At 41.4% G+C, this 233,849-nt stretch overlaps 3 protein-coding genes, 1 long non-coding RNA gene and 1 pseudogene across 11 annotated transcripts; 2 read left to right on the top strand and 3 right to left on the bottom strand.

Moving 5' to 3' along the window:
* The first annotated feature begins 27,654 nt into the window (after nucleotides 1-27,654).
* Nucleotides 27,655-27,745, top strand: LOC129014772 (U7 small nuclear RNA; annotated as a pseudogene).
* Nucleotides 27,746-39,384: 11,639 nt separating this feature from the next.
* Nucleotides 39,385-68,547, top strand: TM6SF1 (transmembrane 6 superfamily member 1). 6 transcript variants are annotated; one of them, XM_054451740.2, is made up of 10 exons: nucleotides 39,385-39,603; nucleotides 44,521-44,624; nucleotides 47,571-47,668; nucleotides 51,299-51,402; nucleotides 53,655-53,737; nucleotides 54,462-54,583; nucleotides 56,387-56,491; nucleotides 58,471-58,563; nucleotides 59,072-59,191; nucleotides 68,192-68,547. In XM_054451740.2, the coding sequence occupies exons 1-10, from the start codon at nucleotides 39,512-39,514 to the stop codon at nucleotides 68,381-68,383; spliced, it is 1,113 nt and encodes a 370-aa protein (XP_054307715.1). In that variant the 5' UTR covers nucleotides 39,385-39,511; the 3' UTR covers nucleotides 68,384-68,547. The 6 variants fall into 6 exon arrangements, with proteins under 6 accessions (XP_054307715.1, XP_054307719.1, XP_054307720.1 ...); XM_054451744.2 differs by lacking the exon at nucleotides 68,192-68,547 and adding an exon at nucleotides 62,428-62,638 and having other exon boundaries at nucleotides 39,394-39,603; XM_054451741.2 differs by lacking the exons at nucleotides 39,385-39,603; nucleotides 47,571-47,668 and having other exon boundaries at nucleotides 44,522-44,624.
* On the bottom strand, nucleotides 46,545-138,955 carry HDGFL3 (HDGF like 3). 2 transcript variants are annotated; one of them, XM_054451746.2, is made up of 6 exons: nucleotides 138,824-138,955; nucleotides 95,691-95,767; nucleotides 89,583-89,721; nucleotides 89,099-89,257; nucleotides 82,947-83,093; nucleotides 46,545-47,467 (listed from the first exon to the last, which is right to left on the bottom strand). In XM_054451746.2, the coding sequence occupies exons 1-6, from the start codon at nucleotides 138,905-138,907 to the stop codon at nucleotides 47,435-47,437; spliced, it is 639 nt and encodes a 212-aa protein (XP_054307721.1). In that variant the 5' UTR covers nucleotides 138,908-138,955; the 3' UTR covers nucleotides 46,545-47,434. The 2 variants fall into 2 exon arrangements, with proteins under 2 accessions (XP_054307721.1, XP_054307723.1); XM_054451748.2 differs by lacking the exon at nucleotides 46,545-47,467 and adding an exon at nucleotides 69,888-70,985.
* On the bottom strand, nucleotides 125,766-136,477 carry LOC134738318 (uncharacterized). The gene is made up of 3 exons (XR_010123995.1): nucleotides 132,248-136,477; nucleotides 126,154-126,243; nucleotides 125,766-125,842 (listed from the first exon to the last, which is right to left on the bottom strand). It is a non-coding gene; the product is annotated as an uncharacterized LOC134738318 (long non-coding RNA).
* A 54,129-nt stretch (nucleotides 138,956-193,084) lies between the features above and the next one.
* On the bottom strand, nucleotides 193,085-221,989 carry BNC1 (basonuclin zinc finger protein 1). Of its 2 annotated transcripts, none has more exons than XM_054451977.2 (5): nucleotides 221,851-221,989; nucleotides 205,405-205,504; nucleotides 204,105-204,340; nucleotides 200,196-202,060; nucleotides 193,085-195,329 (listed from the first exon to the last, which is right to left on the bottom strand). In XM_054451977.2, the coding sequence occupies exons 1-5, from the start codon at nucleotides 221,947-221,949 to the stop codon at nucleotides 194,645-194,647; spliced, it is 2,985 nt and encodes a 994-aa protein (XP_054307952.1). In that variant the 5' UTR covers nucleotides 221,950-221,989; the 3' UTR covers nucleotides 193,085-194,644. The 2 variants fall into 2 exon arrangements, with proteins under 2 accessions (XP_054307952.1, XP_054307951.1); XM_054451976.2 differs by lacking the exon at nucleotides 221,851-221,989 and adding an exon at nucleotides 220,484-221,595.
* Nucleotides 221,990-233,849: the final 11,860 nt, after the last annotated feature.

Below are 233,849 nucleotides of genomic sequence, written 5' to 3'. Positions count from 1 at the left end.
ATCCCTTCCCAGGCAGTATTTACAACCCGGTCATCATGACTGGGGGACCGAGGCCTTCCTTTTCCCCCCTTCAGTGAGGCAGGCCCTGAGTTAAGTCAGCTGTCAAAAGCAGAACGTAGAAAACCCAAGAAATAGTCCTTGACCAGGCACGTATAGTTGGAAACACCTATTCTTTGCAGGAAGAGCCTTACAGATTACGAATGCCGTCAACTAGATAGTAAACCCCAAACCTGGGTTTCTCCTATAAAATCACTCCACTTGTGAAACCACCAGAGGGGACTTCCAGCTGTTAGGCATTTAGAATGGTAACTTCTTTGGGAGAGGAACGTGCTTGGGAAGAGACTTAAAGTAGTAGGGACTGAAATAGTGGATGCACAACCCCTTCCCCATTGCCAGCCGGCAATTCCTAAAGACAAAGGGACATCATGCTACTAATGATACCATTATCACACCTAACAAAATTAACCATATCATCAAATCATCTATATATAATTTTTTTTTTGAGACGGAGTCTCGCTCTGTTGCCAAAGCTGGAGTGCAATGGCATGAAGTCTGCCTTCCGGGCTCAAGCGATTCTCCTCCTCAGCCTCCCGAGTAGCTGGGATTACAGGTGTATGTCACCACATCCAGCTAATTATTTGTATTTTTAGTAGAGACGGGGTTTCACCATATTGGCCAGGCTGCTCTCCAAGTCCTGACCTCGTGATCTGCCCGCTTCGGCCTCCCAAAGTGCTGGGATTACAGGCATGAGCCACCACGCCTGGTCCTATATGTAATATTTAATGTACAGTTAATATTTAAGTTTCCCCGTTTGTCTCAAAAAAAAAAAATTTTTTTTGAGACGAAGTCTTGCTCTGTTGCCCAGGCTGGAGTGCAGTGGCATGATCTCTGCTCACTGCAAGCTCTGCCTCCCACGTTCACGCCATTCTCCTGTCTCAGTCTCCCGAGTAACTGGGACTACAGGCACCCGGCACCAAGCCCGCTAATTTTTTTTGTTGTTGTTGTATTTTTAGTGTGTTGTATTTTTAGTGTGTATTTTTGTATTTCCTTGTGGTAGGTTCGTGGTCTTGCTGACTTCAAGAATGGAGCCACGGACCTTCCTGATGAGTTTTATAGCTCTTAAGATGGCACCGACCCAAAGATTTATTCTGAAGAGCAAAAGAACAAAGCTTCTGTCATAGAAGGGAACCCCAAGGGGTTGCAGCCTCTGGCTGGGGCGGGGGGCGGCGGGGAGAGGGGGGTGGTGGGCAGCTTTTACTTCCTTATTTGTCCCCGCCCATGTCCTGCTGATTGGTCCATTTTACAGAATGCTGATTGGTCCACTTTACAGAGTGCTGATTGGTCTATTTTACAGGGTGCTGATTGGTCCATGTTACAGAGTGCTGATTGGTCCATTTTACAGAGTGCTGATTGGTCCATTTTACAAACCTCTAGCTAACCACAGAGTGCTGATTGGTGTGTTTTTACAGAGCACTGATTGGCACATTTTACAAACCTCTTGTAAGACAGAAAAGTTCTTCAAGTCCTCACCCTACCCAGAAGTCCAGTTGGCTTCACCTGTCATTAGTAGAGACGGGGTTTCACCGTGTTAGCCAGGATGGTCTTGATCTACTGACCTTATGATCTGCCCGCCTCAGCCTCCCAAAGTGCTGGGATTACAGGCATGAGCCACCATGCCTGGCCAAAAATATCTTTCACAGATGACTTTTTTTCCAATCCAGGATCAAATCAGTGTTCACATATTATTGACTGTGTTGACTTCTTTGAAGGTCCGGGGAATTGTGGAGTATAATGCTCCACAATCTGGATTTGTCTGGTGGATTCTGTATGATTCATGGTTAGATTCCAGGTTAAACATTTTAGGCAAGAATATGCTGGTGATGTTAAGTACTTCATTGCCTCACTTCAGAAAGCGTATGTTGGTGATGCTAAGCTTAATGACCTGGTGAGGCTGTGACTGTCAGATCTCTCTATTATGAAGGTGTATGATTCTTATGTAATAAGTAATCCATGAGGGTGATGCTCTGAGACTGTTTGACTAGTCTGTTTCCCCAAAAAGCTTTCACCTACTGATTTCAGCATCCATTGATGATTCAGAAAATTAATACACTTACTACTTTTAAGTGTCATCCCAGGTATTCTAATGCAGGCCTTTCATAGATCACACTCTATAGTATACTATACTAGCTAGTTTAAAAGGAAAGAGATTAAAAAACATAGAACTGGACATAAGAAAGGATATATAAACATAATTATGGAGTTTAAAAATATGAGTAATTCTATTAGTGGCTTTGAAAATATCAAAAAAATGTACTCATCTAGAAAACCTGGACAATTCAATTATCTATACAGGACATTAAAACTTTCAAAATAATAACCTTCAGGGAAGACTGGTTCCAGATGAGCTCATTAAACATGTTATTATTGTTTTAAAGGAAATGTTTAAAATAATACATGTTTGTTATAGAAGTAAGTAGACTTCCAGTTTCAGCTATAATGCACCAACTTGTCTAACCCTCCCACCAAAAACAACTATACAAGCTGGAGTGTGTGTGTGTGTGTGTGTGTGTGTATAAACAACTGTTTGAAGGCATTGTTAAAGAAAAAAGTTATCCTAGGCTGTCGCAGTGGCGCACACCTGTAATCCCAGCACTTTGGAAGGACAAGGCAGGCAGATCACCTGAAGTCAGGGTTTGAGACCAGCCTGGCTAACATGGTGAAACCCCATCTGTACTAAAAATACAAAAATTAACCGGGTGTGGTGACATACGCCTGTAATCCCAGCTACTCGGGAGGCTGAGGCAGAACAATCGTTTGAACCTGGGAGGCAGAGGTTGCAGGGAGCCAAGATCGCGCCGCTGCACTCCAGCCTGGGCAACAGAGCAAGACTCCATCTCAAAAAAAAAAAAAGAGAAAGAAAAAAGTTATTCTGACACTAGTTAAAATGGTAAGAAAGACTTTATTCAGGATGATTGCAGTGGGAGCATTGCAACAGGAGAGAGAGATCAGGCACAGTTCTGAAAACAACATCAACAGCTGGGCATTTATAGCCAGTGAACAAAGTGAAGAGGGGTCAATGGGTGGAAAATTACTAAGATGATGCATTAAGGTTGGGGAGATTCTTTCTAAGACTGGGTTGGGCAGGCCAAAGACAGGATATGGGCCAAGATAGAGGCCTAGTTGAGAAAAAAGTCCTAAGGAGCCTGACTAAAAAGTTTGGTCAAGGGAGTTTTTGTCAATATTAAAGAATAACAGATGCTGGCAGGACCCAGTGGCTCATGCCTGTAATTGCAGTACTTTGGGAGACCGAGGTGGGCAGATCACCTGAGGTTAGGAGTTTGAGACCAGCCTAGCCAACATGGTGAAACCCCATCTCTACTAAAAATACAAAAAAATTAGCCAGGCGTGGTGGGAGGCACCTATAATCTCAGCTACTTGGGAGGTTGAGGCAGGAGAATTGCATGACTCCAGGAGGTGGAGGTTGTAGTGAGCTGAGACTGCGCCATTACACTCCAGCCTGGGCAACAAGAATGAAACTCCATCTCAAAAAATATATAAATAAATGAATTTTTAAAAAAAGAATAAAAGATGGCCGGGCACAGTGGCTCACACCTGTAATCCCAGCACTTTGGGAGGCTGAGGCAGGTGGATCATGAGGTCAGCCATTTAAGACCAGCCTGGCCAAGATGGTGAAACCCTGTCTCTACTAAAAATACAAAAATTAGCTGGGTGTGGTGGCAGGTGCCTGTAATTCCAGCTACTTGGGAAGTTGAGGCAGGAGAATTGCTTGAACCCGGGGGACGGAGGTTGCAGTGAGCTGAGATTGCGCCACTGCTCTCCAGCCTAGGTGACAGAGTGAGACTCCATCTCAAAAAAAAAAAAAAAAAAAAAAAAAGAATAAAGGATACAGATAAGACTTGAGGGATCAGGATCCTTAAAAGAAGTGTGTGAGATTCACTCCAACTTTTCCTCTGAAGGCATTTTCTAATTTGTTGCTTGTTTCCCAAGCAGAAAGAAATAAGGAGACAGAGTATGAGGCTGCCAAAGTAACTGGGGGAAAGTCCCAGAAATGAGGAAACCGGAGAGACATAAATCTAAAAATCTGCGTACAAATTCACTTCGTGCTATTGGATAACTTCTAAGCTGCCCTGTGCAGGGAGAAACAATGGCAGCTGAGAGACTAAGAGTTAAGTAGAGACTTCTACGTGCTGCACAGTGCTGGAGAGATGGAGGCTATGGTTCAGGCTCCACCAGGATGGGAGAGCCTTGGCAAACACGAAACTTTTGGCTGAAATCCCATGGGGACATGCCCTAGAAAAAAGAATTATACTTTACTAGTAAGAACAAAATTCAGTAGCTTAAAACTAATCCTTGACGTGTTCAAGGTGATCTGTTTGAAGACATATGTGTTGTCCTACACTTTTTCATCTACAATGTTGTCAAGAAAATTAAAAATTATGAGGCATATTGAAAAGGTGAGAGAGAGGGAGAGAGAGAGAAGATAATGGAATCAGTTCTATAGGATTCAGGTATTGAATTTATCAGACAAGGAATTTAAAATAACTATGATTGCACTTTGGGAGTCCGAGGCAGATGGATCACCTGAGGTTGGGAGTTTGAGACTAGCCTGGCCAGTATGGTGAAACCTCATCTCTACTAAAAATACAAAAAATTAGCTGGGCGTGGTAGTGGGCGCCTATAATCCCAGCTACTTGGGAGACTGAGGTGGGAGAATCGCTTGAACCTGGGAGGTGGAGGTTGCAGTGAGCCAAGATCACACCACTGCACTCCAGCCTGGGCCTGACAGAGTGAGATCCCATCTCAAAAAAAAAAATAATAATAATAATAATAAAATAACTATAATTACTATATGAAAAAGATAGAAAAAAGATGAAGAATTTTACCAGAGAATTGAAATCTGTGCAGAAGGGTCAAATGGAGATCCTTGACCTGAAAAAGTACTACAACAAATTAATAACTAATTTGTGTTTAAAAGCAAATTAGATAAAGCAGAACAGAGGATTAATGTAACTGGAAGACAAGCCTGTAGAAAATGTTTAAATTGAAACACAGAGAGAAAAAAGCATAGAAAATACAGAAAACAGGCAAGGCACAGTAGCTCACACCTGTAATCCCAGCACTTTAGGAGCCCAAGACAGGCAGATTGCTTGAGGCCAGGAGTTTGAGACCAGCCTGGGCAACATGGCAAAGCTCCACCTTTACAAAAAATACAAAAATTAGCTGGGCATAGTGGTGTCCAACTGTAAACCCAGCTACTCAGCTGGCTGATGCAGGAGAATCACTTGAACCCGGGAGGTGGAGGCTGCAGTGAACCATGATCATGCCACTGCACTCGAGCCTGGGCAACAGAATGAGACCCTGTCTCAATAAAATAAATAAATAAATAGGAAACAACATATGTCTGTTAATTCTGTTAATCATGAGACAAAGTGAAAAGGACTAACATATGTATAATGGAGTCATAGAAGGATGATAGAGAATGAGGCAGAAGAGCATTTGAAAAAAAACTGGCTGGAAAATTTCCATACTGATGAAATATATCAAACTACAAGGAAATGTAAGCCTTTGCTACTCTTGCATTCTGCATATCTGCAGACTTAACACCATGTGGATGCCACCAAGGCTTATGGCTTGCATCCTCTGGATAGGCAGACTGAGCAGCACCCAGGGCTGGAATGTAGGAAGCAGAGTCTAAAGGTGGCTGCAGGGCAGCAGCACCCCAGGCCTGGCCCCCAAAACATTCTGTCCTCCTAGGCCCCTGGGCCTGTGATGGGAGAGACAGCCTTGAAGATTTCTGAAATGCCTTCAGGGACTTTTTCCATTGTCTTGACTGTTAGCACCTGCCTCCCTTTTTTTTTTTTTTTTTTTTTTTTTTAAAGACAGAGTCTCGCTCTGTCACCAGGCTGGAGTGCAGTGGCATGGTCTTGGCTCACTGCAACCTCCGCCTCCTGGGTTCAGGTGATTCTCCTGCCTCAGCCTCCCAAGTAGCTGGGATTATAGGCATGTGCCACCATGCCCAGCTAATTTTTGTATTTTTAGTAGAGATGGGGTTTCACAATGTTGGCCAGGCTGGTCTTGAACTCCTGACCTTGTGATCTGCCCACCTCGGCCTCCCAAAGTGCTGGGATTACAGGCGTGAGCCACCACGCCCGGCCCGAACACCTGCCTCCCTTTTATCTGTGATAATCTCTCTAACAAGTGGTGGCTCAGCTGTGCTCTTGGATTCCTCACCTGAAAATGCTCTTTCCTTCTGTACCACATGGCCAGGCTGAGAATTTTCCAAATTTTTACTCTCTGCTTCCCTTTTAAGTTCCAATTTTAGATCATGCCTTGACTCATATATCTGCTCATAATCTGTTAAAAGCAGCCACACCATGTCTTGGATGCTTTGCTGCTTAGAAATTTCTTCTACCAGATACCCTAGGTCATCACTCTGAAGTTCAGCCTTCCACAAAGTCCTAGTGCATGGATACAATGCAGCCACGATATTTGCTATAGTTTAACAAGGGTGACCTTTGCTCCAGTTCCCAATAAGTGCCTCATTTCCATCTGAGACCTCATCAGCCTGGCCTTCATTGTTCATATTTCTATCAGCATTTTGCCCCCAACCACTTAACCAGTCTCAAAGTTTCAAACTTTCCCTTGTCTTCCTGTCTTCTTCTGAGCCCTCCAAACTCTTCCAACATCTTCCCGTTACTCAGTTACAAAGCCACTTCCACATTTTCAGATATATTCCTAGTAACCCCTGACCCTTGGTACAAATTTTCTGCCTAGTCCATTTGTGGTGCTATAAGGGAGTACCTGATGCTACGTAATTTATAAAGAAAAGAGGTTTATTTGGCTCACAGTTCTGCAGGTACTCATGGTAGAAGGCAAAGGGGGCAGCTGGCATGTACAGATCACATGGTGAGAGAAGAAGCAAGAGAGAGGGGAGGAGGTGGCAGGCTCTTTCAATAATCAGTTCTAATGAGAACTAAGAGTGAGAATTCACTTACTCCCATGAGAATAGCACCAAGACATTTATGTGGGACCTGCCCTGTGATCCAAACACTTCCCGTCAGGCCTCACCTCCAACACTGGGGATCAAATTTCAACATGAGATTTGGTGGGGCCAAACAAACCACATCCAAACCACAGCAGATAACAGTGCAGGATTATTTGTGATAATAAAACATTGGAATAGGCTGAGTGCAGTGGTTCATGCTTGTAATTCCAGCACTTTGGAAGGCCGAGGTGGGCAGATCGCCTGAGGTCAAGTGTTTCTTTTCTGTCTGAGCTGTATCAGATATTCAGAGAACTGCTATGAATTTGTGCCCTACAGGCCGGGTGTGGTGGCTCACACCTGTAATCCCAGCACTTTGGGAGGCCGAGGCGGGCGGATCACGAGGTCAGGAGATCGAGACCATCCTGGCTAACATGGTGAAACCCCATCTCTACTAAAAATACAAAAAAAATTAGCCGGGCTTGGTGGTGGGTGTCTGTAGTCCCAGCTACTTGGGAGGCTGAGGCAGGAGAATGGCGTGAACCCAGGAGGTGGAGCTTGCAATGGGCAGAGATTGTGCCACTGCACTCCAGCCTGGGTGACAGAGCGAGACTCTGTCTCAAAAAAAAAAAAAATTGTGCCCTACAAACAAGGAATCTGATAAATTCTATTTTGTGTGATTCCTGTCACACAAGGGTGTGGTTATAATCAATAAATTATCAAGAATGTTCCTGAAAGGAGAAGACTTCTGTTTTGACCAAGTGTTAATGAGAATCAAATCCTTTGTTTACAACTTTATATTTTGAAGGATTTTCCATAGACTAGATTCTGGTGCTATGTATTTTTATTTTTATTTTATATATTTTTGGAGAAAGAGTCTTGATCTGTCACCCAGGCTGGAGTGCAATGGTGTAATCTCAGCTTACTGCAATCTCTGCCTCCCAGGTTCAAGCAATTCTTGTGCCTCAGCCTCCCGAATAGCTGGGACTACAGGCATGTGCCACCACACCTGGTTAATTTTTTGTATTGTTGTAGAGACAGGTTTCACCATGTTGCCCAGGCTGGTCTCGAACTCCTGAGCTCAGGCAATCTGCCCTCCTCAGCCTCCCAAAGTGCTGAGATTAGAAAAACATAAAATAAAGTAAAAATAAAAATAAAGCAAAATAAAATTAAAAGGAAACACAAACTGAAAAGAATGTTTGCATGATTTATGACAAAGGCATGATATCCTTAATATATAAAGAGCCTTTACAAATCAATAGGACAAATACTCTTTCTTTTTTAATGGACAAAAGACACAAACAGGGAACTCACAGAAGTATAACCTCTCTGAAGAGCAATTCAGAAATGTGCCCATAGTTTAAAACCTACATATCTTTTGTTCCAGTAATTCTACCTATGGTATCCTAAAGAAGTAAGAGCTGGGTGTAGAGTTAAAAGCAACAATAACAAAGATATCAAAGCATTATAATATTTTTTAAAATAGAAACAACTTAGATCAGTGGTTAACTAAATTATGGTACAATCAATCATATGATGGAATGATAAATATCTGTTGAAAAAATTCTATTGATGTGAAAAAATATTCTCAACCCATAATGCTAAGTAAAAACGGGCTACAGAATGAGACTGTAGCATACCATTTTGTCTTTTGGGCTCAGAGTATACCATTTTGTTTTAAATGCCACATACACACACACATATATGTGTATAAAGAGACAAAGTAGGACCACTGTTATCAGTTTGATATATTGCAGGATAATGGGAATGTGGGTGATTTCCCCCACTTTCTATTACTTTTCTTTTCTTTTTTTTTTTTGAGATGGAGTCTCACACTGTTGTACGGGCTGGTGCAATCTCAGCTCACTGCAACCTCCGCCTCCCAGGTTCAAGCGATTCTCCTGCCTCAGCCTCCCGAGTAGCTGGGATTACAGGTGCCTGCCACCACACCCGGCTAATTTTTTGTATTTTTGGTAGAGACGGGGTTTCACTATGTTGGCCAGGCTGGTCTCGAATTCCTGACTTCATGATCTGCCCATCTCAGCCTCCCAATCTATTACTTTTCTTATTTTAGAGAAAGAGGTTTTTTTTTTTTCTTTTTTAAATAAAAACATTGTGAGATTTGACTATATACAAATTTTGAATTATCCACCTGGTCAACGATAGCAAGGACACTAGGCATGTCTATGCCATAGAATGCAGTTTGTTTCCTTGACTTCCTCTGAAATGCTGTTAGGTTTCACCTTTCATTTGATTAAATGCAATTTAATTCAGTTTGATGTTCATTGCAAGGCAGTTAGAGGTGAGATTCCAAAGATGACTAGAACATGTTACTCACCCTGAAGAAGCTTATAATTTAGTAGAAAAGGGGGAAGCCCACTGGAGCCTGCTCAGCTAGAAATAAAACTTCTTTTGATGTTTGGTGGATTTGAAAAAATAAAAATGCAGCAGCAAAGGCAATTTGTCATACCCTAGACTAAATTCAGCTTACGTTGGAGCTCTTCTTTCTTTGCTTGTCATTGCTTTCTGGAATCCAGCCTAGGAAAGTAATATATGTCACCATGTGTGCTAGTTTATAATTAGAACAAATGTGAGGACTTATAAGAAAAAGACCTATTGGCAAAAAACATTGAGTAAAATTCTAGAAAAGGCAGTCAGGAGAAAGAAGAAGGAAGAAATCTATTTTGGAAAATAATTTAATGCCAAAGAAAGACAAGACATTTAAAAAGCATAAAAGGCAATTATTATGCCCTTAGGATTTTTGTATTTCAGCGAGTGCATGAAAATATAGCTGCTATTGAATTACCCTCTATTTGAAAGGATGAGTATTGTAGGTATAAATAGAAGCTAAGGTCAAGAAGCCAAAGGCAGAAAAAGACTCACACATCCAGCAGAGACCGATAAGCATGTAAAATAATATCCTCTATTCATAAGGCTGCGATTATGCCCATGACCCGAGTTTGAGCTCCAGGAAAGAAGTGCAGGATAAAAGCCAGGGGTCCCAACATTGCCCTTCCTACAAATCTTTTTTTGTTTTGTTTTGTTTTGTTTTGAGATGGAGTCTAACTGTCACCCAGGCTGGAGTACAGCGGCACGACCTCAGCTCACTGCAACCTCCACCTCCCAGGTTCAAGCGATTCTCCTGCCTCAGCCTCCCAAGTAGCTGGGACCACGGGTGCGCGTCACCAAGCCTGGCTAATTTTTGTATTTTTAGTAGAGACGGGGTTTCACCATGTTGCCCAGACTGGTCTTGAACTCCTGACCTGAGGTGATCTGCCCACCTCAGCCTCCCAAAGTGCTGGGATTACAGACGTGAGCCACTGCACCCGGCTCCTTCCTATAAATCTAAAACCTGCCCCAGCCTTCGACACGCTTTACTGTAACGCTAACACACAGTAGAGTCTGATTTCTAAGATCTCTGAGCCCATAGGGTTAATTTCTCCCAATACTTCACCTTTTTTCAACTGAGAATTCACACTTTTCAGAAAGATGTGGTTGACCTAAGCCCCAAAACCCAACACTCCCTCTTTCTCCAAGATCTAGAGTTTCTGAGAAGCCTTTCCCAGAGGCATGGCCCTAAGAATTAAACAAGCGAACAAACAAACAGGAAAAGGGTCACCCCTAGTGTGAAGCAGCTTGATCCCCCCATCTTTCCACCCCATCTCCCCACTGTGCAGAAGCCCCCCATCTCAGATTTCCCACCATCTGCCTGCCATGCTCAGCACAGAGCTGCTCAGCCTTCCTTCTCTTCTGTCCTGTCCTCGACCATCCGCTTGCCCATCCCCTCTGTCTCAGGCTCCTATCCCAGCTGTCTGTGCCCAGCCACATTCACTGATGGCTCCCCCACTGTGCCACACTCCATTGAGTGGCAGTGCTAAGTGAGTTTGCTGCCTCTTCTTCATCCTTCTCTGAGAGGTTCTCTTCTTTACACGTCACTCCCATGACTCAATGGTCAGACCTTTCCTTCAAGAAGAGGATAAAGAAGGGACCAGGTGCGGTGACTCACGCTTGTAATCCCAGCACTTTGGGAGGCCGAGGCGGGTGGATCACTGGAGGTCAGGAGTTCGAGATCAGCCTGGCCAACATGGCGAAACCCTGTCTCTACTAAAAATATAAAAATTAGCTGGACATGGTGATGCATACCTGTAGTCCCAGCTACTTGGGAGGCTGAGGGAGGAGAATTGCTTTAACCTGGGGGCGGAGGTTGCAGTGAGCCAAAATTGTGCCACTACACTCCAGCCAGGGCAACAGAGGAGACTCCGTCTCAAAAAAAAGATGAGTGGAAAGAAGGACCTGTTAGTTCCCCAGGTCCACTCAGGTTCTCTCAGTTAGCTAGCTCTTTTTCAGACATGCCTCATCTCCATGTTAGAGTAAATATCTCTGTTCTGCCTCACCTGGGAGCCACTCTTCTGGGCTTGAGTAAGAATTTATTTAATAGTTGATATACAATTTTAGTCTGTGACCCATCTGAGGGATGGGGGACACGTCTGCCCATCCTAAACAGATTCTTGGCAGCTTTTCCCTGATGAATTCGACGTGTGGGTGGGAACAGGAGATACTGTCTATCTGTGCCCTTTATCTTTTTGGATGGAAGAGGTGGAAAATTCCTGTTCCTAGGTTCCTTGAGGCAATAACGTTCCTTCAGATCCAGTTTTCTTGGGATGACTGGAGGAAGCTGAGGTTTGTAGCTTCCAAAGAGCCTTGGTTTCTTAACCCAAGCATCTGTTGCACTGGCTGGCACCAGGGTTCTAGGCATGGTTTATATTTACTTCCATCCCACCATTTTTCTTACAAACTCCAGATCCCACAATGCTCTCATGGACTCCCTGAATGTGTCATCTTATATCAAAATTTCTCCTTCTTTCTTCTGGCCCTGTGAGAGTATGCCTCTGCTTGGACCAGTAGAACTGAACTAAATGTTGGTTCATATTTAAGTAAATTATGTCCAGGGGCTTGTTACATAAAGAGGAGTGTGCAGGGGAGATTGATTTGTTAATGAAAAGGAAATAGAAGGCAGGACACTCTGAGGACAGCTTATTTAGAAGCAACAATAATACCAATAAGCATATTTACTTAACATATTGAGGTCATTATTTTTGGTCATCCCTTCTCCTCCTCCTTCTCCTCTTCTTCCTCCTCCTCCTTTTGACATTACACTTATTTTTTTACACCTTTCTCTTTCAAAAATTCCATTTTTTTTTTTTTGAGACAGAGTCTTGCTCTGTCACCCAGGCTGGAGTGCAGCTGTGCGATCTTGGCTCACTGCAACCTCCGCCTCCCAGGTTCAAGCAATTCTGCCTCAGCCTCCAGAGTAGCTGGGATTACAGGTGCACACCACCACACCGGCTAATTTCTTTTGTATTTTTAGTAGAGATGGGATTTCACCATGTTGCTCAGGCTGGTCTTGAACGCCTGGCCTCAAGTGATCCACCCACCTCAGCCTCCCAAAGCACTGGGATTCCAGGCATGAGCCACTGTGCCCAGCCCAGGAGGCAGAGGTGAAAAGACTGCTTGAACCTGGGAGGTGGAGGTTGTAATAAGCTGAGATCATGCCACTGCACTCCAGTCTGAGAAACAGAGCAAAACCCTGTCTCAAAAAAAAAAAAAGATTCATTCAAATTTCAGAGATGTTAAAATGTAAAGAAATATACATTTATAATTCATAAAATACACTACACGTAAGCTATTCTGCACACTATAGTTTAGTATTTTTTAATTTTTCTTGTTTTACTGTATGTTTTTCTCTGTAGATTTCTTTCATTTTCTGAATGTTTCTCAAATTAGACTTGTTTTTCTGATTGATTTTCTACCATGTCAATTTTGATTTCCACTTCTAATGATGACTTTAAATAGTCTATCATAGATTTTTTTATAATAAATTTTAAAAAATCTTGGCCTTATTGCTCTTGGGTGTATGCTCCCTTTATCTCTTTTATAAATGATGAACCTCACACAAGAAATCCAAATGTGAAAGGCATAAAAAAATCTTATAGGTGAAATCATAGGACACATTGGAGTAGGCAAAAATTTCTCAAAAAGGAAATAAAAAGCTTTAAGTGTAAAACAAAAAAATTATAAATTAGGCTATATTAAAACGAAAAACCTCTGTTTATCAAAGATGTCAATTAAGAGAAGGAAAAGGCATACCATAGTCTTGGAAAAGATCTTTATTGATAAAGGTCTGGCAACCAGAATGTGTAAATTGTTAAAAGAAAGGAAGCCAATCAAACAGAAAATGGGCAAAAGACAAGCACTTCATTAAAGAGGTATTCAAATAGCCAATAAGTACACAAAAAGATCTTCAACATAATGAGTCATCAAGGAAATGCAAATTAAAGCCACAATGAGATACCACTACACCAGAACCACAATAGCTAAAAATTAAATGGCTGACAATAATGAGTGTTGTCAAAGACATAGAGCAATCAGAACACTCATATTATACTCTCCTGGTAGGAGTATAAATTTGTGCAATCATTTTGGAAAATTGTTTGGCATCATCACCTATACATGAACATAAATATAATCTGTGACCTAGGGATATTCCCAACAGAAATATGCACCTGTGTTCACCAAAAGACATGTCCAAATATGTTCACAAGAGTATCATTTGTAATAAAAACTAAAAACTATTGAAGTATTCATCTTCAGTAGAAAATAGAAATTGTGATGTATTCACACAGAGGAATACTAAACAGCCATGAAAATGAGCATGAAATGCAACATCATAGATGAATCTCACAAACATAATATTGGATAACAGGAGCCAGATCCCAAAGAGTGTGCACTATATACATAAAGTGCAAAAACAAGAACCTAATCTATGGTGTCAGAAGGCAAGGTATGGAAATGACAAGAGGTGGGCTTCTGGGTGCTGTTACTGTTCTATTTCAGGGTCTGAATATCGCTACTGAGGCAGCTCATTATATCCAACATCTCTTTGTGTGCTTTCAAGAGCTATCCATTTTTGCAAATTCACTGAGCTATACACTTCAGGATTCCTGCACCTTTCTGTGTATATGTTAGACTTTATTGAAATTTCAAAAAAAGAACTGGAGATTTGTTCTCTAAATTCTTGCATTTCTTCTGGAAGATTTAGTTAAGAGATATTCCTTAGGCTTTTATTGCTTTTTACTGTCAATGTCCTTAAATTACTTTTTGCTTGCTTCAGTAACAATGACAATATTTGTGCACACAATAAAGTGATGTATTTGATTTCCCTCTTTTTTTTTGAGACAGAGTTTTGCTCTTGTTGCCCAGGCTGGAGTGCAATGGTCCGATCTCAGCTCACCACAACCTCCGCCTCCTGGGTTCAAGCGATTCTTCTGCCTCAGCCTCCCGAGTAGCGGGGATTACAGGCAGGCACCACCACGCCCAGCTAATTTTATATTTTTAGTAGAGACAGGGTTTCTCCATGTTGGTCAGGCAGGTCTCAAACTCCTGACCTCAGGTGATCCGCCCACCTTGGCCTCCCAAAGTGCTGGGATTACAGACGTGACCCACCGCGCCCAGCCTTGATTTCCCTCTTAATATTCTTGTGCAGCTTTCCTCCTATAAGACAGAAGGCTTATCTTCCCAGAGCAGGGAAGAGTGAATATTTGGCTTCCTTATCAAGGTGATTGGTTTAACATTAGGGTGGCCAGGGAGAAGAGCTGGTGTTTGCTCCTGAGCCTCTTTTAGCTCCCAGGAATGCAGAGTGAAGAGCCATGGACCTGCTGGGAGAGGGTGAGGTGACCCTATTGCTCGACCTCCTGGTCAGGGGCCAGATGGACAATGTGGCAGTGATTCAGTGGAGCTCATGGGGTCAGTGAAAGCCAAGGTGAGGCTGAGCCAGCTGGAGAGTGGCCCTCCGGCTCTGACCGAGAGGAACAAAGCTGGTTAGACCAACTGCAGAGATTAGCTGTGGACCCCAGAACACCAGAGCCAGGTCCAACTGCCCCTCAGTGATCACCAGCCTGCACATACCAAAGGGCCAACATGAGGCCAAGGGAGGCTTCTAAACCCACAATATCTCAAAGTGACATCGGCCCCTTCTCTGTAGACCCAGATGCTACCTTAGAGATAAGCTGGAAGTGGAGAGAGGAATCTGAGGCTGAGACATTTTGCTTATGGGGTAGCCTTACTTAAATGGATTGGTTACATTCTTGTCTTCGACTAATTGCAGTGGGATAGACTGAAATACATTTTTTCCCTGTTACCTAGTGGGTGGGACCTGGTAAGATCAGATCACTTGGCCAGGCACAGTGGCACACGCCTGTAATCCCAGCACTTTGGGAGGCCGAGGCCGGCGGATCCCGAGGTCAGGAGATCGAGACCATCCTGGCTAACATGGTGAAACCCCATCTCTACTAAAAATACAAAAAATTAGCCGGACGTGGGGGCGGGTGCCTGTAGTCCCAGCTACTCAGGAGGCCGAGGCAAGAGAATGGCATGAACCCAGGAGGCAGAGCTTGCAGTGAGCAGATATCGTGCCACTGCACTCCAGCCTGGGCAATAGAGCAAGACTCCGTCTCAAAAAAAAAAAAAAAGAAAGAAAGAAAGAAAAGATCAGATTATTTACAGAGAAATAAAACATTTCTTCAGCACTTCTGACTATGGTGTGAATAAATTCGCAGCCTTCTTTCTTTCTGTTGTTTATTTTTCCTTGATTTTCCCACCTTGCAGACTTTTGTTACTGTTGAAAGTAGTTTATGATAGAAAGTTTCGTATATATTTGAATAGAATAACTTGAGAAGAAAGCTCCTGGCATTGGAACTCCCCACAATATTTTATTTAGTAGTTAAACAATTTTTATAATTTCTCTTACTTTTTCACTCTATTCATCATCTAATCATCTATCCACCTACCCAAGCAATAGCCATTTTGTTGGAGCTATGCATCGGGTATTCAGCTAGAAGATGAGTAAGATTGTCCTTGCCATAAGGTTTTGAATACAGAGAATAAGCAGGTAGCAAACACTGTTCCCTGTTCCCTTCTGCACACATCCACATGGGCTTATTTTCAATTTCAGTGTCTAGGCATTTTAATTACCAGGCATTGTTATAGGTCCTGGGTTTCTGAGTCTTTTGACACACGGCAGCGGTCTTTGAGCACTTCCTTGATTTGTAGTATGCCAAGAGGTACAACTCCTCTCCCAGACCTGGAATCAGCCCTTTCTCCCAGGACCGTTTGTTCCCTTTAGTGGGAAATATATCTAGAAACCAGAATGTGGCCCCAGGGGAGCTCATTTCTTTTGTGCTCATGATTTTTTTCTAGGACTTCTCAATGGATAAGAGCTGAGATGGTGAATATTAGGGGAGGAGATATAGTAGGAGATGAAAAAACTACTTTTTCTAGCTCATTTTTCTATTTTCAATAGAAAAATTTTTCTATTATCAATCATTTAGTATATATATATATTTTTTGAGACAGAGTCTCTCTGTGTTGCTCATGCTGGAGTGCAGTGGCATGATCTTGGCTCACTGCAACCTCCACCTCCTGGGTTCAAGCAATTCTCCTGCCTCAGCCTCCCGAGTAGCTGGGTCTACAGGCGTGCGCCATCATGGCCAATTAATTTTTGTATTTTTAGTAGAGACGAGGTTTCACCACGTTGGCCAGGATGGTCTCGATCTCTTGACCTTATGATCCGCCCGCCTTGGCCTCCCAAAGTTCTGGGATTACAGGTGTGAGCCACCACGCCCAGCCTAGTTTATATTTTTTATTTTAATAACTAATACATCTGTTAAAATACCTTTATAGTTGCTATAGATGTATAATACATCTGTTAAAATACCTTAAGAGTTGCTACTGAACGAGTCATGGCATTGCCAGTCTGGGTGAGGTAGGTTGCTGCCATGCCTTCCCATGAGTTACAACCTAGGTGCCTGTGCCCAACTCTGACCTTCTGGTTCCTGTGCCAAGGTTCCCACCAGAGATGGAGGGTGACAGTGGTTGCTGCACAGGAGTTGGGGAGACAGGCCAAGTGAGGCCCAAGGCACCAGGGGGTAGGAAGCAAGTGTCTTGGGTTGGTCCCTGGGAAGCGGGGAGGCAGCGGGAGGTGGGACCCTCCATGAGACAGGGTGCAAGCTCTAGTGCATGCCCTGTTGTTTCATCAGACTTCACTTACAACACACAGATTCAAAGATCAAATTACTAAGGGCCAGTGGCCCACACCTGTAATCCTGCACTTTGAGAGGCCAAGGTGGGCGGATCACTTGAGGTCAGAAGTTTGAGACCAGCTTGGCCAATGTGGGGAAACCACATTTCTACTAAAAATACTAAAATTAGCCAGGTGTGGTGGCACACACCTGTAGCCCCAACTACTTGGGAGACTGAAGCAGGACAATCACTTGAACCTGGGAGGCAGAGGTTGCAGTGAGCCAAGATCACACCATTGCACTCCAGCCTGGTGACAGAGCAAGACTCCATCTCAAAAAAAAGAAGATAAAATGACTAATAATTTTTCAAGATGGCAACTGCAAAGCACTAAACCTCAAATAGGGGGCTCTTCAGAGCACAGGGCCCTGTGAGACTGCACCTGTCCTATGTCCATGAAGCAGTCCCTGTCTATATAGTATGTGGTAGAAGTTTTTAGAATATGGTCTGGGGTCCTGAGGATCATGGAGACCCTTCAAGTGATTTGTGAGGTCAAAAGCATTTTCATAAAAATACTAAGACATTTTTGCCTTTTTCACTCTCATTGTCTCAGGAGCGTGCAGTGGGGTTATCCAAAGGCTACTTGACTTGCGATATTGAAACAGATGGAATGCGGAAGAAGAGAATCCTGCTGTCTCCTATTAAGCCAGACATTAAAGAGTTTGTTTTATTGTGTTTTTTGTTTTCGTTTTTTTTGTTTGTTTGTTTTTTGAGACGGAGTCTTGCTCTGTTGCCCAGGCTGAAGTACAGTGGTGCAATCTCAGCTCACTGTAACCTCTGCCTCCCAGGTTCAAGCAATTCTCCTGGCTCAGCCTCCTGAGTAGCTGGGATTATAGGCGCATGCCACCACATCCAGCTAATTTTTGTATTTCAGTAGAGATGGGGTTTCACCATGTTGGCCAGACTGGTCTCGAACTCCTGACCTTAGGTAATCTGCTAGCCATGGCCTCCCAAAGTGTTGGGATTACAGGCGTGAGCCACCGCACCCAGCCTTTTTGTAGGGTTTTTTTCGTGTGTGTGTGTGTGTATTCTTTGTGGTTTTCTATATATAGGATCATGTCATCTGTTAATAAAGATAATTTTACTTCCTTCCAATTTGGATGGTTTTTCTTTCTTTTTCTTGGCTAATTGCTCCATTTAGGAGTTCTAGTACAGTGTTGAATAGCAGTGTGAAAATAGGCATCCTTGTCTTATTCCTGATCTTAAGAGAAAAGTTGGCCGGGCACGGTGGCTCATGCCTGTAATCCCAGCACTTTGGGAGGCCGAGATAGGCTGATCACCTGAGGTTGGGAGTTCGAGACTAGCTTGATCAACATGTAGAAACCCCCATCTTTACTAAAAATACAAAATTAGCCAGGTGTTGTGGCACATGCCTGTAATACCAGCTACTCGGGAGGCTGAGGCAGGAGAATCACCTGAACCCAGGAGGCAGAGGTTGCGATGAGCCGAGATCGTGCCATTGCACTCTATCCTGGGCAACAAGAATGAAACTCCATCTGAAAAGAAAAAAGAGAAAAGTTTTTGCTTTTTACCATTGAGTATGATGTTAGCTGTGATTTTCATCATGTTGAGGATAGTCTCCTTCTATTCCTAGTTTGCTGAATGTTTTATCATGAAAGCCTCAATAATTTTTAAGAACGTGGAGTGTCCGTGAGACCCGTTTGAGAACTGCAGATCTAGAGTATTAGTGAAGAGCAAGGGCTGTAAAGTCAGTCTACCTGGTTTTGAATTGCAGCTGGGCCACTTATTTGCTGTAAGACCTTGGCCAATTTACTTAACCTTTCTGTGCCCTAGTTTCCTTACTTGGAAACTAGGAATGACGATAATAGTAACATGATCTACCTCAGAGGGTTAAATTAAAATGAGATGAATACATATTAGAACGGTGCCCAGTGCAGGGTAAGTGCTCAACAAATGTTAGCAAGTATTCAAAGAACCAAACCAATTTCAATACTGACTGGCAATTTCTGTATTATTCTTTTCCTAAAGTCTACCCTACAAGGATTTAATAATTTGACTTCGCCTTTGATTGTTTAACACAAGATGCCTCTTTTTTCAAATTTACATTTCTGTAATTGTTATTGTTTACATTTTTGTCATAGTTGTTTTTCTTCTTAATCCATTTTAACTGTCCAATTGTGCTTTTATTATTAGCTGTCTTACCTACTGCTTTGATGCAGTCAAATATAAGATAAATAACTAAATTTAGGCCAGTTTATACCACATTATCAAGGCTGTTGTTGTGTTAATAAAAATAATAATAGGCCTCCAAGGACTTTAAAGAGCTGAAATTATCTGTCCCACATGTTCTGAATCTTTTAAATAATCTATGAAGACTAGGCACAGTTGCTGTGATTCTACTGCAGTGATATAAATATGACCTTCCACGAAAAAGCATGTCATGGCCAGAAGTAAAATTCAAAGCAGCAGGTTGGGTTTCAGAGTCTACGATGCTAGAATATGCTGCCTCTCTGGTTACAGGGAAATAAATATAGACCAGACTGATTATGTGAACACATTTTATTTAACTTTGCCCATCTTTACTCATTTCCCAGCCAACAGAAACTAAATCAACCCAGCTATAAGTAGGTCTGCTTATCTCTTTCCTTCCAGCAGCTTCAGAAATTCCCCTTCTTTTCAAGGCTAAATTTTCCATCTTTGCTGTTGAGTTTATTCCCTTGCTGTCTTGCTAAACTACATGTCCATTTTGTTTTCTTTTCTTTTCTTTTTTTTTTGAGACGGAGTTTTGCTTTTGTTGGCCAGACTGGAGTGCAGTGATGCGATCTTGGCTCACCACAACCTCCGCCTCCCGAGTTCAAGCAATTCTCCTGCCTCAGCCTCCCAAGTAGCTGTAATTACAGGCATGCACCACCATGCCCGGCTAATTTTGTATTTTTAGTAGAGATGGGGTGTCTCCATGTTGGCCAGGTTGGTCTCGAACTCCTGACCTCAGGTGATCCACCCGCCTCAGCCTCCCAAAGTGATGGGATTACAGGCGTGAACCACCGTGCCTGGTCTGTCCATTTCCTTTCTGGTGACTTTGATGTCTCCATTTCCACTGGTTCCTTTCCTTGATATCCACAAATACATAACTAATTTCCCTAACAGAAAAACATGTCCTCAAAGCCTCTGCTTCAGCTTCTGAGTGTCTTCCTTTCTTCTTCCTTCCTATCAAAGTTTTTCACTCCTTATTTTCATCTCCTCACAGTCTTCATGCCGCTGTGATCTGACTCTGGCCACCACTCCCCTGAGTGGCTCTAAGGCCACTGGCTGATGATCTCCTACCTGCCAAGTCCATGAGTCTTTTTCTGTCATGTTATTTGACCTCACTGGGCTTGGTCGTTGACCATTCACTCCTTGAAACTCTCCTTACCTGGAATTTGTAACACAGTTTTATAATTTTTCACACTTGTCTTTCTCTAATGTTTTCTTTTCAGTTTGTTGTATCACAACCTCCTCTTCTGTCCCCACCTTGGGCACTGGTATTACCCATGCTTCCATCCTTGGCTGTCTACTTCCCACTCTCAACCCACTTTCTGCTTAATCTCATGTATTCCCATGATTTCAGCTAGTGCTGGTGGTCTCCAAAGCTGTATCTCCAGCCCTGATCATTCTTAGCATAATACTTGTTTTGAATATTCAAACGTCTAGAAATCTGTTGGTGTCCTACAGACATGTCAAACTGAACTGACTACATCTCCTTCCCTGGAGCTTCTTTCAATTCCTTGTAAGTAAATTTCTGCTACCTTAAAAAAAATCCAGCCAAAATCCTGGTAGTGAAGCGGGAAGAATGTCTGGCTGTCTGCCGATAGCCTGTGGCCTCAACAGATCATTTATATAAGAATGTGACAAAAATGTGCTATGTATGTCATACAGTTGTGTCCAGAGATGAGGGGAATGATTTCATCACATTCCTGTTTCAGGGAATAGCACCACCAACCAGTTAGCCACATGCTGTGGTAGAAACTAGCTAAGCCCTGGTTGCTGTCTGGCTATCCTGGTCTACTCATCAATAGCTAGGTGAATTTGGGCAAGGATTTTTGTTTGTTTGTTTGTTTGTTTTTAATTGATACAGAGTTTCTCTCTTGTTGCCCAGGCTGGAGTGCAGTGGCGCGATTTCAGCTCACCGCAATCTCTGCCTCCTGGGTTCAAGTGATTCTCCTGCCTCAGCTTCCTGAGGAGCTGGGATTACAGGTGGGCGCCACCACGCCCAGCTAATTTTGTATTTTTAGTAGAGACAGAGTTTCACCACGTTGGCCAGGCTGGTCTCGAACTCCTGACCTCAGGAGATCTGGCTGCCTTGGCCTCCCAAAGTGCTAGGATTACAGGCGTGAGTCACTGTGCCCGGCCTGGGCAAGATTTTAAACCTTGCTAGGTTTCTGTTTCTTCTTCTATCAAATGGGATAATAACATTGTTGTTTACCTACCTAGGATAACATAAAAGGTCAGATTGCTCAATTAGACTCACAGGAGTTGGTAATCTTATCTAGTATTGGCCTTTACTGAGAATTCGAAAGATACACATGATATTGAGACTTGGGCCAAGCACAGAGATGCTGAGGACCACCAGTGCAGCTCCCGGTCCTCTCTCGCCACATTAGGATGCACCCTGGCACAAAATGGACATAGGAGGTTTTTAAGTGATGCATGCAGGATATAACTTACACAAAGAGGTCAGGAAACACCTTCATTTTATACTTCAGTAATTACATAGCTGACAGATCAGCTATATCCTGGTAAATTATTGCATAAATAAGGGCTTTTTGTTATCTTTCTGATTGTAAATGCCATCAATAAGTATTTAGGAGATTGGGCCAGGTGTGGTGGCTCACACCTGTAATCCCAGCACTTTGGGAAGCTGAGGTGGGCAGATCACAAGGTCAGGAGATTGAGACCATCCTGGCCAACATGGTGAAACCCTGTCTCTACTAAAAATTAGCTGGGTGTGGTGGTGCATGCCTGTAGTCCCAGCAACTCAGGAGGCTGAGGCGGGAGAATCGCTTGAACCTGGGAGGTGGAGGTTGTAGTGAGCCAAGATCGTGCCACCGCACTCCAGCCTGGCAATAGAGTGAAACTCTGTCTCAAAAAAAAAAAAAAAAAAAAAAAAAGCATTTAGGAGATTGACCTGGGTCAATTCTTTTTTCTTTTTGTCCCCTTTCCTCAGGTGTTCTGAAGGTTGGAAATACGACTCTACCATTACCTAACAGTTATTTCTTCTTCTTTCCTAGTTAATAGAACCTGATTTCATTTGGGCCACAACATGTACAAAGAAGGAATACGTGTCCCCAGGCCTCAGAGAAAAGTCATGATTGGTTGAAGCCTAGCCCATTCCCCTGCTAGGGATTGCTTCTGAACTCAGCATAGGGCCAATTATGGCCAATGAGATGGAAAAGTCTGGAAGCAGGCTTTTGGAAAGATTCTTGTAGCCTAGTTAAAATCCCAGAGAGGAAAAAGCCTTGTGTTGACAAGCTTAAGAGTGAAAAACCAACATGCTGCGAAGGAGAATTAGGAAGACATAAAGAGGCCGAGTTCTTAATGACATCGTTGAGCCACTGCAGCTAAAAAGGAAACTTCTTTCTCCAGGACTCTTATGTCAGATTTTCAAACATCTTCATGGCTTAAATCAGATTTATGCATTCTGTTACCTGTAACTTCATGTGTTCCCAATGAAAACAGTACCTTGTAGAGCTGCTTGAGAATCAAGACAGGCACTGAAAGTAATGCGTCAAGCATATAACAAGTTTCTATCTTATAACCACTACCCAACATCTTTTTCTCCTTTCTTCCCTGGTTTATAAAACCTGATTTTATTTGGGCAGCCACAAGCACAAGGAAGGAGGACCTTGTCTCCAGGCCTCAGAGAAGAACCCAAATAGGTCTCAGCATCTCTCAGTATACCTTAGTCCTTTTAGTTCCCTTTCCTTCTCCTTCTCCCAGCCAGCTGTCATCCCTAAGTTCTTCTGTGGTCCACGTTTCTCAACATCCATTTAATCATCAAACTCTTAGATTTGATTCCTAATTAACCTTTCCTTTCTCCTTTTGTTGCAGCCGCCATAGTCAAGACCTGTTCATTTGTAGCTTAGATTACTACTCTTCTCAGCTCTTTGCTGCCTAGTTCATATCCCCTCACCTCATTCTCTGCATATCCACGAGACTAAGCTACTAAAATGGCCAAGCTGAGCATGTCACTCCTCTGCTTAAAAGTTTCACTAGGACGGGCGCAGTGGCTCACGCCTGTAATCCCAGAACTCTGGGAGGCCGAGGCGGGCAGATCACTTGAGGTCAGGAGTTCAAGACCAGCCTGACCAACACGGTGAAACCCCCGCCTCTACTAAAAATACAAAAATTAGCTGGGGATAGTGGCAGGCGCCTGTAGTCCCAGCTCCTCGGGATGCTGAGACAGAAGAATTGCTTGAACCCCAGAGGCAGAGGTTGTAGTGAGCTGAGATCGCGCCACTGCACTCCAGCCTGGGTGACAGAGCAAGACTCTGTCTCAAAAAAAAAAAAAAAAAAAAAGTTTCACTAACCAACCAGGCACAGTGGCTCATACCTGTAATCCCAGCACTTTGGGAGCCCAAGGCGGGCAGATCACCTGAGGTCAGGAGTTCGAGACCAGCCTGGACAACATGGAGAAACTCCATCTCTACTAAAAATACAAAATGAGGCCGGGCACAGTGGCTCACACCTATAATCCCAGCACTTTTGGAGGCCGAGACAGGCAGCTCACGAGGTCAGGAGTTCAAGACCAGCCTGGCCAGCATGGTGTAACCCCGTTTCTACTAAAAATACAAAAATTAGCCAGGCATGGTGGTGCGTGCCTGTAGTCCTCAGGAGGCTGAGGCAGGAGAATCGCTTGAATCTGGGAGGCGGAGCTTGCAGTCAGCTGAGATCAGGCTACTGCACTGCAGCTTGGGCAACAGAGTGAGACTCCGTCTCAAAAACAAACAAACAAACAAACAAAACACAACAAAATTAGCTGGGCATGGTGGCAGGTGCCTGTAATCCCAGCTACTCAGCTACTCAGGAGGCTGAGGCAGGAGAGTCACGTGAACCTGGGAGGCAGAGGTTGCAGTGAGCCAAGATCACGCCATTGCACTCCAGCCTGGGCAACAAGAGGGAAATTACATCTCAAAAAAAAAAAAAAAAAAAAGGTTTCACTAACCTTCCTCCCCCGGCCAGGTGGCTGGGAGTTCCTAGATTATGCTGTGGGATTATAGCGTCTGGGCCATTCTACCTGCTGTAACTACCTTTCTTCTGAAACGCACTCTCTGCCCTGGTCTTTCAGGGTTCACAGTCTCTATCTAACTAGCCTGCCTCCCTGGCTGAATTAATCACTCTCTCCTGATGAGGTTCAGGACATGTTACCCCAAAAGATAGCATCTTGGCATTTGAGAAAACAGCAGAATCAGTAAGGTCACTCTCACCTCCCTCTTGCCCTTCTCTGGAGTGAATCATAAAACCCTCACTCCAGAAGTACCCTTCCTATGTGCAGAGGAAAGGGGCATTAGGAACATCCTAATCCTTGAAGAGACACCAAGAAGAATCTGAACAAACAGGACTTGCTGAGTTCCCCTCAGTTTCTTTCCATTAGATCACATCCTCTTTGTCTAATCATACTTCCTCATGACTATCCACTGGCTGGGGCTGGTCCTGGACTGATAAGTACACACTTGATCTCAGCCAAAGAGCAGAGAAGCGACGGACCGACCAAGTATAAGGAGGCTCCAAACAACGTGCAGACACCCAGCAGCTGGCCCTTTTGCTTTTACACATCATTGCCCCAGAGAAACTCCTGAGCATGTACACAAGGCAAGCAGTACAAGGATGTTCACTACAACATGGTTTATAGTAGTGAAAAATTTAAACCTAGCACAAAAATGCGCAAGTTTGTTTCTTTTTCTTTTTTTTTTTTTTCTTTTTTTTAAGACGGAGTCTTGCTCTGTCGCCAGGCTGGAGTGCAGTGGCGCGATCTTGGCTCACTGCAACCTCTGCCCCCTGGGTTCAAGCGATTCTCCTGCCTCAGCCTCTCGAGTAGCTGGGACTACAGGCCCATGCCACCATGCCCAGCTAATTTTTGTATTTTTAGTAGAGATGAGGTTTCACCATGTTGGCCCAGATGATCTCGATCTCCTGACCTCATGATCTGCCCGTCTCAGCATCCCAAAGCTTTGGAATTACAGGTGTGAGCCACCGCAACCGGCCAAGTTTCCTTGTTTCTTTGGGTCTTCATTTGGAATATAAGCCTGTTTGCTTAGTTTTCTATTTCCTCTCACTATTTCTACCTCAAATTCTCTGGTGAAAAAGTTTTTGTCTCTAAGACCTTCAAACATACTAGATAACCTAATAATTTCATCTTTCTTTAGAGGCAGCCCTCCTGCCCTAAGCAGGACTATTTGTCATCCAGGCTTGCTGTACAGCTGTCACTCCATCAATGCCAGGGGACCCCTCAGCCTCACTCCTGGGCTGCAGCTCCTGTTTCCTGAACCCCACATCTTCCTCTGCATCGTGTACTGCCTGGTTTTGGTGGAGTAAAGGCCCTTGGGAGGTAGATTTTTTATGAAATCTTGCATCTCTGAAAATGCTTCTTTTTTTGCTCCTCTTACCGGATAGTTTAATTTTTCAAGTTGAAATCTCAAACTATCTTCATTAGATAATCTGAAAACACTTCCACTACAAAACACCTAAAAATGCTGGATACAGGCTGGGTGCGGTGGCTCACACCTGTAATCCCAGCACCTTGGGAGGCCGAGGCAGGCAGATCACAAGGTCAGGAGATCGAGACCATCCTGGCTAACACGGTGAAACCCTGTCTCTCCTGAAAATACAAAAAATTAGCCAGGCGTGGCAGCGTGCGCCCATAGTCCCAGCTACTCGGGAGGCTGAGGCAGGAGGATGGTGTGAACCCAGGAGGCGGAGCTTGCAGTGAGCCGAGATTGTGCCACTGCACTCCAGCCTGGGTGACAAAGAGAGACTCTGTCTCAAAAAAAAAAAAAAAAAAAGCTGGATAAAGTAGAAAAAAATCATTTAAACACACATCCAAGCGCCAAAAAAATAGGTAAAAGCCCCAGAGGCTAAGAGAAAACTAGACTCTGGGACCTAGAGTCTATGAGCAATGTGGCATAGCTCTAGGGAGGTTGCCAGCTCAGTAACCTAGAAGCTTGGTTTTTGTTTACACCAAGTTAGAAGAGCAGGCTTTGAGTTTACTGGATGCAGAAAATGGATACTGACATCTCTGCAGAGAGCTGGGGCTTTTAAAGGTGATGTGGGGATAAAAGGGTGAACTAGCAAAAAAAGGTCCCTGCACACAGGGAGACAATAATGAAGACTATACATCTTGGCCTGGACTCAAAGTAGGGGGAAAACTCTTGCTTGTTAATTTATGGCCATTGTATACCATTGTTTGAGATTTGAGTTTCTGCTACCAGCACATTCTGGAAGAAATGACTCCCCTTACCCATCTGATTCTTCTGGCAATACATAGCACCTTTTGCGGATGTCTGGTTTAGGTTAAAAGGTGTTGTCTGTAGCTGTGGATTAGGAGAATGTTTCTCAGAGTGTAGGCTAGAGACTACTTGTATTGGAATCTCTGGGGAACTTGTTAAAGATTCAGATTCTTAGGCCTTACCCTAGAGCTAACAAATCAGAATATCCGAGAGACTACATTTTTAACAAGTTTCCCCAGTAGTCCTTGGACACACTAAAACTTGAGGCCGCTTGATTAAAGCCAAGCTGAGTGACTCTTAAAGGGCCTTTGCTTTCAAAGCTCAGCAGGTCAGTGGAGGAACTGGCTGGAGCTGGTCCTGGACTGATCAAGTACACACTTGATCTCAGCCAAATCACAGAGAAGCGATGGACCGACCAAGTATAAAGAGGCTCCAAACAACGTGCACACACCCAGCACCTGGCCATTTCACCTGTAGACATTGGTGCCCTGGAGAAACTCCTGAGCGTGTGCACAAGGCGAACAGTACAAGGATATTCACTACAACGTGGTTTATAGTAGTGAAACAACTCAGTGGCCCATTAGTGAGGGGAATGAAAAATTGTGGTATGGTCAATACTCTAACAGTGAAAATGAATGACCAAATGTATAAAAATCAGTGGATTTCAAAAACTTAATGTTAAGTGAAAAAAAAGTAAGGATATTATTTACATAAACTTTAAATTTTTATAAAATAACTATACATTGTTTATAGGTAAAGTATATAAATATGGGTTGATTATACCCCAATTTCAGGAGAGTGATTGCTTCTACAGATGGAGAGAAAGGACCAGGACTGCAGAGGGGATTTCAATTTTGTTTTTTTAAAAAAGAAGCATATTTTCTGCTCACCCCCTGCCCTCACCTCAATTTTTGTCAGTTACGGTTCTTACAGGGTAAACATTTATAAAATTTACATTTTATTTTGTAACTCTAAGTAAGTTTTCTATGTTTTGCCTATAATTGTTTCAAAAATTAAAAACTTTAAAATAGCATTTCAGCTTTGTGACTATGTAAATATTATTAACTAAATAACCAATTATTACAGCTCTTTTTGAATTTGTCTAGCAGGTTTTCTGTTTTTTGTTTGTTTGTTTGTTTTTTGGTTTTTTTACTGGAAAACCCCCATGAAAAAAAAGAACCAATTAATATGATTGGAGTCAGGGAATATTAATAAATGTAAATCCTCATGCCATTTGAACTGTTGGTCCAAGGAAATCCTTTTGGGCATCTGAAAATGATGAATCCTCTTAATCTCTTGCTGGCTTCTTTCACTTCTTTGGGGTTTCAATTTCTTATATCCCATGTTGTCCTTTTTCTTGGACCCTCCTTTAATTTTTGCTGGAAAATATGTTTGAATAATTTTGTCATCCAAGGAATATGAACAGTAAATGTTCCGAGTTCTTGTATGTCTGAAAATGCCCTATGATTGCCTTTCCAAATAACTGGTACTTCGGCAGGGTTTAGATTGTACCAAGCTTTTCTTCCTTGCTAACTATGAAGATGTTATGTTACTCATTGTTGTCCAGGATCCAATGCTTTTCATGTCAGGTGAAAGTTCTGTTTCTTTTTCTTTCTAGGAAATCCCCAAGATTTTAAGATTTCCCATTTATATTTGGAGTTGTGAAATTGTGCCAAGGTGTGTCTGGATTTTAATTCAATTTGACAAATCTTTACTGATGGCTCCAGGGTGCAAGGCACTGTTCAAGGTGCTGGGCTTCATTAGGGAACAAATCAAAGATTCCTGCCCTCCTGGAACTTACATTCTAGCAGAGGAGACAGGTCATAAATAATATGCATAATGCATAAGACAATTATGTAGTGTGCTAGTATTATATAGTGCTATCAAAAAAAGGAATAAATAGAGTAAGGAGAACTGACAATGCTAGTGAGGGAAGTTTAATCTTATTTTTTCCTTTTTATTGAAGCAGGGTCTCACTGTGTTGCCCCAGGCTGGAGTGCAGTGGTGCAATCATAGGTCACTGCAGCCTCGACCTCCCAGGCTTGAGTGATCCTTCCACCTCAGCCTTCTGAGTAACTGGGACTACAGGTGTGTGACACCATGCCTGGCTAATTTTTAAATTTTTTGTACAGATGGGGTCTCACCATATTGCCCAGGCTAGTCTTGAAATTCTGGGTTCAAGTGATCCTCCTGCCTTAGCCTCCCAAAGTGCTGGGATTATAGGCATGAGCCACCATGCCTAAGAGTTTAACCCTTTTACCTTAATTTTGTTCAGTGAACACTTTCAGTCTTAAAGACTCACATATTTCTTGAGCTTAAGAAAATGTTGTTCTGTGACTTCTTTGGGTATTCTCTCTCTTTCATTTTCTCTATTCTTTCCTAATCAGACAGATGCTGGATCTCTGTGTCTGTCCTTGGCACTCTCTTATGCTTGCTGTCTCTTTGCTTTTCTTGCTCTACATTCTGAGATTCCTTGATTCCAGATCAACTGCTTGGTCTGTCGCTGCATCCAATTTATTATTTGGCACACTTATTGAGGGTTCCCTATTGCAATCCCACTTTTAATTCCCAAGAATCTTTTCTTGTTCTTTGCTTGTTCCTTTCCCATAGCCACCTCTTCTCAGTTCTTGAATGCAGCATCTTCTCAAATTATTCTGAAGATAGAGACCACAATTTTTATAAAGTCTTTCTTTCCTAAATTATCTCTGTTTCCTCCAAGGTCAATTTTTCTATTGGTCCAACTTGGATCTTCTCTTCCATGCTGTTGGTTTTCCTAATATATTTGCAATCTTTGGTTTTCTGTTTATATTGATGAATAAAGGACTATGTTCATTAATATGGTAGTTTCCATGAGTCTCTTTGCAGAGATGTGTAAGTCACTGTTAGGCCCCTTCCTTGGCTGACAGAATCATCTGAGGGTTCTTTGTAAGTAGGTGGGGCCTATCAAAAGATAGAAACCCTTTTACGGTGTCTAAAGGAGAAGCAAACAGTCAGGTTAGAGACATTCACAGTAGTTCAAGTGGGCTTTACCCTCCACTGAGGGGTAGATCTCTTTAGTATTTCAAACTGGGGTCTGCTTCATTCTCAAGCCCTATACCCCGCTTCAAACATTCCATGAGCCACCCTGGGCAACATAACAAGATCTCGTCTCTACAAAAAATTAGCCAGGTGTGGTGGTGCAAGTCTGTAGTCTGAGACTCTGGAGGCTGAAGTGGGAGGATCACTTCAACTCAGAAATTTGAAGCTGCAGTGAGCTATGACTGCACAACTGTACTCCAGCCTGGGTGACAGAGCAAGACCCTGTCTCTAAAAAGCAAAACAGCATCAAAAAACACTCCTTAGGAAGTTTGCCCACTTTCTTTAAAAAGCAGTTTTCCTGATTAATCTTGAGTGTGAAAGCCATTGCTTCTAGTTATTACATGTTCATGCACAGAAGAGGATAAAAGCTGACTATCTGAGCTATTCTCAGTGCTGTTCCTGAATGATCATCCAAAGTCTCCCTCTGCTCTTTGCATTTGTTGACTCTGAGCTTGGACCTACCTCCCTTAGGAAGAATTTTGTTGCTTCAGTCTTAATCCTCTATTCTTTCTCCATTGCTGTTTTGTATTTTTCAGTTATCTACTGCTGCATAACCACCCCATAATTTAGTGGCTTAAAACATTAAAAAAAGTATCATTTCTCATGTGGGTTGATTATGCAGTTGTTTTGCTTTATCTGGTGTTGAAAGGTTCATGACATCCTCCCATGGCTAATTTTTAGTGACACCTACTGGCTGGGATCTCAATTCAGGTTGTCAGCCAGGGACCTTAGTTCTTCTCCATGTTAGCCTTTCTACATGGCTGGTTGAGCTTCCTGACAGCATGGTGGCTTAGGTTCCAAGAAGGTGCATTCTAAGAGGATTAAACCCTAATGTACAAGCAGTTTTATAAGCCTCTGCTTATATTTCCTAATGTCTCACTGGCCAAAACAAATTACATAGCCAAGTTCAAAGTCAAGTGGTAGGAGAGATGCTGTTTATTAGGGGCATCCAAAGTAACAGCACAATCTTCTATGTATCCTTCACATTTTCTGGTCCACTGGTAGAACCCTTTCCTGTTTTCAAGTACTGTGTTTTTTCTTCTTTAAAAAACAAAATAGAGCTGAGATTGGTGGTGCACACCTGTAGTCCCAGATACTCAGGAGGCTGAGGTAGGAGCATTGCTTGAGCCCAAGAGATCGAGGTCAGCCTGGCAAACATAGCAAGACCCTGTCTCTAAAAGAAAAAAAAAATGTGTGTGTGCATGTATGTGTATGTATGAGAGATACATACCCAGGAACAGTCTAGATACTACAGCAACATTGGGTTTTGATTTAGTCCTTGTTCTAATTCACCTTTTTCATACAGAATGTCAAATTATCCATCTCTTTGCTTGTCAAACCATTACATTTTATCCTTACTTATCAATACATAGTATTTCTTCTTTCTTGCCAGCCACTATAACTGCACACTTCCTCTTGCCTCATTTGTATTCAAGCTTTATTATATGAAATAATATTCATAGAGCATTGCTTGAAGGATATTCACCAATTCCCTTTGATCAGAGCTGGCAGATAGATTCAAGTTGGCATGGGAGAAGAACCCTATTAATGAGTACGGTTGGAAAGGATTATGAGGCAATGTCCAGTCTCAACCGGAAAAAGTTCAGTGATCATTTGGTGATGTTTGTCCTGGGCTTGGACTAGAAGTGATGGTGTGGGTGCCAGGAAGGCATTTTCATCCCTGTTCCCAGATATTGTAAAATGTATCACTGAAAACAAGCCAGAACTTCGGAAAGTTGCTTTTCTGTATGTAATTGTTTTGACCACCTGAGTGTCCTGAGTGGCACTTGACAATATGCCAATCACCTGCCTTGAGGATGTTCTGGGAGACAATTGTTCAGAATTTGATTCTATATTTATTGCAGAAATGTTGCTGAGGATAAACTATATGACATGGTGTTCCCTTTAAGAGGAGCCAGGGAAGAGTTTTTCTGAGCAATGGATCTGTTTTTATCTCATGGACACTGTGAATGTTATAACTGATTATGTTTCCCTCCTTGCTTTGGTTGCTAGGAAACCCAGGACAAAATTGCAGACCTCCTCTGGCAACTGCACAAGACCTTTGAAAAACATTTGACATGCTAACTTTACCTCTCCCATCATTCTATTTTCATATCACTTTTTCTTTAGAACTCCTTCCTTCCCTCTAGATTTCCTTCCATCCTTTCCCTCTGTTTTCTTTCTTTATCTCTCCTTTCCCCTCTTCAGTTAACATTAATTGTACATCTGCTGTATGCCTGGTACCATGTTAGGGGTTGGACACACAGCCACCTTTACCCCCACCCCCCTTCAAACCCATGTTAATAATTGCAGCCCTAGTCACAGCACTCGGGGTTGCTGGAAAGACTTAGGGAGATCCATGCACCCAGAGATTCTTCCAGAGTTTTTTTTCAGGTGGGCTGGGCCCTCCCTGGTTTCTTCTTCAGAGAGGATTCTAGTGACCTACACACCAAGCACATCATCCTTGCCCTGGTCTCTCTCAGATCATTTGTTCTGTCCCTATACACCCATAGATCAATCTGCTTAATTGCCTCTTGCACATTCATCTAGAGTGGGTAGCCTTTCATAAGTACACAAATACAACTTTTATCAAAAAGATTTTTTGAAAAAGGAGAATGGAAGCATGTGATGAGGGGAAGAGAATGAATGTTCAGGAGCTGGGGGCTAAAGCGTGAAAGCTGACTTCCACTTAACTTTTCCTGAAGATCATTAATCTGCCCAGCCCCACTCTTCCATTGTTCCTGCTTCCAATGTGACCAAGCTCCTCAAAGTTCTGCTTTCACTTCCCCTCTGTGGCAGAAACAGGCATGGTAAGGTGGGGGCTTTGCATTTAATTCCTGATTAGTCAGTTAAGTCAGTGATTTTGAATCTGCATTACAAAACACTGTGTGTTTCTCAGGTAATTGGCATTGTACAGCCTCTATGTTTCTATTTTTGCTTCCAGGAAGCTTGGAGTCAAATTCAATGCTTCATCACAGCTGCAATATTAGCCTTCATGGCTTGCAAGATCGATGCTCCTTAAAAAGCAGAAAACAACAATCAAAAAACATCTTTATTGTTTGAATGACTTTTTTTTTTTTCTTTTGAGGTGGAGTCTTTCTTGCTCTGTCGCCCAGTTTGGTGTGCAGTGGGTATGATCTTGGCTCACTGCAACCTCTGTTTCCAGGGTTCAAGCAATTCTCATGCCTCAGCCTCCCAAGTAGCTGGGATTACAGGTGTGTGCCACCATGCCCAGCTAATATTTGTATTTTTAGTAGAGATGGGATTTCACCATGTTGGCCAGGCTGGTCTCGAACTCCTGACCTCAGATGATCCTCCCACCTGGGCCTCCCAAAGTGCTGGGGTTACAGGTGTGAGCCACCACACCCGGCCTGAATGCCTTTTTAAAAAGCCATATAGAACCCTTTTTCAAACAATGATTTTGAAATTGACCTACACTGAGCAGAACTTCAGACCTTAATCTCCTGGGCAGTGAGTCAAATGATCAAATCAAAGCGTGTCCAAACACCATTGTCTAAGGTGCTGGGCATGGAGCTTTGCTGGGGGTCAGCTGTGATATCATGAGTGTAGCTACTTTATGTCAGAAGATGTGAATTCAAGTTTGCCCTGTGTCTTCTTAGACATTTGAATTTGGCAAGTCATCTAACTTCTTTCAGCCCCAGTTTCTTCATCCATAAATGGCTCTATGTTCTTCAGACAGCTGTTGTGAGGATTACAGGAGATAGAATTGATGGAATTACTGTTTAATCTACAGAATACTATATTGTCACAAAATCGGATTATATTTGTTGGGTTTATGACTTATCCCAAAACCCAGGGAAGTTTCCTGTGAAAACTTCTTCCCAACTACAAGCCTTCCGACCACTCGTATTTTCAGCGTTAAGAGAAACTTGTCAACAAAAATCATGTAATCTCCAATACGTACATCACAATACCTCAAACACTGCCATGTCGCCTGGGTCCCTTGTGGGCTCTAAGGGAGCAGCTCTCAGTGCTGGGCTGATGGATGTTTCTGTTATTGAGTTCAGATGCCCATGGCTGTTCTGCTGGTGGGAAGGCTCACCGACCCCTCTGAAGTGGCTTCTGTTCACCATTCTCTTTGGCTCTCTCCTCTTCCTGGGACATTGATTCATTTCCTTTGTTTTAAGCCCCACCTCTTGCTAATGACCCCCAAACTCTCTGTAGCTTGTGCCTCTCTTGGTGCCACAGATGAGTATCCAAACAGTTGACAGCTCTTCCTGGGAGCCCCTGGGTACTGAAAACCCCACATATCCACAACCAAAATCACCTCTAGTGCCCTCCTCCCAGCCGTCTCCAATTCCTATCTAGATCTTTCACACCTGTGTCCTCCTCTTCTCCTCTTCACTCTCACTGCCATTGCCTTGGTTCAGGGCCCATCCTCTCTTGCCAGGACAATTGTAGGAGCCTCCTAATTGTTCTTTCTGCCTCCTATCCCTCTTCCTTGTAAACCATGGTCCATGCCAGCTACCAGACAGAGCTTTAAAGATGCTACTCTGATCAATTCCATCCCTCCTCCCACTTATACGGTTTATTCTTTTTTTCAGAGATGAGGTCTCATTCTGTTGCCCAAGCTGGAATGCAGTAGCACAAGCATGGTTCACTGCAGCCTCGACCTCCTGAGCTCAGGTAATCCTCCCACCTCAGCCTCCAGAGTAGCTGGGACTATAGGTGTGTGCCACCACACCTGGCTAATTTTTTGGCGGGGGGGTAGAGATGGGGTCTCATTATGTTGCCCAGGCTGATCTCCAACTCCTGGCCTCAAGCGATCCTCCCTCCTCAGCCTCCCAAAGTGCTGGCCACCACGCCCGGCCTCATATACAAATAATTTAAGATTTATAATCTTTTCTGAGATTGAGCCCCTGATCCCTCTCCATCTTCACCTCCTGCCAGCCCCCCCTCACACACGACATCCCAGTATTTCCAACCAGCGCAAATTACTTGTACTTCATAAAGTGGCAAGCTCTCTCACACATTTCTTTCTGACTTTAACATGTTTTGTCTCTGTTGCCTGGAAAGCCCAACCTCTTCCGTGTCTGTTTGGCCAGCTTCTACTTGTTCTTCAAGGCTAGTCTAAAGCCTCACTTCCTTCTGAGGCTTCTCTTGGATCCTCCAGACCAAATTTGCTGTTTCCTATAGCAATTGGCTTATATATTTTTTACTGCATTATATGGTAATTGTTTACATGTCTTTCTCTCTCATACTAGTCTGTAGTCCTCTTGGGCAATTTGTAATTCATCTTTGTATGCTTACTTCTTAGAATAATGACGGAAACACGGCAGACTCTCTGAGGATTTTTTTGATAAAATGAATTGATTAGTGATGTAATTATCATATCTATTTTTACAATAGTAGAGAGCACAACTGAAGCCAGGTCAGTATGACAGAAGGGGTAAGTCTAGAGCTGCCATGTCCAGTACAGAAGCCACTAGTCACATGTGGCTGTTGAGCACTTGAAATAAGACTAGTCTGAGTTGAGATGTGCTATGTCAAATACACATGGGATTTTGAAGACTCAGAATGAAAAAAGATTATAAAGTATCTCATTAATATATTTCATGTTGATGACTTGTTGAAATGATAATCTTTTGGATGTATTGGGCTAAATAAAATATATTATAAATTAATTTTACTGTTTCTTTAAAACTTTTTGACGTGGCTACAAGAATATTTAAAATTATACATGTGGCTGGGCGCAGTGGCTCACGCCTGTAATCTCAGCACTTTGGGAGGCTGAGTTGGGCAGATCGCTTGAGGTCAGGAGTTCAAGACCAGCCTGGGCAACATGGAGAAACCCCATCTCTACTAAAAATACAAAAAATTAGCCGGGTGTGGTGGTGCACACTTGTAATCCCAGCTACTTGGGAGGCTGAGGTACAAGAATTGCTTGAATCAGGGAGGTGGAGGCTGCAGTGAGCTGAGATCGCACCACTGCACTCTAGCCTGGGCAGCAGAGTGAGATTAGGTCTTGAAAAAAAATTAATAAATAAAAATAAAATAATACATGTGGCTCACATTTGGGCTCACAGTGTATTTCTGTTGAGCAATAATGATCTAGAGCTTTCATTCACTGAACAAATATTTCTTTTTTTTTTTTTTGAGACAGAGTCTTGCTCTATCACTCACGCTGGAGTGCAGTGGCATGATCTCTGCTCACTGCAACCTCTGCCTCCTGGGTTCAAGTGATTCTTGTGCCTCAGCCTTCTGAGTAGCTGGGACTACAGGCACACGTCACCATGCCCGACTAATTTTTGTATTTTTAGTAGAGATAGGGTTTTACCATGTTGCCTAGGCTGGTCTCAAACTCCTGACCTCAAGTGATCTGTCTGCCTCGGCCTCCCAAGGTGCTGAGATTACAGGCTGAAGCACTGTGCCTGGCCTACAAATATTTCTTGAGCACCTCCTATGTACTGGGCATTAATCTAGATGATGGGAATGGAACAATGAACAAGCCAGAGAAGGTTCCCAACCTTGAGGAGCTTCCATTATCATGGAGGAGAGATCCAGACCAGTAAACAAAGGTGTAAGCCAGATAATTTTAGATAGCAAAAGTACTCTGAATCAAATAAAGCAGGGCGCTTGATAGGCGAAAGTGCAGGAGGGTGGTCAGGTAAGGCCTTCTACAGCAGCTTAGTCAACTGAGGTCAGAGGCAGGAATCAGAGGGAGGAGACTAGGACATGTTTAGATGAGAGGCAGTATAGACCAAAACTAAGAGGAGGTGCGGATGGGGAGGAGCAAACAGACTTGAGTGATATTTGGAAAGTCACACTGGGAGAATTGTGTAACAAAAGGAATTCCGGAGAGGTGGGAACTGATGGCTCCCAGGCTTCTGGCTTGGGTGAGTGGGCGAATCGTGGTGCCACCAGATAAAATAAAGCAGGAGTGCGTCTTGAGGAAATGAGGAATTCCGTTTTGACATTGTGAGGTGCCACCGGGATGCCCAGGCAGCCATGCTAAGGGAATAACAGGTCAGGGCTTGTTATTTGGGATCTAGCATCATAGATGTGGCCATTAAAACCAAGTATGTCTGAGAAAGAAACGAGAGAAGATGGTAGGCAAAAGAGGACACTCAGGGCCGGGTGTGGTGGTTCACACCTGTAATCCCAGCACTTCGGGAGACGGAGGCGGGTGGATCACCTGAGTTCAGGAGTTTGAGACCAGCCCGGCCAACATGATGAAACCCCATCTATACTAAAAATACAAAAATTAGCTGGGTATGGTGGCGGGCACCTGTAATCCCAGTTCCTTGGGAGGCTGAGGCAGAATTGCTTGAACTCGGCGGGGGGCAGGGCAGAGGTTGCAGTGAGCTGAGATCGTGCCACTTCACTCCAGCCTGAGTGAAAGAGTGAGACTTTGTCTCAAAAACAAACAAACAAACAAACAAACAAAAAACAAACAAAAAAAACCCCCAGGACACTCAGGTTCAGGGAGCAGATTTCTAAATTGGAAGCTACTTGAGCATGTGTCTAGGTTGAGGGGAAGGATCCAGGGCAGCCAGAGGGGTTCACTTATCCCAAAAGCCAGGGAAGGTTCCTGCAAAAAACTCTTCCCAACTACAAGCATTCTGACCACTCATATTTTCAGCATTAAGAGAGAAACTGTTGTCAACAAAAAAATCATGTAATTCCCAATATGTATATCACAATACCTTGAAACTTTGCTGTGTCACTTGGGTCCCTTGTGGGCTCTGAGGGAGTAGCTCTGAGATTGATGCAACAAGGTTGGGTGTTGATGGAAGGGATGGGCTGGCTTGGGAGCCTGGCTGGGAGATCATATAGGAGGAGGTGTCTCCTGTCAGGGAGGAAGCAGGAGTTTAAGGAGAGTGGTGAAGGTTAGGGGTGGAAGAGGGTGATGTGCAGGTAACAGGTGAGGACACCTCTTGGAGAAACTTTGGATATGTCACAGTGTGGGCCAAGGCTTTATCGTTATGCACTCAGAGTTGGAGAAGCCTTCAAGAACTAGGATGAGGGATTAGGAGAACTGGCTTTTGAAAAGTGGAGTGGCCCTGGAGCAGGCCATAGCCTCCTTGTAGCTCATTTTCCTCATGTCTAAAATGAGCCAAATGGTCTTTCAGAGGCTAGGTGCGGTGGCTCACACCTGTAATCCCAGCACCTTGGGAGGCTGAGGAGGGAGGATCACTTGAGCCCAGGAGTTTGAGACCAGCCTGGGCACAGTGAGACCCTGCCTCTACAAAGAAGTGGAGTGAGACTATAGTCCCAGCAGCTAAGGAGGCTAAGCTGGGAGGATGGCTTGGCCTGGGAAAGTGGGGACTGCAGTGAGCCCTGATCTCTCCACTGCCTCTAGCCTGGTTTGCAGAGTGAGACCCTGTCTTTAAAAAATAAAAATAAAAATAGGCTGGGCGCGGTGCCTCACGCCTATAATCCCAGCACTTTGGGAGGCCGAGGCGGGCGGATCACGAGGTCAGGAGATCAAGACCACGGTGAAACCCCGTCTCTACTAAAAATACAAAAAATTAGCCCGGTGCGGTGGCGGGCGCCTGTAGTCCCAGCTACTCTGGAGGCTGAGGCAGAATGGCGTGCACCCGGAAGGTGGAGCTTGCAGTGAGCCGAGATTGCGCCACTGCACTCCAGCCTGGGTGACAGAGCAAGACTCTGTCTCAAAAAAATAAAAAATAAAAAATAAAATAAATAAATAAATAAATAAATAAATAAACCGCTCAAATGGCAACAGCAAAAACACATAAATCGTCTCTTAAATTCCCTGGAAGTTGTAAAGACAGTAAGTACATGCCGGTACCTCCCTCGGTTGCTTGAGCTGTTCTCCTCCTGGAACTCACTGCCCTTTAGATAGCCAGCTCGAGTAGTCGAGTAGTCGGCACAACACTTGACACACAATATTTTCCATACCCGTAGGCATCTATCATTCAGAGGGAGAGGCTTATCTTCCAGTCTTTGTACCCTGCAGGGCCCAGTGCAGGCTGGCTGGTGGCAACCTGGCCTCCAGGAATGCTTCCTGGAATAGCAATGAATGGCGCTCTAGTCTCTTAGAGTCTCAGCATTTATGTCCATTTCAATTAAAGAAAAAAAAAAAAAAAAGAATTGCAGGAGATGGTGTAGTGAGCAGCGCAGGATAACGCGCTTCGTAGGTATGAACTCAGTTAACCCCACAGTCACACTATGAAGTGTGTTATCCCCATTTCCCAGATAAGGGAAAAGACAGAGAGGTTAAGTAATTTGACCAAAGTCAACAGCTGGTGAGTGGAGAGCCAGGGTTTAAAAACCGGATGCCGGCTCCGTGCAACAGCCTGCCGATGGCTGCTGGAGCGTAGAGGCTCCGAGGTTCAGGGGTATTTTGTCCTTTCCCACTTCTGGGCCGTGGGCTCCCCCATAGACGATCCCGCGGGCCCTTCCTGCTCTGACACCCTCGGATCTGGTTCCACCTTTCCCGGACCGCAGCTCAGCCCGCGCCTCTCCAGCTCGTCGATGACCGGTTCCCGGCCGTGCCCCGGGCCCTCCCTCGGAGCGCGCGCCGCCAGGGGCACCTGTCCCCGCGCGGGGGTGTCGCCGCCCCTCGGCGCCGCCGGGCACTCGCTGCTGAGCCGTGGCGCCCCTGGCAGGAGCACTGCAAGGACGCCTCCCGGGACTGCACCGCGGCCCTGCGCACTTGGGCGACGGGGCCAGGCGCGGGGGACGGCTGCGGGCTGGGAGGGCGCGCGGAGGAGACACTGCTGAGGGGACGCCGCTGAGGGCGCCACGCGGGGGGCGCGGCTGGGGCGTCTGGAAGGGCAAGCGCCAAGGGGGCGCGGGCGCCGCCGGAAGCTGGGGCGGGGCGCCCAGCGGGATGCGGTGAAGGGCGAGCGGTGCGGCGGCTGCGATGAGTGCCTCTGCGGCCACCGGGGTCTTCGTGCTATCCCTCTCGGCCATCCCGGTCACCTATGTCTTCAACCACCTGGCGGCCCAGCATGAGTGAGTGAACCGGCGCGGCGGGGGTCGCGCCGAGGGACGGCGGGAGTTGACTCGGCGTGACGGGAGCCTCGCAACTTTTCCGAGGGGGCTGGGACCGTCCGCCGCGGGACAGAGGTTCGCGGCCGCAGGGGCTCCCCGCGCCTGGCCAGACTAGGGGGGCGCCCCAGGGGTCGCACGGGCCGGGTCTTGGAGCCGGGCCCTGAGTTGCCCAGGCTGGCGCATTTCGGGATGTTGGTGCCTGCACCGCGCCAGGTGCGCGGGGTCACAGGGGTCAATACGGCCATGCCCCTGCCCTGGAGGGGCTCAGGGGCAGGTGGGGAGCGGAACAAACACGGACACTACGAACCTGGCCGTGTCAGCTCGTTTGTGCCTTGTTCTTTTTGCATCTCACGGGAACGTTTCCATGTATGGACTTTCGCATACTTATCATTTCTTATTAATTTTAGAAACTGTTGTGAATGACTAGCAGAAATAGCCCGGAACCAACAGGCAGAGACGTGGGTTCTAGGCCTGGCTTTGGCACTGACGGTGTGGTCTGGCCTCGGTTTTCCGGTCAAGTGGACTTTGTGTGCGTCCTATTGTAAGGTTCCACGGAGACCTGTTTGTGAAGGGGCGTTGTGAATGGAGAAGTGCTTCCCAGTGCCTGCGCTGGGGTAGGATGGGGACAGGCAGCACAGGCAGAACACTTCAATGTGAAGGAAATGGGTGGGGCTGATGGAGGGGGACAGGGCTTGGGTTCGAAGCCCTGCCTCCCACTCCACTGCAGGGATCACTGACTAACCTGCAGCGGGCAGCTGAAGGCCTGAGGGTCGCCGGGTGTTGGGACAGGCACCAGCCTCTGTTCCTGCTGATGTTGGTTGCTGTCTGGAGGGAGGAGGAAGTAACCTGCTATGTCTCTCAGCTGTTGGTGCTAAGGAAATTGCATCAGTCTGTAGGCTGCAAACCCCCTTCAGCTGGTCAGGCCGTGGAGTGTCTGTACACAGGGTGGTAACTTCCTCCTCTCCAGCTGCCAGGCCGCCTGATCCAGGCAGCACCCACACTGAGTGCTCACCAGGCACCAGCAGTGTCTGCCCTTGGCCTGGCCCAGTCTCTGGAGGCAGCTGCTCTGGGCCACCGAATATTACATGCCTGTCAATATAGTGCATGGGGGACCCTGTGCTCCACAAAATGGCATTATGGGCAGTTCAGTGAAGATATATTGAGTGCCTACTGTGTGTTTGGCATTGTTCCAAGTGTTGGTGACATAGCTATGAACAAGCCAGAAGAGGCTGTGGAGGCAGGTAATGAGATAGACATCAACAAACATTAATACATCGATAGTGACATGCTATGAAGATAATAAAATAGGGTGACTGGGGAGGGGGCTGGTGGCCAGGGAAGGCTTCTAGGAGGAGGTAACACTTGAGCTATGGGAAGATCTGGGAATGGAGCCTGTCGGGCAGGGAAATGGAGCAGTGCAGGGGAAGGAATTGGATGGGCGTAGTAGGTATTTTGGAAGGTGAACAGATGGGGCTTACTGAAGAGGGTTGCACGGCAGCAGACGATTTGAGGATGAGCCCTAAGTTTTGGCCTCAGCCACTGGGAAGACGGTGATGGCATTTACTGAATACAGACTGAATTATGTATTGCTGTGCATGATGGAGCACATTGGCAAGCACTACAGCGTTTTGAATAATTAGTGTCAGCCATTCTTCCTGTCCTCTTGCAGGTTAAAACCCCAGTGGCCTTTGGTTCCTCTCTTCTTTCTCCACTCCCTTCCTCCTACTGTCTGCTTTCCCACAAGTCCTGGGGCTCTAGTGTCTGTTCCCTCCTTTCAGTTCTCCCTGGCACTGTCCCTTTCTGACCTGGACTGTGGCAAAGGCTCCCGTGCAAGTCCCGCCGCTCAGCCCCGCTGCGTGTTTCTTGGCCTCGGCCCCCAGTCCCAGCCCACGCACTAGTGCTCCTGCCATACCAGCCTGCCTTTGCCCCTTGGCCACTCCTCCTCCTCTAGCCTGGACTCCTGCTTCTCCCTGACGGGGATGCTGCCTTCCTCCTATCGCAGACTGTTGAAGCCGCACCTGGACTTTATGGCCACTTCTACCTTCTGCAGACCTTCCCTCTCTCTCCTTTGAGCTCCCTCAGTCCCTTGTTTGCACCTTTCTCCCGAGAGTTACTTTCCTGTGGTAAGAACTTACCTGTGCCGGCTATAGCTCACCCCTCTGTACTGTCCTGCCCAGGCCAGCACCGTGTGCATCGTAGGCACTCAGGTATGTTTGACTTTGTTGAATCAAGTTTCCTTCCCACCAAACCTTTTATGCAACTCTGAAAACCAGAAAAAGAAAATTAGATTGAGAGGTCAGGAAAGGATTTAGCATGTTCTCTCTCCCTCTCTCACTGAGAGAGACACACTGCTCACACTCATCCATGCATGTCCCCTCTCAGTAGGTGTCTGTTCATAGAAGGGCATCAGCAGCCCTTCCCACCCCCCAAGACTAGCAACTTTCTCATCCTGGGGTTAGTCACAGCCCTTGCCTTTCCCCAAGTCCCTGCAGGACCTCTTTCTTCCTGTGGTGAGCAGGTCCTGCACTTGGCTGTTGTAGGAGGGTCTCTGGGGACAGTGCCAAGAGTCAGAGACAATCTGCTGCCCTAGTTTCCCTTCATTTTTCCCTCCTCTCCTGGAGCTAAGAGCATGAGAGGACGCTGTGAACCAGTTTACACTGCTCTGTCCTGCTCCAGAAGAGCACCAGCCACGCGATCCTGCTGGCAGTGAGTGCAGGCCCTTGGTAGGAGTGAAGACTGGAGTTGTCACCTGACCACCACCTGCCTGCCTCAGGCTGTTCACCATTAAAATGCCTGTCAGCTGACCCAGCACACCCACCTCTTCCCTCACGGGATTCTTCAGCCCAGCATCATACTCTTGACCCACATTGGCTTCCTCCTTCTTCAGCTCATCCCCACAGGAGGAGCCTGGAGCAACCACTGAAGTGCAATCACCAGAAACCTCCTATTTTTCAGTTTCTCATCTGGACATTGAAACAGCCACCCTCATTCTTTTTTTTTAATTTAATTAATTTATTGTTATTATTTTTTGAGACGGACTCTTGCTCTGTCATCCAAGCTGGAGTGTAGTGGTGCAATCTCGGCTCACTGCAGCCTCCAACCCCTAGGTTCAAGCAATTCTACTGCCTCATCCTCCCAAGTAGCGGGGATTACAGGCATCCGCCACCTCGCCTGGCTAATTTTTTGTATTTTTAGTAGAGATGGGGTTTCACCATGTTGGCCAGGCTGGTCTCCAACTCCTGACCTCAGGTGATCCACCTGCCTCAACCTCCCAAAGTGCTGGGATTACAGGTGTGAGCCACTGCGCCCGGCCTCATTCTTATCATAGAACTGATCCATCTATCATTTATCCATCCACCCTCCATACATTCACCCATAATCCATCCATCCACTCATCATCATCTATCCATTCATCCATCCATCATCCTCCATCATCCAACAATTCATCCATCATCCATCCATCTATTCACCCATCATCCACCCATTCACCCATCATCCATTCATCCATTCATCCATCATCTATCCATTCATCCATCATCTATCCATCCTTTCATCCATCATCTATCCATCCATTCACCCATCATCCATCCATCTATCCATCCACTCATCATCTATTTGTTCCCCCCTTCTCTCCCTCCTTCTATTCTTATCTTTCTCTCTCCTAGGGGATGGTGATAGTTATCCAAAGGTCCCGATGTTGGGCTGTGGTGGTGTGGAGGGGTCTCAGCTGAGGAGTGGTGCTTGTAGCTGCTCCAAGCTGAAGAGGTCCTGGTGTAGCAGGCCATTGGAGTGGGCCAGGTAGTATTTTGTCTAGAATTGGAAGCCCTGTCAGTGCTGGAGGTGTGAGAGGGAGAGTATTGCTATTGGACTGCAGGAGAACTCCTAGCGGGTAGAGCTCAGAGTCCATTGAGATAGGTTCCTCCATGTAGGCAGGGACTTCTCTTATTTATCCAGTCTCCTAGGGCCTGCAACAATGGCTACCACGTAGGGGTGCAGAATACATTTTATTCCTTGCTATGTTTTTGAATTAATTAATAAACAGATAGATGCAATGATGTGACTTTCCTACGGTGACACAGTTAGCAACAGAATGGGTACCAGGATCCCAGTTTCCTGATTGATAACTCTACCAAGCCTCGTGCCGTATCGCTGCCCCACTGAATAGTGGCTTTGGCCCCTGCTGTCCTTGGTGCCACTCCCTTTCCTGTAGAACGTCCAGGGGATGTGCTCAACTAAGCTTCACCTTGGTTTCTGTGGTTTGGGGTTGGATGCTGGTCTGTTGGCCCTGGTTCTGGGTGTTGGGCTATCTTCATTCTGGCCTCAGGTCTAGTCCAGACTCCTTCTCCATGGATTTCCTGGCCTCATACTCTGGCCCATTTGATTATACACATAACATAAGGTCTTTCTTGTCCCCTGGAAGGCATGTTTAGTTGTAATGCCTATATATTCCTTGGAGCTCAGTCTGAGGGTTTCTGACTGGCCCTGAGGGAGGTGGCAGAGTCAGTGGTGAGGCCTGTCAGCTGCTAGGGAGCAGAGGAACGTGTAGGTGGAGGCAGTGGGGCAGCGGCCATAGGTGCAGCAGGGTGGGGTGAGGCAGAGGGAGCTCCAGACATGTCATCTGTGCACATGAGACAGGATAAGAGGAGAATGAGGAGGACCTGATGGCTTCGGTCCCTGAAAGTCATGGGCTGCAGCACAGATGGGCCAAAGAGCTGCAGATAAACTTCACTAACTCTACAGTGCTGGGAGCTGCAGGCAGAGGCAGAATTACGGATGAATTATGCAGCACTAGGAGCCAATGCATTCAATAGTCAGGAAATTCCAGGCACCAATGTGTTTATTTTGATAGTGACCACCTCCCTGTTCTGGTCGTTGCAGTTCCTGGACTATTGTAGGGGTTGCTGCCCTCATCCTGTTCCTGGTAGCACTGCTGGCTCGTGTCCTCGTCAAAAGAAAACCACCCCGGGACCCGCTGTTCTATGGTACGTCTCCACAAAGGGAAATCTTTCGTATCTGATTAATAACACAATACTTTCGGCCTCAGTCACATATTCCTCCTTGGTTGTGAATACTCTGAGCCCTTTGGTAACAGTGGCTGCAAGTGTAGGGGTGTTTCAGGACAATCTGGCCCTCACCTCTGGCTATTGCCTCTCAGGCTGTGGACTCCACCCTCTCCCAGGTGGCATCCCAGTGGAGAGTTACTGCCAGGCCAGGCAGGGCACCATGCCAACCCCAGCATGCTTTGACCTCTGACCTCTGACCTCAACTCCCATGCCAGCTCCTTCCCGGGCTTCCTGTCTTCAGCCTGCTACTTGCAGTCCCCCCCACTTAGTGCAGAACTTAACTGTGTGGTGTCTGGGTCTGCACATATGCATGAAGAGGAAAATAATGGAACCTGCCATAGAGACAAGCACCTATAGTACACCTTGTATGACCCTGAGCACTTTAGCAGCAGGCTTTCAACTAATCCTCACCATCCCTCCACTTGAAAGTGAAGCAGCTGGCCTGGAGATGCTAAGAAATGTGGCAAAGGTCGCGTGGCTGTTGACCCCTAAAGCCCATGCCCTTCCATCATGCGTGCTGCCCCAGCCAAGCTGCTACTGGCCTTTGAGCACTTCCTGTGCCAGGTACCTTGCTGGGCATTTTGTTCTGTAGTTTCTGCTTCAGTAATGCTGCATATCAAATGCACCCTAAGTCCTACAGCAACAAACATTTATTTTTCTTGCTTACAGGTCTGTGGGTTGGGGCCACTCTGCATCAGGCTGTGGGTTGATTTCAGGGCTGTTCTCTGACTCCTTATTCTTGGACCAGCAGCTCCCAGGCATGCCCTTCTCATGGCAGATACAGAGGCACAATGGGGCTAGTAGGAAGAAAGTGGTGGCTCTTAAGGCCTTGGCTTGGAGCTGCCCCATCTTACTCCCACCCATATTCCACTGGCTGAGATGAGGCATAGGTCCAAGTCCATCAGCAACAGCATAGGGAGCATTCTCTGCCTACAGTGGGCCTTGGGAAAGGTGGGGTGGGAAAGAAGAATTGTGAGTAACTGGTTTCTCCCAATCCACATATAAGAAACTCTGAAGCTTATAGAAATGATGTAATTTGCCTAAGGTTTTACAGCCAGTCAGTAGATGAGCTGGGTCCGTCTGATTTCAAGGCCCACATCCCTTTTCCTGGCTCTCTCCACTGGCTGTGCTCTGGCTCTTGCGCACCTTTCCAGATGAGTTTCCTGCTGCTATCTGTCCCTCCTGTTCTTCCCCACTCCATGGAGCCTATATTAACTGTACTGGTGTCTCTCCTGACTCTTCGAGGCTGGGCACCCTCTCTCCTATACCCTCAGCCCTCTGTCCTGGTCTGTTACAACTTTGAGCAAACTGCAGCCTCAGGGTGAGACTCAAGGCCAGACTCCTCATGTACTAGAAGGCAGAGACCATGTCCTTGTCATTGCTAACACAGTGTCTGACACTTGTGTTGGCATCAGCAATCATTGGCAGATTATGTGCCAAACACCTCCTTTCTTGGAGACATATGATGGCTAATCACCTGGGAGGCTTCTGAAAAATGAGTATCAGGAAGTGACACTGCCAGTGAGAACTGGGCCAAAGGCCCCCATGGAGGCGTGGGGAAGGCACATCTGCAAAACAGAGCACATGTGGCCTTTTGTTCCTTCTGGGGAGAATGTGAATGCTGGACTCCTGGCTGCTGACTCCAGGCAAGGCCGGCTTCCCTTCTCTGTGAATTAACCATCCCCACACTCCTCTCCATTTCTTTTTTCACAGCTTTTCTTATATTCACCATCAGATTTTTCTACTGTCCATGCCCATCCCATAGTCTAAGGCATCAATGTGTTACAACTTGAAAATGCAGCTTTGACAAACTAACATGCACTAAATTTGATCACCTGCTGTTTAAAAAGTATTATTTCTTAGTTATTTGTTGCTAGTAGTTTTGAGCCCATTTAGGAGATGCTCACAACTCTGGTAAGATTCTCTGACAGGTACAGCTTTCCTTCTGTCATATTCAATTATACCCTCTTGTATTCATTTTTAACATCACTAGTCTTTTTTCTGAAAGCCATTGTCACTTGCACATCAGCCACCTGTCTGTCTCTAGGATACGCCATGTGGAATAGGGTAACCACACTGGACACGCTGTGAGGTGGCCTGCTTGGGAATCATTGAGATGAATCACTTCGTCAAGTCATTGTCTTTTTTTTTTTTTTGAGACAGAGTCTTGTTCTGTCGCCCAGGCTGGAGTGCAGTGGCGCGATCTCGGCTCACTGCAACCTCCGCCTCCCGGGTTCAAGCAATTCTCTTGTCTCGGCCTCCGGAGTAGCTGGGATTACAGGCGTGCACCACCACACCCAGATAATTTTTGTATTTTTAGTAGAGACGGGGTTTCAATATGTTGGCCAGGCTGGTCTTGAACTCCTGACCTCAGGTGATCTGCCTGCTTCAGCCTCCCAAAGTGCTGGGATTACAGGCTTGAGCCACCGTGCCCAGCCTGAGTCACTGTCTTAAACTTAGTGGTCACTTCTATGCTTCCTTGGCCACTCAGTTACTGGCTTTGCTCCCACTGCCCAGGTGGGATGTGGGTTTGGCTCTGGGCAGCCACTTGTAGGGGAGTGGAGGATGGGTGGAGTTGGCCTGCTAGAATCTTCTGTGATTGAGCCAGCAGTGACCATCATTCTCCACTCCCGTGATGAGTGTTCCCTTGATGAGAGTACTTAGGCAGGGATGGGGAGAGCTGCGAACACAGGTGGAGGTCCAGCTGGGTGTGTAGAAGGGGTATTCTGTTAGTCTATCTCGATAATTGTCCACAGCATCTTCTGGAAAACATGAAAAACATTCCATTATTATTAGCTGATGCCAAGCTTGTAGTAATTGTCTCCTGAGCTATTGCTTTTTAAACTGCTGCTTTCTTTGCTCTAGTGTATGCAGTTTTTGGATTTACCAGCGTGGTGAACCTCATCATAGGACTGGAGCAAGATGGAATCATTGATGGGTTCATGACACACTACTTGAGAGAGGTATGGGATCACTTAGTGATTATGAGGTTTCAACCAAAAGGCCACAACCCAGATCACATTACTCAGAGACAGAAGTCCTCTCATTTAGTGTGAACAGGTACAATACGCAGGCTTTCATTTCCTGTAATAGCCTTAGGTCGCTTATTCACATGGAAAGTGGAGCAGAAAGTACAGTTAGATCACAGGAGGCAATTCTCTCCAACATTCAGCTCTCACGGCCTCTCTCACTCATGACCCCACACATCACCTGCTTTTCCCCTTTATTTGTATTTAATATAAATAAGGTACCTTAAATGGATTTAGTATTTATGTGTCTGTTAATACATGACTATCTCAGAAACCCCAAGTCAGTCTTAAATTTGTAAAGTACCAAACACACAGGCACTTGATGAAGTCATTTGATTGTGATGGCTGGCACTCCCTACCACGCTGCCCAAATCATAGCTTTAGATAGCTGCCTGGTACTCGAGAGAGCTAGTCCTATTTTCTTATTTTATGGTGGGCTGAACTCAGCCCCAGAGAGGTTAAGTGACTTATTCAAGGTGACACAGGAAATGAGGAACAGGGCTCAAAGCAGATTCTTCATCCATGTTCAGATAATGGGGAGCTTTGTATGTACGCTGTGGGAGTTTGGGTTTTATCCTGTCTGTGAGGGAAGATTTTAAGTCAGTGAAGAATACAGGCAGCTCTGGGAAGGGTGGGCTTGCAGGGAAGGGTCTGTGCCATGAGCTGGGGCACCAGTCAGGAGGCTTCCTTGGGACCAGCAGGGGCATAAACGTGGCTGGGCAGAGGCAGCGCATGGGAAGTAGAGAGAGGGATGAACTTTAGAGAATCGGAGTGGCTGGAATGAGTAAGACTTGGGGACAAATTGGGAATGATGGGAAAGATGAGGCCTAAGACAATGTCCTGATTCCTGCTTTGGAATTTGGAAGAATGCTGCTGTTTTTACACCAGAGAGGGATGAGAGGAGGAATTTATTTCTGCAGACATTTGTTGGAGGGGACTCTGTGGTCAGAAGACCTGCTCCCTGCCCCCCAGGAGCTCCCTGCCTGATAGGGTGGGGAGATGGAATTGTCCCAGGCACAGTGACAGAGACTCACTCCAGGCACAGAAGTACTCAGAGGACGAATTAAGTCTGGGTGCAGTCGGGGAAGGCTTGTTGAGTTGGTGACACTGCTGTAGCATTTTAAAAATGGTCATGGCAGTGGAAGATGGACATTTCCAGATGGACCAGGGAGGTGAGAGGAATTCTGGAGAGAAGGGACAGCTTGGGCAAAGACTTGGAGAGGAGAAAGAGTATGTGCCTCCCCCCGGGGCACCAATCTGCAAGGATGAGGCTGAGTTTCTACGGGGAGGTGGAGTTTCAGACGCTGGCAGGGCTTTGCAGGTCTTGAGCTCTGAGGAGCAGTCCTGGCAGAGAGAGTCATGGGCCATCTGAGTGCGGTTGGTACCTGAAGGTCTGAGAGGAGAGGGGCTTGCCTATGAGAAGGTGGAGAGAGAAAAGGGCTGAGCTTGGGACTTTAGAGACCATGGCCAGAAGAAGAGAAGCCCCTGAAGTGGACCATGGGGGGCAGGCCAAGAGGCAGAAGGAAAACCTGGAGAGTGGGGGCCATGAAGCCCAGAGGAGGGAGGTTTTAGGAAGGAGGCGGCTGACGAGAGGGCTGGAGGCTGAGTTGGCAAGGGTGATAAGCATTGGGGCAGATGGGGTACCAGAAGGGGGACTGGGGTGTTAACTGTGGTGGCAAGGTCTGCAGGGCCAGGCTCTGGGGACCCAGCTGTGATAGAGAGGAGATGGGGCTTGGTCCAGCAGGCTGTGACAAGTTTTGGGGAGTTTTAGAGTACAGGAGCAACATGCCAAGAGCCAGGCCTTGAGAATCTTTATCTGGCAGAAGGAGTGTCATGGGCTGGAAGGAGGGGACAGAGGTAGGGAGACCATTTGGGAACGTAGCTGTGGTCCAGTGAGGGACACTGAGGGCTAGACCTAATGCTGTGAAGAAGAGGGAGAATTGCCGGGGTGACACTGTAGCAATAAATTGATAGATTTGCTGAAAGACTGCACAGGAGAATGAAGAATGAAAAAATGACCACGTGGTTTTGACCTTGGTAAGCTGAATGGTTTCACCATTAATATAGAGAGGCCATGGCTGGCCTGGTGGCTCATGCCTGTAATCTCAGTGCTTTGGGAGACAAAGGTGGGAGGATCGCTTGACGCCAGGAGTTGAGATTGCAGTGAGCAATGATCACCACTGCACTCTAGACCAGGTGACAGAGCGAGACCCTGTCTCTATACACACACACACACACACACACACACACACACGTACAGAGACAGCAAGAGAGAGGGAGGCAAGATGGAAGGCTGGTTGAGGGGAGAAGCTGATGAATTAAGAGTTCAGGCGAGTTGAAAGGACCTGTGGCCTGTGCAACATGCAGTTAAAGATGCTCATCAAGCTACCAGGAGAGGCTAGCACTGGCTCAGAGAGCCAGGTGTATTAGCAATGGAAGTCTGAAACCATAAATCGGATATATTCTTCAGTCAGAGCAAGTCCGAGAGAAGGGACATGGGCCTGGCATGGGTGTAGAAGCAGAACCTTGATTCTGTTTCCTGCTCCTCTGATTTTAATTTGATTTGATCTGTGGGAGAGATGACAGAGCAGTCCTTGCCCCAGGGGAGTATGAAACTTAAGAGAAAGCCCTGCTTGCTTGGCTGATTGATGGACTGGTTGATCTGCACTCTTCCTTGTTGTAGAAAGGACTTAAGGCATCTTACAGTGTGAAACAAGCCAGGACAGCATGAGCGTGGGAGAAAGAGGAAAGGAAAACAAGGTGGGGCCAAAACAACAGTAAAAATGCATGGAAAATTGACAGACTTTCCAGAAGCCACCTGGAAATGTAACCACCTAGAAAAGGGAAATGTAGTTCGTCATATAATCTTGTGTTCATAACATTAACATTTGCCCAGGAGAAGTATGGCTCTTCTTGGTCTCTGCTAGGTATACTAGCTACGTGACCTCAGGAAAGTCTTGTAATCTCTCAGAGCATCTGTTTCCTCATCTGCAAAATGGACTCAATCCTGTCCATCCCACTGGGTTGTTGGGAAGGTAGAAGGAGGGGTTGGGTGTGAAGCTCCGAGTTCGGTGCCTGCCTGCCTATGTGTCGGTATGTGGGGAATGAGTGCTGTGCCATGACCAGCCCAGCAAGCCACGGGATCAGCATGAATTATTAAGGCCAGCCACTGGCTCTGGAAAGCAGGGTCATCCCTGGCCACCTCTCTGGTCACTGCCAAGCACCTTTTGTCAAAGATGTGGCTTGGTCTCTGTGAGTTTGCCATACAGCCAGGATTGCCTATCATGCCATCTGCCTTGGCATCACAGTACAAACCTATGTTGACGCATCATGGGCCAACTGGCCAGGCATTCTCTAATTCCATCCTCTGTGGCCAGACCCTGGTTTTGGCAGCTCCAGCGTAAAGTTGTATTTTCACGTTCCTAACAATTTTGAAGAAATGGTTGCATCTTAGCAGATGAACACAAGTTAGTTCTGCTGTTTTATTTTACTTGCAATACAGGTCTGATGTTCTGCATTTACAGGTCTTATTTAAAGTGGACTTCTTTTTAATGCTTTCTTTAGGGTGAACCGTATCTGAACACTGCATATGGGCACATGATCTGCTACTGGGATGGCTCCGCTCATTATCTGATGTACCTGGTGATGGTGGCAGCCATAGCATGGGAGTAAGTCAGTTCACCTGGTGTGTGCCTTTGCCACCTTAGCAACCGATAAGCGGGTATGTAAGGAAATGTTATGCATAGAGGCAAATACACAAGCAGGTATACCGGACATGAATATAAGTTCCATGGGTGCACGTCAGACGTGGCTTTATCCTCCTTGTACCACTGCCTTTTGAATATGTCCCTCTGAATTGCTCCCTAGCATGGTGACAGCTCGGGCAGACCCTTTAAGCTTTCTGATTATGTTGTCTTACAAGAATAATTTTTATTTTCAGCAATTAAAGCCAAGCACATCTTAAACTTCATTCCAAAACTTCAAAATTTCCAAACAGCAATCTGATTTCGGTTCAAAGCTTCTGTCCTTCCCCAGATCAGGCACAGCTCTGCGGCTTGGCTCGCACTAAGGCTTGGCTGCATGTCCTGTCCGTTCACTCCTCCTGTCTCACTCTGCGGCTGGGCCCTTGGCTGTGGATGTGTATGTACAAGGGATTAAAGGAACAGGGGCAGAGTCTTATGTGAAAGGTGCTGGTTTTTGGGTATTGGTATCCCCATCATGATATGCTAGCTTGGTCTTGGGAGGCACACATGTGAGTTCTTTAGAGACCCCAACCACAGGAGCTTCTGCATTGCACTAATTCCTGAAGTGAACGACGTGCTCTCGGGCTGAATTTCGGTCCATGGTGGCACACCCACAGCTTTTTTTCTGCTGGGGCCCCTGTAACCCAGAAGGTACACCCTTTGGGGAGGGATCTTTTCAAAACGTTTCAAGTCCAGCCGTCTTCTCAGGCCTCCACTTGCTTCTGGGTAACAGAAAGTCATGCATTCTTGCCCCATACAAGGTTGAAATGTAGTTTAACCAACTATCTCCCTCACTCCCAACATGCACTCAAGGTCAGCTCCAGCTAATTTTTTTTTTTTTTTTTTTTGAGACAGGCTGGAGTGCAATGGCACAATCACAGCTCACTGCAATCTCCGCCTCCCAGGTTCAAGTGATTCTCATGCCTCAGCTGGGACTATAGGCGTGTGCCACTATACCTGCAAATTTTGTATTTTTAGTACACAAATCTAAACTTTTTTTTCACCATGTTGGCCAGGCTGGTCTCAAACTCCTGACCTCTGGTGATCTGCCTGCCTCAGCCTCCTGAAGTGCTGGGATTACACGCGTGAACCACCGTGCCCGGCTCCAGCTCATTCTTATCTGTCCTCCTGTTTACAATACCAGTCATTGTGAATGGGCCTCCTGGGGTCTGGTTACATTTGGCTTGAGGGCTGGGGTGAGGCAGGACGCACACAGTATTCTCCTTGTTTCCCTTCAGAGAATTTCCTTTTGAATTTCTCATAGCCTGTTACATAGTGTGGAGTTTGGGTTATTGGGGTTATCAATTGAAGGAACTTTTTTTTTTTTTTAATTTTGAGATGGAGTCTCGCTCTGTTGCCCAGGCTGGAGTGCAATGGTGCGATCTTGGCTCGCTGCAACCTCCGCCTCCCAGGTTCAACCATTTCTCCTGCCTCAGCCTCCCGAGTAGCTGGAATTACAGGTGCATGCCACCATGCCCAGCTAATTTTCTTTTCTTTTTTTTTTTTTTTTGTGCTTTTAGTAGAGATGGCGTTTCACCATGTTGGCCAGGCTGGTTTCAAACTCCTGACCTCAAGTGATCCGCCCACCTCAGCTTCTCAAAGTGCTGGGATTACAGGCATGAGCCATCATGCTCGGCCTGAAGGAACTTTTTGTCAGCATTGAAGATTAGGGGTATATGTCTAGCAGCTCCTTTGCAACATGGGGTACATGTCACTTGTCTTCACCTTTGGGGCTTTGGCCAAAATTCTGTGATCCCAGGAAAAGTCCATTTAACATTATCATTGTAAGTATAACTCATACTTATAATGATTAAAAACATGGATCCAATTTCATTTCTTCTTTCAGCTTTCTTTTTCCTTTCATGCTGTTGAGTTTCACACACAATAGGGAAATGCAGGAGTCCTGTGGCAGGGATGATCATGTTGTAGTTTAACAGAAGACATAGCAGGCATAATTTCCTATTTAAAAGGACACGAAGAAGGTTCTATAGTATATCACATGGCAATGAAGTTACATAACCAGGGCTCCTTGTGTTTGATTTATTCCTCTCGATTCAATATGCTTTGATTCATGTACTTTACTAGTTTGAATACAAAATAATATTGAGGATCATTTTTTGCTTAGTATTCTAAGACAAACATACCAAGTCAAGATTTTTTTGTTGTTGTTGTTACAGGGAAACTTATAGAACCATTGGCCTATATTGGGTTGGATCTATTATTATGAGTGTTGTTGTTTTTGTGCCAGGAAACATTGTAGGTAAGAAACTTTATCTTAAAGTTCACTTTCCTTTTCTAAAACAATGGGGCTTGTTTTTAAATAGAGAAGCTCTTTTAGTTATAATAGAACCAAGTGATTCCAAGCTTACTAAAAACCTGTTTTGCAGAATAATTCCTTTTTCTCACCTTTAAAAAAAAATACCTTTTAAGAAGTGCTTTGAGCAATTTTCAGACGTGTGCATTGAACAATTTGGCAGTCAAGTCATCAGGGATTCCTGTTTTTTTAGAAGGATCTTGAGGGAGTGAGTATGGTGTTTATGGCTATATTTACTGTGTAAATATGTTAACTCCTGACACACTATGAGAACTCCAAAAATGTACTTGGAAATTACATTATTAATGTATGCAGGAAATCAGGATATATATATATATAGGGAGATAGATATATACAAACATATATAGATATCTATCTAGATGTATTTTTTGAGACAGGATCTCACTCTGTTGCCCAGGCTGGGTTGCAGTGGTACAGCCATAGCTCACTGCAGCCTTGATCTCCTGGGCTCAAGCAGATTACTGTAGGTAGGACATGCCTGTTAATACACATCTAGTATTTTAAATTGACCTTTTTAATTTGGCCTCATTAAAAATATTGTCTGGCCCATAGCAAAATTTTAGATGACCTGAAATGGGGAGGTATCCTAAATATTACTTGTGTTAGATATGCTTTTGGTAACTTCTTTCTCTTTCTCTCTTTTAAATAGGGAAGTATGGAACACGAATTTGCCCTGCTTTTTTCTTAAGCATACCATATACTTGTCTTCCTGTCTGGGCTGGTTTCAGAATCTATAATCAGCCATCAGAAAATTATAATTACCCCTCAAAGGTGATTTTATTCAGTTTTGATGTACCCTGTTCTCAAACTCATAGGGTTCTTTCGCATCCACTGGCCACTGAATTGAACTGTGCCTCTGTGGACTGGAGCATTTGGGGCATCCAAACAGTGTGACTGTTTTGATTATGCAGCATTAGCTTACATATTAGTTAATGTAGGCAAGAAGGTCTGTTTCTGTCTGAATACATCTGCTTCTGTTGGCAAGGCCATACTTGGGGGAGCTTCCTGTGCCAGTGGTCACACTGGCTCTAACCATCAGATTCTGCATTAGTGTGTCAAGTGAAGTCCATAGTGTGTGGTTTATCTAGGATTGTTAATGGCCTGGACTTTGAGCACCTGGGTTCCTCTGTGACACCTATGCATTTATTACCCCAAGAGGACACTGGAGGGATACTGTTCCTCAAGGTAGTCTACACAGCCATACAATCTTGACTCCAGAGATCCAGGCCCATGGAGACTGGCTACAGGACATCTGAGACACCTCCCTTCCATTCACAGCCAAGGCAGTCAAGGTGAAACAACACTGGCCTGACAGATACTCTGTTAAGGCCTTCATTTCTAAGCTAGTTTCTCTCTGTTTCTTTTACTTTTCTAGGTATTAGATCATTTAGCAAGATCTTTTAAGCAAAACTGATATATGAAAATACGAATTACTAGAGATAATCAGAATATGACTATTCATTTTACAAAAGATTTTCAATATAATTCATTAAAATACATTTTAATTGACAAATACTTCATTTGTAAACATTTAGACACCTGCTATGTAAACTCAGGCTGGCACACTGACAGCTGGTACTCTCTTATATCCCTCTGAGGAAAGAGGTGGCTGTTAAAAAGAAAAAGCAAATAGTCAGTCCACCCTTAGTTCCAGCTCCACTGCTTTTAAAGGTTCCATGTCAGTGTGTCAACAGAGTAGGTATGCCATGAGGCATGCAGAATTGCTTATCATTATTTTTAATGTGAAAACACAGTGACAGCCAGGGCTAAGCAGGCATTGTCATACAGTGCTGACAGAAACATAAATTCAGAATTGCTCTGCAAAGCAATTTGGCAATGTTATCAACCTTAATAATTCTGGAACCCAATAATTCTGCTCCTAGAGCCCTATCCTCAGGAAATCATCACGCAGATACCACCAAAGATTTACAAAGTTGTTCATCATTACATTAAATATAACAGTGAAAAATGCCTAAATATCCAACAGTGGGAGAATGGCTAAAGTGTGGTGTTTCCATATGGTATTCAGTTTTAGAAAATTTTTAAACATGTAGGAAAGTGTTTATAATATAGGCAGATGCTGAGGGCAAAAAGAACAAATACAGAATTGTTTATATACAGGAAAAATTTTATATATAAAATTGTTCCTAATTTTCTGAAAAATGTAGATATATGTGTGTGTATATATGTATGTTGTGTGTGTGTGTATGTAACTATATCTATTTACATGTATTACTGGAAAAGTATATCAACGGCTAATAGTGGTGTGGCAGGTTTACGGTTTACCTTTAAAATTTCTTATCATTAAAACGTCATTTCAAGAAAAAAAGTGGACTCATAGAGCTACAAGGGCCCTTCAAGAGATCATTTAGCCCAAATTCTTCATTTCACAGATAAGGAAATTGAGACTTGAGGAAGGAAATGATTTTCCTAAAGTTCCATGGCCAGTGATTTATGATATAAATTGTGAATCTTCAAAATTCTCTTATCCATCATCATGACATTTAATGTTTCAAATTTCAGATTCTTCTTTGGCACTTTGGGCCTGCTCTTTAGGTACAAACTCTATTTTAGGTTATTCAAGAAGCCCAAGCGAAAGACCTGCTGAGAAGACCATTTGATTTAATGTTGGTCGTGTGTCTCCTCCTGGCAACTGGATTTTGCCTGTTCAGAGGCTTGGTAAGCATAACAGATCATAATAATGTAACATTGTGATACTATTCATATTTCCAAATGGAAAAAAACTTAGAAATATGTTTTTGTTTTTCCATACTTCTTAGCAAACTAACAAACCATTCCTCCCATCAAAGCCTGGAGCCCTGGACCTGCTTCCTGCTGCTCCCGACCCCAGACTCCTGCTGTCACCTCGTCCCATCCTTAGATCAAGCTCTACTCAGAAGCATCTTCCTCCCCGTTTTAGGGCATCTAAAAAATCAGCCATCAGAGTCTCTCTTTTTTATTCTTTTGATGTTTCTGATTTAAATGTAAACATCTTTGGTAAGGATGGCACCCTAGGACTGCAACACAACTGTGGCACAGAGCATCCCTGTGTTCTCAGGAGTAGGGGCAATAGGGTTGAGGAAGGCGTACCAGTTCAACAATTCACGTGTATGTAGGGTTATGGGAATGTCTCACTGATAAGAGTAGTGTTGAGTAAATTCATCTCAGGCCTGGAGTCTTTGTATTGATGTGACTGAAATACATTAAGGGCACGTGTGCATTTCATGTTTTCTATTTTCTCTTTATTAATATTTTACTGCAGAAGTTAGGAAAAAGACTCACAGGCTTTGGAGTTAGAATCCTGGCCACTTACTAGCTGTGTGGCCTTGGAAAAACTACTTAACCTCTTTGACTCTGATTTCCTCTTTGTAAAATAACACTACCTACCTTAACAGTATTGTTTTGGAGATTAAATAATGTACATCAAACACTTGGTAGAGGCTCTTATACATAGTAAATGATTACTGTTAGGATTTTTATTGATCAGTGATCCTTCACAATTCCCCAGTTTGATGATTTCTTCTTAGTAGAAATGAATTTGGGAAGTTTAGAATTATATTGTTAATTATATTCAGCTTCAGTGACAATTTCTATTCTAAGCCTGTTGGCGCACGTAACAGTTGGACAGTAGAGTGGCAAGTGTAAGCCCATGTAGGTGACTTTTATCATTTCAGGGTCTTGGGCTACTGGGGGCCTGTGCAGCAGGCTGGGTTCAGGGTGAGAAGCTGTTTTAAGAGTTATCTTTATCTGTGAAATGTCAGAAACTTTCTGGAGGAGAGTTGGCCAACAGGAGGAGAGGCATGGGGAAGAGAAGTAAAGAAGGCAAGGCCATAGCTTTGCTTAGACCACAGGGCCACTGAAACTGTTCTTTGGTTAGTTTGTTGTAATTCTTAAAGTTCAAACAACAAAAAATAGTGGGCCCCACCTGTATTCTTGCATGGCCATATCCCCTTCCCTGTGCACATGAGAAAAATGTGTGCATGTGTGGGGGTGCATGCAAGGTGCGTAGGGCTTTTGGATTGGGGCCATTTTTACCAACTCTGCCATTGGCCTGTGTTCATATATGCCATCTAGGTGGGACAACATTTATGGCCAAAGACATGAGGAATGGTGCCTGAGGGGAGGAAGGTGACTCAGAGGGGACCTAGTAAGGTGCCAAAGAGACTTTCCGGCAAGAGGACCCTGCTTTCAAATCATCATCTTTTACTGCCTCCAAAGGCCATATACTCTATGATGCACTGGATACAGGAGGGTGCTATTTTCAAATCTTGCAATGCATAGTAAGATGAATTTGGTGTAGAAATATACTTTTCTTCCTGTAGGGAATAGTGGGCTAGTTATTTCCAAGAAAAGTGAAACTCATAATTTAAAGCAAGCTGTGCTTTGGCTAGCCAAACCTAGATACTTAAACTCTGAATATCTGATAGGTACCCCAGAATAGGGCATTAGTTTCCATTTCCTGCACCATAATGAACCTTGGCTTAATCTCCTTAGAACAAATCTGCAAAATATTTCCATCATTGATGAGCCTCTACAATGCATATGTTTTGTTAAATAGCAAAGCAGCTTGTGACTAAACCTGGCACATTTAGCCTTATCAGCAAACCTAAGAACCAGATGTGATTGTATTTTTATAATGAGTTTATTTTTGTCCTTAGATTGCTTTGGATTGCCCATCTGAGCTCTGCCGATTATATACGCAGTTTCAAGAGCCCTATCTAAAGGATCCTGCTGCTTATCCTAAAATTCAGGTCAAGTAGTTATGAAGCCTAAGATTTTTCTAAAATTAATTTTCTTTTAAAAAATGGGTCCCAGCTGGGTGCGGTAGCTAACGCCTGTAATCCCAGCACTTTGGGAGGCTGAGGCAGGTTGATCACGAGGTTAGGAGTTTGAAACCAGCCTGGCCAGCATGGTGAAACCCCATCTCTACTGAAAAAATACAAAAAACTAGCCGGGCATGGTGGCACGTGCCTGTAATCCCAGCTACTCAGGAGGCTGAGGCAGGAGAATTGCTTGAACCCGGGAGGTGGAGGTTGCAGTGAGCCGAGATCGCGCCACTGCACTCCAGCCTGAGTGACAGAGTGAGACTCCACCTAAAAAAATAAAAATAAAAATAAAAGTAAAAAAAAAAAAAAGTGTCCCGTATAGGAAATAGGAATTAATATTTTCAAAGATGAAAATGTTTATTTTTTTGTACTTTTTAGTCAGGCCAAGTTAACTGCCAATTTGCTGATGATGTTATTTCTCTGTTCAATACAGATGCTGGTGTATATGTTCTATTCTGTTCCTTACTTTGTGACTGCACTGTATGGCTTAGTGGTTCCTGGATGTTCCTGGATGCCTGACATCACACTGATACATGCTGGAGGTCTGGCTCAGGTACTAAGAATATTCTGTTGAGAAGGTTTACTTGTGGTCTACGTGTCAATTGTTGAATATATGAAAAACTTCTTTGCTCAGTGTTTTAGACTAGGAGATAGCTATTAGACATGTCACCTTTTGTTTTGCAGTTCTTCAGAAGACATTTCTGCAAGTACATTTTATTTCAATCTCACAATAACTATATGGTAGATGTGCCATCCAGTTACACAGATGAGGAAACTGAGGTCCAGTGAAGTTAAATGATTTGCCCAAAGTTACACACCCAGCATGTGGCATTGTTGTTTTATTGGACTGTTTCACAATCTCTGAATACCATGGCTACTAAGAAAGGATTGAGAGCTGTCACCTTCAAAATGTCCGTCCAAATTTAAGACTTCAGAATTCCACTACGCTATGCTATACAGAACCAGGGAAACTGGTTTAAAAAATGTTCTGGGCCTGTCATTTCATTCCTTTTCCACTGGCACCTTGCCAAATATTTGGCCTAGAGTAGGTGTTCAGTGAATGCTTACTGCATTTAACTGAAAATGAAATTATCTATGGAGAACTTCACACATAACATAAAGCACATTTTTACAAGATAATTAGCAAAACAAATCAATCTTCTGAACAAGGAAGAAAATGAATTTCATTTTTTTCTTACTAGAAATAAAACAAATGAACTTATCGTTTAAAAACATTAGCTTCATCTTGTTCTTTTCAAACAGTTATAAGAATGAGGTTCATCCAGAAACTGTAGGCTTGTACAGTCAATTATATGCATGGTATAATAACCACGATCGCAAGACATACTAGAATTCACACGGTTGAAAAATATAGTTATTTAAGGGGTCAATGCATTAAATCCTTTCAGTTTGAGGTAATTCTTAATTATAAAATTAGCATAGTAGTATCAAAAAAGTTGATGTAGCATCCAGAAGTAATGGTTCCTGTCCTTTCCTTGAGGGGCTTAAGAAGGAAGAGAACTAACATTTATTGCTCTTTGCTGGTTTTTCCTTTGCAGACCTCTAAATACCCGATTCCTCAGTCCTTGGGGTTTATTTCTGTATTTTAGGTTTTTATCTTTGTATCTTTCAATACCAACTATAAGCTGATGACTTCCAGTTTTCTACCTTCAGCCCACACTGTTCCCAGACTCCTGTATTTCATTCCAAACTCAGTCTTTTTACTTGCATGCCTCACTAGCACCTCAGATTTAATATATAAAATAGGACCTGATCCTCCCCACAACCTCTCTTCCATTTTTTCATTATCTGTGTAAATAGTCCAATTGCATCCAGCAACTCAAGCCAGAAACTTGGAGTAATTATTTACACTCCTCATCCTCTACATCTAGACCACCACTAAGTCCTTTTTTTTTATTTTAAAGAGACAGTCTTGCTCCATCTCCCAGGCTGGAGTGTGATGGCACAGTCAGCTCACCGCAGCCTCAGACTCCTAGGCTCAAGCAATCCTCCAGCCTCTGTCTCCAGAGTAGCTGGGACTACAGACATACACCACCGCACACAGCTAATTTTTAAATTTTTTAAAGAGATGGGATCTTACTTTGTTGCCCAGGTTATTCTCAAATGCCTGCTTCAAGTAATCCTCCTGCCTCAGCCTCCCAAAGTGGTAGGATTACAGGTGTGAGCCACCACACCCAACCAGGTCCAGTTAGTTTTACTCCAGTGATTCTCCAACCCATTTTTTTTTCCAGCTCCGCTGCCCCTACACTAGTCTGAGCTCTCATTACCTTACTTCGTGCCAGGCAAACCACGTTAAACGTTTTACTTACCTATTTGTCTAAGGATAGGCTATGTGCTCTGCTGCTGTAACAAATACTCAGAGTAGCTTAACACAATAAAATTTTAATTCTTGTTTATGCAAAGATCACGTGGGATATTTTCAAGGTCCAGGCCTGGCACCAGGTCAACTGAGGGGAGGCTGGTGACTGTGGTCTTCCTGCCTGCCTCAGAATAAACAGCACAATGGACACATAGTATTATCTTCTGTAACAGCTTTGGAAAAAAAATCCCAATTTAAAGATGAGGAAACTGAGGCTCAGTCCACCTGGAATTATTTGCCTAAGATTACAGTTATTAAATGGCAGAATAGGGTTATGAAATCCTGTCTTGACTCCAAAGCTCATATTCTTCTCCATTGTGTTCTCTCATCCACCTCATGCAAACAATGAACTATGGCACAGAGTCCTACAGCACAAAAGACTGTATGTAGTACGAGGTATTGGAGAACCTTATGGGTGGAAAGCAGTGACATTCTGAGTTGGACTCTGAGGGCCAAGTGGGGCTTTATTAGGCTGAGCCTGTCCAGGGAATAACCCAGGGAGCATATGCAGCAGGTCTGAGGGCAGAGTAATAAGCCTTGGCTTTTTTTTGGCCTGGTTCCCCTGCCTTATTCTCCTGTATCCTTCAGGACAGATGGCCGCATACCCACTTCACTCTTGCCAGCCCTTTCTTTAGAGGATTAGACTGTTCAGTTTGACAGCTGTTCAGTTTGACACCTATTACCTGTGTGCTTTGCCTGCACAATCAGGCCTCCTCTGCCTGCCATGTGCCTGGTCAGCCTGGTACCAGTCCCTGATGCAGGAATGCTAAGTGTCATCAGCCAGCAGGCTGGTTAAAGAGACCAGATGTTGGACCTGGTCAAGTCTCAGGAGACAAATGGAAACAGCAGGAAAACCATGTGACCAGCAAAAGCCTAGTCACATGGCCAGGGTCAACAGTTAGGAAGCTTAGGAAGGTCATAGCTTAGAGGAAAATGGGTGTGGTAAGCCTGCAGCAATAAGACAAACCCTAATCTGTTGGTGAAGCTAAGCTTGCAGATGGGCACTTATTACTCCAGCCAAGTGGTTCTGAGAAGGGCAGTGTGGACTACAGAGCAGCCGGCAGCCACAGGGGCATTACCTCATTCATGTCAGACGTCAGGCATCCTGGGGCTTATCCATCACTGCCCAGTTTGATAAGGCAGCCTGAAGCCCCTCTCTTGATGGTGAATGCCCAGATCCAGAGCCTAAGGCTAAGGACCAGATCCTGTAAATGTCAGAAGGATGTTTCTCCCAGCCCAGCAGGTGAAGACAGACTGAGTAAAGAATTATGGGTCTGATTCCCACAGCTCTTGGCTGAGCTTTAATATCTACCTACTTATAGTGTGTAGGCTAAGGAAAAGTTAGAAGCCATGCCGCAACAAAACAATACATATGACCTGAATACTGAATTATGTTGTTTTGTACTTAGCAAATACTTGCTTATGAAATGGAGTCTCATCTTATGGGAGTATCTGACACATTCATCACAGAAAGCACTCTCCAGCAAGGCATGGTGGCTCACACCTGTAATCCCAGCACTTTGGGAGCCCGAGGTGGGTGGATTGCTTGAAGTCAGGAGTTTGAAACCAGCCTGGGCAACATGGTAAAACCCTATCTCTACAAAAAATACAAAAATTAGGCTGGCATGATGGCATATGCCTGCAGTCCCAGCTACTAGGAAGGCTGAGGTGGGAGGATCGCTTGAACCAGGAGGCAGAGGTTGCAGTGAGCCGAGACTGCGTCACTGCACTCTCCAGCCCAGGCGACAGAGAGAGACCCTGTCTCCCCCACCACCACCACAAAAAAAAAAAAAAAAAAAAAAAAAAAAAGGCATTTTTCTGTAACTTTAATCAGCATCTTTGCTTGCTAAAATTGCCATTCTTATTTAGAAGCCTTATGCATTCATGATCCCACTAACTTTACTAAAACTTACTTTTATTGAAATATCTAGTAAACTCTCAAGAATCTATGCAACTTAGTAAGGGGAAAAAAAAAAACACCTTTGAAAAGTTCTAGATCAGTACAGGCCAATGGAAGAAATATTGAGTAGTGGCCAGGCGCAGTGGCTCACACCTGTAACCCCAGCACTTTGGGAGGACCAGGCAGGTGGATCACCCGAGGTCAGGAGTTTGAGACCAGCCTGGCCAACATGACGAAACCCCGTCTCTACTAAAAATACAAAAAATTAGCTGGGTGTGGTGGTGGGCGTCTATAATCCCAGCTACTTGGGAGGCTGAGGCAGGAGAATCGCTTGAACCCGGGAGGCAGAGGCTGCAGTGTGCCAAGATCACGCCACTGCACTGCAGTCTGGGTGACAGAGAAAGACTGTCTCAAAAAAAAAGAAAAAAAAAGAAAGAGTGAGTAGTTATTGGGGCCTTGATTTCAGACCATGTAGGAGTCTGCCAAATCTGCTGCCTTCAGAAATCAAAAGATCAAGGAAAGAGTAAAAGAAGATTGAATAAAATGCAACCAGGACACATTTTAGACCAAAGAGTTCCACTAAGGACTTACTCATAACCCAGGTATCTTTTCATATAAAATGCTAACCATAGGATTAAAGCTGCAAGTGTAATCTGAAAGGCATTATAGGCTGCTTAGATCCACTTATTAGCATTTCCTATCAATTGAAGCATTTTCTCTGCTAAAATATCAATGAAAATGAAAAAAAGTCAAAGCCAGTAGAGTTCATGTAGTTAGGAACATAAGCTCTGGAGGTGAACTGGTTCAGATTCTAGCCTGTTGCTGATGAGCACAATGACCTTGGCTACTTTACCTCTCTGATCCTCAGTTTCCTCTTCTGTAAAGTGAGGATAATAACAGTAGCTTTCTCATGGAATTGCTGTGAGGGCTGGATGAGGTAATATATGTAAAGGGCTTAAAACAGTGTCTGGCACATAACGGCTATATTAACTCTTTGTTGCTATTATTACTGGTAGAAGATTCCCAGTAAGAGTTTGGAGATAATGCCTTATGTTGTTCAGAAGATTAACCTGAAGACAAGCTAATTAAATTATGTGTATTGTATATAATTACCAAGAAAACAAAGAAACTGGGTGAAAGCTTTGGGACAGACTCACCATGGGCTTGGTAAGGAGCCTGCCATCCCACAGCCAGCGAAGCAGGTTCAGTTACTTTCAGTCAGGTGCTGCCCTCAGACTCTCTAACTCTCTGGATATGTAGGTGCCATGCCATGTCTTTTTCTCACAAAGAGATATGGAAACTTACATGTGAATAATTTGGTTGTGAAGAGTTAACTCTACTGAAGTAAATTTCTTTTTTTATAATTTTTTTTTTTTTTAACTTGAGACAGGTTCTTGCTATGTTGCCCAGGCTGGTCTCAAACGCCTGGACTCAAGTGACACTCCTGCCTTGGCCTCCCAAAGTGCTGGGATTACAGGTATGAGCCACCATGCTCAGCCTGGAAGTAAATTTCATACGGTTTTTCCCTCACAGAGACGTTAAGAAAAATGTGAAAGTAACGGTTTAGGAAGAACACGGATAGTTGGGATACTAATGCAAATCTTGTTTTCTTCATTTGCTTCTGGTGTGATTCATTGCTAAACATCTTTACTTAGTATTAAATTATACTAATTTAACATCTTTATGTACTTATCCTTTCATGGAGACACAGTAAAAAGGTCAAAAGGTCAAGAGGATCTAAAAACAAAGGGCCCAGGTTTTCTAGAGTTGAGCACCAGATCATGAATGGGTATTTCAGTTTTGTATTTGTGTCTACAGAATAGCCCCAAGTGCTTGACACTATCTAAGCATGTCACAAACATTACCTCACTGAACCCTCATAACAACCTATGAGGTGGGTTCCACACCTCACCCAAGGCTAGACGGCTGGTTTGTGGTGAGGTGTGATTTGACTCTGGATGTCTAGTTCCAAAGTCAGTGTTCTGAACCAATGAACTATGTTGCTCAGAAAACTCTAAGAAAAGATAACACAGTTCTAGATTAGCTATTTATACTGTATTAGCAAAAGACCCTGGCTATCGTCCCAATGGTCACCTAAGTTTTCTGCCTATAACATTCACATGGACATATAACACTCTTTCAGTTCCTCCTTCTGGAACCATGATTAACTTTTTTAGTTATCCTTTACAGATTGTCTCTATACATGTAAGAAAACAGCTCTTAAAATTTAACCTTTGTTCACCTTATTGTCTCATTTGCCATTCCAATCATCCATTCTTAAAAAAAAAATCAGAGTATATCTCTTAATTATTTCTGTAAGGTGAAAATGATTTAGAATGAAGTGGAAGAAAAATTATTAGGGACTCAACCTCACATTGCTAAATTCTGGAGAAATTTCTAGGATCAACAACTCGTATCTGTAATCCTGGGCCTCCTGTTAATTCAGCAGCACTGAGTTCACTGAGCCACCTGACCCCAGCACAGGCTCAGGCTGAGCTCTTCAGGTCCTGCCATGAGAGGCCTGCCTTGTGCTGCTGGGAACACCACCCAGGAGAAAACCTGCAGCCCTTTATTAGCTATGTGCTTGGGAAGAGAAACCTCCTCAGGTGAGACTATTTTTCTGAACTTCAGAACCCTGAACACTTAACATCCTATGCCTTAGGAGAAAGCTTTGGTCAGGTGCTCACTCAGCTAGAAGTGTGGCCACCATAAGTACATCCATTAGGACTATGAGCAGTACTGGGAGCTGCACACAACTGGCCTTAGAGTTCTTCTCTCACATACAAATGCCTCTTTTGATTATGAATGTTAAAATTTTTGTGCCTTGTTTAATAATTCTGAATAAATAGGCCTACTAAAATACATACAAAAATAGAGAAATGCTTTGTAGACCCTTTTTGTATTTTGACAGTCACAAGTCCATTGTTGTTGAACGTTTATTGAGCTCTAACAATGTGATAGGTGCCACACAAAACATTAGACAAAGTACCTGCCCAGTGGGCTTACAATCTAATCTAAGGACATGAATCTTTTTTTTTTTTTTTAAAGACAGAGTCTCACTCTGTCACCTAGGCTGGAGTGCAGTGGTGCAATCTTGGCTCATTGCAACCTCCACTCCCGGGTTCAAGCAATTCTCCTGCCTCAGCTTCCCGAGCAGCTGAGATTACAGGCGTCTGCCACCACGCCCGGCTAATTTTTTATATTTTTAGTAGAGATGGGGTTTCACTATGTTGGCCAGGCTGGTCTTGAACTCCTGACCTCAGGTGATCCACCCACCTTGGCCTCCCAAAGTGCTGGGATTACAGGCGTGAACCACTGCGCCCAGCCATGATTCATTTAATGTTGCCACGAGTTTGCTGTTCATGAAAATGAGGTATTAACTGCACTGGTTAGTGCAGGAAAAGAGCCTACGGAATCACTGACTTTTTACGCAGGCTTCCCTATGCAAGTAGGCACAACTGCTCATATTTATTCTCTCAAAGTATGGTTGGCATTTCCCCAAATTTGGTGATTTTGTGATGTGTACAAGTATCTATAGAGACAGAACCACCAAACCCAGATTTCTGAAAACCAGGGATCAAATTTGGCTTCCAGTCCAGAAGAAAATGCTTGGTTATATATTCAGAAAAACACTATTATTCAAAACAGGCCCTAAGGAAAAATAGTACGGGAGCCATGCTCCTGCTCAGAGTTCCTAGAATGTCCAGAAAGCACCTCCTCAGGGCAGCCCTGAAAGTGCCCTTTACTCTAAAGGTTTTTTGTCCTCGGAGCCCAGAGATGAAAATACATTTGCTGGGTTCTGCCTGGGCATCTACCCAGGGGAAGGGTATCTGAGGGCCAAGTCCTCTCAGTGCCTCATGGATCACAGTGTAGACAATCTACGTGTTGGTCCTTGGCAATACATCATGCTAATTTAATTTCTATCTCCAGAATAGCAAAAATGTACCACAGGTCTACAGAATATATCAGGAATTTGTAAAAATGCAGCCCATTAAAATATCTGCCACTGATAAAAAATTCATAAAGATGCTGCTTAAAAAAACTTGTCCTTTTATTGTCATGGTGAAGTCAAGTAAGTAACACCTTTATCTGTGAAATCACTCAGCAGAATAAATTGGTTCCATATGGAAGGAAATATAAAATAACTTATATGTATTTAAAGCAAATTTAAAGCAAATTCTATGCCTTCTCTATAGTGCAGTCTTTTGTCTCTTTGATCCTGATGAACTGATAATTTACTACTTATTACATTTAGATTCCCAATCCTTTATTCATGTGTATCTTGAATTTCAGCAAGATATGAAAATGCAGACTCCAGGGGTACATTTTGTAATGATACAAGCCTTCTGAGGAAATTTTTGACAGGAGCTTTTAATCCTGCTGTGGTCTGTTTTACCCTTTCCAATACGGTTTTCCTCTGTGCTTGTGAAAAATATCAAAAGACCAATTGGCACATTCTGAATGTGTTTTCTGAACAAGTATATAAGTAGAGAGGGAGGCCATTTTGCAAATGCAGATAATGCTGACAAGTCATACTTCTAAATAAATTATAATTTGATTTAAAAAGGTTGCCTGCATGTACATTTGCCATTTTACAAAGAGCAACCGTACTCCTACCTCTACCCAAGTTGGTAACAACCTTATCTTACAAACAACCCTTAATATTTTAAAAGCTGCAGAAAAAACAAATACATGAATAAATGAATAAACAAAAAACATACAGGGAAAGGGTATGAGCTCTTGCTCCAAGGAGTAGATGAAAGGCTGATAAATGAAGCTGAGGTCCCCCCAGTGCTTCCCTTTCAATAGTCTGTTATGCTAAAAATATTTTAGTTTTTAAAAACTCTGCACTTTCTTCATTTTTATTGGAACACAATTTGTGAACCACAACTGAGTCTGTATGTAGGATCTCCAGAATACAAATCAGAAAAAAATTTGAGATTTTATTCAGATTTTTCTATTAGATTGAGCCACTAATGTTTGGTAAGGGGCACTTGATGGTTAAAAAACACCACTGGCATGATAAAACTACACTAAATAATATCTACTTTATTTGAACAGTCATATTAAGAATGGCCCTAAATTTAATCAAGGACTAAATTTAATGAAAGACTCTGACATTAAAGACTCTGGATTATTTGAAGGTATTTTGCCTGCAGGTGAGACTGGTTTTTAGGGCACAGAAACGCAGCCTGAATGAACCAGTCAGAACTCATCATGCATCCAACTGAACACGTTTCATGCTTACCCAATTTTTTTTTTTAATGCAACAGGCTCAGTTTTCTCACATTGGTGCATCTCTTCATGCTAGAACTGCTTATGTCTACAGAGTCCCTGAAGAAGCAAAAATCCTTTTCTTAGCATTAAACATAGCATATGGAGTTCTTCCTCAGCTCTTGGCCTATCGTTGTATCTACAAACCAGAGTTCTTCATAAAAACAAAGGCAGAAGAAAAAGTGGAATAAAAATATTACTTCATGTTCCTCCTTTCTAAATTACTAACTTTTGTTATACTGGTACTGATATTTTGTCCCATTTCACTCTCTTCTCATAAATGAATACTTAAGAATATGTACATTCTTGCTCTGCACTGTATGTGTGAGCTATATGGTATTGTGTAAATTTTTTTTGAAGGAAAATGGAAATTCTTGAGAAACAGTTTGTTTAAAGAAATATATTCAAAATCATTTGTGAATAAACTTGATCATCCATCTCAATATTCTGTTTGACATATAAAATAATTGTAAGTGTAAAAAATTACAATGTAGTGCCAACAGTAGTGAGCATGAAATGAAACTATTCAGAAGAGAATATGGCCTGTGCATATTAAAAAATTCAAAACAGTGAATGCTGACTGGAGGAGTAACTTTTGCAAATAAGATGAATATGCTTCATTATTAACCTCAATATAAAAGGCAAATCATCAGAATATTTTTAAATGTTGTTTGAAAAATGTTTTTCCAAGGAAAGTTTATTATTTGCTGTTTTAAGAAAATTACTTTTACTAAATTTTTTTGCGTGAATTTAAACAGCTAAATAGGGATCAGTAATTTTATCTCTATCCTTAATGAACACTTGTTTTATTGGTGGCTAGAAATATTTCTATTGTATTTCTGTGTATATTTTTAATAAAATTATTTTTGGCCTCTTATGAAGACAAATCTTATTAAATTTGAAACATTTCATATATACACATAAAATGCTTTTAAAGAAAATTTGTGAGTTGTATATTCCAATTCAAAATGTCATCTACATTCCCCTTATGTTTCAGTGTGAGCAATGAAGAGGTCTTTTGATGAATTAAATTTCATTAATTAAAAAATACATTCAAATATTCAAAATTAAAAAGTACCTTTTAAGGAAAAAGTATTAGATTGACATCTCTACTATCTTTTTATGAACTTTTCATGTTTGGGATTGTATGTTGAGTATACTAGAGAAAATCAGTATTTACTAAATGAAAGAAACACACCAAAAATACAAACAGCCACCTCCTCACTGTGCCTGGGAATGATAAATGGACTGGTGCTTTCATACCCTTAGCTGCCATCATCACCATCATCATTATTAATGGCCCTAGGCTTTTAGGTCTGCTCACATTTTCTCATGTTTTTATTAGCTCTCATCAAGAAAACCAAAAGAAAATGGGATACAAATCAATGCATGGATAATATCAGGTTACAAAATCTAGGGTCCACTGGGCTGGTAAATATGTATGTGTAAGCATATCATGTAGTCATCTCCCCATCATCCCCTACAGTGTTTTCAAATAATCTAAAACCCAGAGAGTGTTTAAAAAAAAAAAAAGAAAGAAAAAGAAAAACCCTCACCTGCACTTGATTCTATTGTCAGCTTGCTGTGAACAATTTTTGCTTTAATATATGAATTACATTAATACCTCACGTTACATATATGAAGCCCAATTACACTAACTTAGTTTGCTTACAACCTCAAATCTTACTCCCAGTACACATTCCAATAAATTTATTCTGTAAAAACAATACATTTTTTTGTTTTTGATTTTTTTACAGTAAACTTTTCAACTACAAACCTTGAATACGCGAAAGATGTTCCAAGGACAAGCATTAACAGGATTGATAAAACCCAAACTGACTAAATGTGTTCTCACAATATAAGCTGGCATAAAAATAAATAAAATTCTCTATTATCACAATAGCAACAATAATGTACACATAATAATGGTTTAAGGATGAATATTAACTATTCTAATTGTAGTTCCAAAAGAAAACAGTTTATTTTAAAAGTCTACATTTAAAAGTCAATGCTTTGTCTGGTTTCCCATAGGGCTGTTGCTGATTCCAGCTTTAAAATGTAAAGTATCCACCTTGAGTGCTTAGCTCAAAATTGTATTGGCACTGGGAAAAAAATAAATCATTGCCTTTATTTTGGAGTAACACAAAAAGACTCACTAACTTCACATATAGAAACTTAGTTTGTGTACATAACAATATGAATTTTGAGAAGTATAAGCTGTCAACTAGCTATTTCTAATACGGAATAGATATTTTACAATATGGTTAAACTTTACACATGGCCTCAAAACTGAAGGACAATTTTAATTTTGTCTTCAATATACCAACGTTATGTATTTAGGAATTAATTCCTGGGTTCTGTCACAGAGAGGAAATTCCATTCTTAAGCATTATGTTGAGTGGTCATCTAAAAAATGTTAATTTATATTTAACTGAGTGTTTGATGATGGTGGGGTCAAGGCAGGAAAATGATGATCATAACTGCCTTGATAAAAGGATCCTAGACATGTATAAGTCTGCGCAAAAATCTTGATAATCCTCAGTGGTTAAGGGCAACTTCATGCAAGCAAATAACATGAAATTAAATCAGTAACTTTTAAAAAAGGCTAAAATGTCTTTTCCCCCCGAAACACAACAGAGAGGAATATGAATAATGTACATACAAACTGGGGTTCTGTCAATGACAACAAGGACTATGTGTTGGTTCATATCAAATCCAAGAATATTAGACAACCAAACATATAACCTTCTTGTGGTTTCTCTTAATATGCAGCATTCATTATGGTAGTTAGGTCTGTAAAAAAAAAAAAAAGAAAGAAAACAAGCCTTTAGATGATTTAGGATACTAACAATGAGAGCTATCCACACCTAGATAGTACATAATTGGGTTTTCTGAAATTTTAATATGCACTGCAGCATTAACAATACTTACTGAGCAAGAGCAGCTTCTGTGGCTTTGCTTTAGACCTGTCAGTGCAAAAAGTTAAAGGAAATACTAGGGTATTTTTAGTGTCCCATAGAAAAAAATTATAAACCTTGTCTACTGTCTGTTAGGACAGAGTGCAGCAGTGCACATTCTACAATTCTAGGACTATGTTTATTGCTGGAATACATCATCAGTGGAGAAATTGATATAATCTATCTGTGAGGACATTCTTCAGAAAGAAAGGTAAGCTGTGTAAAATTTAAAAAGCACTTAGAGTGTGCACCAATTAATCTTTGGAATATTTATAACTTAATTACTTGTGACACATAGCTCAAACAAATGTAGGAGTTAATTAAGATGTACAAAGTCTCTGACTTCTTGCTTTTAAAAAAAACATAAAGGATAAGAGGAAGCCTAGATTTCTTATAAAATTTAGATGGCATCCGTGTGACAAACAGAAAATAAAACATTTGTTTCATAAAAGAATTATGTTTCTATTTGGGTCCCACTGTAAATTGTGTCTGGTTCTATTTCCCCAAAAGGATGCTATTTTTTCCCCCTCATCATTAACCCAAATATATTAAACCCCCTAGTAATACCCTCATGGGATGAATGAAGGAGGGAAGTCAGCCCTCAAGTATTTTTTCTAAAAACAGCCTGCTTCCACTCTTAATTTCACTAAATGAATGAACATGTTTGTAAGCACATGTGCACACTCATGGGTATGTTCTCATTGAGACAGCCCAACATGTATACTAAATGGTATATATTATAATAAACGATTCCAGGACCTTCAAAGGAGAGAGAGTTACCAAAACTTCCATCCCCCTAAGATGGCACAAATATACTTTTTATCCTTCTGTCCCTACCAAAATGAGGAAGTAAATCTTTAAAAAAAAAAAGTTTGAAATTTGTGAACTTAAAAAGCGGAGTGCCTGGTGACTCCTAATTATTTCTTAACAAAAACACCAGTTATAAGATTATACTCACAGATACTTTGGAGGATCTTCCTCCCTTGTGAAGGAGGAAGACACCCATTAGAACAATGAAAAATTGTTAGTCAACCAAAGAAACTTTTTTTTTTTTTGAGACAGAGTCTCACTCTGTTACCTAGGCTGGAGTACAGTGGCGTCTGATGTCAGTTCACTGCAACCTCCGCCTCCCCGGTTCAAGTGATTCTCCTGCCTCAGCCTCCTGAGTAGCTGGGGTTACAGGTGTCTGCCACCACGCCCGGCTAATTTTTGTATTTTTAGTAGAGATGGGGTTTCACCATGTTGGTCAGGCTGGTCTCGAACTCCTGACCTCGTGATCCGCCTGGCTCGGCGGCCTCCCAAAGTGCTGGGATTACAGGTGTGAGCCACCATGCCTGGCCGAAACCTTCTTTAACAATGTTTTCTTATTATTACTGTGAAAGGCGATAAATTCTATGTTTATCTTGGTAGAATAATCACAGTAAAAACTACTCAATCCACATCAAAGAATATTTTTGGAACAGGGGGTCCAATGGCAGCCTCAGAGTAGTATTAATACCCCCAACAAAGTGAAGGGAGCACCAAGAATTTGACTATAGTTTTAAGGACATGCTTTTTGTGGTCTTTAAACAAGGTGCTGTCAAATGAGTGCTTTGTAAAAGCAAATTACAAAATCTGAGATTAAAAAATTCTCACACCATAATCACTTTGCATCCATATGTTGAAAACTGCATCTTGCTAATTCATCATGGTATATATTCTGGACATGGTACTCTGACTGTCTCCTAGATCTGAAGTCTCCTCTGAGTAAGTAGCCACAAGTGGCTCCTTATGCACTGGTTGCCATGCACCCCTATATTAGATAATGGATGGAGAATCCAATCAGATTCTCTCTGGAGGTATCTAAATGTGAGGCACACTGAGAGGCTGTAGGGTGGCAGCAAAACTGAAGGATACCCAGAACACTGTAAGCAGAAGGTATGAAACAACAGAAGCTGTAAGGATCTTTTCAAGGAATACCATTTTGATATGAAGGAATGATGATATTCAATATGGCTATGCAGATTCGGCAATTTGGCACGTTATAACAAATAAGTAACTTATTACTTCCAGAAAAACAACTGTTTTTTGCCAATGATAAAATTTGAGTGTTCAGTGAAAACTAGAATTTCAAATCCTCCATGACTGACAGTTTTCCAATATTTAAAGACTTTTTTTTTTTAGAGACAGGGTCTTGCTCTTGTGCCCATGCTAGGTGTAGCAGTGTGATCACAGCTCACTGCAGCCTTGAACTCCTGGCCTCAAGCTATCCTCCTGCCTCAGCCTATCAAAGTGCTGGGGTTACAGGTGTAAGCCACCAAACTTGGCCCCAATACTTAAAAGACTTTTCTGATGAGACAGGTAGTGATATGAAAAATGTGATTAAAAACATTTTGTACTGAAATGAGTGAATATTTGGAAGACCCAAGTAATTCAGAGAACCTGTATTTTCTAACTGGGGGAAAGCTATTCAAAGTGCTAGACAAACAGGCATATGAAGAAAAGCTCAGTATCACTGATCATTAGAGAAATGCAAATCAAAACTGCAGTGACATACCATTTCACACAACTCAATGGCTATTACTAAAAAGTCAAAAAATAACAGATGCTGGCAAGGTTGCAGAGAAAAGGGAACACTTATATGCTGTTGGTGGGAGTGTAAATTAGTTCAACCATTGTGGAAATCAGTACGGCAATTCCTCAAAGAGCTAAAAACAGAACTACCATTCAACCCAGCAATCCCATTACTGGTTATATACTCAAAGTAATATAAATCATTCTACCATAAAGACACATGCATGCGAATGTTCACTGCAGCACTCACTATATACAATAGTAAAGAAATGGAATCAACCTAAATGCCCATCAATGACAGATTGGATAAAGAAAATGTGGTACATATATACCATGGAATACTATGCAGCCATTAAAAAGAGTGAGAGCATGTCTTTTGTGGGAACATGCATAGAGCTAGAGGCCATTATCCTTAACAAACTAACACAGGAACAGAAAACCAGATAGCGTGTGTTCTTGCTTATAAGTGGAAGCTAAATGATGAGAACTCATGGACACAAAGAGGGGAACAATGGACACTAGAGCCTACTTGAGGGTAAAGGAGAGGAGGGAGAGGATCAGAAAAAGTAACTATTAGATACTAGGCTTAGAACCCAGGGTAACGAAATAATCTGTACAACAAACACCCATGACATGAGTTAACCTTTATAATAAATCTGCACATGTACTCCCTGAGCCTAAAATAGAAGTTAAAATAAAGGCAAGACTATTAAGATACTCATATCACCATTTTTCAATTAAATATCTATAATACCAGATTTTCTTCATATACCTTCAACCACAATTACATATTACAATAAAGAGAATGCAGAAATAGATATGAGGATCTAGTTGTCTTCTATCAAATCAGACATTAAAAAGATTTGCAAAAATGTAAAAATGTCATTCTGCAAACTTTTCTGTGAAATTTTCATAAAAATGCTATTTAAGTAATGGATTTATTATTATATTAAATGAATTAAGTATTTTTAAAATTTGTTTTTATTTCTAATTAAATAAATATCATTAACGATCACATATATAAACAAAGCTCTTTGGGGCCCTCAATAACTTTTTTTTTTGAGATAGAGTCTTGCTCTGTCACCTAGGCTGGAGTACAGTGGCACAATCTCAGCTCACTGCAACCTCCGCCTCCCGGGTTTAATCAATTCTCCTGCCTCAGCTTCCTGAGTAGCTGGGATTATGGGCACATGCCGCCACGCCCAGCTAATTTTGTATTTTTCGTAGAGATGAGGTTTCACCATGTTGGCCAGGCTGGTGTTGAACTCCAGACCTCAGGTGATCCACCCACCTTGGCCTCCCAAAGTGTTGAGATTACAGGCCCCTTAAAGGGGGCCAGGTGCAGTGACTCATGCCTGTAATCCAAGCACTTTGGGAGGCTGAGGCGGGCGGATCACTTGAGGTCTGGAGTTCGAGACCAGCCTGGCCAACGTGGTGAAATCCTAACTACAAAAAACACAAAATTGGCCAGGCGTAGTGGCGCGTGCCTGCAATCCCAGCTACTCAGGAGGCTGAGGTAGGAGGATCGTTTGAACCCAGGAGGCGGAGGTTGCAGTGAGACAAGATCGTGCCACTGCACTCCAGCCTGGGCGACAGAGCGAGACTCCATCTCAAACAAACAAACTTTTAATGGTATTAAAGAGGTCCTGAGACCAAGAATAAATGAGAGTAAACGGTGAGAGGTAAGACTGCACAGATAAACTGGGGTCAGCTGTGAAAGGCATTGTATGATGGAATAAGGAACACAGACTAAATCTTGTGGGGCACTGGGGAGATATAAGGCGGCAGCCACTATATTGTAGAAAGAACGGGTTCAGGGTCAGAAGAAAAAAGGCATGGCCACATGGTAAATCGTTACGGTAAACATTGTAGCTATCACCCCAATGTTTATCCTCTGTCCCTCCCTCCAATTGTGTGGTAGCCTTGTGGTTGTTTGTTTGTTTGTTTGTTTTTAATGATATAAGACTTTATTGTCATTTGAGGGTCTGTTTTCCAAATAATCTCTAGTAAATATATTGGAATAATTACAAATTGTAAGTCCCAATTCACCAATACGGCACGATTCTCAGACCTTCCCCTCCACTGACTGCCAGGCAATCGTCAGCACCAGACAAGGCTGCCCACCACTAGTATCTTTCACTGCAGCCCTCCTGGGCTCAAGCAATTCTCCCGCCTCAGCCCCCCAAGTAGTTGGGACTACAGGCAGATGCCATAGCTGTGTAGTAGCCTTGTGATTTAGGGACCTGAATCCAGCTCCAGGGGTGTGGAGAACCTGAATGGTGTGAGCCAGTTCTAACCCTCTTGTATCAGTAGTTGGTTTAGGGATAGGTAGCCTTCTGATACAGTCTCCAATGATTCCTGCCTCCGGTATCTCTACATCACATTTTTGTGTAATCACTGCCCCTTGAGTGTGGGCTGGACCTAGTGACTTGCTTGTAATAAACAGAATGAAGCAAAAGTAATGGGATGTCACTTCTGAGATTAGGTTACAAAACACTGACTTCTGTTTGCCAGCACTCTCTCTTGCTGACACTTTACTGCTTACTCCGATGAAGCCAGCTGCCATGCTGTGAGCTGCCTCATGGTGAGATCCATGGGGCAAGGCATCAGAGGAGGCCTCTGGGAAACAACTCATGAGGAACTGAGGCCTCCAGTCCAACAACTGTGAGGAGCTGAATCCTGCCAGGAACAATTTGAGTGATCTTAGAAGAGGATCCATCCCCAGTTGAGCCTTAAGATGATGAGTCCCTGCTGACACCTGGACTGCATTTTGGTATCTCAGTTCCTTTTGCAAGAGACCCAGAGACAGAGGATTTAGCAAGTTGCACCTGAACAGACTCTTGATGAGTCTTGAAAAGATGAGATAATCAATGCTGCTTTAAGTCACTAGGTTTCAGTTACATGGCAATAGATAACTAATACAGCAGGTGTAACCCAATCAGTGCATGGTGTCCTCCTGGCCACAGATGAGTAACTTTCACCTTCTATCCATATGAATCGAAGGAACTCCAAGTATTCTAGATAAGGGCGCCTGCTCCTTTCCGTCTCCTTCCGCTAGTGGCAGGAGGGAGGAAGTACTCAGAGAGCCCCTGGGAGCAAAAAGGGACCCTCGTAAAAATCTCTTCTTTCTTTCCCTTAACAATATGGGTAACATCAACCCATCATCTGCTTTGAGACTATCAGGCTTTTTATCATTATGCCCTTTATCCTAGCTTACTTTGGATACTACAAGATGGGCTCCAGAGCACCCATCACTTCCTGAACTCATATCCCCAGTCAGCTTTGCACAGGTCCTTTTATGGCCTCATTTCTTAACAGAACCCCCCATCCCATTCTTTAATCTCTTCTACTGGGCCCCCTGAAAACCACAGTTAGCCATTAGCAAAACTCCTATATTCTCAATTTGAATTTCCAAGATATTCCACTCAACAACTTGTTCTAACTAAAACCTGTTTTCTTCTAAGGGCAGTGCTGCCCTCTCAAATGGTAACCCTCTCAAATGGTAGCTCTGTTCTCTCCCACAGCTCTTGTACTACTACTTGCCCTGGAGGTGGAGAAGGTGTCCTTCTTGCTCCTCCCTACTATTTATAAGCTACTCATTCTTTCCCCTGTGCCCCACATTCCCTGAAAATAAAAGCCTCCCAGTTTTGAATCTCAGTGTAAGCTACTCCCCTCCTTACTGCAATCATCTACAGACTCGCTGGATTATTCTCCTTACTCTTTAAAGATTTCACTTCTGGCCCTCTGTCATTCATCATAATTCCTGTGATTTCAATATCCACGTAGATTATCTTTCTAACATTCTGGTATCTCAGTTCCTTGGCATCCTCTCTGCCAAAGATCCTGTCTTCCAAGACCCTACCTCAGTCACTTGCTCCCACGGTTTGTTCTTTCTCTTTTTTTCTCTCTCTCTCTCCCTTTCCTCTTCTTTTTTTTTTTGAGATGGAGTCTCACTCTGTCACCCAGGTTGGAATGCAGTGGCTCGATCTTGGCTCACTGCAACCTCTGCCTCCCGGGTTCAAGCGATTCTCATGCCTCAGCCTCCCAAGTACCTGTGACTACAGGTGTGCACCACCATGCCCAGCTAATTTTTGCATTTTTAGTAGACAGGGTTTCACCATATTGGCCAGGCTGGTCTCAAACTCCTGACCTCAGGTGATCGGCCCACCTCAGCCTCCCAAAGTCCATGGTTCTTTCTTAAGACAGGTGATTCACAACCACTGGGAGTAACTGTAAATACTGTCTTAAGCCACTGTTTTGAAAGCAAAATTATGTAGGCATTTTAGGTTATTATTAAGAACTCTGGGGTTCTACTGGCATTTAATGCACAGGGGCCACGGGTACTAAATGTCTTGTGATGTAGACAGTGCTCGTACAATGAAGAATTAAGTGTCCCACTGGAAATACTAGTAGCACCTGCACTGTCATCGGCAACTACTGCAACCTTTCCATGATTCTATTCAAATACCTCACTCTTCTATCACCATTTATATTTCCAGCTCATACTCAAAATCTGTTGACGCTATCCCTTCCTCATTTACATCTTTCCTCTTAACATATGTTGGATTCCATGGTCCATTGTTATAATCCTTGTACACATCCTTGATTCCCTGGCCTCTAATCTTCTTTGCCCTACTCTCTGCGGAAACCTTAATTCTAGTTAAATTCAATTATCTGTCCTCTCTGTGACTGAATAATTGAATATGCCTGGAGAAAAACACACAACCATTGTGACCCCTCACACTTCAAATTCAAGACCACTGGTCTCAAGCAAGCCTTTAGTATTACCTGGCAATTCAACTTCATTTCCCAAGTTCATTCATTCTCTTATTCTTCTAAATGACTATTTTGTACCTTTTTCTCTCTCTTGAATCTTCCAACATTTTTTCCTATTCTCAGTCTCAAATGCTAACCTTGTTCCTTAAGAAAATAGAAGCAATCAGGTAAGAATTTCTATAAGCTCTCACCCCAAGTATCTACTTACCTGTATCTGTGCCCAAATACTCTGCCTTTCCTTCCAATTTAATGGATGAACCAAGGTAGCCCCTCCAGATGTGCACCAGATCTTATACTTTCTTTCTTTTTTTTTGAGACAGAGTCTCACTCTGTCACCAGGCTGCAGTGCAGTGATGTAATCTCAGCTCACTGCAACCTCCACCTCCCGGGTTCAAGTGACTTTAGTGCCTCAGCCTCCCGAGTAGTTGGGACTACAGGCATGCACCACCACACCCAGCCAATTTTTGTATTTTTAGTACGGTGTATTTTCACCATGTTGGCCAAGATGGTCTCGATCTCTTGACCTCGTGATCCATCTGCCTCGGCCTCCTAAAGTGCTGGGACTACAGGTGTGAGCCACCACACCTGGCCCTACCTTCTTGCTTTCTAAAGGACACTGCTTCAGCAATTCTTTCTTACGTGATCATTTTGTGATCATTTCTGACTTGGATCATTCTTACTAGCATATGTAAATTCTCCCATCAAGAAAAAAAAGACCTTCCTTGAACTTCTATCCCAGACCATGACTATTAAATATTTGAAAACTAAAACTATGCAATTAGCCCTATATGATATCAGGACTCATTATAAAGCTACTATAATTAAGAGAGCGTGGTATTGACCAACAGGACAGAATAGAGAGCCCAGAGAGAGACCTATGAATATATGACAGATGCACTGCGGATCAGAGAAAAAAGGAAGGACTATGCAATAAATGGTGCTGGTTCAAATGGTTATGCTTAAACAAGACAGAAAAATGCTAGCCATAAAAGGAAAGTTTGATAAAGCTGACTACAATACAATAAAATTTAAAAAGTCTGTTTGCTAAAAATATCAGAAAGAAATTGAATAGACAAGCCATAAACTTGGAGAGGATATCTGCAAGAAATGTGACGATCCATGTTAGTTAGAATCCAGAGTATGTAGAGAAGTCCTACAAATCAGTAAGAAATGAAATCCAGTAAGAAAATGGGCAAAACCCAAAACAAGCACTGTACAGAAGAGAAAACATGGGTGGTCAATAAACATGAAAGGCAGCTCAACCTTATCATTAATTAGAGAATTATAAATTAACACTATAATGACCATTTTATACTCACTGTATTGGCAAGAATTAAAAAGCCTGACTATGCCAAGTTAATCACAGGGAACTCTTCTACATCTCTGGTGAGAATGTCCAACTACTAAGGAAGATAATTTGGCATTATCTTGTAAAGTTAAAATCCATCAACTCACGACTCAGTATTTTCAGTTCTAGTTACATATCCTAAATAAACTCTTGTACACGTATACTAGGAGACAGGCATGAGAATGCTCACAGCCACACAGTTCATAATAATTGCAAAAAGCTGGCTGGGCGTGGTGGCTCACGCCTGTAATCTCAGCACTTTGGGAGGCCAAGGCGGGCAGATCACGAGGTCAGGAGATCGAGACCATCCTGGCTAACATGGTGAAACCCCGTCTCTACTAAAAATACAAAAAAATTAGCCAGGCGTGGTGGTGGGTGCCTGTAGTCCCAGCTATTCGGGAGGCTGAGACAGAAGAAGGGTGTGAACCTGGGAGGCGGAGCTTGCAGTGAGCCAAGATCGCACCACTGCACTCCAGCCTGGGCGACAGAGCAAGACTCTGTCTCGAAAAAAAAAAAAAAATAATAATAATAATAATAATAATTGCAAAAAGCTGGAAACAACCCAATTGCCCATCAATAGGAGACTGGATAAATAAGTTGTGGTATACCCATAAAACTGAATATTATACAGTAGTTAAAATAGACTACGGTTACACATAACCACATGAAGGAATCTTGGGAAAACAGTGCTGAGTGAATGTCATAAGTTTTTAAAAAGCTAAAAATAAGTAATATTAAACAATATACTGTTTAAGTATATACCTATATGTTAGGCATGGGCAAACATTTTAAAAAGAAAAGGAAATAATACAACATTAGTGCTCATCTCTGGGTAGGAAGAGGGACTGGAAAGAATACGTAAATAGATACAAGTTAATTGTGATGTTCTAGTTTTTAGGTTCAGTGTAGGGTCACTTTATAGCTGTATAACCTTATATTTATATATATTATTTTGTATATAACAAATATATCATTAAAAAAGGCTCTTGCTTCCCACTTGAGCTCTTACTAGCTGTGTGATACTAGGCCAATTTTTCAGTCTCAGTTTCCCCAACTAAAAAGCAAGAGCAATACCTGCACATACCTCCTGAAGTTTGTATGAGGATTAAATGAGATAATGCATGCAGAGTACGCACAATATGTGGCACACAGGATACTAGTGCTAGCTAGTAGCAGCTATTATGTTCTAAGGTGCTTTCAAGAAGAAATGGTTTTATTAGTGGTTAGAACAATGAATCTACAATGCATAGGATATATAGAATGAAAACGTAATCAGTAAAGTTGAAATCATGTGAATGGATAAGATGAACACAAGACGTTTTCAGAGGAGAAGTGTGCCAAGTCAGACTGAAGAAAGGAGCTCTAGAAAGAGACTAAGAAGGAACAGGGAGAGGAAGCGGAAGAGATTGGTAACCTGGAGGAAAAGTCAGGAGGAGAAATGTCTGATGATATTAAATTTTGCAGAGGTGAAAACGAAGACTAAACGAGACGCTGGATTGGGCAAGGAGAGGATCACTAGGAACCTTTACAAAAGCAATTTCAATGAAGTGGTCAAAGAAGAAATAAGAGTGCAACGGGTTAAGTCATAAGGAGGAGGAGAGGAAATGGAGACTGGGAGAAAAGATCATTCTTTTTACGAAGTTTAGAGATGAAGGGAAAAGTGAAAAGGGTAAAATATAAGATTGAAGGGAGGTATCGTCAAGATTAAGGGAGACCTTAGGCTGTTTATAGGCAGAGGGGAAGGAGCCAGTGGAAAAGAAGATGTGGTATAGCAGAAGGGGACAAATTACTGGGTGTGCTTTGGAGAAAACAGGAGGAGATAATATTCTGAACCATGACAATAGAAAGATGTAAATTAGTGCTTCTCAGACTTTCATGTGCATATGAATTACTTGGGGTTGAGTTAAAATGCAGATTCTGATTCAGAATCTGGAGTTTGGGGCAGGTCTGAGATTCTGCATTTCTAACAAGCTCCCACCTAATGTTGATGCTACTGGTTCACTGACCACATTCTGAGTATTAAGGGGGTAGGAAAACTCTTCCTTTGTCATGAGAAGTGCATCTAGAAATAAGTTTGGTAGTAAAGGGAAGAGAAATTGTTGGAGTTGTTGCTATTTGCATATTGAAGTGACCTGACATAAAGGTAGCAGGTGGAATAAAAAGAAAATCAAGTGAGCCAGGTGTTCAAGTTCTCAGTGAATGTTAGCAGGTATATGTCCCTGGGAAGGCTGCTGGCAAAAGTAATGATAGAGGACTACTTATTAAAGAAAAGTCAAGAGGATGAAGAAAAGCAGAGGACAGAGTAGGGCTGAGCTGGGTGAGAGGAATAAGAGAACAATCAGAATCATAATACTTTGGGAGTAATTATAGATAACTGAGATGAAGGAAGAAAAGAGATGAGAGGTAAACAGGACTGACATGAACAGGCAAGAACTCAGCTGAAACCAGATAAATTTCTTAGGTCATTATTTTTAAATGATTTGACATTGTCTAACTAGTCTTCATAGAGGAAAGACTCAAGGAAAATGCATGGGGGCAAAATTTGCCTTCACCAAGTTTTTTACAAAGGTGGACTTACCTGTGCTTTGAAGTTAACAAAGGTTAACAAAAGTTATGAAGAGTCATTGTAGACAAATTTGTCCCTAGGGGCACTTTAAATATCAATATTCAAACATTGCTTGCATATTTAAAATCCTCATGGGTACAATGAATTACACACTGCTTCTGGGAAAGAAGCAGCAGTATGTAATACTCTATTTTGAACATGCCATTGATTTTGTGATAAAAGAAATACAACTGTTGAATTTTGAGGTGGCATTTCATAATTTCAGTATTTCACATTGTACTTTAAAAAGACTCTAAAGTTGCTAAAGTTAGTATAAAGAAAAATAAACCTGTTCATAGAGATCCAAATTGACAGGCAGGTATAATTCTCACTTGGCTCTTTTGTTCAGACTCTAAGAATTTGATTATATTAAAGAGCTAGTGGATGCATATACTAGGCTGAGAATACTTCTCCATTTATCAACACAATGTTTACTAACGCTGACATATGGATGCTGAATCTGAAGCAAAATGTCTTCTAATAGAAGGTAAGAGAAATTATAAGCACATCCTTACCCCTTCACTGGTTTTCTGCAAGTCTGAAGTTGTGTTTCTTGTGTCGTTGCCCGCATCTCCACCCTCGGAGCTGCTTTTGTTTTCCTCTTCTTTGCAGTCTTTGTCATCTTCATCTCCTGGAGATTTCCGGGACTGTTTAGAGGATTTCTAAATGTTTAGACAAGTTAAATATTATAGTCAAAAGCAGAAATCCAAATGTACAAGTAAGAGATGCAGAAATAGCTGACTTGCATCTATCTAGTCTTAGTGGTTGATAGAGGATATACTGATGTAACATGCAGTATGCCAAGGCTGGGCTAGGTGACATTGGACAAATCATTTCACCTCATTGGACCTCAGTTTAACTAGCTGGAAAGGAAGCAGAAGTGGGCTAGGTGACCTCTTAGTTATTTCCAGCAATGTGATATTAAAAGCAGAAAATGAAGATTAATGTACCTAGAACACTGTCAATGAATAAATACAGCTGGATGGACACCACCTTAAGAAGGCTACAGAACTAGAAGGTACCCTAAAGGTCATCTTGTCCTCCCCATCATTTTATAGTAGTGGAAATTGAAAGAAGTGAGGTGAACTATCCAAGAGAATATATAGATATTCATGCTGGAACACCTCTTGAAGCTGTTTGGTTAATGGGATACCCAGAATCATCTTGACAAAACTGTTTGATATAAACGAATCTTTTCAATTATGGAGCATTATTTAAGAACTCAAGGCCATACTGGTGAACCAGTCCTTTTTCCTTGTCATCTTGCATTTGAAAACAAGATGAACTCTAGAGGAAGATGAAAATACAATTAGTTTGCCTCAAGAGTTACTTGGCAGCATTGCATTAAAATTATAGAAAGCTGGCCCCAATTGTGTGCCTTAAGAAAGTAAAATATAGTATTTTTCTACACTTCCTCTTTGAGACATTTTAAGAATCTTCAAGCACATTGCACATTGCAAATAAGAGGTAAGGCAAAACTGATTTTGCCAAGTTACTTCTGGTCTTCCAGAAACAAATGAGCAAACTGAAGCTTCTTCAGATAATCAGTTTTTTAAAATGCAACTTTCAAAGAGAAAACATAGGCCGGGCATGGTGGCTCACGCCTGTAATCCCAGCACTTTGGGAGGCCAAGGCAGGTGGGTCACCTAAGTAAGGTCAGGAGCTTGAGATCAGCCTGGCCAACATGGCAAAACCCTGTCTCTACTAAAACTACAAAAATTACCTGGGGCCAGGCGCGGTGGCTCACGCCTTTAATCTCAGCACTTTGGGAGGCTGAGGTGGGCAGATCATCTGAGGTCAGGGGTTTGAGACCATCCTGGCCAACATGGTGAAACCCCGTCTCTACTAAAAATACAAAATTAGCTGGGTGTGGTGGCGCGAGGCCTGTAATCCCAGCTACTTGGGAGGCTGAGGCAGGAGAATCACTTGAACCTGGGAGGTGGAGGTTGCAGTGACACTCAAGCCTGGGTGACAGAATTAGACTCTGTCTCAAAAAAACAAAAAACAAACAAAAAAAGAGAAAACATCCTCTAGCTGTGTGACAGATTATATAATTAAACTGTTTCTATTTTACTTAACTGAAACTACCAGCCAAGCCCAAAATGTCAGTTTAAAATGTGATTTTTACTTTTTACATGAAGGGAAACAGGGATTTAATAATACAAATGTGGAGTATTTCAAGTGATCAAGAATGACAATAGTAAAAGTGAAACACTTTCTCCTTATAGTATAATTATTAAAATGTAGCAACTGCTTTATATAGTGATTTTCAAATAACAGTCCTTGATAGACAGTTCTTTTTTTTTTTTTTGAGACAGAGTCTCGCTCTGTTGCCCAGGCTTGAGTGCTGTGGGGCTATCTCGGCTCACTGCAAACTCCGCCTCCTGGGTTCACGCCATGCCATTCTCCTGCCTCAGCCTCCCGAGTAGCTGGGACTACAGGTACCCGCCACCATGCCTGGCTAATTTTTTTGTATTTTTAGTAGAGACAGGATTTCACTGTGTTAGCCAGGATGGTCTCGATCTCCTGACCTCGTGATCTGCCCGCCTTGGCCTCCCAAAGTGCTGGGATTACAGGCGTGAGCCACCGTGCCCGGCCCCTGGCAGTTCTTATAATAATGAACAACTCCCTAAAATTTCTAATGCTCATAAAGGATCTTTATGAGTAACCTTATAAATTAGTTTATAAGTATTACAATTTGGCATGTATTTGGGATATACAGAATAGAATTAGGGCATTACTAGAGTTTTATTAATGAGTCACAACATTTAGTATTCTATGAAGAAATCTGGTTGCCAAGCTCTATTTGGTAACCTTGAAAAATTTTTCAGATTACTGAAACTCCTGTAATTTTGAAGGACTCAGTTTTATCAGTGTGGTCTTAAATTGGTTATGTGTTTGATTTTTGCTATCTTTGTTTTTTTAAACTAAAATTACTGGTGGTTTATCAACATCAGTTTAGTTTGTTGTGAGGCTCTCATTAGTCCTATTTTATATAGTAAATAATTTGTATGCAAAATATTTTTGACCTATGATTTTCCAGTATCTGCTATGACTCAAATATGAATAATCCACAGCCTTACTGCTAAAGAGAGAAGACATATAATCTCCTTCAAATCTACTATAGCATGACTTTTCATTATGATTACTGAGCGTTTTCCTTAGAAAACTGAAATTAGGTGAGGTAGAGGAGACAGGTGTGGGGCCTTTTCCTCTACCCAACTGGAATGTAGTAAAAAAAAGTTTTGTGAGCCACTAATTTTCCACGCAAAGGAAGACTACTCAACTCTTAAGAAACAGACATAAAAACTGGCCGGGCGCAGTGGCTCACGCCTGTAATCCCAGCACTCTGGGAGGTTGAGGCGGGCAGGCTGTTTGAGCTCAGGAGTTTGAGACCAGCCTGGGCAACATGATAAAATCCGGTCTCTACTGAGAAAAAAAAAAAAAGCAGCGTGTGGTGATGCACGCCCGTGGTCCCAGCTACTGGGGAGGCTAAGGTGGGAGGGTAGCTTGAGCCCAGGGGGCAGAGGTTGCAGTGAGCTGAGATTGCACCACTGCACACCAGCCTGGGTGACAGAGCAAGACCCTGTCTCAAGACAAAGAAAAAAAAAAAAAGGAAAATCACCATATTTGTTTTTTAAAAAGCATTTGGGAAGCAAAAGAGAACAATGAAGTTATGCTAGGCGAGTGGTTCTCTAAATATGGTTCCCAGATCAGCAGGATAAGCCTCACCTGGAAATTTGATTCCTAGACCCCACCCTAGACCTTCTGAAATAGAAATTCTGGGGATGGGGTTCAACAATGTTTCTATTTTACTTAACTGAAAACTACCAACCAAGCCTAAAATGTCATGTTAAAATGTGGTGATTTTTACTTTTTACAAGAAGGGAAAACAGAGATTTAATTATACAAATGTGGAGTGTTTCCAGTTAAGATCAAGAATGACAGTAAAAGTGAAAAACTTTTTGTTCTCCTAGTAAATATAGTATAACTATTGAATGTGGCAAGCTTGTCAAACAATGTAAGCTTGTCTTTATAAGTCTTTCATGTAATTCTAAAACATGTAACAGTTTGAGAACCATTATGCTAGGTTATTTCATTGATATTAAAAATAAAAAGCTATTCTTTTTTTTTCCCCCCTTTTGAGACAGGGTCTCACTCTGTTTCTCAGGCTGGAGGGCCGTGGCATGATCATGGCTCAGTACTCGCCTGGACCTCCTGGGCTCATGCAATCCTTCCACCTCAGCCTCCCAAGTAGCTGGACTACAGGTGTGAGCAATCACTCCCGGCTAATTTTATTATTTGTGGAGATGAGGTCTCACTATGTTGCCCAGGCTGGTCTCAAACTCCTGGGCTCAAGAGATCCACTTGTCTCAGCCACTCAAAGTGTTGGGATTACAGGTATGAGCCATTGTGCCCAGCCAAAAGGCTATTAAATGATCATGAAGTTGTAATCTTCAAGAAAAGCAAAGGAAATGATCCCTTAATTTAAAATAGATAAACATTAGTAAGCTAAGTATATCTTTACCCTTTCTCTGCTTTAAATTTTAAGTCCACCCAGGTGGAGCTCCATTACTTTTGGTCTTTGTAACAAGCAATAAAATAATGGCATTTAAAAGCCACATATCCACACTATTAAATGCCTAGGCAACATTAGGTAGCTTAGATAATTTAGGGTTGCACAACACATTAGGTGGAAGCTCAGCTGGCAATCATAAATTAAGTAAAATCAATTCAAGTAGGTGTTTAAATGAAGTCCAAAATGCTAAAATTCAGTTTAAAAAAATAATTGCAATGGAAGATAAAGTCTGACAAGAAAAATTCTAATTACTTTGTCGTCATTTGCAAACTTTATCCCCATCCAAGGCAATCACATGTTTTTCATTAGGTACACAGGAAATAATGCTGCATTCACACAATTCTGCCTTATGCCAGTTGGGTAAGATTTTATATACTGCCAAAATAAATGCTGATAGTCTAATAAACTCTAGGTACTTGTTTTTAGAGTTTCCTAAGTATATTCAGCCACTAAACACCAGAATTTAAATAGAAGTAATTTATCCAGGTATTCAATCATGTGACAGACCAATTATAGTGAAACCTGTAACAATTTTTGGTCTTCAAGGATCCATTTATCTTGCTTTCAGTTTCTAAAAGGTGAATAATTTTCACAATCTCAGAGTTCTTTCAATTGTATTTCTGAATTACCATATGAAAAAACCTAGACTTTCAATTTGCAAATCTAGGATCATGTCATTCCTCTGTTTAAAATCTTCAAGTATTGTTAGATTTGGAATAAAATCCAAATTTCTCATTATGGCCTACAAGTCTGCATTACTAGGCCTTTACCAGCCTTTCCCCCCTTGGTCATGATTCTCCAGCCACACCTTCTTTCAATACAGGAAAAACATGCTAAACTCTTCCCTGCTTCAGAGCTTTGCTGCTACATTCCTTTCCCTCTGCCATATATGGCTTCTCATCCCACTGTCTTCTTTGAGGTCTCAGCATAAACTATACGTTTTCAGAAAGCCGTGGCCATCCTATCTAAAATAGGGGACTATTTTAGGTCCCCCTGCTCCCATTCAATTCCTTCACACCCTTTCACAATTTATTATTTATGTGATTTCTGTGTGCTACCCCCACTCTCTGTTGCACTGTAATTTATGTGAAGGCAGGAATGGAGTTGCTCACCGCTGGTATACCTAGTCTGGTGTATGGAATAGACCAGGTGATCAGGAAATAAAAGAACTGAATAAATAAACAGCCAAAGCACATTCTTTGAAGCAGAATGACAAGTAAAAATATATCTTTTTACAGTCATGTCACATAGTAATGTTTTGGTCAGTGACAGACCACATATACGAAGCCTAGATGTGTGGTAGGCTGTACCACCTACATTTGAGTAAGTATACTCTATGTTGTTTGTACAATGACAAAATTGCCTAATGATGCATTTCTTTTTTTTTTTTTTTTGAGACAGAGTCTCTGTCACCCAGGCTGGAGTGCAGTGGCATGATCTTGGCTCACTGCAAGCTCCGCCTCCTGGGTTCATGCCATTCTCCCACCTCAGCCTCCTGAGTAGCTGGGACTATAGGCGCCCGCCACCACGCCCAGCTAATTTTGCTTTTATATTTTTAGTAGAGACAGGGTTTCACCATGTTAGTCATGATGGTCTCGATCTCCTGACCTGTGATCTGCCCGCCTCGGCCTCTCAAACTGCTGAGATTACAGGCATGAGCCACCACACCCAGCCATGATGCATTTCTTAGAACCCCACAGTTAAGTTACATGTGATGCATTTGCACATATAGTACATAGACATAGTCTTGAATTATATTGTGTCTCCTACATTTCTCAATTCTTTAGAGCTCGTCTGGAGGTTATTGTAGGAGGCAAAGCTACTCATATATCCTTAACTAAAGAACAGTCCTCCTCCAACTAAAAATGTGGTATTTTCAGGGCCAAATCAGCCCTAAAGAGTCAACAGTCAGATTGCTCTAATATCTAAGGTTACCTGACTTCCCTCTGCTGTATTTTGTCCCTGAAGGCAGAGGCTCCATAGAATTTAGTATATTTCTATGTACCCAATAAACACATGGAAAATAATCTAAAAATGTTTAATGGATATGCATATAATATTAATAACAATGAGAAGTTTCTTAGTAACCTTTGAAGTATATGACTTTTTCCGTTTTGAGCCTGCTTTTTCATTCTTTCTTTTGCCTTTTCCATCTTCTTCTACTCTATCGCCTTCTTCCTCACTGCTTGCATCTGCAGTATTTCCACCTTCTCCCTCAGTTTCTGAAGAGCTCTGTTGCTGAATTGCCTAAGAAATAATAAAATATTAGCTGATTACATTTTTGAAAAAATGCAAAGAACAAACACTGAAAAGAACTACTCTGTTTTCATTTGAAAGGGTTCCGCTTACTCGGAAGATTTTCAAAAACAAAAGGCTGTCAAACTGAATTTTCCAATGGACACTTGATTTGAACACTTCTGATTAAGAATTACATTTAATCCAAAATGCTACGGAGTCAAAAAGAATTCTGACTTAAGGTAACTATTAGTAGAAAGGACACATGAGAAAGATTTGAAAAAGCGTTAAAACCAAAGAAATGAGATATACAAGTGACAAGGAAGTAAACCATTACCTGGTATCCAGTAAACTTTACTCCTGGGTTATTTTCTATTTCCCACAATCCTTCGTTAAATCCTTTCCGTTTGTTTGACTTTCCAAACTTGTCTTTGTACTCCTTATATGGAAAAAGGTCTTTGGGACCTAGAAATGCACTGCAGAGACATATTAGAAATAGAATTAACACACTGACCTTCAAAGGTAAGATATTTTAAATATCGGTATCAGTGAAGATGTCAGAGCATACTATAGCAAACAAATCTAAAGTACATATAAACCCTTCAAGTTAGGCACATATTACGAGGTGTTTTAGACACATACTTCAAGGCAGAAAAAATGGATAGCTGAGCATACAAGCCAGCCACCTGGATTGCACTACTTTGATTTTACTTTTAAATTATCAATATCTTCATTTAAAAACCGATTTTTAGTTACATAAGTAGAATTAAATATGTCTACTTTGGCCACTTAAATCATCACCTTAAACTAAGATTTATCTATGTTAATCTTACCATAGGTAAGGGTTTTGTGAAATTCACAGTAAAAATATAAATGCTAGAATAAAAAAAAGATTTTAACTCTCTATATAGTACTTCCCCACTTAACTGTGGTTTTGCCTTCTGTGGTTTTAGTTACCCATGGTCAACTGTGGTCCAATGGAAAATAAACAATTCATAAGTTTTAAATATTACACCCCTCTGAGTAGGCGATAAAATCTCATGCCCACTCCATCCTGCCTGGGACATGAATCATCCCTTTGTCCAGCATATCCATCATATTTGCACTACCTGCCCACAAGTTACTTAATAGCTGTCTCTGTTATCAGATGGAAAAATCATAGTATATATAGGCTTCATACTATCCACGGTTTTAGGCATCCACTGGAGGTCTTGGAATGTATCCCCTACAGATAAAGGGGGCATTACGGTACCACATTAGTATATTTATTCACTCTTATTTCTTTCTTTTTTTTTTGAGATGGAGTTTTGCTCTTGTTGCCCAGGCTCGAGTGCAATGGTATGATCTCGGCTCACTGGAACCTCCATCTCCCGGGTTCAAGGTATTCTCCTGCCTCAGCCTTCCAAGTATGGGATTACAGGCATGCTCCACCACATCTGACTAATTTTGTATTTTTAGTAGAGACGGGGTTTCACCACATTGGTCAGGCTGGTCTCGAACTCCTGACTTCAGGTGATCTGCCCTCCTCGGCCTCCCAAAGTGTTGGGATTACAGCCTGAGCCACCGTGCCCGGCCTATTATTTCTATAAATTAAAAAATCATTTTAGTGTTTAATGAGGCACTAAGTAAGAAAAAAATTAGAAGTGACAAAGCAGATAGACTCTTATCCAATTTAAACCACATCCTAAATTAATCACAACCAAGAAAAAAAAAAGAAGTTAGAACAAATTCCGAGCCTGGCTAATAGATCTGAGCATTCAAATCAGAGTCTTTAGCATTAGGCCACAGTTCTGGCTGACACCCCTAGAGCTTACTTTTCAAACTGAGATTCACATATTCCTTCATTCAACAAACATTGATTGAACATTTGTTAATACAATGTGCCAGGCACTATTCCAGAGGAGCTACAGAAAACAAACAGACAAACATCTCTGTTTTCTTGGAGCACATGTTCTAGTGGCAGGGGTAGGGGTTTGGACAATAAAAAGATAAATAAAATATATAGTATGTGTGCTAAAAAAAAATAAAGCAGAGAAAGATGGGAAGAATAGGAGATGGATTTTATAATTATAGATATACAGATCAAGGAAGGCAAAGAGAATAGCTAAGTAAAGAACAAAGAAAGTGAAGGAACAACTCATGCAGTTACCTGGAGAAGAAAAGAACAAGTTGAAAACAGAGCAAGTACAAGGTCCCTCAGGTAGGAGAGGAAGAGTGCCTCATAAGTTTGAGAAACAGGAGGTCAGTGTGGCTAGAGTGAAATGAGTGAAGGACGACCGGTGTGAGACAGGTTAACAGAGTAGGGGCACAGATTATTTAGGGCCTTGAAGGCCACTATAAAGGCTTTGAGTGAGATGGGAAGCCATTAAAGGTACTGAGAAGAGAAGTGGCAATTTATGTTTTAATAGGATAACTTTGGCTGCTGTACTGAAAACAGACTGAAGACTTAGTTGCTACAGTAGAAGCAGGGAGACTAATTAGAAGGCTTCTGAAGTAATGATGGTGACTTGAACCAGGGTGTAAGCAGTACTGTTGGTAAGAAGTGGTCAGATCCTGAATTCATTCTCAAGAAAGAGCATCAAGATTTGTTGATGGGCTGGATATGGCATATGTGAGAAAGGGTGGAGGAGTTGAGGATATCTCTAAGGTTTTTTTTTTTGAGACTGAGTTTCACTTTGTCGCCAGGCTGGAGTGCAGTGGCACGATCTCGGCTCACTGCAACTTCCGACTCCCTGGTTCAAGCGATTCTTCTGCCTCAGCCTCCCAAGGACCTGGGATTACAGGCACGTGCCACCACACCCAGTTAATTTTTGTATTTTTAGTAGAGACGGGGTTTCACCATGTTGGCCAGGATGGTTTTGATCTCCTGACCTTGTGATCCGCCCACCTCAGCCTCCCAAAGTGCTGGGATTACAGCCATGAGCCACCGCACCTGGCCATCTCCAAGGTTTTAGACTGAGAAATAAGAAGGAGTTGGTATTTACCGAAATGGAAATATTTTTTGGGGGAACAATATTTGGGGGCAAAAAACTCAGTTTTGAATGCTACATTTAAAATCCAGTTTAGACATCCAAGTGGAGATGTCAGGCAGTTGGAGAGAGGACTCTGGAGTAGAGGGGAAAGGTGTAAGCTGGAGATGTAAATTTGGAAATTATCAGTAAAGAGAAGATACTGAAAGCTTTCAGACGACAGGTTAACAGTTTACTACTGATCTCTGTAAACTCCATTTTCTGCCTGGGTCTCAGTGTTGATCCCTTGCATTGTCCAGTTGATCAAAAACTTCAAGCTTATTAAAACTCCTGGTAAGCTTTCTGACCCCAGAGCGGTTTAAGAAGCACCAAACTTTTCCTTATGGTTCACTTTAATTGCTCAGTCAGCATGATTCCACCTCATTGAACCCAGAAATAATTTATTACATTACTGGACATCTTAATAAAAAAAAGTCAAAGTCTTGCTTGATAAACTGAACACAATAAATGGACTTTGTGTATGGCAACTTCACTTTTAGAGGAATTTGTCGTGAATTATTAGACTCTAGCTTTTGACCTTCCCCAGTCTTTGACTCTATGCTTAAGAAATAACTGTGGGCTAAGCTGCCTGGTATTCACATCAGCTACTTGATGCTAATCAGAGCTTGCTTATACTTATTTTTTTGGGCAAGGGAGAAAGGGTCTCTCACTGTAGCTTTGGCTTCCAAGCTCAAGTGATCCTCCCACGTCAGCCTCCTGAGTAGCTAGGACTACAGCCACCATGCCTGGCTAATGTTATTTTTTGTAGAGACAGGATCTCACTATATTGCCGAGGCTACTCTCGAACTCCTGAGCTAAAGTGATCCTCCAGCCTTGGCCTCCCAAAGTGTTGGTATTACAGGCATGAACCACTGCACTTAGCTGCCTATACTGTGATAATGCCACAAGAGTCAGGGCTAATGGTCATTATTTTTTGATGAAAGAGTTAACAATTTTTGCCCTCTTTATTTTTATCTTGTCCCACTTTGGGATGTATGAGATGGACATCTTCCTGCTACAGGAAGCATTCTTTTATGAATAAATGATACATTTTTACTAGCATTCCACAGGAATGACTTTAACTGACAACTGGCCATGTTAGCTACTGCCGGCAAGAGGGAGCCTGAATGAACTATTCTAAAACAAGTTGTAATTTTTTGATAAACAACTCTGTTTTTTTCTGGATTATAGATAATTGTATAAATCAAATCCCCTCTCAATTGGTTAATTGCTGTATGTTTTAAAATTTTTTAAGCGCAGAAAAGAAAATACATTTTTTCAAAGCTAAATACACTGAGGATGATATATTTTTCCATGCTAAGGGTTCCTTGAAAATTGTCTAGACTAAAACTACTGGGTTTATGTTAGAAGCAGAAGAACTTGAGGCTCCAGTCACCTACCTCAGAATTAGAACAGATTCAAAGTCATGTTCTGAGGAAAATTCTGGTCGTGCCTAGGGTACTCCTTTAGCTGAACCAAACGTAGCCTTCTTGTTAAGCTCACCTCACTTTTCACATGCCTCCCCCGCATCATTTAACTAATTTTAATTTAATTGATAGCTATTTTTTAAAAACCTACCATGGGCCAGGCACTGTGTTAAGCACTGTGTAAGTAGAGTAAGAAACACTGACATAATTTCTGCCTTCAGAGAGGGTGAACATTCATACTTGCCAGGGCAAGTATAATCTCAGGTTCAGGGACACCCAATACTTAGCAAAAGTTCACTAGAATCAATGTTATGACAGGTTTTTTGAAGTTAATTCTCCCCCAGGTATTTTTAAATCTGCCTCTGGATGATCAAACCAGATCATCCAGATATATAGCAAAAAATCACATATAGACTACTGTACAACCAGATCACTTGGAGATGGGTTCTAAAAAAATCAAACCAATGGTACAAAAACAAAATGGGGGCAGGAATAAGGAAAATGCAAAAATATGCATCATAAAGCCCTATGCATTTATTATAGGCAAAACTTATTTCTAAGCTTTCTAGCAACCTCTCTTAAGCAGGAAAACATGATCAGTTGCATAGTCCATAATGTCTATTACATAAAAATAATACAAAAGTAAATAAAACTTCCTGAGAGAAGTTACAATTATTTCTCACATGAAAAAAAGTCTGTCTTGAGAGGCTTCTCCTAACTCTCTTTCAAGACAAGAATGAGGAAGATGTTGAGTGGCAGAGACAACAAGCTAAGAAAGTTCATGCTAGGCTCTACTAACATTCAAATGAACATAAGTGATGACGCTGAATTTGAAGACTTTAAAATTTTGTGACAGTTTTTAGCTTTTCTCCACATTTCCAATTTGTTCCATTTGTTTTTTGTTGTAAATAACCATATCCGTTCCCAGTGTGTCAAAGATTGCCAACTATTCCACAGTACTCATGCTCTTCTTTTTTCCTATACTGGATATTCCTTCCAATTTTTAAAGCAGGATACAGAGTTGCCCAGCTAGAGACTGTTTCTCAGCTTCCCTTGTAGCTAGATGTGGCCACATTACCAAGTTCTTGTCACTGGAATGAATGCAAGTGTAAATGATATACAGTAAGTCCACACTTAATGTCGATAGGTTTTTGAAAACTGTGACAACACTGAACAAAAAGAAGTTAGTTGACAGCCTGCTGTCTGATGTTTCCTTTAAAGTCGCAGTTTCCAGGAACCTATCAACTTAAGTGAAGATCTACTGTATGTAACTTCCTGTCATTTCCTTACAAGGAACTACTTGTTCTTCACCTCTTCTCTTTCCTCCTTCCCACTGCCTGCAAGATGCACATGTGCTGCTGAGCCAGTTTTTTTGTTTTAGCAGTTAATGACAGGACAAGAAAACAGAAGCAGCTCGGGTCCCTAGAGCAAAGTTGTCTACCCACCCCAATCTACCTGCCTACCTCTGAATTATTTCAAAAGAAAGAAATAAACTTCTATATTATTTGAGACATTGTATTTTTAGGTTCCTTTATTACATCAGTGTAGTCTGTACACCAACAAATACAGTTAGAAAACCTAAAAAAGGTGGTATATTTCCTTGAGGGCCCAACAAGGTGAAAGAGCCAGAGAGAACATAACTTTGTTCTGTGAAATATGAATGGAAAAAACTTCTCTGGAAGGGAAATATATAAGAGCAATAGAAGAAATTACTGGGAGTGGTATAGAAACCACTCTAGGACTTAGAAGTATCCTAGAGGAGACTTCTAGGTGATGACCAACATTTAAGCAGAAACACAAATGACATTCAAAAGCAAAGATACGCTTTTAGTCATAAAGACTTCTATCATGAAAACTATTTACATTAACAAAAATACATTATTAACTTTGGCAATTTTATATAACTGATTATAATGATTTTAACAAGATGTAAGATGTCAGACATCATCCATAACAATGTAGCATAGCAGAGTCAAGTTAGAGCTGTTGAAACTATTTTTGCTAACTTACGTTTCATGGGTGCCAAAAAAGAAGATAGGATACTTGTTTGCTGGAGGCTTCACAGCTCCCTCTGGGAGTTCATCAATCTATGAAAGATAAATTCAGTTACTGAGTGAATGGTTATCATAAATACAATGTGAGCATTGTTCTGATAATTTACTGCTAATTGCAAAATAAAATCAATCAAAACTCAAATAGTTCTTTAGAACTTTACAAAATGATTCTAAAGTTCCTATTTGGCCCACCACATGGAAGTCAACTCTAGGAATGGATTACAACCATTATAATAATTTATAAGCAGGAGCCAAAACTACTCATTTCCTTTGACTCAAGAGAATTACTCTGGGGAATCTGTCCTAGTGAAAAATTAGAGTAACCAAAAAAAAAAAGAATACAAAAAGATGTACTTCTTTTGAGTAACAGTGAATACATATACATCCCTAGAAACATAAATAATGCATAACAGAATTATAAAAACTTAACTTGATGAACTATTATGCAGTCATTAAAAGACATCATCTCTTTCCTGGACTACTACAAGTCTCTCTTCCCACCCATTTAAAGTAGAATTCCCTTTGAAAATGCACATCTGATTATGTCACTTCCTTACTTCAAATCTTTCTATAGCTTCTCATTGCTTACAGCATTCCTAGCTGTAAATCTGACTCACTTATGGAGCTTTAAAAAAAAAAGATATTTCAGCCCTTCCTTCCTCAGATCTACCAATTCTTATTTATAGCTGAAGTTGAGAATTTCTGATAGGATAAAGTCAAAATTCCTTAAAATACTATATAATTACATATACATTACTCCTTAGAATGTTGCAAGAAAGGTTTTGACCAGTCTAAACTCCTGTCACTTTTCTCTCCTCATGCCATGATTTGGCAGTGTGAAACTGCATGGAGCTGTTTATAAGCATGCTATTTTATTTCATGTAGACTTCTCTGATGGTTGAACTTCTCATCTTTCAGACGTATAATGTTCAATTACAAAAGTGAGTATTTACAAGAAGAAAATAAACCACAAGAAAACTGCCAGAACTTTTCTTCTGAGACGCCATCAGGCAAGTTCCCAGAAATGCTTACATAGAAATGCTTTCTGGTTATACCCCAGCTTCCCCTCTCTACCTCCAACTCCCAGCATTCGCAGGCATCTAGCAAGTGGGGAACCCTGAAATTTAAGTTTCATTAGCTTCATTATAAATCCACCTCTGTATGTCACTCTCTCGAAGCAAGATCTATGTACAAGTCCTGGGTACAACTCTGTCACTTATTGGCTGTGTGAACTTGGGCCAGTCACTCAACTGCAGTTTCTTTATCTCTTCACATATAACTACTGACACTCATCATACAGGGTTGCTGTGAGCAAATGAATGGTAGTTTAGAATCTCTAGCACATACCAGTTGCTTAATAAATGTCAGGTAGTTGTTAACTGTTATTATTAGCTATCAGAGCCCCTAGAGAAAGAGGAGCTCCCCCCATGTGGCTTACAAAACCCTGACTACCTACCTCTTATCAACTGACTTCTCTGACTTTCCCCCATTGTTCCTGTCTGCCCTGTAAAGCCACATGACATGGCTGTGTGCAGACACATTTTAAAAATCACTTCTTTTACTAAAAATGCAAAAAAGTAGCCAGGCGTGGTGGTGGGCACCTGTAGTCCCAGCTACTCAGGAGGCTGAGGCAGGAGAATGGCGTGAACCCAGGAGGCAGAGCTTGCAGTGAGCCGAGATTGTGCCACTGCACTCCAGCCTGGATGACAGAGCAAGAATCCATCTCAAAAAAAAAAAAAAAGAAATAGACTGACCAAGCAGACGGAAGAATTCCAGAGCTTGAAGACTGGTCTTCTGAACTAGTCCAGGCAGACAAAAATAAAGGAAAAAGAATTATAAAAAATGAACAGTCTTTGAGAAATACGGAATTATATAAAATGACCAAAACAAAGAATTACTGACATTCCTAAGAGAGAATAAGAAAAAGGAAACAACCAGGAAAATATATTTGAGGAAATAATTCAAGAAAATTTCCCAAATCTTGGTAAAGAAGTAGACATCCAGATGCAAGAAATCTAGAGAATACTGGTAAAACACTATACAAAATGAACCAAGGCATATAGTCACCAAGGCATATAGTCACTAGACTGTCCAACATCAACTCTAAAGAAAAAAAAATTGAAGGCAGCTAGAGAAAAAGGGCAGATTACGTAAAAAGGGAACCCCAGCAGGCTAACAGCAGATGTCTCAGCAGAAACCTTATAAGCCAGGAGAGACTGGTGGCCTATTTCCAGCATTCTAAAAAGAAAATAAATTCCAAACAAAAATTTCATATCCTGCCAAACTAAATTTCATGAGCAGAAATAAAGGAGAAATAAAATATTTTCCAGACAAGCAAGTGCTAAAGGAATTTGTTACTACTAGACCAGCCTTAGAACAGATCCTTAAGGAAGTTCTAAATATGGAAACAAAAGAATAATATCTGTTACCAAAAAAACACACTTGGGTACATAGCCTGCAGACCCTATAAAGTAACCACACAATAGAAAGTACAAAACAACTGTATTAGTCTGTTCCTACATTGCTATAAAGAAGAACCCGAGACAGTGTAATTTATAAAGAAGAGAGGTTTAACTGGCTCATGGTTCTGCAGGCTGTACAGCAAGCATGGCTTCAGGGGACCTCAGGAAACTTACAATGCCTCAGGAAACTTACAATCATGGTGGAAGATGAAGAGGAACGAGGCACATCTTACATGTCCAGAGCAGGAGGAAGAGAGAAAAGGGGGAAGGTGCTACACACTTTTAAAGAAGATCTCATGAAACCTCACTCACTATCACAAGAACAGCAAAGAGGAAATCTAACCCCATGATCCAATCACCTCCCACCACGCTCCTCCTCCAACACTGGGATTATAATTTGACATGAGATATGCACAGGGACACAAATCAAACCATATCAGCAACCAGCAACTTCATGACAGAATCAAAACCTTGCATATCAATAGTACATTGAATGTAAATGGTCTAAATGCCCCACTTAAAAGGCATAGAGTGGCAAGTTGGATAAGAAAACAAGACTTATCTGTCACCTGTCTTCCAGAGACCCATCTTAGATGTAATGACATCCGTAAGCTCGAACTAAAGGTTTGGAAAAAGATCTACCATGTGAATGGAAAATATAAAAGAGCAGGAGTTGCTGTACTTAGATAAAACAGACTTTACATCAACAACAGTAAAAAAAAGGACAAAGAAGGCTGAGCGCGGTGGCTCACCCCTGTAATCTCAACACTTTGGGAAGCCGAGGCAGGGGGATCACCCGAGGTCAGGAGATCGAGGCCAGCCTGGCCAACATGGTGAAACCCTGTCTCTACTAAAAAGACAAAAAAGTTAGCTGGGCATGGTGGCGGATGCCTGTAATCCCAGCTACCTGGAAGGCTGAGGCAGGAGAATTGCTTGAGCCCAGGAGGCGGAGGTTGCAGTGGGCCAAGACTGCACCACTACACCTCCAGGCCTGGGTGGCAAAGTGAGACTCCATCTCAAGAAAAAAAAAAAAAAAAAAAAGTACAAAGAAGAGCAGTACATCATGAAGAATTCAATTCAACAAGAAGGTTTAACCATTCGAAATATGTACACGCCCAACATTGGAGCACCCAGATTCATAAAATAAGTACTTCCAGACCAATGAAAAGACAGCCACACAATAATAGTGGGAAACTTCAACACCCCACTGACAGCATGACAGCATTAGACAGATCATCAAGGTAGAAAACTAACAAAGAAATTCTGGATTTAAACTCAACACTTGGACCTAATAGACAACCACAGAATATTCATCCTTCTCATCTGTACACAGAACATACTCCAAGATAGACCACATGCTTGGCCATAAAGCAAGTCTCAATAAACTAAAAAATAAAAGATAAAAAATCATACCAACCACACTCTCAGGCCACAGTGGAATAAAAACAGAAATCAATACCAAGAAGATCTCTCAAAACCACAAATTACATGGAAATTAAACAACTTGCTCCTGAATGACTTTTAGGTAAACAATGAAATCAAGGCAGAAATAAAATAATTCTTTGAAATAAATAAAAACAGAGATGTAACATACCAAAATCTCAGGGATGCAGCAAAAGCAGTGTTAAGAGGAAAGTTCACAGTGCTAAACACCAACCTCAAAATACTAGAAAGATCTCAAAATAATGATCTAACACCTTCCCCGGAGGAACTAGAAAAACAAGAACAAACTAACCCCAAAGCTAAAAGAAGAAAAGAAATAACAAAATCAGAGTGGAATTGAACGAAATTGGACCCAAAAATCCATGCAAGGATCAATGAAACCAAAAGATGGTTCTTTGAAAGGATAAAGATCCACAGATCGTTAATAAAATTAACAAAGAAAAGAGAAGATCCAAATAAGCACAATCGGAAGTGACTAAGGTGACATTATAACCAATTCCATAGAAATGCAAAAGATCCTCAGGCTATTATGAACAGCTCTATGCACACAAACAAGAAAATCTAGAAGAAACAGGTACATTCCTGGAAAGATTCAATCAGGAAGAAATTGAAACACTGAACAGACCAATATTGAATCCTTAAGTTGAATCAGTAATAAAAAACCTACCCCAAAAAAGTCTCAGACTAGATGGATTCACAGCCAAATTCCACCAGATGTACAAAGAAGAACTGTACCAATTCTATTGAAACTATCACAGAAATTGAGGAGGGATGCCTCCTCCACTCATTGTACAAGCCAGCATCATCCTAATACCAAAACCTGGCAAAGACACAACAAAAGGAAAAAACTACAGGCCAATATCCCTGATGAAAGCAGATGCAAAAATCCTCAACAAAATACTAGCAAACTGAATTCAACAGCACATCAAAAAGTTAATTCACCACGATCAAGCAGGTTTCATTTCTGGGATGCAAGGTTGGCTCAACATAAAAATCAATAAATGTGATTCACCACATAAACAGAATTAAAAACAAAAGTCACATGATCAACTCAAAAGACTCAGAAAGAGCTTTTGATAAAATCCCTTCATGATCAAAACCCTCAAGAAACTAGGTATTGAAGGAACATACCTCAAAATAAGACCAATATATGATAAACCCACAGCCAATATCATAACAAACAGGCAAAAACTGGAAGCATGCCCCTCGAGAATTGAAACAAGACAAGGATATCTACCTTCACCACTCCTATTCAACATAGTACTGGAATGCCAGCCAGAACAATCAGGCAAGAGAAAGAATTTCAAGAAATAAGGCAAATAAGAAAAGAAGTCAAAATTATCTCTCTTCGCTGATGATAGAGTCTGTATCTTAAAAACCCTAGGCCAGGCACGGTGGCTTATGCCTGTACTCCCAGCACTTTGGGAGGCCAAGGCGGGCGGGTAACTTGAGGTCGGGAGTTCGAGACCAGTCTGGCCAACATGCTGAAACTCCATCTCTACTAAAAATACCAAAATTAGCTGGGAGTGGTGGCACGTGCCTGTAATTCCAGCTACTTGGGAGGCTGAGACACGAGAATCACTTGAACCCAGGAGGCAAGGTTGCAGTGAACAGAGATCGCACCACTGTACTCCAGCCTGGGCGACAGAGCAAGAGTCCATCTCAAAACAAACAAACAAAAATTCCTAAAGACTTTGTCAAAAGGCTCCTGGTAACTGACAAATGACTTCAGTAAAGTTTCTGGATACAAAATAATGTACAAAAATCAGTAGCACTTCTATATACCAATAACATCCAAGCTGAGAGCCAAATCAAGAATGCAATCCTGTTTACAATAGCTGCACAAAAAATAAAACACCTAGGAATACATCTAACCAAGGAGGTGAAAGATCTCTACAAGGAGAACTACAAACACTGCTAAAAGAAATCACCAATGACACAAACAAATGGGAAAACATTCCATGTTCCTGTACTGGAATAATCAATATTGTTCAAATGGCCAGACTACCCAAAGCACTAAAGATTCAGTGCTGTTCCTATCAAACTACCAAGATCATTTTTTCACAGAACTAGAAAAAACTACTCTAAAATTCATATGGAACCAAAAAAGAACCTGAATAGCCAAAGCAATCCTAAGCAAAAAGAACAAAGCCGCAGGCATCACATTACCTGACTTCAAACCATACTGTAAGGCCACATTAACCAAAACAGCATGGTACTGGTACAAAAACAGACACATGACCAATAGAATAGAAAAGAGAACCCAGAAATAAAGCCATATACCTACAGCCATCTGATCTTTGACAAAGTGGACAAAAATAAGCAATGGAGAAAGAACTCCCTATTCGATACATGGTGCTGGGATAGCTGGCTAGCCAAATGCAGAAGAATGAAACTGGACCTGTAACTTTCACCACATAAGAAAACCTAACTCAAGATGAACTAAAGTTCTAAATGTAAGACCTCAAACTACAAGAATCCTAGAAAGAAACCTAAGAAACACCATTTTGGACACAGGCCTTGGGAAAGAATTTATGACTAAGTCCTTAAAAGCAATTGCAGCACAAACAAAAACTGACCAGTGGACCTAATAAACTAAAGAGCTTCTGCACAGCAAAAGAAACTATCAACAGAGCAAACTGACAACCTACAGAATGGGAGAATATATCTGCAAACTATGCATCCAACAAAGGTGTAATATCCAGAATCTATAAGGAATTTAAACAATTCAACAAGCAAAAAAACCCACAAATAATCTCATTAAAAAATGGGCAAAATATATGAAGAAACACTTCTCAAAAGAAGACATACAAGCCAAGAAACACGAAAAAACTTGTCATTAATCATCAGAGAAATGCAAATCAAAACCACAATGAGATACTACCTCACATCAGTCATAATGGCTACTATTTTCTTTTTATTATACTTTAAGTTCTAGGGTACATGTGCACAACGTGCAGGTTTGTTACATATGTATACATGTGCCATGTTGGTGTGCTGCGCCCATTAACTTGTGATTTACATTAGGTCTATCTCCTAATGCTATCCCTCCCCCCCTCCCCCCACCCCATAATGGCTACTATTAAAAAATTAAAAAACAATGGATGTTTCGTGAGGTTGTGGAGAAAACAATGTTTACACACTGTTAGTGGGACTGTAAATTAGTTCAGCCACTGTGGAAAGCAGTTTGGAGATTTCTCAAAGAAGTTATGAATAGAACTACCATTTGACCCAGCAATCCCATTACTGTGTATATATCCAAAAGAAAACAAATTGTTCTACCAAAAAGACACCTGCTCCCTCATGTTCACTGTAGCACTATTCATAATAGCAAAGATGTGGAATCAACCTAGGTGCCCATCAGTGGTGGAATAAATAAAATGTGGTACATATACACCAAGGAATACTACACAGTCATACAAAAGAACAAAATCATGTCCTCTGCAGCAACATGGATGCAGCTGGAGGCCACTATCTTAAGCAAATTAATGCAGGAATGAAAAACAAAATACTGCATGTTCTTACTTGTAAGTGGGAGCTAAGTAATGAGTATGCATGAACGTAAAGATGAGAACAGTAGACACTGTGGACTCCAAAAGGGGATGGGAGGGAGGGGGACAAGGGATGAAAACCTAACCGTTGGATACCTGGGTAATGGGATCATTCATACCTAATACCTCAGCATCACACAATACACTCAAATAACAAACCTGCACATGTTTTCCTGAATCTAAAATAAAAGTTGAAAATAAAATTAAAAGAAAAAAAGAACACTGTATGAACATGGTGGTTTCCTCTTTTTATCTCCCCTTTTCTGCTCATCCATGGCAATTTAAATTTATCACCAAAATACTAAAGTAATTCTCTCAAAGGCCACCAGTAACATTTCCCTTCCCAGTCTACATCCTCTTGCCTTCTCTATGGCTCTGCTATGGCTTGAAGGGCTCCCCTCCAAAATTCAGGTGCTGTTAATGTAATAGTATTAAGAGGTGGGACTTTTCAGAGGTGATTAGGCCTTGAGGGCTTCTCTGTCATGAATGAATTTCGGTGCTTATAAATAAAGGGGCTGGACAGAGACAGAAAGTTGGTTCTCTCTTGCTCTTCTGTCTTTGGCCATGTAACGATACACCAAGAATGTCCTCACAAGATGCCAGTGCCTTCCTCTTGGACTTAGCCTCCAGCACTGTGAAGAAATAAATTTCACAATTCATCCTTGAACAACAGGGATTTGGGCACTCACCTCCTGCACAATTGAAAATCCATATATAACTTTTGACTCCCCCAAAACTTAATTACTAATAGCCTACAAAGCCTTACCAATAACAAACAGTAGATTAACAAATATTTTATATATGTATTATATATTATTACAGTAAAGTAAGCTAGAGAATAAATGTTACTAAGAAAATCAGGCCAGGTGTGGTGGCTCACGCCTGTAATCCCAGCACTTTGGGAGGCCAAGGTGGGTGGATCACCTGAGGTCAGGAGTTCAACACCAGCCTGGCCAACATGGTGAAACTCCATCTCTACTAAAAATACAAAAACTCATGCCTGTAATCCAAGCTACTCAGAAGGCTGAGGCAGGAGAATCGCTTGAATCCAGGAGGCGGAGGCTGCAGTGAGCTGAGATCGTGCCACTGCACTCCAGCCTGGGTGACAGAACAATAGACTCCAGCTCAAAAAAAAAAAAAAAGGAAAAGAAACTGTATTTACTATTCATCAAGCGGGAGTAGATCATCATAAAGGTATTCATCTTTGTAGTCTTCACAATGAGTAGACTGAGGAGGAGGAGTAAAAGAAGGGGTTGTCTTGCTGTCTCAGGATTGGCAGAGGTGTAAGAAAATTCACGTAGAAGTGGACCCACAAACTTCAATCCTGTGTTGTTCAAGAGTCAACTGTATTGTTTCATGTATTTCGTCGTAGCAAAACAAAACAGCCTAAAACAAACCCTTATCATTCTTGACAACCTTCTTTTCTCTTGGTTTCCACAGTACTACAGATGGTTTCTGACTTACAATAGTTTGACTTAAAATTTTTCAACTTTATAATGTTGCTAAATTCATACACATTTAGTAGAAACCATACTTCAAATACCCTTACAACCATTCTATTTCTTGCTTTCAGCACAGTATTCAATAAATACGTGAGATACTCAACACTGTTATAAAACAGGCTTTGTGTTAGACGACTTTGCCCAGCTATAGGCTAATGTAAGTGTTCTCAGCACATTTAAGGCAGGCTAGGCTAAGCTATGAAGTTTGGTAGCTTAAGTGTATTAAAAGCATTTTTGACTTAAAATATTTTCAACTTAAGACGGGTTTATCAGGACATAATCCCTTGTAAGTTGAGGAACATCTGTACTCTTGTCTGGTTCTCTTATTTTCTAGCTACTTTTAACAATATGTTTCTCTGGTTTTTCTCTTTCTAATCTAGCGATTTTGGATGTTTCTCTAGATTTCATTTCCAGGATCTCATCTACTCTGAAATTATGTTCTCTTTCCAAGCAACCCCATTCACTTAGATGATTTTAACTTTTGCCATTATTTTTATGGACTCCCAAATCTCTACCTCTAGCCTCAAATTTTCCTTTGAACTCTAAGGATGAAATTACAAACATCTACAAACCATCTCCTTTACAGGTCCCATAAGTAATTTAAACCCAAGAAAAGACTACAAATAGGAAAGAAGGCACACTTACAGTTTAAAGAATAAGAAAAAGGCTCTGGTATCCATTCTTTTGAAGAAGTCTGCAGGCCTTCTTAACTAACATATGGCAACAGCCTGAGGATTATTGTACCATCCCAAATTCATCTTTGAACTGAATGAACCATCTGTTACAGAACAAAGGTGCTCTGGTGTACTAAGAAAAGATGGACTTTCAGTCTAGAAACTTGTTATTAAAGTAAGCCTACTTTTGATTTAAATTGTGATACTGAAGGTATCAATCTCTTGGGGCCTTGAGTTTCAAATGTGTAAAATAAGATGGTTGGATTAGGTAACCTCTAGATTTCCTTCAAGTCCTGAAATTCCATGGTTTGTCTATAATTGAATTAATTTCCTCTGAATCTGTTTTTCTTCCTACTTTAATTATTGTCATTGATCTTCTGAGTATTTTCTCGAGCCCCACATTCAGCCGTTCCCTGAATCCTGTCAATTTAACCCCTGAAATGTCTCTCAAAGTGAGCACCATTCCCATTACTAAATTTAGTTCTCTAAATCAAGTTCTTATCTTTTGGCAAGGCTATTGTAAGTTTTTCAAAATGTCTCCTTGTTCCCAGGATTTCCCATTACCTACTATAAAACTTCTGTAAAAACCTTGTATATGTTACATTGAGTACCACCCTAAAAAAAAAAAACCTCAAAATGAATCTGAATATATAATATGAATTGTAGTAAAAAACACATGACATAAAATGTATCAACTTAACCATTTTTAAATGTATAGTTTAGTAGTATTAAGTATATTCACATTACTGTGAAACAGATCTCCAGAAAATGATTATGCTTTAAATGGCCAAAAATAAAACTTAAATGTAAATGTATATGGTTATGTGATAGGCACTGAATTACTAGTTGATAAAACATTATCACATAATGTACTTATTTTACTCTTGTGAGAAACAAAGTGAAAGGTTTAAAATAATCTTTTGAAACTTCTTTTAAACAAAAACCACCTTTGGTTAAGCTCCTCCTCTGCTATGATGTTATATAACTACTAATATCTACTGCAGAGGTTGCAGACTGGTGGCCCTCAAGCCATTTATGGCCTGAAGATATGTTCTGTTTGGCTCATACAGTGTTTTTAAATATTTGAATTAGTTACAAACACCTACAAACTAGAAGATTCAGATTAAAACCCAGCTTAATGACTTCCGTGAAAAAAATATGAAAATGAAAAAATCTAGCAACACTAAGCTTGCATTCCCACATGGTAACAATCAGCTGAAGATGGTCAACCACAGTTGCCCACTTTAGACAAAGAATGTGCTCTTAAGTTTGTCACACTCTCTACCACTCTCTAACACTGTCAATGTCTTCTTTCCTTATTTAAATGGCTTGCTTAGCCCCTTTGAGTATTTGAGTTTGTACCCCCTGGAACAAATATTGTAAAAAACAGAAGCCAGCCTTAACATTACGCTGGTTCCCTCATGAATTTAATGTTTTGACATGCACTCACTTTATATTTTTATGAGTCTTGTTTTTAACTTTTTTTGAAAATTATACTTTGACAACTTTGGAAATACACCAAGATGTTCAAGTATCTATACCTTCCTAAGCCATTTAAAGTGTACACCTCCCAGGCACAGTTTTTCTTAGCTTCTAGAGTGATTATCAAGTGGCAACAGAACTTTACTTTTATTGACTGTTTCTCTATTATTTTGGTTTTCCTGACTTTGTATTTTTACTTTTGTTCTGATGCAACAAAACATTCATGGCTGGCCGGGCGCGGTGGCTCATGCCTGTAATCCCAGCACTTTGGAAGGCCGAGGCGGGTGGATCACGAGGTTAGGAGATCGAGACCATCCTGGCTAACATGGTGAAACCCCGTCTCTACTAAAAAATACAAAAAATTAGCCGGGTGTGGTGGCGGGCACCTGTAGTTTCAGCTACTCGGGAGGCTGAGGCAGGAGAATGGAGTGAACCCGGGAGGCAGAGCTTTCAGTGAGCCGAGATCGCGCCACTGCACTCCAGTCTGGGTGACGGAGTGAGACTTAGTCTCAAAAAACAAAACAAAACAAAAAAACACACATTAAAACATTTGTGGCTGAACACACAACACCCAACACTGGACAGATGAGACAGATTCTTAGCCATGTTTGGTTCTGATTCTGCTTCTGCACAGACAGTAAGTTTATTCCCTATAATGGTATGATAGGGACCTAATCTCTGTTGGATGCAGCATGGCAAAGAATCTGATACACTAGTCTTTTGGCTTGTAGAGGAATATGTTTTGCTTCAACTGGGAAGAAGAAAAGCCCTTTGAGATCTAGATTGCTATGTGTGTCCTGTGTTTTCTTTCACTTGTATATGAAGTTGCACACCTGAAGGTAAGCCTCAATGTGTGACTGTACTTGAGAAAGCCTTTACCCCTTTTTGAGTTTGAAACATTGTCCTACCTCTGGAAAGGGTATTAACAAATTAGATATAAATCTCTTAAAATAAAAGCTGTTTTTAATTGGTTTACAGATATCGGTAAGACTTAAGAAATCTAACATAAAATGAATATAAGAATCCTCAGGAAATTAAAAACTGAATTTTGAATACTTAAAATGTGGCGGCATTTTTGTTGTTTGCTTGCTTTGCTCACTGCAGAGACACTAAGGGGATATACAGATTAGAAATTAGGGTCTTCCCTTACAGCCTGCAAATCTACAGCCCGATGGACTGGAGCCCGGGGGAAGGCAGCCTCATTTTCCATAGAAAACCTATTCTGAGTTTCATCCCTGGACCTTCACCATTAGTGTCACTGGGACTCATTAGAAATGCTTATTCTCAGTCCAAAACAAACGCTTATAGACTTTGGGGAAGAATCAGTGTTTTTAGGAGCTTCCAGGTGATTTTGATGCGTATTATAAGATATTTCATCCTCTTGCTGTGGTTCCTGCGGATGCGTTGCTTTTATTTCTTGTAATTAACATGCATCTCCTCAAACTCGGCAGGATTTTTGCACTGAGATTGCAAAAATGCATCAGTGCAAGGTGGTTTCCCTAAATCTCTAAAAAAAAAAAGTACAAAATGTCAAATTTCCTATTTTTTATTAAAGGAGAACTACACTATATTAAATGTGGTATCCTAAAAACCCCTTCTCACAAAAACTACTAGCTTAGAAGGTGGTTTTTTTCGTTTTTTGTTTTTTTGTTTTTTGGAGACAGAGTCTTGCTCTGTCGCCCAAGCTCGAGTACAGTGGTGCGATCTCAGCTCACTGCAACCTCCAGCTCCTGGGTCCAGGCAATTCTCCTGCCTCAGCCACCTGTGCAGCTGGGATTACAGGCACGTGTCGCTATGCCTGGCTAATTTTTTGTATTTTTAGTAGAGACAGGATTTCACCATGTTGGCCAGGCTGGTCTTGAATTCCTGACCTCAAGTGATCCATCCGCCTCGGCCTCCCAAAGTGCTGGGATTACAGGCGTGAGCCATTTTGCATTTTTATATAAGAATCAAAATTCAAATAATCCAAGTGAATCCTTGAACAAATTAGACTGGTTTGATGAATTTTTGGTTTTAAAACACCTATTTGTCCTTGTCTGAATTTAATTGCCATGGAGTGTGTAATATAAGCAAATGTTTTATTTTTTAAAATAAGATTTGGGTTGTTTGCTCATAAAGACACAACATTTTTGAACTTCTTATATAAGGTCCACTGTTAAGCTAGTATTACTTCCATTTAATGATTAAGAAAAATATAAACTTGAATTACAAAATATAAACTTCAAATTCTGACACACTTTTACAAAATTTCAACAGTAATTATGTTCTGTAGTTTGTTAGATTAAACATAATTTCTAATATTCCTAGTTAACTTCAAGACCCTACACTAACATTATGTCATGTTAATTAATGGATAATCTTTGCATATTTGAACTTTTAAGATAGAAATATAAAAACATTGGTCACTGAGTGTGTGTGTGTGTGTGTATCTGCTTTTAATTTATATGTTATGTAGTGGCTATTTTTGCACTTTAGGAAGATATAGAAAGGATGTGTAATACGTGTATTATGCATGTTCATGAACTTTACTGGTTTGCTACAACAATTTCACATGACATAATTTCTCAGTTACTTAATTCTGTGAAACAGAAACTAGTTGCTTTGGTTGTTATAATTAACATAAAGATTGAGATGATATTAAAAACAATAGTGGTACAGAAGTCAACCGCATATGCAAGATGATGGATATATTTTTGTTTATTAATGGGAAAAGATTAGTTTTGTTCATAAAGTATCTGGGTTTCTTTCAAAATGCGCAAGAGGATAATGAAGGACAAAACCTAGATGAATACTGAAAGCTGTGAAGGTTTGTGGAAAGGAAAATGTATTTGCTTTGAACTATAATAACTGCAAATAACAGTCCAAAAACACACACTGAAATATTAAAATTGCTGAAATTAGCTCAGTTTTAATGAATTTCTTCATAAGATTAAAAAGGGAAAGCTTCTGAATCTACTAATGTCAAATATTTGTTAATACAAAGCTAGAATTTTGTTTTCTGTGTCAAAATAACAAATTGGTCTTGGAGAATTCTGTCTGATCTTAAAAAGATATAGTAAGAGTTACTCTTCACCCTCTAAATAATCTAAGTAGCAGAGATGATATATTTCACTAGAATAACCCCCTGAACTTTGTGTTGACTCTTGTTATACTCTTAAGTTTGTTTTTAAATAAACAAAAGTTCCTCACTTCTAGCCCGGGCAACACAGGCAGACCCCATCTCTACAACAACAAAATTAGCCAGGTGTGGTGGTGCATGCCTGTGGTCCCAGATACACAGGAGGCTTCAGTGGGAGGATTGCCTGAGCCCAGGAGGTCAAAGCTGCAGTGAGCCATGACTGCATTCCAGCCTGGGTGACAGAGTGAGACCCTGTCTCAAAAAATAAAAAAGTAAAAAAAAAGTTCCTCACTTCTCATAGAGCTAAGTTTCTTTTAGAAAAATTGGGTTACCATTTTCTATGTCTATTTAAAACATTATATTGTTGTTTCAATTAATTCATTATTTATTATTCTCAGATGTCTATGCTCCTACCTTAAATCAGTGATCAAATCTTCTCTGATAACTCTTCCAATGTCACTGAGTTCACAGTGTTCACTGCAAAATGGATCAGCCTTAGACTGTGGTTTAAGACCTAAAGCTTGATATTAGTGTTGCCTTGTTAGGAGAGCCTATCTGCAAGTTCTCCTCCCTACTCTTATTTATCTCCTATAGATAAAGACCCCTAGCCAAAAACCCTCCTTATCAAACAGAACAGGCACAGTTCCTACTTATCCCCAAGTAGCAGGCTTCAGTTTCCTGCCAGTCTGTAGAATTATTCAAATAAGCCAATCACATTCTCCTGTAGGAACCAGGTGGTACCTTACCCTCTTGATACTACAAAACCTGCCTCCCACTGCCCCTGGTGGGGCATTCTGTTTCAGAGTACAATTCCCATGTGGCCCATGTAGCGTGCAGTGTCCTCCTCTCCTGAGCTGTGAGTATATGTAACTAATAAACTGTTGTCTGTCTCATCTGTCCAGTGTTGGGTGTTGTGTGTTCAGCCATCCCTATAACCACAGGGTGGGAATCCCTCCTTTACCAACAGAATAAATAGGAGGTGATTAAAACACAGATAGGTACCAACATGACGATAATCTAATTAGGAAACAGAGGCAAGGAAATTCCACATGGCTCAAACTTGTACGTGTGGTAGCTTAGTGGTTTTGTTCATTGTAGGAGTCCAGATGGTAGCTGGGGGTGAGAAGTTCTAAGAACCAGAGGGCTAGGCAAGGATACCAAGGTTCTCCATAGGCAGAGCCTCTTCTCTCAAAAGTGCTCATGGCCTACTTCCTTAGTCCAATCAAATCTCTGCTTAAATATCATCTCATCAGAGATACTTCCTTTACAACCTAACTTGAACTAGCACCTCTTTCCCTATTATTTTCTATTCCCTTATTCTGATGGATTTTTATTTTTAGCATTTCTCTGATATTCAGTATATGTTTGTCTCTTGACATTAGAGTAATCTCCATGAGGGGAAGACTTGTTCATCCCTGTAGCACTACTGCCTAAAGCACTACTACCTTACAAAATGGTAGGTGCATAATAAATATCCCTTGAATGCATGATAAGTCTAGTCCTATGGACCTGGCCAGCTCTTTGTGTGTGTTGTGTGTGAAGGGAAAGAGAGAAAGGGAGAAAGTAAGGAGTGAAGTATAAGGATTGTCACTTGGGGTGTGTGTGTGTGTGGGAGGTGGGCAGAGGGAGGTGGTGGGTGGAAATCCAAGACTACAGCTGAAACAGTAGATGCCAAACCTAGCCTCAGGAATTTATTTCAGGATTCAATAGTGGAAAAGGAAAAAAAAAAATAGGGAAGACCAAAGTGTCCTGATTGACTCCAGATCTGACGATGCCCACATTTACACATGGAGGGAATCCATAATCCCTGCTGTGGTGGGGAATAGAAAGGAGAGTTGTGGAATAACGTTCAATAACAAATTACTAAGAAAAATTATTATGAGGTTATAGAATAAAGGAGTCTCTATGCATAAGAAAAGAATGGAAGAAGGGCAAGCAAACTTGTCTCTGAGCATGCTAATGAGAAGAATTTTTTGGGCTAGCTGACAAAAAATGTAGAGAAAAAAACATTTTAGCTATTAAAAAGTTTATGAGGTGTGGTAAATTAGAAAAGGGGAAAAAAACCCAAACGTGATGTTGTTATAAAAATGGATTTGGATAAAGAGAAGTCTGCAAATCAGTCAACAAATTTACCATAGGGGCAGAAGGGAAAATCACAGTATGAAAAAGGAAATGCATACAGGAGAAAGGGGAAAGAATTTTAAAAATAAGAGTCTGTTTGGTTTAATAAACATGTAACTTATCAATTTTTTTTTTTTTTTGAGACGGAGTCTCACTCTGCTGCCCAGGCTGGAATGGAGTGGCATGATATTGGCTCACTGCAACCTCTACTTCCCAGGTTCAAGCGATTCTCCTGCTTTAACCTCCCAAGTAGCTGGGCCTACAAGCGCACACCACCATGGCCGGCTAATTTTAGTAGAGACAGGGTTTTGCCATGTTGGCTAGGCTGGTCTCAAACTCCTGACCTCAAGTGATCCACCCACCTTGGCCTCCGAGAGTGCTGGGATTACAGGCGTGAGTCACCGTGCCCGGCAATTTAATATTTGAAAAGAACACTGTTAAAAGAACTGCAAGCATGATGATATGGAAACACCTTCCAAAATACTAGTTTGAAAAAATGTATGAAATATCAGGCTGAGTTATCTTCAAATATATAAAAACAACCATCTACTAGTGACAGAACAATCTTATAGCTACAGACATTTTTTCACTCAATAAAACCTTAAAAACATTGTCATTTTAATCTTTAAAATATTTTATAAATAATTTTGAGAGGTCATGATATACCTAGAACTTAGTGCTTTTAACTAAGTAGTATATAGCGGATGTACAGGGGATGTATGCAGGCTGTATAAAGGGGATGGGCCAGATGATTTACTGAGGTCTCTCATTAGCATGTTACATTGCTGATTCTGGAGGAAGAATATATGTGGGGCATTAACTCAGCCTCATAGTATACCTGGGGAGAGGCGTAGTCTCTGACAACTGAAAAAACACAGCTCGAATAGTTAACAGTGAGGCATTTTGATTTATAATCTTCATTTAAACCTCCAGGGTTTATCTTTTTTCTTTTTTTAATTCTTGTAGTCACTTTTTTTTTTTGAGATGGAGTCTCACTCTGTTGCCCAGGCTGGAGTGCAGTGGTGCGATCTTGGCTCACTGCAGCCTCCGCCTCCTGGGTTCAAGTGGTTCTCCTGCCTCAGCCTTCCGAGTAGCTGGGATTACAGACATGCGCCACCACGCCTGGCTAATTTTTGTATTTTTAGTAGAGACAGGGTTTCACCATGTTGGCCAGGCTGGTCTCGAACACCTGACCCCAAGTGATCTGCCCACCTCAGCCTCCTGAAGTACTGGGATTACAGGCGTGAGCCACCATGCCTGGCCCTTATAGTCACATTTTAATTTGAGTTGTCTCATCTGGCTTATTCCCCCAACGCTGCACCCTCCTCCTCCACAATCCCCCTTGGTCTTCAAAGCTATTGTCCACATAGATGCTATTTTGAACAGGCATAAAATAAAACACACTTGCTTTTAGGGTTTATTTTTACTTTTGTTGAGGTAAAACTTAAATGCAGTAAAATACACTGATCTTAAATGTGTATTTCATTATTTGGTAATGTGATAAATGCATATACCTATATAACCAATACCTAATCAAGTATAGAACATTTAAGTCATCTCAGACATTTTCCCTGTACTCTCTACCAGATATTTCCCATTTCTCATAGTCTTTTTATGGCTTTTTATCGCCAGTCTTTTAAATTTTAGTCATTCTAGTAGGCGTGAAGTAGTATCTTCTGTGGATATCTTTTAACACACTAAAGTGTTATGATGCTTTATGTATTTACTCAAAATAAATGAAAAGGTATGTCCACACAAAGATTTGTACAAGGTTGTTCATAGCAACTTTATTCATAATAGCCTAAATCTGGAAATAGCCCAGGTGTCCTAATGAAAGTAGCCAAACCAACTATGGCATATTCATACAAGGGAATACTACTAATATATACAATAACATGAATGAATCTTTAAAACACTATGCTAAATGAAAGAAGACTTACACAAGAGTACATATTGGATGATTCCACTTATATTAAGTTTTAGAAAAGGAAAAGCACATCTGTGGTGAAAAAAAATCTGAATATGATTACCTCTGGAGATTGGGAAGGGTATTAGAGAATTTTCTGGGATAATGGTAATATTTTACACAGGTCTCATGAAATTTAACACGTAAGATCTATGCATTCACTGTATGTAAATTTTACCTCAAAAGTTTAAATAAATATTAAACTCTAGTTAATTATATGCATGCTGAAGTATTTAGGGATGAAGTAAATTAATGTCTGCAATTTACACTTTAAAATACATAAAAAATAAGATAGCTTGATGGATGAACAGAGATTGCTAGATGGACAGAAATGTGATAAAACAAATTTAGCAAAATGCTAACTATAGAATCTAGGTCTTGGGTGTATGGGTGTTCACCGTCATGTTCAACTTTTGTGTATATTTAAGTATTTTCAAAATAATATGTTAATAGAGAGGGAAGAGAGGATGAGACTAGTGTAACAAATTGGCTATATCCTTTTCTTTTAAAATGTAAAGTCAACAGATATTATCTAGTCAATAAATCAGGAGACTATTGTGCTTCATTACAAGCTGAGGTTGATTTTTAAAACCCTGTACAGATTGAAACCACAGTAGCTATTGGGTACTATGTTTATTGCCTGGGTGACAAAACAATCTGTACACCAAACTCCCATGACATAAAAATCAAAAAGAAACCAATAATAATATACATGCACAGGGCCTGCCCCAGAAAAAGTATCATTCAAAAAAACAAAAATCGTAGAGTGAAATTATTGCTAAATAATTGGACAATTAAATTTATTGTGTCCTGCTGTCTACAGCTTCTCCTTTAAACAGGCCCTCAAAAAACTGAACCAACGAGAACCTTGTCTGATTGAATATACAGAGCACCTTGGCTGGGCATGGTGGCTCACGCCTGTAATCCCTGCACTTCGGGAGGCCAAGGTGGGTGGATCACTAGAGGTCAGGAATTCGAGAACAGCCTGGCCAACACGGTGAAACCTCATCTCCACTAAAAATACAAAAATTAGCTGGCTGTGGTGGCACGCACCTATAATCAGAGGTTGAGGCAGAATTGCTTGAACTCAGGAGGCGGAGGCAGAGGTTGCAGTAAGCAGAGATTGTGCCACTGCACTCCAACCTGGGCGACAGAGTGAGACTCCATCTCAAAAAAAAAAAAAAGTACCTTTTCCCACTGCAAAGAGAGTTTGGTAGGGGTTTCCAGTTCTAAACCTGGTTTAAATTTCTAGGAATCTTTATTTGCAGAACTTTAACCTTACCTTTGCCATCTCCCCAATAATGACTCTTAGCTGGCCCTCCTCCAGCAAAATTTCCCTAGTTATATGCAAGATTTTATATATTTCATTTTAATGGGAAAAGAATTCACTGCTTTACTCAGATCTTCCAAGCCTTGCCTCTCCCACCAAAAAATTTAAAGAAAGATAATCACGTACAGAAAGCTAAATTCAGATACATGTAAATCCAGTTCATAACAGTTGTGCCAATTTGGGGACATCTTTTATTTTTGGTGTCAATTTCAGAGGGCTTTAAGTTAACACAAAAATGATATGCAATATCAACTTTTTTACCCTTGAATTCTGTTTTATCTTACATAAATACTGCCAACTCTTTGTTTTATTCAAGTCTGATAAATAGGGCTTTCCAATTTGGAGGTAATTTTTGCCTTCTACTATCTGTGTTAAGTCAGTGTTTTATAAGCAACAACTGTTGGATTTTATCTATCAGTCCAAATGGAAACCATTTATGCTTGTACTATGTCGTCTTGCTTTTTATGCTTGTTTTCTCTCTTCATGTTTATCTTTATTCTATGAATAAGGTATTCAGACACCTCATTCTTAATTCTATAATTAGATATTTCAAGAACACTATTAAAACAACGTATACAATATAATCAATGTTAATAATATAACTACTATTATAAAATATTTTATCCATTCTAATCTGAAATAAGGTACTTAGTGCTTCCCTCTCTTCCTTTCCCTTTTCCATTCTTTATGAACCTTTCCTCCATCTTCTCTACTAGGTTCCACTGTTTGGTTTAATAAATTAGGTAGTACTGTAATCACTTTTATTGCTACAATAACTTCAGGAAACTACCCAGGGCAGATGTCTTCAAAAAGAGAGCAGGAAGAAGGCAAATGGCAGATGAAATGAGATGTCAATATGGAACTACTCGAGCATCAGTTGCAAGGGAAAATCCAAGACAACAGATAATAAATTTCCATTAAGAGGTGGGTAACCATTACCAGACTTGCAAAGAATGTGGTGGTAAAGACCCTTGTAAACTTTCACTCTCGTACAACAACAAACGGTTTTGGAGAAGGCAAGAGGAGAGTTGGAGGTTATTAGGAGATAATTTTTAGGAAAAGCTATGTGTACGCTGTGGGTCTCAGCACCCTTTTTTTTTTTTTTTTTTTTTTTTTTTTTTGAGACAGAGTCTCACTCTGTCGCCCAGGCTGGAGTGCAGTGGCACAATCTCGGCTCACTGCAACCTCTGCCTCCCGGGTTCAAGCAATTCTCCTGCCTCAGCCTCCCGAGTAGCTGGGATTACAGGCGCCCACCACCACGCCCAGCTAACTTTTGTATTTTTAGTAGAGACAGGGTTTCACCATGTTGGCCAGGCTGGTCTCGAACTCCTGACCTCAGGCAGTCTGCCTGTCTCAGCCTCCCAAAGTGTGCCCAGCCTAGAAGCTTTAAGAAGACTGCTTGGAGAGCTTAAGATAAGTCTTTAAGAGCCTAGAAGTCATAGAATGCTGGTATTTGACTCAAGCCCAAGAAATCTTAAGAGCACAGAACTTTCTGGTTAGTTGGTCTGATGGCAGAGTGAAATGGGTGACTGCACTGGGATTGGCTTGCACTCTCAGAGTTTCTTGTGGTAAAGAATGTAAGTTTTTCACAGACCATCGGCTAGAGACAGTGTGAGGCTGTCTTAAATCCTGTCAAAGAGGCTTCCCAGAGGTGAGAGGATCATAGCAGAAAAAAGCTGAAAATATACCATGAGATGTCCTGGGAAGAGGGAGTTGTAAGTGACCACTTCAAGAGAGATGCATTTGCCTGTATTGAGAAGTGAAGATGAGATAATCCCAGGAACACTGGCGATGGAGGTGGCAGGTTGTTTCTAAAATAGCTTGTGTGGTCCCCACTCTTGATATTCACATCCTTGCATAAAATCCCCAATCCCTGCGTATGTGCTGGATCTAGTTACTTACTTATAATGAATGGAACATGACAAAGGGGACTGGATGCCACTTCTAAGATTAGGTTACAAAAAACTATGACTTCTATATTGCTGACTCTTGCTCTCTTGCTTGTCTGCTCTGAGGAAGCCAGCAGCCATGTTGTCAGTTATTCTATGAAGCCTACATGGCAAGAAGCCTAAGGCAGGCTCTGGCCAACATCTCATGAAGAAATGAGGCCCTTAGGCCAACAACCCATGAAGAACTGAATCCCATCAACAACTACTTAAGTCAGCTTGAACATGGATCTACTCTCTAGTCAAGCCTTAAGATGACTGCCCTTGTGGGAGACCCAGAGCCAGAGGATCCAGGTCGGCCATGCCTGGATTCCAGAAACACAGAAATCGTGACTAAATGTGTATTGTTTTAAGCCATTAAGTTTTAGAGCAACTTGTTATACAGCAAAATATAATTAATATGGAGTAGCTCTGAAGAAACTACAAAAAGAGTTCAAGAACAAAGCAGGAGATACCAGACAAGTGTGTTCATGATTCAGATATTCAGTTAGACTTATCGCTCAACTGAACACTACTAGCTGCTTATGGATTTGATATTAACCGATTCTAATTCCCATTCTAAGTCTCATTTAGTTTATACTCAAACTATTGGTTAAAGATGGAAGGCTAAGACAGCAAAAGAACACAGATGTTCAAATAGAAGTTAATGAAGAGCACAAAATAGTAATCCGGTAAATTTATTTCAAAATTTTCTGTATTCTGAAATAATACCTTCTACAGCGACCTGGATGAAATCGAAGGCCATTATTTTAAGTGAAGTAACTCAAGAATAAAAAACCAAATACTACATGTTCTTACTTATCAGTGACAGCTAAACTATGGGTACACAAAGGCATATAGAGTGGTATAAAGGACACTGGAGATTCAGAAGGGAAGAGGGTGGGAGGGGGGCGAGGGATGAAAAACTACCTACTGGGTACAATGCATACTCAGGTGATGGTGCACTAAAATCCTAGACTTTACCACAACATAATGCATCCATGTAACCAACAACCACTTGTACCCAATAAAGATATTGAAAAATAAGTAAATAAATACATTTTTTAAAAACAAAATTATCTTTATTCTATCTGTAAACTGGATTTATCTGATCAATATTAGCATTCTCCATCTGAACCAGCATTGAAAGGAGAAAAAAAATGGTGATGAATATATCCCAAATTAGCATTTTACTTTAAAAAATTAGTTATACTTTAGGATTCTCATTTTGGTGACTATCTTTTCATGTCATATATATACACACATATATTTTATATAAATGGGCTGTATGTCACAGAAGCTACTTTTCTTGGAAATTCTTTTTTTTTTTTTTAAACAGAGACATCGTTTGTTTGTTAACTGAGTAAGTGGAGGCTTACCGCTAAATCTTCCCCCAGACTTACTCTTCCCCAGGTAATCACTACTTATAACAAAGTATGCTTTTCTCCGTGTTCATATACATAATCATATACAAATGTTACACGGGCAGAGTTTTTTTTTTGTGTGTGGAAGACTACTCTCTGTGTGTGTCTCTCTCTCACACACACACCACCACAAATACACACACAGGAATCATACTTTATAAAATTCTCTGCATCATGAAAAGTCCTTGCAGTCAATTACCATAAATTTAATTAATTTGTTTTTAATGGCCGCATAATAATACAGTGATTGGATAACCTATAATTTATTTAACCTTTCCCCAGGGATGGGGATTTACCTTGTTTTCAGTGGTTTTCCCCTTAGAAAACGGCTGCAGTGGCCGGGGGTGGTGGCTCACGCCTGTAATCCCAGCACTTTGGGAGGCTAAGGCAGGCGGATCACCTAAGGTCAGGAGTTTGAGACCAGCCTGACCAACATGGAGAAACCCCATCTCTAATAAAAATACAAAATTAGCCGGGCGTGGTGGCACATGCCTGTAATCCCAGCTACTCAGGAGGCTGAGGCAGGAGAATTGATTGAACCTGGGAGGCGGAGGTTGCAGTGAGCTGAGATCGCGCCAGTGCACTCTGTCCTGGTCAACAAGAGTGAAACTCCCATCTCAAAAAAAAAAAAGGAAAAGGCTGCAGTAAACACACATTTTTATGCACTGGTGCTTTTATTTACATGGGATAGACTTTCAGGAGATTGCTGGATCATAGATTAGAGGTATTTTCCATTTTAGCAGATATTACCAGACCACGTTTTTTAAAGGCTACAATAATTTATATTTCAACCAAAGTATGAAAACGACTTCCCTTCCAATCTTTGACAGCATTAGACATTATTGCTTTTTTAAATTTGTATTTCCCTGATTAATGGTGAGGTTAAGCATCTTTTCATAAGTTTACTGGCCATCAGGATTTGCTTTTCAGTGAACTGCCTATTAATATCATTTCTGCATTTCCCTACAGGGTTATTTATTTTTATTTATTTTTCTGAGACATGGTTTCACTCTGTTGCCCAGGCTGGAGGGCAGTGGTGATCTCAGCACACTGCAACCTCTGCCTGCTGGTTCAAGCAATTCTCGTGCCTCAGCCTCCTGAGTAGCTGGGACTACAGGTGTGCACCACCACTATACCCAGCTAATTTTTGCATGTTTTGGTAGAGATGGGGTTTCACCATTGTTGGCCAGGTTGAACTCCTGACCTCAGATGATCCGCCTACCTTGGCCTCCCAAAACCTGGGATTACAATATTTTTTAAAAACAACTATTAATTTATAATATACTCATCTGATATGTACAATTTCCACTGCATATTTGTTCATTATGTAATGTATCCATTGACATATTTTCTTCTCGGGTTCCAGGATGCCATAGTCTCGTAATATATTTTTTTCCCTATCTTACCATCCACTTCTTATGAGTCTCCTTTCATAGCCCCTCTTCTCTTCTCTACCTACCTACACTTACTCCCTTGGTGATTTCATCTGGTTCTATGGTTTTAAATGCCACCTGTATGTTGATGAGTCTCATATTTCTATCTTCAAACTCCAGACCTCTCATACGAGCTTCAGACTCACATATTGGGTGTCTCACTGGCATTTCTAAAATGAACTCTTAACATCTTGTGGCCTAATCTACTTAGCTTTCAAGATTCTCCATGTGAGTAAAGGGCATCACCATCCATCCAGCTGCCCTTACCAGAACCTGGAATTCATTATTGATTTATTCCTCCCCCTCACAGACATACTCATTCATCACTGTATCCTTCAATTATACCCCAAAACATGTCACCAAACTAACGACTTCTTTCTACATCCACTGCTATTCTACCCCATCCCTATCTACTCCACTATCATCCAAACTTCTATGAAAGCCTCCCAACTGGGCCCTTTGAATCTACCTTCCCCTACCCCACCCCCCTCTTTGCCCCCAACTATCAATTCTTCAGTCCCTGAATATAAATCAGATTATGTAATTCCCCTGCTTAAAACTCTCCTATGACTTTCCATCATACTTTAAAAACTCTAAACTTGTTACTAAACTATAAGGCCTTATATGATATGGCTTTGTCTACCTACCTGAATCCATCTTCTGTCCTTCTCCCCCAGGTCCTAGCTCACTCACTCTGCGCCTCATTTGCCTTCTTGCTTTTCCTTGATTATGCTGAGCTCATTCCTACTTTTTCCTCAGAACATCCAACTCTGCTGAAGTGTCACATTTTCACAAAAGTCTTCCTTTATTATACAGAAACACACACACAACATCACATACATGCTAGCCTCTTACTTTGCTTCATCTTTTTCCATACCTTTCCTGGCTACATTAAATTACATATTACTCTGCTTGCTTACTAATTCATATCTCCCCCTCTAAACTAAATTATAAACTTCATGAAGACAGAAGATGTGTCCATCTTGTTCACTGTTAAATCCCTGGCACTCAGAACAGTAATCTGGCATACAGTGGGAATTCAATCATTTTTTTAAAAATAATGGGTAAATATCGCTTTATTATTTTTGACACTGATAATTGCAAAGGTACTCTCATTAACTACATTGAAAGCAACCAATGTATAGCTGTAGCTCATTCATATTTAATGCAGTATAATATCCTGTTATGTCAATACACTACAATTTAACTTTTCATCTTCCATCAAAAAGCTTGGGTTCTATGATTCCAGCACTTTGAGAGGCCAGTGTAGGATGACTGCTTGAGCCCAGGAGTTCAAGACCAGCCTGGGCAACATAATGAGACCTCATCTCTACAAAACAAAACAAAAAAATTAGCTGGGTATGGTGGAGTGTGCCTGTAGTCCCAGCTACTTAGGCACAGAGTCTGAGTTAAGAGGATTGCTTGAGCTTGGGAGCCTGCAGTGAGCCATGATTGTGCCACTATACTCCAGCCTGGGCAACAGAGCTGAACCCTGTCTGAAAAAAAAAAAAAAAAAAGCTTGGTGATTTCCAAATTTTGTTCACCATTATGAATCCTGTTGTTGTAAAATTCCTGCACATATCTTCTGTTATATGTATTTCTGTAGAGTGTACAACTAGGATTAGAGATGCTAAGTCAGAAAGTATGCAAAATTCAACTTTACAACATAAAGTGAAATTGTTTTCCAAAGGGGTTGGACCAGTATATACTTCTTCAGTATTGTATAAGAGTTTCTGTTCACCCATATCCTCTTTAACATATGATACTGGCAAACCTTTTAATTTTTGGCAGTCTCATATTGATCTTACTTTGCATTTTCTGATTACTTATGAGGCAGAGCATCTTTTCATATATTTATAGGCCTTATGTATTTTTTCTATGAAATGGCTGTTCACGTCTTTTGCCCATTTTCCCACTGAGCCTTTGTCTTTTTCTTACTGACTCATTCTGTATACTAAAGCTTTATTGGTTCTAGTATGGTAAGCATCTTCTCCCATTTTGTGGCTTATCTTTTCAATTTCATTATAGAGTTTTTCAGTGAACGAAAGCACTTGATTTTAATGTACAAAATCTTATTAATCTTTCCTTTTATGGCTAGTTCTTTCTATGTCTTGTCAGGAAATTCTTCCTTACTCCAGGGACACAGTGATATTTTCCCACAGGCCCTAAAAGCTTTCCCCACTTTTAACTATGTAGAAACGATTTTTGTACATGGTATGAATTAAGGATCTAATTTCATATGGATACTATGAAAGTTAACCCATATGGATATTTAACCTATATGGATAACTAATCATATCAGTGTTTTTAAAAAAGTTTCTCCTTTCCTCCCCTTGATCTTGAATTCCATATCAAGAATTCCACCTATCTGTGGGCCGGTTTCTGTATTCACTTTCTATTCTGCTGGTTAATACATCTCTCCCTGAGCCAAAAGCGGTCTTAATTTACTGTTAATTACTATTTGAACAATTCTGTGTGTTGATAACTGATAGGACAAGTCTCACCACCTTATTCTCCTTGTTCAGAAATGTCTTGTTTTGGCTGTCTTTATACATGCATTTGAAAGAACAGAAATAAAAAGAAAACATAATTAAACACACATTTATAAAATCAGCAAGGACTAAAAGATACCTAAGAATATATCTAAAATATATGTACAGAAAATTACAAAACAATTTTACAACATTTAAGAAAGCCTAAATAAATATAAAAATAAGCCACAGTCATGGATTAGAAGCCTCAATATTCTAAGATGTCAATTCTTCCTATACTAATCCAAAGATATAATCCAAATTCCAACAGTTAATTGTGAATCTCAACAAGCTAATTCTGTTTGTCCCAATTTTTTATTGGAAACATATAAAATTGTAAGTTTAAGATTTTAACTAAAGTATGTCTTGGAATCTAACATGTTATAAACCTTGTCAATTTCCAACTATGTCTGTTATTAAGGTGAGGAAAACTTTCTTTTATTATACTCTGGATATGTTCCTCAAAGTCCATCATTTATTTGGTTAATTTATTTTCAGTAACATTGATTCTTCTGCTTGTTATCTTTGGATGTATATCCTAGACTGATACCAGACAAAAGGCAAAAATCACCGAATCAAAGCACAAGCATGATAATCCATCAAATGTCTCAAAAACTTAACCTATGGTAGCATTAATAACATTGTAAGGATTTTGAACCATCTGTTAAATGTTAAATGCATCCTATTGTAACTTATCTCTCCTTTTTTTTTTTTTTTTTGAGACAGAATTTCGCTCTTGTCACCCAGGCTGGAATGCAATAGTGCAATCCTGGCTCACTGCAACCCCTGCCTCCCAGGTTCAAGCAATTCTCCTGCCTCAGCCTCCCAAGTAGCTGGGGTTAGAGATGCCTGCCACCATGCCTGGCTAATTTTTTGTATTTTTGTAGAGGCGGGGTTTCACCATGTTGGCCAGGCTGGTCTCAAACTCCTGACCTCAGGTGATCCACCTGCCTTGGCCTCCCAAAGTGCTGGGATTACAGGCATGAGCCACAGTGCCTGGCCTGTAACTCATCTCTTTCTAAGGATACAGATATGAAGATAGTTTTGACTTTCTGTCAAAAGTTCCAATCTAAAAATAAAAAACAAAACAAAACAAATTTTGATAGACATGCACTCCTGACAGGGTTGCTAAACAAACATTTAATTATGGAAAGCAAACAGTAGGAAGAAAATACCAATATATGTCACAGTTAAGAGAGCAGACATGGTGAGTACTTTGATTAGGAAGCTAATATTAATTTTTGATGAGTCAATGTAGTTCTCAATAAAATAAGAAAAAAAGGCACAATGAATGAGCTAATTGTAATATTTCCATAAGTACAGGTTAAGACTTGGTTTTGGGAACATAAATGTCCAGAAAAGACAGCATTTTTTGGATAATGTTTTCAGAAATAATCTCCTTCAGTTTATGTCTCAAGGATGAAATTCATCACAGGAAAATTTGAAAAATTCTAGGCATAAAACAAAATCTTAAGTTTTGGGTCTTTTGAATCTTAAGATATGCCTGTTTTAAAAACAAATAAAAGTGGTAGCACAACGAATCCATCTTGACCACCTTATATGTACAACATCTGATTCAATCATTTAAATAATCAAACACAGGCATTTTCTGAACACTATCTTACTTTCTTTGTTCTAAATTCTAACCAATTGCCTCATTTAAGGACAGGCCTGGGCAAAGTTCTGAGGTTTGTCTTTAGTCTTAGCTCTTTATCTTCCGGTAACTTCCTCTCTTGTTCTATTCCATGTAACACAATGTCACCACAGGACCTTAATTCATTGCTCCTGCCTTTACCACATATAGACTTCCATAAAAACTCACTGTCCTGGGACATCTCTTCCAGAGTCCCGTTCTCTGCTTATTTGAATAAATTACAATAAGCACAAAAATCAAGAGTAAAAAAAGGCAATCCGTGCAATGGGAGAAAATTATTTGCAAATCACAGATCTCCTAAGAAGCTAACATCCAGAACATATGATTAAGTCCTACAACTCAACAACAACCACCATTTTTTTGCTGATTAAAAAATGGGTGAAGGACAATAGACATTATTCCAAAGAAAATATACAAATGGCCAATAAGCACACGAAAAGATGCCCAACATTACTGCTCATTAAGGAAGTGCAAGTCAAAACCATGAGATACCACCTCACACCCATTAGGATTCCTACTTTGAAAAAAACAGAAAATAAGCATTGGTGAGGAAGTAAAGAAATTGGAACCCTTGTGCATTGTTAGTGAGAATGTAAAATGGTGCAGTCCCTATGGAAAGCAGTACAGTGTTTTCTCAAAATATTAAAAATATAATTACCATATTGAAGTAGAAGGCAGGGCTTAGACCCTGGACCAGACTGAAGACTAGCAGAAACAGGAAAAATATGAAAGCAACTCTCCGTAGGACACACCTACCAGTGCCATGTCAATTTACCATTGCCAGCACAACATCTGGAAGTTATTGCCCCTTTCCATGGCAACGACACAATGACCCAGAAGTTACAATCCTTTTTCTAGGAATTTCTGCATAATCTGTCCCCCTTAATTTCCATGTAATTAAAAGTGGATATAAATATGACTGCAGAACTGCCCCTGAACTGCTACTCTGGGTACACTACCTACAGGGTAGCCTACAGGGTAGCTGCACTCTGCATGGGGCAGTACCTCTGCTGCTGCTGCTATACACTGCCACGTTAATAAAAGTTGCTGACTCACACCACCACCACCCCACCCATGAATTCTTTCCTGGGCAAAGCCAAGAACCCTCCCAAGCTAAGCCCCAATTTGGGGGCTCACCTGTCCTGTATCAATATGAACAAGCAATTCCACTTCTGGCTACCTACTCCAAAGAACAGAATGTAGGGTCTTGAAGAGATAGTTGTACATTCATGTTCATAACAGCATCATTCACAATAACCAAAAGGTGAAAAAAACTCAGGTATCCATCAATGGATGAATAAACAAAATGTTTTACATACACAATGGGATGTTATTTCAGGAAGAAAATTTGGACATACATGAACCTCAAGGATATTATGCTAAGTGAAATAAGCCAGTCATAAAAAAACACGTACCGTATAATTCCATTTATATGAGGTACCCAGAGTAATCCATTCATAGAGACAGAAGGTGGAGTGATGATTGCCAGGGACTAAGAGGCAGGGAATGGAGAGTTATTTTTTAATGGGTATAGTTTGTTTTGCAAGATGAAAAGAGTTCTGGAGATAGAGAGTGGTGATAGTTACAAAACAATGTACTTAATATTACATAAACTATACACTTAAAATGATTATTAAGATGGTATAAATTACATTCTATGTATTTTTACAATTAAATATATATTTTTTAATTACAATGAGCACATAAAAAGCTTATTCCAAGTCTGGTTTTCACCTTTTCTTTACCTAAAATAAATTCAGGGTTTCTGCCTAATTGTCAAAGTGGTTAGTGTGAATTCCTTACCTTCTTTCACTTCCTCCTGGTATCCTATGGAGGTGGGTGCAGACGGCAATGAATTTTAGTGCAGCTCCCTTCCACTTACTTGCTCTGTAACTGAGCAAGTCAGTTGGTAAAAGAGATTAATGCATTTTAGCTTTCTCATCCCTTCCAAAATAACAACACTGAAAATCATCTTAAATCTCATGTCTCAGAAGGTACTATCATTTAAATTTTCATTAAAGACTTTGAAATTGTCCGCAGGGAAGGAAAAAGCAATAGAATAAAATGTAAAGGAGGGTTCACTCAGGATGCAGTGTTATCTCTTTCTAATGGTAAGACTATATAGTTGTATTACAAATAATGAAGACAGTTCTAAAAACTACATTTCAATGTCGTATGACAAAAAAAGCTGAAACCCAGTCTTTTTGTAATAAATTGCCAATTAAAAATGTCTCCATGTATTCTCTTTTCCATGTTCTTTCTTAGTCAGTTTTGGTTCATTCTTATTCATTTAGTCTAATTGCAAAGATAGAAAAATCCTGTCATCATGTTTCAGACAAATATTGGGCAAAAAACTTGAGGATTGTATTTGTGACTAATTGTATAACAGATTATTTTAGTTTCTGTTATGTGAAAAGTGTAAAACATTCCAACAAAGGGTTTTTAATGTAGTTTTTTTTTGCACCCATGCTGTTGATTGCTAAATGTAATAGTCTGATCATGATGCTGAATAAATGTGTCTTTTTAAAAAAAGTAAAAGAAAAATATTGTCATCGAGATCTACATATATTGCACTTGTATTCCTCTATGTACATGTTTCTGTTCCTTAATCTATCTCAAGCTCTTTAATGGTAAAATCATGTCTTATTAATTTTTATAATGCTAAGTCTATCACAGTTACTAACCCAGAAGAGATACTCAATAAATACCTAATGAGATTATAATGGTAGAACATTAATGTTACCCAATTCACATAGCTCTACCTTCACATGGAAATAACTGAAAATTTAAAAACTAAAAGTTTCAATGACAGAAATTAAGAATGTTATATGCTTAAATGCTTAAAACCAGGTTCTTACGAAATTTGGCAAAGAATGAAAAAAGGGAAAAAAATCTCCTAGGAATGGTTAAAAAAATTAAGTTACATATACTTATATCTTAAAACAAAACAGAAAAGTTTTGAGTAAAATTCTGGATAAAGATGTATTTGTGAAATATAAACAAAAATGAAAACAGGTTACAAAACTAATATCCAACAAAGTACTATAACTTTTGTGCTAGAAAGCATGAAATAGCAGATCACTAGATTTTGACTCCATCCTGAAGTTACAAGTTATACACATTTATGTGCCAAATAAAGCCCTGACATTTATTAAATAAACGGTCAAGAAAAGGGACAGATATGTAGAAATATAATAGATATGTTAGATTTATATACCTCTTCATTTTGGAGAGAGTAGTTGACAAAAAATAAACATTAAGAATTTAAAAAAATATGTTAGTAAATATCAATATATTTATATTTGTCCATTATATTTATTGACTTATTTATTAAGTCAATATACTTATGGACTCCTAAAGAAGCTTTCTTTTCAGGAATACAAAAAATACCATTTTTTAAAAGTTGATCACATATGAAAAGAAAACTAAATGAATTAAAATAGTTAAAAAGGATACATAATCTGACTACAAGGTAACCATATTAAAAAACAATAAAACATTACACACAAACTCTTTAGCCAGTTATAATTCCTAAAATTCTCTCCTAAATATCTCTTGGGCCAACTCAGAAATGAAAATCACAAAACCTATTTTGAAAATGACTATAAAACACCAATTATTCAAATCTACATTATGAAGCCAAATATGACCTGAGGAAAACTAGCTTTAAAAGTTTTCATTTTCAAAAAGATTTCAAAGAAATAAAGTAAGACTTTATTTCATTAAGTTTGAAATAGAAGAAAAGAAAAATATACTTGGGGAAAGGTAGTGAAGATGAGATCAGAAATTAATGATTTAGAGAAAAAAATAGAACCGATTAACAAAAAAGGGGGAAACAAAAATCCAAGAGGATTAGAGAAGGTTAGAGAGAGATGGTTTTCATTTATAAGCAAAAGATAGGAAGGTGCAGTTCAAGCCTGTTGGTATCTATTTTCTCTATGAAGTATGAAGGTAAAACAATTTGCTGAAAATGAGGGGGAAAGGCTGGAAGAGAACAGTAAATGTATCTACTAACATCTGAGGAAGATGTACAAGGAACTGACCTAGGGCATGCCCACTCTTGTTAAGCTGCACTACTTTTGTAATTTGCTTTTACAATATAAAAATAAGGGACACATTTGTTCTGGGTTACCTGATCCTTTGTAGTTAAATAAATCTTTATCCCAGGAGCTTACTCAAAACGAAGAATGGAGACCATGATATTTCATAACTCTACCAAAGGCTTTGTCCTTCCCCTGACATCACACATAGCATAAGATAGGGTCAGTGCTGAGCTGGAGAACAGCCAGAGTTCTTGAACACCTGGCATATCATAAAATTTAATCTAATCTTATTTCTTTTACTTCAAAATATTTCCATTTATAATAGTATAGTGGGTCTGTTTCTAATAACATTTTACGTATTTTATGTGAGTCAGTGAGCCAGATGTAAGACATAAAACTGTGCTTACAGTAACTTTTCAGAAATGTATCTTTTAAAAAATTGAAGAATTCCTTCCTATCATCAATACTAGGTTCTCTCTACTCAGATTGCTGTATCTCACAGTAGCAAGGCAATCTCTTTTTGATGGTACAAAATAATTAAAAAGGAAATACAAAACCACTAGAAACATGTTAATCGCAAAAACTTTACATCCACTTTAAAGGGTACCACAAACCTGCTCTATCTTCAAGTTTCTGAACTTCACAAAAGCTCATCATCTTCAGTCATAGATAGCTTGATACCTCCACAGTCTAGTCCCACAAACCAGGAAAACCCCACAGCCTCGATATCATCAGCCAGGGAACACTAGTTTGTCAAACACTGTATATAACTCGGTAGTCAGCAAACGTGTGGAACTTACTACCTTTAAGAAGTCAATTATAGGCTGGGCACGGTGGCTCATGCCTGTAATCCCAGAACTTTGGGAGGCCAAGGCGGGTGGATCACCTGAGGTCAGGAGTTCAAGACCAGCCTGCCCAACAGGGCAAAACCCCATCTCTACTAAACATCTAAAAAATTAGCCGGGCGTGGTGGTGTGCGCCCGTAATCCCAGCTACTTGGGAGACTGAGGCAGGAGAACATGGGGGCGGCAGGGAGGGGGTGATGAGGAAGGTGGTAGAGCTTGCAGTGAGCCAAGAACACACTACTGCACTCCAGCCTGGGGTGACAGAGAGAGACTCTGTCTCCAAAAAAAAAAAAAAAAAAAGAAGCCAATTAATTATATATATAGTTGTTGATACATTTGCAGTTGAAAGATTAAAAGGAAGATGAGAATTAAAATCTATATAACTAACCTCTTGGGATCAGGGGAAATACTGGCCTGGATAGTTCAATGACCTAATACACTATTGCTTTAATTTATATTCGTGTGACCTTCATGTAAGACTGTGGCTACAGCAGAACAAAAAGCTCAGGACTGTTAACAAATCATCATCTCAAAAATCCAACTTCTGTTCTATATAAACGCATACAACTCAGAGAGATTACTTTCCCTTTGGCCTACTGACCAGACCAGTGTTTTTCAAACTGTAGGTAATGAAACTCATTTAGCAGGTTGCAACCTGACTTTACATAAAATGAAATATAAAAATATCAGAATGTATCACATATAGTAAGTACAACTTGAAAATTTTTTTGTTATAGGTGCATCTTAGTCCATTTTGGGTTGCTGTAACAGAATAACTGAAGCTGGGTAATTTATAAAGAAAACAGGCTTTATTTAGCTCATGGTTCTGCAGGCTGGAAAGTATAAGCATGGTACCAGCATCTGCTCAGCTTCTGGTAAGGCCCACGTGCTAAGTCAAAACATGGCAAAGAAGGTCAAAGGGAAAGTGAACACATGAAAAGCAACCAAACAGGAGGAAGAAACTTGCTTTATAAATCACTCTTGCAAGAACTAATCTATTCTCAGAGAACTAATCTATTCTCCAGAGAGGGAGAACTCACTACCACAGGACCAGCAACAGTACCCAAACACCTCTCGCTAGACTCCACCTCCCAACACCACCACACTGGGGATAAAATTTCAACATGAGTTTTGGAGGGGACAAACGGATCATATAAAAATCTCAGCAGAGTGTGTGCGTGCACGCATGTGCACATACTGGGATGGGAATTAATATTTATTTCTCACTGTAGGTTACAGTCAAAAAACCTGAAAGCCGTTAGACGGCAATCAATCAGCAACAACAACTCATTTCCAAAGTCTAAATATTTTTTTCAAAATTATTGACTTCATCATCATGTAGTAGTCCAGTGAAGGCGATAAGAAAAGTTATAACTTGTTTTAAATTAGTTGGTTTCATTTGGAACATCAAATAGTGGTCTAGAGGGAATTTTCAATCCATTCAACATATGATAACTCTAAAAGGATTAACTGAAAATTTATACTACTACTCCCTCTGAACAAGCATTTCCTCCAAATGTTATTAATGATAAAGTACTACTTCAGTGTCAAAGGAAAAAAAGATCTGAAGTTGAGTTTATTTTCTGACCTGTCTACATCATAAAAAATCCTTAATCTTCTGTGAAACTCATTTTTCTATGTGCTAACCACTACTGAAACTATCACTTAAAACCACTCTCATTTAGTATTTTGCAATAGAAACTGAGAAGTTATTACTATGTGATCAGAAATTTTCCAGTCCCCATACAGGCAACCTGGCAGCTACCACTGACTCCCCTACACTGATACCTCTACTTCTGGGTTGCTGTATAGACTCTATATTCAGACTTAGAGAATCTACTCAGAATATAAGTTTCAATGATCAAATGAGAAGAGTAGTTTATTCTTAGACCCTTTTTGTATGTTAATGTGGTCCAGTTTATCTTGTCCCCAAATCCTGAAGCTCTGTGGAACTTCTAGAAATGGCCTATCACAGGCCAGGTGCAGGGGCTCACACCTGTAATCCCAGCACTTTGGGAGGCCGAGGCAGGTGGATCATGAGGTCAGGAGTTCAAGATCAGCCTGACCCAGATGGTAAAACCCAGTCTCTACTAAAAATACAAAAAAAAAAAAGATTAGCCGGGCGTGGTGGTGGGCACCTGTAATCTCAGCTACTCAGGAGACTGAGGCAGATAACTGCTTAAACTCAGGAGGCGGAGGATGCAGTGAGCCGAGATCGCCCCACTGCACTCCAGCCTAGGCGACAGAGCCAAACTCCATCTCAAAAAAAAAAAAAGGCCACTGCACTCCAGCCTAGGCGACAGAGTCAAACTCCAACTCAAAAAAAAAAAAAAAAAAAAAAGGCCAGGCGTAGTGGCTGACACCTGTAATCCCAGCACTTTGAGAGGCCGAGGCAGGCAGATCACAAGGTCAGGAGATCGAGACCATCCTGGCTAACACAGTGAAATCCCGTCTCTACTAAAAAAATACAAAAAAATTAGCCCGGCATGGTGGTAGGTACCTGTAGTCCTAGCTACTCGGGAGGCTGAGGTAGGAACCTGGGAGGCAGAGCTTGCAGTGAGTGGAGATCACGTCACTGCACTCCAGCCTTGGTGACAGAGCGAGACTCCATCTCAAAAAAAAAAGAAAAAAAAGAAATGGCCTAACACACTCAGGAATCTAAAGGATGGGTAACAATGGGAAGTCCCCAAATTCCCAGAGTCTAGAGCCAACTCACTATTATAAAGCCACAAAGCAGCTGCTGAAAAACATACCTTCCAAGCCACAGAAGCATTTACTGAGACTTTACTACGTTCCCTGCATTGTATAAATAAGAAGCTTTGTGTTCTTGGGAGATAATTATTTAGCAACTTAATTAGCAAACAGTTCTTTCATATACATTTTAACATTTGATCGTTAGGAAAAAGAAGGGAAAGAGTTAAGAATTATCATCCATCCTATTTTACAAAGAGGTTCACAATAAAAAAGATGCCCAGCCTAACAAACCAAAATAGTAGCGGAATGAAGTACTTGTCTTTTAACCCCTGGTCTGATTCTCTTTCTCTTCATTGCAGGACTTCCTCAGAAATCTGGAGGATGTCATTCTGAAGGCTTGTGCTCACCAATCATTAGATTATTCTTTTTTTTTTTTTCACTTCTGTGTGGCTCTCTGTGACCATACAGGTGGTTATTTACCAGACTAATTGTGGTAAATTCTTATCTAGGTAAAAAGAAGACAGAAAAAAATAATTTACAGTCTCTATCCTCTATTTTAATGAGGTTATTTTTATGCAGGAGAAATTAATATTTGTAACATGAAGGTCAACCCATTCCCCCTTTTACATAGTTGCCAATAGTTTATATACACCATATGAGCAAATTATTTTACGTATTAGGACCACTATTGACCTTTAAAGATCCTTGATAGTCAGTAATTCTACTCTACCTATAGTGAATAACTAGTTTTTTTTTTTAAAGTTCTAATGAGTTGCAAACAGACATGTTTATAAAATAAAAATAAATTATGAGAAAAATAAAAAGACATACAAAATGTAAACCTCAATTGTTAGATTCACAAAGCTACTCCATCAAACGGCTCTAAAAATTTCTAAACTCTTATTTCAATTTCTGTACCTACTTTGTCACTGACAAGTAACATTCACAGGACATGCTTTCAGTAGCACTGCAAGTGATTAGAACATCTTTTTGTAGTGGATGAATAACTACATCAAGTGGGTTGGATTCTGATCTAATATCTGAGACTTTTGAAATAGAAAACTTTCTCCAATAAATAAATATATTTGGGCTAGTCTCCTACTATATTTATTATACTTACAAGCCTATAATGCTTTTCTAATGCGAACAGGCTTTTCAATGAAGTTGTACATAATTTTAAACCATCAGTCATTTCCCAAAAGAATCAAATACAATCTCTAACAGTAGAAATCTGACTTCAGAGAATTAATATTATTTTCCAAATCATGGAGGAACAGTAGTCATTACAGAATTCCAAAGGGGATGTGCCAGGAATAGAGACTCATCTGGTTGAGACGGGAGCATTGGAAAATGAACATATTTGTTATCAAAAGTTTAAAGTTCCTATTAGCTCCCAGATTAAGTGGGAGAAAATGAGACAATTTGCCAAATCCTTGGCAAAGTGAAAGCAGTCCCTGGGAAAAAGACTGAGTGAGCTCGCGCCAGGACTGAACCACTGATGTACTTCTAAGGCCAAAGTAATGAAGATTATAAACACCTTACTTTATGTTGAGATTAAAAAGAACTTAAGTCCCAAATGATTCTCTGAAAATAATGTGGCCTGGTCTCCAGAAATAAATTTATCACGTTCTAGTAGATCATTGTCAAATGCAGAAAACCTGAAAGTGCTATGGATCAGAAAAGGAAGATTCCCAACAAATATTTATATTAATAAAGGGTATGGAAACACTTCATAATCATGTTTTAGAATTGCTGCAAATTTAATCTATTGCTAGAGATATGAAAAAACTATACCCCTGTGCCTTACATACAGTAGGTGCTCAACAAAAGTTCAGTAAGAGTTCAGCTCTTGAAGCTATATAAATAGGAAGGTCAAATGCTTTATTCTTATGTTTTACAGAGTGAGAGGTTGAAGAAAGCTACATCAAAAACATGATAAGCAGTGATTTAATATTAAAGGAAGAGAAAGACACTGATGCAGGTAAACAAACCAGACAGGCTGAAACCAGAACTCAAAGAAAGTCTAAAGAGAACGCTCTGAAGTAGAAAATGAAGTTTCTATAATAAGTCAAAAGGGAATAGGAAGATGCAGCTTGGTAGGAGTGAGGACTCGAAGGAAAAAAAAAAAACTCACTGAAAGCTAAAAATAGTGAAATTTAATCCATGTAGAAGTATTAGTTCTCCTTTCTCCCTAACTCATATAAAATGTGTTTTTTAAATTGAGGTATAACTTTCATACAGTATAGTGCACAAATCTTAAATGTACAGCTTGATACATTTTTACATACGTACACATCCATGTAACACCATCCAGATCAAGAAAAGGAACATTTCCAGTGCCTTCTCCTATTCAATCACTCCTTTCTACCCACTACAAACCAGTGACCACTGTATCAGTGATTTATTACTTTTTATTGTCAAATAGTACTCCACTATGTGAATATACTACAAATTTGTTTACTCATTCTCCTGTTGATGGACAGTTGGGTTGTTTCCTGTTCTATCATGAAGAAAGTTGTTATGTATGAGCATTCTTGTACAGTATTTTGGTGAATATAAACACTCATTTCTCTTGGGTATATGCCTAGAAGAGACTGCTAGGTCACAAGGTAAGCATATGTAGATTAAGTCAGTTTTCTAAAGTAACTGTATCAATACACTACTAGCAATATTTGATAATTCTCATATAAAGTTTTTAAATGTAAAAAAGTGCTTTAGTTAAAGCACAAGAATTTTGAGGCTTTTTGTTTATATTGTTTTCTGACCTTTTAGAGTAGGGGGTAACATAAGCAGAGTGCTCACATCTCAGGGGAAGGTTTGGGTAGGGTACGGGAAGAAAACAGAATTTCGATTTCAGTTTCTTACTCTTTTAGCTAAAAAGTAAATTTTACTAATATTTTATATGCAAGTTGACACTATTAATAGTATTCTTATTCAGATGGTTATGTTTATTCACGTTGGGTATACTGTGATTTACTGCCATTTGGTGTGTGCCCGGTTGAGCAGGATTATGGAATATCTACTTCTAACTAAACTAGCTCTCACCAAATGAACAGGTGGCTAAAAAAAGGAAGATTCCTACACAAAAATAATATTAGTAATGTAGATGCAAGCAAACAACAAGGTAAATGTCTAAGCTGACACTTCCGTTCTAGAAAATCTCTTCGGAAGTTAAGAACAATGACCATCCATCTAGTCAAATCTCACAAGAAGCAGGCAGAAAATATTCCAAAAATTAAGACTTTAAAAAATATGAACTTAACCTATAAGTAATAATAAGTATTATTACTGTTAATGATATTGTGCAATGAAAATTTTAAAACATATTGTTTTCATCATGTCATCGCTTTTAGTTTTGTGTTTAGTTTATGCTGCATATAGTAGTAACACAAAGTACATGTATATATAAAGAAAATTTACATATATTAGTGATGTATGCTCAAATTATTTTACCAACAGGGTACACAAACAAAAGCGTTCAGAGACTCTTGTTTTAGCCTCAGTACTTTTTAACATTAAGCTAGCTAACCCATAACATAGATGAACTTCTAATTTTTAAAGCCACACAAAATTAGGCATACTAGATGAGAAACAGCCAGCTGATATTTATTGTTAGAATAATACATCTGAACAATGGGGGAGAAGGAAGGAGGAGGACAGGAATCTACTAGAAAGAGGCATGAGAGTACTTTCGTAGGCACTGTTCTATACCTTGGTAGGTATTATGACAATGTATTTATGTATTTATATTACATATGATATGTATCACATATACTTATATATATCAGACATATATCATATACAGAGGTATATTTATATTATACCAATGTATACATTTGTCAAACTCACCGAATGATACAGTTAAGGTAAGTACATTCCATTCTATGTAAATTTTACCTCAAAAGAGAAAAGGATCCATTCAAAGTATTAACCACTAGGTTAATGGCATGCATACGTCTAGGAGTAAATTATGGTGACGTGTGCAACGTACCTTGAAATGCATTAAAATAAGAGGAACTATTATGTAGATAGAGGGATGGATATATGAACAGATGCGTGAAAGAGCAAGTAGAATGAAATTTAATTGTAGAATCTAGGTGTAGATAAATGGGTCTTCACAGTACAATTTTCTAAACTTATCTATACATTCGAAATTTTTCAGGATAAAATATTGGAAAAAATAAATCTGAGTTGAAAGTTGACAATAATTTAAAATAGTGTAGTGATACAAGGGAAAGTTAGAAATTCAAAAAGGAAAAAGGAACATGCAAGTACCATCACTTGGTGCTTTTAGATACTCTGTATTTGTGAGGTAAGAATTATCTTTATTTTACAGACGAGTAAACAGAAACTGAGAAAGATTACAGAACATGCACAAGGTCACAGTGTGAAGCCCAGCCAAGAGCTGAATCCAACCTGTAGGAATTCTGAATCCTCTTGACCTACATTCCTCACAAAGGGCTGCCTAGGACCAAAAATCTTCCCTAGAGCAAGGAAGTTGCTTCTCCATTCCTGCATGAACCAGCTCTAACACAAAGTGCCTTCCTACAACATGTACTCTGAAATCTGTTTCCTCCTGGTTTTCCCCCTAAGTTTGAGTCCTTGGCGCCCCACAGTATCTAATCCCCACACGACTGGCCTTCGTATCAAGTGATAATATTTGAAATTTCAATAAGCAAGACTTTTTTTTCCCAGTTAGTATTTCATAACATTACCATCTACACAGCTATAACTAGGTGTAAAATGGGAATAATGCCTCATAGAATTGGGATGAAAAAAAATGAAAACATATGTGAGGCATACGCACTGTAAAAAAGGGGACTCAAATCTTTTTCTAACCTTTACCTTTGGAAATTGCAGCATGCCACTCACGAGAAAATAATACTTCTTTTTTTGAGTCTTAGGTTGTCTCTTGAGGAGCTCGTTAAATGTGAATAGATACAGATTTTTCTTTCTTGTGCTTATTTTATCTAAAAACTTAATTTTGTTTCCTCATTTTATTTTCCACTTTGCCTTGATTTGGAATTATCACTTCCAGGAATTTTATGTACAATTAGATATACAACTAGGACCACTTCCGTAAGATTTTTCTGTTTCACAAATTACTACAGGTGGCCAACCTGTGCAGACAACATATTAATGAAATTTTAAGTCTATTTTCTTTTTGAATATCAGAAGATATTTTTCAAAGGAAAGATTTTAAAAAGCCAATATGTTACTAGGAAATGACCAACTGGTAATGGTAACCTTTAATTGACTTTGACTGTGTTTATACACATATGCCCTAAAGCTATACATTTCTTACTTGGCAAACAGATTCTGGGATTTTCTGAAGTCACAAATATATTCAGGGACTCCTAAAGTCACAAATCTTGCCTCTCTAAGTAATACTGTATTACAGCATAAAAAATAACCAGTTATTCTACCTTAAAAACTTTGCCTTATCTTAAGGACAACCTACAGATCAGATGCGAAGCTATTTTCAGTCTACTGGAACCTGAATAAGACTGTTTTTTCCTCTTGATATCTGAGGTTGTTAGTGTTGGAAAGGATCCTAGAGATGATTTTATAGTTGCAGAAATGGATATGCAGACAGTTGAAATGATTAGTCCATAACAGAGCCTGAACCAGACACCAGGTCCCCCAATTCCTGGCCTAGTGTTCTTTCCATTTGACAATCGTGCCAAACCAAATATTTAAAAAGTGATTATGTCCATCCATTACTTCAACTTCACTAAATTTCAGTCTGGCCACTCGTGATGTCACTTCCTTTTGTGAATGGGTGTATTTTTTTTTTCTTGGTCTTGCTATCTTCACTTGACTACAATACATTTTAGAGCTCACACTATATTTATGCCAATTTTCTCCATGCCTGTTTCCGTTCCTAAAGAATACTAATGTAATCTCTAGAATGCCTTGACCCTCCTTTTCACAAGATTTCTTATTTCAAGCAATCAACTGCCAACCATACAAAAATAAAAATAAAAGGGATTTCTTCTAAAACACAAGCATACATGGCAGTGTTGTGTGTCTTCCCCAAAGAGCTTAATAAAAATTGTGAATGCTATGTATTACATGCAGACGCTTTCTAGAAAAAGAGCCCAACGACAACCTTGTTATGTAGGAAGAGAGAGCTATTGTGGACTGTAGCAGGAGGCCAAGAATAAGGTTTGAGATTCCACCTAAAACAAATATGGAGGTGGAAAGGCACAAGAAGCTTGCTGGACCCACCAACCAGAGCTAGGCTGCAAGCTCTCGGCTATCAGAGGTCGGTTTAAAAGAACGATGGGCACCAGAGAGGCACGTACCCCGGGACAATGATAGGGCAGGCGGGGCACCGGGAATCGCGCTCAGGGAAAACTCAACAAGTCTGGAAGGCAAAGAGATGGATGAATGACTGCCAAGAGGCTCCCGCTGGCCTCTGGATGACCACTACCACTTTCCAGGATTTACTGCCCGCCGGCACTCGCCGGCTCGCGGACAGTCGTTCACCCCGCTGCCGTACCTGCCCCGACGTTCGCCCGGGACCCAGGGTATCCACCAATGACCCTGCCCAGAGCTGAAGCCTCCGTCGCAGGCCCGCTGCCCGGCGGCGTGGCTTCCCGGTCTGCACCGGCTTTCCAGGAGGAAGGCAGCGTCGGGCCTGCGGGGGCCGGACCCGCCTTCGAAAGTGGGCGGAAGGATGGCCGCCCTGGTGGAGTGCGGGCGCGGCCGGGAGCCCGTGCCTCAGCCCCGGCCCCGTCTTCTCCGTGCCGCGCCGCCCTCAGCCCTCACCACCGCCGGCCGCGAGCTGCGGGCTCGGGGCTGAGGCGATGGGGAAAGGGGGCGGGCGCGCCATCATGAAGGGGAAAATGGTGGGCGGGCGGGCCCGCGCGCGGTCGCGGTACTCACCCGGGCCGGCCAGTGCGGGTAGCCCTTCATCTTGGCAAAGACCAGGTCGCCCGCTTTGTACTCGCGGGGCCGCGGACGCGCCATCCCAGCCGCTCCCCTTCCTGGTAGTCCTTGGTCGCCGCGAAGATGCCGGGAGGCCGCCCCCCCGCGGGCCGACGGACTGCGCCGCGCTCCCCGTGGGCCTCTAGCCGGGCGGACGAGCGGCCGCTCCGACGAGGGGAAGCGGCGAGGCGGCGGCTGAGGCAAGGGGTGGGCGGGGGGCGCAGCAGGCCCGGCAAATCACGGCCCGGCAGCGGGGGAGGGGAGCCCCCGGCCGTTCGGCGCTCGCCCGCGTCCGGCCGCGCCAAGGTCCCCGCCGCCGCCGCCGCCGCGCGCGCTGCTCACCAGCGCCGCGTCGCCTGCCTCATGCCGCCGCCGCCGGCCTCCCTCCCGGGCTCCCGGGCTCCCGGGCGCGGCGCGAGCGCCGGGCCTCGCGTCTGCTCCGAATTCCTTCTCGGGCAGCGACCGCAAACACGATCTTATTATTGTTCTCGCGCGCGCTCAGCATCCCCCCCCGCCCCGCTTCCCGCTCCCCTCCCCTTCCCTCCCGCGCCGGCCGGTTAATTCCTAGGTACACGGCCGGCTTTCGCGGAGAAACCGAGCGCGCCAGCCCGGCTGCTCGGCTGGCGGGCGGGCGGTGGGCGCGTCCTCCCCCAGCACCGAAGCCCGCGCCGGGCGGGCGGGAGCGCCTACTCCGGAGGACGCCCGCCGCCTGCTCTCTTTTGTTCTTGGCCCGGAGCTGCCTGCCGCAGCCCAGCCAATCACCACCCGGCCGCCCCCTTCCCCTCCCGTCCGCGCCACTCTGGGGGTTCTCCCCACTCGCGCCCCCCAGTCCCACGCCCACCTCCCGCTAACTCGACCCCCTCCTGGCTACCCCCAGCCAGCCACTTCCGCGGGTGCCCTCTGGTGAGTGGGGGACAAAGGCGCTCCAGGCCCGGGGGACGGCGGCGCGGGGGACCCTCTGCTGGGCACCAAGCTGCCGGAAAGAGCACCGCTCCGGAGTCAGCGACCTTATTGGATTCTTGCCCCAGGTCTGCCCTTAACAATGCAGTGTGACCCACCTAGGGCAAGCTATTTAATCGGAGTCATGGGAGGTTTTCTTGTTTGCTGAATGGCACAGACGGGATTCGAACCTGGACCCACATGAGTCCAAAGGCCATAAGCGGTTATGTTTCTCTCTGTGTGCATTTCATAGGCCTGCAGTGTTTGTGAAAAGGACTTGCTCTGGCTGGTCACTTGTTTCCAATCCTGGCAACCTTTTGGACAACGTTTTTGAAATTAGCATCCCTTTCTGGAGATTTATGTATGTATACAGTTCATTAGCTCTAGAACATGTTCATTTACCACTATTTTACTCTAAATTCCCTAGCTGGCTGCTTTCAAAGACATTTTGAGAGTAAGAATCTTCCTAACACTCTCTTCTGTGAGGAGTAAGTAGAATAAATAATTCAAGGAGTCGTTTGGAGTCTGTCCAATGAATGAATGCTGCTCCTTTAATCATGCTGTAGCCCACCTCCTTTAAGGGGTCAGCTGGCATAGCTCCTAAATGCTGCTTTCTGTGGCCCTCACCTTGTCACAAGGACAGTTCTCATTTGTGTCTGTCCTTTCTGCCTTTTACAGAAGCTACAGTTTTCCCCACCATCCGCCCCCCTCGCTGGCCCTGTAGAATGGTGTGTTTGTGTTTTAACCCCTGCTCTTGTTCTGTGGTGCTGGGCTTCCTATGATGGGGCTTTAAAGTCTCTAGATTTCCTGTGGATTGTTTACTTCGTTAGTAGTGCTTTTACATTACTTTACTAATGCATTTCCTTACTACTTGCATCTCATGATTTTCTTTTTTTTTTTTTTTGGTATTGACCTGTACTCACCTGTCCTACAGGTTCATTTTTTTCCTCTTTTCTCACTGTGGAAGATGAGTCTAGGTCCTCTTTGCCTCAGTTGTAATAATCTGCTAACATCTCTCTCTCCTAGAACCTACCATATGCAGCTGCCGTGATGTCACACATTGCTCCTGAAGCTGTAGAATGATTTCTGTGTCTTCATATGTCAAACTCAGATCCCTCTGACTAGCTGTCAAAGCCCTAGCTGTTGCCTGCTGTCCCCTACAGTCCAGCCTCCCTGTGGGCACGGGGTGGATATAGGGAAGAGGAGAGAAATGAGAGGGGAAAGGTTGTCAGTTGGAAGCCAACCAGGGGAGGGCAGTAAGCAACGGAGGGACGTGATCACAGTTCAGGTTTAGACATTACTTTGGTGGCCAGCATGGGACTAGACTTGAGGGTGAGAGGCTTGGGGCAGGACCTGCATTGATACTCTCTCCTGGGGAGAGATAAGACAAGGGCTGAGATAGAGCTTGCTGATTCTTTGGGTGGTAGGTTGGTAGGAAGGAGGAAGAGTAGAAACTGATTCCCTGGTTTCTGGTTGGAGCAACAGGATGATTAGTTTTGACACTCACCAAGGTGCAGAAATCCATGAAGAATGGGCAGGTTTGGAGATGAGATCTTGAGTGGTTTGGGATGTGTTGAGATTTCCATGGGCCATCCAGAGAGATAGTTCGTGGGCAGCTAAATACACAGCTTAGAGAAAGTGGTCAAGACAATGTAGACTTTTGAGTGATATCAGTATATAAGTGGTCACTGAAACCATAATGGAAGATGCCCAGGAAACTGTAGAATGAGAAAAGCAGTGCCCAGGTTTGGAGCCAGGTAAATCACCATCTAAGGGTCAGGTAGAAGAAGAATGTAGTGTCATAGGAGCCAAGGAGTAAAAGATTTTCCAGAAGGAAGGAAATGTCTGGGTAGATGCCACAAGGAGGTCGAGTGAGATGTGGAAGGAGATAAGTCTGTTAAACCTGGTGATTGAGAAGTCACTGATGAAACAGTTGGGAACTGTTTCACTGAATGGTATTGAGAAGACACCAGAGTGGTGGATTGAGATGTGAGTAAGAGGTGAAAATGTGGAGGTAGTATAGACAACTCATTGCTCATTGCCAGCAGTGGAGAAGGAGTAGCAAGAAAGGATGAAGGAGCCGGGCATGGTGGAGTGCGCTTGTAGGATTGCTTGAGCCTGAGAGTTCAAAGCTGCTGTGAGCTGTGATCACACCACTGCACTCCAGCCTGGATAACAGAGACCTCATCTCTTAAAAAAACATGAAGGGAGAGTTATTCTGTTGTGATTTCTGGCTGATTTTTAAAGCTAGGAAAAATTTTAGTTTGTAATGAGGAGAAGTAGCCAGTAGAGTGCATAACTGATGGAGTTTGGTAATTTCGAGAAGGTGGAAATTTCTCCCAATCTAAGCTTTGGTTTCAGGTTTGCTCAGCACACATCATTTGCCTGACTCTCAATCTCTCATCTAACCAAGTCAGACTTAATAATACACCCACATGGGCTCCCTCTGGCTGGTCATCAGGAATCTCCTAATGCTCTTGGCTAAGAGGCCATCTGTCTCTGCAGCCAGGATGGATGCAGACCACCTTGTCAACACATTGTGACTGGGGATGAAGCATTGCCCTGTGGCTTTCACTGCAGACAGAGCTTTCAGACTGGTTCTTCCACTTTGTGCAAAGGACTAAGCTGTGGCTATTCCAGAACAACGCTCTACTCAAATATTTAACAGATAATATGTAACTCTTTAGAGATGTAATTAGGACCATTAAAAGAGTCTGATGTATTTTATTTTAGTCAGTGTGCCCCCAGGAGCTGGTCTATTTGCTATATCAAAATAGCATACATTAATTTTACTTCTGAAACATAGAAGGAAATCCATTCACAAATGGTGATAATACCAACTTTCTTTGATCACTTTTTATTTCAGCATCCTCAAATCCCTGTGGGCTAGTACTTCTCCTTGCCTTTGGCTTCTTGATCTATTTTTGCCATCCTCTTCTCAATCATACACATATATGTATATTGTTGACGTGATCCTGTTATCACTTTCTCCTTTCATATCTTCACTTAGCTTCCTAGTAAAACTAACAGTTCCTTCAAATCTTGCCCCCAAATTCACCCATTCCATAATGCTTCAATTGCCTAAAATCTATTCCTTTGTCCAAGTTATACATGAGGTGATATATTTAAGATACTTAGAACAGTGCCTGGCACGTAGTAAATTCTCATTAAATGTTAGTTGATATTGTTATCTTTGTTGTTTACGTGGTGTGGTGAAAAGAACTGTGGAAAGGGATTCAGGAAAATTTGGTGTTACACACACACACACACACACACACACTCAGCATGTTAGAAGAGAGCTCCCTGGGCCTTGCATCAGAGTCCATTTCCATTACTTTTGCCACTAGAGGTATCTCTTAAATGTCTTTCAACCCAATCCCAGGGGACTGGTCTCACATTCCTTGAAAGAGAAAGGTCTGTAAGATATTGACACCCTCTTGAGAGTCAAATAAAAGAACTATAATATACTACTTGTAGTGAGAGAGACAATTCCCATGTTGGTGTGAGCATCAGGGGCAGTTCTAAGTTGGTAAAAGGCACCATAGAGTCAACATGGGCCATGAGGGGCGAGGGCCAGGGTTAAATGTTGGGGTCAGCCAGAATTGCCTGAGTAGGGATGGGTGACAGCAGCAACTGCACTTAGGCCACCAAGTAGAGATACAGATAGCACCTCAATCATAACCCCAGAAGTGTTAATGGTCTTGGAAGGCACTGCTTGAGCTACCTGGGACCTTATTTGGGGATGGAAAAAGGAATTGCTTTAGGTCCTAGGAATTCTCATGAGACTGTGTGCCTAAGGACTATTTCAGTTGAGGTTGTTTTCATTCTCACCCCTTCACTGTTGTGTCGCAGGCTGAGGAGCAAACTGGGTAATTTTACTGAATTACTAGCTAATTGGAGAGAGGGGGTTCAAGATGTAGGAGATATTAAAGGTTTGAAGAGTTTTGCAAGTTTGCCTACTGTTTGTGCTAGTATTGTTTCAATAGTAGTGTATATGCTGCTGACGGGAGCATTAGATTACAATTATATTACTAGTTAGCATTCATTCATTTATTGAATAAATATTTGTTGAGTATGGTTATGTATCATCATTGTTCTAGATCTAGGACCCATGGGGAATAATGAAGGAATCAAAACTATGCCAAATGAAGTAGTGTTACAGGAGGCTAGGGTACCTATATCTAACCGTCTGAAGGGCTACCATGTAGAGTGAACAATGTGGGAGACATGATACTTTGATAGTTTGAGGCTTAGACATGAAGAGGCCTAGTAGCTTTTATTTCACCTTCTCGAAGTGCTGACCTACCATGTAAAGAATCATAAATACCTTGCTAGTATGGAAGAGGAGTGGGGCACATGGAGAGAGATAGGTCCTGGAGAATGAAAAATGAAAGAGAGGAGAGAGAGGCCCAGCCAGTCCCCAACTCTTCCAGTCTCTCTTGTTGACTAGAAGCCAGACATGTGAGCAAAACCATGTTGGATCCTCCAACCTCAGTTAAGCTATCCTAGCCAACACCATGTGGCAGAGACAAACTATCATCATTGAGCCTTACCCAGATCACAGTCCGTGAGCAAGTAAATAATGGCAGCTGTTTTAAGCCACAAAATTTAGGGCTGTTTTGTAGAAACAAATAACAGAAGCAGGGTTTAATAGCAGATTAGATACAGCTGAAGTGAGCTAGTGATCTGGAAGATGGATCAAAAGGAAAAATATACAGACAGAAGCTCAGAGGAAAAAAAAGGGAGGAAAAAACAGAAAAGAACATAGTATACTCACACCAACTTTCTATTAGCTAGTATTTGTAAGTTAGTATTCTTTTTCTCTGAGATATGGTGAAAAATATAATATGAAGTCCCAAATGATGATGAGAGGGAGAGAATGGAATAGAAGCAGTATTTGAAGCAGTGATGGTCATAAATTTGCCAAAACTGATTAACAATACAGCTCTGCATTGAATATTTGTGTCCTTCCACTTCCAATTCATTTGTTGAAACTCTAATCCCCAATGTGATGGTATTTGGAGGTGGGGCCTTTGGAAAGTAATTAAGTCATGAAAATAGAGTTCTCATGATGAGGTTAGTGCCTTTATAAGAAGAGATACAAAAGAAGTTGCTTCTTTTTTTTTTTTGAGATGGAGTTTTGCTCTTTTTGCCCAGGCTGGAGAGCAATGGCATGATCTTGGTTCACTGCAACCTCCGCCTCCTGGGTTCAAGTGATTCTCCTGCCTCAGCCTCCCAAGTAGCTGGGATTACACGTGCGCACCACCACACCCAGCTAATTTTGTAGTTTTAGTAGAGACGAGGTTTCACCTTGTTGGCCAGGCTGGTCTCGAACTCCTGACCTCAGGTGATCTGCCCACCTCAGCCTCCCTAAGTGCTGGAATTACAGGCATAAGTCACTGTGCCAGGCCAAGAGCTTGCTTCTTTTCTCTGCCTTTACCATATGAGGATACAGTGAGAAGATGGTGATTTGCAAACCAGGAACTGTGTCCTCACCAGATACCAGCTCTGCTGGTGCATTGATCTTGGATTTCCCAGCTTCCACAACTGTTAGAAATAAATGCCTGTTTAAACCACCCAGTCTATGGTATTTTTGTTATAGCAGCCCAAATTAAATGAGACAGATATCAAGCCATAGATTAAATAGTATTTTGAACATCAATCATGACATATTTTTTAAAACCACTCCTAAGAACATAATAGTAGGCTGGATGTGGTGGCTCATGCTTATAATCCCAGCATTTTGGGAGGCCAAGGCAGGAAGATCACTTGAGCCCAGGAGTTTGAGACCAGCCTGGGCAACATAATGAGCCCCTGTCTCTCACAAAAAAAAAAAAAAAAAAAAAGCCAGGAGTGGTGGCATGCACCTATAGTCCCAGCTACTTGGGAGGCTAAGGTAGGAGGATCACGTCAGCCTGGGAGGTTGAGGCTGCAGTGAGCTGTGATTGTGCTACTGCACTTCAGCTTAGGTGACAGAGTGAGACCCTGTCTCAAAAAAAAAAAAAAAAAAAAAAAAAAAAAAAAAAAAACCCAGCAACCATAATAGTAAAATTGTTGAAACCCATAGACAATAATATATAAAAAGAAGACAAAGGCGAAAATACATTATCTTCAAAGGTGCAGCACAAAGAATGATAGCTGATTAATCAGCAGAAAGAAAATAACTAGCAACCTAAAATTCTAAAGCAAACTATCTTTCAAATAAAAGAGAAAGGCAATTTTTAGACAAATATAAACCTAGAGAATTTATCAGCAGCAGACTTGCGCTAAATGAAAAACTAAAGGGAGCTAGTCAGGTGGAAAGAAAATGATCCCAGACAAACAGCAAGATGCAGGACAAAATGAAGAACAATAGAATAAATATTTGAGAAAATCTGAAGAAAAATAAACTATAAAATTACATAATGATCACTTACTTGGGTTATATATATGGGGAATTAAAAATTTACAAGTAGGGTGTTTTTGTTGTTGTTGTTGTTGTTGTTGTTTGAGACAGAGTCTCACTCTGTCACCCAGGCTGGAGTGCAGTGGCGCCATCTTGGCTTACTGCAACCTCTGCCTCCCGGGTTCAAGCAATTCTCCTGCCTCAGCCTCCCGAGTAGCTGGGATTACAGGCACACGCCACCATGCCCAGCTAATTTTTGTATTTTTAGTAGAGATGGGATTTTGCCACGTTAGCCAGGGCGGTCTTGAACTCCTGACCTCAGGTGATCGGCCCACCTCCGCCTCCCAAAGTGCTGGGATTACAGGCTGTCCCCGCTCAAGTAGTGAGATTGAGGTAAGTGAAATAAAAAGGTCTAAGGTCCCAGAATAATACAGAAAGTGACAAAAATATGAACATATTACATTTTAGTTTTTATTATTATTTTCAACTTTTGTTTTAGGTTCAGAGTTTATATGTGCAGGTTTGTTACATGGGTAAATTGTGTGTTGCTAAAGTTTGGTGTATGAATGATCTCGTCACCCAAGTGGTGACTATAGTACATGGTAGGTAGTTTTCACCCCTTCCTTCCCCCTTCTCTTTTGGAGTCCCAGTGTCTATTGTTCCCATCTTTGTGTCCACATGTACTCAATGTTTAGCTCCCTCTTTTAAGTGACAACATGCACTGTTTGGTTTTCTGTTTCTGTGTTAATTTGCATAGGATAATGGTCCCCAGTGGCATTCATGTTGCTGGAAGGACATGATTTTGTTCTTTTTTATGGCTGCATAGTATTCCATGGTATATAGGTACCACATTTTCTTTATCCAGTCCACCGCTGCTGGGCATCTAAATTGATTCTTTGTCTTTATTATTGTGAACAGTGGTGCAATGAACGTACCAGTGCATGTGTCTTTCTGGTAGAACAAATTATTTTTCTTTGGGTATATACCCAGTAAGGGGATTGCTAGGTTGAGTTGTAGTTCTAACTTACTTGAGAAATCCCCAAACTGAACTAATTTACATTCCTCCCAACAGTGTATAAGCATTCCCTTTTCTCTTCAAGATTGCCAACATCTATTGTTTTTTGACCATTTAGTAGTAGCCATTTTGACTGATGTGAAATGGTATCTCACTGTGGTTTTGATTTGCATTTCTTTAATGATTAGTGATATTGAACATTTTAAAATATATTTGTTGGCCACATGTATGTCTTCTTTTGGAAGTGTCTGTTCATGTCCTTGGCACATTTTTTAATGGGGTTGTTGTTTTTTTCTTGTTAAGTTCCTTATAGATTCTGATATTAGACCTCTGTTGGATGTATAGTTTGTGAGTATTTTCTCCATTCTGCAGGTTGTCTGCTTACTCTGTTGATAGTTTCTTTTGCTGTGCAGAAGCTCTTTAGTTTAATTAGGTCTCATTTGCCAATTTTTATTTTTATTGCATTTGTTTTTGAGAACTTAGTCATAAATTATTTGCCTAGACCGATGTCTAGAATGGTACTTCCCAGGTTTTCTTCTAGGATTTTTATAGTTTTAGGTCTTACATTTAGGTTCCTAGGTTTTCTCCTAGGATTTTTATAAGTTTTAGATCCTTTTGCCATAGACAAAACTAACTCTTGGGTTTTGTATATGGCAAAAGCATCTAAAACTTATCAAAGTTTTATGGCAAAACAAACGGGTTGTTTCAGTCTTCTGCATGTGGTTAGCCAGTTATTCCAGCACCATTTATTGAATAGAGTCCTTTCCCCATTGCTTGTTATAGTTATTGTTGACTTTGTCAAAGATCAGATGGTTGTATTAATAGGTGTGCAGCTTTATTTATGGATTCTCTATCCTATTCCATTCGCGTATGCGTCTGTTTTTGTGCCAGTACCATGATGTTTTGGTTACTGAATATTATGTTTTAATAAGTTAAAGATATATGTTGTGGTCTCTAAGATAACCAGTGAAAGAATAATAAAAGAATGCTCAACTAATGGAGTGATAACAAAATAAGAAAAAAACACATAATCCAAAGTGGCATGAAAGGGGAGAAGAAAGAACATGGAATAATTAATTAAATATGAAATAAATGGTCACATGATAGGGTTAAACCCAAGTAAATCAGTGGCTACATTATAGGTAAACGGAAGATATAATCCAATTACAATTAAAAGATTGTCAGGCTGATTAAAAAGACAATTAACTTTATACTGTTTACAAAGATATATCTTGAGTAACAATTTTGAAAGGTTGAAAGTAAAATGATGGAAAAAGAAAAACTTTGGAAATACCAATAGAAAGTGGCTCTGCTAAATCAGATAAAGTAGACTTTACGGTATAAAGCATTACTACAAATCAGTGGTTCTCAACCAGGAGGAATTTTGCCCCCCAATGGACATTTGGCAATGTCTAGAGATATTTTTGATTGTCATGACTTGGGGTGAGGATGCTACTACCATCTAATGGGTAGAGGATAAAGATGCTGCTAAACATTCTGCAGTGCACAGGACAGCACCTCCCACCCAACAAAGAATTATCCTGCCCGTGTCTTAAATGTCAATAGTGCACAGTTGAAAAACGCTGCTATAGATGAAGAAACATTACATAAAAATAAAAGGGTCGATACACCAGAAAAAATAAAATAATTTATATATACTAATAACATTACCTCAAAATACATAAAGCAAAAAACCTGACAGAATTAAAAGGGGAACAGAAAAATTCAGTTATGGTGGGAGGTTTCAATACAGTTCTCTCAGGAACTGATAGAACAAGTAGACAAAAAATCAGTAAGAATATAGATGACTCAACACAAATAATAAATACAATCTTATCGATATATTTAGAATAAAGTACTAAACATCTACAGAATACACATTATTTTCAAATACACATGGAACATTTACCAAAATTGTCCATATGCTAGGCAATAGAGTAAGTCCTAGTAGCTTCCAAATTATTAAAATTAGGCATAGTATATTCTCTGACCACCATGGAATCAAGCTAGAAATCAATAACAAAAAGAAAACTAGGGCCTGGCATGGTGGCTCATGCCTGTAATCCCAGCACTTTGGGAGGCCAAGGCAAACATCACTTCAGGTCAGGAGTTTGTGACCAGCGTGGCCAACATGGTGAAACCCCGTTTCTACTAAAACTACAAAAATTAGTCAGGCATGGGGGCATGTGCTTGTAATCCCAGCTAACTTGGGAGGCTGAGGCAGGAGAATCACTTGAACCCAGGAGGCAGAGGTTGCAGTGAGCTGAGATCGTGCCACTGCACTCCAGCCTGGGCAGCAGAGTGAGACTCCATCTCAAAAAAACAAAAAAACAAAAAAAAAACAAAAAAAAGAAAAAAAAGAAAAGAAAACTAGGAAATTCCCAAATATTTGGAAATTAAACAATATATTTATTGCCTAACTTAAGATAACCTATGAGTCAAGGAAGAAATCACAATGGGAATTAAAATATATTTTGAATTGAATAATATTGCAGCCAAAGCAATCCTAAGAAAAAAGAACAAGGCCAGGCGCGGTGGCTCACGCCTGTAATTCCAGCACTTTGGGAGGCCGAGGTGGGCAGATCACAAGGTCAGGAGTTTGAGACCATCCTGGCTAACACGGTGAAACCCCGTCTCTGCTAAAAATACAGAAAAAATTAGCCGGGTGTGGTGGCATGCACCTGTAGTCCCAGCTACTTGGGAGGCTGAGGCAGGAGAATTGCTTGAACCCAGGAGGCAGAGGTTGCAGTGAGCCAAGATTGATTGCGCCACTGCACTCCAACCTGGTGACAGAGCAAGACTCCGTCTCAAGAAAAGAAAAAAGAACAAAGCCAGAGGCGTCACATTACCTGACTTCAAACAATGCTACAAGTCTACAGTAACCAAAGCACCATGCTGTTGGTACAAAAAATAGGAACATACACCAGTGGAACAGAACAGAGAACACAGAAATAAGGTCACACACCTACAACCAACTGATCTTTGACAAAGTCAACAAAAATAAACAATGGGGAAAGGACACCCTATTCAATAAATTGTACTGGGGAAACTGGCTAACCATATGCAGAAGAATGAAAGTCGACCCCTACCTCTCACTGTATACAAAAATTAATTCAAGATGGATTAAAGACTTAAATGTAAGACCTAAAACTATAAAAATCCTAGAAGAAAACCTAGGAACTACCATTCTGGACATTGGCCTTGGCAAATAATTTATAACTAAGTCCTCAAAAGCAAATGCAGTAAAAATAAAAAATTGGACAAGTGGGACCTAATTAAACTAAAGAGCTTCTGCACAGGAAAAGAAGCTATCAACAGTGTAAACAGACACCTATAGAATGGAGAAAATATTCATGAACTATGCATCCGACAAAGGTCTAATATCCAGAGTCTATAGGGAACTTAAACAATTCAGCAAGAAAAAAAAACCCCCATTAAAAAATGGGCAAAGGACATATCTCAAAAAAAGACATGAGGCCAGAAACATATGAAACAATGCTTATCATCACTAGTCATCAGAGAAATGCAAACCAAAACCACAATGAGGCACCATATCACACCAGTCAGAATGGCTATTATTAAAAAGTCAAAAAACAATAGATGTTGGCAACGTTGCAGAGAAAAGGGAATGCTTATAGGTGGGACTATAAGTTAGTCCATCCCCTGTGGAAAGCAATTTGGAGATTCCTCAAATAGCTAAAAATAGAACTGCCATTTAATTCAGCAATCTCTTCACTGGGTATATACCCAAAGGAAAATAAATCATTCTACCAAAAAGATACCTGCACCCTCATGTTTATTGCAGCAGTATACACAACAGTAAAGGCATAGAATCAACCTACGTTACCATCAACAGTAGATTGGATAAAGAAAATATGATACGTATACACGGAATACTATGGTTTATGTCGTTTACAGCAACATGAATGTAGCTGGAGGCCATTATCCTGAGTGAATTAATGCAGAAACAGAAAATCAAATACCATAAATTCTCACTTATAAGTAGGAGTTAAACATTGGGTACACACAGGCATAAAGATGGGAAAAATAGACACTGGGGACTGGAAAACCGGGAAGGGAGGGAACAGGGCAAGGGTTGAAAAACTACCTGTTGGGTACTATGTTCACTATTTGGGTATCAGGTTCAATTGAATCCCAAACTTCAGAATCATACAATATATCCATGTAAAAAAACCCTGCACAGGTACCCCTAAAACTAAAATTAAAAAAAGGAAAAAATAATAAATTGATCTCAAATACAATTTGTGTGTAGTTTTAAAAAATGAATAATATTTGGAACATAATGTATCTAAACTTGGGGGATGAGCTAAAGCTGTTGAGGGAATCATAAATACATATATTAGAAAAAAAGGATGAAGAACAGAAAGTTAAACCTCACAAAGGAGAAGGAAAGAATGACGAGCAGAAATTAATAAACAATAAAAATATTTCAAAGAGAGGATCAAAAATGCCCAAAGTTGGTTTATAAAAAAAAATAAACTGGACAAGCCTCTGTCAAGTCTGATCAAAAGAAGTACAGAAAGCACACATAACAAATATGAAGGGTGAAAAAGGGCACATCGTTTCAAATCTTACAGATATTTAAAATAACAAAAAGGCCATTGTGGATAATTTTAAGTTTTGAGTTTCATTAAAAATTTTAAGTTTCATTTGAAAATATACATGAAATGGACAATATCCCAAGAAAACACATCTTAACTAAATTGACATAAGAAGAAAACGAACTGTGAACAGTCCTAAAGCTACTAAAGAGATAGATTTTGGCTGGGTGCAGTGGCTCACATCTGTAGTCCCAGCACCCTGGGAGGCCAAGGTAGGAGAATCGCTTGAGCCTAGAAGTTTGAGACCATCCTGGGCAATATAGTGAGACCCTGTCTCTATAAAAATATTTAAAAAGATAACCAGGTGTGGTGATGTACACCTGTGTTCCCAGCTACTTGGGAAGCTGAGGCAGAAGGATCACTTGAGCTCAGGAGTTTGAGGCTGCAGTGAGTGAGACCTGTTCTCTTAAAAAGAAAGAAAAAGAAATAAATTTCATCCATAATAAAAAAAATACTCTTCCAAAGAAAATTCCAGGCCCAGATGGCTTCACTAGTAAGTCATAACATTTTAGGAATAAATAATGCCAATATCACACAAACTCAGAGAATAGAAAAAGAGGGAATACTCCCTGACTTGTTTTATGAGGCTAGCACAATCTTAATACTAAAATATGACAAGTAAAACACAAGAAGGGAAAATACCAATCTCTCTTATAACATAGATTTTAAAAATCTCAACCAAAATATAAGCAAGCCAAATTCTGGTATACATAAAAAAGGTAATACATATGGAGAAATTGAATATAATCTAGAAGTTAACATTTAGGAAACAATCAGTGTCATTTACCACATTAATAGATAAAGGGAGAAAAATCTCATGATTAGACATTAAGGAAAAGTGATAAAATGAAGCATACATTAAAAAACAGTAAACTAGGAATAGATGGGAATTTTCTTAATAAAATAAAGGGTATCTACAAAAACAACATACTTAATGGTGAAATGCTGAAACATTTCTCTAGGCTTGTGAACAAGATAAGGATATCTGCTATCACCTCTTCTATTCAACATTGTATTAGAGTTCTTAGCCTGGAAAATAAGGTAAGGAAAAAGTATTCAGATTGGAAAATAGTAAGTACACCATTATTTACAGATGACATAATTATGCATATAAGAGTAAATGATTATAGTTAAGCTATTGGAATCAACAGGTAAATTCAGCAAGTTCACAGGCCAAAAGGTCAGTATAAAAAAATCAATTGTGGAGGTTCCAAGACGGCCGAATAGGAACAGTTCCAGTCTACAGCTCCCAGCATGAGCGATGCAGAAGATGGGTGATTTCTGCATTTCCAACTGACGTACCAGGTTCGTCTCACTGGGGCTTGTCAGACAGTGGGTGCAGGACAGTGGGTGCAGCCCACCAAGCGAGAGCCAAAGCAGGGCGAGGCATCGCCTCACCCAGGAAAAACAAGGGGTCAGGGAATTCCCTTTCCTAGCCAATGGAAGCTGTGACAGACAGAACCTGGAAAATTGGGTCACTCCCACCCTAATACTGTGCTTTTCCAATGGTCTTAGCAAACGGCACACCAGGAGATTATATCCCGTGCCTGGCTTGGAGGGTCCCATGCCCACAGAGCCTTGCTCATTGCTAGCACAGCATTCTGAGATCGAACTGCAAGGGGCAGCGAGGCTCGGGGAGGGGTATCTGCCATTGCTGAGGCTTCAGTAGGTAAACAAAGAGGCCAGGAAGCTTGAACTGGGTGGAGCCCACTGCAGCTCAAGGAGGCCTGCCTGTCTCTGTAGACTTCACCTCTGGGGGCAGGGCATAGCTGAACAAAAGGCAGCAGAAACTTCTGCAGACTTAAATGTCCCTGTCTGACAGCTTTGAAGAGTGTAGTGGTTCTCCCAGCACAGAGTTTGAGATCTGAGAACAGACAGACTGCCTCCTCAAGTGGGTCCCTGACCCCCGAGTAGCCTAACTGGGAGGCATCTCCCAGTAGGGGCCGACTGACACCTCACACTGCTAGGTGCCCCTCTGAGATGACGCTTCCAGAGGAACGATCAGGCAGCAATATTTGCTGTTCTGCAGCCTCCGCTGGTGATACCCAGGCAAACAGGGTCTGGAGTGGACCTCCAGCAAACTCCAACAGACCTGCAGCTGAGGGACCTGACTGTTAGAAGGAAAATGAACAAATAGGAATAGCATCAACATCAACAAAAGGCAATAGTAACCAAAGGCTATAGTAACCAAAACAGCATTGTATTGGTACCAAAACATAGATATAGACCCATGGAATAGAACAGAGCCCTCAGAAATAATACCACACGTCTACAACCATCTGATCTTTGACAAACCTGACAAAAACAATAAATGATGCTGGGAAACTGGCTAGCCATATGTAGAAAGCTGAAACTGGATCCCTTCCTTACACCTTATACAAAAATTAATTCAAGATGGATTAAAGACTTAAATGTTAGACCTAAAACCATAAAAACCCTAGAAGAAAACCTAGGCAATACCATTCAGGACATAGGCATGGGCAAGGACTTCATGTCTAAAATACCAAAAGCAATGGCAACAAAAGCCAAAATTAACAAATGGGATCTAATTAAACTAAAGAGCTTCTGCACATCAAAAGAAACTACCATAAGAGTGAAGAGGCAACCTACAGAACGGGAGAAAATTTTTGCAATCTACCCATCTGACAAAGGACTAATACCAGAACTTACAAAGAACTTAAACAAATTTATGAGGAAAAATCAAACAACCCCATCAAAAGTGGGCAAAGGATATGAACAGATACTTCTCAAAAGAAGACATTTATGCAGCCAACAGACACATGAAAAAATGCTCATCATCACTGGCCATCAGAGAAATGCAAATCAAAACCACAATGAGATACCATCTCACACCAGTTAGAATGGCGATCATTAAAAAGTCAGGAAACAACAGGTGCTGGAGGGGATGTGGAGAAATAGGAACACTTTTACACTGTTGGTGGGACTGTAAACTAGTTCAACCATTGTGGAAGACAGTGTGGCAATTCCTCAAGGATCTAGAACTAGAAATACCATTTGACCCAGCCATCCCATTCCTGGGTATATACCCAAAGGATTATAAATCATGCTGCTATAAAGACACGTGAACACATATGTTTTTTTTCCCACTTATATGTGGTTTTTTTTTAAATTTTTTTTTATTATACTTTAAGTTTTTTGGTACATGTGCACAACGTGCAGGTTTGTTACATATGTATACATGTGCCATGTTGGTGTGCTGCATCCATTAACTCATCATTTAGCATTAGGTATATCTCCTAATGCTATCCCTCCCCCCACCCCACAACAGGCCCCAGTGTGTGATGTTCCCCTTCCTGTGTCCATGTGTTCTCATTGTTCAATTCCCACCTATGAGTGAGAACATGCGGTGTCTGGTTTTTTGTCCTTGCGATAGTTTGCTGAGAATGATGGTTTCCAGCTTCATCCATGTCCCTACAAAGGACATGAACTCATCCTTTTTTATGGCTGCATAGTATTCCATGGTGTATATGTGCCACATTTTCTTAATCCTGTCTATCATTGTTGGACATTTGGGTTGGTTCCAAGTCTTTGCTATTGTGAATAGTGCCGCAATGAACATACGTGTCCTTTCCCCATTTCTTCTTTTTGTCAGGTTTGTCAAAGATCAGATAGTTGTAGATATGCGATGTTATTTCTGAGGGCTCTGTTCTGTTTCATTGGTCTATATCTCTGTTTTGGTACCAGTACCATGCTGTTTTGGTTACTGTAGCCTTGTAGTATAGTTTGAAGTCAGGTAGCGTGATGCCTCCAGCTTTGTTCTTTTGGCTTAGGATTGACTTGGCAATGTGGGCTCTTTTTTGGTTCCATATGAACTTTAAAGTAGTTTTTTCCAATTCTGTGAAGAAAATCATTGGTAGCTTGATGGGGATGGCATTGAATCTATAAATTACCTTGAGCAGTATGGCCATTTTCACAATATTGATTCTTCCTGTCCATGAGCATGGAATTTTCTTCCATTTGTTTGTATCCTCTTTTATTTCATTGAGCAGTGGTTTGTAGTTCTCCTTGAAGAGGTCCTTCACATCCCTTTTAAGTTGGATTCCTAGGTATTTTATTCTCTTTGAAGCAATTGTGAATGGGAGTTCACTCATGATTTGGCTTTCTGTTTGTTATTGATGTATAAGAATGCTTGTGATTTTTGCACATTGATTTTGTATCCTGAGACTTTGCTGAAGTTGCCTATCAGCTTAAGGAGATTTTGGGCTGAGACGATGGGATTTTTCTAGATATACAATCATGTCATCTGCAAACAGGGACAATTTGACTTCCTCTTTTCCTAATTGAATACCCTTTATTTCTTTCTCCTGCCTGATTGCCCTGACCAGAACTTCCAACACTATGTTGAATAGGAGTAGTGAGTGAGGGCATCCCTGTCTTGTGCCAGTTTTCAAAGGGAATGCTTCCAGTTTTTGCCCATTCAGTATGATATTGGTTGTGGGTTTGTCATAGATAGCTCTTATTATTTTGAGATATGTCCCATCAATACCTAATTTATTGAGAGTTTTTAGCATGAAGCGTTGTTGAATTTTGTCAAAGGCCTTTTCTGCATCTATTGAGATAATCATTGGTTTTTGTCGTTGGTTCTGTTTATATGCTGGATTACGTTTATTGATTTGCGTATGTTGAACCAGCCTTGCATCCCAGGGATGAAGCCCACTTGATCATCGTGGATAAGCTTTTTGATATGCTGTTGGATTTAGTTTGCCAATATTTTATTGAGGATTTTTGCAGCGATGTTCAACAGGGATATTAGTCTAAAATTCTCTTTTTTTGTTGTGTCTCTGCCAGGCTTTGGTATCAGGATGATGCTGGCCTCATAAAATGAGTTAGGGAGGATTCCCTCTTTTTCTATTGATTGGAATAGTTTCAGAAGGAATGGTACCAGCTGCTCTTTATATCTCTGGTAGAATTCGGCTGTGAATCCGTCTGGTCCTGGACTTTTTTTGATTGGTAGGCTATTATTTATTGCCTCAAGTTCAGAATCTGTTATTGGTTTATTCAGGGATTCAACTTCTTCCTGGTTTAGTCTTGGGAGGGTGTATGTGTCCAGGAATTTATCCATTTCTTCTAGATTTTCTAGTTTATTTGCATAGAGGTGTTTATAGTATTCTCTGGTGGTAGTTGGTATTTCTGTGGGATCGGTAGTGATATCCCCTTTATCATTTTTTATTGCGTCTATTTGATTCTTCTCTCTTTTGTTCTTTATTAATCTTGCTAGCGGTCTATAAATTTTGTTGATCTTTTCAAAAAACCAGCTCCTGGATTCATTGATTTTTTGAAGGGTTTTTTTGTGTCTCTATCTCCTTCAGTTTTGCTCTGATCTTAGTTATTTCTTGCCTTCTGCAAGGTTTTGAATGTGTTTGTTCTTGCTTCTCTAGTTCTTTTAATTGTGATGTTAGGGTGTCAATTTTAGATCTTTCCTGCTTTCTCTTGTGGGCATTTAGTTCTATAAATTTCCCTCTACATACTGCTTTAAATGTGTCCCAGAGATTCTGGTATGTTGTATCTTTATTGTCATTGGTTTTAAAGAACATCTTTATTTCTGCCTTCATTTCGTTATGTACCCAGTAGTTATTCAGGGTGGGTTGTTCAGTTTCCATGTAGTTGAGCAGTTTTGAGTGAGTTTCTTAATCCTGAGTTCTAGTTTGATTGCACTGTGGTCTGAGAGACAGTTTGTTATAATTTCTGTTCTTTTACATTTGCTGAGGAGTGCTTTACTTCCAACTATGTGGTCAATTTTGGAATAAGTGTGATGTGGTGCTGAGAAGAATGTATATTCTGTTGATTTGGGGTGGAGAGTTCTGTAGATGTCTATTAGGTCCGCTTGGTGCAGAGCTGAGTTCAATTCCTGGATATCCTTGTTAACTTTCTGTCTCGTTATCTGTCTAATGTTGACAGTGGGGTATTAAAGTCTCCCATTATTATTGTGTGGGAGTCTAAGTCTCTGTAGGTCTCTAAGGACTTGCTTTATGAATCTGGGTGCTCCTTTGTTGGGTGCATATATATTTAGAATAGTTAGCTCTTCTTGTTGAATTGATCCCTTTACCATTATGTAATGGCCTTCTTTGTTTCTTTTGATCTCTGTTGGTTTAAAGTCTGTTTTATCAGAGACTAGGATTGCAACCCCTGCTTTTTTTTGTTTTCCATTTGCTTGGTAGATCTTCCTCCATCCCTTTATTTTGAGCCTATGTGTGTCTCTGCATGTGAGATTGGTCTTCTGAATACAGCACACTGATGGGTCTTGACTCTTTACCCAATTTGTCAGTCTGTGTCTCTTAATTGGAGCATTTAGCCCATTTACATTTAAGGTTAATATTGTAATGTGTGAATTTGATCCTGTCATTATGATGTTGGCTGGTTATTTTACTCGTCAGTTGATGCAGTTTCTTCCTAGTGTCAAAGGTCTTTACAATTTGGCATGTTTCTGCAGTGGGTGGTACTGGTTTTTCCTTTCCATGTTTAGTGCTTCCTTCAGGAGCTCTTTTAGGGCAGGCCTGGTGGTGACAAAATCTCTCAGCATTTGCTTGTCTGTAAAGGATTTTATTTCTCCTTCACTTTTGAAGCTTAGTTTGGCTGGATATGAAATTCTGGGTTGAAAATTCTTTTCTTTAAGAATGCTGAATATTGGCCCCCACTCTCTTCTGGCTTGTAGAGTTTCTGCCGAGAGATCCGCTGTTAGTCTGATGGGCTTCCCTTTGTGGGTAACCCGACCTTTCTCCCTGGCTGCCCTTAACATTTTTTCCTTCATTTCAACTTTGGTGAATCTGACAATTATGTGTCTTGGAGTTGCTCTTCTCGAGGAGTATCTTTGTGGCATTCTCTGTATTTCCTGAATGTGAATGTTGGCCTGCCTTGCTAGGTTGGGCAAGTTCTCCTGGATAATGTCCTGCAGAGTGTTTTCCAACTTGGTTCCATTCTCCCCATCACTTTCAGGTACACCAATCAGGCGTAGATTTGGTCTTTTCACATAGTCCCATATTTCTTGGAGACTTTGTTCGTTTCTTTTTACTCTTTTTTCTCTAAGCTTCTCAACTTCATTTCATTCATTTGATCTTCAGTCACTGATACTGTGTCTTCCACTTGATCAAATCGGCCACTGAAGCTTGTACATGCGTCATGTAGTTCTTGTGCCATGGTTTTCAGCTCCATCAGGTCATTTAAGGACTTCTCGGCTGGGCGCGGTGGCTCACGCCTATAATCCCAGCACTTTGGGAGGCCAAGGTGGGTGGATCACGAGGTCAGGAGATCAAGACCATCCTGGCTAACATGGTGAAACCCCGTCTCTACTAAAAATACAAAAAAAATTAGCCAGGCATGTTGGCGGGCACTTGTAGTCCCAGCTACTCAGGAGGCTGAGGCAGGAGAATGGCGTGAACCCAGGAGTTGGAGCCTGCAGGGAGCCAAGACCACGTCACTGCACTCCAGCCTGGGAGAAAGAGCAAGACTCCGTCTCAAAAAAAAAAAAGGACTTCTCTACACTGTTTATTCTATTTAGCCATTTATCTAATCTTTTTACAAGGTTTTTAGCTTCTTTGCGATGGATTTGAACATTGTCTTTTAGCTCAGAGAAGTTTGTTATTACTGATTGTCTGAAGCCTTATTCTCTCAACTCGTGAAAGTCATTCTCCATCCAGCTTTGTTCCGTTGCTGGTGAGGAGCTGTGTTTCTTTGGAGGAGAAGGGGTGCTCTGATTTTTAGAATTTTCAGCTTTTCTACTCTGGTTTCTCCCCATCTTTGTGGTTTTATCTACCTTTGCGCTTTGATGATTGTGACATACAGATGGGGTTTTGGTGTGGATGTCCTTTCTGTTTGTTAGTTTTCCTTCTAATAGTCAGGGCCCTCAGCTGCAGGTCTGTTGGAGTTTGCTGGAGGTCCACTCCAGATCCTGTTTGCCTGGGTATCACCAGTGGAGGCTGCAGAACAGCGAATATTGCAGAACAGCAAATGTTGCTGCCTGGTCCTTCCTCTGGAAGCTTCATCTCTGAGGGGCACCTGGCTATATGAGGTATCAGTCGGCCTCTACTGGGAGGTGTCTCCCAGTTAGGCTACTTGGGGGTCAGGGACCCACTTGAGGAGGCAGTCTGTCCGTTCTCAGATCTCAGACTCTGTGCTCGGAGAACCACTACTGTCTTCAAAGCTGTCAGACAGGGACATTTAAGTCTGCAGAAGTTTCTGCTGCCTTTTGTTCAGCTATGCCCTGCCCCCAGAGGTGGAGTCTACAGAGGAAGACAGGCCTCCTTGAGCTGCAGTGGGCTCCACCCAGTTCGAGCTTCCCAGCCACTTTGTTTACCTACTCAAGCCTCAGCAATGGTGGACGCCCCTCCCCCAGCCTCACTGCCACTTTGCAGTTCAATCTCAGACTGCTGTGCTAGCGGTGAGTGAGGTTCCATGGGTGTGGAACCCTCTGAGCCAGGCACGGGATATAATCTCCTGGTGTGCCGTTTGCTAAGACCACTGGAAAAGCGCAGTATTAGGGTGGGAGTGTCCTGATTTTCCAGGTTCTGTCTGTCACAGCTTCCCTTGGCTAGAAAAGGGAATTCCCCGACCCCTTGTGCTTCCCGGATGAGGTGATGCCCCACCCTGCTCCGTGGGCTGCACCCACTGTCTGACAATCCCCAGTGAGATGAAACTGGTACCTCAGCTGGAAATGCAGAAATCACCCATCTTCTATGTCGCTCACGCTGGGAGCGGCAGACTGGAGCTCTTCCTGTTCGGCCATCTTGCAACCTCCCCAGCTCCACGTTTAGTTGTAGTATTTTGATAGCTTCATTTTTAAATAGAAGTTCTGATTTCTTTAGAATTGTTTTTTGGTGGCGAGAGTGTGTGGATATAACTCCTTTACTTTCCAGTAGTTAGGCCATTATACAATTTCAATTATTGAGTCATCTCCCCACTCATCTGAAATACTGTTTATCATATCCCACATTCCTGTCTATTCTTGGGTTTATTTCTGTACTCTTGATTCTCCTCCATTGATTTATCTATTCCTGTACCAATGTTACTCTTCTATTTCTGGATATCTGGGACATTTTCATGTGGTTTTTTTTTAGAATAATTTTGCAATCATTTTCAACTTAAATAAAAAAGTGAATCAATATTCATTGATTTTTTATTGCACCAAATTTATGAAATTGAGCATCTCTATCTAAGATTAAATCTGTCTTTGTATTGGTTCATGTCTATTTTAAGTTTTTTTTTCTTTCTTTCTTTTTTTTTTTTTTTTGAGACAGAGTCTCACTCTGTCACCCAGGCTGGAGTGCAGTGATGTGATCTTAGTTCACTGCAACCTCTGCCTCTTGGGCTCAAGCAGTCCTCCCACCTCTACTTCCTGAGTAGCTGGGATTACAGGCACCCACCACCACACCTGGCTAATTTTTCTATTTTTAGTAGAGATGGGTTTTGTCATGTTGGCCAAGCTGGTCTCCAACCCCTGGCCTCAAGTGATCTGCCCACCTTGGCCTCCCAAAGTGCTGGGATTACAGGCATGAGCCACTATACCTTGCCATATTTTATGCTGTTTTTTGATAGGTTTTAAAGATTTTATTTATTTACATCCATATGATAGATACATGCTTAGGTTATATAGGTCGTATGTATTCACTTTAGTCCTAAGATTTTTAAAAACCAGGTATAACTGACATTCAACAAACTGTACATATTTAAGATATAGAATTTGATAAGTTTTGACAGATGTATGTAACTATGAAAGCACCAACATAGTCAAGATGGTGATATATTCATAATACACAAAAGTTTCTAATACTCCTTTGTAATCACCAGTTCCCCAAGCAAACACTGATCTACTCTGTCACTATAGATTAGTTTGCATTTTTTAGAATTTCATGTAAATGGAATCCTACAATATGTACTCTTTTTGTCTGACTTCTTTTACTCGACATAATTGTTTTGAGATTGATTCATGTTGTTCTGCGTATCCATCAGTCACTTTTTTTCATTGCTGAGCTGTATTCCATTGTACAAATATGCCACAATTTGTTTATCCATTCAGCTGCTGAAGGACTTAGGGTAGTATCTAGTTTTTGGCTATTACAAATAAAGCTGCTATGAATACTTCTATATAAATCTTTGCATGGACATGTGCTTTTTTTCTATTTGGCAAATCCCTAGAAGTGAAATGTTGGGTCATGCGATAGATATATGCTTACCTTATTAAGAACTGCCAAGCTGTCTGGGCACAGTGGCTTACGCCTGTAATACCAGCACTTTGGGAGGCCGAGGCAGGTGCATCACGAGGTCAGGAGATAGAGACCATCCTGGCTAATCCCGTGAAACCCTGTCTCTACTAAAAATACAAAAATTAGCCAGGTGTGGTGGCACGCGCCTGTAGTCCTAGCTACTCAGGAGGCTGAGGTAAGAGAATCGCTTGAACCTGAGAGGCAGAGGTTGCAGTGAGCCAAGATTGCACCACTGCACTCCAGCCTGGGTGACAGAGCAAGACTCCGTCTCAAAAAAAAAAAAGAACTGCCAAGCTATATATTGTACAGTGGCTGTAATCATTTTATATTCCTATCAGCAATGTGTAAGATTGTTTTGGATCCTACTTTTTAGTTTTACTGTATTATTAAAACACAATGGAGTCAGATTTTATTCTACATTTTGGAATTTATGTAGGTTTTTTTTATGGCTTTACAAAAGATTGATTTTTATAAATGTGTGGGTACTTGAAAGTATTCACTATGCTCAGGATATAGAATTCAACCTTATTGATTATATAATTCAGAGCCTTTATAGGCCTACTTATTTTTTGTCTATTGTGTCTGTCATGTGCAGAGTAAATGAATTACAGTCTCTTACTGCTATTATGTTTTTGACAATTTCTTCTTATTATTTTCTGCAGTTTTGTCTTATGAATTTTATTTATTGCAGAAAGATTCATGACTGCTATTACTTCACTGTGGATTGTTCCTTTAGCATTTTAAAGTCGCTCTCTGTTTTGCAAACTACTTTTAAAATTTAATTTAACCTTACTCAATTTTAATATTACTGTCCTTGTATTCTTTTGGCTAAGTTTTCAAAGATTTTTATTATGGAGATTTTCAAACGTGCAAAAATATGAAAAGAAACCAGTATAATGGATATACATTGTATTATACAGTTTTAGCAAATATCAACTGTTGGCCAATCTTGTTTGTATTCTGTACACATCCTTTATACCTAGGTTACTTTGAAGCAAATCCCTGATATTATATAATTTCATCTGTAAATATTTCAGTGTGTATCTCTAAAAGATAAAGACCCTTAACAATAACTACAATACCATTATCATCCTTAAAATTGACAATAATTCCCCAATATCATTCAGTAAAATAGCCAGAGTTCAAATTCACCTAATTATTTTATAAGTTTGTTAATGGTCTTTTCATTCAAATCATGAGCCAGATAAAGCCCATACCTAGTCATTATGTAATTTAAACTATAGGCTTTCCACTTCATTTATTTCTTTTCCTTGCAATGCATTTGTCAGAGATCAGATTATTTCTCTGCAGTTTCCCATTTCCTTGATTTTGAAGAGTTCATCCCCATGGTGTTCTTTAATGTGTTCCCCAGTCCCTAGTATTTAGATCTAGAGAAGCTTGATCAGATTCAAGTTTTAACATTTTGGCAAGAATACTTCATAGGTGGTATTATGTGCTTCCATCAATCAGCACAAAATGTCTATCTGATTTTTGATGTTTACTAATATCTCATTTTAATAGATCCATTAATTCATTATGGGTTACAAAATATGCACTATTATATCCTATAATTACTTCTTCATTTGTAAACTGAAATACTTCTATGAGAAAAAAACCTCCTAATCAACTATTTGGTTACCCCAACCAAGGTGCCATTCATGTAGGAAAGTCAGAATAAATGGTTGATTTTTTCCATTTATTTAAAATGGCAGGCCGGGCATGGTGGCTCACGCCTATAATCCCAGCACTTTAGGAGGTTGAAGCAGGTGGATCACATGAGGTCAGGAGTTCGAGATCAGCCTGACCAACATAGTGAAACCCTGTCTCTACTAAAAATACAAAATTAGCTGGGCATGGTGGCGCATGCCTGAAATCCAAGCTACCTGGGAGGCTGAGGCAGGAGAATCACTTAAACTCAGGAGGCAGAGGTTGCAGTGAGTCGAGATCGTGCCATTGCACTCCAGCCTGGGCAACAAGAGTGAAACTCCATTTCAAAAAATAATAATAATTGCAAAATAATGAGTTGATTCTCTAGTATTCACCGAAGATAACTACTAATTTCTCTCTTTTTCTTTTGTTGTGTTATTATAGGAATGCATGGATTTAGAATGTTTGATACATTTCAATCCATTGAAATTGTTTTTATTTATTTATTTTTTATCAGAATGAATTACTTTTTGAGTCATCTTTTTTTTTTATAGGTTATTGGGATGCAGGTGGTATTTGGTTACATGAGTAGGTTTTTTAGTGATGATTTGTGAGATTTTGGTTCATGCATCACCTGAGCAGTGTACACTGCACCCTATTTGTAGTCTTTTATCCTTTGCTCCTCTCACCCTTCTCCCCAAGTCCCCAAAGTCCGTTGTATCATTCTTATGCTTTGCGTCCTCATAGCTTAGCTCCCATATATCATTGAGAACACACGATGTTTGATTTTCTATTCTTGAGTTACTTCACTTAGAATAATAGTCTCCAATCTCATTCAGGTTGCTGAAATGCCATTAATTCATTCCTTTTTATGGCTGAGTAGTATTCCGTCATATGTGTATATATATATGGTGTGTATATATATAGTATACTATATATATACTATACTATATATATACACTATACCATATATATGGTATAGTGTATATATGTAGTATACTATAGTGTATATATATATATATACACACTATACCATATATATGGTATAGTGTGTATATATATATACACCACAGGTTTAGGCAACGATTTCATGACCAAAACCCAAAAGCAAATGCAATAAAAACAAAGATAAATAGTTGGGACTTAATTAAACTAAAGAGCTTTTGCATGGCAAAAGGAACAGTCAGCAGAGTAAACAGACAACCCACAGAGTGGGAGAAAATCTTCACAATCTATACATCTTGCAAAAGACTAATATCCAGAATCTACAAGGAACTCAAACAAATCCGTAAGAAAAAAATAAACAGTTCCATCAAAAATTGGGCTAAGGACATGAATAGACAATTCTCAAAAGAAGATATACAAATGGCCAACAAACATATGAAAAAATGCTCAATGCTCAACATCACTAATGATCAGGGAAATGCTAATCAAACCATAATGCGATACCACTTAACTCCTCCAAGAATGGCTATAATAAAAAAAAAAATCAAAAAACGGTAGATGTTGGTGTGGATGCAGTGATCAGGGAACACTTCTACACTGCTGGTGGGAATGTAAACTAGTACAGCCACTATGGAAAAAAGTGTGGAGATTCCTAAAAGAACTGAAAGTAGAACTACCATTTGATCCAGCAATCCCACTACTGGGTATCTACCCAGAGGAAAAGAAGCCATTATACAAAAAACATGCTTGCACACGTATGTTTATAGCAGCACAATTTGCAATTCCAAAATTGTGGAACCCACCCAAATGCCCATCAATCAACAAGTGGAAATCATCATTTTAAATTGCTACCAAAATTGTCCCCTATTTGGTCTTTGGGTGCTCTTTCAAGTTATATCATGAGGCTTTTTGACATGACAATCATAGTAGTCTTTGGACATTCTTTGCTTTCTGGTACCAGATGTTTCAGATTCATCTTTTAATTTTCTTGTCCCAGATGTGGAATCAGTCATTTATCCTAGAAGCCCTGATTCTTTTTAGTGGGTAAAGGTATATAGAGATCACAATCTGGGCACTAAGGACTGTATTCTTTCTTTCTTTCTTTTTTCTTTTTTTTTTTTTTTTTTGAGACAGAGTCTTGCTCTGTGGCCCAGGCTGGAGTGCAGTGGTGCAATCTCAGCTTGCTGCAATCTCCGCCTCCCAGGTTCAAACGATTCTCCTGCATCAGCCTCCCAAGTAGCTGAGATTACAGGTGTGAGCCACCTCACCTGGCTAATTTTTGTATTTTTAGTAGAGATGAGGTTTCACTATGTTGGCCAGGCTGGTCTTGAACTCCTGACCTCAGGTGATCCACCCACCTCAGCCTCCCAAAGTGCCGGGATTACAGGCATGAACCACCGTGCCCAGCCAGGATTGTATTCTTTATGTTGTCATATGCCTACTATGTCTATGCCCATACTTTGCTTTTCAGCCTCTCAGAGACATTTTATTTTAGACACGAGTTGTGTTTTGTTCAATAATACATTCTGAAATTAACAGAAAATTAGGTTATTTACACAATTCTTGAATGTATAATTGAAATAGGCCTATTCAGCAACTGTAAGAATCCCTACATTGGCCCTCTGATCTACTGAGTGAGGACTAGTATGACAGGAAGAGCCAACTGGAAGAAGACCTTGGAACTTTCCTTCCCTACCAGGATGTAAACCAAAAGCATCTCTGGAGGAATTTCAGAGGTCAGTGCCATCATCAAAGATTTAAAAGATATTGCATCCCCATTTACCTTGCTGGTTTGGCCTGCAAGAGAAGGTGGTTTGATCTTGCAAAAAAATACTTGATTCTCATATGCTTAATCAGGTGAAGTTGCCAATTGCTGTTCCAGATCTAATATCCTTCCTGGAGCAAATCAACTCAGCTTCTCATACTTAGTATTAATATAACATATGCTTTTATTTTTATATCAATTTGCAAAGTCACCTGAAGCAGTTTGTGTTCACCTAGCAGAAATAATTGTACACTGTCATTTGCTTCAAGGCGGTGTCAGCTCTCCTGCTCTCTGCCATCACCTAATCAGTAGAAATCATGGTTGTCTTAACATTTTACAGAAAATCAAAATAAGGCCGGGCACGGTGGCTCACACCTGTAATCCCAGCACTTTGGGAGGCCGAGGTGGGTAGATCACCTGAGGTCAGGAGTTCGAGACCAGTCTGACCAACACGGTGAAACCCTGTCTCTACTAAAAATACAAAAATTAGCTGGGTGTGGTGGCATACGCCTGTAATCCCAGCTACTCGGGAGGCTGAGGCAGGAGAATTGCTTGAACCCAGGAGGTGGAGGTTGCAGTGAGCCGAGATCACGCCATTGCACTCCAGCCTGGGTGACAGAGTGAGTCTCCGTCTCAAAAAAAAAAAAAAAAAAAAAAAAAAATAGCCCACTACATCAATGATACAATGATGACTGCTTCTGATGACCAGGAAGTAGCAAATATCCTAGATGTCATATTAAGACACATGTGTGCCAAAAGGTGGGAGATAAAAACCACACAAATTCAGGGACTTATCTCAGAGAGGTTTTTGGAAGTTCATGGGCCTAAAGCATGTTGGAATATCTCTTCCAAAGGGATTGACATATTACTCTAATTGCACTTTCTACCATTAAAAAATAGGTTTCCTTTTTAATGCTTGACTTGCTTCTGGAGGTCAATGTATGGTATATTTGAGTGTGCTCCAACTCAGTACCTTGACAGTTTTGAAGGGGGCTCCAAACATGAAAAGTCTCTGCATCAGGTCCAAGCTGTAGTAACAAGCTGTTTTGCTACTTGGACCTTCTGTGCCAGATGTACTTGATAGGTTTATGGCACAAAGAGATGTTCAGTGAGGCCTCCTGAAAAGCCCTGAAGGAGAATAACAGAGCAGGTCTCTAGGATTTGAAAGCAAAGTCATGCTCCATTCTCCAATTGAGAACTACCTCTGACTGGGTTCCTGTAGAGCTAGATTTTTTAACCATGGAACATCAAGTGACCATGTAATCTTAGTTTCCTCTTATGAACTAGGTGTTATCTGATTCATTAAGCAATAAGGGTGAGCATTCACAGCACCAACTATTAATTAAATAGAAATTGTATAATAGGGATCAAACTTAAGCAAACCTGAAGGCACAAAGAAATTACATATGACACCTACCCCTGCTTCACTGTTCCTTTCCCTCTATGTAGTCCTATAATTTGCTGGTGAATTCCTTATTACCAATTGGCTTAGGAAGAAAAACTGAAACCTAATGATACTTGTACGAACAGGAAACAGACTGCTGTAGCATTACAACCTTAGAAGGATTCCTGAAAGACAGTGTTGAAGAGAAATTGTCTCACCTAGCAGAACTTCAAGCAGTCCATTTTACTGGCAACTGGGTCAATGTGAAATACTCAGAGGAGAGAATCTGTATTGGCCCATGGGCAGGGGTTAAAGAATTGGCCAGTTGGTCAGGGACATTGGAAAAAATAAGATTGGCAAATCAGTGAGAAGGGATCTAGGGAAGAGATATAGGGATGGACCTGTTTAAAAGTGCACAGAGTGTGAGGATATTTGTATCCAATATGGATGTTCACCAAGGGCACCTACTATAGAATAATCATGTAGACAGGAAGACATGCTCTGAGGAAGTTAGCCAGCCCCTTTCCCACCCAGTGTTTGCTCAATTGCTCATGTTCAAAGTGTCCATGATGGCAGGGATGGGCATAACAGCATAGACTTTCCCTCACCAAAGATGATCCAGCAACCATTGCTACATGTCTCATCTCCCAGCAGCACAGACCAGTGCTGATCCCCAATGTGGAGTGGGTGATAATTTGTTCCCATTGAATAATCAATTATTATATGGACATGGACTTATCTTCTGTCTGCAATGCTTCTGATAGCACCATCCTCCCTAGACTTATGGAATGCTTTATTCATCACCAAAGTATTTCATACATCACTTTTGGCTAAATAATTCATTTTACAGAAATAGAAGAGTCACAGAGGCTCATGCCCATGTCATTTACTGGTTGTACCACATATCCAAACACCCAGAAACCAGTGGCCTGAGAGAACAGTGAAATAGCCTACCAAAGACAATTACAGTATAAATCGGAAGACAACACTCTAGGTTTGGGGTATATTCTACAGGATATGTGTGTGTGTGTGTGTGTGTGTGTGTGTGTGTGTGTGTGTGTGTGTGTGTGTTTAACCAGTAATCAACATATGTGCTATTTTTTCCACAGCCAGAATACTCAAGTCTGGGGATGAAGGTGTAGAAGTGGGAGCATATCCTAATGCCCCACTCACAGAATTTTTGTTTCCTATCTTTGATAAGGTTCTGCTGGCTTAGAAGTCTTAGTTCTCCAGGGAGGAATGCTTCCATGAGGGAACATAATTGATTTACATTTTTTATTTGTGAGTTGAGACTACCATTGACCATTTTGGACTTTGTATGTCTCTCAACTAACAGGCAAAGGAGGTTATTGTATTGGCTGGAGTAATCCCAATTACATAGGGGAATTTAGTTGCTAAGACATAATAAAGCTCAGTAGATTCTCTAGGGTACCTCTTAGTACCATGTCCAGTAGAAAAAAAGCTAATGAAAAACGAAATGAAGACAAATGGGGATCAGACCTTTCAGGAATGAAGATTTCAGAATCTGGGTCAGTTGAGATACTGGCTGAGGATAAAGGGGGCTGAAATGTACAGTGAGATAGGAAGCTCTATATAACAACTACAGCTTCAGTACCATGTACAGAAATGGGGTGAAGCAGCTATGTATATTTTTTCCTTGCTTGATATATACATATACATCTGTATATATTATGTTTCCTTCCTATTTCTCCCTTGTTTTTTAGATAAGGGTTACTATTAGTCTAATTAGGTTCCAAATGATTCTCATGGGATTCCAACTAAACTAGAAGAGAAAGTAGCATCACACAGAGATGGATATGGGGACTGTTATGAGTTTGCATATTACTTTTTTGGGGAAGAGGATGAGAACTTCTTTGTTGTTCTTGGTTGTGTCTTGATAGGTGGAGGCATGGAGTTGTTATTTTTCTTGGAAATTTAAAATATGAGCAGAAGAGTGTGTATGAATGCTTAGTAGAGAGAACTGTTCCAGTTATTTACCTATTGTTTCCTAGCTTCAAATTCCCCTTTCTATGCTTTGCTATGTGATACTGGGGCTGGCCTCTGCAAACTAGATTTCCCAGATTCTCTGGCCAACTGGCTTTTTTTTTTTTTTTTTTTTGACAGAGTCTTGCTCTGTTGTCCATGCTGGAGTGCAGTGCCATGATCTTGGCTCACTGCAACCTCTGCATCCTTGGCTCAAGAGATTCTCCTGCCTTAGCCTCCCAAGTAGCTGAGATTACTGGCGCCCGCCACCACGCCTGGCTATTTTTTGTATTTTTAGTAGAGATGGGGTTTCGCCATGTTGGGCAGGCTTGTCTTGAACTCCTGACCTCAGGTGATCTGCCTGCCTTGGCCTCCCAAAGTGCTGGGATTACAGGCATGAGCCACTGTGCCCAGCCGCCAACTGGCTTTTAAAAATGATGCTCCATGAGGTCAGGAGATCGAGACCATCCTGATTAACATGGTGAAACCCCATCTCTACTAAAAATACAAAAAATTAGCCAGGCATGGTGGTGGGCACCCGTAGTCCCAGCTACTCAGGAGGCTGAGGCAGGAGAATGGCATGAACCCGGAAGGCAGATCTTGCAGTGATCCAAGATCTCGCCACTGCACTCCAGCCTGGGCGACAGAGTGAGACTCCATCTCAAAAAACAAACAAACAAAAAAAGATGCTTCAAACCACTAACTATTGCGGGAAGTCAGAGACCCAGAATGGAGGGACCAGCTGGAGCCGTGGCAGAGGAACATAAATTGTGAAGATTTCTTGGATATTATCAGTTCCCAAAATTAATACTTTTATAGTTTCTTATGCCTGTCTTTACTGCAATCTCTGAACATAAATTGTAAAGATTTCATGGACATTTATCAGTTCCCAAATAATACTCTTGGTAATTTCTTATGCCTGTCTTTACTTTAATCTCTTACTCCTGTTATCTTCATAAGTTGAGAATGTACATCACCTCAGGACCACTATTGTACAAATTGATTGTAGAACATGTGTGTTTGAACAATATGAAATCTGATTGTAAAACATGGGTGTTTGAACAATATGAAATCAGTGCACCTTGAAAACGAACAGAATAACAGCAATTTTAGGGAACAAGGGAAGACAACCAAAGGTCTGACTGCCTGCAGGGTCGGGCAGAATAGAGCCATATTTTTCTTCTTGCAGAGAGCCTGTAAACGGACGTGCAAGTAGGAGAGATATCGCTGAATTCTTTTCCCAGCAAGGAATATTAATAATTAATACCCTGGGGAAGGAATGCATTCCTTGGGGGAGGTCTGTAAATGGCCACTCTGGGAGTGTCTGTCTTATGCAGTTGAGATAAGGACTGAAATACACCCTGGTCTTCTGCAGTACCCTCAGGCTTATTAGGGTGGGGAAAAAATCCTGCCCTGGTGAATTTGAGGTCAGACCGGTTCTCTGCTCTTGAACCCTGTTTTCTGTTGTTTAAGATTTTTATCAAGACAATATGTGCACAGCTGAACATAGACCGTCATCAGTAATTCTAATTTTGCCCTTTGCCTCGTGATCTTTGCTTTGCCCTTTGCCTTGTGATCTTTATTGCCCTTTAAAGCATGTGATATTTGTGACCTACTCCCTGTCCATACACCCCCTCCCCTTTTAAAGTCCTTAATAAAAACCTGCTGGTTTTGCGGCTCAGGCGGGCATCACGGACCTACCGATATGTGATGTCACCCCCGGAGGCCCAGCTGTAAAATTCCTCTCTTTGTACTCTTTCTCTTTATTCTCAGACTGGCCGACAATTAGGGAAAATAGAACCTACGTTGAAATATTGGGGACTGGTTCCCCTGATAACTAACAGAATAAAATATTTTAGACATATCCAATATATGCTTCCTTATTCCCTTGTAACTTATATACAGGTATGCTTATGAATTATGTTAGAGATAAAACACATTAAGATAGAAAAATATAAACTGATGAGATAGAAATGGACTATACAACATTTAAGACCAAATCATCTTTATTTTATTTATTCACAGCACAACTTTACTGATATTGGATTTCAAATACTTTTCCTGATCAAATCTGACTTTCTTGGGACTGAGTTTTTAGTAGATCTGTTTAGATCATTGTAATACATTTGTTCTATACACTTTGTAATGTGGTTGATAAAAGTTCATTTCTACCAGTAAAAAAAAATTTTATGTCTGTCATTGCTTTATTGTTTTGTTTGTATATACTTATTTTTATCTTCATTCCACAGGTTTCTTGTTTGTTTTGCTCTGGCAGGTATTTTTGTAAATTCTTTGCTCACTTTGTACTGGATGGCTTTTAAAACTAGATAGTAAAGGATGTTAGCAAGGCTGTGGAGTAGGAGATCGCAGCCTTCATCCTGCCACAGAAAACAACAATTAGCTATGCATGAATGAAAATAGATCTTGGAGAACTCAGGAGTCCAGTATAGAAGCTGCAGCAACACAGTGGAGAAAGAAAACAGAAACAACTCTGAGAATAATCACACAGAAAGGGAGAAAGGGTAGAAAGGACAGTTTCATTTTGCCTGCTTCATCCCATCCCCTAGGCTGGCACAGCTCATGGGGGAAAGGGAGAACAGGGTGAGCATCCAGCTTCCTCAGCATTTTGTGGCACTGCCTGAAGGACCTGCTTTGGTTTCACGCCATCCAGATTGCCAGGGAGACTGGCATAGCCAAGACATCTGGAGACAGCTAGGAACAAAGAAGAAAGATACCAGCCATGGTACTGATGAGTGCCACTGTAGTCCCTAATAGCCTGCTCTGCAGAGGAGCCCAGATGACTTCACTGCTGAGGACCTCAACAGCCCTTTTGGCCACCAAGGACCTTATAGCTTTTACTGCTGAGGACCCTGCAGTGTTTGCCATTACAGAGCCCAGTGCCTGTTCCACAGAGGATCCCAGCAGCTATTGCCACTGAGGACCAACAGCCAGTACAGCTACCATGGATCCCCCACTCCCTCCAGCTTTTGCTGCTGCTGAAGGCCTTGTAGATTTTTTGCATTTGTGGACCCGAGCTGCCTGAGCAGATGCCCCTTGCCCCAGATGGAGCCAACCCAGTCAGTGCTACCACAGGCACCCTAGCCCCAGGGCCCAGCATGGCTACTGTATGTGTACCTGTAGCCAGTCCCAAACCTCATTGCTGGCCCCCACTGCCTTGTGTGTACCCTCAGCTGGCCCCTGACATACATGCTTAATGCTGGCCCTGGCTCCCATCACTGCCTACCTTGGCCCTGCGTACTGAGCAGTGCTCATTGCTGGACTCAGAGTTGCTGCTAAGGACCCTAAGACCCTTCACAGTCACCATGGACCCACCATAGACCATGCAGTTGCTGAAGTCACAGACCCAGCTGCCTGAGCTGATGCATCATCACATACCCCTGGACTTGGAACTGCCACACCCTCCCAAATTTGGTGTCCTGTGTCATTAGATCTGACGCCACAGCATGCTCCAGTGCCTCCACCCCCAGTTGGCACCCCTATACACCTTCTCCTGAAATTGAAGGTCTTTTATTACTGAAGCCAATCCACAAAGGCTGGAAGAGGTGACTGTCTTCAAATGCACACATAACTTGAAATTATGCAGTCACAGGAGAAAAAAGAATAAAAAATGAAGAAAGCCCATAAGATCTATGGGAGTCCAGCACACAAACCAATATATGCATTATCAAAGAGAGAGAAGAAAGGGGTAGAAAACTTATTTGAAAAATTATAACTGAAAACTTCTCAAATCTGGAGAAGGAAATGGACATTCAGATTCTTGAAGCCCATAGGACCCCAAAGAAGTTAAACATAAAGAGGTCTACACTAAGACACATGATATTTAACCACATTATAATTAAACTGTTAAAAGTCAAAGACAAAGCAATAATTTTGAAAGCAGCAAAAGTGTCTCATCACATACAAGGGAACTCCATATGACTATCAGTAGATTTCTCAACAGAAATCTTGTAGCCAGGAGAGAGGAATGACACTTTGAAAGTGCTGGAAAAGAGGACTTGAAATGTTCACAACACATAGAAATAATAAACACTGAAAGTAATGGATGCCCTAAATACCATGACTTGATCATTACACAGTCTATGCATATAACCAAATATCACATGTACCCCATAATATGTTCAAAATTATGTATCAGTAAAAAGAAATAGGCAGATCACGAGGTCAGGAGATCGAGACCATCCTGGCTAACATGGTGAAACCCCGTCTCTACTAAAAATACAAAAAAAAAAATTACCTGGGCATGGTGGTGGGCACCTGTAGCCGCAGCTACTCAGGAGGCTGAGGCAGAAGAATGGCATGAACCCGGGAGGTGGAGTTTGCAGTGAGTCGAGATAGTGCCACTGCAGTCTGGCCTGGGCAAAAGAGCGAGACTCTGTCTCAAAAAAAAAAAAAAAAAGAAAGAAAGAAAGAAAGAAATGAAGCTCCAGTTATGGACATTAAAGAAATGGGGATATATGAAATGACTGAAAAAGAATTCAGAATAATCCTCTTAAAGAAGTTCAGTGAACTACAAGAATATTTGGATAGAAAATTAAATAACATTTGGAAAATAATACATGAACAAAGTGAGGAGTTTAACCAATAGAAACAGTGAAAATTAATCAAATAGAAATCCTGGAGATGAAGCACTGAAAAACTCAATAGAAAGCTACAACAGCAGACTCAATCAAGCAAATGAAAAAATCAGTGAGCTGAAAGACACAGCATTTAAAATTATCCCATTAGAGCTGCAAAAGACAAAAGATTTTAAAAAATGAAGAAAATCTATGGGAATTATGGGACACCATCAAGAGACCAAACTTTTACATAATAGGAATTGTAGAAGTAGAAGAAAGACAAAAAGGGTTAGAAAGCATATTTAAAGAAATAATGTCTAAAAACTTCCCTAATCTAGGGATAGATGCCAACATGTAGGTACAGGAAGCACAGAGGTCTCCAATCTAATTCAACCCAAAGAGGAGTTCATCAAGACATATAATAATCAAACTACCAACAATCAATGGCAAAGAAAAAATTCTAAGAGCAGCAAGAGATAACAAACACATCATGAAGAAATGCCAATACAAGTATCATCTGATTTCTCAGCAGAAATCTTGCAGGCCAGGGGAGAGTGGGATGATATACTCAAAATATCAAAGGAAAGAAAAATGGCAACGAAGAATTCTTTACTCAGCAAATGTGTCTTTCAGAAATGAGGGAGAAATAAAAACCTTCCCAGACAAACAAAATCTAAGAGAGTTCATCACTACTAGACCTATAAATTGTCAAGGGATACAAATTACAAAATGATGTAAATTCTGACATTGAAAACAAAATATGTTTGTGTGGGAGTAAAAGTGTAGAGTTATTATATGTAATCGAAGTTAAGTTGTTATAAGTTTGAAATAGGCTGTTATAAGTATAAGATGTGCTATGTAAGCCTCATGGTAACCACAAACAAAAATCTTTAGAAGAATCACAAAACAAAATGGAAAGGATTCAAAGCATATAACTAAAGAAAACCATCAAACCACAAAGAAAACAGCAACGGAGGAAGAAAGAAAGAAAGCATCCAGAAAACAATGAACAAAATGGCACTAGGAAGTCCTTACCTATCAATAATTACTTTGAATGTCAATGAATTAAATTCTCCAATAAAAAGACACCCAATGACTGAACAGATATAAAAACAAGACCCAACTATGTGGTACCTATATAATACTTACTTCACTTTTAAGGACACACATAGACTGAAAGTAAAGGGATGGAAAAAAATATTCTATGCTAATGAAAACCAAAAGAGGCTGGCGCAGTGGCTCATGCCTGTAATCCCAGCACTTTGGGAGGGCAAGGCGGGCGGATCACGAGGTCAAGGGATAGAGACCATCCTGGCTAACACAGTGAAACCCCGTCTCTACTAAAACTACAAAAAATTAGCCTGGGGTGGTGGCGGCACCTGTAGTCCCAGCTACTTGGGAGGCTGAGGCAGGAGAATGGCGAGAACTCAGGAGGCGGAGCTTGCAGTGAGCCGAGATCATGCCACTGCACTCCAGCCTGGGCGATAGAGGGAGACTCCATCTCAAAAACAACAACAGCAACAACAACAACAACAAAAAAACGAGAGCAGGGGTAACTACTTTTATCAGATAAAATAGGGTTTAAGTAAAAAATTTGTAAAAAGAGACAAAGAAAGACATTATATAATAATAAGGGGTCAATTCATCAACAGGATATAACAATTTTAAATGTATATGCAGCCAACATCACAGCATCTAAATATATTTTAAAAAATTAAAGCAAGCTTGGCCGTATGTGGTGGCTCATGCCTGTAATCCTAGCACTTTGGGAGGCCGAGGTGGGTGGGTCATTTGCGGTCAGGAGTTCAAAACCAGCCTGGCCAACGTGCTGAAGACCTGTCTCTACTAGAAATACAACATATATATATATATTAGCCAGGTTTGGTGGCTGGCGCCTGTAATCCCAGCTACTTGGGAGGCTGAGGCAAAAGAATCGCTCGAACTCGGGAGGCGGAGGTTGCAGTGAGCCGAGATCATGCCACTGCACTCCAGCCTGGGCGACAGAGAGAGACTCTGTCTCAAAAAAAAAAAAAAAAAAAAAAAAATCAAACTTGTCTAACCCACAGCCTGTAGGCCACATGTGGCCCAAGACAGCTTTGAATGCTGAATGCTGCCTAGCGCAAATTTGTAAACTTTCTTAAAACATTATAATTTTTTTGTGATTTTTTTTTTTAGCTCATCAGCTAGCATTAGTGTTAGTGTATTTTATGTGGCCCAAGACAATTCTTCTTCCAATGTGGTCCAGAGAAGCCAAAAGATTGGATACCTCGAAAAGATCTGAAGGGAGAGATAGATTGTAGTCCAATAATAGTAGGGGACTTTAATATCCCACCTTCAACAACAGACAGATCATCCAGACAGAAAATATTGGACTTGACATCACTTTAGACCAAATGAACCTAACAGACATAACAGAACACTCCGCCCAACAGCAACAGAATATACATTCTTCTTAAGCACACATGGAACATTCTCTAGGATATATCACATGTTAGGGCACAAAAAAAGCCTTAGAAAATTTAAGAAGATTGAAATCATATAAAGTATCTTTTCTGACCACAATCATATGAAACTAGAAATCAATAACAGGAGAAATTTTGGAAAATTCACAAATACATGGAAATTAAACATGCTCCTGAACAACCAATGGGTCAATAAAGAAATTACAAGAGAAAACTTAAAATATCTTGAGATAATTTTATCTCAATAAAAAGACACTATACCAAAATCTTATGGGATATAGCAAAAGCAGTTCCAAGAGAAAAGTTAATAGCAATAAATGCCTACATCAAAAAAAAAAAAAAACTCATATAAACAAGTTAATGTTAAGGAACTAGAAAAAGAGCAAACTAAGCCCAAAGGTAGCAGAATAAAGGAAAGAAACACATCCTCGTTCATTCTTGATGAACACAGATGCAAAAATTATCAGCAAAACACTAGCAAACTGAATTCAATAACACGTTAAAAGGATCATCCACCATGATCAAATGGAATTTATTCCTGGGATGCAAGATTGGTTCAATACATGCAAATTAATAAACGTGGTACATCACATTAACAGAATGAAGAACAAAAACTGTATGATTATCTCTTAGATGCAGAAAAAGGCTTAGACAAAATTCAACATCTTTTCTTGGATAAAAACTCTCATTAAATATAGAGGAATGTACCTCAACACAATAAAAGCCATGTACAAGAAGCCCACATCTAACTTTATACTCAATGGGGAAAAATTGAAAGTCTCTCCTCTAAAACATGGAATAAGACAAGGATGTCCACTCTTGCCTTTCCTATTCAACACAGTGTTATAAGTCCTTGACAAAGCAATTAGGCAAGAGAAAGAAATGAAAGGCATCCAAATAGCAAAGGAAGAAGTGAAACTGTCAGTCCTGGCGTGGTGGCTCATACTTGTAATCCCAGCACTTTGGGAGGCTGAGGTGGGTGGATCACTTGAGGTCAGGAATTGGAGACCAGCCTGGCCAACATGGTGAAACCCCATCTCTACTAAAAATACAAAAATTAGCCAGGCATGATGGCAGGTGCCTATTATCCCAGCTACTCGGGAGGCTGAGGCAGGAGAATTGCTTGACCCCAGGAGGCAGAGGTTGCAGTGAGCCAAGATCTCACCACTGCACTCCAGCCTGAGTGACAGAGTGAGACTCTGTCTCAAAAAAAAAAAAAAAAAAAAAAAAGAATCAGTAGTATTTCTATATGCATATAATGAACTATCCAAAAAGAAATAGAATAGTTTTACTTAAATAGTTATAAAAATAAATAAAACGCTTAGGAATAAATTTACCAAGAACGTGAAAAACCTATATACAAAAAACTATAATAGAAATTGGGCCAGGTGCGGTGGCTCATGCCTGTAATCCTAGCACTTTGGGAGGCCAAGGTGGGCGGATCACGAGCTCAGCAGATGGAGACCATCCTGGCTAACATGGTGAAACCCCGTCTCTACTAAAAATACAAAAAAAAAAAAAAAATTAGTCTGGCATGGTTCCGGGTGCCTGTAGTCCCAGCTACTCGGGAGGCTGAGGCAGGAGAATGGCGTGAACCCAGGAGGCGGAGCTTGCAGTGAGCCAAGATCGTGCCACTGCACTCCAGCCTGGGCGACAGAGCAAGATTCTGTCTCAAAAAAAAAAATTGAAGAGGCTGGGTGCTGTGGCTCAAACCTGTAATCCCTGCACTCTGGGAGGCCAAGGCAGACGAATCATGAGGTCAAGAGATCAAGACCATCCTGGCCAACATGGTGAAACCTCATCTCTACTAAAAATACAAAAATTAGCTGTGCATGGTGGCACACGCCTGTAGTCCCAGCCACTGGGGAGTCTGAGGCAGGAGAATTGCTTGAATCCAGGAGGTGGAGGTTGAAGTTAGCCAAGATTGTGCCACTGCACTCCAGCCAGGCGACAGAGCGAGACTCTGTCTCAAAAAAAAAAAAAAAGGAAAAAGAAATTGAGGTATACATAAATAAATAGAAAGATATCCTGTGTTCATTGAGTGGAAGAATTAATATTGTTCAAATATCCATGCTACCCAAAGCAATCTACAAATTCAATTCAATCTCTATCAACATTCCAATGTCAGTTTTCATAGAAACAAAAAAAGCAACCTAAAATTTGTGTGGGACCACAAAACCCCCTGAGTAGTCAAGAAAATCATGCACAAAAAGAACAATGCTGGAGAGGTGTCACACTACCCAATCGAAAACTATACTACAGAGCCATAGCAATTAAAAAAGTATGGTAATGGCAAAAAATAGGCATATCAACCAATGCAATAGAATAAGGAGCCCAGAAATGAACTTATGCATGTAGAGTCAATTGATTTTGAATAAAGTTGCCAAGAATGCACAACTGGAAAAGGATAGTCTTCAATAAATGGTTTTAGAAAACTTGAAATCCATATGCAGAAGAATGAAATTGGATCCTTATCTCACACCATATATGAAAATCAACTCAAAATGGAGTAAAGATTGAAACGTAAGATCAGAAACTGTAAAACTACTGAAAGAAAACATAGAGGGAAAACTATACAACATTGGTCTGGCCAATGATATTCTGAATTTGGCCTCAAAAGGGCAGGCAACAAAAGCAAAAATAGACAATGGGATTATATCAAATTAAGAAGCTTCTGCACAGCTAAGGAAATAATTGACAGTGTGAAGAGACAACCTACGGAGTGGGAGAAAATATTTTCAAGCCACATATCTGATAAGGGGTTAATATACAAAATATATAAGGGACTCAAACAACTCAATAGCAAGAAAACAAACAAAATAATTTAGAAATGGGCAAGGGACTTAAACAGATATTTCTCAAAAGAAGGCATACAAATGCCCAACAGTATATGAAAAAATGCTTGATATTGCTAATCACTAGGGAAATGCAAATTAAAACCACAACATGATATTTCACACCTGTCAGAATGACTATTATCAAAAAGACAAAGGTAACAAGTATTGGTGAGGACGTGGAGAAAAGGAACCCTTGTACATTGTTGGTGGGGATGTAAATTAGTACAGCCGTTATGGAAAACTATATAGATGTTCTTCAAAAAACTAAAAATGGAATTACTATATGATCCAGCAATCCCACTTATGGGTATTTACTTAAAATACTTGAAATCAGTTTGTTAAAGAGATGTCTGGACTTCCATTGTCATTGTAGCACTGTCCACAATGGCCAAGCTATGGAATCAAGCATAACTCCAAGTAGTGGGGTAAGGGGAAAATGGAGAAATGATGGTTAAAGGGTACAAAATCTCAATTAGACAGGAGGAATGAGGTGTTTTTTTTTGAGATCTATTGCATAGCATGGTGAATATAGTTAATAATAGTGTTTTGTACATTTCAAAATTACTGGGAGAGTAAATTTCAAATATTCTCACTATAAAACATTATAAGTATTTTAGGTGATGAATATGTTAATTAGCCTTATTTAATTATTCCACTTTGTATTCATAAATCATAACATCACTTTGTTCCCTATAAATGTACACAATTATAAACTTAATTTATACTGGGGTAGGGAGGCAGTGGGGGTCAGGGAATTCCAATTATTGTAAAAGCTTTTTGGTGCTAGTTGACTAAAAATTATGTGCATATATTACTTAGATAAAAATGAAAAGTAGATGATTAAACAAACACTTTTTTTCTTTTAACAAAAGAAAGGAAGAAAATGGAAGAATGATGGCAGGGTGGTAGCATTAGAGTGATCTTTTTTTTATCTTTGTCTTTTACTGTTTCCATGCACCTCCCCCCGCCCTACCTCCAGTTAGTTTGCATTACTTTTGCATTCAGGAAAAAATTCCCAATATTTAGGAGAAGCTAACACCTCTTCATATCCTTAGATCTCTACTCTGGTGGCTTGGATATTGGATCAGAGAAGCTCCTTCCTTCTTTAACAAAGTCATACTATCCTACATGTTTATTTTTTTACTCAAGCATTGTGCAACAGGTTTTTCTCCCTGTCCTTCAGGAAGCTATTCAGGGTACACCCTACTGCACATCCTGACCTCAGGCTGTCCCTGTCAGCGGTCAGCAGAGTCCTCACTTGACTAGCTTTGGAAGAACCGAGTGGGGTCCAAGCTGTGAGCAATGAAAGTGGAGCTGAGTAAGAGCACCTGGCTGGGTTGAATGCCCATGAGCAACCAGCCAAGGAGGACTGCTCACCCAGAAACTCAAGCGAGCCTCCACGTTTTGGTCCATTGACCCAGCTCAGGAAGAGGGAGAGTGGAGAGTGAAGGAGGAAAGGACAGCAGGGACTGGTTCTCAAAGCTGAGAGAGCAGACAGCTGAGGGCTCTCACTTCCCGTGTGTCTTTTTTTTTCTGAGCCCAGAGGTCATGTGGTATAGCAGGAGAAACACTAAGCCTGGGAACTCTCCCAGTTATGTTCCTTCCTGACCTGTAAAACGGAGCTGCCCTTGCAGGGCTGATGTGAAAATTAACTACATTAAGTGAACTGTATATAAACCATATGGTGCTTTTCAAGACTACAAGGACTTATTAATCGAGATAGTTTATTATTAGTAATGAAACAGTGGGGTTGGCTCAGTTTATCCCTGAACTTTTTGCTTGGAAGCCTCTCAGGTATTTAACATTGAGGTTTGGGTCTTTCATGACTAAGACAATTGGATTTTTCCAGCAGCTACTATTGATTCAGTTAAAGAATTTCAATAGGCATAGTGATAACTTTCTAAAAAGTTATTTTTATAAACAGCAGACTTAAATCCTCATTTTTTACAGTAGGAAGAAAAAGATGATGCCTAGAATGGAAGATTAAGCAACAAGAAGTAGAGTTGACCCTTAAACAACACAGGGGCTAGGGGCACTGACCCCTTCCACACCATGGAAAATTCACGTGTAACTTTTGACTTCCCAGAACTTAACTACTAATGGCCTACAATTGACCAGAGGACTTATAGATAACATAAACAGTTGTTAAACACATATTTTGTATGTTACATGTATTAGACATTGTATTCTTATAATAAAGTTAGCTAGAGGTACTAAGCCTAGTACCCAATAGTTATTTTTTTCTGATTCTCTTCCTCCTGCCAACCTCCACCTTCAGATAGGACCTATGTCTGTTGTTTTTCCCCTCTTTGTGTCCACGTGTTCTCATCATTTAGCTTCCACTTATGAGCGAGAACGTGTGGTATTTGGTTTTCTGTTTCTGCGTTAGTTTGCTGAGGATAATGGCCTCTAGCTCCATCCATGTTGCTGCAAAGGACATGATCTCATTATTTTTTATGGCTGCATAGTATTCCATGGTGCATAGGTACCATATTTTCTTTACCCAGTCTGCCATTGATGGGCATTTAGGTTGATTCCATGTCTTTGCTATGGTGACTAGTCCTGCAATGAACATATGCGTGCATGTGTCTTTATGATAGAATGATTTATATTCCTTTGAGTATATACCCAGTAATAGGATTGTTGGGTTGAATGGTAGTTCTGTTTTTAGCTCTTTGAGGAATCACTGCACTGCTTTCCACAATGGTTGAACTAACTTATACTCTCACCAACAGTGTATAAGCATTCTCTTCTCTCTGCAGCCTTGCCAGCATCTGTTATTTTTTGACTTTTTAAAAATAGCCATTCTGACTGGTGTGAGATGGTATCTCATTGTGGTTTTGATTTGCATTTCTCTAATGATCAGTGATGTTGAGCATTTCGTCATATGCTTGTCAGCCACATGTATGTCTTCTTTTGAGAAGTGCCTGTTCGTGTCCTTTGCCCACTTTTTAATGGGTTTTTTTTCTTGTAAATTTGTTTAAGCTCCTTATAGAGCTGGATATTATATCTTTGTCAGAGGAATAGTTTGCAAATGTGTTCTGCCATTCTGTAGGTTTTCTGCTTACTCTGTTGACAGTTTCTTTTGCTGTGCAGAAACTCCTTAGCTTAATTAGGTCCCATTTGTCAATTTTTGCTTTTGTTGCAATTGGTTTTGGCATGTTTATTATGAAATCCTTGCCAGTTTCTATGTCCAGAATGGTATTGCCTAGGTTGTCTTCTAGGGTTTTGATAGTTTTAGGTTTTACATTTAAGTCTCTAATCAATCTTGAGTTGATTTTGTATATGGTATAAGAAAGGGGTCCAGTTTCAATCTTCTGCTTATGGCTAGCAGTTCTCCCGGCACCATTTGTTGAATAAGGAATCTTCCTCATTGCTTGTTTTATCAGTTTTGTTGAGGATCAGATGGTTGTAGGTGTGTGGTCTTATTTATGAGCTCTCTATTCTGTTGCATTGGTCTTATGTGTCTGGTTTTGTGCCAATACCATGCTGTTTTGGTTACTGTAGCCCTGTAATATACTTTGAAGTTGGGTAGTGTGATGCCTACAGCTTTGTTATTTTTGCTTAGGATTGCCTTGGCGATTCAAGGTCTGTTTTGGTTCCATATGAATTTTAAAATAGTTTTTTCTAGTTGTGTGAAGAATATCATTGGTAGTTTGATAGGGATAGCACTGAATCTGTAAATTGCCTTGGGCAGTATAGCCATTTTAATTATATTGATTCTTCCTGTCCACGAGCATGGAATTTTTTCCATTCGTTTGTGTCATCTCTGATTTCTTTGAGCAATGTTTTAGAATTCCCTTTGTAGAGATCTTTTACCTCCCTGGTTAGCTGTATTCCTAGGTATTTTATTCTTTTAGTGGCAATTGTGAATGGGATTGCGTTTCTGATTTGGCTCTCAGCTTGACTGTTGTTGGTGTATAGGAATGCTGGTGATTTTTGCACACTCATTTTGTATCCTGAGACTTTGCTGAAGTTGTTTATCAGTTCAAGAAGCTTTTGGGCCGAATGGGGTTTTCTAGATATAGAATCATGTTGTCCGCAAATAGGGATAGTTTAACTTCCTCTCTTGCTATCTGGATGCCCTTTATTTCTTTTACTTGCCTGATTGCTCTGGCCAGGACTTTCAATATTATGTTGAATAGGAGTGCAAAGAGAAGGCATCCTTGTCTTGAGCCAGTTTTCAAGATGAATGCTTCCCGATTTTGCCCATTCAGTGTGATGTTGGCTGTGGGTTTGTCATAGATGACTCTTATTATTTTGAGGTATGTTTCTTCAATATCCAGTTTGTTGAGAGTTTTTAACATGAAGGGATGTTGAATTTTATTGAGGCTTTTCTGCATTTATCGAGACAATCATGTGGTTTTTGTCTTTAGTTCTGTTTATGTGATGAATCATATTTATTGATTTGCATATTTTGAACCAAACTTGCATCCCAGGGATAAAACCTACTTGATTGTGGTGGGTAAGCTTTTTGATGTGCTGCTGGATTTGGTTTGCTAGTATTTTGTTGATGATTTTTGCATCAATGTTCATCAAGGATATTGGCCTGAAGTTTTCTTTTTTGTTGTGTCTACAAGGTTTGGGTATCAGGATGATTCTGGTGTCACAGAATGAGTTAGGGAGGAGTCCCTCCTCCTCAATTTTTTGGAATAGTTTCAGCAGGAATGGTACCAGCTCTTTTTTGTACATCTGGTAGAATTCAGCTGTGAATCTGTCTAGCCTTGGGGTTTTTTTTGGTTGGCAGGCTACCTATTACTGATTCAGTTTTGGAGCTTGTTATTGGTCTGTTCAGGGATTCAATTTCTTCCTGGTTCAGCTATAGAGGGTGTATATGTCCAGGAATTTCTTCATTACTTCTAGATTTTTCTAGTTTGTTTGCATTGAGGTGTTCATAGTAGTCTCTGATGGTTATTTGTATTTCTGTAAATGACAAAGTTTATTTGGTTCTTCTTTCTTCTCTTCTTTCTTAGTCTAGCTAGCAGTCTACCATATTAATTTTTTCAAAAAACCAGCTCCTGGATTTCATTGATCTTTTGAATGGTTTTTCATGTCTCAATCTCCTTCAGTTCAGCTCTGATTTTGGTTATTTCTTGTCTTCTGCTAGCTCTGAGGTTGGTTTGCTCTCGCTTCTCTAGTTCTTTCAGTTGTGATGTCAGGTTGTTAATTTGAGATTTTTCTAACTTTTTGATGTGGGCATTTAGGGCTGTAAATTTGAAGGAGCCATTTTTATCACACGTACTGAACATTTACTTTGGGCTGGATGCTCTTCAGGAAGAAGAAGACAGAGAACACCCTCAGCCCTTACCATTCTCCTTAACTTGGCTCAAAAAGCAGGGCAGGGTGGTGCAGGTTAGAGCAACTTAACACATAGACACACCTCCTCACAGAAACACTCATGGTAGGAATCAGAGAAAGTGCTGGAAGAATTTTAGAGGCCACCTACTGCATGGTTTTCAAAAGGAAAGTCTGTCTTTTTTAGCAGCAGAACACAAAACAAAATATTAAATGTACATGAAACCAGATAGAAGTGGAATGAGCTCGTGTGGTGCTTGGGAGCTGTCCAAGCTACTTCTTATCTCCTCTTTAGCTCTCCCTCCAGAACGGCCTGTGAGGCACCTGTGAGGCTCCCTAGAACCCCTCAAAGTACAGTCTGAAACGGCAATTTTACAGATGGAGAAATGAAGGCTCCAGCATTAGAGATGTTTAAGGCAACAGCTAGGGATGTGCAGAGGTGGAAGCTGAAGCCAGGACCTTGGAGTCCCCAAACGTGTTCTTTCCACCACATCAGTCCTCCGCCTGTGGGGTGGCTGGTGACCCGGAAGGGCTCTGGATTCAGCTTCTTTTCCGGGAACGCAAATGCCAAACTGGGGAGTTGCGGGGGGAGCCGGTGGGAAACCTACTCCAAACCAGTGTTCTAGGCTGAGGTACTCAATTCCTGGAAGCAGGATTAAGACCATTCAGAAAATATGTCCTCTTTTCAGCTAGCCTTGTTAACTGGAAGACGTACATGGGGTCACCAGGGAACTTTCCAAATATAATACATCTCGGAGGTCTGAAAGGACTCAGAAGTAGCGCACAATGCCTATTGCAATAACCAAGTAATTCCAGCAGAGGGCACTATTTCCTAACAATCTGAAATGCTAACCAGAATCAAAGATTGGAAAGCTAGGAAGCTCCTTTAAAAAAAAAGATTTTTTTTTCAGTAGTCTTAGCTCTCTGCAAAGAACATAAGTATAGCAATTCAGACTAGTTAAAATTCCCAATCACACAGATTTCTAGGGTGTAGTTTTAAAAGAATCAGGTGACCAATAGGCATTCTATTCTTTAAACAGTTTGCCTGTGGCTGCTTTTAAAGTTTCTTGACTAATCTGGCTTTAATGATCAGCCAGAGCATATCTTGCAGAAGAAAGAGCAAAAGACGTTGAAGCACACTGAACCAACCACACATTTCAATAAATATGTAGATTTTGAGACACTGTGAACCAACATGCACACATTTCAATAAGTAGATAGAAGCATAGGGACAGTGAACAACCCACACATTTCAATAGATAAACGTGGAGGCACTGTGAACCGACAAGGGAAAAAAAAATGAGTTGTGGGTGAGAAGGGGGGTGACACGCTGGGCTACCTGCTCAGGAATGCACAGCTGGTGTCCAGAGACTCAGTCAGACACTTCTCTTCTAGCCCCATGATTGCCAGGGAGCTAAGAACAGGCTCTCATTTCCCCAGATGAGGAAATTCTGGTCCAAAGGGGTTTTCCCTCAGGGGTGTAAAGCTCCTCTGTAGATGCCCCAGCATCTGAGGAGATGGGAGGAGAGGCTGAGAGAGGCTGCCCAAGTCAGGGACTGAGTCTTTTCTTCCCATGAACAGAATGAGTAGCAGGACTTTTCCCTTTTAAGAAGAGTCTAGACCAGTGATTCTCAACTGGGGGCTATTTTGTCACTCACTCCCATCAGGGAATATTTGACAATGCGTGGAGACATTTTTGGTTGTCATAATTTTGGGGGTGCTATGGCATTTAGTGGGTGGAGACCAGAGAAGCAGCTGAACATCTTACAAAACACAGGACAATTCCCTACAAGAATGATCTGGTCCCAAAATGTCAATAGTGCCAAGTTTGAGAAATTGTGGTCCAGACCAGGGATGTAGTCCCCAGTGTGGCACATCATCACCACCGGGGATTTATTACAGATGGAAATTCTTGGGCCCCATCTCAGACCTTCTTAATCAGAAGCTCTGGGAGCAACTTGTGTTTTAATGAGCCTTTCAGAGAATCTAAGCCATGCTCAAGTATGAGAACTGCTTGTTTGGGGACTATACTGCTTGAGGACTGGTAGTCTAACACTGTGCTTCTAAGTTATTAATGTGCTTACAGTCACTGCAGAATTGTTAAAATGCAGGTTCTGATTTACTTGTTAGAATTTGCATTGCTTACAAGCTGCAGGTGATACTGACGATACTGGTCAGGGCCCACATTTTAAGAAACAAGGAGGATCTAAGATATTGCTTCGAAATTTGCCAGATCATAAAATACACCTCAAGTGTATGTTGAACCTTCAGATTCCCAGTACCCTTCTGAGACCCTCTACGTAGGACATTTCCAGCAGAAGGGCCTAGGTTTTTTTTTTTTTTTGAGACAGGGTCTCACTCTGTTGCCCAGGCTGGAGTGCAGTGGTGTGATCATGGCTCACTGCAGCCTCAACCTCCCAGGCTCAAGTGATTCTCCTACCTCAGCCTCCTGAATGGCTGGGACTATGGGCATGTGCCACCATGCCCAGCTAATTTTGTTTATTATTTGTAGAGATGAGGTCTCGCTATGTTGCCCAGGGTGGTCTCAAACTCCCGGGCTCAAGCAATCCTCCAGCCTTGGCCTCCCAAAGTGCTGGGATTACAAGCATGAGCCACTTGCACCTGCCCAGAATATGTATTTTTATTCAGTGTCCCAGAAAATTCTCACAATCAAACAGATCTAAAAACACTGACTTCAGAGGGAAGATTCAAGAGTTACTGATGCATACAACACCTCTGAGTCCCCTTCGTCTATATCAGAAATTCTCAACCCAGGCTGGGGAAAATCACCTGGGGAACTTTGAAACTTCCCCTGCCCAGGCCACAAAGTAGACCAATTACATCAGAACCTCCGAGGGTGGGACCTAGAAAACAGCACTTTCTAAAAGTTGCCCAGGTGATTCCAGTGTGTAGCTATATTTAAGAATCAGTGACCTTAGGAAAACAGTCTGGCAGTTTCTCAAAAAGTCAAACACACAGTTACCATATGATCCAGCAATTCCACTCCTAGGTATATACCCAGGTGAATTGAAAACATATGTCCACACAAAAACTTGTACATGAATGTTCATAGCAGCATTATTCATAATAGCCAAAAAATGAAAACTATCCAATGTCCATTGGCTGATGAATGGATAAACAAATTAAAATGGATATGTCATATCCACATGATGAAATACTATGTAGCAATAAGAAGGAATGATATATGTTACAACTGGAATGAAGCTTGAAAACATTATACTAAGTAAAAGAAGCCAGTTGCAAAAGGCTGGCTTTTATGATTCCACTTACAGGAAATATCAAGAATAAGCAAATCCATAGAAGCAGAAAGTAGATTAGTGGTTGTTAAGGGCTGCTGTGAGGGGAAAACTGCTTAATGGGTACAGGGTTTTATTTTGGGGTGATGGAATGCTTTTTAACTAGATAGAGGTGATGGTTGTACAACATTGTGAATGGACTAAATGCCACTGAACTGTACACTTTAAAATGGTTAAAATGGTAAATTTTATGTTATGCAAATTTTATCATAAAGGAAAAAAAGAATCAGTGGCTTATAAACTATCCTAATAGAGGTAGATTTTAAGAAATCAGGAAAAATCAGGATGTGAGTGAATTAGGTCACTCAGGAAAAAGACAACCTAAAATAGACAATCTGCCATATCTGTGCCCATATATTCTTGGACCCTTGCTAGGGTAGGGTGTAAATACATTTTCAGAGCCTTGTGGACAAGGGCAGGGACGGTGTATATTATACTTAACCACCATAGGTTAACAGTGCTAGGCACATAGTAGGTGGGTTCTCAATAGATCTGTTGATTGAAAACTGGAGGCCACGGGTAAAGCCCCTTGTTGACGGGGGAGTGCTGACAGTAGGACTGCAAATGAGGTTGGGGGGCGGTGGTAAAGTGAGTCTGTAAGCAAACCTCAACCACACGGTGCCATAGGCTTGCCCAGCACTGTGGGGGAAGGAGTGAAAAGAGGCTTCCTGGAAATGATGATACCTGAGCTGAGGCTCAAGGGGAGGCTCAAGGGTTAGGGGGTCAGAGACTGGAAAGGCAGCTACTACAGAGCCAGCAATACATGCATGGTCATAGGCAGCTGACCAGCTCTGAGACTGTGGAGCAAGGGCTGGGGTCAGCCTGCCGAGGCCAGGCACGGTCATGAAGGATTTTCTGTTACTGTAGAACCCCCTGGGGACATCATCCGAAGGATGGATTTGAGAGTAAGTCAAAAGGCTGCTGAGATAGCCTTAGAGAAGGAAGAGAAAGGAGGAGAGGATTGTCTTGTTGAACTAACATTGATTACGCACATGAAAAAGGGTAAAATTTTAGAGTGTTTTTTGGTAGATAGACTTGTTGGGATTTGGCAACTGATTGCTGGCTATTGGGAATGAAATAAAAGAAGCCCAGGATAGTGATGATGATGAGGATGATGAAGACATTGTAGTTAACATCTGTTGAGCGCTTATGTTCCAGGCATTAAATGCTTCATAAACACCTTGTCATTTGAGCCTCATCACAAACCACTAAAGTACAGACTATTTTGTTATTGTTGATGGGTGTTTTAATTCTGATCAGTACCTTTTCTTTTTGGGGGGAGGGGTGAGACTGTTTTTGTTTGTTTGTTTGTTTTTTGAGACAGAATCTTGCACTGTTGTCCAGGCTGGAGTGCAGCGGTGTGACCTCGGCTCACTGAAGCCTCCGCCTCCGGGGTTCAAGTGATTCTTGTGCCTCAGCCTCCTGTGTAGCTGGGACTACAGGGGTGTGCCACCACACCCAGCTAATTTTTGTATTTTTAGTAGAGACAGGGTTTCACTGTGTTGGCCAGGCTGGTCTCAAACTCCTGGCCTCAAGCATTCTACCTGCCTCGGCATCCCAAAGTGCTGGGATTACAGGCATTGTTTTTATCCTCATTATACAGACGAAGAAACTTACACCCAAAAAGCTGTGACTTGGATAAGGCCACTCATTTAGTATGTGGAGTAGCCAAGGTTTGACCCCAGTGACCTGAAGAGCCATGCTCTTAACCGTACCTGGTATTGTCCCTGGGTTTTTAGTTTGAGTTGGCTGGGTGGGTGGTGGCACCATTCTTCAATCCAAGGAAACAGGAGGAGGAAAATGGTTGATTGGTGGTGAAATGACAAACTGAGTTTGGGACAAGTTGGGCTGGAGATGCTGTGGATTATTCTGTGACATCCAGTAGGTATTTGCTAGTCAGGAGTGCAGCTCTGGAGGGACTCTGTTGGAGGGGTAGACTTAGGAGGCACCAGCCTACAGACAGTAAAGTCATGGGAATGAATGAGACAACCTAGGAGAAAGCATGAGAGTGAGGAGAGGAAAAGGTCAAGAACAAGACTAGGGGACACTGAAGAACCAAATGTGTCTTTTTGGATGTGGCCATTAGGAAGTCACTGGGAACCTTGGTTTCCTAAATGGTAAGGGGCCCTAAAGGGTAAGGGGAAGCAACAAGAGTGCAGTGATTAGGGGAGAGGCAAAATCTGCTATTCTAAGGTCCTTGGCTGTAAAAGGAGAAGGAGAGAATATCACTAGAAGGGATCAGTGATCAGGGTCCGGAAGGCTGTCTTTTTCTTTCTTTTAATCATTAAGATGAGAGAGATCTGCAAATGTCATAAACTAGAGAGATGGAGCCCTCCTACAGAGATGGAAAGGATGAGTTTGATAATGAATGGGAAAGAAGGGCTGGCACCACACCCTTGAGGCAGCTAAAGGGGTGAAGTGAGGGCATCAGGCTTCAGAAAGAATAGGGAAACTTCTTTTGAGTCCAGAGAAAAGTTAAGTATTGGTTTGAATGCACCTTGAACAGCATATAGGGGCTTTAGAAAGGTAAGATTTGGCCAAGGGCTTCCCCTACTATACTCTGAAATCCACTGTTAACATTTGCTCTGTGGCACCCTTCCCATGGGCTGCTCAAAGCCAATGACTGATCATGGCAGGAATATAATTGCAGGGAACCCATTCCCCGGAGACGCAGGACTGCTCTGATGGTTGACCTTGGCTCAAGGGCTCCTTATGGCCTTCCTGAACTTCCTCAGACTGTGTCAGCTTTGGATACTCTCACCTGACCTTCCCTCCCTCTGCCTTCACTGAGAGCCAAAACTGTTGCACAGGCTGTGGCTTACCCAGCTTTCCTTGGCACGCTCTCTCTCTCTCTCTACATATATATATATATATATATATATATATATATATATATATATATATATACACACACAGTTTTTTTAGACGGAGTCTCGCTCTGTCACCTAGACTGGAGTGCAGTGGCGCGATCTCAGCTCACTGCAAGCTCTGCCTCCCGAGTTCATGCCATTCTCCTGCCTCAGCCTCCCGAGTAGCTGGGACTACAGGCACCTGCTACCACACCCGGCTAATTTTTTTGTATTTTTAGTAGAGACAGGGTTTCACCGTGTTAGCCAGGATGGTCTCGATCTCCTGACTTTGTGATTCACCTGCCTCAACCTCCCAAAAGTGCTGGGATTACAGGTGTGAGCCACTGCGCCCAGCCTGGCTATTTTATCTCAAAGTAATTTATCTTAATAAAATCCAGGCACATTTAGCCCTGTTGGCATCGGCATCATGGAGGACTCAAACATAGCCCCCTGTAGGCGCAAGTGGATAAAACCAGAAAGGCTGAGCCAGGGAATTTCAGATCCCTCAATGACAGGTGTTGAGCCCAGGGAGATCATGATGGGTCTGAATGTGACAGCAAAATGGGTGGTGGTGGGATCCTGGTAACTTTCTCATAGAGATGTTTGCAGCTTACTGTGATGGCCCACCAGGCATGAGGTGGATTTTCAGGAGGTTGAGGCAGATGTGACCACATGAAGATGGGTGTCATTATACACAAACTGAAAAGGAGGTGGTGGGCAATGGGGGAGGAGGTCTCTCAATTATCCGAGAGTAGGAAGTGAGGCCAGCTACTGTGAATATGGAGAGTTGGTGGGGTGGGATCTTGCAAAGTGGTTTTAGAACTGTGGGAGAAGGAAGATAAAGCTGGTAACAGATAAAATGTAAGGAGACTAGTGGGAAAAGGGGATGGAGAAGTAGCAGGGGTGGGAACCTTCCAAATGACAAAGCTGTAGGCCTTGGGAGACTGGATTTTATACTAACTGTTAAGGGAAACCACTGGATGGTTTTGAGATGAGGCACTACATCATCTGATGTACATCTTAGAAGGACCACTTCGGCCATTGTAGAATGTATGAAAGGAAACAACAGATCAGTTAAGAGGCAACTGCAATCATTCAGAAAGGAGATAGGGCTTAGAGTAGGGGGAGAACAGTACAGATGATGGTAGATGTGTTTAGTTTCCCTCTGATAACTTTTCTCCCAGTGAAATATGAAGCAAGAACATCAACTGAGAGTGGGGCTGGATGGGTAGATAGGATCATACTCTTATCTATATATTGGAAGAGTAGGAAAAAAGGTGAAAAAATTAAAAGTTACAAAAATCCGTTTTTTTAAAAAACCTACATTTTTAAGAAGAGGCTTAAATTTTTTCACTGCACTCTATTTGGAGCATTTGGAGACTTCTCTTTGATAGCACTGTATTTTTTTTTTAATCACTTTTTTTTTTTTTTTTTTTGAGATGGAGTCTTGCTCTGTTGCCAGGCAAAAGTGCAGTGGCGCAATCTCAGCTCACTGCAACCTCTGCCTCCCGGGTTCAAGTAATTCTCATGCCTCAGCCTCCCGAGTAGCTGGATTACAGGAATGCACCACTGTGCCTGGCTAATTTTTTGTATATTTAGTAGAGACAGGGTTTCACCATGTTGGCCAGGCTAGTCTCGAACTCCTGACGTCAGGTAATCTGCCCGCCTTGGCATCCCAAAGTGCTGGGATTATGGGTGTAAGCCACCGGGCCCAGGCTGTATTTTTCTTGATAAAAGATCAGCACACCCAAATCCTCCTCCCAATGAAGTAACCACTTCATTTCTTTTTGAACTCATTAATTTCTGCAATTTTTGTTTGATGTGTCAGTAGTTACTGACACTCTTCCCTGTCCACCAAACTCTCCCCCACCCTCCAGGGTTTTCAGCTCTGTCAAATTCATAATGCATCTCTGTGTGTGTGCATAAGGATATACACTTGTACAAAACGCAGCCCATATGACAAAACCATTTTTACAAATGTTTGCCTTTTTAAACAAAAGGTGTGCCATATATTTTTATTAAATCATAGAAAACATTTGTATACAAATTTTTTCACTTGGGAAAACTGGAATATTAAACAGCTGGGTAACTAAACAGTTGAAAGATACATCTCACTTTAAATAGAAACAAGTTTTAAGTTGTCACATTTATTAAAACAAAAAAAAGTTGAAATAATTGGTAACAGGTTGTTGGCTTTTTTCTAACCTTTAGACCACAGAAATAGTATCTCTTATAACCCTCAACTTTAAGAATTTTTTTTATTACTTACATCAACCATGAATTTAAAAGATAGTTAACTTGAATTCTGAATACAAAATCAATGTCCTTGTACCTACATAGGCTTTTAGAATACTGCAAATGCTGAATTTCAGGAGATGGTTTCATTCCACAGGACTTACTGAACTTCCTTTCTACAATGGAAAATGTATGTAACAGTGTGGAATATATTTCAGAATAAGTTAAATATTAAGACATACAATATGGCAATAATGTCCTACTTTTTTTCCTACCAAGTAAATTCAAAAGTTCATCCTAATCTTATACATTTATAAAAGGGTGAAGACTGAGGGATCCAGTGATACTGAAAATACACAACAACCATCAGAACATTATCTATGGCAGAATATGTACAAATGTTCCTGCCAAAATCATGCTTGCATTTATTCCACAGGTGACCAAAAAGAACAGATTTTGAAGTTCACCAAATGAAAATGAGCGGTGATTTTGACATTTAGGTCATCACTTGTTCTGCTTCTGAGCAGAGATCCAGAGGTGACACAGTGCAATATCTGCACTCACACCAAACACCACATAAGCACAAATTAAATATTATCAAAATATTTTTAAATTAAATTGAAGACCGTTATTTAAGTGCATGAGATATTTTCCCCCTAGCTTCTTGAATGTATGTTACAGAACAAGAATGAACAAGGAACATGTTAGAGGCCAACCCAATCCTCTGAGAACTCCCTGGGGTAACATATGAGACCTCTGGTGCAGGGCTGAGGGGAGGGACAATTATCCACTCCAAACACAGGGATGGTCTCAAAAAGTCAGTCTTCCAAACTCAGGTCTGGATTTCAAACTAATTGAAGAAGGAACTGAAAATGCTATTTTTGGGACTGGTACCTTGTCCACGGTGAGTCTTCTTCCCCAGGACCTTTCTTATCCAAGACCCTTAACACTGCAAGCCTCATTTAAAGCCACCCCCAGGTCCTGGGCCCACTGGTGTCCATCTGCAGACCTGGATCTGTCCCAGGGAACATGTAAACAAATCTGGGAAAAACTGCATTTCTGCAAGTTTTCCTTGTATCAGTGAAAGACCTCTTGGGCTAAGAAAAATAATAGGAAGGGCTGCCCCAGTGTCATCTTCCTACAGGGTTTGTCTTTTGCTCATTGTGCTGTGGAAAACTATAAAGTCAAATCAAATACTTTTGCCTGACTCGCCCCAAATGATATGAAACAGAAACATTTCTATGGACTACCTTATTCCTGAATTATGAAAAAAGCTTATCTGAGCATACTTGGTTTGCCATCTTGTTACTGGAGATGACTTGGAGATGAGGCCAGGCTTTTGTGCAGGTTGGGATTCTGGCTGTGTCTGTTTCGACTGCGAACAGACGAAAACATGGTGTTGCAGCCTGGTACTTTGCATTTGTGGAGCTGCCGGAGGTGCACAGTTTTGTAGTGGGCCCTAAAGGTCCCTTTGTTACTGTATGTCTTTTGGCAGAGATGACAGGTTATGGGCAACCCAGAAGGCAGGCTAGCAAGGCTCTGGTCAGCCTTCTCCATCAGGACACAGATGGGGTACTCATCTTCCCCAGGGACAAGGCTCGACCCTTCACAGTTCCCATCACTGTCCTCCATAAGCACAGTGCCTTCCTCACTCACCCCGTCAGAGTCCCAGGAAGAATGGCTGCTACTCTCTGACTTCATGCTCGAGGTAGTGCTCAAATCCAGGATGGTGCCCTCGCTCAAGGGGCCAGAGTTGTAGCTCTCCAGGCTGGCACTGTGGACTTGGGTTATTGGGTAAACCAGACTGCCCATTCGACTTGTTCCTTTGAAGATGACAGATGTCTGGGAGGCTTGCTGTGTAAAAGCCACATCCTGATAGGCTTCCTTAGCCACATCTTTCAGAAGGTAAGCTGCACGGAAATGATCTTCACTGCTCTCCAGTGCTTCTTGGCTCAATGCTTTTTGGTGGAGGTTTAGGTTTGAGCTGTGCCTATAAGAGTGAAAAGATGGTTAGTAATGGGTTGGGCTGTTTTAGAAACAGTCATCATTCTGAGTGGAGAGACTTGGTAGATACCAGGAAAAACATGTGGTATGGGAGCACCGATGATAAGGGGGCAGGCCCCCATGGGATGTAACACCTGTCTGGTGGATACAGACCCACTGTTGTTCATTGCTTGTCAGAAGTTAGTGTTCACCAGGAAAGCCAACAGTCTGGAAACTGGGAATATGTAGTCTTCTTTGATTTGCACTGTCTGTTTGATGTACTTTCTGTACCTCATGTCCTTTCTGTAAATGAGCTCACTGTTTCAGAGCTACTGGTTTAGACATACCCCTTCTTCCAGGAAGCTTTCCTTAACTTCTCATGGTGCCCTCCCATGTGCCCACAGCAGCACTTCCCCCATCGTAGAAGTCACCACATTCAACTGTAATTGCCTATTTCTGGTCTGTCTCCCAGAATGAGTAGACTACATCAACTAGACCAGTTTAACTAGGACACTGGAACCAGGAGATTCCAGGAGAAACTGGTCACAAACTATAAGGAACTAAGAAGAGGACTTTATTTCAATGAAATCCGGAAACATTACCTTCTGGGGCTGCACTGTCCAGTGATAGCCACTAGCCATATATGGATACTGAACACCTGAAATGTGGCTAGTATCATATGTTGAAAGGATAATATTTTGGATATATTGAAGTTAAATGTTATTAAATTTTACTGCATCTGCTTTTTTACTTTTTTACAGTGGCTATGTTTAAAGTTTCATATGAAGCTTGCATCATATTTCTATTGGACAGCACTAGTCTAGAGCATTGACATACACTTCATCCCAAAAATTCTAAAAGTGTGGTTGAGAATCCGATTGGCTAGAATTGTGTGTGTATATAGTTTAGTTCATATTTGTAACGTTTCACTATCCTATACCAGACAGAAGTTTTGCAAATGCAGCAGAATAAGCATACCACCAATCTTCTACCCAATGATTACTCTCGAAGGACAGATAATGAGTATCCATTATGACACATGCCTTTTAGTCATGTTATCATTTGGAAGTAACTTGTAAATCAATGTTGGTCTTCCTCAGAAATCCTCTGCTAACTTTTGACAAGCAAAAAGTCCTCACCAAGGGGGTTACAATCTTAAAGGTGATAGGAGAATTATTCCAAATAGAAAAAACACTCCCCCAGTACATATCAGAATGTATGGCAGAGTCAAGTTGGGAAAACACCTTCACCAAAATAACTAAGAATTGAACTTTTTAAATCCCCAAAGACATGTGTGTGGGAAGCTTAATCATGTTTTATAAAATGTACAAAATTTACTGTTCAACTTCTGTCTTCTATTCCCTTACACATATTTTCTGGACATAATCAGAATTGTACTCCCAGATCACCCACTTTGCAAGCAGCCCTTCTTAACTCCAACTCTGCCCTGTGATTATGTCAGCATTCTGGGTTGAAGGGGCTGGTATGTGCCGACAGAAAACCAGACACTGGGTTGACGTACAGGTTCCAGTACATACAAGTGGTTAAAAAGAAAGACAAACACTTTTATTGGAACCTTGTAAACAAAAGTCCCTACTGGAACAAAGCAGACGTCTGGACCTCATACTCAACTCCTGAGTATTCCATGCATACTAATGGCTAACTTGTGGGCTCTCTCGCTTTCCTGAGGTGCCATGTCCCCCTAAGCCTGTGGGCTCTCACCTCTTTCCTGAGGTGCCATGTCCCCTAAGACCAGTAACTACTACAACTGTAAAAACCCTCTGGATCATGTGCCAGGCTTTGGTTTCTAGGACTCTGCTAATCCTGTACTCACTGCCCATGTCTCCATCTCTTCCCTTCAACCCTACAACCTCTACCCTACAACCTCTACCTCTCTCCTCCAACTCTTCCTCTTGGCTTCTATTTTGATTAGTTGAGACCAGTGGTTCTCAAAGTGTGGTCTAAGCACCCCTAGTGATCTCTGAGGCCCTTTCGGGGGGTTCCTGAAGTCAAAGTTTCATAATACTACGATATTATTTGCCTTTTTCACTTCCATTGTCTCATGAGTGAACAGTGGAGTTTTTCAGAGGCTACGTGACACAATTTTGCAACAGAGCATATGCAGAAGTAGATATGAGAATCTAGCTGTCTTCTACGAAGTCAGACATTAATGAGATTTACAAAAATGTAAAAGCCACTCATCTCACTGAATTTTTGCTTTGGAAAATGTAGTTTTTTTTTCATAAACATATGTTAGTATATAATTTAAAGTTTTACAATTTTTTAATTTTTAATTTCTAATAGGATAAATTTTGATAGATATAACCCAAATAGAGAAAAGCTCTTAAGTAACCTTAGGTTTTAAGTATTTGTAAAGGGGTTATAAGACCAAAACGTTTCAGAGTTACTGGTGTAGACATATCCCTTCTTCCAGGAAGCTTTCCTTAACTTCTCAAGGTGCCCTCCTATGTGCCCACAACAGCCTACATTTCCTTCACTGCAGAATCACATTCAACTGTAATTGCCTGTTTCTGGTCCGTCTCCTCCACTACAGAAGGCCTCTGTGGGCAGGGATTATGTCCCCAGCACCTAACATAGACAGTTCTTAATATTCACTGAGTAAATAAGCATCCAGGGTGTTGTCCCAGTCCCTTCCTGATGGGTCTTGGTAACTGTTGCTGGCAGTAGCAGTGGCTCAAAGAGAAGTTAAATGTCCCTACAGGAATGTGGTTCTCAATCTCTGACTGAGAGAAATGGTGTCAGGTCTGGGCCTGCCCACAAAGTCAAATTTAAAATACTGTAACTTAAATCATAGATTCTAGGTAAAATGCATTTCAAGTTCTAGACTAATTAGTGGTTTTAATTTATAACGCAAGATGCTTTCCTGTTGTGGTGGGGGAAGGCTCGGATCTATTAATACAAATAGGTCAGAACATCAGGAAATATTAAATCTATGAAAAAATAAATATCAAATGAAAAAGTATCTTGAATCCAATATGCCTTCTAATTTAGGAGATATTGTAGGATAGAACAGTATCATAAATATCAAAGATAATATGACCAACATGACCGTCTCTGTAACAACAACTTATTCATGAACAAACACTCCTCCTCTTGGAGGCTGAAGGAGAAGGACTGGTTCACTAATTAGGGTACCTTGGTGGTTTGGTTCAACATCCTATCAGTAGAAGCACTGATTTAATATAAACATTTAACTAATATCTTCTGTGCTCTATCCTCTTTGCTAAAGACAATGAGTATGTTCTTATAAGCCCTGTCCAGGAATGTGTGTAGGAGTCTGTACATTTTCACCCTCTTAACAAATTAGGCATTACAACTTGGACCAAGTGGTAGTGTTGAACTGCTTCAAGTCAAGCTTGTTTCTGCAAATGTAGCATTTTAATATTCAGTGTACCATTTAACATCATATTCCATTTCATCAGGCAGCTGATCTTTTCCATAAGCCTCCTGGGGCCATCTTTTGGTATGCGTGCTCTTCCATTTATAGGCTGGGGAGGAAGGTGACCTGAAGAGTGGTTAAGTGACTCAAGTTCATGAAGAAAAGCACAAGCAAGACAGTAACACCAGTGCTATCCCCACGGTGATGACATATGCTCTATAGTGGGGGACTTTGTAAATAGTTTGCCTGTGTGTGTGTGTCATGAAAACTCAGGATCTTTCAACCAGAAATCACAGTCCCTGAAACAACCTGCCAATCACCTTTATTCTTTTATATCTTAATATTTAAAAAACCTTCAATCAAGCAGTGATTCTTCCTCTCAAATGTAGCTGGGTAACTACAAATAAAGGAAAATATTTTATTCTATGGATTTCATATTATCAAATGAAAATGAGTCACATTTTGGGACGCTATAGTGGCAATTTAAAAAGCTCCCTTCTCACTCTTATTCAAATAGTTGTTTACGCTTTACTCAACCTGCTAATGTGACAACTAGTTCATGATTTTTTTTTTTTTTTTTTTTTTTTTGAGATGGGAGTCTCGCTCTGTCGCTAGGCTGGAGTGCAGTGGCATGATCTCAGCGCACTGCAATCTCTGCCTCTCGGGTTCAAATGATTCTCCTGCCTCTGCCTCCCCAGTGGCTGGGACATGACTACAGGCACCTGCCACCACGCCCAGCTAATTTTTGTATTTTTAGTAGAGACAGGGTTTCACCATGTTGGCCAGGATGGTCTCGATCTCTTGACCTTGTGATCTGCCCGCCTTGGCCTCCCAAAGTGCTGGGATTACAGGGATGAGCCACCGCACCCGGCCGTAGTTCATGATTTCTTATCCCACACCCTTGGGGCCCGATGTGTTTCTGAGTTCAGAATTTCTCAGACTTCAGACAGGCAGAATGATGCATATAATGAAACATTGTTAATGTCCTATAATAAATCCATTACTATTTGTACTATATATGTATTTATAAATCCACACAAAAGGAGATTAAAGAAGATTACAAGTAGCCTCACATCACTTCAGGTCAGGTTTTGCAGCCAAATTAGGTTAGGTTTTTGGAAGTAAAAATTCATGAATGTTGAAATATGAAAATTCATAGAACAGTTTCTCAAACTGTAGCCCCCAGAATAGTAACATCAGCATCATCTGGGAACTTGTATTCATGAATGTTGAAATATGAAAATTCATACAACAGTGTTTCTCAAACTGTGGCCCCCAGAATAGTAACATCAGCATCATCTGGGAACTTGTTAAAAATGCCAACTCTCAGGCCTCACCCTAGATCTAATGAAGTGGAAATTCTAGGGTGGGGCCCAGAAGTCTGTGTTTTAACAATTCTCCGGGTGATTCTGATGCATGTTAAACTTGAAGAGCCACTGCCTTAGAAAAAATGATTGCCTACAGATGCCTTACCTGTCTCTGCTCCTGCGGGAGGGAAAGGTAGCATTACAGCCCTCCACTGTGCATGTGTGCATTTCTTTGACATGCATATTCTTGTGATGCATTTTCACACTGCAAGCATTTTTAAAGGTCTTCTTGCAGATGTCACACTGGAAGCGATTTTCTTCTATCTGCCTTGCTAATGCATGCTGACCCATGTGCTCCAGTTCTTTAGAATCTTCAAGACAAGGAAAAGCCATTCCCCTGTTGGACAAAGCACTGAAGAGTCCCCCAGCCAGCAGGCGCTGCTGCAGTTCCATGTAGTCAGAAAAAGGAACTTGGGGCTCCATCCCAGGTGTGAAGTAGTGTTCATGGCCACCATCCTCGACCTCCCTTGGCACCATGATCAACGCTGGTGTCTTCTCAGTCTCCCTCTCTGAATTGTGTGTGGCCTGCTCAGGGGTTCGACTGATGGCTCCACTGGACTCAATTACTGATTCACGATGGCAGGGCCTTTCTCCTTCAGGGAAAGGCTTCCCTAAGCCTCCTGACTGTACATGCTGCTCCTCAGATACTCTGTGTGACCGAGGACTGCAGGCCTCCTGCTCATCTTCACTGACCACCTGTAGGGGCATGTCTTCATCTGAGCTGAGGTTGTGTCTTTTCTCATTAGCTATTTCCACAGCTTCTTTCTCTATTTTGATAGGCATACTGGACTTCCTGGATTTCTTCTTGGGAAGGGCATCAAATGGCATTTCGTTTGAAACGAGCTGTTCTGGGATTGAAGAGGACAACAGCGGGAGGGAAGGCAGTATCCCAGGCGTGTTTGCTACCTCGGCAGGTGTGGCTGGACTGCGGTAGAAAGGAAGGACTGGCTGGACTGTCTTTAGGTTGGGAAAAAGCACACCATTTTGCCCAATGTTTGGGAAGGCTGGTTGGCCTTTGGAATCCTCTCCTGAACCAGGGTAGCTGGGAGGAGGCCTACAGTCTGGGGACGTCACTGTGAAACCTGGGCACTTGTAGTTCTCAGAGCTGGCCAGGTTCAGGCTGTTCCTGAGGTCTTTGTCCCGGTTATTTCTGTTCATTGGCATGTGCAACCGAGGGTTGGGGTTGGCGCTATGGCGATTCCGGCTCCTTAGGGAGCTGAACACCATGTTACACCCTTCGATGGTGCACTTATGCTTGATCTTCAAGTGGACAGCATTGTAGTGGATTTTGAGGGTGCCTTTGTCATAGAAGGTCTTCTCACATGCAGTGCAGAACACCCGGCCCTTCTTTGTACCAAGGCTATTCCTCTCAGGCTTCACTTTGGCCTCAGGGGATAACTGTCTCCTTTCAAACTTAGTGACGATGTTGTATGAGCTGGAGTCACTTAAATGGGTGCTGTCTTCTTTTTTAGTAATAGCATCTGGACAGTTTAAACACTGATCTTTTTCAACCTGAAATGGTGTGGAACTGGAAGTTAAGAAGCTGCTGTCGGGGAAGGGCCCATGGACTTCCTGTTTGGGGTCCTGACTTTGGTCATGACCCTGCTCCAACATATATTGTTCGGGCAGTGACCCTATCAGTGCAGGAGGCAGAGGGTTGAAGAACTGGAAAGGCAGCATGAAAGTCATGTTGCTTATGAGGTTCTCAAAGGGGTGTATACTGCTGGGGTTTCCTTTGTCCACAGGAGTGGGGAGGCTAGAACTCCTGTGGCTGCAGCTCTCGATGAAAGCCCTGATATCTACATTTGCTGTGGAAGGTGGTATGATGATGGATTGCTCTTCTTTCTCTTGAATTGCCATGAGTTCAACTATAGATTTGGTCTCTCCAAAACGAAGGAACTGCTGCAAGGTGGCCACTTCTTCCTCACTGGTCATGATGCTCCAGTGATCCAACACCTTTCCTGATGCATCCTAAACCCAAACCAGATGTTAGAAGTGTGATCAATTTACAACTTCTTACCCTTTCCTCTAAAAATGTAGTCCACTAGACTATGGGATACTTTTGTGCATATAGGAAAAAGATGAATGCAGGGCTTTGGGGAATTTAGTCCCTGCTCACCCTACTCTCCCAGGCCAGAAGCTTTGTGCAGAACATAAGCTGCACAGATATTAGCAGTAGTCCTACAATTGGTGCAAAAGAGACAAATAAAATCATATTACTCAAGCTGAAGTCAGGGAAATGTAGTGATTATTTTTCACCTTATTTCAGACCAATTGCTTGTCTAGCATTAGACATAATAATTTTCCCTGCTAAAATTAAAATATGTATCATTTGAACAATAGTAACTTCTTTGTCTAAAGAGAATAGATGGAACAATCAGGCCTAGATATAGCTCAAGTATTCATTTGCTGCAAGTTTAATAATCTTCCTAAGCAACTAACATCAGAAAACAAATGAACTGTATTGATCTACTGCGCACATTCACAAAGCAGGGCTGTAATTACAATGGAGTGTTGGAGATCTTTCAAACTCTAGCAAGGCCTAACTTTTCCCAAAACTACAATAAATATTTTATCACAGAACATGTATTTGATGGCCTACTGAGATTTTTCACAGTGCATGTAAGAGTTTTGAAGATGATGAAGAATGTAACATCATAAATTTTTCATGCACTAGAGGTTCAAGGTAATTGATTCCATATTTTTAATCCTAACACTACAAAGCAAGATTATTAGGATCATTAAATATTGATCTATGTCATAACGTAAGACCATAATACTACTCTACATAAACGGTTGTTTCTAGTCTGCTGGGGGTCCTGCACTAGAGGTGAGTAAACATTTTTACAGGGAAAGATTATGGTCTTTTGAGTTAAAAAGAAGTGAGTACAAATTCTGGGTCTGCCACATACTAGTGAAATGACTTTCAGCATGATTTTGAGGCACTCTAAGCCTCTGGTTTTTTGACTGGAAAATGGGGATAATATGCCTAAGCTTAGGATTATTGGGAGAGGATCTAGGTCTATAAAATTGTTTTTAGTGTTCATTTTAATTACACGGCCTACCTCAGTAAGACTGACATCTATGTTGGTCTTGGAAATATGTTCGCCTCCCATTTCATTGAAATTTTTACCAAACTTTTGACATTTTCTAGTGTAATGGCAAGAAAATACAATGCTGTAGCTGTTTCATATCTTAAAGGAATGATGCTTCATCTCAGGAAACGTGTTCTTTGCTTCTAAAAACACCTTGATAGCCTCTTTGGAAATGAAACATGAAGCCTACACACTCAGCATGATCTGGGAACAGAGGTAAACTACTCTGCAAAATAAAGAGGACAGAGAGGATGAAGGGCTTGGAATACTGGAGAAAAGAAGAGAATATATGAAGATGCCAAAAGAAAACTGGGGTGTGGGGAGGGAGGGAGGGAAGGAGGGAGACATATATATATACACACATACACATACATATATATATATAGAGAGAGAGATTGAGAATGAGCAAATGCATACATGAACACAGAAATATCATAAAAAATAGAGCCTAGGAAGGAAGAACATCAGTGAGATGGCAGAAGGCTTTAAAGAACAGGAAGGTGTGCTATGAAATTGTAAGTTGTTTGCTGTGTGGTTCATGTAAGTTCCCTTTCTCAATCCCAAACTCTCAGTAAAATCTGATACAGACAGCATCTTGTGTCAGTAAGTAGTTTGGGACTAATGAAAGACATGGAGGCAGCACCTGAAATAGGGCAAATGGTTTATTGTGGAAAAGGTAGTTTAGTAAAAGCCAAATCAGAGAATATGTAATGCTCCTAAAGCTTCATAGGTATCTTGGAGGAAGGCCTTGGACTCCCCCCAAGAACATGAGGTAGGGGCTTAGGCCATTAGAAAAGAAGTATTAAAGGGAAAGATGGCCACCAAGGGCTGTAGCATTGGGAGGTAACTGGGTTACGTCAGTTATATGGGCACAAATTTCAGAAAACACCCTAGGAGGACAATGTTTATGTTTACTGTACCTGCAGTACATATCCACGGATATAATCCTGAAGTGTCCAGTCCAAGGCATGGAGGATCTGGAGAACCTCATCTTGCTTCAACACACTGAAGAGCCGGTCCAGTAGGATTTTTAGGCGAACGGGGATGGCCTGGGTCCCATAGAGCATGAGGCTGCTAATATCAAACACTACATTGGACTGGACAATCTCCACCTGGCTTGTTGGATACATGGGGGGGATCCTTAGCTTACTTAGAGCTGAAAAATCAAATTGAGGAAATGTCATTTTGAAAAGTTCTAATTCTAAGAGAAACACTGCAAAAAAAAAAAGTAGATTAGGACTAATTCTTGGTTATTTATTCCACAGAAAATACATGAATATACAAATGATTAAATACCTTAATAGCTATGAAACTTCAAATTATTTACAGGAACTTCTAAAATAAATGAACTAGCCTGAGACTTTTCTCCCTTTCTTGTGGCCTCGCTAAGGAAAGAAATAGTCACAAACAAGGAAGGAATAAAGAAAAGGGGTAAAAACTGAGGTGGGAGGTGCATAATCAAGAGAATAGCTAATCAGGAAGCACAGAGTCTGGGGGTGAAGAATCTGGGTTTGGGAATCTGAGAGATCTGAGTTTGAGCATTAGTTGTGGGGCTTGACATTTTCTAGTTGTGGGGCTTAACAAATTAACCCCCTTAAGGCCACGCTGTCCAATGTAATAGCCATCAGTCACATATGGCTATTTACATTTAGATTAAATTAAAATTAAACAAAATTTAAAACTCCATTCCTCAGTTACACTAGTCACATTTCAAGTACTCGGTAGCCACAAGTGACTACTGTAGAGTTGTCAGATTTGGCAAATAAAAAAAGATGCCCAGTTAAATCCAAATGTAAATTTGAGATAAACAATGAATGAGTGGGATATACACATACTGAAAATATTCATTGGGATATACCTAGGCTAAAAAATGATCTGTTGTTTATCTGAAATTCAAATTTAACTGAGCGTTCTGTATTTTATCTGGCAATCCTAGCCTAGAGGGTGTATTAGATAGAACAGAACACTTCTATCATTACAGAATGATAGCACTGAAGCACTAGTTTCTACATCTTTAGAATGAGGTCAATAAGACACTTCCCATATAGAGTAGTTAAGATTCAAGACTCTTTGAATCTTAGCCTGTTACCTGGGACATGCTAGTAACTTACTAGTTTACTAGTTAGTTGTCATTCTTAAAATATTAAATCAGTTCCTGAATAACTCTAAGTTACTTAGAGGTAACACTACAGGCCAAGAGAGGGTGAAAAATAAAGTTACCGTGGGCCACCCATCCATGCTTGCATTGGTCACACTGACGGTGGTTTATTTTCCCGGGTTTGAAACTTTGGCAACTACAGTTCAGAGTACAGCTGATAGCCTGAAAAACAGGAGAAAACAGGTATGTGGAGCATGTAAGTGATGTGTGAAACATTCATTGTATTTCAAACAAAACATATTCCTCCATTCAGCAGCATTTATTGAGCAATATGTGCCCACTGTGTGCCAGGCCCAGAGGTGTATATTGTACCCTGGAAAGATGAGCAGCCACCCCTGCACCTGGAGACCGTGAACAGATTACACAGATATTCCACATTCAAGAATGAGCTTAAACATCAGAACTTTTTATAAGAAAAGATTATGGGTTAGAATGAAATCTCCTGCACTGTTATTAAGGTCATAGAAAGGGTAAACATATTTTCACCAAATTTCTAAGTTGACCAAAGCAGCAACCCTGGAAAGTATACAGAAGCTGTCTTGGAACAAGTAAAAGGGAGAATAATATGAACTCAGAGTAATCTACATATAAAATTTATTTCCCCCCGCCCACAGATATGGTAGAAGCTGAAAATACAAATAAGATTTGAGAACATGTAATAGCTGACTACACTGAGGGTGATTCCCTGACGCCACTCACTGAACTATGTGACTGTCAGAGACAGACACCGGCTGAACAAGCCTTGCATCAATACCCCTTGCATGTTACGGTGCCATGTTTTATGTGGCGGTATAGAGTGTACAAAAATATAGCTGAAATTGAAAATAGAGATGTACATGTCCAACAAAGTTCTAGTATTAAAAGCAAAGCTTTGTCTGAGCGTGGTGGCTCACGCCTGAAATCCCAGCACTTTGGGAGGCCAAGGTGGGTGGATCACAAAGTCAGGAGTTCAAGACCAGCCTGGCCAATATGGTGAAACCCTGTCTCTACTAAAAATACAAAAATTAGCCCGGCGTGGTGGCATATGCCTGTAGTCCCAGCTCCTTGGGAGGCTAAGGCAGAAGAATCGCTTAAACCCGGGAGGCTGAGGTTGCAGTGAGCCGAGATCACACCACTGCACTCCAGCCTGGGCAACAGAGCGAGACTCCCTCTCAAAAAAACAAAAACAACGACAACAAAACCCACAAAGCTTCACATATATTTTTAAGACGAGTTTCTCAAAGGAGATACAGTCCTGAAGAATATAATCTATTATTAAACAGCAAAAGCCCTCAAAGCAGCTTTGTCAGTGAGGTTCCTGGGAAGAGCTGCTGGGTAGAATTTGTACGATTCACAAGTCTTGAAACTGGCAAGTGTGTGTGTGTGTGCGCGAGGGATAAAAAGCCTTACAATTAAGGTTTAAACCTCTAATCTGCCAATTGAGGGACTATGTGGCCCTGCATGGGGGAGAGGGAAAGGAGAATCTAGCTGAAGACTTGGGAAATTCATTTTAAGGAGTATATGATCAGTCTCCACTTAAAAATTGGTTGCTGGTGGGATTGTAAAATGGTACAGCCAATTTGGAAAACATTCTGGCAGTTCCTCAAAAAGTTAAACATAGAGTTACTATATGACCCAGAAATTCCACTCCTAGGTATATACCCAAAATAACCAAAAACATGTCTACAAAAACTTGTATATGAATGTTCATAGCAGATTATTCACAATAGCCAAAAAGTAGAAACAACCCCAACATCCATCAACTGATGAACAGATAAAATGTGATATATCCACTCAATTGAATACCACTGAACAATAAAAAGTAATGAAATACTGATACATGCTGCAACATGGATGAACTTTGAAAATATTATGTACTAAGTGAGAGAAGCCAGGCACAAAAGTCACAGACTGTATGATTCCATTTACATGAAATGTCAAAGAACAGGCCAATTGATAAAGGCAGAAACCAGATTAGTAGTTACATGGGGCTGTGGAGAGTAGGGTATGGATAAGAAGTGACTGCTAGTGGGTAGTAGTTGGAGGGAGTGTGTTCTTGTTTGGTTTGTTTTCATCTTTGAGAAAAACAGCTTTATTGAGATACAATTCACACATATCATATAACTCACCCATTTAAAGTGTACAGTTCAATGATTTTTATAGCATATTCACAGAATTATGCAACCATCATCACAATCTAATTCTGGAACATTTTCATCTTCCCCAAAAGGAACATGTACAAGAATATGGTAGACACATGTTTTCATTTCTCTTGGGTATAGTCCTAGGAGTAGAACTACTGGATTGCATAGTAACTCGTTTAATGTTTTAAGAAACTGCCAAACTTTTCCAAAGCAGCTGTATCATTTTACATTCTCACCAGCAACGTATGAGGGTTCCAATTTCTCCACATCCTCGTCAACACTTGTTATTGTCTATCTTTTTGATTAGAGCCATCCTAGTGACTATGGGTGGGATCTCATTGTGGTTTCGATTTGCATTCCCCTGATGGCGAATGGTGCTCAGCATCTCTTCATGTGCTTATTGGCCATTTGTATGTCTTCCCTGGAGACATGTCTCTTCAGATCTTTTGCCTATTTTTAAATTGGGTTGTTTACCTTTTTAGTATTGAGTTATACAAGACCCTTATATATTTTAGATACACGTGCATTACCAGATATATGATTTGCATACACTTTCTCTCATCCTTGGGTTATCTTCGCTTTCTTGATGGTATCCTTTGAAACACAGAAGTTTCAAATTTTGACCACGTTTCTTTTTGAGGTGATGAAAATGTTCTAAAATTAGATAGCAGTGATAGCTGCACAACTCCATGAATATACTGAAAGCCACTCAACTGTACACTCTGTAAGTTAATTTCATGGTATGTCAATTACATCTCAATAAAAATGTTATTAAAACACAGGCTGGGCGCAGTGGCTCACGCCTGTAATCCTAGCATTCTGGGAGGCCGAGGTGGGCGGATCACCTGAGGTCAGGAGTTCAAGACCAGCCTGTCCAACATAGTGAAACCCTGTCTCTACCAAAAATACAAAAATTAGCCAGGTGTGGTGGCATGCACCTGTAGACCCAGCTGCTCAGGAGGCTGAGACAGGAGAATCGCTTGAACCTGGGAGGTAGGGGTTGCAGCCTGGGAAACAGAGCGAAGCTCTGCCTCAAAAAACAAAACAAAAAAACCAGTGACCCTGCTTAAATACAGGTTAAATTTTTCACGATTTGACTGTCTTCTACGATTTATTTTGGACTAGAATGGGTTTGAACACAGCTGCAGCTAGGCATTTTCAGGTGATGCGGAATAGGGCTGTTTATAACTGAGGTGTACAGTAAATAGCAACAGCATTACCTAATCCATTCAAGAGGCTACCAAAAAACAAGAAATGTGGGAGAAAAGGTTTTGCTCTTGTAAACTGTACAGTATAATACAAAGAACTCCATGTGATTAACACTCACTTTAATAATGCATGCATTCTCAAGGGTGATGCCATCATCCCCAAAGGAATAAAAATTGGTCTTAGGGGGTGAAAGAATTACTCTATGTATAAACACAGATGTACATACATACATAAACCTATTTCGCAATGGTGTGATACTAAAATTTCTTTGGAGAGGCACAATTAGGAAAAAATGTCTAAAATCTCCTTAGGTGTGGAGGTTAATGAAAAAAATCAAGAAACACTGTTCTAATGACAGAAATTATTTTACTTTTTGGTTGCAGAGTTTCTACTTGCATATACACATACAAATGTATTAAATACATGAACAGTATACATCTATGTAAGTATACCTATATACATAATTATATGGTTACCTTGAATGTAAGTTAAAGGATACAAGTGAGTGATGGTTGAATTTACATTACACATTGTCAAAACAAAAATTCTAAAAGGCATGATTAACTTAGTTTGTAATACACCTAAAATGTTGTCCAGCATCTCAAACTTGGCTGCAACCCTCTGAACATCAGCTCACAGATGAACCAATTATTGCTACATTCTCAATAGCACCAGTACACTCAGTACTAAACTTCTGAAATATTTCACAATCTTGATTCTATAAATATGACCATTTTACAGAAAAATTTTAAAAGGGAGAAAAGTTCTTATTTTGGATTATATCCCTCAAAATGCCATTCCTTTTTTTAAAATTTTTATTTATTTTGAGATGGAATCTCATTCTATTGGCCAGGCTGGAGTGCAGTGGCACAATCTCGGCTCAATGCAACCTCCGCCTCCCAGGTTCAAGTGATTCTTGTGCCTCAGCCTCCTGAGTAGTTGGTATTACAGGCATGCACCCCCACACCTGGCTTTTTTTTTTTTTTTTTTTTTTTTGTATTTTTAGTAGAGACGGGTTTTGCCATGTTGGCCAGGCTGGTCTCGAACTCCTGACCTTAGATGATCCACCTGCCTCGGCCTCCCAAAGTGCTGGAATTACAGGTGTGAGCCACTGCACCAGGCCCCATTCACTCTTTAAAAACAAGATGTTGGAATTATATGAGTAAATTCACATTTTGCTTATTTGGAAAATAAGACCTGCTTTAACCAGAAGTAGAGATGTCCTTAAGCACATGCTTCCTGAAGACTCTGCTCAAAAGGCTCATGCAACCCAGGAAACCAGGTGACTGTCTCAGGTTCAGCACAGCAAAATCATAGAGGGAACAATTCTAAGCACATTTCATAGATTAATACTGAAACTTATTTTTTGCATCTCTTGTCACCTAGGTCAGGTTTTCTCAACTTTGGCACTACTGACATTTTGGCTGGATAATGCTTTGTAGTGGGGGGCTGTTCTGTATGTATGACGTCTGGTCAGCATCCCTGACTGCTACAAACCAGATGCCAGTTACACCCTACCCTCCAGTTCTGACCACCAAAAATGTCTCCAGACACTGCCAAATGCCCTTGGGGGGGGCCTATACCACCCCCATGGGCATTTGGGACCTATAGTTTTAGTTTGGGGACAATTTTAGCTTCAGTTTCGGGACAATTTTAAATAATTTTGTCTATAATTCAATGAATGAATGCAGCTTTATGAGAAATATTCTTGTGGTTCTCCATGAGCCCATTTGAATAAGGCTTAATAAAGCTCATTAAACATCTATGGAAATAAATCTCAGAGGAATTATTTATGAACTAAAAAAGCTAATTACAGTGTCTAAGAAAACTTCCAATATCAAGGCCCTTGGGTTTTTCCACCCATCTTAGAACTCCACGACATAGTAAAATTACAGCACCATTATCTAAAGATAAATGAAAGCTTCTCAAATGAAATTAAATGAAAATATTCTAATTACAGGACAAAAAGTACTCATGTAAATCAAAACGGAAAACTCTTAAAATGTATAGCCTTTGGAATCCATTCTTGTTCCATTCTTCAGAAACATAAAGCAGATGTTTACAACATTCTGAACTCATCAAGACACGGTTATTGCTTTTTAACGCACTCATCTTAATCAGACTATTTTCAGAATTGTTATTAATCACTTTGATGTGCTACAAATCAACATTCAAAATCCTGGTTTGCTTTTTTGTAACTATCGTTTTCTCATTTATCTAAAAACTACTGACACACCTCGTATGTGATGGAAGATTGGGTTTTGCAGTCTTGGGATAGAAAGTTATGACCTAGTTTTTAGGCAGGCTCCTGGACCCACTTCGTCTCTCGGACACGCTGTTCTACCTTTGGCTTGAGGAGATGCTACCACAGGCCTCTTGTCAGGAGATGCTGAGTTGAATTCCTGGCAGTGATCAGGCTAGGCACATAGTTGGGTATATACACAGATATTCAGTGCCAGACAGAGTGGGCCTCTCATGGGATTTGAATTGAGCTCAGAATAAAAACTGTTCAGTTCAAGGCTGTTTTCATCTCTAGTATGTGCACATACTTTCATTTCACTGAAGATAAACCCAGGGGGATATTCCTGGGGGACTAACTGGTAAGGGGAAGAGGGAATTTTGGGGTTCCCAGATTCACAGCACTGGCCCTTTGAGGGGAATCATTTGTGTTAATTAAAATCAAATAAAATGGCCAGGCGCGGTGGCTCACGCCTGTAATCCCAGCACTTTGGGAGGCCGAGGGGGGCGGATCACGAGGTCGGGAGATCGAGACCATCCTGGGTAACACGGCAAAACCCCGTCTCTACTAAAAAATACAAAAAATTTGCCGGGCGTGGTGGCAGGCGTCTGTAGTCCCAGCTACAGGGGAGGCTGAGCCAGGAGAATGGTGTGAACCCGGGAGGCAGAGCTTGCAGTGAGCTGAGATCGCGCCACTGCACTCCAGCCTGGGTGACAGAGTGAGACTCCATCTCAAAATAAATAAATAAATAAAATGTAAAATTCAGCCCCTTGGTCACACTAGCCACATTTCAGGTGCATAGTAGCAACATGTAGGTAGTGACTACTCTATTGGACAGTGGAGATACAGAACATTTCCATCATCACAGAAAGCTCTACTGGACAAGGCTGAGTTCAATGGTAGGTAGATTAGCCACCCTTCCAGCATCTGCTTTTTGACATGGTTTAACATGTGATCTATTTTAAACCTCACTACAGTACTGTGAGGAGAGAATTATTCTCAGAAACTTAAATTTATGGAAGATTTGTAACATGCCCAGGGTCACACAGTTGGTGAGCCTTATTGAGCATCTATTACATGTGAAACACTGTACTAATCAGTGTACAAGTATTATTTCATTTCTTTCTCACAACTACCCAGGGAGATTAGGTATTACTATCTCCATTTTATAGATGAGGAAGGTGAAGAACTTACAGGCTACCGGAATAGTCTCAAATTTGGATACTAGGGGAGGGTTATGCCTTGAAATATCAGTATTTGGTGCTAACTACAGTTATGGTTTCATTTAATTCCTAAAACCACTTTCAGAGTTAGGTATTATCATACACATTCTGCAGATGAGGACATTAAAGTTCCACACAGTGAAGACATTTCATTCATTGAAGTATTTACTGAGCATTTATGAGCCAGGCATTGTTCTAAATTCTACACATTAAAATGCTGAACAAAACTGATGAGGTCCCTACCTTCAAGGAGCTTATATTCTAGAGGGCAGAGACAGGAAATGAACAACAAACAGTATCATTTCAGAGTAAGGCAAGTGTTATGAAAGAACTAAGAAGAGGCCGGGTGCAGTGGCTCATGCCTGTACTCCCAGCACTTTGGAAGGCCGAGGCAGGAACCTGAAGTCAGGGGTTCGGGACCAGACTGGCCAGCATGGCGAAACCCCATCTCTACTAAAAATACAAAAATTAGCCAGGCGTGGTGGCACATGCCTGTAATCCCAGCTACTTGGGAGGCTGAGGCAGGAGAATTGCTTGAACCCGGGAGGCGGAGGTTGCAGTGAGACAAGACTGTGCCACTGCACTCCAGCCTGGGCAACAGAGACTCCGTCTCAAAAAAAAAAAAAAAAAAAAAAAAAAAAAAAAAAAAAAACTAAGAAGAAAGCTATGCTAATGATTTAACTGAGTAGCATGGAGGGATAGGGACAGGAGTAAGAATGTTTTAGATTGAGTCATCATCAAGAGCCTTTGAGGAGGTAACATGTGAATTGAGTCCCAAGGCATGCCAAGGAGTTGGTCATGTGCAGACTGGAGACAGAGGAAGTATTTAAGGGAGAAGGCATAGTAAGTGCAAAGGCTCTGAGGCACAATAGAGACGGGTGTTCAAGGAACAATTAAGGGGCCAATGTAGCTGGAGTGAAGTTGGTGAGGTTATTAGCAGAAAATGGGAATAAGAGAGGTGTCAGAGACCACTCTGCGTAGGACCTTGTGGGGCAGGTGAAGGAGTCTGGATTTTAACAGTAAGGCTTTTTTTTTTTTTTTTTAAATGTATGAAGTGAATATAATCTCTCCATTAAAATGATACCTCTGGCTGCAGGGCTGGGGAACCTGAGCTCCTTCCCCTTCACCTCACTGGGCACCTTTCACTGAGAGGTAGTAAAACCTAGGATTGGCCTCAACCTATGTCTTACTTCCAGTTAAGCCATGTAAAAACTTCAGTTCCATGCCTTGGTGCCTTTGGCTATCACATGGGCTGGAAACCTACTCCTGCCTACCTCAGAGGCCTGTTAGCCATATTAATGTGGATACACAGATGGGGAGCTGAAGCAATCAATCAATACAGTGAGACTGTTACTGCTGCCAGACCCACAACAAGTAAGTTCTTTGGTCTTCTGGGCTCTGGTGGTCCGACTCTGCACAGAGCTACCAAAAATATCTAAGGTAAAAGCCCCTATAAAAGTTGCTTCACAATGAATCATTCCTGCAAGAGGCAATGAAAGAACTAAAACTCCAAACCAACACCTAGCACTGGGCCTGATACTTGGTAAGCCCTCCATTGGTATTATTTGAGAAAGTAAACGAATGATTGAACAAATCAATGAGAGAACTGTACTATGCTTACTGATTATTAATCTTTTTCCCCCAGTTATCTTTTTCCCCAATATGCCTTAGTAAATGGAACTTTAATTTCCAAGTCTCAGTTGGTGGTCAGGTGACTTAAGTACTGACCAATGGTATACAATACAAATTGTTGGGTGAAGTATTGTAGAAAACTCCTCATAAATAGCAGCTGACTCTACTGTAAGACCTGTCTGCCTTTCCCTCTTCCTCTTTCTTGGAACAAGAACCTGATGGCAGGAGCTCAGATACCCTTTTGTGACTATGAGGCAACACCGAGGTCATGCCCTAAGGATGGCTGAGAAGAAAGGGTAGCAACTATTATTTAGGAATTCTTTTAATTTGCAGCCAAATGCAGTTCCTAGTTTACACACTGATCTTCCAGTTGACTATGGAGAGGGCCATGTAAAAACCACGTGGAAAATGACTCACTAGCAGAGATTACCGAAGTTAAGTTTAGAGTCTGTGGTCCTCTCTTACGTGTGAGATTCTAAGGCTATGCCAGATTCTCAGTGGAAAAAATCGTAACTCTTCAACTTGAAATTAAAAAACCCAGTCTGGCAAACCACAAATCACTTTTCAACAGCCACCAAGCTTTACAATAAAAATGCTTCAGGATTTTCTTTTTTTGAGACAGGGTCTTGTTCTGTCACCCAGGCTGGAGGACAGTGATCACTGATCACAGCAGTCTCTACCTCCCGGGCTCAAGGGATCCTCCCACTTTATTCGCCCTCCTAAACCCCGCATAGGCGCATGCCACCATAACCAGCTAACTTTTAAAAAAATGTTTTTCTAGAGACGGGGGTCTCACTATGTTGCTTAGGCTGGTCTTGAACTCCTGATTCCGTTTTTTTCTTTTTTGGAGACAGTGTGGCTCTGTCGCCCAGGCTGGACTGCTGTGGTGGGATCTTGACTCATTACAACCTCTGCCTCCCGGGTTCAAGTGATTCTCCTGCCTCAGCTTCCTGAGTAGCTGGGACTACAAATGTACACCACCACACCCGGCTAATTTTTTGTATTTTTAGTAGACATGGGGTTTCACCGTGTTAGTCAGGATGGTCTCTATCTCCTGACCTCATGATCTGCCTACTTTGGCCTCCCAAAGTGCTGGGATTACAGGCGTGAGCCACCGCGCCTGGCCAGTTTTTTCTAAGTAGTACTTTTTAAATGTTGAATAAATAGATAATTGTTTAAACAGATAATTTTAAATATTGAATGTTAAATAGATAATTGTTGCTAACGTGCATATCAAAAACTGCCAATCAGGACACATAAAACAAGACATCTTTTAAAGCAGCTGGGCTACCTTTGGTGTCTAGGTGGAGAGCCTGGCTTCACTTCACCTGTTGTGAAATTGTCATTCTTACTCTTTCTGTGGCTGCAGAGCCAGCCTTCCTCCTGGTTTAGGAAACTGCATCATTCAAGGGCGGAGTTAATTCTCTACCCCACTGCTCTTTGGAGCTGCTCTGCCTCTGCACTTCTCACTTTCCTTATTAGAACTGGATTTTCTTTCTTCTCCTTACCTTCCCACCTCTCACTTTTCACTCACTTCTTTCACTTTTTCTTTTTAAGTTTCCCATTGTTTTTCTTACATATGCAAACCCACAGAGGTACAACTAGGATTCTGAAAAATAGTATCACCCTTTGCCAAATAGGTAATAAGGACAACCGGGAAGAAGAGAGGTGAAACCCACCAAGACCTTTAATGTGAGGCAGCTTATCTGCAGGTGAGAGCGTCGGACTTTAGCTGACCTTGAGAAACAAACATGGGGCAGACACTCAACACATCATGCCATCATCTTCCACTAATAGTTTAAGAAAATGATAATCATTTATTTAACAAGGTTTTTATTTGTTTGTTTCTAAAGCATCTACCATGTACTTGGTAACCATGGGGAGCTTCATGGAGACACAAAGATGAGTAATTCCCAGTGTCTGACACTAGGGAAGACTTCTATGACTGCAAGAAAAATCACACAACTGGGCTGGTCAAAAACAGCAGAGTAGAGAATATGATTTGTCAAAAATTAGCATGAGTCATTCACTGTGTTAAAATCTAGGAATTCAAAATATACTCAAAACAAACAAAACTCATTGGCCACTTTTAGAAAATGCTAGGAAACCAACTAACTATTCTGAAAATTGGTAAACAAAGGAAAAAAATCAAGTATGTATCCTTTGCTATATAACCTGTATTTCAGGGTAAAAAAATCATTGATGAGACAAAGATTCTCTCTGAATGTGGATCAAATAAATGAAGAACTAGAGTATCACCATTCCACAACTCCTAATGAAAAATAGGAGGCCATTTGCCTCTGGACTGAATACACACCACCACACATCTGGTGTTCTTGACAAAAAAGTTTAAACCTGAATTGGATCAAGCCTCTTACTCAACTCCAATTTAAGAATATACAGGAGATACCGGAATGTTTAAATGATACTACAAGGAAATAATCATTGAAATTCAGACCAAGGAGCACTCTACAGGACAAATGATCCAGCTTTTTCAACAAATAAATTGCAAGGAAAAAAGTAAAGTATGAACCTATATATTAAAAAAGACAATGTATGGACCTTACTTGAATCCTGATTTGAAGAAACCAACTGTAATATAAAGTTTATCAGGTAATCAAGGAAACTTGAACACCAATTAGAAATTTAATAACATTACAGTTATTGTTAATTTTTTAGGTGCTCTATGGTATATTGCCCTGGTTTTTTAAAAAACAGCCTTCGTATTTTAGAGCTTCATATTATAATATATATGAATGAAATTACATAATGCCTAGGATTTGCTTTAAAGTAATCTAGTGTTGGTTATGATGGGGGGAATGGGTAGGAAATATAGATGAAATGAGACTGGCCGAAAAGTTGGTAACTGTTGAATCCCCAAGCACATATTACCAAGTTTCATTCTAATTTTGATTGTTTGAAATCTTCTATAATAAAAAGTGAAAAAAATAAGTCAAACTCCTACTGTCCCCCAAATTAAATAGTTTGAGTGAGACAGGAGAAATGGAGAAGTCAAGGTTATACAGAGAGGCCAGAGAGGGCTTCCTCCAGGAAGAAGGCATGCTCTCATCAGTGCATGCAAGAAATACCACAAGCCTAGGTACAAAGTAAAGCCTACCATGCACATATGTGTCAGGCCAAGGAGCCTGGGCCACAGAGCACAGGTCTCTGTTATGGGCAGTGAGACCTACCTTGAAAGACAACGTAAGGTGGGCCTGGGCTGTCCAGATGAGCAGCCAGGAGTCTCTTTATTGGGTTCATAGGATCATTAACTTTCTAAACAATGGGGAGGCACTGTTTACCACAAGTATGGTTAAAAGGGGATGTGGGGAGCCTCAGAAACCAGGTAGTCAGCATTTGCAAGATAAACACAACACTAAAGGAGAATGGACAAAATCTGGTTTCTCACTGCAAGTATGAGGATGAAATGAGAGACCAAAGAAGACTGAGGGCATGGAGAAGGGCCTGGCAGAGAAAGGGCAGGTGGGAGGTAGAGCTCCTTCAAGTGACAGATATTGGGCTGAGTCTACCTGTGAGCTTAAAGTATGCATGACACATTTGTAGTGTTCTCTAGCTGCTTAGTTCAAAGACAGTGATGGGGAAAATACTTGTTCTTTTGATGTCTATGAATCAAAGTATAAACTCTGTGCCAAAATAATTTAATGTCTGTGCTTTTTTTCTTAAAATTATTAGTTTCAAAAACTGAAAATATATGCAATAGCTGAAAAACATGCAAACATTACCTTAAAAGCCAAGCCAAATATTTCTTCTTCAAAAAAATTTAAGAACTGTACAGAAATGTAAATTATATGGATATATTTTTTCCTTTATAACCTAAATTTGGGAAACTTCAGAGGTAATCTTTAGAAACCTTTGATAACAAAAAACCAAAAGATATTAATTGCATGTAAAGGGAACTTTCCGAACATAGTTGAATCAGCCTGAGGAAAAAAACACAGAGCAAAACACTTACACTTTAGCATAATTTTACCTAAGTTACATAAGCAATGCAACTTCACTACTGCTGCTGATACAAAATAAAGACGAAATTGTGAACATTTCTAAGTAAAATTTTGTAAAACATTCTTTTGGGGACTCATTGAGAACTAGGTTTTTGAAACTAAGTTTTTAAAAAGAAAAGATCAAATTTAGTTAATTATGCCATCCTGATCCCTTTCTTCAAATTCAGCGTGAAGTATCATGAAATGCTAAGAGTTGACAGTATAAAAATTTTACCTTCATAATGAATAATGCAAGAAACAATTAGAGGACTACAGAACAAGGACAACACTTCCAGAAGCTGATGTACAGCTAGAAAAAAAATTTGAGGTTTGAGTATTTGGTAGGATCACACAAATAATCTGTAGGAGGAGACAATCAAACTGATCTAACTATATGAAAAAACGTTAGAACCTTGAATTAAGAGTTTACCTGAGGCAACTATTTCCCTATGGACAGGGCTGTTGGGACCTGACCCTCACATTTTATTTCTCCATCTCTCTTTTGTTTCACATTAGTTGAATGAAATTATCATTTCCCCAAGGCAGAGTCCTCCTGTGATTTGTTAGGCTGGTTTATAATAATGAGTCCATGTGTGGACGGCAAGAGTGACAGTCTGTTTGCCTATAACTAACTACGTGAGGTTTGAGAAGGCCCCAAATTGGACCCTGGAGAAACAAGTCTGTTCTCTGTTTATACCCACCCTCTTTGGCTAAAATAGGCATGTGTCTGTGCGGAGAAATGGTGCCACAATGGAATCTTGGAATTTCCAGAATTAGGAAAAGGACTTCAAAGAATGACAAGATATGCAGAAATAAGGTTTTCAGGTGGAAACCAGTTTAAAAGGAAAAAGAAATGCTTTCCAGATGCTTCTTTTGAGCAGAATCCAGTTATCTTTAACATCTCTCAGAGAAGTCATCAAAAATAAAGAAACAAAAACTCTGCAGTAGAACACTTGGAATTAGGTAATTAAAAGTACCAACTCCCTAAATCTTGATTTTAGATACTAAAAAGATGGGTGGCTCATCATTGAGATTTTACCTTAGCTAAGGTATTTTCAGTTCTTTCTAAAAAGGACAGTTTCTGACAAAAGTAACCCACTCTAAATGACATCTGTAGAGGAGAAAATTCACCCTGGGGTGAAGCACGCTCCTGTAAGTAATTTACCCTGTGGAACCTTCAGGGCATCCCTTTTAATGGCCACATCAAAATTACTTCTAAAGCCACATACAGAAGCTAAAAGACACTTCTGCCCTCCACTCCATAAGCTGCAGTTTAATTTTACTGACAAATTGAACTTTTAAAATGTTCCCCTGTTTATACTTATCCCTAGGCATTCATAAATGACAAATGTGTGCTTAGGGACAATTATTTTGTTCTACAGGGAAACCTGTATGGCTTTTCTCTCTCATCTATCGGGTTGGATCGTCTTTCCAATCTGATGATCTTGAGGTACAGAAAGTGGGCATGGGCCTGGGATGCAGGCCTAACTGCTACATGGGGGAGATGCAATAAAAAATAAAATAGCCCTCTAGTAAATCTCATGCTTCCAAGGCAATTACTTCATGTTAGTCAATATTTCTAATGTGAATTATAACCACAGCAAACAGATCACTGTAGGTATCAATGGCCAAAAAACTTTAACCACTTTCTGAAGGAGGAGAATGTCCCTAAATCCTTACTAGTCTGAAGGGACACTATAGGTACAGACGATATTCAAATTAAATTATGAAGATGCCTGAACATAATTACGAGTTCCCAAAGTGTGAGCAGCATGTGTGCTAGGTGAAGATTTCACCACCTCTTCTCAGCATTTAACTACAACAGGAACACGTTCAACCAACAGTTGACTTGAAATAATAATAGTTTCTTGGTGAAATTACTTAGCAAACTTTAATTAGATGAGATATCAAACGATGACTCGTATCTTATTCGTTTTAACCATCTGAAAGTATGCCAAAAAGAATAAAGTTATTTCTCAAAACTCATCATCACAAAAGGGGAAGCTATCTTTTCACACCTCTTTAAAGAGCAAATCAAATCCAGTACAATTTGTAACATCTGAAGTAATGTTCTTTTATATGATGTACAAAATTCTATTTTGACAAACTATTTTAACAAGGTTTTAATAATATGTATCAACGAATCTGGGAAGGGATCACTGAAAAGAGAGTCAGTGTATCCATCACTGAACCAAAGTTTCAATACATAAACACGTATTTGCAAACTCAGGGTCGAAGACTTAGAATCTTATGAAGAGATCCCATAAAATCGAATAGCAAATTAAAACAATAAACAGCGAATGAAAAAAAAAATCTGCCAAATGCCGTTTTTCAATTCACTTACTGTCAAGCCAAAATCTTGTCGCTTTGATGAAAAGAATATTTTTTAAAAAATTGTTGCTACATCTGCTCTGTGGTCCTATGCAGTAACACATGTTCTCTCTCCCTCACACACACACACTCTCTCTCTCTGACAGGGATTCCCAGGACACCGGTGGAGCCTCTTTTAGGCCCCTTAAGTGTTAACAGCAGAGGCCTGGCTGAGACCAGGCGTCTGGGCCGATTTAAATGCCCTGGCCTTCAGAGGACTGCGGCGAGCACAGCCATAAAACCAGGGGACGTTAGCGAACCCCCAGCGTCTGATGCCCCCCACCCCCCAACCACACACAACTTCACTCACACAATTAAGGCTGGGAGATGGCATTCCACTTAACTGTCAGACTCGGAGCGGTGGCAGCCCCGCAGCCACAAAGAGATGCCTTAAATGAGAAGAACATGTTTCTACACCGCATTTGAGAAAGTTTGGCTCGGAGCTACGCGCTGATTAATATCAGATCTCCTTCACTCGCCTCGCCACAATCTTGTCACATCTGGCTGACAAATCCTGAGGAGCTCAGGCAAAGCCAGGCGGCGGCGGGGCTCCGGGTCTGGGCGGCGGCTCCGCAGGAGCAGCGGGAGACCCCACAGCGGCCTCCTCCTCCTCCGCCCGCGGCCCCCAGCCTCGCCGCCGCCGCCCGGCTCCCAGCACGGAACCGACGGGGCGCTCCCGAGACGGGCGAGCCACGCGCTCGCAGGTCCCGAGGCCAGGCTGGGCGGGACTGTTAAGGGAGCTCGAAGTCGGGGGCCGGGGGCTTCCCGTCCCGGCGCTTCCCATGCAAACCCCTGAAGGAAGCGGCGGGCGCAGCCGCGGGCTCCGCAGCCCAGGCCCACTTCCTGTCACTCCAAGGAAACCTCGGAGCGGCGGACGCGGCTCGGCCCGGCTTCCACCCCGGAGCCCAAGCGCCTTAGCCCCGTCCCAGCGCTTTCTGAAAGACGGGCCACCTCGCGCGGAGCCGCGACAAGGACTCCAGGGTCCTCAGTGAAGCTGGTCAAATCTGCCCCGCACACGGTCAACGCTCGGTCTATGTCCCGGAAGCTTTCGGACCGGACCTGTCTAAATAGCGATTTTCAGTCGTGGGTTTTTTGTTCTTGTGGGCTTTTTAAGTTTGTTTTTTGTTGTTGTTGTTGCTCTACAAAAGATTTGTCCCGCAGTGGACGGGAGCCTCCTCACGGCCAGCCCCGTCCGTCTCCGCAATTCTCGTCAGAGTGACCGGAGGCTGCCGCGCGCCCCGTTCTCCAGAGGAACAATCCCCGGGGAGAAAGACGGCCAGTGTGAAATATCAGCTGTTTCACAAATTCTGAGGTAAAAGAAAAAAACAAGGGATCGACCCCCACAGGTGGAAACAGCAAGTCCTAACGTCCTGGGCTGAAGTCCGGGGTGCGGGTGGCGGGGAGTGGCGTGTAGGGTACCCGCCGAGTGCCGCCGCCGATTTCCACAGGCTCGCCCGCCGGCACCTCCGACGCGCCCGCTGATCCGGCGCGGACACCGTTTGCCGGCTCCGGGACGTCGGACGGGGACGGGTCCCAGCGTCCCCCCCGCCTCCCGGCCGGAGACCACGGTCCCTTCCGCCGCGCAGCTCTCGGGAGGTGGCCCTCGGGAGGTGGCCCTCAGGTACCCACGGGAGCCGGAGCCCAGCGGCGTCCCGGGCCGCCTGCCCCGCGCACAGAGAATCCCCGCGCCCGCGGAGGGCGCCGCGCTTACCTCGGCCATCCTGCGACCGCTGCGGTGCCGGGGCTGCCGGCGCGTCTCCCCGGCCCGGGCCGCCCCGCGTCCGCCCCGGCTCGGCGGGCGCCGCCGCATCCACGCTCCGGCCGTCGGGGCGCGACCCGGCGAAGTGGGCGGCTCCCCAAGCGCCCAGGCTGCGCCGCACGATGGCCGCCCCCGCCGCGCACCGCGTGTGCCCGCACGCCCGCCCCCTGCGCCCCGGGGACGCCCCTCCGCCCCTCCCCCTCCGCCCACCGCCTGGTCGCCCCAGGCTGCGGGCGCTGCTTCGCCGCCCGGGAGGCCGCCTCCCGCCCCAGGACCGAATAACGCCCTAAATCAGCGCAGCTGAGGCGAGGCCGTGGCCCCCGCAGACCGCGGAGACCTCGCCGGCGGCCGGCGCGGAGGTGTCTGCCCCCGCCGGGCTTGAAGGCACTTGTTGGTAAAAGACACAGACGTGTCGGTGTTTGCCTCTCCCGGGGAAGGGCGAAACGCTCTGAAGTTCTCTGGCGCTCTTCTCAGAAGATGATTCGGCCTCCCCTCCTACCCTGGGGCGCCCTCGGGGTCTCACTGCGGCCGAGGAAGAAGGCAGCGCCGCCCTCGCCTGCAGAAACCTCATTCCCGAGAAAGTGCGGGACGAGCGTCCTGGGATGTGAAAGAAGGGGGTCGCCAGGAGGTTTTCTTAAGAACTCAAAACAAGCCCCCCCACCGCACGCGCGCGCGCGCACACACACACACACACACACACACACACACACCTTCCCTTGGGTGGTCCGAAGAGTTAAAGTCCCAGCTTGACCACTTTCCCAGGACAAATGGCTTTGCTTTCTGGGCCTCAGTGGCTTCAGTTGTAAAATGGGATTAAGTTTTTCGCGTCTTATTGGATGCTAGGGACGGAATGAAATGAAGTGCCCTGGAGAAGCCAACTGGAGGTGGTGGCCCCGAGAGCAGACGCGGAGGGGCTGAGGCCGCAGGATCCTGGAGCCCAGGAGCTGACGGAGATCGCCCACAGCTGCTGCAGCGGCGCCCGGGTTTCTGCTGCCCCGGGGCAGGGCAAGCCTCTCCCAGCCTCTTCAGCTCCTTAAAAGGAGTCTGTAAAGGCTAGACTGGGGGGGCGGCGGGGGTCCTGCTTCCTCTTCCCTCAGTTTCTTCCACCTGCCTTGCTGCTGGTGGGGATCCTTGAAAAGGAAACAAAGCTCTTCCTTCCCTCTCTGAGAGGAAAAGGAAGATTAAGTGAGTTGCCCTCAGCCACCCAGTGTGACTGGTTGTGGCTATGGAAGGCACAGGCAGGTGGAAGGCTTCTGAGGGGAAAAGAAGGGAAAGGAGGCAACAGGGTGTACGAGGAAGAAAGTGTGGGTGTTTGGGCGTCCTGGGGTCCAGCGGGTCCTGCTGCCTCTCCTGGGGTGGACACACAGGTGAGTGTCCTGGGCCTGATGTGTGGCGCTTCCTTGTAGGCTTGAAGTCTCCTGGCCTCACGTGATGGACCTTGCCGTGGGGGGAGATTCATTTTATTTTTTCACGTGGCTAACTTCATGATGTAGCTTTGCTAGATTCATTCCGCATCTAAACTGCTTACCTCTCATTCCTCCGTGCCCCCGTATTGAGGCCTTTCTTCTAGCACCTCCTTCTCTGTTTGTTGTAACACAGTGCATCTTTCAAGGACTTTCTGGAATGTCACCACATCTCAAAAACCTTCCTTGACCCACCAAGCCTCCACTGGATGTGCTTTTGCCCTGTTGTGACCCCCAGGCACTTTTTTCTGCCTCTTTCATCGTGCCAGTTGCATTCTGTAGCCTAGTTGTGATGTGTGCTTGTCTTAACTGCTTTGGTCGTTACTCATCTCAGTGGCTTATGTGCTATGAGATACGGTAGCAGATAAACCTCTGGTTTTGCAGTCAGAGTGACCCGGGGATAGCTCATTCCTAGCAACTGGAAACTGGCTGAGGAAGTCAGCTTTCTTGGCTCCTCTTTCCTTCTCTATAAAAGCAGATATGAAAGCCTGTCGCAGGCCAGATTGGTAGGACTAAATAAAATAGTCTCTGTTCTGCAAACCCTCTCCCCCTTTCCTTTCTGCTGCATCTACAACCAATTTTTGGATTAACTTAAATTTGTTACCTACAATAATATTGTAACCAAGAGAGATCCTTGATTACAATATTACTGAATGCCACCTATGCCTATTATAAATACACCACAATGTCTATGTCCCAGGCGGTGGCCCACTTAAATAACTAATCTGTCCAATTGAAGGTTTTGGTCATTATCTTTATATTAATTGCAACTAAATTATATGTGTTTTAGTAAAACTTTCTGCTAGCAACAAATATCAGAATCAACTGTGTAACTCTATTCCTAGCTACAAACACAAGAAGGATTCTGGCAGTACATAATTTGAAAACATGAAAACAAGCTGCCTCTTCCAACATGTACCGTTGGGATCAACAGATACATTTGTTTCAAATATGACAATTTGGACCGACATATAGGGAATCAGTAGGTCGAGATAAAAATTAGTAATTAATCTTTTGCAGCTTCATTTTAAATCATGTACCTGATAGTACCATGTGACCTCTGAAATCAGTCGTCAAATTTATTTCTCAGGTCTGATGGGCTTCTCTGCCATTCCTTGGAAATGTAAGTAGAAACAGGAACAGAGAAACAACCTGTGCCTATAGACAGGAGTGTGGTACTGGCTGGGTAAAGACTACCCAGACCATCTTCCTATTTTCCTACTGGTTACCAGTGGGGTCTGCCATGGCCTTTCCCTCCTCTAGACCTCACCTTTTTCATCTGGCAAATGAGAGCATCTCTGAGAGCCCGTCCTGCTCTTGCAAAGTCCTCACGTTTTGCTTCTATGTTTCAACCTTGCCATTTTCTTTTGTGGCAAGTTCCTTGTCTTGGCAAGTGATAAAAACAGATTGTCTTCCCTAACTTTACATTATCAAGGACTAAAAGAAACTTTATTAAAAATTGGAAAGATTGAGAAGGTACAAAATAATGAAATCTTTGTGACCTGATGATAAGGAGGTAAAAATCAGCTCTTCTGAGATGCAGGGCTTGATTGGGTTGCTGGGTCTCTGACTGAGGCATTTCCCAGAGTGAATGTGTTGTCACTCTCCATCCTGAGAATCAATGACAAATGCTGAGGGGCTGGGCAGGCTGAGTCAGGGGGAAGTGGGGAGGTAGGGGGCCATGTGAACCCAGAGCCAGTGCCTGTCTGAAGTGGGCAGTAGTTACTCTACTTGTCATCAGCCAGGAATGTGGGCTCAGTTTTGCCAGATTTCTTGAGTTTTCAAGAGAAGCTGTAAATGTTCTGATGTTTAAAAGTTGGCAACTAATTCAAATTTTTGATAAATACAGTATGAGTCAAAATGTTTGCGAGCTGAATCTGGCCAATGTGCTATTCATTTCCACACTCTGCTATATAGTGATGTCTTCTTGAGGCCTGGGATTGTAGCACATAATAGATGTGCAATAAATATTTGTAGCGTGAACATCACTCCTGATGGAGAACAGCTTATAACCTCCCTAAGTTTTAAATGGAATTCTTGAAAAACACACTGAGATTAGACACAACCTTTTTGTGTTGGATCTGAAGTCCGCAAATGGGCAGGTAAACCTTTCTAATATTTACACCCTAGAAGACCCCCTCCGGTTGTCAATAAATAATTCTGTTAAATACAGAATAACCTCTTCTTAGGAAAGTAAATCTCAGAAGCAGTTTTTCCCCAGTGGGGACAGATGAGCTTGAAAAAAATTTTAAAGAATATTTTTAATCATGGAAATCATATTAGAAAAAAAACACCTTTTAGCTGTAGAGGTTTGGGCACTAACAGTGGGAACATCATGATACTACAGCAGGTCAGGCAAGCAGGTAATCTGCCTGAGGAGGTAGCCGCCTCTCACTTGAGCCCACCAGCGGCCTGGAGGAGGAGCCAGCCCTAGGGCTGTTGGCAGAAAGACAGGGTGAGGGCCAAAGGGTCAGGGCAGGCAAAGGCTTTTGAAATAGCAGGGTGGGCAGAGAGCAGTGGCTCTGTCGGTGGCCTTCTGTGGTGTCCTCTCTTGAGTCCTTCACATTCCTCTGAGGTGTCAGGAAACAGCAGGAGGCAAGAGTCACATTTGTGCAGTCACCTCCCGGCCCAGAGACAGACACCTGGTGGCGGCAGGTCTGGGCACATCTGTAGCTTGGCTCGGTGTTAGAGCCTGACTAAGCAGCACTTGGGCCAAACTGGCCCCCCCACGCAGCTGTCTGCTGGGGGACAGGCTGGCCTGCCACAAACCTGGCACAGGTGTCACAATTTCCCCTCTTCAGCTCCAGGGCTGCTCCCTTTTGAGGGAGAGGACATGAGGCCATCCCAAATGTGGCCCAGGGTTTTGGTGGCAAAAAATTGTTCCTGTTCCTCAATCTCTCACACAAGGCCTGGGGTTGAAGGGAGCAAAATACCCTGCAGGTCGTGCTACAGAGAGGCGAATGCACTGTGCCTGGCATTTTGGGTTTTACCAAAGATTGCCAAATCTCAAGGGGGTGGTGGGAGTTGGTGTCAGTGAGGAAGTGATAAATACAATAGTAAATTCCAAAGTGAAAACCAACCCAGGCCTGATTCGTAATTACTGCTTGCCTGAATGTGGCTGCCAGTGATGCAACTTGTGAGCCTCAGTGGCATCTTCTGCAACCAGAAACTTCTCATTTCTGAAACAGATGAAGGCTTACAATGATTTTTTCAAGTGGAATGCTTGGAACAAATATTGAAAGTTTGGCTACCATTGTTTTGGTATGTCTGGGGTGTGTGAGGTTAGCTTCTCATTTAGGCTGTTGTCCATGGCCTTTAAACAGTCAGCAACAGTCACAAGAAGGTGATGGCTTGCCTTCCAGACAACTCATTCTTTCATCACCAAGGCAGTGGGAAGAAGATACCACAGGTTAACTTATCCCTGGACACTTTGTTTAGTAACAAGCTTGTCCAATCTAAGTTCTGTGGGCCACATGTGGTCCAGGACGGCTTTGAATGCACCCCAACATTCAAAGTTTAAATTCTTAAACTTTCTTAAAACATGAGTTTTTTTTGTTTTTTTGTTTTGTTTTGTTTTTTGCTCATCAGCTATCATTAGTGTTAGTGTATTTGATGTGTGGCCCAAGACAATTCTTCTTCCAATGTGGTCCAGGGAAGCCAAAAGATTGGACATCCCTGATTTAGTACTACACATGTGGAAGAAATACTTAGTTGTTGAAAATCCCTTAAACTAGGCACTTTACAGATTGAGTTGGTGAATTTGGGGTGAGTTTCATGAGGACAGGACAGGTCCTGCTTTGATGGGTTTTGGGAGGCTGGTGAACATATATCAGAAAACTTTTAAAGTTCATTATGCCTTGGAACATGGTGTCTTCTGCAGATTTAATGATCCATTATCCAAGGTGAAGGAGGATATATTTGGTTAGGTCATATTGCTTTTGGAAACTGAGGATAAAAGGGTTAGGGAAGATGGGCTATAGGACAAATTTTGAGTCATTCTCACTCACTGATATCAAATGGTAAAAACATTTTTAGGGGGATAATTTTTGTATATTCTTAAGGGAAGAGAGAACTCTGCAAAAAAAATTTGAGTTACCCATTTTGTTGTTTTTGAAAAAGTAAAATCATCTTTAAATGTCTGACTTAGAAATTTTATAGAAAACAGATTCCCCTTTATAGAGTTTATGTCTGATATTGAATAAAAAAATTAATTAGCAATCCAGGCTGTACATGAAAAAAGATTATAGCAGGCAGTATGATGTGTGACTGGCCTCTTCACCCTTCCTTTCATTCCTTCTCCACAGTGTAGTAGCCATGTTCTCTGGGTAATCAACCCCAGTCCCATAGGTGATTGGCTCAGGTGACCCATGCCTAAACCAATCAGCACCAAGGTATTTTCCTGGGCACAGGAATTGGTTCCAGATCGTCCAATCAGCTTAAAGCTCAGAACTTCTGTTTGATGGGCATGAAATGCCGAGTTCTTTTTTTCCCATAGGGGTGAAGAAGGATAACATGTAATCCCTGTTGTTCCTGGCATCTTGTGAATAATAAAGGGAAATCGGGCTGGAAATAGAGCTGACATGTGGAGATGAGAGCTGAGAGAATTATAGAGAAATTCAGCTGGAGCTCTGATTCATGCCTGAAGCCTTTGGCCTTCATGGATCTGTGAAAAATTAAATCACTTTTGTCACTTAAGCCAGTATGAGATGGGTTTTTTTCTTATTTTTAGGAGAAAGCTTCTCAACTGATATAGAAACTTACCTTCAGTTTTACTGGAAGATTATTCTGGATGAAGGATAAGTGAAATACCAACTGTTCTCTGTCATAACAGTCTTTGTTCATTATTTGCACTTTTAGATGACATTGGTGATGGAGGATTAGGAGAGAACCTCCTGACACAGACCTTCAATCCACAAACCCTGGGTCAAGTGAAGAGATTTTTCCAATCGAAGTACATTGATGCTGTAATCATTAGTTTTTTCCTTACTGTTAAGTAAAATATTTTCCAGAAATGCACTGACCACATACTTTGATTTTTTAATAACATTTCTTCATTGGATTATGAAATTTGGGAGGTTAGGGACTGTGTTTTTTTTTTTTTCCAAGACAGAGTCTTGCTCTGTCACCCAGGCTGGAGTGTAGTGGCGCGATCTGGGCCCACTGCAACCTCTGCATTCCAGGTTCAAGTAATTCTGCCTCAGCCTCCGGAGTAGCTGGGATTACAGGAGCCCAGCACCACACCCGGCCAATTTTTGTATTTTTAGTATAGATGGGGTTTCACCATGTTGGCTAGGCTGGTCTCGTTGGCCATCCTGACCTTGTGATCTGCCCACCTCGGCCTCCCAAAGTGCTGGGTGCTGGTATTACAGGCATGAGCCACCGCGCCCGGCCTTTTTTTCTGAGACAGAGTCTTGCTCTGTCACCCAGGCCGGAGTGCAGTGGTATGATCTTGGCTCACTGCAACCTCTGCCTCCTGGGTTCAAGTGATTCTCATGCCTCAGCCTCCCACGTAGCTGAGATTACAGGTGTGCGCCACCACACTCAGCTAATTTTTGTGTTTTTAGTAGAAATGGGATTTCACCATGTTGCCCAGGCTGGTCTTTAACTCCTGGCCTCAAGTGATCTGCCTGCCTCGGCCTCCCAAAGTGCTGGGATTATAGGCATGAGCCACCGCACCCGGCCCAGGACTGCTGATTTTTGCTGTATCTAACACAGTGCTCTTCTGTACGCTGTATGTGCTTCTTAAATGTGGGCTTTACCTATACATTTATAAATGAAGAGATTTAAACACATATTCCTGACTTGTAGCTCCTTAAAAGTACCTTCTTGTAAATGTTGTAATAGAAGACTTCTAAAAATGTAATTGCTAACTGTGCTTGGAAATCTACTTTGTCAAACTGTGGCTTCTACAACTTGTCTCCAACACCAAATCAGTTTTGATACTGATGTTTCCCAGAGGTGTGGCTTTTAATCCTCAAATTACAGCACAAGTTTTAACAGGCCAGTTTTGTCTGTCACCAGGAGTTTAGTAATTAACAAAATGCTGCATCTCTAATGGTTTATCAAAAGGCCAGTAAGCAACTAAGAGACATTATACAGGAAACAGACTTGGTATGCTCATTGAGAGAATTCATTTAAGGAGCACTCCAATTACACGCTATGTTTAATTTGAGCCCAGTTGCTGAAGCTCAATGTAAGACTTGCAAAGGGAGGTCTGAAGCAAGCCCTGACCATGGATCCTATATATGAACAAAATTGAGGGTCCTTCTGAACGTCCATTCTAGGAATCACATACCTTGGAGTCATTTTCACAGCCATGGATGTTTTGCAACAGGCTTTGCTACAAACACTTTAATAAAAGTTAGTGGTTTCTCCTGGGAGTCCAGGACAGGCGTATAACAACCACTGAGTAACCTGCAAGTAATGTTCGTGGTGACAATTCTGCTTTGTTCTGTGGGAGTGTAAGTAGCTGAATCAGGACACAGATCACTCTCCGTGAGTGTTGGGAAAGGAAGGTCTGCACACTCAAAGCAGGGAGTGTTCTCTTTATCTGAGGTGGCTGCCAAGTCTTAAATACTAAAACATGTAGGTGTACTTGAGTAAAGAGAAGGCACTGATGTTTCAAAGATAACTTGATAGGAGGCAAGAAAGAAGAGGAACTGGGTTATTTGGCAGAAATGTAAGTTTCCCCCGGAAAGGTCACCATTTTTAGGACCTTGGTGTCCTGAGATTCTGACAGAAGGTTGGACACATCCTCAGGCTGGTGTTTGTGCAGAGCAGGCTTTCTGCCTGAACCTCTCCTCTCACTTTCCTCATCAGGACACCCCTAATGGATTGCAGATGTCGTATTTGGTTAGAAGCACATTTCAGATACATCTGCCCTTCTTGCTTTTATGCAAAAAACACCTGCAAATCTTTATCTTTGGTTGGATTTACCACACATTTGAAGCTTTGAAATTTTGGTCCGGTGGGAAAGAGGAGCATGTCACCACCTTCCTCCTTAAGTTGAATTCCATAACTGACAATAGCCTTTGGGGGATATGTTTCCAGTTTTCTTTAAGGATAGTAGTTGGTAAGGTTTTAAAAGCCTCTGTCCTATTCAGCTGAAAGTTCATTAATTTCTTTAATCCTAGGGAGTCTGGAAAAATCCATAGTGACTATGGGTAGATAGCTGATATGTGTGTGTGTGTGTTTGTGTTTCTTCCCGATTTTCTGAGTCTTAAAATGAGACCACAGTACCAGAAGAGGAGAGAACAATGAGATGTTGGCATACTGGCTAGAATAATGCTACAGGACCAGATTCCTTGGATGTGCCTTGAAAAGACATGTGGTGTATTTCCAATAAGTAAATCCCTCTAGGCCTCAAGGAAGATTTTAACCACTCCCTTTAATCATTCAACTGTATTCATTCAAAGATATTTCATCCCATCAACCAAACAATGACAAATGCCACTTAAATGGTTGTGAGATAATAAAATAATGAGCTGCCTCTGGGAATGTTGAGAAGGACTTCCACATTGGGTATGGTTTTGTAAGGAAGTAGGAAGCCTTGGCTAGGTGTACACTAGCTTTGGTGACTGAGCAATACATTTACCCTTTTGGGGGCCTCAGTTTTCTCATCTGTAAAATGAGGGAGATGAATTAAAGTTATTTGTTTATTCCACAAATTAGTACTAATATTGAACAGCATGGGTTTTTTTTCTTTTTTTTTTTGAGATGGAGTCTTGCTCTGTCACACAGGCTGGAGTGCAGTGGCACGATCTCGGCTCACTGCAAGCTCTGCCTCCTGGGTTCACACCATTCTTCTGCCTCAGCCTCCCAAGTAGCTGGGACTACAGGCGCCCGCCACCATGCCCGGCTAATTTTTGTATTTTTAGTAGAGGCGGGGTTTCACCATGTTAGCCAGGATGGTCTCAATCTCCTGACCTCATGATCCGCTTACCTCGGCCTCCCAAAGCACTGGGATTACAGGCGTAAGCCACCATGCCCGGACTTTTTTTTTTTTTGAAACATAGTCTTCCTCTGTTGTCCAGGTTGGAGTGCAGTGGCACAATCTTGGCTCACTGTAGCCTCCACCTCCCAGATTCAAGTGATTCTCGTGCCTCAGCCTCCCAAGTAGCTGGGACTACAGGTGTGCACCACCATGCCGATTAATTTTTGTATTTTTATTTTTATTTATTTATTTTTTTGAGATGGAGTCTCCCTCTGTCGCCCAGGCTGGAGTGTGGTGGCACAATCTCGGCTCACTGCAACCTCTGCCTCCCGGGTTCAAGCGATTCTCCTGCCTCAGCCTCTCGTGTAGCTGGGACGACAGGTGTGCTCCACCACGCTGTGCTAATTTCTTTGTATTTTTTAGTAGAGACGGGGTTTCACCATGTTGGCCAGGCTGGTCTCGAGCTCCTGACCTCAGGTGATTAGTCCACCTTGGCCTCTCAAAGTGCTGGGATTACAGGCATGAGCCACCTCGCCTGGCCTAATATTGAGTATCTTCTGTGTGCACTGTACTTGCATCTGAGGATACAATGGACCCAGTCCTTGTACTCATGAGCAGCCCTTCAGCAGCACTGTCACTTCCTGGTTACTTTCCATCATTCACTGCAGTCATTGAGAATTGACTTAGAACACTCCACCCCCTTCAACCTTTATTAATTCCTGAATTTTATTTTATTTTTTTTAACAACATTCATTTTTGTTTGTTTAGAGGTGGAGTCTTGCTAAGTTGCCCAGGCTGGATTTGAACTCCTGCACTCAATGCCTAGAGGGATTTACTTATTGGAAATACACTGCATGTCTTTTCAAGGCACATCCAAGGAAGCTGGTCCTGTAGTGTTATTCTAGCCAGTTTGCCAACATCTCATTGTTCTCTCCTCATCTGGGGCTGTGGTCTCATCTTCCTGCCCTTCAGCCTCTTGAGTATCTGGGACTACAGGCATGTGCCACTGCACCCAATTCCTGGATTTTCTATCAAATTACCCTCTCCAGTAACCCATGATTCCTGGCACCATTATCCTTCTGCAGCACCCACCAACCAAATTCTAAACCTGGATCAGTGCTGTAATCAGCCTTTTCAGCCTCAACGTGCACACTTGAGTATTGATGGAGAAGCAAAATGATGGCAGAATTGGTGTTACCACAAATTCCAAGTCTTTACCCCAGGGCTACATTTCCATGAACAACTCCCTTTTCTGTTCCCCTCAGTGATTAAACTGGAATACATACATAACCCATTTTAAATCTGTCTTCCACCAGGTTCAGAGGATGGTGTTCATTCCCCTCTCCCATCCACCATACCTTTTGGGACCCTTTTAGTAATAGCCTCTCTTTATTGTGCATTCAGCATCTCCCTTTCAATTAGTTCCTTAGCCTATAAACATTTTAAATTCTAAAATACCCTTATATAGTGGACAATTAAAAGGATAAACAACCACCCCGCTGCAATTCATCCCTTGTGTTCTTTCCTGTGTAGACTCTAGCCGTGATCATGTAATTTGCTTTGGCTAACGGTCATTAGCAGGTATGCTACAAGTAGAGGCTTAGTAATTGCTTGCACACTGAGCTTATCTCTCCTGGATTATTCCCTTTGGAGCCCAGCCACCATGTTATGAGAGGTCCAGGCTGTCCTGATGGAGAGAACGGCCATGTGGAATCAGCTCCAGAGCGTGAAAGACCACTTTGAGAGGAAGGTTCTGAGAGCACATGGAGAGAAACCTCGAGTCCCAACTAGCCCAAACAGTTGGCCTACCAGCTAAAGGTAGTCTGAATAGTGACCAAAGGAGAGACCAGAAGAAAAACTACTTAGTTAATTGATTGGATTCTGAGAAATAATAAATCTTTGTTTTAAAAAGTCATATGTTTCAGGGTGGTTTGCTGGGCAGAAGCAGATAACTGAAGCAATCCTAAAAATAAGAAACAACGTTCCTTTAACCTCACTCTCTATCTCTTCTTGGCTAAGCTTCTGGAAATAGTCTATATCCTTTTTTTTTTTTTTTTTAAACAGAGTCTCCGTCTGTCACCCTGGCTGGAGTGCAATGGCGCCATCTCGGCTCACTGCAACCTCCATTTCCTGGGCTCAAGCAATTTTCCTGCCTCAGCCTCCCGAGTAGCTTGGACTACAGGCGCACTCCACCACACCCGGCTAATTTTTGTATTTTTAGTAGAGAGTCAGAGGGGACCGGGGAGGGGGGAGTGGGGTCTCACCGTGTTGCCCAGGCTGGTCTCGAACTCCTGACCTCAAGTGATCTGCCCACCTTGGCCTCCCAAAGTGCTGGGATTACAGCCGTGCGCCACCACGCCCAGCCTGGAAGTAGTCTATCCTTGATGCCTGGATTCCCCAATTTCTAATCTAATAGGCATTCTTCAGCTGTTTGCACTGCCCCTCTCTGCTGTACTAGTCTCTGGGGACTTCTTCCCTGATTTCCATGACTCCTAGCCTCCTGGTTCTCCTCATTTCTCTCTCACTGGACATTTTCCATTACCTTAATGGCCTCC

Source organism: Pongo pygmaeus, chromosome 16 (assembly GCF_028885625.2).
Source record: "Pongo pygmaeus isolate AG05252 chromosome 16, NHGRI_mPonPyg2-v2.0_pri, whole genome shotgun sequence".
Classification (NCBI taxonomy): Eukaryota; Metazoa; Chordata; class Mammalia; order Primates; family Hominidae; genus Pongo; species Pongo pygmaeus.
The sequence above is the reverse complement of the archived record's forward strand: the minus strand, read 5'-3'. Positions and strand labels throughout refer to the sequence as shown.

What these genes read in the sequence shown, in the direction of transcription:
- TM6SF1 (XM_054451740.2), top strand. Translation starts at nt 39,512, where the DNA reads ATGAGTGCCTCTGCGGCCACCGGGGTCTTCGTGCTATCCCTCTCGGCC. An exon ending in TTTGCCTGTTCAGAGGCTTG is followed by an intron (nt 56,492 to 58,470) that starts GTAAGCATAACA and finishes TTTTGTCCTTAG; the next exon opens with ATTGCTTTGGATTGCCCATC. An exon ending in CTGCTTATCCTAAAATTCAG is followed by an intron (nt 58,564 to 59,071) that starts GTCAAGTAGTTA and finishes TGTTCAATACAG; the next exon opens with ATGCTGGTGTATATGTTCTA.
- HDGFL3 (XM_054451746.2), bottom strand. Translation starts at nt 138,907, where the DNA reads ATGGCGCGTCCGCGGCCCCGCGAGTACAAAGCGGGCGACCTGGTCTTT. An exon ending in TTTTTTGGCACCCATGAAAC is followed by an intron (nt 89,722 to 95,690) that starts GTAAGTTAGCAA and finishes ATGTCTCTGCAG; the next exon opens with TGCATTTCTAGGTCCCAAAG. An exon ending in TAAAGTTTACTGGATACCAG is followed by an intron (nt 89,258 to 89,582) that starts GTAATGGTTTAC and finishes ATTATTTCTTAG; the next exon opens with GCAATTCAGCAACAGAGCTC.
- BNC1 (XM_054451977.2), bottom strand. Translation starts at nt 221,949, where the DNA reads ATGCGGCGGCGCCCGCCGAGCCGGGGCGGACGCGGGGCGGCCCGGGCC. An exon ending in TCCGTGGATATGTACTGCAG is followed by an intron (nt 202,061 to 204,104) that starts GTACAGTAAACA and finishes GTTTGGGTTTAG; the next exon opens with GATGCATCAGGAAAGGTGTT. An exon ending in TCCCGCAGGAGCAGAGACAG is followed by an intron (nt 195,330 to 200,195) that starts GTAAGGCATCTG and finishes TCACTCTTATAG; the next exon opens with GCACAGCTCAAACCTAAACC.